The sequence below is a fragment of the Lathamus discolor genome, chromosome 3, assembly GCF_037157495.1.
Source record: "Lathamus discolor isolate bLatDis1 chromosome 3, bLatDis1.hap1, whole genome shotgun sequence".
NCBI classification, from domain to species: domain Eukaryota; kingdom Metazoa; phylum Chordata; class Aves; order Psittaciformes; family Psittacidae; genus Lathamus; species Lathamus discolor.
Genome location: NC_088886.1, coordinates 79,578,676 through 79,834,439, shown reverse-complemented (window position 1 = coordinate 79,834,439; position 255,764 = coordinate 79,578,676). Strand labels below are relative to the sequence as shown.

General features: G+C 40.8%; 5 protein-coding genes across 17 annotated transcripts; 4 read left to right on the top strand and 1 right to left on the bottom strand.

Moving 5' to 3' along the window:
• The first annotated feature begins 18,047 nt into the window (after positions 1-18,047).
• ANKRD44 (ankyrin repeat domain 44) lies at positions 18,048-156,213 on the top strand. Of its 10 annotated transcripts, XR_010610642.1 has the most exons (29): positions 18,048-18,284; positions 81,379-81,462; positions 89,839-89,917; positions 96,085-96,155; positions 99,994-100,194; positions 101,729-101,816; positions 104,108-104,250; positions 105,608-105,820; positions 107,234-107,312; positions 110,392-110,506; positions 114,175-114,257; positions 115,531-115,648; positions 118,063-118,131; positions 118,874-119,014; positions 121,664-121,747; positions 122,722-122,833; positions 134,471-134,539; positions 136,250-136,451; positions 140,006-140,084; positions 141,111-141,228; positions 142,229-142,445; positions 143,194-143,281; positions 144,502-144,585; positions 145,858-146,003; positions 146,875-146,957; positions 148,098-148,180; positions 149,284-149,375; positions 149,933-150,158; positions 152,980-152,999. XR_010610642.1 is itself a non-coding variant. In XM_065669975.1 (28 exons), exons 1-28 carry the CDS (start codon positions 18,258-18,260, stop codon positions 153,036-153,038), a joined length of 2,970 nt encoding a protein of 989 aa, XP_065526047.1. In that variant the 5' UTR covers positions 18,048-18,257; the 3' UTR covers positions 153,039-156,213. The 10 variants fall into 10 exon arrangements, 9 of the variants coding, with proteins under 9 accessions (XP_065526047.1, XP_065526043.1, XP_065526042.1 ...); XM_065669975.1 differs by lacking the exon at positions 149,933-150,158 and having other exon boundaries at positions 115,585-115,648; positions 121,667-121,747; positions 152,980-156,213; XM_065669971.1 differs by lacking the exon at positions 149,933-150,158 and having other exon boundaries at positions 115,585-115,648; positions 121,667-121,747; positions 151,548-156,213.
• Positions 156,214-157,073: 860 nt separating this feature from the next.
• PGAP1 (post-GPI attachment to proteins inositol deacylase 1) lies at positions 157,074-197,852 on the top strand. The gene is made up of 27 exons (XM_065669977.1): positions 157,074-157,447; positions 161,481-161,634; positions 165,081-165,256; positions 165,880-166,051; positions 167,118-167,278; positions 168,862-168,914; positions 169,091-169,157; positions 170,665-170,770; positions 172,519-172,574; positions 172,660-172,743; positions 174,211-174,260; positions 176,533-176,584; positions 176,792-176,869; positions 178,318-178,393; positions 178,684-178,757; positions 178,850-178,901; positions 180,601-180,667; positions 181,526-181,634; positions 182,009-182,047; positions 183,128-183,221; positions 183,868-183,958; positions 184,173-184,370; positions 186,482-186,614; positions 187,774-187,824; positions 189,078-189,298; positions 189,656-189,760; positions 190,606-197,852. Exons 1-27 carry the CDS (start codon positions 157,295-157,297, stop codon positions 190,742-190,744), a joined length of 2,811 nt encoding a protein of 936 aa, XP_065526049.1. The 5' UTR covers positions 157,074-157,294; the 3' UTR covers positions 190,745-197,852.
• A 578-nt stretch (positions 197,853-198,430) lies between these two features.
• Positions 198,431-203,293, top strand: C3H2orf66 (chromosome 3 C2orf66 homolog). 3 transcript variants are annotated; one of them, XM_065669980.1, is made up of 3 exons: positions 198,431-200,032; positions 200,624-200,768; positions 201,911-203,293. In XM_065669980.1, the coding sequence occupies exons 2-3, from the start codon at positions 200,646-200,648 to the stop codon at positions 202,091-202,093; spliced, it is 306 nt and encodes a 101-aa protein (XP_065526052.1). In that variant the 5' UTR covers positions 198,431-200,032; positions 200,624-200,645; the 3' UTR covers positions 202,094-203,293. The 3 variants fall into 3 exon arrangements, with proteins under 3 accessions (XP_065526052.1, XP_065526051.1, XP_065526050.1); XM_065669979.1 differs by having other exon boundaries at positions 198,431-200,768; positions 201,911-202,098; positions 202,979-203,293; XM_065669978.1 differs by having other exon boundaries at positions 198,431-200,768.
• A 466-nt stretch (positions 203,294-203,759) lies between these two features.
• GTF3C3 (general transcription factor IIIC subunit 3) lies at positions 203,760-223,795 on the top strand. Of its 2 annotated transcripts, none has more exons than XM_065669965.1 (19): positions 203,760-203,940; positions 205,201-205,303; positions 208,221-208,414; positions 208,823-208,946; positions 209,493-209,684; positions 209,959-210,124; positions 211,145-211,292; positions 213,016-213,088; positions 214,036-214,122; positions 215,173-215,276; positions 215,867-216,038; positions 216,485-216,687; positions 217,317-217,418; positions 218,402-218,537; positions 219,182-219,419; positions 219,760-219,950; positions 220,609-220,733; positions 221,921-222,073; positions 223,004-223,795. In XM_065669965.1, exons 1-19 carry the CDS (start codon positions 203,842-203,844, stop codon positions 223,124-223,126), a joined length of 2,733 nt encoding a protein of 910 aa, XP_065526037.1. In that variant the 5' UTR covers positions 203,760-203,841; the 3' UTR covers positions 223,127-223,795. The 2 variants fall into 2 exon arrangements, with proteins under 2 accessions (XP_065526037.1, XP_065526036.1); XM_065669964.1 differs by having other exon boundaries at positions 203,761-203,940; positions 214,033-214,122.
• A 2,456-nt stretch (positions 223,796-226,251) lies between these two features.
• Positions 226,252-249,524, bottom strand: CCDC150 (coiled-coil domain containing 150). Its single transcript, XM_065670601.1, is given in 24 exon segments — positions 226,252-226,680; positions 228,359-228,445; positions 229,161-229,229; positions 229,372-229,375; positions 229,803-229,897; positions 229,899-229,953; positions 230,628-230,797; positions 231,446-231,539; positions 231,914-232,083; positions 232,506-232,589; positions 233,736-233,828; positions 234,277-234,345; positions 234,656-234,833; positions 235,020-235,141; positions 235,668-235,775; positions 236,567-236,659; positions 237,503-237,546; positions 238,253-238,382; positions 239,733-239,849; positions 240,080-240,148; positions 240,705-240,883; positions 240,976-241,193; positions 241,577-241,808; positions 249,482-249,524. Coding segments are annotated over 24 exon segments (2,628 nt in total). The 3' UTR covers positions 226,252-226,575.
• Between the last annotated feature and the right edge of the window lie 6,240 nt (positions 249,525-255,764).

The following is a 255,764-nucleotide window of genomic DNA, read 5'->3' as shown; positions in this document are numbered from 1 at the left end:
CATACCAAGTTTTATTTGTCATGGGCAGATTAAGGGGACAGTATTTAAGAATACTGACTTCCATTTTTGTTCTGCCCAGGGGCAAAAAGTTCTGGGCAAGGGAGTGAAGTAACTCTAGATAGACTAGTTATGACATCCTTCCATCTGTAGACAATGTGTTTTTTCTAGTCCAATATAAAATCATTAATGAATGGGGAATTTTCACTCAGGTTATGGCTGGTGCTCACTTGCAGTTTTCTGATTCTGGACAGCAAAGGTTTTAAGTGTGTAAATGAATGGAAAGATTGTGTCACTGCTGTTTAAATTCCATTAATGAGTAATGAATTGTGCCATTAATATAGAAAAAGAGACTAGGCTAAGTGAACAAAAGATTTACTGTTTTGCTGCTTGTTTATAAAATTGGAGACATGCAAATGAGAACTTTACCTTGCAACAGAATTACTGTGTGTTTACTAAATACAGGTACAAGCATAAAATCTGAGTGTCCAGAGAGTCCTTCAACTTCCTTATTTAGGCTTCTGTGTAAAGGGAGCCAAGTGTTCCTTCCCATCTTCACACACACGCACCCCCTCCTGGGTTTACATACAGCTCCTACCTTTATCAGTGAATTGCAGCAGAAACTATGGACAAAACCATCACTGACAGCACAATTCTTCTGAACAGGCTCATCCAGTATGCAGAATGAATTGGAGGGAACTACAAGGAAAAATGTATGTGATTTTTGTATCTGTATTTTAGATCGATTATAATGATGTATTTGGGGAAAAAAATGTGAATTAAGAGTGTGTTAAGCCATACTGCAGTAAGCAATACTATCTTGTGGTTTTTCATAGTTTAGAATATTCTAATTTTCCAACTTACATGATTCTTGATTGTAACTGAGTGTTTTGGTTTGTCCTTTTTAATGGAAAGACAGTGTAAGTACATACAACACAACAATTGTATATACTTATATATCCTTACGTCTGAACTTCTCCAAAGTATGCCAGTTTTACAGCTTGAGCTGATGGAGCTCAAGTTAGCCAAGGCTAGCAGTTATCCCTAAGGTATGCTGCTCCTAAAAGTGTGGGAGAATTTTTTTGTGTTTTGTCTTAGCTGCTTTGAGAGCAGCTCAATTTTATGTTCACTCGTAGTTGGATTCATTTGCTTCCATACCTCTGTCTCTTCTGATACAATTTCACAGACATCCACCTCCTTCACTCCTACTCTTCTGATTAAGTTGTACCCACTTTGCTAACCTTATTTTTCCATGGAATCTATGTTATTTAATCTTCCCCCTCATTACCTCCATTGAAACCTGTACACGTCTCCCTCTTTATCAGAATACCTCTGTATTCGCCCCTGCATGTCTTGGCATAGCAACTGTGGTGGCAGTGTTTGTTGCACTTGCAACTGCATCTGTTCCTGGTTGCATGACAATCAGTCACTGCTGGAAAATTCTAACTCTGCTTCTGCTGCTCAGGCTGGAGCATGCCAGGTACAGGGGGTCTTGAAGAATACATCTGCCCAACTCAGTAATTGTTTTGAGAGATACTAAGGAGTGCAGTGTGCATGTGTATCTATGCTGTCAAAGCTGATACTGGTCTTCCTTGCTCACCGTGAACTACATGGGCTATTCCTCTACCAAGTAAAGTAGAGATGGAGGCCGTTCAGTGGCTTTTTACATTCAATTTCTTGATCCTATGGTAGAGTCATTGTAGGAGTCAGATAGAGCTTGTCAGGGTGTTCCTGTCAAGACAAGGAAATGGGATGTCAGAAGGTTACTGAAATGCTGGATTTTCTGTGATGCTGTTTTGTGTGAGCCTCCAGAGGGGACACTGGAAAACTTATTACGAAGCACAGCAGAACCTCAAGCCTGAGCTCCTGCATGAGTTGAGGAATTCAAGCTAGTAAATAAGGGCTTGCAAATAATGCTGACATGTGTTGGCAGTTGTCATTACAGACATAAGACCCCGAGATTGCTTAATGAGTGGCAGTTTTTGCACAAGAAGTTTGATGCCCAGCACAAGGTTTTGATTCTTAGCAGAATTTTGAAGAATTACGCAGCAAAGTATGGATGTGATGATTTTGAAGTAAGATTGCATAAAAGAGTCCCTAAAAACTAGCAAAACAGACTTCCAGCAGTTTGTTCTCCTCGCTGAAGGAATTCTGCTCTCTGAAAAAGGGTTCATTGTGAAGTAGCTTCTAACATGTTAAGAAAGGTTGGAGCTTGGTATGATTCTCATAAACAGAATGGTCTAGGGCTAGGAAACCTTAAGAACGTTTGCTGTCACTGTGGTGTACATTCTGTTCACTGGCTTGCTTGACAGACAAACCAAACCAAAGTGTTTTGCTTACCGATTTTGCACACATATGACTCCCAGAGATTACATGATACAGGGGTTTTTTTTCAGTTACTTTCCACAAATTTGACTTTTAAGGCCACTTTCTTAAACCTTTTGGTGCAATGACTGTTGTGAAATCAAGTTTCAGACAGCATTGCATTGGATCACATCACACTGGTTATTCTCCTATATGTTTTTCTCCAGTCTAAGCAACATTTTCCCTCTATTTAAGCTGCTGTAATGAATACCCTCATTACTAATAGACTGGGGTGGGATGGAAAACAGCTTTCAAATATGTGGTTCTTCACTAGATGTGGGAAGTGTTGATATATGAATTAAGTAATTGCCTGTACTTAATGTACATTTGTGAACCAACTGCAGAATCTCGTTCTTTGCCAGCTGATTAAAAAGGGAGAGGTAAATGTGACTCTCTGATCTAGAGTATAAGTCAGTGGGATGCTGCATGCTGGAGGGACTTGAGTCTCACCACTAGTAGCTGGAGTAGACTTCTGCTGGCCCTGAGCTGCAGTGTTGGCTTTCCCTCTGGCCTCTGCAGTTTAAACTGCAGCCTTCCCTGTGCTTTCCTCCCATCTGTGCCCCTTGAAACTGTGGTGGGGCTTTCCAAGGCCTCCCAGAAGCCTGGTTAAGGCATCCAGCACACCACCAGATGAGGAGTGCCTCTTCTTTATCCAGTTATGTGCACTCACTCTTAATGCAAGCCCCAGACCAAATGCTCTGGAAGTTATAAGTTGCTTTATGTTCAGGCAAAGCAGCAACAAATGTTTGATGAATTGTGAGTAAGTGGGGGAGTGAATGGACTTGATCTGTTTATCCCAAGACTGTATCTGGTGAGTCTCAAGTCAATTACTGTGTCCCCTCTTGATAGTGATCATTATTAGAGGAGACAGTTTGGCCACCATAATATCTAAGTGTTCCTTTCCACTGATAGATGAATTTTTCTTTGCTTTATTAGCAATCATCTTCACTGAGCTAGCTAATAAACTGATTCAATGAGCTGTATAAGTCTCCCCTCCTGCCCCATTTCCTCTGATGGCTTGTTTCTCACTGAAGAATGCCAGCTTTGGCTAGTCCTAATGTACCAGGTTTTAATGTTAAAACCATACATGACAGAAGTCTTTGAATAGGCTAACTGGAGTGGGCTGGGCTGGGCTGAGCCACGGTAGGGTGACAAGGGTCTCAGGTGACTTATTTCCAGCCTTTTCCTAGGTAACATTGGAAATAGTGACCTTCAATTCCTGCCTGTCATCCTGAACAGTAGAACAGACCTGTGTTCAGATACAGTGATTTTGTTTTGAAAGCCATATGTTTTTGTCTCTGTTGAAGTCTAAGTCTCCAAGGATCTGCAAATCTTAAGCCCAGCTGATAAAAGGAATGGAACTGGCCATTTATTATTTTAGCTAATAAAAGAGGATATTGTATATTAGCTTTTTCACATTCCGAGGCACGAGCAGCAGAATGAAGGTTAAAGGCGTCTGATATTCACAATTAAAGAATGGAGCCTTTGTTTTTCGCACAGTATGCAGCTGAGACGGAATATGCCAGGAAATGAAAACCAGGTGGCTTGGGTTTGAATTTTAAGACCAAAGGAATGACCTTCAAACTATAAGAGTATTTCCTCGTTTAATAAAAATAAGTTAAATGTATACAAAAACATTTAATTCTTACCTACATGGCTTTGCAGATGCTTCTGTACATGTATTTTATATTTTCACAGAAAAAACATGATGATGAATAGATTTGTCTTAAACCCCCTGCGGGGATACAGGTAGAGGTTTCTGTAGCACTGGGTTCGAAGCTAATTGTGACAAGATTGGAAGGTACATCATATTCAGTGAGCAGGCAGAAGTTTTTGTCTCACTGACATGTATATTAGACATTCAGCTGCATGCCAACATCACTGTTAACACTGCAGTAGTCATGCTACCAGTTACATGATGCTACCACTCTTGTGTCAGTACCTAAAAAAAAAAATCACCCAACTTCACCTTGACATCTAAAAAAGAAATAAGTAAAATCAAGGGCATAATTGTTTTCTTATCCTTTCCTGTTCATGATGATATTTATTGGTAAAGGTGTAACCATGGTAACTTAAACTTAGTGTAAGGCATCATTATAAGTTACTGTTTAACACAACTACCATTTTGTTTCAGGTACAGCTTTCATTTAAGGATTAGAAAACTAGACACAGCACACCTTGCACATCAGCCTGGTTTTGTTCTCTTGAAAAGGATGAGCATGACTTTGTAGTGACAAGCTGTAGGGTCATTTTGTTACCCGCACAGCAGTACAACTGTATCTGCCATTAATGCTCCACACAACTGTTGCCTCCTGCAGCAGCAGGCTGTATCATAGGCTGTATTGTTTGCCTAGATGATGCTGGAGAAGCATATTGGACCACAAGTGTGAAACTACTTCCCCAGCTGACTGGGGTCTGTGGCACAGGCCCCATTGCTATATGCTTTTCTGTGGCAAGCGATTCATTTGCATGTTGTGACTCAAGAAGCATTCTCAGGTGCTAAGAGAGAAGCCTCTCTTGCAGCAGCCTCCTCTTCGAAACAGCTTCCTGCTTAGCAGCTAAACTAAGGCTAGAGGTGCTTGTTGATATGAGTGTGTTCGCCTGTGTGATCAAGCAGTTGTTAAACACGTTTGGCAACTTGGTGTTAAGGCAAAGTGTACCTTTTTCAAGTAGTTGATTCAAAGCCTGGTTTATCTTAATGTGATAGCATGTTTCCAAGAACAGTTTTTCTTGTCTGTGCTCACCCTGTGCTTCAGGATGTTGTCTGAAACTTTCTGATATCTGCACACAGAGTGTGATAGGCCTTAGTACAGAAGCTGACTAAGGTTCATGCAAGAAACTCAACTTTCCCTAAGCTTTTTGCTGATTCTAATCTGGTATTGTACAGTAGATTTGAATGAGCTTCTCAACTTGCTAAATTTAATGAACAAGTCCATCTTTGTCCAAAATGCTTCCCTGCTAATCATCACCGCCCTTTGATTTTGGTGTAACATTGTAGTTGAATGTTCCTGCAGAGTTTACAGGAGCAAAGATGTTTAATTACCCAATGCTGCCATATAATTTGCTCGCTATTTTTAGGAAGTTACAGTTAGGAGTTGCATAAGCCTTTGCATGGCTTATATATTAAGATCTTTCTCTGAGTTACTGTCTGAAGATGGGAGAAAAACTTACCAGTATTAATATGCATCCTTTCTAGTATTAGCATTTACTTGCCCATGTGCAAGTGAAAATGCATATCTGCTCCTGGGTGCAGCTTGGTTTTTCTCTTATGGCCAGTTATAGTTTCTTTCTATACTACTTTGTACTGAGGTAATTCTTGGTGTTTCAGTCATTGGAGACGGGCCTGCAGTACAAACTTTCTGGAGTTATTACATTTTCCTATGTTGGCTATTCGCTTGGTGTTAGAAATGCAAGTCTGCTGTTCATGACAGCTTGTCAGCTGCCAGCTCTACATCCTCCATGCTGATGCAATGCCATGTACCACAGTCATACACCCTTCAAAAGCCTTTATTTTTCAGGCAGTGTGGGATATGCAGTGATTTAAAAACAAACAAAACACACAACAAGTCCCCACACTAAAAACACACAGTCCAGCCACCCCCACATTTGCATTTTAGCTTGTTTCACTTGTGGTTGGGTTGCATCCATTTTGACTGGGCTATTTTTAATCACTTTCTACGCAAGTCTGACAAAGCTTTCTCAAATGTTAGAGAAGAGGCCTTGGGTAAGAGTCTTTGCTAGCACTGCTCTGAGGAACGTCCATGTGCTACAGGTACTGCCATTTGGGAGACATTTTGAGACTTCCTGTGCAGTTCAGCTATCAAAGAACTTCCTGACACATCTGTTAAAGGTTTTATCTCTGTTCTTGCTTCCTTTGGATTTCTCGGGGCCTGCTCATTACTTACCTCTGGAGTTTTACTGCTATGGATAGTGATTTTTTTTTTCCCCCCAAAGGAATTAATATGTATTGATTGCAATACTTCTGTTACCATTGCTTTTATTTTTAACTTTTTATTTCAACTATGTTTAATGTGTTCATTGTCTGTATTATTGTACTCATATTGTTTTCCTCTTTAACTGGATCATTTTCTTGTTATACCATATCCGTATTTAAAGCCAACCCAAAACTTCAGGTATCCGAATCAAGGCAGTAGTCCTGGACTTTGCTTTAAGTACCCAGTACCACTATGTTTAGCTCAAGTGTTTTCTTGTTTAACCCCAAATGTATTTCCTGAGAATGGGGAGTTAAGGTCTGGGTCCTTGGTCCAGTGTTACGTAGAATAAGGGTCTTAACAAGCAAACAACTTTGCTTTGCTGTTTTGATTTAGGGTTAAAATGTGGAATTGTCTAATACATCTTGTGTGTTGCCTTGTCAAAAGTTTGATTTACTTGCTTGAAATCAGGCAAGCATGGGTGCGAAGATGGATCAAGTGTGTAGTGATTAAAGCAGAGTATTGAGACTTCCTGCTCTGGCAAAAGATTTGCTGCATGACTCCATGGCTAAACTTTTCCGGAAAACAGGAATTGTGACACCTAGTATCAACTCTCGGAAACCAGGCGGAGGGTATTCAATGGGATCTTACAATAAATTAGAGGACAGTTGCTAGCTTCTTCCAAGAAGTGCTGTCAGAATAGAAGAGGCAATAGCTAAAGCATTGGTCCCAGAAACAGGAGGAAAAAGTATTTGGCAAGCAAATAATTAATTTTATGTGCTATTCTCTTGCACTTTATTTGTGTACATCTTGTATGTAGCTGTTATGTGAAGTTCTCTGTTTCATTTTAACTGCCATGTGTCCTTGAAAGCTGACACTTAGCCCCAGTTTCTGCAAGGATGTGTCTGTGGAAAGAAGGCATTTATACTGGGGAAACAATGGGCTTTTAGTGCTACTTTTAGGGCCTGCAGGAAGGAGTGCCAGGGTCTGACCTCTGAGGAGACCAGGAGATGTAGGTCTGCAAGTCTCAGCTGAGCTGGTAAATTCACTCTAAATCCTGTGAGAGTCACGTGAGGCCACCCAGCTCCCTGGGCTTGAGCTCCTGGGCTATGTGCTTGTGCCAGTGATGCTCACAATCCCCTCCTCTTCCTTCTTCCAGTGACAAAGTGGATTGATCTATTTTATTCCACCTCATATTCGAGTCTAAGAAATATCACAATTTAGTAGCTGTTGAAAATTTAAACATTTACTTGCAGCTGGGGTAAATTATTGCAAAGCATGTTTAGAGTGTGGATTGTCTCCAGCAGTATACCCACAGGAGGACATCCAAGAGCCCAGCTGGTGCTATTTACTGTGGCAGAACAATGCTTTCCATCCTTCAGGAGGCAGGTTCCCTTTCCTATCCAAGGCTTGACTGTGTCTCATCACTGTGGTAAGAATGCTTCTTGGTGTTTCTTTTTTCTTATCAGCTAAACTTGGTTGCTGGAGTGAACCCGGGCCATCTGTCCTGATGCTGGAAAGGAAGAGTACAGCCTGCTGTCAGCTATCTTAAGCCCCTAGCAAATCAACAGTGTGACATGAAGGACTTAGTAAGGAGTCTCACGCTGAATTGCAGACTGTCGTGATTAAAACTGGTCTGCCCTACTTGGCATACTCGTTCAAGATGTTGCTGTTTAGTGGGAACACTCTAGTAATACAGGCATAGCTTTTCCTGCCTCTCTGCATCCTCCTCCCCACTTCCACCTAAGTGGGTTTGAATCCATAACATACTGTTTAGATAACTGATTTCCTGCGCAGTCAACACAAAGGCGTGGAATCATTTAAATACTGTACTGAAATGTGGGGTTTCCTGCGCTGAAGGAACTGCAAAACCCACCAGGAAGCGCTGCGTGATAGTGGTGTGATTTGCAATGTTATTTACTGTAAGTATGAGTTACTAATGATGTGGCTGGTCAGCAGAGTTGAGATGTTAATGCATTATTAAATCATTAGTACTGGTATACAAGAATAAATGTTTTTAATGTAAAGTAAGCAGTCGAAGTCATCTTGATATATTCACACAGTTTTGTTTTGAGAGATAGTGGAATGAGCACTCACCTTGCCATTCCACGAAGTTGTAGGCTTAACATTTCTGAACTCCGGCATTCATCTCCTGTACCCAAATAATGTCTGCTTATGGCACTCTTTTTCTACCAGCAAAGTGTTTCTGTGTTCTCACTGTGCTTTGGGGTTTAGGAAATTAGAGGGGAGTAAGGCAGCTTGTACCATAAGCTTAGAAGCTCATTTTTGACCCGCTTTATTATTGTAGCTGTGTCTGTGATTATGTCTGGAGATGTTAATAGTGACATTATTTGGAGCACAGCCATTGACCCAATCTGATCTTGCAAGAGGATTGGGGAAGACATCTGCACTCATGCAGAAGCTCACAAATGTCCTTGAGGCATCATGCAAATGCAGGGTCCATCTGTATGGGCTGAATCCATGGATTTTCCTCTTGCCACCAGGCACGTGTGCTGAGCATTATTTATTCCATCCATTGCTAAGTCAAAATATTGTGCAGAACGCATGTGGTTTTGGCATTGTATATTCTTAACTATTGTATTCTGCATATGTATAGGATACTTCATTATTTTTTAAAAACAGAGCAGATATTCACATTGTATAAGCTTTAAAAGGCTTCTACAGTGAAAGACAAACCCATTTAAAAGGGATTTGGACAGTCTGCAACAGTTATTCAATCTTGAAGTCATGACTTTCCTCTCAGATACCTTGTTCCAACTCGCATAAATAGAGGGCAGGCTCCTCATTTCTTTGAGGGAAAGAAGGGTTGAGTTGGATAGTTGTTAGTTAGTCAGTTGGATCCTTTTTTGCTTGTTTATTGAAGACTCTCAGCAGTTCTTAGCCACAGAGGTTTTGGTAAAGAACATGCAAGGTGAACTGATGTTGGTGTTTAAGTCAGAGCAAGGTTGTCTGCTCTCCAAAAATCCAGTACAAATAAAACCAGCCAACCACAGGATCTTTCTGTTCATGACACTTTCTGCATGGCCTTCACCAGTGTCAGGACGTGCTGTGGACTTTCCTAGGATGCATTGTGCAGGCAGTGTGGCCATCAGCAGGTCACTATAACTTCACCAGGATCACTGCAGTTAAGGATGGCTTCCTGCCTCTCTACCCTGTTTCTCTCCAGTCACTATAGGGCTATAAGAGACACTCCTAATCTAATGAAGTAGGCTTCTTGTTTCCCTCCCAGGAACATGAGCCCAAGTCAAAACAATCAGTTGTTCATTCTGATGAATGTATGTACTTATTAAAAACAAATTAACCTCCTAGAGAAATGGAACTTCCATCAAAATTCACAAAATTCTCCTTCCATTACCTTGTTTGGAAATGAAAAGGGGTTGAAGTAGGGAATGCTTTGTTTTCTTTTTCTTTAGAAATATCCTTATTTGGCATCTGTAAAGCATTTACATTCTCTAGTTCTGGATCAAAGTCCTTTCATGGCTCATGTTACTTATTTCCTCCTTTAACCAAAGCACAGAAAGAAAAATGGATTTTTCCTCCTGAGGCTTACAGTATAAACCATTGTGAAAAGTCAAATCTCACTTTTTAGCAAGGAAGTAGCAAGAATGAGGAATAAAACACCTCAAAATGTATAATCTGAAGAACCACCACCGCCCACTTCAGAATGAATGCTGTCAGTAAAGGCAAGTTTGTGTAGCAGTTACGAAGCATGTATGGTAAAATTTAGTAAAAAGAAACTAAGATAACTGTGCTGCTGGATTTCCTTCGTTCCTCATAAGCCAAAGGTTTGTGCTCCTCACAGGAGGAACTTTGTCCTCTTCAGCCTGTGTAGTGGCTAGTGCAGTTGGCCAAGTACTGGGATACAAACTGCAGCTGCATCAGGTACCAGAAACATAACAAAACACTTGTATTGCACAAGTGGCAGGATGAAATCTGGGTTGGGCAGAATTCTTTTCTGATAGAAGAAAAGGACTCCTGTGAATCAGCCATGACATCGGATGTTGTTTTTAAATTGCAGGAGTGTGGAGATTTGTTTCTGACTGCAGAACAAGCCCTTTTCAAGTCTGCCACTCCCATTGATTCTGTGCCCCAAAGAGCTCCGTGTTTCTGCTTATTTTCAGAGCTCTGCTGGCTATTCCTCTGGCTTTCTGCCTTTTGTAGACACATGGAGCTGGGCCCCAGCACCCCCTTCAGTTTGCAGACAAGCTTTTAGACTGTGGCCTGTAATCATGAGTGTTGGCACTCTGATGTTTCTCAGTATTGCTACAGCAAACGTGTATATAATGGCTCTTTCTGATTTGTCTTCTAGGAAGAATTTGGACATCTCTCAGTTTTTAGTATGGCTTCTGATGATCCAAGTAGCTTGAGGTAAGCTGGTACCATAATATATGTCTTTGTTCCTGTAGCTTTGTTCTCCTGAAAACAAATTGTAAATTTTCATCTGCTTTAGTGTATTCCTATATTTTAATTGGTTTACTTCACAGACCTTCCTTCTGCAAAGTTCTAGTCTAGTGCTCCCTTTTTGTAAGGGAACATACAGTATTGCATAGCAGGTTTTATATTTACCCATAAAGCACCATGGACCACAGACTATTTAGGCTGATTTGTTTCCATTAGCTTTCATCCAGCAGATCTGAACTTAATGCAGACTTAGAGCATTTCTCCAGAAAGAATGTTACTGACACCTTCTGTCACATGGTTCTCCCCGCAGAGCTCTTTGCCACATCACTTCTGTGATGGAAGAGAAAAACCTGCCTTTGGATTATGAACTAAACCCTAACATCAGTGAGAAAGCTGCCATGGCACTGCTCCCTCCTTGCTGGCAACTGCATGTTAATCGCTGTGTGCTTCCGCAGCCCTTCTAATTAAATGTAACTTCAGGGATGGGATTTCGTTCTTCATGTGACTTGAAAAGTGAAATCTCTTGCTGGATTTTGGGCACTGGGGAAAATACAGTTGAATCTGGAGAAGGAATTTGCTAGCAGAACAGTCCCAAATCTTACCTGGGTCTTACAGTTGGCATTGGACTCATTAGGTCCTGGCAGAGGCTCAGGCACAGGCCCTATCTTCCTCTCTGCATGCTGAGAATGGATTGATAAGGATTCCTGCTTTATTTATCCCATGCAATGCTCCTCACTTCCAAGACAGCAACCTTGGACAACTGACCTGGTAATTTCTTCCCAAACTTATTTTATTTTGCCTGATAGATTTCAACACTGCTGGCATGCATCTATTGGTGTCCTATCAGCTGTACCTAGTACCAGGGAGAAGGGAAGACTGTGCAGGTAGTGAGAAGTGAAAAGACCAAGGACATGAAATCTTCTTGTATTAAAGTGGTGATGATGCTGTAGTGCAACTGAGATTAAACTTTGGTATTTTATATTAGTGGACCAGTTCGATGAATATTATCTTGAGCATGAAAGTAAAAAAGAGACTTCAAAGCTAGAGATTACAAATAACTAATTGCTAATAGGTTATTTAGGTGAAGTGAATGTATAAGAGGGGTTAATGTAGTGTCCATTTGAACTATCAGTGATACCTTTCTAATGAGTATGACTTACTAGGTAAATACAACTTGGACAATTACCTGATGTTGCCCTCAGAGGGGTACACAGGACGTTTCAATGTAACAGGAATCCTACCTCCTGGAGACCATTTGATGAATTCTTTAAAGGTCAGGCATACTTGTAAGTCAGTGGAAAAATGAGGATTTAGATTACAAAAGAATACCTCAAAGCTGGTGAATCACTTCAGACTGCAAGTACTGGAAGATACTGCTTTTAAAGTCCAAAATCACTGTTGTCCTGAGTTGGGAGGGTGAGGGGGTAGAACTGAAATACTTTAAACTCATATATACTTACACCATGCACAAGGAAGCCCTAAGCATACTTTTCTTATGGCTTCTATTTTCTTTCCATGTTTCCCCTAGAAGATTAATGACAGGAGATTTAAGATTAATGATACAGGAGATTTAAGATATTTTATATACCCATAAATGGAATAGGGCTGAGAACAGAAAGTTTAAATACTGAACTTCTCTCTAGCTGACTTGGTTTTTCTTCCCCTTCATTTCTTTTTCTTGTTTTTGCAGTACCTTAGCACCAGTTGGTGTAGGGTGTCTGGTTTTGGAATGGAGTCCAGACTCCACAGCCAGCAGTTCTGTAATGGGATGAAGTGTCCAGTGGGGTGGTGTGGTTGTTGTATGTTGGGGTTTTTAGGTTGTGGGGTTTTTTTGTCTGTTGGAAAACTTAAAGCAGACTTGAATAGCTTGGTATTTTCCAGGAAAGAAGCATAGCAGATGAAAGTAAAAACACCAAACAGGCAGCAAAATGACCCAGATCTCTTTGGCCCTCTTTATGTGATACAAGGCAGAAAAAAGCATAGACTTCTTCTTCCCCTTCATCCTGTCCTCACTGCATCATGTGAAACCTTGTCCAAAGCCCATGGCAATCGCCATGTCTTTCTACTAACTTACCTGGTTTCTAGATTGAGCACTGGGCTGCGTGACAAATTGCTGAAGATTTTGCTGCAGTCTCTTGTCAGGGATGGCAAAGATACGTGTTTGCGCAGGCCACTGACACTGCTTACAGAGCTGAAGTGAGCCTGATTCTTCCCACTGCCAGTGAAATCTTGCTCTTTTGCAGAGATGCTTTTCTAGGCTGTTGTAACCAGAAAGGAATTAACTCAGCTTAGCCTGTCCAGTTGTCATCTGCCTTAACACTTCCCCTTTCTTCAAAACCTAGTATTAAGTACATGGACATCTGCAAGCGAGGTGCTAGCTAAGACCACCTGTAAGAACATCTTAACATATGGGGAAGTGTTTATTCCTTTTCTGTTAGCACAGCAGAAGGCTGCAGTAGTTGTGATTTCAGCTTCAAATTCACAGTTTCCAATGGTATTATATGTCTGAGCCTCTGTGCATTAACTACAGGGTTGAGATGTATAATCAAAAAGTATTTGAAAGGAGAGGAGGTCTGTGTCTGGATAAGATGAAGTGCTGTTAAGGTCTCTTTCCCTCTTTGTCCTTAATCAGTGCATGGATTCATGTTGTTTGATTCCTCCCTTACCTCCCAACTATTAAACAAGTAGATCTAGGAGGAAAAATAACTTAATCAGATAAAAAGAATCTCCTTGGGGAAAAAAAATTACAATAAATTCCTCCTTCGGAAAGTAAATAATTCTGAAACAGAAGGGAGGACTTGGGAGAGGGCAATGACAGGCAGCTTGAAGTGCTTTCTGAGGTGACCACCTGCATCCCACCTCCTAATCACCCTGCGTGCTGTAGCGGTGCAGAGGGAAAAGATGGTGACAGCAATAATTAGTTACTGTCTCTGGTGTTTTGCTTGCCCAGTCTCCTGCTGTGGCTTGTGTTTGCCCTTCTATTTCGAATTCACACAGCTTGCATGGTTTTGCTTGTTTCCACCTCTGCCGTCTCATAATGATGCTTATACATCACTCTAATCTGGCTCCCACTGAGTCTGTAAGGGGGAAAGAAAGCACAGCAGGGTGGTTTTGTGCTGCTGTTGGAGGGTAGGCAACAGGTAGAGAGACCAGTGGCATGCTAGACATCTGAAGTCATCAGAAATGGTTAGGGATGATAAATGTAACTTCTGCTATCAGCCCTGTCTTCCACCCATGCTCAACAGTGGCAAATAAACACCATTCAGGAATACACTGACTGTATTTACTTTAGCTTTCTTCACGAGGCAGGAGCCAAACACACATCTAGGAACAATTGCATCCTCCATCTGTGAGTGATCATCCTGCTTAAATACAGCAGCAGACCTGACTTGGGAGAGCAAAACAGAGCCTCTCCCCCTGCCTCTTTCCTCAGCTGTGCAGGCAGAGCAGGAGCAGGGAGGTGGTGCAGACGTTTGGCTGCCTTCTAGTGACCACATCCTGTTAGGCTGCGGAAACGTCAACCTAATGCTGAGATCTGTCTGAGATGTAGGAGTGCTTGTGGGGATCCAGCAGATCATTTGCAGACATGTTTGTATTGCTGCAGGAGGAACAGTGGTGCAGGGAGGACTCCTGACCCCGCTCCTGCCCTTGGTCTGTTCACCTGCTTTCCACTCCCCCCCCTCCCCGGTTCTCTGTATCATTTAAATACAGTGCAAATGGATTTATTTCAGTGAGGTTGCTTTCTTTTCCTCTGCTGCAGCTCTCAGATGTTGTTTTCCTGATACTGTATGGGAAGACTTAACACTGAGTCTGTGTTGGCTGAGTAATGCACAGGGCAGCAGCCTTTACCTGAGATCTTTCCCCACCTGTGTCAGGGTGCTGCACCTCTCAGGGCGGGAGATTTCCTTGTACAAGCAGGAAACCAGGCACCATGAGACCAAGAGCTCTGTGGCACGAGAGAGAATTGATGGTGAGTTTCTCAAGCCCTAAGTCAGTGCCCAAACCTGGACTTGCAATATTACACCACGTGAAAATGGCATGTGAGAGCTTAACAAAGGGCAGATCGCTTATGATGATGCCTAAGTTCTGTTGAAATCACGTGCTTAAATCTGAATGTGACTGAGATTTTGCTGAGCCCAAGTGGGTATGAGAATGCTAAGTGCTGACACAAAGTCTGGATGGGGAAGTGGCTCATGTACCTAAAACTGCTGATAGTAAATGGTGTTCATCCAGTTTAAGATGGAACTGGAGGAACCTTGGTTTTGGCAGAGGCCTGTTACAGTGGGCTCGTGTCCTACAGAGCCCCATTGTGTTGTGGCCAGAAGATCATGACATCTCAGTATGGGCAACTGCAAATTATTTGAAGCAGTTCTGGTCCTCCTTGCTGTTTGTCAGAAATTGCTTAAGTTCTAAAGTTCAAACCTTCATATTTCCAGTTTTCTTTTTAAACTATGTAAAGGGGGAGTGGTGTTTGTGTTTCATAGAAGAGTTCCACCTGGATGCACAGAACCCTCTTAGGATCAGGCACCGGTCAGTAAGGAACAAATGCACCAGCCATCCTTAGAGAGTTTCTTTCCACTTCCCTTTCTGAGGCCCAGTGTAGCACTGGGGGTTTTTCCTTTCCAAAACCAGCTTTAATTCAAGATGATGATATCTGGCAAGCTCTTGCACGCCTGTTTTGAAGGTATTTGTTATTGTCTCAGTTGGGGAAGTCAACATAATGCTGCAGGTCTGAGAGTTGCAGGTGTGACCATTACTTGAAATACTAGCTCTGGATCCTAATGTCTTTGTGCCTCTTCTTCCTCAGAAAGGCAGTTGAGCGTACTGCATCATTTCACATGAAAATGTGCTATGAAATTACTGTCAGTGTACCAGCCAGGGCTAAGGGGTTGTGGAGTAAAACAGCTCAGAAGAGAGAGTTAATTCTGCATAGTAAGTCAGAAGCCTGTAATAGTATTTTGTGTGTTGTTTTGTGAACAGGAGAGGAGGACATTGTACTTTGAGAGAAGTTTTGGACTCCTTTACTGCGATGGTAATGGTTGTAGCACTGATGACTAATCTTGGCAGTTCACGTAAAGGGCGCTTTAATGAATAGTGTAAATATAGTTGTAAGGACCTCTCTAAACCGAGTGCTGCCCTGTTAATATGATACGTGAACACTTTCTGTTGTCCTGCGTGCCCCAGGGGGACCTTCCTGAGCAGCAGCATGGTAGGGTGTTGGTCCTCCCAGGCACCATCCTGTGCACAAGACTGCTTGTGGGGAACAGAACTTCAGAAAGGTATTTCAGTACTAGCTCCCATCTAGCCCAGTGTTTTACTCCCAGGGAACTGGGCTCCTACTGCACCAGCAGATTTCCATGCAGATGGCATACCATCAGCTTAGCTTCCCGACAGGAGGTTGCTGGGGGTCCCAAAAAAGGTACAAGAATTTTACCAGATTCTCAGATTGGAGCACAGAGCAAATCTAAAAAAATCATTTTCCTGATGTATCCACCAAGTTTAACTGCAGGTGAAATGCTACGGCACATGCTAAGTCCTTGGAAATAAGCGTTTACAATGGAAAATCACAAACCAGACCTTTCCTTATAATGCTGAAATTTGCCTGCATTTTCTTCCCTTTCTTCCTCTTGCTCTCAGCTGGAAGCTAACTTCTGCTTACTGCTGACCTCTGTGTGCTGAGCCTGTGTTTCAACAGAGCCTGGAAGCCTGCTGTCAAAGCGGAATTGCTGGACTGAACCAGTGGGACACAGAAAGGCTCTGGTCCACAGCGCATGGCAGCAGTGCATGGTTCCACACACAGCAAACCTGCTGATGCCAGCGTAATGCTGCTAGGTGTTTTGGCATGAGGAAGACCTGGTGGAATTGATGCATTCTGAACAGGTACTCTTTTGCTGCTTTTTGTTTACTTTAAAAGACTGATTTGTATTAACACTGTTTTTTCCATTAAGACCCCTTTAAAGTAGGTGGAGTCAAAATGTGTTGTGACTTGAGTGTTATTTTTAAATCCCTATTTACAGTGATGCCTTAAAAGCCTGAAACCAACATCTGTTTCCCTCTTGGATTAGTTTTTCTCCATAGAAGACACTTCCCCCCCCCCCCCCTTTTTTTTAACTGCTTAAAGTCACCCCATTCTGTAATCAAGGGTTGAAAAGTCTTAAATCACTTAAATCACATCAGTCTGAACTGATGTATTGGGCACAGAATTTAATTCGTAGGGAGATACGTGGCCTCTTAGTGCAACACAGAGGAGGGAAAAAGGGAATCTTCACTCCTTTCCTCTCCAGTTACATGTCCTTGGAAAAATGTAATTACCCTCATTACCTTCAGCATGTTTCTAACTCCTGTTGCTGTGCATTGTGCCATTGTGAATCAAATCGCGTCCTTCAGGGGTTCAGTTTATCAGTACTGAGGGGTAAGAAAGAATTTACCCCTTCGTGCTTCCCCCCCCCCCCCCCCCCTTATGTGCCTGGCTGTACAGTCTTGCTCTGGTGTTCAGGTCACACTGACAGCCAGATCTGAGGGTGGAACTCCAGTTTGTCCTAGGTCAGCTCAACAGCAACACGGGGTGATGCTTATTTTCCCCTGCAGCACGGGGCAGGGACGGTACGGCTTGTTTGCTTGCTTGTTTAAAAAGAAGTACAGCTTATCTGATGTGCTGGTCCTTGAGAAGTGAAATAATACATTGAGTATGAAAACACTTGGACCAGATCAGTGCAAGGCAGCTGTTAACACTGCGTAATCCCAACAGAGATTAAAAAACCCCGAAACAAAACCAAAACGAGTCTTGACAGTTTTGCCTGGTGGATGTGATTTGACAAACACTTACGGGGAAGACAGAAAGAAAGGAAAAGGCATCGATTTCCCCTTTTATGCGGGCTTGGGGTAGCGTGTTCCTGCATTCCCTCAACCTGGTGGGAGCCACAGTGGGCCTGAAGACTTCGGTGCGCACGGGCTCGTAGCCAAGCGTACTGTGCCCCGAGCCTGGAACCCCTTGCCGGCCTCCACCGCCGCTCTGAGAGGGGCATCGCCGTCGGTCCCCTGAGGGGGCTGCGGGCGCTCGCCTTCCGGCTCCCCCCGCGTCCTGCCCGCGGCGTGTGGCAGGTGCCCCCGGGGACCCCCGGCTGCAGCCCGGGCCAGGCCGCCGCTCCGGGCTCAACCCCCCCCTTCCCCAGGCTCCCCGTGCCGGGGCGGGCCCGGTCCGGCGGCACCGCCCCTCGCGCTGCCCGGCGGGGCGGGGGCGCGGAGAGTCCCCGGGGTGGCCCCGCGCTCCGCTGCGCGCAGGCAGCGGCCGCCGGGGCGAACAAAGGCGGCGGCAGGCGGCGGCGGCGGCGGCGGCGCGGCCCGTGCGAGGCAGCCCGCCCGCCCCTGCTTCCTGGGCCGGGCCGGGCAGGGCAGGGCCGGGCTGGGAGAGGCGAGGCGAGGCGAGGCGGCCTCCACCCCGCCGGCGCGGAGCCGCTGCCGCCGGCACAGCAGTAGCAGCAGCGCCGGTGGCGGGGCGCGCTCTCCGCAGGAGCCGCATGTGCGCGGGAGGAGCGGTGGAGGATGGCAGTGCTCAAGCTCGCCGACCAGGTGGGCGCCGCGCCGCGGGGCGGGCGGGAGCGGGGCGGCGGGCTCTGCCTCAGCGCTGTGCGGGGCGGCCGAGCCGCCGGGGGAGGCCCTTCTCCTCAGCGCGGGGCTCGGCAGGGCCCGCAGCGGCCGGGGCCGTGCGGTGCCGGCTCCTCGCCGCCCGCTGCGGACGCTGCCTGTTCCCCCGGGGCCGCGGGGCCGGGGCGGTCGCAGCCCGCCGGGCGTCGCGGCAGCCGGGTGCCCGCTCGCCCGTGCCCCGGCGCGCAGCCGGGTGCCGCCGTCGGCCCGCGGTCTTCGGTGAAATCCTGACATCTCCCGTCGGCGGGGGGCAATTGAAGCGGACGCTGGTGCGTTTCTAAAGGCCTCTCGGCTCTGTGTGTCCTTCCTCGGGGTTTCTCCCTCGTTTTGTTGCTGTGCCGTGCGTATGCGTTATTTTTCCTGTCGCCTTTTTACTGAGGAAGTGCCTATTCTGTTTAGCGGTAGCCGTGGTTCACGGGCTACTAGGAAACCCCACAGTATTAAACCCTTCGATCGTGTTAAATTTGGCAGTGAGCAGACAGCTGTAATCAGCATTCGCACTGCTGGTAGATAAAAGCATTCAGAAATATTTAGTAAATTGATATTATGGATCCCACATCCCGATTTATCTACATACCCTACCAACTGTTACACACTTTGCGTGCCTTAATCTGCTATTTTTAATGTGAGGAGGTCTGCCTGTCATAGGCAGCGTGGGTGTCCTGCGAGCCTCAGACCTTCCTCCTGGGTTCAGAAGCCCCTCGCCAAATACCCCTTCCTTAGAGATCACAAACCTCCCTCACAGCCTGTGCATGCTTTTCTGTGCAAACCTGCCGAAGCTCCTACATAGAACGCTTAGAAGAGTTTTGAAAGGTGAAAAGGATAAAGCTGCTTCTAAAGTAAAAGCACGACCGTTTGACCGAGCACAGTCAATAATGCGTTTTTGTGTGTAACAGACGGCAGTGTTTATGGCCTGCTTCCTGACATATCTCTTGAACATCCTCATCTTTAGATGTGGTGCTTAGAACTGGCAAATAAAGTGTTTCACACCACGAGGCTTCCCTACCCCGTGGTGCACAGACCGACTCTCAAATAGGGAGATTCAGGTAGAATCTGCATATTAAAAATTAAGCTGCAAGCATTAATATTAAAAATACGTACATTACAGAGCACCAAAATGGTACCGTTTCAGTGCTTTTTATGTGTTTAATGAATCCCGTGAATTTGCTGCCTTTAGAGTTATTAAACCCTTGCTGGCATCTTGTAGCAAGGATTTTGCTTCAGCAACAGAAGTTGAAACAGATTTAAGTCAGGTGGACCACATCTTTAGGAAGTCTGTAGTGCTATAAAAAATGACAGGCTGTTGTTCTGGTGTTCTCCTTTCTCTTCTGAGAAAGGCTGAGGGATGAGGCTCCTTCAGGCTGCCATTACATCCCTGTAGCATGCCTGCTTTGGGGATGCTCAGAATATTGGTGAACAAATCTACTTCAGATGCAAGAGTACTATACCCAGGCTGGCCCACCTCTGGACTAAAAGTGACACAGTAACAGCAGCCCCATGTGTTTATAGGCAGACCCAGGCAAAACAGAGGTGAAGTTGAGATGAAGAATGAAGTGACTGGGAAGATTTTCATTCCTGTAACATTTCAGGTTCGCTGAGGCTGTGGGAGCAGCCTTCTGCATTTCTTCCAGCTCTTGAGGAGCGAGGCAATTGTGGCAGTGATAACTTGCAGTGATTCGGGAAGCAGTTTCCTGTTGCTTAAACACCAGAGGCCACAGCAGCCTGTGTGCTTGGAGCCTCTTGCAATGGGAATTACAGTGCGTAGGACGCTGCGTACCATAGTGGTTGGGACCTGGGCTTCTGTGAGTATGGGCTGCTTTTTCTGCACTGTGTAGTCTGGATCAGGTCTTAGTTGTGATGCGCAAGGGGAGGTTGACTCTAAAACTAAGAGCTCTGCCTGTCATTGTGGATTCTATAGCACATGCTTTCCTCTGAATCCATGACTTTCTTGACCAATGAGGAGAGCTTCATGTAGAAGACAAGAGAACCTCCATGCTGAGAGTTCAAACACACATTTCTCTAAGTAACCTGTTTCCTCCTCACCTCCATTTTTGGCTTCTCTTACTTACTGCATCTGACAGCACGTGGAGCATTCAGACAGATGAGGAATTAATTACACAGTTTATTATACAGGCTCTGAAGACAGAGTTTCATTATTACATCTTTTTTGATATAGCTGAAAGGTGTTAAGGAATTGGTATGCTTAATCCTTCAAAGATCCTATCGGTACTTTTGGCTGCATTCACTCCTTAAGCAGGAGAGCTTAGTTTAAGGGTTTAGCATTAGTGTAGGTTTCTTAAATTTGCTTCCAGTAATGGTAATTGCTAGCTCATCAGTCGGGCCACAAGAAACCCTTAAATCATGTAACCGCAGTAAGTGTATTCTACCATCGTTTGTTGCTGCATGAATTTCTTTCAGGCCTTCTTGTTTTCAGTAACCCCCTGCTAGCCATGTTTGAATCACTAAATGCTAAGCTGAAAACAACCCGAGTTAGTTCATAAAACTTAAATGCCTAGGATTGTAACCTTTGTCTATAATGGCATGTCTGTGCCGTTGTAAACATTCAGATATACTTAATATTTGGGTTGTCTTATACAAATACTGCAAAACTTATTCTGCATCTTAAAACTTTTATCCATTCCTTTTTTTTTTTTTGCCGTCTCTGCAGTGGCTGCTGATCACAGCAAGCATGCAAATTGCTTTAAGAACTGGAAAAGAAGAGGTTGTTTTCAATTCTGTGTTGTTCCCCATTCAGTTTATTGGTTCTACCTGTTCCATTTTCATAAGTGTTAGCATTTTATATTATGTGAGGGTGCAGCTGCATGTGATAAAGGCCTTTGCATTCAAGCTAGAGTGCAGAAGGAACAGAAGATGAGCACTTCAGCAAGCAGGTGGCCAGAGGTTTGCAGGTTATGTGTCTCCAGAGTTGCACTGACATGGCTTGAGCTTGGCTCTGGACGTATGACAGGACATGAAAACCCTTGCTGTGCCCCTCAGGTGTTGTTTTGGGGGTCCTGCTCACTGCAGCTCTTTATTCCTTCCTGTACTTTGAGTTGCCATTCCCTCCTCCTCATGAGCCTTTCTCCTTCACCAAAGCTCCGTAAGTGTGAAAGTATCGATTGTTTTTTGACTTTTGCGGCTGCTTTTTGAGCAGTAGTCATTGCCTGGACCCACCCTTCTCCTGTCCTCTGAGTAACCATCAGATTCAGGGTGCTCCCTGCCACTGCTCTCCTTGCCCGCTGCCTGCAGTTCTTTGCGTGGCTTATTCTTCATGCTTGCACCGAGTAACTTGGTTTCCTGAGAACTGTTTGTTTGCCGGTTGCAAACTTCTCAGGAGAAAGCCTGTTAGTCATAGTCCTGCTGAGTGTGCTTTTAATCTTCAGGGTTTCCATTGATGGTTCTAGGCAGCAGACACAGACAATTGCTCCTGTCAGCACTCTGTTCAGAGGGTAAAATAGCTTAAAATATTGCTCCATGTAAACTTCTGTGAGTTACCTTTTGGAAAATTACTGTGGAAGTTTCTGTAGTGTCTCCGTCTCATTTCCAGGCTTGCCTTGCCAGCTGAAGTCCTCCAGGCAGGACTGCCAGTAGTGCCCACTGGCCTGCAGGTCGTCTCTATAGCTAACTCCATCTTCTCCCCATTTAAAGCCAATGAAGTTGTGCTGTGTGTGGCTGTGTCTGATTTGGGATGCCAGCTCTCTGCCTCTGCAGACGACTTTGCCTTCACACGCCTCAGCACAAATGTGCCCTTCGTGCTGCGCTGAAGGCAGTGAGGGTCGGAGTGGCTTGTGCGTGGGGACATCCTGCTTCTTGGTGTGTGTTTGTCAGAGGCTGATGCAAGCTCTCCCCTGCCTAGCTGTTGATTATAGTTACTCATGTTTACAGGGGAAATGCATCATTCTGTCTTTGAAAGACACTGAAAATATTTTCTATGAGCAAAAATAAAATGGGAAGTTACGTAGAGGTGAAGCCTGCGTAGCTACTTTTGAGATGCACTGCTTAGTGGGTTTATGCCTGCACTGCCAGATTTAGTGGAAGCTTGCTATAGATCTGAGACAAACACAGGCTCTGTCCAGCCATGAGCCAGTGCACCCGGAAGGTCAAATGTGCTGTGACTTCAGTGTCACCAGCTCAGGCCCTGTATGTACAAAACAAGAGAATTATTTTTGGGCTACCCCTACAAGCATGTATATGCATGTATTATGGGTAATGAAGCCCAGATAAATGGTTAGTGTGTGCACTCAGGCTGCTATTAACTGCAAAACCTCATCCTGTCTCCTGGTATTTTGCCTGTTGTCCTTGATTGCTGAAAGTAATGCAGTGTGACTAGAACTGGAAGGAACATTTCCCTCCCTCCCTTTCCCAAATGTTTTCCTGTGTTTGACAGTTCTGTGCTGACCATCAGGACCCTTTATATTATGATCACAGAGAAGCAGCATTAAACAGATGTTTAAATAATTTTTAACAGGTGTCAAAGATCATAAAAATCAACTGGGCAAAGGCTGACTTGTATCTGAAGACACTTCAACCAAAATGAATACAACAGTACCAAATAATCTCCTAACAAAACCAATCACATTTCCAAATGATGGTGTGTCTTCAACTTAATTCAGAATCATTCCATTGACAAGTCTGTCTTTCTGTGTATCCTTTCTCTCTGACAAGTAGAAGCACCTGAGAGATGCTCCTAAATAGGGAGTGTAAAATAGGGGTTGTGAACCTGAGCACTATGGCCACAGGTTAATTTTGCATGGAACAAGGTTCCATGATTCCTCCCCTACCTCATATTATTACTAGATAATAGTAAGGTGTATGTTAATTTGCAGGCTGCCAGGTGCTTTTGGAAGGGCTCACAGCAAGGAAGAGATAATCCGATTTAGTACAAAATACTCAGGTAGCCACAAAACAAAGGTAACTGTGGGGAAGGAAGGAGGAGGGAGGAATTTACCTGCAGGAGTGGTTCTGTCTTTACTTCTTGTGAAATGAAAATGTGGTTGGACAAAAATAACTCCATTGCTGCAGCCATTGGCTTTCTAAAGCTGTGCTGTTCTGGGCATTCCATATATACTGCGAGGAATGGCTCTGCTTTTTAGTATAGAAGCTTTGGGGAAAATGGGTTGTACCAGCATTCCTGCCCTTGTCCAGACTTCAGGAATGATGGTTGTTGCCATCCAGCATTAATGGCACCAGAGCTCTGACACATAGAGTCATTTAAACTGGAGAAGACCTTTAAGACTGTTGAGTCCAATTGCAAATCTAACACTGCTAAATCCACACTAATCCATGTCACTATACATCTTTTAGATGCCTCCAGGGATGGTCCTGATTAGAGGAGGTAGGGGAGGGAAGCTTTGATTTGCCAATGAGAACAAGATACAGGCTTGAAAAGGAAGCTGCTCGCTCTTTTTAATCATGGCTTCTGCAATAAGCATCACTTCCTGATAGTTCTGTAGCTTGTTTCAAGGTAAATAGGAAGCACTGGAATTAGAAGGATTTCTGGAGTGGTTTAGTGTCCTCAAGTCTGACATAGATATTTCTTTAGCAGAGAAATCCTCCAGCAGTTTGCTGTTTGGTATTACTGTAAAGGTTTTGCAGTGGTTGTGCCTAAATGCCTGGGCTGATTTGATGGGGTGTGTGCCTGTCATGTTAGGATGCTAGTTTCCTTCATTTGCAGATGATGTTCATCAAAACTCACCCTCCTGCATTCACTTGAGGTGTGGTATTTTATCCTTGCATGGCAAGTGCCTCATGACCTCTTCCTGCTAGTCTCTTAACTGAAGATGTGGTTGTCATGACTACATTTAGCAGAGAAATAAATGTTCCTCCCAGCTTGGGTGCTTGTGTAATGGCTTGTTTCGGGCAAGGTAGTGTTTTCATCTGGATCCTTGCTCGAGCGGGGGGCAGATGATTTCTGTGACCTGGGAATACAAGTGCCCAAACTGGAGCTAGCTGGCTGCTGAACACGGCAGCTGCTTGCGCTGTGGCTCCCCAGGGCAAGGTTTTGAGCTGGTGCTGCTCCATTGTGGCAGTGCTGTTGGTCTCAGGGGCAAATCCCTGAAAGCCAGCAAAGAAGACTCCTGCAGATTGTTTCTAGAAGTCTGGGTGTAGCTGATCCTGCTTGCTCATTACCAGAGAGGCAGGCTCTGAATGTGGTGTGACAGGAAGGGTTTCCCTGTGCTGGCCCATCGTGGGGTGGAGTGTTCACCCAGAGGAGCTGTGCCAAGCGCTTCCTCCTCTTCCTAAAGCTGTTCCCCCATCGGCAGGTCTCTGACTGTTGCTTGAAAAATGAGCAGCTTACTCTTTGGACACTATTGTTTAAGGATGGGGCTCTGAGCATCCTGGTCTAGTGGAAGGTGTCCTTGCCCATGGCAGGGGCGTTGGAATGAGATGGTCTTTAACGTGCCTTCCAACCCAAACCCTTCTATGATTTGTAAAAAATAATCAGTTCTTCAGCATGTTATGTTTTTAGGCTTCTTTTTAATCTCTGTTCTCCAGAAGCTTTTTCTCTCTGTAGTACCAGTATAGGTTCTAGTGTCATCAGATGCCTCCAGGAGCCAGAAATTGTAGGTATAAGCCTATTAGGCAAATGTTTCAAAGTATGTTCTGCTAACATTGACCATTTCTTGGTTTTCATTCCTGCTTTTCTTCTCAAATGCCCTGCTTTTCACACATTGCTGCCTGTGTGTGTTGCAGAACATACAGGTGAGCTAAACTTGCTGGCAGAAGACCTCTGTAGTTTAACCGTTTAGTTGGAATGTGTATTAGCTGAAAAAGTGCATTTTCAGCTGTTTCCCTTTTCAAATTGAAAGTTTTTTTCCAGAAGTACACCTCTGACAATTGCCGCTGTTTTTGTTCGCTGGAAAGCTTGGGCTGGAAAGTTCCCACAGCTGCCGTGTGTGGCTGCAGCTTTGTTTTAGTTGCTGCACGAGAAACAAGTAGCAGCATGCTGCTGGGGCCCTTCAGCCTGGTGATGGGTGGGAATCAAAGCATTACAAAATTACATTTAAAGGGGGGAAATTATTCTGCAGTTTTATCCAAGGGTTTGAGGTCGTTATGGAAGTTTGCGAGGAGCTGGTCAACAAATTACAGCATTTAGTTGTGGCTAGGTAATTGTGACATTCTGAAAAACTACTTGCCTTTTGATGACAGGCATTTGCATGTGTTTTGCTTTTAGGGGAAGAAAAAGTTGCCTGGCTGTAGACGTACAATCAAAAAATGGAGGCTGTTTAATACATGGCTGTTTCTGCCATGCAGGGCTGAACCTCCTAGCCTGATGTAGGCTTGTCTGTTTGGTGTTTGTGCTCTGTGTTACGAGCTGGTTTTATGCAGGGACGTGCATTTTTGTGCTGGAACTATTTGTAGTTCTTTTTTCCTTACTTTAAAAGGAGTACTTGGGGAGAATGCCCTCGCAAAGCCTCTGCTTCCTCTTGCAGCTGCATGTTGCTGCATCTCTATGAGGAAGTAAGCAAAACCATAATGGCTGACTTCTGCAGACAGCCCTAACAGATATACCTGATGATGTCTTTACTGAGCTAAGGCTTTAGGGTTTTTGTGTAAAGGAGTTGGGTTTCAGTGAAAAATCCACGTACTGTTGAAATATGTATATACAGGATATACATAGATATGGATTCCTCCACGGGCCACCTGTTGATACCTTTCGGCCTGAAGAGAAGGCTCAGGGGGGACCTTAGAGCAGCCTTCCAGTACCTATAGGAAGCCTACAAGAAATCTGGAGAGGGACTTTTGACAAAGACATGTAGGGATAGGACAAGGGGGTATGGCTTAAACTGAAAAAGGGTAGGTTTAGATTAGATTTCAGGAAGAAATTCTCTACTGTGAGGGTGGTGACACAGATTGCCCCAGGGAAGCTGTGGCTGCCCCATCCCTGGCAAGGCCAGGTTGGATGGGACTTGGAGCAACCCGGTCTAGCAGAAGGTGTCACTGCCTGTGGTGCAGGGGGTTGGAACTGGATGATTTTTAGGGTCCCTTCCAACCCAAACCATTCTGTGACTCTATTGCTCTCTGCCGTGTAGAAACTGAAGACAGCAGTCAGCTGCACTTTTAGAGGCACAAGCTTTCACAATCTAAATATGATCAAATAATTTCTGGGAAAGGGAACTAGTGTGAGCATTAAAAAGCTTTTGTATGCATTTCATCATTAATAATGTAGGCAGTACTGTTCAGATGGAGAACATAATGCATTTTATCATAGCACCATTTTAACATGATAGGCTCCTTGCCTTTCCAGGGTGAAAGGGCTGCAGATTGCCTTCTGAAATCTCATCCTTGGATGAAGTTTTGCTTTTGCCTGCGTTGAATCTAGACCAGCTTTGCAGGAATATGGGGAAGCTGCTTTGTATTTATAGTAACATGCTGGTAGCAGCACCTGCCTCTCTGTGTTTCTATGTATAAAGTTCATTTTTCCCATACTTATAATAGACAAAGGTGGGCAACACATCCTCTTTTCATTCTTGCTGTTCTAGGTGTGTGTGTTTGTTTTAATCAAGGTTATTACTTGTGTCTTCTGTGTAGTAAGTGCAGCACAGCTAATCTATGCCCGTGTTGTTGAGCCTCGCAGGCAGTAGGAGGCTGGATATGCAGGCCACCAAGTTGGGCTGGTGTTTCTGCCTGAGCTGGGAGCCTGGGATTTCGAAGCTCTAAGCCTGCAGCATTATCTGGTAAAACAGTGATTTGCTCAGTGTGGTCTTTAGTTGTTTAACATGCCAAGGGTAAAAAATGAGAGAACAAAGGCCTGAAATAGCCGATATTGTCTTTGTGCTTCCAGCTGCTCTTATGTGCTTGCCAATGTGACATGCAGCATTTATCTCCAATTTAAAATCAAGAGAGGGACTTATTTAGTCATTGACTCCAGGAACATTTCCAAAGTGCTCTACCAGTCAAGTAAGCACGGTGTGCCAGATCCTGCAACCATTGCTTCTGTTTGAAAGGGGCACGCTTAGGTGAGCGATCCTGCTGCATCCCTCTCAGTGTGAATCAAGTCTAGTAGGAGGAAGTCTCTTTTAATGTAAGCAAGCCCTGATTTTAATGTAAGCACCTAACCATGCTCCTCTGTTAGATGTGGCCCTGATTCTAGGGCTGTTTTTTTGCAGATGGAGTGTGTAGGATATGTGTAGCTGGAGGTGCAGTGCTGCTGCCTTATGGCACTGGTTGCAGCAGCAGAACTGGCATGTAGAGAAGCTCCGTGACCAGGGTCAGACTGAGAAGGGAGAGGGTGACAGAGCAAGACCTGAATCCTGATTTACCTCTTTCAGGGGCTGATTCACACTGGTGCCCTTCCTTCCTGCAGGTTGTTTTAACACTGTTTACTGTGTGGGCTGATGCCAATCTTAGGATGTCGCAAGATGAGAAATGAATGGTGGCATGCAGTTTCACAGCGCTGTGTTAAATTCAGGGAACATATAGTTTCTTTAGATATTTGTTCTGAAGTGTAAAAATCAGCACTGGTTCTCTTAAGAGAAAGTGCTCTCTTAGGAAAAGCTTTCTGGGTCACCTGTTAGGTAAAGGTTTATGCTGTCTGGTTGCAGTGGGTGGCTGTCTTCGGTCACTAATCCTGTGTCATAGGCTTAGTGCTGTACTGTGGCAGTGCAGACAGTAGTAGTGAGATCCGTGTGTGTCAGTGTCACTTGTTAAGGCAATAATCTGGGACTGTGTGAGTGTTGGCCGTAGAGCACACACGCTAACCTGGGTCCTTCTGGCAAATAGAAGATAGCCTCTCAAATATGAGATCTTAACTGTCAGTGGATCAGATGGTGACCTTTGGGTATGTTCATATGAAGTCCATTTCATGTCAGGCTGGAACTGAGCAGCCTTCTCACAAAGTTTTGTTTATTTCAAGTACATATTTATAGACACATAATTTAGTTTCTAATTGGAAGAGGGTACTGCTTTTAGAAGCATTTTCATGAGGACTAGTGAATTTGTGCATCACCCCTGCTAACCAGAGGAGTGTTGTTTCTTCTCTGCAAACAGGAGCAAATGGAGCTGAACAGATTTGTCCTCTTCCATAGAGAAGGGTAAGAGTAGCTCACACAGCCGTGTGGCTCGGAGATGAACTATCCAGACATGAGTCTGAGGATGTGCCCACTGTTGGTGGGGAGATTGTGCAGCTCAGGAGCACCCACATGACCTGGCTGTTACCTGGGGTGGCTCGTTATAGCAAGCTTTGCTGTTAGCCTCTTCCTGCAAGTGTAGGCACGGCTTTCATGTTAATCACGGATTACATTTAGGATCTCCTATTTCCTGTTCCTGGGTAGAGTTTGCGTATCTTTAATGGGGTTTTATGATCGCTTCATGTCCTCCCAGGCAGGTATGTGCTTAACCAGAGAGCTGCCTGGAAAAGGAGACACAAATGACGGCAAACCACAGAGCGCTTCTTGTTCCCGCAGGGCTGGCTGAAGACAACTCGAGACAACTGTCTGAAAGCCCTTGTGTGACTCCTTAGGGATGGCTCTGTGCAGACACATGGTCTCCAGCCCTTTAAAAGAGGTCTCTAAAGACCTGAACACTTTCAGACAGTTGTCTCAAGAATTCTTTGGTTGACTCTGTTGTAGAGACAAAAATTAAAAGAAGGTGGACAAGCAGGTGTAATTCATGCCTTAAGCTTTCCTCCTTTATATTCTGCCTCCAAAAAGATCCAGCATGGAGCGAGCTTTCACCTGTAGTGCCTGTTTACAGCTGCCTGTGCAGTGCCCAGCAAAAAGGGAAGGCTCTGACCCACAGAAGTAGCAAAATCTCTGTGTATAATCTGGCCCTGTGAGATTATTGAACTGTTCAGAGTCTGCTGGATTGAATTGCACTGCTGCTTGCTGGGATATTGGAGCATCAAAAATGAGTGCGGAATAAATACCTGTGCTTCAGCTATGTGGATGCGATCCCAGGAATTACGTTGCATTTGAGAAAGTGTTTAATTGCTGACACTGGTTCTGTTGGTGTGTTTTGTTTGCTTTCAAGCAGTAGGCTCAGAGAGAAAACAGTCCAGATTTTTGCCTATTTTTAACTAAGTGTTCAGCTAATCTGTTAATTGAACCTTGAACACATGCGGTAATGATTTTAAGTCATGGTAGATGTTTCACCCATAAAGTAATTCTCTTTACAGAGGGATAAACCAGCAGAGAGCTTGCTTACTTGTGCCTTACCACACAAGTTCATGTGCTTTGTACTACCTGTAGTGTGCTGATCCCTGGTGCTTGTAGAATGGTAAGTGGAATCAGTGTGAAAGCCATCTTTCTGTCCAGGTCTGCCTTAAATGAGCTTAAAAAGCAGTCAGACCTAGTTTATGCTGCCTGTGCCCCTTATTTTGGAAACCACTGTGGTTGAAGAAGGGGTTTGCATTACTGACAAGCCTTTAGAGGGTAGTTAAAAGTGCCTGCAGAAATACAAATAGAAGGGGTTTTGCTTGGCTGGGGGTGCAAGGGAGGTGCAATGGTCTGCTCCCTTGTGCATTCCTGGTACTCGATGATGGTCTCCCTACCTGCATGGCAGGTCTAACCTTGGGATGCTGTCTGCTGTGTGCTGACTTGCCTTGAGATGGGGGGGACCACCACAGTTTGGCTAAAGCTCGTCTAGCTTCCTTGGCAGTGACTGCCCAGGTCCTTGCTTCTGGGAAGGGGCCACGTTTGTGCAAAGCATTTCCTTCCCTGTCTTTAGAATTAGGGATCCAACATGTGGGCTTCTTTCTTTCACAGTGGGGATCTGCTTTGTTATGCTGCCAGCCCTTTCCCTAAGCAGAGGCTAACCCTGGATTTAAAGATCCCGGAAGGGACAAAGGAGTTCAGATGTTTTTTTGATCTTTGTTGCTACCCTGAGGCGAAGTTAGATCATTCGCTGGGAGCTGATCTCAGTGGTGCTTGGAAATTTACTGAGGCAGCTACTCCAAAATAATTATTCTGAGTAGACATTTTGGTGTGGGCGCTCCTCTTCTCGCACAAAGAACGTCTCTTGCTGGTCTGTCTTTATGTGCCATGGAAGTAGAATAACTGCTGACTAATTACTTGAGAACAGCTCTTTTGGTAAATGCCTGAGCACAGAAAAGTCCCACCACAAAGAACAAAGACTCCCCCTATCCCACCCTGATTCAAAAGAGGAGGTTCTTCCCAAGGTATTAGAATAGTTGTGTTCATTCATGGCTGTTTGGAAAAGAGCATAGCAGCAGTAAGTTTTATGGTGCGTGACTTAAAATAGTTCATATTAATTAGCAAACAAGTACCAATTAATTTTACATTATGATGCTTAAGGAGCAGACTGCAAGGGATGGTATTTAGCTGTGGCTGTTTGGCAATTATGACCTTGTATATAATAACAGACTCAATAAATTCTTGATGTGAGAGAGCACCATTAATCAACACAGAGTTAATTAACTGTGCTGCTTACACAGGAAGCGCTGCACAGAACTATCTGGAGCTCTATAGTGCTGCAGGCTGGAAATGCTTGTTTCATCTGATACCTGGCTTGTTCCCACAGAATTTTCCCTCAGACCTGATGCTGAAGAGGGAGCAACATGAGTGCTCAGGTGAGTGGGCTCTGAACACAGGTACTATAGTCCATAGCCTTCTGTGGCCCTGATGCTTAGGCAGACTGAGCTGTGTCACTATGTCACTTGGGCTTCCTGTCACCTTCATGGAGGAGGTGGAAGCAAGCCTTTGGAGGAGAGCTGGAGCACTGAAATATAAAGGGCTCTTGCAACAATGATTTTTGTCAGGTTAATCCTATAGAACTGCTCAGGAAAATAGGAATCAGTGTTGTAGTTCAGAGTTACACTCATCAGCTCTCGCTTAGACTTCATACAGGATTTTGTTTGTTTTGTTTGTAATAGTTTGAAAGGTATCCTAAACTGGGGAGAATGGACAAGATTCAGCACACTTTCAGAGAGAAAAGCATTCCATCTCTGTGCAACTTATTAATCCATTCTTCAAATAGATCTTGTCTTATTTTCCTGAGTATGTGATGCTTAGAAGCATGAAACTGGCTCAGCCTTTTGGAGTGACACTGACCATCATTTTGCTGGTTTGTTTTGCTGTTGGCTCTGTGTATATTAATGTGAAGGACAGATTTCTGACCTGGCATTGTTTGGTTTTAATTATCTGGTTTACTTGCTTTTTGATGTCCTTTGAACCACTGTTACATCTGTGGTGACTGTAGACTGTGTCATGGAAGATTTCAAAGGTCTGTGCCATGGGAGTGCTTTTAGCTTTGCAACAGCAATGCCTCGTAACAGCCAGTCTGGAGAATTTGAGTGGCTCCAGTGTGACTGAAATGAGAGAAAGCAACCAGGTCATGTTTTCTTAGAGTTTTCCTGAGTTAGAACACTTCATGTGCCCTGGTTTTAGTCTTGAGGTTAACTTTTATTTATTTTCTTTAAATAAGTGCAGTTTCATGTAATCTTTCCTCTTCTTCCCTCTCTCTGCTACCTGGGCTATTAGTCTTCATTACAGAGTCCCAGTGAGTAAATCACTAATACAGGAGTGGCTTCGTACACTGCTACAAGATGTGGTGATCAAATAGGGCCAGAACTAAGTGAGCAAAAAAAGTATAGTCTGACTTTTCCTTCTGCCTTGCTGTGGCTGAAGATGTACTGCCTATTGATGCTTCCTTTCATTTGTATAACATTTTTAGAGCTAGGACACTTCAAAGATTTTTACTACTCTTTACATTTTTATATAGTGGTCTCTTGCTTTGAGTATCAAGGAGGTGTTTTACGTACCTCCTGTCTACCAAGACAAATGCTTTTCCCATATTCACCCTCATTTATAAAGTGGAATGGAATGCTCTTAACAGTTTATAACAATGAACTAATTATAGGGGCCTGGGAGTGGGGAAGAGGGGGAGAGGAAGAGGTTTTCACTATAGATGTCAAGGCAGAGCAAAGTGATGATTCAGCTGATCTCTCTTCTGCAAATGTGATTTTTCCGCCGCAGCCCCACAGCTTCTGTATTTGATACAAAGGAAGGCAGGAATGTTGGAAAAACAATTTTTATTTTTCTTTTCTCCCTAATCTGGGAATCAGAAGTCAACGGACACCTCTTCTTATTAATCCCAAAGTGTACCTAGTGATTGCGGCCCAGCATTCCTACTTTCCTGCTTTCCCATCCTGCTACCTCTTTAGCCGGCTGGCATGACTCTTACCAAGTCTGGTGGCTCATCCTGTGCTCCAGCTCCCATCCAGACAGCCCATTCAGAAATGCTGCTTCAGTCAGGTACATAACACTTTCTCAAATTCAGACTTGTGTCTAGGTTTGACAAGCCCTAGGGAATTAAATCCAATGAATGGGCAGCACTGAATGTGTTAATGACAACTATTGCATTTTAGTGCTATGGCCGATGGTCCCACATACATATGTTTAAACATATGCACTACATAGTGCATGTGTAGACCCTTAACATATGTTTTTGGATTTCTGAGTTGCCTCAACCATTGTTTTCTTTAGAGCCATGTTTATTATTCCTGGTTTTGAGGAGCCCTTTCTCTCTTGCCCATGTGCCAGAACAAATTGTCCTTCCTCACACCTCTTGTATTTTCAGAGCCTGATGGTCTGTGCTTTCCTTGGTCCCCAGCTTGTGTCACAGAGGGCTTTTAAATTTGGACTTCTCCATTTCCCCCACCCTTTCATGTTTTCAGCAAAGTCTCTCTTTTCTCTTCCTGACACTGCCAGGGAATCAGCAGTGCTGTGGAGTCAATGAAAGGCAGTGATTAAAGCTCCCTTTGCAGCAGTCCTTCCCTTGGGAGTGCTGTCCTTTGGATCTCTGCTGAAGTTTCTCCATCCCCTTCATTCTTAGCTTCAGAAGACCTTGGATCATTTTCTTCTACCACCACAAAAAGATTGGAGCTGGTGGCAGCACAGGCAAGAGTCATTAGTTCTCGCATAGTTTTAGGTATCATATGTCATTTGTGGCTCATCACTTCATACACTTCTGAAGAGACTTTCCTTGGTTTGTTTTGGCCTTATAAACAGCCTGTATTTTTCCTCTTTAGACAAAATGGAAATTATTTTGTTAATACGCTAGCTATAAGTTGAAGACAGTGACAAATGGTATTAAAGATCAGTTGCATGATGTGGAAGGTATGCAAATAATGGATAAAATCAGAAGAGACTGGAAAATTAAAATGTACAATAGCCATAGCAATGTGAAATCTTACACAGATTATTTTTGAGTATGTGGAGGATGGGAAAATGTGAGTCTGGAGACAGGCAAATGTGATACCTTTTTTAAAAGGAGGGAAGTGAGAAGCCAGAGAATTAGTCAATGTAGTGCCAACATCGTGCAGTATACAAAGCAAATTGTTGGACAGCAGATTTATAGGCATCAGAAGATGATAAGACAATTTAAAAAAGAAAACAGCAAAAAAAGCGTGGAAGCAAATGTTCATCCTAATGAAAGGCCCATATCTTCCTTTTTCATTGCAAAGATTCAGGGAAATGGGAAGGTTGGTATCATTTCAGACTTTGAAAATACAATACCACTTGGTATAGTTAATTGACTTCCTAAAAGCTCTAACCGTGGTGGCCTGCATCCTCGTCATCCAAATTTCAGCAGCGTGTGAACCTCTCTGCATTTAGTAGCATACAGCCTTTTTAACAGTGTAAGAGATGGAGGATCGTGATGTTGAGAAGTCATAAAATGCCTCAGAAGTCTCTGGGATGACAGAGATCAGGGTTTCTGAGAAGTGAAGTCTCTGCTGTTGAAGTTTCTACTCCGTTCAGGGAAATGTGACTTTGTACACTCTTTTTGATACTTGGATTCACAATGCCAGCAGAAACAGCCCTGGAAAGACCCTGGGCTTTTGCTAATCACTCTAGCCACAACGGGGGTAATAAGGAACAGTAAGTGCTGGCCTTGTTCCTCATACAAATGTGGTGAGATGGGCTGGCATCTGGGCAATTTTCAGCAGTTTCTGAATCAGGAAGCTGATAAAAGAACCCACCACTTGCTTTCCGTGGCTGTTTTCTTTGCAGACTCCCAGAAGGGTGCTCTTCACTCTGCTGGTGATGCAGCTTTCTGATGGAGCTTTTGCCATAGCTGCAGCAAACTTGGTCAGTGATGCAGGAAGAAAGGCGCTGACTAGAAATTACAGGACTTTGCTGCCAAGGCAAGCAATTCCAGTTTCAGCATGCAAAGAGGGGGAAAAAACATGGCATTGTCTAGTTTAATGAAAACTGTGAAACTGAGGGAAAATAAATACACTCTAAAATAACCTTTTAAATATGTAAGGAATTTAACAGTGTCTGAATCTACCCAGCATTATAGGGTAGCAATGGCCTTTAGATTCTGACTCTTCTATTCAGAAGAATTTTTAATCCTTAAATGGTGCACTATGGTTGCTTTCTTGCATGCCAGTACAAATATTTCCTGCGTGTTACAAGACAGATGAATGAATGGAAGGGAAGAGTGATAAAGTGATGTTTTCTCTTCAGAAGCTTTCTTTTTATTGGGCCTGAAAGTACTGTCTGTTCAGGGCATTTTGGCTGCACTGGTACAGCTGAAGGATGACTGAACTGAAACTTGAATGTAAGGAGGGTGACATGGGCCTGTTGGTATCAGAACTTTTGCTTGAAAAAGGCTTTTTTGCTTCCTGGCTTGCCAGATACCTAAGTTAACATCTTGCAATAGTTGTTGAATATTCGGAATTTGGAATACTTTTTTCTTCCAGCTGCAACTGGACAAACCAGAATTTCTGCTGCTTGTGTGGATTTTAAAGGTCTGCTGTATTTGGCTTCTTTTTTGCCTTTATAATAAATTCCAGCTGAAAGGAATAGTGATTTAAGAACATTAAGGGCAGATATCTATACACAGCAGATCTGAAAGTACACTTAACTGTTCCTCACGATTGCAGAACATACGCTGTAATTGCTTGAGAGGCCTTCAAGGTGGAACAGATAAAATCAAATCTGGAAAACAAAGGGACAAGTTAGGTGAGGACACTAGCAGTAGGGAACTTGATTTCCGCATGCCTGAAATACCTGGGACAGGTTTTTTTGTGATTTGCAAAGCCTTTATGATAAGACAGGAGCGCTCTGTGGCTTATGCCAGTTCTTTCTTTCAAGTCCATGCTCTCAAACCACATTGTAAACATTACTTTTACCATAGCAGGTTGGCTGGGTCTCACAGCTATATTGAATGCATTCTTGAGAGTGTTTGAGTTTGTTGATCTCTTTCCCATTCCAGTCAGTTCCCAATGAAATGACTGACTGCAGTTGTTTGTTCCAAACAGAGAAAGCCCCTGGGGGGACTGGAGTGAAGAATAGGAGTGATGCACTGTTGTGTTTCCACTGGGAAGGAGCAAAACAGCATCATGCTTGTAGCATCTCCTTTTGCAAATGTTAAGAATTGTCTTTTCAGTGACTGTGCTGCCCCAACATGAAGGCTTCAGCATTCCTCTTTCTCTTCCCCATGAATGCAGAAGGAATTGGCCCATCTGGTTTTGTAAAGCTGTAGTACGTCTGCACATAACCAGCCACGCTTCCCTAATGTTCAGAGAGGGGCTGGCCCCAGGGCAAGCTTATGTTACAGCTGATGGTACTGAGTAGCTTAGGGGAACCCGGTGTTCTAAAAAGAGTGATGCTGGTTTCTCTTTTTTACTGTACTCCTCCAGAGCTTGTGGAAGTCAGCGTACACCACTTGGAGCCACTTGGAGCTATTGTCTCTTTGTTGCCAAAGCCTGCATCCTTCACAAAAACTTAACGCCTACTTTCCCACCTCATCCTGGCTCCACACAGTTATTAAATTCAGCGTGTTGATCCCCTGTGACATTTTTCTCCTTGTTATCAAAATAGCCCAGACCCTTCGTCTGTCTCTGCTTTTCCCTTCCTGAACTTTGTCTTGCTTCCTTTTAAGCCACCCAGAGCCTGTCTCTGAAATTGTCGTATAATTATTTTCATCCATTCACTCTCTGAATCTTTCTCCTGCTTTATTCTTGCCTTCTGAAATAATTGTATGCAGTGTGTTCTGCCAGCTGTGATTTTGAGCTCTCAGCCTTGCAGGGTTTCTGTGGGGAAAGAAGGCCTCTGCAGATAGCTCGTGAGCAAGCTGCTGCGACCACAGGGATCGGCTCAACATGTGTCCTTAAAACTAGCACCCAGCCGGGAGGCCTGGTAAGGCAAACCCAGGTATTTCTTATTAAGCGAAGAATGCTTTGCGTGACTGCACATGCACGTGCCAGGAATGATTTTTACACCAGAGTACCTTATGAACATTGACCCTTCAGATAGCTTTCCCAGTTTCCTAGCTGAAACCGTCTGAGTGAAAATTTCTTCTTCGAAAGCCATTCTCTGTGATAGGGCCATAAAATACTGTGCCTCATATTTTGGATTCTGTCTGGTTTCGAACTTTCTGCTGCTAAAATATGTGTGTGAAACAATCTGTCGTGGTATTAGCAAGCACCTACTTTTGTAGCTGCAGTTGGGTTTCTAAAAACATTGACTTTTGTATTAAAAAGATTTTTTTCTGGTATGCAGCTCCATGTAGCTTCATGCTTAAAACAGCAGTAAAATCGTATCCTGTATCTTAAAAGGTAACAAGTGTTATTGAATGTTCAGGAATGTGTTCAGTAGACAGATACAAATTAAAAATGAAATCCCTGAATACTGTAATTAAAAAATTAGGACTAAAATAGCAGTAGCTCTGTGGGGTTTCTTATGGCATTGCAGGGTTTTATGTGAACAGTGCAATAAGGATGTGAAACTGGCTGCCCAAAGCCAGCCGGAGCCACTGCTCCCTGATTGCAAGGAATTGGGGCAGTGACCATCAGTTCCTTCTGCTGGCCCAAGCACTGGATGCCCAAAGAGGTCCCAAAACTGAGTGATGCTTCAGCATAGCCAAAGAAGTGAAGTTCATTACACCAAAATAAGTGTCCTGTAGCCTAGCCTTACAAAGTCTTCCTTTAAAGAAAAAACATCAAAACCCCTGCCCACCCCAACCCGCAGTCTCTAGCCTCTTCTTTTTGAGGCTCAGTAGAGCGAGGATGTGGCAGCACCTCATAGTGTTACACCCAGTAACCCACTGGTTGCTCTCCTCAGTACTCGGTCTGCTTTAGCAAGATGCCTTACAGCCATGTAATGTCACCTTTATCGGTCCCATCTGGTTTGTTTCTCATGCATGTCTTCACTCTCCTTTAGACCACAATCATTTTCTCCCTGAAGATGGTGTGGAAAGGGTGACAGGGTTTTGGTTTACACAGTATCTCTTGCAACCTTTGAGTGCTTGTATGTGAAATACAAGCTTGATTGTGAGCCTAACAGCCAGCAAAGAATATACGCCAAGCTGCAACTCACAGAGCAGCATGAGTCCCTTCCTGCCAGCCCCTGTCCCCAGGCTCTGTCCACCTGAGCAGCCGTGCTGTGTCCTGTACTGTTCATGAGCACCTAAATCATTCTACTGAATAATTTGTGCCTAACATGTACTGTTCTGTCACTGGCCTGGGATTTCTGAGACCAGCCAGCCTGGCACACTATCAGAGTATGCACAGGTTCCTTTATATGTCCTGGTACAACAGGACAAAGGAGCCATTGGCAAGGTTGTCTGTAGCTTGTGGGAACATCTGTTTTGCAGGTCTGGTATAAACTCCCTGCATATGGTTTGTAACTATAGTATGTATATACGGTGTGTGCAGGTTCAGGCTAGCAGAAAAAATGCGTTTGTCTTCTGCTGGTAGAGACAGCAGCTCCTTAGTCCTATCATAAAGTACAGTTGTTTGCCTTTGGGATACATAGAAATCTGCCTTCTCTGTCAATCTATTTCTTTGATTATCACTTTTTACGATTAACTTATTAACAGATGCCCTAATGAACACGCCCCCCTCCCTCAGCACCGTTTTCTGATTTACATTAGTGGTCCAGAGCAATACCGGTAAGTATTATTACCATTCAGAAACTACCTTTTAGATGTGCAGACATAAAAGCTTGGTTCCACTAAAATTTATGGGTGTGTTGTCAGTAGTGTTTTCCCCCTGGATATTGCCTCCTGGAATTGGGAATGCTTGAGAGGCAGTCTTGTTTGTGCTTCTTCCATGTCTGTTGGCATGAGCTCCTCAGGCTGGAGTTGCAGTGCTTGTGAAGCACCCACCGCAGCTTTTGGACTAAACTGTTAATCCAGAGGTATAATCAGGACTAAGGGAATAGGAATTCCCAGACTGTATTTAGAATTTTGGAAGATCATCCCTAATTTCTAGCTTTTGTCCTTAATTTAGGTGTTAATATTGGAATTACTGAAACTGACTATTCAGCCCTTGAGCCTGCATGGTGACAACACAGACAAATCTTAATCTTGCTTTTAACTTAACCTTCATAATTTGCCTATGTTAACAGTGTGTGCTGGAGGAAGCAGCCTGATGCTGTTAGCGGGCCATGTGAGGGGTCAGTGAAGGTTTGACAAAGGGTGGGCTTTCAGACTTCACCCCCTGAAAACAGCAGGGTGCTTTTTGGGATAGGCATCAGTAAGTCTTTTGCTCAGTGGATAATGCCGAGAACATATAGAAACAAGTTGGGTAGAGAACAGCACATAAGATGTTGATCTGCTTTTCAGCTGGCTCCTCTTGTGTGCTTCTCAAGTGCTTTGGTCATGGTGGTTGTGCTTGGCCTCCACCTGTAAGTGGTGCTGGATGTGGGATGGCCAAGTACTATGAGCCCATGTCCTGGTTGTGACACTGGCCACCAGCCTTACCTGCAGCCCCACTGTGGTGCACACTGTGTTGTGGGACCCTTTGGAGATCCCTTTCCTCTCAGAGGTGCCTGGCACCTGCTGTGTGGCTCTCAGCCAGAGGCAGAGATACCCCATGCTCACGTACCAATGGGGTATCTCTTCTTCTCAAGCCACAGGCATTTTGCTGCCTGTGCGCCAGGTATTTCCAGCGTGCTGCCATGGCTATAATAAAGGTGTCCTCATCTCTGTGCCAGACATCTCCTGCTGGGCCGTTACACCAGCTTTTTCCCTTGCCAGAAGGATAAAATGCAGTCTGAACACGATCTTTCACTTGCGGCTGAGTTTGTCTTTCTTGTGGCTGCTGGAACAGCCTGCAACCGGAGTGATTTTGGGGATGTTGCTGAAAGGAATGGAATAGAAAGGAAAATCATGGGGGTGTATTGGATGGCTTGGGCTCAGGAATTCTGTTTGACATCTCTTGCTTTAAAATTGAACTTCGCTGTATTCATTGTGTTCTTAGGGTCTCAAATGCAGTGGGTGATGGCACTTGGGAGGACATGAGAAAAGGGTGTTAATTTGGTAAATGTTGTGTGTGTCCAATCTACTTTTTGGTCTAATCTTTTGTAGGGATGGTGATGCTGATAGTTTCTGAATAGTTAACTTCGGAATTTCTTTATACACTGTTACTGACTTTCTCCCTGAATCTCTTCAATGGTGTTTTCAGCTGTTGCACAGTTGTCTTTTTGCAGCTGACCATGTACATAATAATTTATATCCCTTTAAGATTCCTGTGAATAACTTTATTCTGGTACTGGTATATTGACAGTTGTCACAAACAAGTTCCAGTCATTCCTGAGGTGAAAGAAGACAGGACTGGAACTGACACACACTGTCCTTTCCCTTCTGTGCACCTGGTTAAAAGCTAGGAAATGTTCTTTTTTGTATATGATAATAAGCTTTACTTACTTTGTTATTAATGACTAAGTTGAGGGATTTCTTTTCCCACCAACAAAACTTGTACCTGAAGCTGAAGTTATTGATGTCTTAACATTGTAAGAAAGGGGAGAACATGATGTAGCTGTCAAGGAGTCATTTGTTACCCGTGTTGTTTTAGACACTAAAGTGTTTTACTGGATTTTTAATTGGTAAAAATACAATTTCTGCATGTCCTTTGTTCATCATATTAACTGTAAGTTTAAATGGATCTCTGCTGTCTTCAATTACATGTAAACTATGCATCCGTTTGCTGCAGTTAATGGCAACAGCATTCTGTCATGGCACTATTCTGCATTGTGACAGACAATTTCATATGCATAGTTTTATCCACCATCATTTCTAGTGTCCAGGGATCAGTGGTCCATGAAATCAGATCTACGTGACTATTCTTGATGTATTTGCATTATCTGATTTTCTGTGACAGACTTCAGTAATGCAATATGCTGGAGGATTTAGGTTGCCTTTGTTCAGCTAGAAATGACCTTAGTTATGTGTTAACTTGACATGCTACATGGCATTCTGGCCTGGTTGCCTAGATATACAAATAACCTCCCTTGATGAAGTGACAGCTGCCTGTTTTTCTAGATGGACAGGTACTGACTAATTCAGTCTGGGTAGCTCAAGAGAAGAGGGGGTAAGATTACACTGTGAGGAAAGAGACTGAATCCCAAAATCTATCTTTGGGCCTGAGAGCTGCTTTTTGTGTAGGCTTTACAGCGTTATAATATGGGTGTATGTGTTTGTGATGGTGTATTTGTAGTTTGGGCAGCTGACCTGGGGCTCCTAGATTCTTGTATACACAAACTGCAATGAAGGCAATGCCAGATGAAGACAGGGGAGAGGAGGTGTGAGAAAAGAAGGGTCTAATTCTTGAACCCTTCTCTGATGTCATCCTGCTTTGCAAGTCACAGCTTCACTTTTTGTGATTGCAGCAGGCATAAAGCTACTGTATAGGAGTATGGCTGAGAACTGAGGTTCAGCCTGGAAATTACTGTGCATTGGGAAATGAAAAGGAGTCCTAGAGTCATTAGACACAAGGGAAGACTCAGTGGATAAACCTTCACAGCCTGGCATGGCAGAGATGGGATTAAGGGAGATTTTGGAACATCCCAAAGCTTTTGGTGTTTGGATCAGTGGTGGTTTAGGCCCATCCTCTACAGCTCATTGCTTGCCTAGAGCTGCAGTTCTGTTGAAACCTCTTGGAGGCTTTGGAAAAATGCAGCTGTTTTGTTCTGTTTCTTTAAGCTGGAGGACCCAGCTCTTTTGTGTGCTTAATAAATACATAATTGCCTTTAAAAATAAAAGCAGGTTGCTTTGTAAAAGAAAATAAAAAATTATATATTTTTAAATACAGTTAATTGCATGTTTATCGCTCATGATATTCAGGAGATATAAATGTCTGTGTGCTGGGTGATGCTGATACCTTGTACTGAAGAAAGAGAAGCCCAGGGTTTAGCAGGGACAGTGAAAATTCATGTAGGTATGTGCTTAGATGTATCAGCAAGGTAGTTTTAAAAGAACTGGAGGCTTTCTCCCTTCAGTTTGTGTATATACTGACCAGTAATAGCTTCACTTTTAATAGCACTCTGTTTAAAATGAAGATACAGCACATAAACATGAGTACTTGCTGTAATGACTAATGTTATCTTTAAGAATGAGGAGTATTATGAGCAGCACATGCATCTCCATGAAATATATTATGAAGCTGGGAGTAAACTTTCTCCAAACAGGTCCAGTGTGTGAGATACAGAAGTGTAATGTTGTGTTGTGCTTCTGCTGGGAATGGAAAGCTTCTGAAGCTGATTTCAAAATGCAGCTTTTAATATGACACTAAACTGTGTCAAAATACAGCTGGAGTAATGCCAGGACTAGTACAACAAAAGACAACAGAAAGAGAGGCTGGAAATTTTCTACAGAGAACAACAGTGCGAGCAAGTTGTCACTTATCAAAGTATGTACAGAAGTTTAAGCTCGCCTTCCTTTGAAGGTTGCATTGTATTTCTGAGTTAGAAGACTGTATTACTGTGTCTTAAATCAGCTCTTATCTGACCTGTCTCACTGGTTCTTGTTTCTGTGCCTGTTGGTGTAACCTCTGTTTCTTCCCCAAACCATCGCAATGGAACGGTTTTACTGCTTTCTTTACATCCCAGCAGCAAAACTCAGCGGGAAGTCTTACACTGATTTGGTGGAACATGTTCATCACTAAACTGCTGCTGAAGAGTGGGTTGGGGGGCCTGCTTCCCTACCCACTGCCACCAGTTCTCCCTTTCCTCTTTTGTGAAGAAGCATCACGTTATTCCTAGTCAGTGGGATGTTCCTGCCTGCTGTCCAAGAAGCCCATGGGCTAGAACACACTGGTCTGTTCACTGACATAACTATTCATGAAAAGAGCTACAAAAGCTTATTCTCAAAGATGCCATTAGCTCAAAGTAAACTCCCAGTTCTGAGAAGGCAGAGAGGGACTGTGTTCGTGGCACAGGGCTGACTTCTGTGCTTTCTCACAAGAGAGCTTATGTGGGTAGGTTTTGGAAATTTTCCATACAAAGGCAAACAAACCACGTGGGCAGCAGTCAGGGCCCCAAAGATAAGGCAGTGGAGCAGTTTTTGTGTTAAAATGCTGGTCACTGCTCCAGCAAGCTCACACTGAGGGGCACTTTCTGTGTCTCTTAATTTAAAATCCATATTAGTCAGAGGTAGACAGTGATTTCTTTTGCTGTGTCTCATTAATAATGAAAGAACTGAATAATATACTGTGGGCTAATGTCTGGCAGTAGAAGCAGTGGCCTGGATTTAACATGTAGTTGGTAAAAAGGAGCAAGACACACTGCTTCTCCCCTGCCTTGTTATTCCAGTTGAATTGAAAACCACTTTTACTGTCTCCTGCTGTCTCCTCTTCTGCCAGTTAGATGGGAGTCTCAAACTAAGCTGCATGAATCGAGACTCTTTATGTGGAAAATACTGATTCAGAGAAATTCACGAATGCTCCAGGTTCAAGTGTTGAGCTTTTTTGTTGTATCCTTCTCTCTTCCCTGTTCCTAAGTGTTACGAGATCCTGCTTTTGATCTGTGGTTGATCTTGCCACGTAGAAGCTGACCTCTGTCAGTCAGTCTAGGTTTTAGACAATGTTCAAGAATTGCGATGGTGTAGCATAGCTTTCAAATAGTCTAGCTGTTTTCTGCTGAGATAAATGCTGGAAACTACTTCTTTAGCTCATAACAAATTTCAGATGTGTTCAGACTGTTCATTTTATCACCTGAAACCTGTGAGCTTTTTCTTTTCCCCTTGCTCTATAGCGTGATCTGTAGCATTGTAAGAGGATGCTTATGATAGGGGGTTTGGAAAATCATCGAATCATAGAATGGGTAGGGTTGGAAAGGACCTTAACATCATCTGGTTCCAACTGTGATGGCTTTTCTTTGGTGGAGACAGCTCATAGGTGTCCTGATCATTGAACCCTGTGTATTTTCTGTATGCACCAATGAACTGAATTATTCAAGGTTTGCAAAGTGATGAAGTCTGTAAGCTCAGGTAAAATGAATTGGGTGCTGTAAACATCCTACTTCCCTCCTTCCATGCCTTACTGATGATCTCATTCCCCTATGCAATGAAATTTAGGATTGTTATAAACAGGAAACATTATCAAAACAAATTGGCTGCACCCACCCTTAGAGCTTCAATTATATGTCAAGATCTTGCTTGAACAAAACAGGCTAGATTTGTGCAGAAGTGTAGAGCTCTGGTTAGGTCACTGTACTGAAAAAAAGGATTGTAACAACCTGGGAGACGAATCACGAGTTTCACAAGAAAAACTGGAAGAAATCCAGTTCTGAACTCGTCAGGGTTAGTCACATAGTTGAAGGTCTGGAAGGTCAATCTGTTCCATGCTACAGCCTAACAGTTTATACACTTAGAGCTGCTTCTGCCTCCTTTTCCCCAAGTAAATTTGGCAAAATGCTGTTCTCTCTTCGGTATGGGGAATGATGCAAGTTACTGACTGTGACTCTGAATTACCTGGTGAGCTCTACAGAAGTAAGGGAGATACCATCTTTCTCAGTCTCTTATCCAGATATATTAAGTCTCATTAAATAACACTGATACTGCCCAGTGGTTGTTTATACTGAAGCATTCTTGTAGGTTCATTTCCAGAGAGAACAGAGTGAAAAAACAATACAAAACCGAATGACGACAACAACAAAACAATCCCCAACCAACTTCCAGTAGCTTTTTAGAGAGAAATTTAGGCTAAGTTGTAGCTACAAACCTAGTTTAGTTTTCTGTATCAGTTTGCATGTTTACAGCTTGCTCTTACCTGGGGACAGTTGCTTCTTGAGAGATTGGCCCTTCTGTGCCTGGCTTGGGTCTGGTATGCATGCCTGCATGGCCCCCTGCTTTCCCTGGGCCGCGGCACTGGTGGTTCCAATCCTTGTACCTCACTGTTTCTCTTTTATTTTAGGCCTGGACAGTTAAGTCATGAGGAAAACCTTGTGTTGTTCTCGCCACCTCCTTTATACGGTACTTCCCCTATGCACTCTTATGCATACCTCTCTCTTGGTCCTTTTTGGGCCCAACAAAAGCACAGCTAGTACAAGCAGGTAATTTTCAGTTTGGGAGTTGGCTGCTGCCCTGAGGAGAGTCCAGCATGAGCAGCCAGATGTGATGGTGCAGAAAGGATGGACTGAGTCATGACAGGGAAAGGTGGTGGCTGCTGACCAGGGTCTGCTGCAGCCATCAAAGCTGTTTGTTTGGTTTTACGTTGCTTGTTTGGTGTTTGCTGTTGTTAAGCTGCCTGGCCCTTGTGACTGGAAGCCCGGCTAGTTTCTGTTTCAAAGGATGAGCAAGAAGCCTGTTGATAAACCAGAAGACTCAAAGACATGATCTTGTTTTGCTCCACTTCCTGATAAAGGTTTTTCCTTTGCTCAGCCTGGCGCTAAAGAGGCTTCTTGGCTTACTTGAGGGGGAAGGCAAAGGAGTGGGATGGATCTGGTGTAGCTGGTGCTGACCAGGATGCTGGTGCCTGTGCTATAGCACCAGCAGCTCTCCCTGCCCATGCTGCTCACCTCCCTCTAAATACAGCAGATGTCTCGGTGGAGGAAGTCATTTGTAACCCTGCTGCTGCATGTCAGTGCTCTTTGGTCATTACTCATCCAGGCTGTTGCTGGAGATCCAGTGTAGCAGGGAGCTCAGGAAGTCCTGGGGTCAAGTGCCCTGCAATGCAGGCATACAGCCAAACCAGGTGGTTTACATTTCTGTTGCTGCTTTTCAGAGTGTGCTGTGCTGAGGTGGTTATTAAAGTTGTCACAGACAAAATAGCACTGTTCCCCTGTCTCTCCTGTGTACTTCCCAGTGAATGTATTCATTCACGTTAGTCATCCCAGCCTGCTAAATCTTTATACCTAAGCAAGACTTGACTTGTCATTGAAGTTCGGCAGGTGCATAGATGTTAAAAGCACTATGTCCTCTGTAATTTTTCTGATCTGGTGATTTGGACTTTGCCAATAGCCTTAGGTTTAAATAGCACAGGATATAAAAATGAGTTAGCTATGCTGCTATGCTTGTTTTAATAATATTTGGTATTCTTCCCTGTGAGGCCGGTGAGGTGCTGGCACAGGTTACCCAAAGGAGCTGTGGCTGCCCCATGCCTGGCAGTGCTTAAGGCCAGGTTGGATGGCTTGGAGCAACCTGGTCCTAGTGGAAGGTGTCCCTGCCCCTCACAGGGGGTTGGAACAGGATGATCTTTAAGGTCCCTTCCAACCCAAACCAGTCTGTGATTCTATGAAGTGCCTTTGGGTTTCTGGGGTCATACACTAGCAGAAGTTGTGTTTCAGTGACCTCTCATGTGCCTGGCTTCTACTGTGGCTCAGCTGCTGTTCTCCGAAATAAAACCTTCGTGGGAGATTTATGGAAATGCAGTGGATTTTGGTAGTGTCTGGACTTCCCTGCATCAGCCTCAGGAGAGTCTGGCGCTGGGTGTCTGCAGAAGGAATGCAGGGCATGGAGCTTTCACAGTTTTAAAAAGGTATATAAAACCTGAGCCTGCTTTCAGGAGAGTGCAGCCCTAAGGAGCAGTCTGTGGCTCTTGCGCTGTAGCCAGCGAGGGCAGAGAGCATCTGGTACAGAACTGGCTGCTTGTGAGCAAGAAAAGAGCCCAAGTGCCTAAAGGACCTGCAGAGCTGCTCCTCCCTGCTGGTTAGCAACAGTGCTGCTGCACTCTGAATCAGCCAGAGCCAGTTTTTCTGGCATGATCATGGTATGTTGTGCCAGTGATGTACTGAAACTCATATCATTTCCCTTTGAATACTGTACTGTACTGTGCTATACTATCCTTGCTCTGTTGTGATGCAGTAGCCATGCAGAATGATGGTATCCCTAAATCCACTCCAAGATGTTATGGTAGAGCAAAATCTAACTGTTATATTAGGTACTTGTAAAACAGTAGTATATTTACACAGAAAAAGGGTGTACTTATTTTGCAGTAACGTACTTTTTAGGAGTACTAAACGTACTTTTTAGTAGTTGACTGCAGCTGCCTTTTCTAATGCAGTTTAAAGATCAGAAGGATATGATACTCAGCTGAAATGTATATCACCTGTTGACTGATCAAATTTGGATACTGGAGAGCTCTTGTTTTAATAGAGCCTCTGTTATAACAATGGCATATATATGATAAACATAGCAGTTTGCTTGATTTCTGGTTCAGTTGCCTTTGTCTATCACTTAGGACATTAGAATGCTTATACTTTGTGTTATAGCTCAGACACTCTCTTCAGTCATCCTTACCCCTTTTGCATAACATGAAGTCCCAGAAGAGACTTGGCAGAAGATACCCCAAACAGCCTGCTCCCAGCAAACTACCCCTGCTCCTCCCTGCAAAAACCCTTGTAGGTGAAAGAGCATAAGAAGCATCTGATGGACTTGGATCCAGTTAAAATGTGTTGTCCTACTTCTAGTTGTGGTCAGCTTCTGAAACTGCGAGGAAATTGGAAGGATGCTGAAAAAACACAGATGGAGGATAATCTCCCCATCCAGAAAGGTTTTCTCATGTTCCCCAATTGTTTGAGTTGGATTAAGGCCTGAAATCCAATTTTGTAAATATTTTTCAAAATATGTTTGTGGTATATAGAGTATGTGTGTGTGTATATAGAATATACATGTGTGTGTCTAAAATACTGCATGTGTTACTTCCAGAGTTTTGGCTTCTAGACACAACAGATTTCTTGACCTGAAGAAGCACAGTGAAAGGCTCCTAGTAATTACTGGCAATTTTCAGAACTGTCTGCCCCTGTCCATGTTGAAAGAGGAGATGAATGGCCCATCCCAGCAGAAAGTTACAGGGTAAACTCTGCTTGGCGTAATTTCTTCGTGACTAAGAAACTCTAATTGGCTCTGTGTGGGCAGAGGATCTGTCTGTGGTGAGCAAAGAGCTGCACAGCAGACATGGAAAGCGTGTCAGAGGGACTAGGTAGGATATGGCGTTTGTGTGAAACCTTCATGCTTTGGTGTGTTTATTGTTTCTCTTCAGAAGCTGGGTCCAGTTTGGGAAGGCTTTCTTCCCCCATACCCTCTTTTAAGAGGAGGATGGTCATACTGTGGGTGTTAAAGGTTAACATACTTGCTGAGAGACAGATACCTCATTGTTTCTTTCCTGTGTGAATTCAGCTGACAGTGAAGCCTAAGAAACATTCAGTAGCCTCGGTTAGTTTCAAATGCCTTCAAAATAGTTGGCCAAAGCTGAAATAAATAATAATAATAATAATAATAATAATAATAATAATAATAATAATAAAAAACCCCCAACATAATAAATACTCAAACTCCAAATTTTACATTTAATCTTCTTAGTGATGATTACCTGATGTTATAAGTCTTGAGGCTACTTTGTTGTTACTACTTTGATACTGTTTTACTTATATCTCTTAAACTTAGATGCTGCCCTCCTGTGCCAGCCTTACAGCTATTTGGCTTAAATACAAGAAAATGACAAACAGGTTCTGCCCATTCTTGTAAAAATGCCAGCCAGCTCCATTAGTGTTGTTGTTGTGAGCCTGGTTTTACAGGGCTTATGTGAGCATTCGTAGTATTTGAAGAAATATTGCTCCTTTTTTAGTCACAAAAAGGAAAAGGCATGTCTTCCAGAATGAAAATTGACTTGTTTATGCGTGTATACTTTCCTTTAACTCTGGAAAACTCAGGCCTTTCATTTGAGGCTTTGAGGATGTTTTCTGTCTGCATTGTAAACTCGGTGCTTGCTTCAAAGTGTGCGTGCAATTTGTAGACTTGCATTGCCTACTGAATTTTTGGGAGTCCTTGTCTGCTGTGTTGAGATGGATGCACACAGAAGTTCAGGTAACTCCTCTAGTGTTTTCTTTCACCAGAACTAAGCTTTTTTTTTTTTTTGCTGCAAACAGAACCTGAGCACCTCGAGGATGGTGAACGTCCCTTTCTTCCCTCTCTTCTCCCTTTTGTGTCAGGCTTGATTCTCATTTGTCTTTAAATTGCTAGCAAGTGAAAACTCAGGGGTAAGTAAATGGCTGTTACAGTTGCAATGGTGTTATCCTTTAATCAGGTAAAACCTCCTCACCTTGCTGCCCTGGTGAACATGCCCCCAGCTCTCCCCAGGCTGTGGTATTGGTGCTCTCTTTCTGTGCTGTGGAGGTCACTAGTGGCTGGACCTGGTCTCTGGGCACCCCACGCCTGCCCTCCGGGCAGAGCTGACCATAGGCTGCATGGGCACAGACAAAAATGCTAAGCCTTTCTTCCAGGTATTAATGAAAATCAGTTCAACCAGCAAGGCATTAGATACATAATTCATTTTATAAGTAATTCTGTCTTCAGCTTAACAGGCAAGTGCTTATTAGGTGAAAACTTTGCCAATGCCTGAAGGAGCAATCTGAGCAAGCAGATTTTAAGGTGCTGAATGAAGCCTAGTTCCCAGCGATCAACTAAATGAAGCTGCCTAAGCAGTAGAGGTGAAGAAAGAAGGCTGTGGGGAGGTGTTTGTTTCAGAAAGCAAGGAATGAAACCAACCCCCCAGAAACCTGTGCCGTTGTTTGTTTTCCCTCTGCCTCCTGAAAGGGAATGTCTTCTGGCCTTTGTTTTGTGTTCCTGTATTTATTGACATCATTTGTGAGAGCTGAAACCCAGACCACCACTTTTGGATCTCCATGTTCTCTGGGCCATTCAATTGCAATATGGTGGAACCTCAGCAGACCCACCAGCTTGTCACCACGCATGTACTGGTTGGCATTGCTTCTTACGTTGAAGCTGTTCTGGCATGGAGGCAATGCTGAGCATAAATGTGCATGTGTTCCTCTCAGCCGGTGTCAGCTATGGTGAAAGCAGGAGGGAAAAAACAACCTAGCAGTATGTTTGCAATCCCCGATTCAAATATTTATCCCATTAGATAACACTCCGTTATTGCAGGGGAACTGGGTGCTGTCTCTTCTTGTGGCAACATCTTGGTGAAATGCAGAAAGATTTTTGGCCCTGCCACATAATGAATAACAATTCCACAGTTCAGCTCGTGGTGCCAGTCCTCTTGGTGACATGCAGTTGTCTGTCAGGTCCTCAGCAGGGATATAGGGGTAAGTGTGTTTTAGATGTCATCAAGACAGCCTGTGGACAGTGTTCAGAACAGGAACTGATGGAAACTTTCCATAGCATGAGGTTCTGCTATGGGGGAAAGCTCAAGCTTTACGGAGAATTTTGATGAACATAGTTATATCTTAACACATTATTTGTTATTAGATTGAAATGTTTCCATTGTGCTAAAACACACTGCAAAGCAACAAAAGACCTTTTTACAGTCCTGAAATGGCTGCTGGGATATAAAGCTCATAAGTGGGTTCGGAGAAGGGAAAGACCAAAATGCAAACCCGAGTACATTGATCTGCAAAGGCTACAAAGATGCATTTTCTTAAAATATGTTTTCCTAGGTTTAACTGAAACCAGTGACTAATGCTTATTGTTTAACACAGGAATTCAAGAGTTTACAAACTTCAGAGGTTTTCCACCCAGATTTTATCTTGAAAAATGTGAAACTCTTCACATTTATTTGTGTGAAGTTCATAGATTTATGTGAAGAGTTCATAGAAGACTTTGGGATTTGCTTTAAAGAAAATTAGTCGGTCTTTCTCCAGACAGCTTCTTACTGTTAAGTAGTATCTCCATGTAGGCTGTGATGGTATCAAAGAGTGCTTTATTTTTGCTTCCTTCATGACCTTCAAAGGGACGAAACAGAAGAACATTAACCTTTTCATATGTACATGTTTGAAATGGTAAACTTAAAAATCCATGAATATGCTTCTGTAAAAATCTCTTCCCAGCTGGACTCCTATAGTCCGACTCATTTCACTGTTGTCTTTTGGCAGTGAAAAGCACTCCTGCTATTTACGATGCATTACTTGGCTAGCTGCCATTGCTTGCTGTTTATCAGCATGCCTGATGTTTTTGGTGGAGGAAATACCCGTGTTTTTTTCTCACATAATGAAGTTAAGCATAGCTTCATTTACTACTTTTTTGCTTTGTTTTGTTGTTGTTGGAGACTTGTAGACGTTTGTTTGGTGCGCCAGCTCTGCTGAGGGAGTTTGTGGAACATGTCTTTTGTATTCCCTGGGTACCATCTACTGAGCTGGAAGGAAGGAGCAAAGATACGTGGAAAGGTGGTGTAGTGATAGGGTGTTATTGAAGATTTGGTTTAGCAAGCTTTCAGGGGTAGGTGACTTTGTAACACAATCTATAGCCTCAAAAGTGTTTTCACAACAGTGGCAGTTAACATCTTTTAAAACCTACTTCATCTTGCAAAATGAAGATTTTCACCGTTCTGAAGTGGGTTAGAGATTCAGACAGCAAATTGTGTCCTCTGTAAATTACCTGATTTTCTTTTTAGTCTCTTGATCAATGTCAGTCTCATCTTAAGGATTTTGTGATGAGCTAAGGCTTGAGTCAAGTAATTTATTTACTCTAGGTCTCCTCAGAGCTGTGAGTGTTTATCATAGGGTATCTACCGGTGTAAAATCTATTTGGAAAACTACCTTATACCTTTTCCTGGTCCATTTCTGGGACTGAAAGTAAGTGTTTATGATGTGTGAGAACATCTGCTAAATACTCTTGTGATATCTGAAGAAAGCTCTGATCCAAACTTCTCTTAAAGTTGGGCTTGAAATACAAGAATCACTTGTAAGGATTTTAGGAGCTGACCTTCAAAGTTGATAGTGTTCATGCAGTTTCTGGATGTGAGCTGCCCTGAAATAATGTGAGTGTGACTCCTGTAATCTGACACATAGAAACGATGATCTTTCTCTTCTCGCATCCTAGGATAGCATCATGACGTTTTTTGGGGTGGGACCACCTAACACGTAGCTTGCAATGGAAATTCTCATCTTCCTCTTGCCACCCCTTAGATGATTTGTCACCTCCTTCCTCCACCCATGATGTTTGGGAGATGCTAATGTTTTGAGGCAAACAAATAATTGCAAGTAAATGCCACTCTGTTGCAGCATATCCTTCCTTTTATGCCAGCCAAGCCGCTCTGGCAGGAAGTAACATTAAGACCTTCAGAAGAAACTATAAGCTCTTGCTGTAGCACATCTAATTCTGTTTCAGGTCTGAAATAGCTGCCTATGAAGAGTGATTCTGTGCTGTCAAGCAAGAAGTGGTGGCAAAACATTTAGAAATGACTCTGTCTTTCCTATTGCTGTTTTCCAGCATAATGAAGTGATGGAGCTGCTTGTGAACCTGACTTTGAACATTGGCATGCTTTGTTTATGTTGAACGTTGCCTTCATGCAGCTGAAGCTTCTGAGCAACTGAACTTCTGGAGATCCATATTCCCCATGGGACTTGTTGCTTGAATTCTTACCTGGCGCTAACATGTTGCTCTTCCCTTCTTTCATAACAGATTTCTGCTGTCCTCTCTCTTATTGCCTCAGAATTAAAAATAAGTTGTCTTGTATTTCAGCAAGAACTTCTGTCGTATTTTTAGTTTATTCAAAAGGAAGTGAAACAGATGTCTGACAAGGGTCTGTATCAATGATTTTGTCTTTCTTTTGGAATAATGTCCTAGCTAGTTGTTCCTGCACGGAAGTCTGCATAGACGTAGAGTTGTTGCTGACTTTTTTGTGTTACTTTGTTGAGAAAGCAATAGTTTTCTTTCTTTTTAATTAAAACTGGCAAAAAAAAAAAAAACAAACCAAAAAACCAAAACCTGTTATATCACCCAGGGAGCCCTTACCATGAGTTAAACTGTTACTGTGCCAGCTGAGGTTTAAATACAAACCAGCACCAGAGATTCTCCCAGCAGGACATACTCCTTATTCCCCAGAGAGGAGAGTGAGTGCTGTTGTGAGGCAAGCAGGAGAGGTGTAGTGGTACTGGCTCTCAGTCTGTTGTCTGCCATTGTAAGTGCCTGCCTGTCCTCATGAAGTTCTCTTTGGTTGTCTCAGGGGAGGATGGTGTAAACATCTGTGACAGCACTGCTCCTCTGTGACCTGATCTGAGGAAGTGATTAACTTGGATCTGGGCTGGGCTGTTTCCGACTGCACAGTGCCTCTTTTTGTCCCCTGTAGCTGCAGTCACATGAGTGTAGTATGGCTGAAATTGCTTGCCTGTGCAATGGGAAACATTTCTCTTTTTTGCACTTTTATGTCAAGAAAACCATGATTCACTCATGTGCTGATCTCCACATTCTCGGAAGCACTGCTTGAAATAACCCTGGGTTGCACAGGCAGTGCTGCCGGTGGGTGCCACTGCTAATGGTGAGTTCTGCCTTTGCACCTCCTGGGACAGTGCCCTGTCCTCACCTCTCCATTTCCCTGCCTGCAAAAAGGGGGCAAGACACCTAGACCTTTGGTGCTCAGAAGGACCATACTGAATGGTAGTGCTGCGGTGAGGTCTCCACTTCCCTTCTCCCCATCCATTGTTTACGCTGAGCCTTAGATGAGTATCTTTTGTTTTTCCTGTAGATAATAATAACAACTGCCTGTCTCTACCAGTACAGGATTAGGTTCTTCTTTCAGGAAGACGTGGGAAGACAAAAATGAATGTGGGTTTTGTGAAGTATGTGTGACAGAAAAGGTTTGAGGGTGGGGAAATAGCAGGCTGTGCTCTCGATGGGAATGCAGAATGGCTTTGCTGAGTGTTGGTGCCCTTGGAGAACCTCTTTGCCCCAGCCACATCAGCTGTGGCTTGCTGCTCGTCACCCTGCAAGATCTCCTCAATGTCAGCATTTTCCCTTCATGAATATGCTATCTTGCTTCTTGACGACAAAAGGCAGTCGTCACATTGCTGATAACTGTGATGAATAACAGAAATACAGGGCTTGCTCTATGGGTTGGTGGGTTTCCATCATTGATGTGATCAGTCTTTGGCCTCCTGTCACAGGAGCAGAGCAGTCTTGCCCTTTTCCCACTCTATACTGAAGCATGAGTGCTCTGAAGTAATTGGGAAGCATGTACAGAGTGGAAATTCCCTGGAGGGTATTCACATTTTTAGCGTTAATTCTGCTGTTGCAGGGGAAGCCGTGGTTTGTTCTACACCCTGCCTCCCCCCTTTTTTCCCCTCTTGCTAATTCATTCACTAGCTTTATGTAACTCAGTCTTGTAGGTCTGATTTTCGTAGCAGAGACTATATAATTGGACTCTGCTGTTTACATGATTCCTGTCTGCAGTATTTCTTCATGATCATATGGCTTTGCTGTAATGCAGACTTCTGAGGGGGTGAGGACATACTGGTTCCATTCTGCCCCGTCCTAACTGTGTCCATGGTGTTTGGAAGCAAGATCAACATTTCCTGGGGCCTCCTTTATCTCTTGTTGTTCCATCTAATGGAAAATTCATCCTTCTTATTTTATATTTGTATATATTTTGGCCGTCTTGTCCCATGAAATGTGCTGGCATTTAGCTGTAAGCCACAGATACGCATATGATTTATTCCCTCCTTGCCTTCAGAGTTTAGTCTTGCTTTAAATGGGGCTTATTTGGATTGCAGCCTTTCACACTGCAACTCCCCTCCAGAAGACAGATTGCTAGATCTTATACTTACCCGTGAAAACAGGACTTCAGAGCAAAGTGGATTGGTTGTCCCTTAGTACTACTTTCTGTCTTTTGTTGTGGTTATGTTCATTTCTCTTGTGTTTTCATCTGCTTTCTATGTTACTTGTTATACCAAAACCTTCTGAGATGTCATCTTCTGCAGTTCATCTTGCTGCTCTGGAGGATGCACTGATCGGAACTAGCGGATATGTTCTCATTAACTTGCCAACAACACGCTAGGGAGAAACTTTGGGCGGGCACAGTGTGGCACAAGCACAAATCGTTTGTGACAGCAAGTGTAATTTAAATCGGAGCTTTTCTACTGATGAAGTGTCAAAATCAATGCATTGCTGTTGCTGTCTGCTGAGGGGGGCACCTGCATGAGTGGAAGAATCCTGATGGTGTTGCACTAAAAATCAAAGTTGCTGACAATTTTGAGGCGTAGCTTAAGACTCAGGATATCTTTTCTTATAGCAGATTACTGAAACATAGGTTGTGTGCCAAACTTGTAGGCTGACGTTTACCTTGCTGTTGCTTCAGAAGCTGCATCTTCCTAATTTTTAGCTATTTGGAAGAAATTTTCTCTTGTTCTCCAAAGACTACGTATGTGACAAGTGACTTGTGTGACCATATGCATCTCTCTTCTGGTTACATTTAGTAATTGTTTTTGCTGTATGAGTGTCTTTGCAGGTGTTTCACATCAAAATATCAAGGCTTGGAGCCTTGATAAAGGACTGTCATCCTTGCAGCTTGGAGCTGTGTTTATCCTTCTGATCTGTAGAGTTGAGGCCCACCATATCGATGGGTGCTCTCGGCAGCACTTACTTAAGGTCAAAGTTTTCCAGGCTCTCTGTGTGGGTTTCTGTTTGTGTCCTGACCCTACAAACATGCTTGCCCTAGTTATACTGTTTGTCTTGACTGAAAGGTTATCTGGTGCAAAGGATACTCGAGCTGGCTGGGCTGTAACAGACACCTGCCTTCAGTAATACCTCATCCCCTAGTCTCAGCTTGTCCTCATGTCATCTGAGATGTTGTGATGCTGTGTTTGAAATGGGGAGCAAAAAAACCCCAAATTCTTGGGGACTTTTCTTTTAGATAGACATAAGGAAAAGTTATGGGAGACCTCATTGTTTTAAGATCTGGATGCTGTTGCCTGGAAGTTGGCTGTGTCTTTAAGAAAAAGCCGAGTATTTATATCTGGTGTCTGTCTGAAATCATGTTTACCCTACAGTGTTTATTAAACCTGAGTTAATTTTCCTCCTCTCTTTCTGTGGCTGCAGGAGCTTTGCCAGCAATGCATTATAATAGCTGGTAGTCCAAAGCGGTGTGGGCCATGTGCCAGCTTCCCCTTCCCGCTGTGAGGGCTGGACTGAGGACTCACTGCCTGGCACTGCCACACTACTCTGGTCCGTGCTGAGCCCCGGCATCCCTGCTGCTGCAGGAGCCTGAGCTGCTCTGGAGAGATTCAGCTTGGAACTGAGGGCTCTTCTGTTTAAAAGTAACAATTGTAAAGCCTTAATTACGCTCTGTCTCTCTCCCCTCTCCCTCCTGTCCATTACTCTGAAGGGCTCTCAAAATAGAGTAATTAGCATCGCTCTGTCACATGGCAGTCTTGCGCTGTTTAACAAAATAAGGTCGCTGTGTCTGATACCTTTTATTTGCATGATGACTGGCTTGCTCTTTGTAGTCTCATGATATTTTTGTCAGGACCGTCTTGGCTGAGGTGAGTGCCAGGAGTCACGCAGCTCTGTCAACACTGGCTTTTCGTCTGGTCTTCCTCAGTAACAGACTCCCAGGGAGCTGATGGGCTTATTGTCACGATGCTTTCAAAGGCAGAATTTGCTGTTGGTTCAGGTCTGACATCTTGCCTGGTGTGGGTATTTGCAAATGTAGCTTTCAGGGAAGTTCTGTATCTGACGTATGTCTTTGGCAAGTTTGGAAAAAGTTGTTGCAGTCTCAGCTGTCCGCAGGGATGGATAACCTAAGGGAGACTCAAGGGGAAGGATGCCCGGCATACTCAGCATGTGCAAATGGCATTTGCATGTGCAAATAGTAAAAATGTGCTTGTAAGTGTGTACAACATTCTGAACAGCACAGAGATACCTGTAGCGATGTAGTTTGTTTCTGTTGCACATCTTCTGGTACCCTTGCATTTTGTTAGCATTACTGGGCACAGCCCCTTTGTCTCAGTTGGGTTTTCTGTCACTTACGCCAGAAGTTCTCTTCCAGCTCTGAAAAGCACACAAATAAAACATTGAAGACTGGAGGATCTGGCGAATATGGCGAATATGAGAATTATTCTTGGCCTAACAATAAATCACGGGTCTGGGACAGTAAATCACAGATCTGAGCTCTGACGCTCTATGTTTTCGAGGAGGAATGCCATGTTTCTGGAACAGTAAAAGTGAAGATTTTTCTAGCAGGTTAGTCCTACTCTGTCAGTGTCATTAGGTCAACTGTCTGGGCCAACACTACTTCTATGGAATGGGCTGTCCAGTGCGTATACCAACATATGCCTATATCCACATCTGAATTACAATAAGTATGTAGCATCTTGCTTACACGAGAACTTTATGTTAACATGTCTGTGCCAACGCAAGGCATGTGGGGGTTTTCTTATTTTTTAACAGGTTTTTTTTTGGCCTCATAGTACAGACAGAGTCTTACTGGTTGTGCCATATACCCTAGCCCTGAGCTAGGTTAGCAGTCATCCTTAGGGTCTTTACTCCTCTGGGTACTTGACATCTTCACAAGGAATCCGTATATCACTTGCATCCATATATGGCAGTTGTTTTTTGTTTTTTAAGCACTCAAAGGAACAAAATGTTGTTGTTAAAGCATTTGTTATGAAAGAAGAGCTCTTAAAACTGTTTTCTGTTGGTCCTCAGTCCTTGAAAATGCTTTAGGTTCCTGGCCAAAGTGTGTTTCCCTTTTTGCAAAGCTAAGCTCTGAATGCAAAAGTCACTTTACCCTTGTGATGATTTTCAAACATTAACAGCAATCCAGCATGAGGCATTTGAGGCACTCTCCATTCTTCACTTTTTCTCAACACTAATTTTAACTGGGTTGAGCCCTTTCAGTAAAGAAATTTTTTGCCTGGTATAAGGGCTCTGATGGACAAGTTCTGACAGTTGATTGCAGTGTAAGGAATTCCTCCCTCTCTGCTATGGGTTCATGGCTGTTAGACTCATCTTAAAATGTTTTTCTGCTGTTTTGTCCCCAAATCGGTGAGATCAGAATGGATGGTTTGCCAGTGCTGTTGTCACACTTATTTATCCCTGCTTGGCACAGCCTGACTGAAATGCCAGCAAGATTTCAAGTTAGCAGTGAACAGATGTGTTGGCTGGCTGGAAGCAATGGTCCTAGACCTTTGTTTGCTCCATGCTGCTCACTCCTATCTCCTCCTGTGAACCAGTGTTTGCCAGGCTGCTCATTGAGCATCTGAGACTCTCAAATGAGCAGGAAAATATTCGCTACCTCTTGGAGAGTAGGATTCAGCTCCCTAGAACTGTTTGCTGCAGACTGCATGAGTGCCAAGAGGTCTGTAGGCAAGCTGGTGGCTAGGACAGGGTTGAGGGGGAGCGGGACTGTCCCAGCTGTGCTGTGCTGCCAGTGGCTGAGAGACTGCAGATGTGGCATATGCCATGTTCTGGTGTCTGCGCTACTGGAGAGGTGCAGGGTAGGTGCCTGGGGACATTATCACCTTAGGCTGTCACAGCTCACCTCTGCCCCTGGCTTGCCAGAGCCTGGAGAAAAAGTGAGCTTTTTGAATGGGAAAGCAAAATGCCAAAACACTCCAGCAGTTCAGATGTCCAGAACAGAAGCAGTGCCTAAATTGGAGGTTTCAGTCTTTATCTGTTCAAGTCCACGGTCGTTAAGGTGACTGACTTTCAGAACAGTGCATGTCACTATCTCCTGACATTCACTGTGGGCAAAGACAAAGTGAAGGTTGGGTAACAGTGATAATGGCACTATCAACGCTTAGTGCTCATACTGCACATAGACATTGTCAAAAATAAGCATTCCTTGTGCTGTTGTGAAACAGGAGGATTTGGGGTTATGAGGAATTTGTATCAGGACACAGTTTTTTTACTGGAATAACAAGTCTGGTCTCTGACCCAGTGTGCAAGTGTAGACGCATGGAACTTCAATTTATATTTTGCTTTTATTGCATCTTATTGAAGCACAAATGGGCCCTGATACTGTCTAAAAGGTGTGATGGTTTCATATTCCGGTTGTTAATTTTTTACCATTACTTAGCTTATTTTTTCCTCGAGGGCTTATTAACGGGTTTTTCATTCAGTGACATTGTTGCCCTTTTTTAATCAACCTTCTAGAATTTAACATACACCATTACATGTAAGGATGAGAATATTATTACTTCATTCTTTTCACTCCAGTAATTTTTATATTACAGGGAACACCCTGATTAAACATTTATCTGGAAAAGGCCATGATGAAAAGAAAACATAATTAAATATAGGAACTAAATACTGAACTCCTGAGTTGAAGCTGAAATGATAAATGAAATCAAACATACATGGGGGAAAATAAGGTACTGCAAAACTCACCCAGTATTGCATTTTAATGTTTTATTGAACTAGACCTACAAAGCAAGCTGCTTGTATTGACTACAGGAACTGATTATTTCTGAAGGTCTTACTTAGAATCCACTTACTCTAATTATGTTATACTAAAGTTGCTTAGTCTTTGAAAAAAAGAAGCTAAGAGAATCATCTATATTTTGACTATAGAGGGGTATAGCACAGTGTGGGTTTCCTACTCAGATTTAAAAAGCAAAGCAGCAAAGCATTATACTCTATATTGAAGATTGCTAAAGAGAAATCAGCCCGTATCCCTCACGTAAATCCAGGTGTCAGAGCGGGGAGGCAAACATATTGCTTGGTTGCATTGAAGGAATGGGACCGGACCAGGGCTTGCTCTTGAAGGCTCTGTGTATCTGCTCTCCCTGCGTGTGTGTTCAGACACTTGGCACTCACCGTCGCTGAATCAGGAAGGCAGAATTGACTTTCCTGTCCAGCTAATTATAGTTCTTCAAAGAGATTAACCCTTCTTTTCTTTTAAAGGGACTTTATCAGTGAATCCCATGTCAGACTTACCTGCTGCTTAGGATCTCTTTCAGGGATCATCATCATCAGTGCAATGATGCTTGCAGCTAGAGTCTCATTTTGGGCAGATGTCTTGGTGACCAAACTGGGTGTACAACATAGTGCTTCCAGAATTACAGTATGAGCCTGTAAATAACTGCTGAATCCATGGCTGGCAGTGGATTTAGACAGCTCTGTGAGATACAGTTGCAAAAAACAGCCTATGGTTAAACATTTGGGGAAATAAAATCAACATATACTTCTTGTTTTATACTTTCCAGGAAGTGCTTTTCATCTTCTGTATCTATCGAACAGTATAATTCCTTCCTGCCTGCCTGCCTCCCTCCCTCCTCCCTCCCTCCCGATGTGTGCTGTGGGTGTGCAAAAGGGTTAGTTATTTCTCTGATGTGATACTGTCTGGTTAGATATGGGATGTGTTTTGTCCTCTGAGAGTATTGGGCAGCTGACAACGTCTTAATTGGTACCTAAATGAGAGATCCTGTGAAGTGTGAGTCTTGGGGATGCAGACCTTCTTGCTGCTCTGCTTTGATTTCTGAACCAATCCCATGGTGAGAAGGGGTGGGGAGGATGATTTCACCCCTAGCAGTACATGAATTATTGTGCCATCTGTGTGACTGAGGGCATTAGTGGATTTTTGGTGTGATACAAGACAGTGCTGTGCTAGAAAGTGAGCAATCACTAATCCAGTTCCTTTCCCTGGGACTAATTCACAAGTAACGGCTGGCTGCTTAGGAAAGGGGGAAGACAAGTCCCTGGGCTGCTCAGCAGTCTGTCTGGGCCAGTGTGGGAACAAGCAATTCCACAGGTCTAAGGAGTCTAGCTGAAGGTAATGGAAATAAAATGTTATCCTGGCAGGGGTCACCACATATACAAAAAGACTCCCTAAAGTGATTCATCTTTACGTTTCCTCAGGACCCAGGTCTTCTCTCTTGGCTTTTGGTTAGCTGTGAGTAGCGCAGCTGCTCTCTTGACTCCCACAAGTTCCTCTGATGTAACCAGGATACTCTGCGCCTGTAGAGGATGAGAGGCCTGAGCAGCTTGGAGCTCTCCGTGTCCCTCATCTGCTTGCTCCACTGTGTGTGCAGTGCCCAACCTATGAAACTTCCTGTGCTGGGTTCTGCCTCATTGATGTGAACGTGGTTTTCAGTCACTGCATACTGTTTCCCTCTGGAAATCTTTGTCCCCAGTTGATATTCTGATGGATGGCCTTTAAATGTTGTAAGTATGTTTGGCTTTGCAACCAGATTCAGAGCTAGGTGGCATTTGACAAAATCAAGCCCTGACTTGATTTTATGTCACCTTCCTTGGAAAGGGGCTAGGGCTGACGTTCACAGCCTGACCCCTTGCTTCCACAGGAGAAAGCGGATGGCTGGGAGTGAGAATGAACAGTCATGGCAGAAAGCAATCCTAAAGGTCGTTGAAATTTGGGTTTTTGAATGAATGGTGTGCAGATGTGACCCCAGTGCTGTGATGTCAGTACAGACTTACGAATGTCTGGTTCTCTGTTCACATAAATACCTTTTTTGGACGGAACAGGAAGAAAAGGAGAGCACAGAACTTTTCTTGCTTCTCATAATTCCATTTGTTCTGATGCCTGGGAGTTCATTTGCAGAACTTATCACCAATTCTATAAATGCTAATTTACTTACGGAATTTAATAATGCTGTCACTCAGCAAAAGCTACTGGAGAGATGTTTTAAGTGCTTTGCAAATGTTGAAAGCATAAAACCTGAAAATACTTGAAAAGAGAATCAGCCCTATAACAATTTTGCATTTGCTCCTCTGTGCTTGTTTCTTAGTCTATGAAGCAGTGGTCCACCCTTATGAAGTGCTTTGGGATTCCAGGATGAAAACGTATCCCTGTCTCCAGCTGCAAAGTGTGGTGGCTCTAGGCCCCAGTTTGGTGGTTTCTGCTGAGATGCTGAACTAATAAAAGGGAGACCTTCAGTATCTAGGAGGTATTCAAACCCACTCGCTCATTCTGGCCACTAGGTCTGTGATGGGAAGGCCCAGGGACAAACCAGACATGGGTCATTTTTGATGCTAGGAGATGTGTTTAGAGAACCTGCAAATTTGGCATACCCAGTACATGTATTTTTTGGCCATGTGCAGTTCTGACACTAGCTGTCTAGCTCGCACGCAATGTGCGATGAGTACTTTGTTTAGGTTGGAGGCAATAGCACACATCTTTACCAGCTTCAGTATGACTTCCGGCACTTTCCAGAATGAGCAGTGGAAATAAGAGCAGTATTTGTTGTACCTCAGTGAGCCAAGCCTTGGGGATGGACAGCTCAGGGGGAAGTACTCAGGACCTCTGCTGTACCACACACTGTGTATAAAACATGGTCTGCATGAGACACCTGCAATGGCTTTGGCAGAACAGCATGGCAGAGGCATTAATCTGTCCATTTCCTCTGATTTATAGATTTCATTGTAGTTGTCAGTGGAGGTTTGTAAATGCATTTCATTTACCTGTCCATTTTAATCAATTTTAGATAGCACAATTCTGATTTGCTATAAACCAGCCGTTACCCACCCTGTAGGCTTCAGGAACCTCCAGCTTGTTTGGTGTGGGCTTTTTTCACCTCCCATCATGCAAACAGACTTGTCATTTGTTCATTTATCTAGAACATCTTAATTACACTTTGCACATATGATGTTGTTTGAGCGGCAATATTCGTGAGAAATGATTAGGAGAACTGAATGTGGAAGTGGTTTCTGACTGTGAGAATGAAATTTCTTACCACTTTCTTTTAAAAAATAACGAAAATTAGAGACTCTAAAATTTAAACTCCAGGCAGAGGAGTGCAAAGACATCACCATCATTGGGCAAGCTTCAGGCATTACCTGAAAACTCTAATTCAGGGTATAGAATCATAGATATATATAGATCATTATAATTGTTGACTTTTCAGAAGCACAGACTTTTTAAGTAGTGTATTATGTGGTGGTTTGAATTGAAGTGACCGTTTTGGGTGCTGGATAACATTGTAGCTTTCCTAAATCCATCCTGGATAACTCTAAAGGTTTGCTCTTGTTTTAAAGCCATGTAATCTTTAGTACTTACATTTCTTAATCTCCTTTTCATTATGCTGTTTCTGAATTTCCAGTCAAGGCTTGTGGGGACAGCACTGTGCATTATACTCATGCTAGGAAAACTGCTTCACCTTCATGACAGGCACGAGCTCTTCAGGAAGGCATGAAAACTGAGTCATGTTTGATGGTAACAGCAGGAGAGCATCTTGCTGTCTGCCCTGAGCCACAGTGCACTGGTGCTGCTGGCACGTGTGGCACTGATAATGAATGGGCCTGCATTCAGTAAACAAGAGAGGTTGGAGTACAGCCTGTGCACATGGTGAGCTTTCCTTACACTCTGCATTTCAGGACGTGGCTCTCAGACGTAGCCCTTAATCTGGGTATTCTACTTTTGTCCTGATTAAAAACACATCTGATTCTCCATATGCAATTAAAAAAACCCTGACTTGTTGCAGGCTTTTATCTATCCAGTTACCTCTGCTGTATCACATGTGAAAGATGAATTTTTTCCGTGTGACCTTGTTTTGGAAAGGTGGAGTCTGTATCTCTGAGACTGTAGCCAGGAGGGAAGCTGTGGAGGACGTGGATGGTCATCATCAGAGAGCCTGTATGTTTGAATATCTAAAAGCTCTCATGCTTGTAGTAAATGAGGGAGTATTTCCTCCTCTTTGCTTTCCAGTATTTGTTGCTAATTTGTCTTTGGCAGTCGTGATTCTTCCCTGCAAAATTATAGCTTCCTGGGCTTCTTCCTCTCATGTGATATCCTAGTCTCCGGGAATTTTAGCAGGAAGGACCAGTTTGATGTTAATTGTCAGGAGGTAGAAAGAAAGTTGCTGAACTTGGTCAATAAGAAAGACATAGCTGATTGAGAAGATGTAGGATTTGCACAGCGAAGGGCATGTTGGTTTGGGATTGAGCATAACTGCACATATCCGGCCTGTGTCGAGTGTGGCTGGAGGCTGACGAGTGGCGTCCAACTGTGGTTTACTTCCCCCCTTATCTCTGTTAAACAGTGCTAAGCAAGCTTGGAGTGCATTGTGGCCAACTTCTGCTCTCTTAATACAGCAAATTGAATGAAAGCTGGAGTCAGATAACCCTCCAGTGAAAAACTGCAAAAAGACTGACATTTATCAGTCCTTACTTCCTACAAGAGCAAGTGTTCTGTGGTACTTCCATTATCTGAAACAGAGCCGGCTGCTGGGGTTGGGTGCAGCCATTTAGAAACGTGATTTGTCTCTTTCTGTCTTCACAGAAACCTCCGTAAAGTATTTCCTGAGGCTTTTCTCAGAATCTGTGTCAGAGCACCAAGTCAGCTAGAGGCAGCTCTCTCTTAGGCAGCAGACATTTAGCACAGTGACACCAATATCTTTATAAGATGACCTAGATTAGAAATGTCTTGTTCTCGGTTTGCAGAAATTTGCTCAAATATTTAATGTGACTCAGAGCTGGGTTTTTTCTTTTTTCCTCTTGTAGCGACAGAAATAAAATTAAATAAAATTCAAGTGAGAAATAATTAGATGCTTCTGCGAGCCAGACGGTTTCAGGGAGCAGGTGGACTGGAGTTAGAATACATCAGAAACATGCAGTCTGCCCCTGTGGTCTATATACTGCTAAGGCATGGAAAGGGATGAGAGATTTCCTGTGTTTCACTCAGCTGCTTACGGCTGTATGGATTTCACCTTGTAAGTTTTACAAGATGCCCAGTTTACAAGGTAGAAGTCTGAATTGGTTGTAAATAAGACCACTGAAAAGACAGATTGCCTTACTCAAAGCATGTAGCAGGGTAGCTCCTTCCTGCTGAGGCTTGGAGGAGCAGGACCAGTGCAGTCCCAGTTTTGGTCCAGTCAGATCTGATGTCTAGCCCACAGAGCTGGCCAGTCCAAAGCAGGAGGGCAGGGTGCTGTGGGTGGCTTGTGCTCACCAGGAAGATTTGGTTTTCCCTCCTTTCTCTCTAGTTATTGCCTCAAGATTCTGTCTGTGTTTAAACAGCCTGCAATCATCTGTAGCGGTATCTCATGGGGATGGGGAAGCGTACATCCACCTTTTTTGCTAGCATTGCCATATTCACATGGCTTTAAACTCCCTGCCAAACATTGTTTTGGCTCAGTGCTTTGGGACTGAATTCCCCTTGGGCAAGTCCCCTTTACACTGTAGTTTCAGTTAGTTGATGAGACTTTTTAGATAGTGTGGAGAAACTGCTGTCCTACTCATCTTTCCCCAGAGGAGAAAGGAACCTGGACCCTATGTGCAGTAGCTGCAAGAGCAAAATCCTTAGTGAAAACAGTTCATCAGACTTTTGGGAAGAGGCTGCTTCCTTTTCTTCTTTTCTTCCCTTTCTTTTCTTTTTTTTAAGCTCCTTGCAATCATGGTGAATTAAGATGGTGAGATGGCACAACCTTTCCCACCCCTCTGAAACCTTTGCCACCCCTCCAAAAGGCCATGCAGCTTCATATGTTGAGGGTGGGGTTTTTAAAAGCACCAAGCATTGCTTTCAGTCTCTTAGAGTAGTTTGAAAGTTTTTGCCATCAACTTAACTGCAAACAGTGTTAAGTGGGCCTTCAATGCATTTTGATAGTCCGATCCTGAAGATCTGAGGTCCGTGACACAGCAAGGCTGTGCTTGCCTACATACTCTTCTGAAGTGGTGTGCAGCCAGTGAGTGGTAAGCTATGTATACCAGTGTAAACAAGACATCAGAGGAGACATACAGGTCTTGAATTACAGTCATCACCACAAAAAGCAGGTGAGAGTTTTAACAAGGACTAAGAGAAGGCTATGAGGTGCGGAGAGATATGCTTTGTTCTGCAGATCAGTGAGGCGGGGTGGCCTGAGAATGGACAAACTGACAGCAAAGCAGGACAGTGGTTTACCAAACCAATTCCTTGAAACAGAGTTGAGCAAGTGAAGAACTACGTCTGACCCTAGCATAAATGCTGCCAGATCTCACTGGCTTCTGATGCTTTACTTGAGTCACTTGTAAAGAGCTAACAAAACAAAAGGGGATGATTACTAACTTTGTTACACAGGCACTGGTGTGACGTTTACATGGCATTTAGAAGGAAAACTTCTAGAAAGAAGGAACTTTTAGAAGGAAAAACTTTTGGAATGTTAACACCTGCTTCTTCTTCAGTTCACATAGGGGGTTCATTTCAAATAGGATGATCCCTTAACAAAGAAGGCATCTGGGGTAACTAGTGGCAGCTCATTTGTGTTCCCCGTGCTTGTCCTCAAACATTGTCTTCTCTGATGGCATGATTTGAAGAGCTTCCATTTAAAAGGAAATGTTCCAATAGAATCATAGAATAGTTAGGGTTGGAAATGACCTCAAGATCATCTAGTTCCAACCCCCCTGCCATGGGCAGGGACACCTCACACTAAACCATCCCACCCAAGGCTTCATCCAACCTGGCCTTGAACACCACCAGGGATGGAGCACTCACAACCCCCCTGGGCAACCCATTCCAGTGCCTCACCACCTTATCAGGGAAGAACTTCCTCCTTATAGCCAATCTAAAGTTCCCCTGTTTAAGTTTTAACCCGTTACCCCTTGTCCTGTCACTATAGTCCCTGACAAAGAGTCCCTCCCCAGCACCCCTATAGGCCCCCTTCAGGTACTGGAAGGCTGCTATGAGGTCTCCATGCAGCCTTCTCTTCTTCAGGCTGAACAGCCCCAACTTCCTCAGCCTGTCTTCATACGGGAGGTGCTCCAGTCCCCTGATCATCCTCGTGGCCCTCCTCTGGACTTGTTCCAGCAGTTCCCTGTCCTTTTTATGTTGAGGACACCAGAACTGCACACAATACTCCAGGTGAGGTCTCACGAGAGCAGAGTAGAGGGGCAGGATCACCTCCTTCGACCTGCTGGTCACGCTCCTTTTGATGCAGCCCAGGATACGGTTGGCTTTCTGGGCTGCGAGCGCACACTGCAGCCGGCTCATGTTCATTTTCTCATCGACCAACACCCCCAAGTCCTTCTCTGCAGGGCCGCTCTGAATCTCTTCTTTGCCCAGTCTGTAGCTGTGCCTGGGATTGCTCCGACCCAGGTGTAGGACCTTGCACTTGTCATGGTTGAACTTCATAAGGTTGGCATCAGCCTACCTCACAAGTGTGTCAAGGTCCCTCTGGATGGCATCCCTTCCCTCCAGCCGGAGGTCCTCAACCAGACCACACAGCTTGGTGTCATCGGCAAACTTGCTGAGGGCGCACTCAATCCCACTGTCCATGTCAGCGACGAAGATGTTAAACAAGACCGGTCCCAACACCGATCCCTGAGGGACACCACTCGTTACCGGTCTCCAGCCGGACATTGAGCCATTGACCACAACTCTTTGTGTGCGGCCGTCCAGCCAGTTCTTTATCCACTGAGTGGTCCATCCATCAAATTGATATCTCTCCATTTTAGAGAGAAGGATGTCGTGTGGGACAGTGTCAAACGCTTTGCACAAGTCCAGGTAGGTGACATCAACTGCTCTACCCCTGTCCATCAGTTCTGTAGCCCCATCATAGAAGGCCACCAAATTGGTCAGGGAGGATTTCCCCTTAGTGAAGCCATGCTGGCTGTCACCAAGCACCTTGTTGTTTTTCATGTGCTTTAGCATGCCTTCCAGGAGAATGTGCTCCAAGATTTTGCCAGGCACAGAGGTGAGACTGACTGCTCTGTAATTCCCCGGGTCTTCCATTTTCCCCTTCTTGAAAATGGGGGTTATATTTCCCTTTTTCCAGTCATCGGGAACTTCACCTGACTGCCATGATTTTTCAAATACGATGGCCAGTGGCTTAGTGACTTCATTCGCCAGCTCCTTCAGGACCTGCGGATGGATTCCATCAGGTCCCACGGACTTGTGCGCGTTCAGATTTTGAAGATGGTCTCGAACCAGATCCTCTCCTACAATGGGCCCAAGGTCTTCATTCTCACAGTCCCTGCATCTACCTTCTAAGAACTGGGTGGCGCAGTCAGAGCCTTTGCCAGTGAAGACCGAGGCAAAGAAGTCATTCAGAACCTCAGCCTTCTCCAAATCCTGTGTAGCCAGTTCTCCCGAGAGCTTCCTCAGGGGGCCTATGTTGTCCCTAGTCTGTTTTTTGTTTGCTACGTACCTGTGGAATCCCTTCCTATTACCTTAACATCCCTGGCTAGGTTTAATTCTAACTGGGCCTTAGCCTTCCTAACCTGGTCCCTAGCTTCCCGGACAACATCCCTGTACTCTTCCCAGGCCGCCTGTCCTTGCTTCCATTTTTTATAAGCCTCTTTTTTCCTTTGAATTTTCCTCAGCAGCTCCTTATCCATCCAAGGAGGTCTCCTGGCCCTCCTGATGCACTTCCTTCTAGTTGGGATGCAGCACTCCTGGGCTTGTAAAACAGGTATCTGTAGCGGTGTGGGCAGAATGGGTGGCCAAGGAATCATAAAAGAACAGTAACGTCAGACCAGATTGAGAAATCCTTTGTTTTGGTTTGGTTTCATCACTTAGCTAGGTTACTGTAATTCAGCTTTCCTGATCTCATTAGACAGTTGATCAAGCTGTCACCAGCTCTTTCTGCCGTTGTCATTAGTGAGAGGTTGAGGATAATGCCCCGCTTAACAGCACAGGCAAAAATGAATGTAAAGCACTTTGCCACTGCCGTTGCAACAAGATGCTTAGATGATTAAGTGGTGGTGGGTTGCTTTTTGTTTTGTAGTGAGGTCACATATTTGCTAATACGCTAAATTTGACCAGACTAATATAGGAATATTTACCAAAGAACTGGAAAGGAGATCAGGATCTGCAGTCTGTAGAGACTGAAGATACAGATTTGTTGGTTTTTTTCATATAAACCTTCTGTTAAAAAAACCCCAAACACTATTTTATGTTTTTTTTTTAATCAAGCTTTAAAGTATTCCTTTCTGCAAGCATGCCTTTTGGCATCAGACTCATGGTGTATATCACACAGCACCAAGTATTAAGTTAATTGCTTTTGAATTGGAATGGTTCACGAAAAATCAATGAGAGGCTGAAGTGTTAAGCTATGCAAGTCTAATTAACTTGCAGCTTTAACAGGCTACGGTTTCTCTAGCAAAATAACAAATGGGATTACGAATGGTACCTGCAGTTTGGGTTTAAAAAGGATTTTTTTAAAAGTGACCTTTTTTCCCCTTCTGGCTTCTCTGAGCGCTTTGTGTTGCAGAAAGGCATCTGAAGTGGACTGCAGTCTTTCCCTCTCCTGTGTTCCCTTTTCTTTGCTGGATGATTCTTTGTCCTCCCCTGATGTTCGGAAGAGTGGGGCTTGTCTTGACCATGCCAGACAGGTCACTCTGTGATTGAGCATCCCCACGCCAAGCCTTTGTCTCCAGAAAAGAAGGCTTCATTTGGACAACAGTTATCCCAGGCCAGAGGGGATTAATGTGTCTAGATGTGATATGGGCAGAGGGAGGGTCTCTAACATAGCTGGGCTGTGTCTGACTGCAAACATTACCTCTTGTATGGTAGGAACTGGAAGCGATAGTGAGGATAACTGTGTGTACATAATGAGTTAGCTGTGTTGCGGTTTGGGCCGCTGAGGCCCTTTCTAGCTTCTCTTCTCAGTGCTGAGGAGTTTCAGCAAGAGATTGTGGCTGGAAGCTCCTTGAGAAGAAGGAAGATTTGTATCCTGCTTTTTCAGCTGATATGAATGCATATGCTCACAGTTCTGTTTGATTCTTCTCATTCAAGATGAATTTTTCTCAGATATGGAGACGTATTTAATGCATGGGATTCTGTGTGATGAAGGGAAGGCTCACACTGAGGCTCTGAATTGTGACAGTAGTCTTGGAGACATCTTGCAGCCTTTCCAGAGGGTATCCAGACCAAGGTGTTCATAACTTGTGATGGTAACTTGTTGGAAAAACAAGTGTAATAGCTCATTACAGCTCTCAGGCTCTTTTTTTGGTTTAATTTGGCTCTGTACAAAGTCATTTTGAAGCTGCTGGATTTTTCACAGTCAGATGCAACGTGTTTGGAAGATGCTGAACTGGTTTCTGAAGTGAAGCCAAATTTGAAACCTTTTAAAATTTCCATTTCATTCCTTTGGCCTGGCTACCTGACATTACATTTGCCAGCAAAGCTTGGTAGTTCCCCTCCTCTGTCCCCTCCCCATCATCAGTGGTTTGGTTGATGATGAGTGCAAGGCTATTATCAGGATATGTTGAATCAAGCTAACTTTGCTAATCCGTTCCAGATTCAAAATAGAGGTGAAACATCTGCTTTGGTTGTTGAGCTGAGCTCCATGCCAACTGCAGCATGCCTAATGTAAAGAAAGAGATGAAATGCTGTTGTGGACTGATCTGCATGTTCGCACATAGTTACTCTGCTAGTAATGGAAATAACACTGTCATCAGCCTTAGTAGTTAAATGTTTTTAATCTGAATTTTATACTGGCTCTGCATAAGGTGAATGCCAGTGACTAAAATCTGCAAAGGATTTACTATTTTATGAAAACAGTAATAACCAACCATGGTGTTCTTCAAGTGCACTGTGAGCTCCATGACCCTTTAAATCAGGAAACATAAACGTGGTTAATGTCTTTTAAGGTGTATTTGGCACTGGCAATGTATGAGAAAGGAAGTTGGAAGATCTCTGGCTTATTCTGGAGCTGGCAGGAGGAAAGCTGTTGGGGTGGCACTTGTTCATCAGAGGAATGAGCTTCACTGCAGTGCTTAGGGGACAGGTGGTGGTGAGGTGCTGTGTGTGAAGTGCAGTGCAAGGGGAAGTTACTTGAGCCTGAGCAAGATCCACCATATAATATAATCCATATATTCCACCATATAATATAATCCACCATCCATATAATGGTATGACCAAGCAAGTCAGATGTTATGATTTTGCTCAAGTCCCCAAAATGTCTTTTCCCTCCCTTATGTCACTTTCATGACCCCAGAGGTTTGCTGTTGTCTGGGGCTTGGTTTAGACACCCATGACAGCAAGACCTTGGAAGTGTTGCAGATAACCGCTAAGATGAGATTCAAGAACATGTGAGATAGTGACTACAATATGTATCTGTCCTTAACAGACCCTCAGTGTGTGAACTCAAGTGAAGAAAGCCACAGCTGTAATTAACCTCTGATGAGTGAATGAAACAGGGTCTTGAAAGTTCTGCTGGGGTCATGCCACACATTACTGTTTCTACCCAAAGGCACTAGACTCCCCTGAAGCTTTTGGAAATTATATATATATATATATAAATTCCCCTAGCACCTTGTGCCGCACTATTGAAGTAATTGTCCCTTTTATGGTGTAATATCCACCTGAAACACTAGAAAATGCAGTTTTTTGAGGAAGTGCAGTCTGCTGTAGCTTATTTGTATTAAGCCTTGTGTCTGTGTAAGTGTGATGTGAATTTTGTTTGGGCTGTTTTGCTTTTGTACATTCAATCTCTTGCCTACGAAAGCCTGAAAAGTGAAAAGAATCCCTTTCAGTGATCAGTAGACTAGTTCTGTTCTTAAAATTATCGTCTTCTGCAGTTCACTGTAACTCAGCTGAATTGGTAATCAATGTCCTGGTTTATGCTGCCTTTAATGGAGCAGAGATGCATCCTCCTTGCATGCTGCTGTTTGAGCTCTGTATGTCTTCTGTATCTGTGGAAAGTGAATGATTTCTTTCAGTAACAAGCCTTTATTGCATATTTTTCTCATGCTCCCTTTAAATTTTCTTCTGTGTAGGCTGCAAAGCTCTGATCTGTTTGGATCTTGCCTGTAAATCATGTTTTAGAGCTCTGTTTGGTGTCCAAGTCAAGTGATGCCCCAAATGCCTCAATCCAGTCACAGCCTAAGCAGTTCTGAGCAGTGTGGAAAGACTACTGCGTGTTTTGCAAGCCGCATTGCTATTTTAAGGTCTCTTCCTCTTTCATAACATTGTTCAGTTACGTTCAGTTAGTAACTGCAGTCCCAAATTCTTTCTTATATGAAACTGCCATGTAACGACTCTGGATTTCTTGCTAACAGACATGCTGTGTTCTCCTCCATACTCCTCACCTTCCTGCAGTCCAATTGTTTGTATAATGTGTTGAGGTGGTTGTAACCTGCGCTGGAGCACTGGAACCTGCCTTCCAATGTCGTTGTAGTCTCTCATAGTTCAGAAGTATCTGCCAATTTATCAGGGCACTGTCTGTTTCATTGCTGCCTTCTTTGTGTGTACATTAATATAAACCAGAGCCTGTTAACCAGCAGAAGTCCTAATCTGTGTCTGATGAGTATCAATGCATGCTGGCTGTATCAGATATAGCACTTAATTACAGGGCAGAAAGAGATTCAATGGACTATTATTCTGTACCACTGAGTGCCCAGGATGCCAGAAGAAAGGCAGGTCTCACTGTGCTGCTGTATTGAAGCAGCAATGTGATAAGGTTGCTTAAATCAGCGGCAGTGTGTGTAGAGGTCCTTGCTCATGCTTGCCTTGGCAAGGAAGAGAGGGGTAAGTCATGGTTTCATAAGTGATAAACCGAAGGAAGATAAACTTACAACATTTCTGCTCCTCTCCTGTTTTCTCTTTTATTCTTCTTCTTGGCTGCTATTGCTGCTGGTAGAGTGGGTGAAGGCCAGGATGTCAGCAGTCTCCAGAGGATGTGGGGCTGTGGGGCCACTGAACAGAGGAGAAGGGGCAGTTTAGGTGTGCAGCTGCAGCCAGCATGAACCTGTTTGTTCCCCAGAGCATCCTCCCAGTGCACAGGACTGGCTTTAATAATCTTTGTTCTTGTTGTTGTGGAATTCAACACCTATGCAATTGATTGAAAAAGGAATTGCTCGTGTGCTTGAAGACAAGCAAGCAGGAAATGAAGCTTTTGGTAGGGTTGATGTTTTTCAAGTGAGCTTCTCCCCTAACTGTGTTGTTATTAAAACTCTAGCAAGGAGCAGACCAGTCACTGGTGTTGCTGCTGCTCTGCTGCCAGCTGTTTTATTTCTCTGGAGGTTCATAACCTCATGCTGCCTGGCCACCTCTCAGATGTGCTTCTGGTGGGGAGAAAGCACAGGGCTCTTCTGAAAGCAGGTGGTGTAATATGGCACAGTGCCTCTCACTTGGGACTTCACTTAAACTGATTTACACAGCTGGAATTCATGCCCCTAGAGATCTTACTCACTGCTGTACTCTTGTTCAGAAACACGGCCTTGGTGCCAGGCCTTCTTCCCTGCTTCTGCCTAGATGATAGATGGATTATGGGGGAGGTGGGAAGGGGGATGGCAAAAGCTCTGGAAGTCAAAATACGGATGTGACAAGAAGTATTCATCTGGATTAGTAGTGCAGCACTCACTGCTGGGAATGTATAAAAAGAATTGGACCTTTCTTTGGTAGAGCCATTACAACCCCATCACTGTATTTAATGGTGTCATTGATATCTTTGTTGTGAGATATTGCGCAACACACACTTCGTATCAAGACAAAAACACAAGAAACTTTGAACAAACAAATTGAAGAGGACAGGAAAAATTCAGGATACCATTAGATTGATTATCCTCAATCTCTGAAAATATTTCAACAGATCTCATTGTGCTGTCTGTGACAGACACTAAAAGGGGTAACAAATGCTGGTGAATATAACAAATGTTATGCTGCTATGTTTATTTTTGTCTCCTTTAGAAAATGCTTTCTTATTTTAACTAGCCTGCAGCATGCCGGGTCTTTGTCTCCACTTGATTAATGTCACTTCAAGACAGGATTTATTAACTAATTTTCTGATATGATCTGCAGGCACTTAAAAAAACATCCCCCCACCCCCAAATGCCAAAATCAAGAGCCCCACCACTTAAATCAAGACCTGATGGACAGCCTCCAGTAATGAGAATGAAGGAAAGGACACTGGCCAAGCTGAATTAAACATGCTTAGCTCTTTTCCTTTTTAGAAGTGATCTAAATTTAACATCCCATGAGATATTTCAGTGCCTTTAACTGATAAGTTTAACAAAACATAGGCTGCTCGCAGTGCATTTGGTGTGTAGAGGTATTTCAGGATTCCAGGAATGGCAGGATGTAACCTTCACTTCACCTGGAAACATAAGCAATTCTTGGGGCAGTTGATAGGCTTCATAATGAAAAATGGGAGAGAGCCAAAATCTGGAGCCAAGTTGACAGCCAGAAATAGATCTGCCGAGAGGCTTGTTTTGCACCGTCCAGAATGGCATATCAGAAATTGTGCGAACAGAAATACCAGGCTTGATCCACATTGCACAAGGAGAGTCAATCCTGACTATTTTCCTTTTTAAGTATCGTGAAAGCTTGACTAAATGAATGTTGTGTTCAAGTTTCAGCTGTCTCAATATGTTGCAATACTTTTTCCCCAGATAGTTTTAATTTTGCTTAAGGTTTTCTTTGTCACTTGCTTGAAATAAATGCAAGTGTGTATTTGATAGTGTGTGTTTGCAGTTAGAGGTGTTGAGGTGTGCATCGCTTAAGAACTCCAGTGCCCCTGCTGCAGAAGCGTAGGAATGGGGCAGCCAAGAGAGAAGCAAAGGTTTAAATCTCTTGGAGAAGGCGAGTGGAGAAGGCGGAAGAGCCGAGCACAGGGAGGACCAGAACGGGAGGGTGCAGGGGGTGGCAGGGAGGCAGGGGTGTGAAGAAGGTTTATTCTTATTGCTTCAGAAGCAGTGTGCTTTTGGGAAAGTGAACTGAGGTATGTTCTGGTTTGCACATCACTTACTAAATAATTAATTGTGGTTGTGTTCAATTATAGAATCAGATCTATTGTCTTCTCTGTCTGGCTGGAGACACATGGAGTTTGTGGGTGGGGTGTAAGTGAAAGGCAGGTCCAGCTGACTGGGAGCGGAGAGCCGAAAGCCCATGGGAGCTCAGCCTGGGTTTCCAGTTCTAAATCCAGTCTGTTATTGCAAAGGCCTAACTGGTGCGGAGGAGAAATAATTTAAAAGCAGGTAATGCAGGATGCATTGTGATGGCTCTGCTCCCTTTTCACGGTTGAGCCATGCTCTAAGCAGTTCAGGTTGTCCTATTCCAAACAGCATAAGCAATGTTCAAAGCAAGAGCCTTGTTGAAAGGTGTTTTTCAGCTTGTCATGGGACAGTCTTGTTTCAGACATCTTTACTGCTACTACTTCAACCCTTTGCCAGTGATGGTGCTATTTTTTTCCCTTCTGTTAATGTGTACAATAGCTGTAATGAAGGAGAGCTTGGAGGTTTGGAAAATCGCCTAAAGCTGATGATTGGATTTTTCCATCCTCAAGATGCAGAAGAGTGTTTTGTTAGGCCTGAATTTCCAGCCTCTCACCCTGATCAGTACCGGATACCAGAATTCAGCCAGAGGGGTGGGCATCCTCCCAGACTGCAGGCAGCTTCACAGTCTGCACAAGCTGCCCAACAGAGTCAGGTTGGAGCGGCTGTATTTCTGTAGCTGTTGGGTAGCTTCCAGCTAGCAATGTATACCAGTGGTTAAACTAAGGTTTTATTAATGCCATCGGCAATGGCAATATCTGATGATCATGTTAGAATTGCCGTATTCTAACTGTTTCTGCACCAAGGATTTCTGGAAATATTCAGGTCTTCATTTGTGAAGGCTTGGGTGCATGCTTAAGTGGGAACTTCCTACAGAACACATTAACATAACATGAATTATTCAGACATTTGTGAGCAATTACTTAAAATCCTGAGCCACTTATGCATTACTGAGTATTTAACTGATCTTGGGTAGAGGGGAGAAAGCACTGAATACAAACCCAGCATTGTTTATAACGCACTGAACATTGCAGACATCAGTTGAACAGCACCAACAGCATCCTCCCCTGATGCTGTTGGTGCTGTTTAGCACCTGCGCCTTAGGGTTAGACCAGACTGGTAGCCATAGGCATGCACTGGGGTATTTTCACCTTTGGTCACTGAGCATTTCTTTGTGTTTTGATGCACTTGCCATTCACCACTAGAATCAACAGATTGGAGGGACAGGCTCTTAGGCACTGAGGCTGTGGGCAGGTTCAGGAGATGCTGGGTTGTCCTGGCAAATGCAAACCCCCCTCTCCAGCTCCTCTTTCTTTAAAAAATCTGGCTTAAAAGTTGCTCTTGGAGCTAAACACATGCTCTAGTTACAGTTTATATATACATCTTTTCCGAATCTCAGCAGAGCATAACAGCAAATGAAGCAGTGATTGATTCCCCACTGCTCCTGCAGTATGTTCCCTGTGTGCCATGCACCATCAGTGCTAAAGTCCTTTTTATGGTCTGAAGGATGAACACAGCCTGAGGTTTTGGAGAAGCTGAATAGAAAGAGATTGTTATAAATGACATGGAGAGAAATGAGGAACTGTTACAGGAAAACCGAACACGTCTTGCAGTGAAACTTAAATGCCTAGCACATCCCTCTAAGCAACTTAGAGCACAGTGTGGTGGCAAGTTATAAAGTCGTTGGCATGGGGGAAGCGTCAGAACACAGTTCTTTAGCATCCTTTAAATGGGAGCTTAAAAACAGCACAAAAATCTCTCAAAGTTTGAAAGGGACATTTACCCAAAGGTTTTCTTGCTTTCAGGACTGTTGATTGGTGGTTTGTTGAATACCTCTGTGTGTCATGTAAGTCCTTGGGCATGGAAATGCAGTGGAACAAATTGAAATAAATAGTAATGTTTGGGCATACATGTCCTTTCTGCATTGCTTCATGTGCAATCCTTACAAATAATCGGGATAGTCTGCGAAAAAAATGGAAGGACATGAAAATTAAATCAATTTAAAAACTTTTCTCCTGCACTATTTGAAATGCTGAAGTGTCCAGGTTATTTAAGTAAGAATATTAACTCACTTAACAGTGCTGTCAGTTTGCCGTAATGCTTCCAGAGGATCACTCTATTTATGGATTTGATTCTCTTCACTGGCCTTTCAGCAGCTTGAACAAGTATTCCTTAGGATTTGCTCAATAAAAATCTAATTGCTGTGAAACATCCCTTAGCAACCACCCAAGGATGTTCTTCTCCAAATACCAGCTCTGTGAAAGTACTTTGCTGTCAAAAACCACTATATAGAAATTGCAGTAAGAAGTGCGATCTTTGAAATGATGATAAATTGAGAGCAAAATTCTCTTTGTATTTACTCAGCAATCAGCTCTTAAAACATAGTAAAAGGCTAACCCCTGATGCAAGTGAAGTAGACTGCAAAGCTTGTTAAAAAGTGGTTAGTGTTGAGTAATTTCTGTGCACGGAACTGTATAAATACTAAGCACCAGGGAAATGTGCTCTTAAGAATTAAGAGAAATCCTGTTAATGACTCTTCACTCATATAGACTTTTAAGTTAAAACAGCGTTTGAGACATTCATGTGTTGTGTGCTCAGAGGGACAAAGTTCTAAATTAAAACTAGAAGAGGAGTAGTCTTTGTGCTGTGACCAGTGGAAGGAAATAGATGTATGTGCTGTGACATTGCAAACAGCCTTGTAATCTTGATTAATGGAAGCACTTGCAGAAAAAGATGGAGGTGTTTGGCAAAACACTGACACAATCAATACCACTTTGAAATGATTTTATGTCTTGTTATATTGTCTTGCTGGTTAAAAAGAAATGGGTACACGGACATATGCAAGTGTTTAGTCCAGTAACTTCATGTAATGCGATTAGAACAAGTAAAAGATCAATGCATAACTTCTTTTCACTCACAAGACCGAATGATGGTATATTATATTAAATCAGCATAGAAACTGATCATTCTTACCCTATCTGACTTCAGCTCCTGTCAAATGAAAATCTGACTTAATTAAGTTCTTTGTAGTGAGTCAGGACATTTAAAATCAAGACAAAATAATTCATGTATGTCACACTTACTTGACAAAAATTCTGACTGATTAGCAGGGAGCTTCAGCACCCACTTCAGACATAGTAATTAAAATGGTACTTGAGACAGTCCACTTAAATACTGCATCTCTTCTGGGGTTCAGAGACCTGCCAGTGCTGCTGGATGATAGACCTCGCTTTCCTCTTTGCTGTCAGATCCATGGAGGGGAATGTCACAAGGCCAGGTTGTTTTCTGCCAGTGTGGGTTGTTGGCTCCACAAGACATTCTTCCATGGGGGTTTAAGCTCTCTGTTGCTGAAAAAAAATCATTGTGCTTTCAGGTCAATAAGCTAATTTTACCTTAATTTTACCTGGTGGGTTTAAGTCCAGCTTGTGAGTGTCCATATGCAGTAAAGATAGGGAGATAGGGATAGGTGCCTACGTGTCTGCAGATACTTTTACAATAAGGCTACTCGCAGCACAGAGTAAAGAACACTCTAACAAAACTTGCATTACATTACTTGTAATAGTAACTCTGTAGTAAAAGTAATATGGAAAGGGTTTTTTTAGCTGCTGGTGTATATTTTCCAGCTGAAACTCTCTGTAAGAATTTGGAAACTCTGTAGAGCTGGGCTGATGAAATGGGTGTTCATCGTTCCAAAACCTGCACCTTGCTTCACAGAATCACAGAATCACAGAATCCCAAGGGTTGGAAGGGACCTAAAAAGATCATCTAGTCCAACCCCCCTGCAAGAGCAGGGTAACCTACAGTACATCACACAGGAACTTGTCCAGGCGGGCCTTGAATATCTCCAGTGTAGGAGACTCCACAACCCCCCTGGGCAGCCTGTTCCAGTGCTCTGTCACTCTTACAGTAAAGAAGTTCTTCCTGATGTTAACGTGGAACTTCCTATGTTCCAGTTTACACCCATTGCCCCTTGTCCTATCACTGGATATCACTGAAAAAAGCCTAGCTCCATCATCCTGACACCTACCCTTCACATATTTGTAAACATTGATGAGGTCACCCCTCAGTCTCCTCTTTTGCAAGCTAAAGAGACCCAGCTCCCTCAGCCTCTCCTCATAAGGGAGATGTTCCACTCCCTTAATCATCTTTGTGGCTCTGCGCTGGACTCCTTCAAGCAATTCCCTGTCCTTCTTGAACAGAGGGGCCCAGAACTGGACGCAATATTCCAGATGCGGCCTCACCAAGGCTGAGTAGAGGGGGAGGAGAACCTCTCTTGACCTACTAACCACTCCCTTTCTAATGCACCCTAAGATGCCATTTGCCTTCTTGGCCACAAGAGCACATTGCTGGCTCATGGTCATCCTGCTCTGTGCTTGCTTTTTGTTTGTTCTTATTATTCTTTTATTCGGAGTGTTTAACAACATCTGAATGTGAAGAATTTTAAAACAAAGTATTTCTGTTAACGAAATAACCCATTGATGATGTTGTCATAGGTTTTAGAAATGATTTCCCCAAATATTCTGCATCCTTCTTTGATAATTAGGAAGTGTCATTATCTGCCCTTCAGGAATTTAGGGGGAAAAAAACGACGTTGTGAAAAGTTCATGCATGAATGTGGTTATCACTGAAGACGAAGAAAGTAATCTGTTCAGGTCATTGGACGTGCAACATCATGTACATAACCGCACAAGTTCCATTTCATCACTGTCAGCTGTTGAATGGAGCAGTACTTTTTCCATTGTACTGATGGATGCGGATGCACATTCTCAGTTGCAGCAAGAGTGCTGCAATATACTTCTGGCATATTTTTCCTAAACAGGTCATTATAGATGACTGTGAGTCTTACATGGAAACATGTCTTAGTATGTACTAAAGATTCTTTAATGTGTTGCTCACTTCAGAGCTAATACCTTTGAAAATGAAGTAAAATCATGAAATAGTAAATGAGAAAAACGCCCAACTGGAGAAGGCTGCACAGCAGTGACTCGGGATGGTTATTAAACTGTACCAGTGTTAGCTGTTCTTTCCAGTTCACAGGCTCTGATCTTTTTCTGTTATTTCTGTCTCTTGTTGTTACAATTAGCAGTGATAGACTCTATTGTAATTAATTTATAAAAGGTGATAATCTCATGGGAATAAGGGCTGAAGGACTGAGGCCTTTGCAAATGGGTACATGGCAGCTCTCTCCTGTCAGCAGATGTTATGTGTATCAGCAGTCTGAAGCTTATAAGCTGTTTCAGTTAAGTAAATACTGGGTTCTGATATAAGGAACTGCATGTGGATATGTGGTGGTGGACAAAAATTGAGATGGGGATCTCATATACATTCCAGGTTTAAAGGTGTTATTCTCAGTCTACTTTCTGTGTTAAGTAGCTGATGCTAATTAAAAAGGTCAAGCATTTCCTGTAAACCCTGGTGTCTGATCCAGATTTCTGGCAGGGGGAAGAAGGGTCAAACACTCTTATTGTAGCCTTTCCTCTTGTATTAATGTAACAATGTGCAGTACTTTATTCTTTCCCTATTAAAAGAAAAGCATTGCCTCCAGTGGTATTTTAACTTAAAAAAAACCAACCAACCAACCAAAACTCAACAGATTTGATGTTTGTTGAGTGTTTGTCTTGGTTCTGATACTATATTTGAAATCTCAGCTTATGTGTCATTAGAGCCTGGCTGATACCTTTTGTTGAGTGCTGGGTGTACCTGCAAGTGGGTTCAGAGACTAATCTGAGCTGCTGTGGGGGTATTTGTTGCTGCGCCACTGGGTTGTGTTGCCCTTTAGCTTGAAATCGAGTTCACTGCTTTCCTGTTTACTTTGTTATTTAAATATTGTCATAAATGTACATGAAATGGAAATATTTCCATGTGAGCATTCTGATTTCATAAACATTCACTGGTTCTTTATAGCTGTTAGTGTTAGCTTTGCACTAAGTACAGGACATTTTCAGTAGTGGGCAAAAGATTAAAGAGTCTCTTCAGACCACTACTTTTGGTAGAGAAAAATGCAGAAATGAATCTGTCTCACTCTTAGCTGAATTCTGATTTGAGCTTGGCAGATGAGGAAGAAGGGACCAGACTTTGAGGTTTGGTGTTTGCTTTCTCTGGTGGGGAATACCTTGTGGCTGTTCTGACATTGTCTGGGAAGGAAGCACGCTAAATGGTTCAAGTGAAATGCAATTAGTTTTCTTTCTTTTCCAAACTTCCACTACAATACAAAAGACTGCAAACAGTTGTGATAAAAGATGCTGCCTTAGTCCTTTTTCCAGCAGAGGAGTGGCAGGAATGAAATTCCAGTGTGAATCTTTCTGAAGGGCATAAGGGATTAATATGTCTTAAAATAGACACCATCAACTCAGAAATGTATTTTCCACATTTGAATATGATGAATTTTGCAGTGGTTGGGTGAAAATGTTATTTTCTCTGTTCATCCAGCTTGTTTATGATTTTTGAGATAACCTTTTTATGAGTTAGTTAAATTCTGCAGTCTTAGGAGCTGTTGTGGGCTTATGTGCTGAAGTAGTCCTGCATGCTTCCGTTTTGCAGAGTTATTTTAGACTCTGGTAATTACATGGCACCACAAACTCTCTGTTGCTGGTAGGACCACGAGGCAACCTGGAGGTGGGCAGCAAGCTCAGGGTGGCACACACTGCTTTTAGGACAGGTGACAGTGGAAGTGGGGCCACTGCTTGTTTCAACTATATGCTTCAGGGGATAGGGATCTTTGTAATTTGTCCCCTTCTTTTCCGAGTCTCCAGCAGCAAGTTCTTGTAATTCAGTAGGTTAGGTTCTGCCAGCTCAGTTAATAACTCAGATGTTTGTCCAGAGCAAACCCAGGTAGAAGGACTTGAAATTGCCAGCTCTGATCGTGTAACAGCAGCTGAGCATATGCAGTGCTCCCTCCCACTGATGGGCAGTGATGCCAGCACTGCCAGAGGAATGAGCATGGCATATTGTTTCTCCCGTATGCCTGATTATTTATTTATGCTTTCTGATTCATAATAGCATAATAACAGACTTGAAACAATAAGATAATTATTTCGCTTCTTGGGTGGTTAAAATTAACTGCGCTCGTTACATATTTATTCAGTAAAAAGATACAAGATGTTTAGTAATTACCCAGAAATTCATTATCTGCATAATGTTCTATTTCTAAATGTGTATTGCATGACCATTAATCTGTGCCAACAGCAAGCATGCAGCAATATCTGATGTAATTAGTTTCCCCCTTACATGCCAAGGAGAACATCTGGGCTAATTGCGTGTTGTTGACAAAAGTTGCCATTCTAATGGGGATCCCTGTTTCTGCACATACACGCTCATTATATGTGCAAACATACTCATGATTTCAGTTTATCCTGAAGCAAACTGATAGTTCTTGCTGGTGAGATACGCTTGGTGGTGTGTTACTGGGGTCATACAATGTTAGTGAGCAGCATTTGTAAATGTTAGCAGGGATAATATGCTCTCTTTTTAAACAGAAAACAAACAAACCTGTAACGCTGCTTCTTCTGTTTTGTTTTCCCAGCCGCCACTGGTCCAAGCGATTTTCAGTGGTGATCCAGAAGAGATACGGATGTTGATCTACAAAACCGAGGATGTCAACGCCTTGGTATGTGACTTGGCTTGTTGCGTGCTTGTGATACGTGATCACCATGCTTATGAACTGTTGCAATGACAGTATTAATCATGTTCTCAGTAATTAACATGTAACAGAACAGGAATGATTTAAGTTAGAGATGTGGGGATTCAGTGGAATCCTAATTAGTTCTCTTGAAATATAATTATCTCAGGCAGGTGACTTTAAATTTTCTCAGTGTATGGTAATTATTCCAAATCTGCAGGTCAGGCAGGGACATTGTTTTCTCTCTTACTGAGAAAATGAATGAAAACAGCTGAAAACTGCATGTTTTTACTCTCTGCAGAGTTTCCTTTTATGAAGAGTCTTTGCAGATCAGGAGCTGCTATTCAGCGTTTGACTATAGTTGAAATAAAGCTTCTCTATAAGTCTCAGCAGTGAGAGTAAGGAAGCAGTATCTTGGCCACGATTTGCCCACAGAGGAATTACTGTTCTGCAAATTGACTTATTCTAGCCAGAACAATGGTAAGCAGCTGTAAACAAGTAGTGGTTAACTGTCTGGCAGTGGAAAAAAAAACTCTTCACTTGGGCTTTTTGCATAAGGTTGGGCTCTCCCCTGCCCCCCACCTTTGATTTTAACTTAAATCCTTACTATTAGAAATGAACTCTGCCAGTCCTGACTACCATCTGTGGTCTCTGAAAGTGGTAAGAATATAAAGCAGAAGCAGAATGATGATTTCCAGGTGTTTCCTGGACTTTTGAATCAACCTTCCTTTTTTTCACGGCTTTTTCTGACATAAAGCCATCAGTTTATTCATTGTTAACCCCAGCAGTTTGTCTGGTGTAGTTTTGGCGCTGCAGTTTTTGCAGGCAGTGGGATCCAGCCGTCTGGTTCAAAGCTGCAGAAGAAAAACTGGAGAAGATCTGGTTAGCTGGAGCTCCACTCCATTTGCTGTCAAGTGGAAGGAAAGAGTTGCTGTTTTAAATGGAGAATCTGATCAAACATGACCTTGATGTTAAGCTTTCCCTTTGATGATCAGTACCTGGTTGCTTTCTTCAAAGAAGTTCCTAAAAGTGCTTTTTTGAAGCATCGTCTCCCTTGAGTTTCTTCCTTATTTGTTTTCACCAATGGTCTCAAAAAGCCAAAGGAAAAAACCAAAGCCATCCAAGCAATAAACCGCTACCCCCAACCTGGATGAACATGACAGTCCTAAAATTTCCTCTGTATTTCACTTTGTTTTTTCAAAATAGCATTTCCTGTAGAAGGTTATAAAAAATATCCTTTGGCTGCAAGTGTGGTGGTGATGGTTGCTAGGGAGATGCTCTCAACTGTCAGGTGCAATACTGAATGAAGAATATGTGTTTTGCAGATGGGTACTTCATAGAAATAGTCATTGAACTCAGATGGTCTTGCCCAGAATGCTGTTTGAGATGCTAAAAGTCCATCCAAGAAGGCTTTTCCTCAACAGCTGCTTTGTCAGGAGCAACAAACAAAGCTGTTCTTTGGAGTAATTAGAAAAATACCAGTCGACACAAATCCTGAAGGTTTTGTGTATGTCTGGACAGTGACTGCAGACAAGTGCCACATGCTTAAGATGTCACTGAAGACAGATCAAAAGGCAGCATTCCTACCCCCCCAGCCCCCCCCCCGCCCTGTGCTGTGAGCTGGCAATTTGTACTGTGTGTTTACATTACTATTTTAAGGGTGTTTTTAATTACTTCCATGTTAGTGTTTCTTTAGTGCTTGGTTCTCACGTGAGAGGAAACTCTGTCACTGTTTGGCAGCTATTTGTCCTTTGTTGGTCGTTTTGGTTAGCTGCATTAATACTGGAATAGTTCACATAGAGGTAGAATGGGGAAATGAAATAAAACTCCATTTCTGCAGCAAGCTTCCCAGATTTCCAAAGTTTTAAAAGTGGGGTTTTGGAATCTGCAAAGAGAGGTTATTTGGAAGGCAGAATTGAAAAGCACATGGAGAAACTATGCAAAATTAGAGATGTATATGCATACTTTCTAAGAGAAAATCAATCTCAGAGGAAATAGTTTGGAGCAAATCAGAAGTGTAGAAGGTTACTTGGTTTGGGGCTTTTTTTTGTGATCTGGTAAAGTAATTAGCATCTTTCCTAGCCAGGAAGTGTATGTTGATTGAAATGGCTACGTACTGAATGCTGCTATAATTGTAGCTTCTATTTGGCAACCAAGTGAAAGCTGTGGCTGTTTGGCTTAGAAGTCTGGGTTTAGTTCACTCTGCCTCCCTAATCCCTAGCTATGCTTTGGGGGAACATGATGCTACATTTCACCATGGGGGCATCAACAGCGTTATACTTGGCTGGTGATGAGTGATTCCCTGCCACTGAGTACTGCATATGCACTGTTTCCCTGGGAAATATGGTCTGCCTGTGGGCAGTGTTCAGCAGCTTGTTTTCCTGGGGCAGCTGGGATATTGGGTTGGACCATCCAGACCATGTCACGATTTTCTACTAAACCAAAATCCTTCCTGTAAAATTTCCATTTTCATCTCGGTCTTCTGGTTTAGTTACTTTTCAAAATATTCAAACAAAAAAAGGCAAAACCCCCTTCCAGCATTCTTCCCCATAACAAATGTGGTATTTGCAAGCCAAACCAGACATTTCTTTTTCTCTCTTTTTACTTTTTATCCTCTAATCCTACATTTGCTCTTGGATAGAACCCTAAGAAATGAAATACATGCAAAACTTTGATGTCCCCAGAATATCTTCCATGCATTCATGTTTTTTTGGTAAGTAAAAAGTATACCCACGCATTCCACAGAGAGACTGTTGAAACAACATCTGCTTTCCCAAAACTTAGTTGCTTCTGTTTCTACTGTTGGTGCATGGTTGCTGATATGGCCTTCTAGGCTTGATCCTCATAGCTGCTTTGCTCGATGCTCTGCCAGCTGCAGCTTCTTCTCACTGCTTGTTGGTGCCAAGAGCTGCTTGTGCACATTGTTCCCCACCCACTTCCACCAGAATGAGATAGGTTAGGAGAAGGTGACGGTTTAGCTGAATTTGGCTTGTTTCCATTCATGCGGAGCTGCAAAGCCAGGTGTTTATCCAGGTCTTCACACACACAGATTATATGTATTTCTGTAATACTGCTAAGCATGCTGTTTGATGTGGTCTGGGTGCTTGAGGGTACAAGTGTGCACACATGTAGGATTGTGAGTCTGAAAGGCTTTGCATGCTTGGGATAGCTAATGTGAAAACCAGCTTGTCGTTCACTTTGGAGTGACATGTTTGACATGAGGGACCTTGATATGGTATTTCAGTTATCTTGGGAACCAGAGGCCTGTCTCTGCTCTCATCCAAGGAATGACAGTTTTCTTTCTGGCACTGTGGAGTCTTTCACGAGAATAAAATTATCCTGGAAATAGACGTTCCTCTTCTAGATGTAGTTTTGCTGTGCTGGAAAGTCTTCTGGAGGATTTAGTCAAGAACTTTTGAAGGCTTCTGCTTTGACATAGTTTGACGGTTTGGTGCTAGGTGATAGCTGTGTTTCCAGTGGGCATTTAGCTCACTGTTTGGTGCGCTGTTAATTTGAGAGGGAAGTAACAGAGAAATTTCCTTGTACAGAAGGAAGTTGTGAACAGTTTTTCTCAGTTATGCAAGGAAATTGAATATGAAAATGCATCCATGTTTGCAGTGTAAGGTAGCCAGCATGACTTCTATTTAGAGTATTTTTTTCTCTTAGAAAACATAGGTTTTATATATTTTATAAAGAAGATGTTTGAACTGTGAAGAAGATTCTGATGGAGTTTACTGAAATATTATGAGTTACTCTGTACAGCATGCTAGTATATTAGTGGGTGCTAAGTCATATATATCTTGCTGGTGAGTCATGTTTATCAGTGTCCTTAAAATGCTAGGGACAGTCAAGGATGTCTCCATTAAAAGCTCATGGCAGAGTTGGTTGTTGCTGTGTTATTTTCTTTAAAGGCAGCAACGTCAACCTGAAATAGCTGGACTTTCTGAATCTGCTTTTCCCATCAGCTCAAGTGGTATATGCTCCCACATCATCACCTCCCTAAGGCAATATTGCGTTTATAAAATGGGGGGGTTATTTAAGTCTATCTTTTGAGCCTTACGTTGGAAACTAGCTCCTACAAACATTAAAACATTTCCATTAATTAGGATAACAGTTTCTATGGTCTCAATCTAGGATGAGTAATTGATTTGAAAAGTTATCTTTTTCTGTCATGATGACTACTGTTAGCATGAGGCTGGCAGTTGGAAGGAAATGAGGAGGCTGACATGAGGAAGGAAAGTGTTGGATGGAGGGGGAGAGGGAAGCTGATTTTTCTTGTCTCTATAAGTATCTCAAAGTATTTGCCTCTTCCACCTCATGGCCACTTGGTAATTAAAGACTTAGTCCAGAAAAATCATTGTTTCTGGGGTTAAACTGAAGACTGTGGGGATGAGAGGTGCTGGAACAGGGATCTGTGTTTTCAGACCAGACTTCCTGTGCTTGGTAATAGCAGAAGAAAGAGCACCAGGCATAAGTTACACAGCTTGACTTTCACCTCCCAGCTGGTGCTCATACTTAAACATTTGATTTGCTTTGTGAATTACAGGCTTTAATAAAAGAATCTGAGAGGGAGGAAATCCTGAAGTCACAGAGACTCTCCCTGTACAGCATCAGCTTTTGGCTCTCAAGGGTTGTAAATAGCCCTAGAAGTAGCTGCTTCTTTGCTTTTAACAGTAGTTCCTAACCAGTTCCCAATATTCAGTTTTCCTGAAGTCAAGTTGTATCTAAATGTTTGGTTGTTTTAATGGTGCCTTTTGTGTTTTTACATCAGTGTACTCAGATGTAACAACAGTAAATGGGACAGCTGAGCAGGAGGCTTGTTTCTGTTAATGTTTTGGTTAGATTTGTATCAATGGAAGTTGTAGCCATTTGTTTCTTTCTAATGCAGTTGAGTTTATTCTGCCACCCAGGCAGACGCTGGCAGCTTGAAGGTGAAATCCAAACACTTATACCAATGAAACTTGGTTTTGGTGGTGCATTAACTGCTTCTGTGCTGAATTATTACTGCTGGCTGCTCAGACAAGTGACAAAACCAGAATATAGACATTTATTTGCTGTAGCAGTTGCACTTACATTTTAATAGAAAATAACTAGTAAATAACTAATAAATAGTAACATCTTCTGATCTGAACATCTGCAGTTGATATAAAAGTTCAAATCCATAATCTCCTTTGAGATATAGGCTGTGCTGAGGAGACACTGTTTGCCATTTTCTTAACATGACTGATTATTTTATGTATGCTGATATGACTGATCTTAGCCCTTGTTCTGCTACTCTTCATGTACTCTAAGGCTCTGCGCCAATAAAGCACTTATGGACTAGCCTGACTTCAAGCCTATGAAGGGCTTTATCAGTGTCTCTGTGATCACTTGAGTGCTTTAAGCATGTGTTGAGTGTTTTCCTTGCTGAGGCCTTCTGTCTGCAACTGCCTGTTTGTTAAATGCTTCATTTATCTGTGTGCTTTCTAAAAACAAATGAGTACAGATAATGCAGCAGCATCTTTTCTGTGAACTGTCAGAAGTCACTGACACAGTTTTGGGGAGAGGGTGTTTCTCTCATCTCAGCATGTTTTTATAGCCATTGTTTAGCTTATCTACAGTGTCTTACTGACCTTTGTTCCTCTGAGAACTGCACTTGAAGCAGGTCTGATTATTTGTCACACAATCATCATTTCTTCCCCCCACCTCTTTTCCTTGCCATGATAATGTATGGTCAGGTTTGGGGTACTTCCAGACATTTCCCAGAAATGACAAGTTTTGTTTTTATTCCTCTGTTTCTGTTTGTAGCCTTCAGTCTTTAGATCATTATTGAGCACTTGTGCTCCTTTTACTACCACCATGCCATAAGGACGTCTGTAGATGGATAGATGGAAGTGCAGGGGCCAGGTGCAAAGCCAATGAGTTATTTAAACCTGTCTGAAGTGGTTTATAGCTTTGAGGAGGACGCAAGGAGTGTGGTTGGGCAGATAGGCTCCTGTTCCTCTGTTTCTGTGTCAGCCCTGTACAGAGAGTAAACAGGAACTTGAGGATGTTCCTCCACTGAGTTGCTCAACTGCATGCTCAGCTGCAGGCACTGTGTGTGGACTTCTCCCTGCCAAACTGAAAACGTTGCCTGCAGGGCTCTTTCATGTGTTTTTAGTTTTCTATACCACACTCTGGGTTTTGTCACTGGCTAGTTCATGTGAGGGTGAATTCTTACTTGTGTCTCATTGTGATAAATGGAGGAACTTCAGGGTGGTTTTTTTCTCTTGCAGAAGTTAAATTCAGTTGTGTGGCTAAGCCTAACTTTTTCTGAAGACTGGATTCTCACTAAATTTGATAGGATTTTACATCAGTTTTAAGAAGTGAAAGCAGACAGTACTTTTCAGAGCGTTGCTCCTGCTACAGGAAGATAAAAATGCAACTTTTCTGCGTATGTTCTTTCCTCCCTCAGATATCAAATGTCCATCAGATTTACAGTTTAGTATACAACATTGCTTATAATCAATAAAGCACTGAATACCTTTGGGTCCTTGATACAGAAAATTGCTTGGTCTTGTATCATTAGCATTCAGCTTCAAAGTACTCTGTTCTGTTGCTAAACTTGGCTGTGTTGCAAGAAGCTGCTGCAAATTTATCAGTGATAGGTACAATAGCTGTTACAAATACTACATTGTGCTAAAGACAGATTCATGCCCTCAAATGAACAAGCTAAGAAAATGAAATAAAACTGATTCTATTTGGGTACAAATGTTTGACCAGTCTTTGCGTATTTTTTCCTATGGATAGCCTTAGGATATGTAATATGAAGCAATACTTATGAAAGGTCTCATATGCACTTATGCAGCCTATAAAAGCTAGTCCACGGTGAATTATGTTTTAGGAGCTGAGCAGATGAGAGAATCCAGCTTATGATTTTGGTTCCTGTGTGGACACTGCTGAATGGACGCTGCTTAATATTGTTCTAATATGCCTACTATGTGAAGAGATGAAGTAAGGCATCTTTCCCTCTGACCTGTAACAACCAGGGTGTCATGTAATCTGTCTTTTAAGTGTTCTACGTCTATGCTCAATCTGGAAGATCAAAACCCACTGCAGCAGAATTTGAGGGCTATATACATTGTGTATGGTTGAAAAAACCATACAAATACAACATTTAAACATAACTTATTCTGGTGACCAGTGGCTCTGTGCCTCACAGTGCTGGAAAACAGTTTTCAGCATTCACATTACAATTGGCTCTGCTGCACTGATTTGTCCACATTTATAGCATACTTCGAAGGCGGTCCAAAAGAGCTTGTGATTGACCTCCTGGGCATGTTAAAAGTCGTATTTTATTTTACAGTCTCAGAGTTATGTTTCAGGGAGAGAGTGAAAATACCAGCAGGGTTTATGTGCTGGTAGCATTTTCAGGAAGTGGTGAATCTGCTACCAGTTTACAGAATTTAATGCTGGTAGGCTGTGATTTGGGAAGTTTGATTGATAAGTCTCCTAGAACTTACTTTATATTAATGAGAAACTGAAAAGAAATACATTTAGCAGCAGAAAATGTGGGTCAAATAGTATGATTAGCAGTATTAGTAGTTGTTGCCCATATTACAATGTTTAGCAGTTTCTTTTAAAGGCCTGTGTTCTGGAATCATCTGACTAAAGCAGTAAAAGAAAGGTGGGTTTTTTCTGTGTTTGTAAACACTGCATTTACACCTCTTGAAGGCAGAAAATTGTGAACATGTGACTCCCTAAGGCTGAAAATTACAGAATAAAAGTAGGTGTATTTCAGAAGGTATATATATGATTATTAACAATTTTAAGTTTAAAGACACAGATCTGACTGGTAATATTTTCTTTATTTGTGTTCCATTTGGGACTGCTGTAGACAACTAGGTACAAGAACCTTTGTAGACTTAAGGGGGTTGCATCTTGTCTTTATGTGTGGTTTCAAACCATTCTCCAGAGATATTCTTCTGATGAGTCCGATGTTATTTTTACTAGTGCAAACTGCATTGCAAAGTCTGATGTCCAAAAGCATCTGAATTATGTCACTGCAATACTTACAGTGGAAAATCTTTCCAAAAGAGACCCAAGGATGATGTCTTTCCTCATTTTAGATTTGATTTTATCTACCTCTAATTGGGATATCAGAGTAAAGACAATGTCTCTGAAAGGTCTGGTGGAACCAAGTGATAAAAAAGTCAAGGTTTATTGGGAGGAAATGTGTCGTCCAGGCCATGAACTTTGTTCTTGCAATAGTTGAGGTTGCATTTCTAATTGTACACAGAAATACACATAGAAAAATAAACACGATCTATGCATCCATTGCTCTTTAGCACTAACGCTTGCAGTTATTGATCATGTTTTGTAACTGTACAATCTATGGTTTTGTAGGATGCTGAGAAACGAACTCCTCTTCATGTTGCATCATTCCTGGGAGATGCAGACATCATCGAGCTTCTCATTTTGTCAGGTAAGGTAGTACCCCTCACTGTTATTAACTGGTAAAGTAGCTAATCACAAAGCTGCAAGGAAGACCCAGCAAGGCATACGAGTGAGCTTTGGCCAGTGTCTGCTTCTGAGTTTCATAGAGCTGGTTGCAGTTGTTGCAGGCTTAGAAAATACCTTTAAATGTGGTGATGCAGTTATAAAACATGCATTGTGACTGAGGGGAATTTGTAAACAAAGCAACTAGGTTTTTGAAACGTCTAAACATTCAAACTGACAGTATTTGTGGCTTGCTGAAGTACGCATTTGAAATGCAGGCTCATGTCCTGGAATACAAGCCAAGAATTCCTCTTAAGCAAAAATTATTATGGAATGATAGCAAAAAAGTTATGAATGAGTTTGAATCAATTGTAAGTGGTATTTACATTAGAAATGCGGGTCTAAGAGATGGGAAGCTGATTTGGAGAATAGAAACTGTTCACTAGGAGGTATCTAAACAAAAAATCAAACAATGTTTCCAGAGTGTTGTAGTGACAAAAAAAAAAAATCAAAATACGTCAGAACAAAGCGTAAAGCAGACACCCCTCAAGAAGTACACACGAGTCATGGCAAAGTCCTGGATGTGCTTGCAGGTTTTTTCTACACAGGAGAATTGTAAGGCTAAAGTTATGGGTGTTTTAGAACATGGGATTGAAAGGAACCTTATAGTACAAATATCTAACCCCTTGACATCAGCCTCGCTATGTGATTGGTTTCACAAATTATCAGACTACTTCTTCAAATATTGCTTTTCTTTTTCCTTTCTTATTTAGAAAGTTATTTCAGAACTGTCAGTCCAGTGATTGAGGCACCTTCTCATTTTCAACCTCCAACCCTAGAATAATTCAGGCTGGGAGGCATTTTTAGAGGTTACCTGATCCAGCCCCCTGCTTGGAGCACCAGCCAGTTTCCAAGGTTGAGCAGCTGCTAATGGGCACATGCAAGCCACACAAGGTTATTTCTTAGGGTTACCAGCCTATGCACACCTGGAGAAGGCAGAAAATGAGAATTCAGTTTGCTGTAGCTATGCATTTTGTACATTTTTGGGGGCATTTTGAGTTGTCTGAGTGCTTAATGAGGGTAACTAATTGGACAGACATCACACATCAGATCTTTCTGCTCTAACTCTGATGCCAGCAGAGTGATTTAAATGCACAGGTTATGCTTGGGTGGGTTTTCAGTATGCTAAATGCAAACATGATGTTCTTCACTGGTAGGTAAGAGTTAATAAACTTAATCTGGGCATGTGTTCTTGCAGTGTGTATGTGATGCTTGTCATACACTGTTGTTCCACTGTGGTGTCAGAAGATTGCAGGAGCAATGTCTTTTTTCAGGTGTTGCAAGTTACAGCACATAAAGGAAAAGGTGAAGCCATTCTGCCCACTTCTTAATAGAATCCCAATAGCATAAAACATGTCATTGTGAACATTCTTGGGTTTTTTTTTACATTCCTGATGAGGGAGTGAGTGTTCTTCTGGGACACTTAGCTCCAGCATCTCACTGACAAAGTGTCGTCCACAGACTGTAGGGTTTGTCTGGTTAACAATGGTTAAAATGCAGAGAATGTATCTTGGGGGTATTTTAGATATCAAGGTGAGTGTATAAGAGTGACAGAGCACTGGAACAGGTTGCCCAGGGGGGTTGTGGAGTCTCCTACACTGGAGATATTCAAGGCCCGCCTGGACAAGTTCCTGTGTGATGTACTGTAGGTTACCCTGCTCTTGCAGGGGGGTTGGACTAGATGATCTTTTTAGGTCCCTTCCAACCCTTGGGATTCTGTGATTCTGTGATTCTGTGATTCTGAGTGTGAAAAACTTATAATGTGGGCTTCTAAAAATCGGACTTTGCCAATGGAACTGTGCTGGGGTTCAGTGTGCAGGGACTGTCTGGATCTTCAACAACTAGCTCAGCTTGAGTCAAAATTAATCCTGTGTTGTATATTCTACTTATTCATTGTCCTTTAATCTCTGAAGTATCATTACTCATGATGAGCCTGAGTACTTGTATCCAAGAGCAGGTTTGGAGGAGCAGATTTATAAGTTATTATAAACACCTCTTTGTTACTGTGATCTCTTCATGAGCTAGGCTCCAAAGACAACTGAAGCATCTTCCCTTTGCTTCATCTCTTCATTCAGTAAGCTGTATTAGTAAAAGGTTATCAAAAGGGATTAACCTGATCATAAAATAATTCCATAAGTAGAAAACTTTGTTTTCAAAGAGAGAAAGCACATAAATGCTTTCTGTTGGAACCAGTAATATTCTCAGCATGAGAAGTTAGGAGGAGTAGCAATCCATTGCATTTTGTAGAGGGCTCAGGAGAGAAATTAAATGAAATATGCACATTCTGAGATTTGTGGCCCATGAACGGGTGGCAGCACAAATAAATGTAGTGTCTAATGAGTGAAACTTCTTCCCAGGTGGTTGAAGACAGACCAGAAATGGTTTTCTAGGTAGTCAGTGAAATGGATTCAGTTTGGGATTGGAAGAGAGTGTCAGATCACTGGTATGAATCACCCCAGCCCATTAAACGTCGGAGCTAGGTAGATTTACACCACCTCAAAGGTCTGATCCATAATCATATGGTTCAAACTGGGCAATTGTGCTGTGTGGTTTGTTTTTCTAGGCTGTATGAGAGGAGGAAGCTTTGGGTACTCCTCCTTCACCTCCTTTTTGTCAAGAAGGAGAAAGGCGAGGGCAACCATCTCACATAAATGAAGCTCCGTATGATGACACAGTTGTGGATGTGCAAGAACTGTCAGAGCAAATACAAGTTCCATTCTCATTTGTGTTGGTGCCTTTACCCCCCCTGGGCTTTCAGCTGATGCCCAAGGGCATAATGTTTGAGCTCTGTTCCTTACCCCTTGTTCCTTACCAAGGAGATTTAGACTGTAGAATCTAGATTTATTACAGACCTGTGGCTTTGGCAGATGTCCTGGATGGAAAATTGTACTTTGGTTGGGATAAAGAGATGTTAACTTTATTCCTGAAAGCCAACATCAGGTTGTTTATTTTGGATCTCAGAAGAACAGAGGCAATTTCAGATTTATTTCCTCTTTTGGCAGAAAAATTCGAGAGTGAAGGATGGCAAAGATTATAAAACAGCCATATTAAAGAAAAGTGGATTACAGAAAGTTTCCGCTCTGTTGATCTTATCTGTAACATTATATGTTATGTTGTCTACTTCAACCTCGCAGAGCAAATCCAACAGCTAAGCCTTTCCTTCAGTCCCAAGGGTGCGAGCTCTCCCAAGGGCAGAGACTAGAAAATGGGGCTGAGAAAAGGCTTTACTCTGGATTGAGTTCTTCCTAAGTGGATATTTTATGGGGTGGGTGGGTGCTGTGCCACCTGAAAGGATGTTAAAGGAAATCTTTAAAGCAGCTTATCTTTCCAAGGAAGATTGTGCTATGAAGGACAACATATACACCAATTTGAGTGTGTTAGCAGCCCTCTTTGTCCTTATAAATACACAGATTAATTCATGGAATATTGTGGGAAGTGCCCTGAAACATGCTTAAAGTACTTGGTCTGGGGTGAAGAGAGGGACACTGAATTGCTGGGTGACTTCGATGAAGTGTTGTGGTATGGATTTGAAGATTGAAGCTTCTGATTTTTGGACACAGCTCATTTTAGGTGTTTTAGCATGTTTGAGGACTTAGAGTTGGATTTCTGTTGTTATTCCGTGCTTTCAAAGAGCCGTCCCCGAGCTGTCATAGGAAGGACACTCAAGTTCTTGAAGTGTAGAGAGCACCTTTGAACACATGAGCATTGCTCCCCAGGTGCCTCCTTTAACATGGCAGATATTTTCTGTCCCTGAAGGACTGTATCAGTGCTAGTGAAGGTTTTTCACTGTCATTAACTGTTGTGTGCAAGGAACTGCTGGGAACCAAAAAGCTGCATTTTGGCGTTTTACAACGTCTTTTCAGCAGATGAGCACCTCAGTAAATGGACAACAGCAGCTCCTATATCAGGTGACAGCTGAGTTGTGCAGCTTGTTAAAAACAGAAATCACAAATATATTCAACCAATGCATTGAATCAGAGATGTGGGAGCAATTTCAGTTTGCCACATAAAGAGCCCCAAAGCACAGAGAGGTAAAGGGATGCAGAAAACAGGCGAGGAAGAAAAGGCTGACAGCATGCTGTGTATTATTTTATTTACACATGTATTGTTTTGCTGTTCTCTTGGCAAATATTTCACTTTCTCAAAGGGTAAGTGGATCAGTGAAAAGCATGAATAGATGCTGATGGAGACACTTCCCTGGGCTTTCTGATCATCTTCATGCTCACCAGTGCCACTGGAGATGTGGAACACTGAAGAATGATGTTTGTCACACTTTGCTACTCCACACATAAGCCTTTCTGATTTGCAGCCATCTGCTTGTAGGAGTTGGTGAATGGGTAGAAATAAACCAAAAGAAACCTTAGTTAAGAACATAAGGCAAAACCCCAAGGCAAGTACAAAGTAAATTTCTAAACCTGAAAAGAGGCATTTGGTGGCAATCATTAGGAATTAATCCATACAATTTGCATCCCTAAGACCTCTACCAGGCCAAATCAGCTTTGGCGTCCTGTCAGCTTCCTGATGGTGAATGTTATTGTCTTCCAGTGCCTCTAGAGCCTCGGGCAGTGTAGGCAAAGGGCAGGATACTAATGTACATTGACCATAATGTCCTTCTCATAAAGACAAAATAAGCTAACAGCTTCCTTGCTTAGGCAGATTCATTAGAAAACTCTTTGAAACTTGTCTTTTCTAAAGGGTGTTTTTCCAGAGGGCAGGTTGTACCACCAGGTACCAGGTTCTGAGGTGAGTTCAGAGGATTGCCTCTAATTGTTGCAGTAATTAGGAAAGTGACTTTCTTTTCCTTGCAGCCAAAAAATTATATCCCAACTTGTGGAAATACGAAAGAACTTGTTTCTTCTCTGGATGTCTAGCGCAATTCCCAGTAACCACTGTGATTCACAGGCAAGCCCCTTAATATTCCTGAGAAACAGCTCTTGGAAAGTATTTCTGATTCAGAGAGTGCGATTTATTAATTACAGGCTTTTGTATGCACTCAAGTTATGGTGCAAAATGAAGCTTAAGAATCCCTTTGTTCATAAAGTTCAGATGCTCATCCAGGCTATGTACGTGACGCTGGTGCTTTTCTAAATGTTTTCTGCATGTGCTAGTCTTCTCAGACTAGTACTGCTACCTGCAGACCAGAGGGGTACAGTGTTTGCAGGTTGAGCTCTTTTTAAAATCAGTTTCTCTAGTCGTGTTTACAAGATTTCCTTCCTGGGGCATCACATCAGTGAGCAGCTTTAATATTTCTTTTACAGAAATCTGCTGTATCGCACAAATGTGCAGCATCTTTTTGTTTTTGTCTGCAGTCAGCCAGAATTACTGTAGTTGTTAAATATTCTTCCTTTACCCTTTTTCCTGGCAAGCCACCCCCATCCTGTCTTTGTCAGTGTGCACATTAGCACTGAACCACACAGGAGGCAAATGGGTAGCATCCTTCATCCATCTTCTTCTGATGTTTGCTGAATAACACAGGCAGAAGCTGTGGGAGTAAGTGCCCAGTTTCCTCCTCAGCCTGAGCATTTCCTTGTCCTGTTTTCTCAACCCCAGCAAGATTTGTGAATCAGGGAAGCAGTTGTATCTATCAGTGGTCTGCCTCATTGATCTGGAAACAAGAGGCTGTTGTTCCCTTCATTCTGTCTGCAAACAGCAGCAGTCCTCTGAGCAAAGGGTTGCTTTTTTTTTTCTCCCCAACTGTAAAAAGTGTATATACATAGAGATACATGTACATACATGCATATGTAATTGGTTGGAACTAGATGATCTTGAGGTCCTTTCCAACCCTAACTATTATATGATTCTATGATTCTGTGTAATCTCCTACAACTAATCTTGCTTCTCTTGTGTCCTGTAAACAAAGCTGTTCCTGATAATAGTCTGACCTATCCAGTTCCTTTCTTTCTGAATCACACTTCAGCTCCTATCTATGCAGGATCTGGAAACACATTTCTAAAGTGAACAGGGTGCCAGGAGAGTCATGGGGAGTGCTGAGAGTACCACAAACAGCTCAGCTCTTGTTACTAGGAAACAGTTGGGCAAGGCGCTTGGTGTTGCACCCAAGGCATGGATGTAACCTCTGCTGTTTACTTGCAGGCGCTCGTGTTAATGCCAAGGACAATATGTGGCTGACTCCTCTCCATCGGGCAGTTGCTTCAAGAAGTGAAGTGAGTAAGATTTGGTTACCCTGCTTTTGCACATAAACTACATGCTGGGGGAAAAAATAAACCTTTGAGAGCTGTAGTAAATAGCATGGTGACACACTCAGGGAAGCATTTGCAGTGTGCACAGCCTTTAGCATTGCAGCTGGAGGCCAGCATTTACATTTAGTTATAGCTGCTTTTAAGCCTAAATGTGGTTGATTTTCACCTTGTGGAATGCTTTATATTACCATAGCAAGTCATACTGAGCAACCGTCAGCTGGAGTGGGTGACCAGGGCAGAAATGGGATAGAGTCTGCAGGGGCTGCATCATCTTTAAGTCTAGAAATAGAGGAATAAATCCATATGGATGTGTGCATGCTATATGTGTGCCAGGAGGGAGTGGGATATGTATGTGATCCAACACGTATTACCACATAGTTTGTTTTGGTTAATTGCATTTCCAGGCATCCATTAGGTTTTCTGTTAATGCATTTGATTCATGCATAAAGAAGGGTTAGCCCATATTTCTTCTACTTGACAACTAGAGGTTTTCTGGCGTCATGTTGTACTTCTTCCATTGCTCTCTCAAAAAGGAGCAGCAGTAAGTATCAGGAATGCAGTTCAGGCATGACTGTTCTCAACTGCACCATTATTCTTGGCTTTCCATTTTGGACCTCCCTGTATACTTTTATCCTCCTAATACTTGGTTAACAGTGAGCCCAACTGCAAACCAAATTGGCTGCTGGGGATGAGGGGAGGAGTTGTAAAAGAGACAGAGGGTGGCTATCTTCCAGAGATTGATGGACTCGAATCACCTCTGTAACAGTCCCAGCGCTTGCCAAGCCTGGAGGCAGGAATCCTGGGCTCGCTTCTGAACTCGGGCATTGTTTGGCTGCTGGCTGAGGTTCCCAGCTGCTGGCACCCACTGAAAGCCTCTGAAAGGAATATCTGATAGAGTATGAATGCTGTAATGAGGCAAAATACAAAAGCCATGTTGGAAAACAAAGGCCAGGCTCAAACCTTAAAACACAGCCACAATATTTCTGATGCGGGAATTGCACTGTGCTTGGTTTCTTTTTTTTTGGATGTGTCAGAGTATGTGATTTTCATTGTCAGTGACAGTTGTAACAGAAAATGTATGTCTTTCTGTGGGTTTGTTCTCATCTTTAACTCTTTGTCAGCTGAAGGCCAATTGCACAATGAGAAACTGCCTTTCATTGTGCCAGCAGTTCTGTACCTCAAAGTGAGTACCCAAGTACAACAGAGAAGCAGCAGGGGAAGCCACCAGCCTTTGATGCCTTTTCATGGTCTGCTATGTGTTTTATAAACACACACAGCTTTCTTCTCCTGGTCTTTTTTCCTTGTTATTTGTATGATGATTGCTACTTTTGGTAATAACTTTGAAACAAGACTCAGCATTGCAGGGTCTTTCAGTGCTGCTTTTACTTTACTACACAAACTAACAAATGTGCAGCTTCAGTGTAATAGGGTGAAACTGATAGTGATAGTAGTCAATAGCAGTAGGTGAATTCATAGTTCACATTGATAGTAGAAGAGGTATTCATGATCCAGAAGTTGACCGGTAGCGCTCAGAGTAGTTTTTGAAGTGCCTGTCAGCACAGTTGCTTGGTTACCTACAAGCTTTAAGCTTTATTATCAGTCTCTTACTACAAAACTTTCTTACTACAAAGGATTCAGAAGCCGTCTCCTTGCACTTTTTTATAGGTTTATTAAAAGCGTGAGCCCATTTTTACTTAAAACTTAATGAGTTTTCAAGTGGGCTTTAAGTATTTCAAATGTTTATTTACAAATCAGCAACCCTCAGGTGTGTGTGTAGGATTGTTAATGGATGTAGCAGCTTTCAGCCTTATGTGCTTTGAAGAGATTTCACTCTGATAAGTCGGGATAGCTGTTAGAGACTTACACCATAGCTGTGGACTGCTTGCACTTTTAGATATGCTAATAAAAAGGGATAGCTCATGCTTTCACAAGCAATAAAATTAAAACTTCTTCGTAAGGACTTTAACATTTTGATCCCAAATCTGATGGAGCAGTGAATATGTAGAAGTAAACAAAAATGTGTAAATGGTTGCTGGTTTTTTTAAGTCTAATTTTTAGATTATACTTTCTACTCCTTACTATTTACTTCTAAAAAGTCTCTAACTTTTTAGATTTCCTGCATTAAGAGCCAAAGTGCATGAATTTTCCTGCTGACTTCATGTCCCAGCTGAGCAGGTCTCCAGTGAATTACATGACTTTAAAAACAGTAGACCTGTAGTTAAAAACCAAAATCCTTTTGGGACATCAACAGTGACAAGTCATTATTGGTGGTGTAAGAGATGCAGTGTTGCTAACTGAACAAATCTGTTAGAGGACAGTTTGAGAGATGGCTGTAGAAAATGAAATTGCTGAGATCAGTTGAGTTTAAAGGACTAAAACCCCTAGTAATGGATGTACTGTTGTTACAGACTGCAGGCACTCTCCTGGGCCATTCAGGATACTAAAGTGCTATATAAACACACTATATGTATTTGTCATTCATTAAGATTTTGGCTGGGCTTTCCAGAAAACTTTTCAGTTTATGGCAAAAGAATAAGGTGCTATGTAGGACTAGGGCTCTCCCCTGCTCAATCACAACTTACCAGCTGTGAGTAGTAATTAGCAGACAAGGCTACTTGAATGCTGCTGTGTCCCAGTGGTTCTTTTGTATTCTGTTTGTGGGGGAAAAAGGAAGAAACAAAATGTAGTTTTGAGAGAGACTTGTTTTTCCATCTGACTTGCTCAAAGGCAGATGCATGAATAGAACCAGAAAAGAACTAATTGTGAGTTCTCCAGTGAGACAGCCTCTCAAGAGAAAACAGGACATTTTCTCACTGGGAAATATTCACTTTTAAACTAAAAATTAACTTTAAAAGATGTTTTTTGGTCTCAGGCTGACAGAATGGATATTGCAGTGGAGACCCTTGGCCTGTGCATAGCCCTCAGGGAGGGAAGGAATGCTAATGCTAACTTGGGGACACTAGCATCTACGCTTGCCTGTGATTCTCATGTTTTTGCAGAGCTAAAATCTTGTTTTCACATATTCTGTTTTATTTTCTCCTTTTTCCTGTTTATAAATAAAACTTACAGCAATTGGCTGTGATTTTACTGTCCAAAATCATGTGCTTTTTATTTTGTAAACAATCTCTGTAACAGTGAGTTCAAATAAGTACATTTATTTCTTCAGTGAGGGCACGATTATGACAGTGGAGGTACTGAAGGCTAACCAACTGAACAGGCTGGGCTCTCTGCATAGGCAGCTTTGTACATCTGAAAACCAAGTTGGGAAAGTTTGATTATGAGGACACTGCTTTAAATGAGAGCAGAGGTGGTATGCCCTCTGGCATTTGAATCAGCAGTACCATTTCACTAGCCTGGAAGGTTGTTTTGGTAACTGTTCTTTTACCCTCCTCCTGGCCATGTCTGATATGCATAAATAATATGCGTAGGTAGTATGATTGAGCTGTTGAGAAGGTGTTCTGTGTATTTATTCAAACTGCTTTGCAATAGACTCGTAGAATGATTTGGGCTGGAAGGGACCTTAAAGATCATCCAGTTCCAACCCTCTGCCATGGGCAGGGACACTTTCCACTAGACCAGGTTGCTCCAAGCCCCTTCCAACCTGACATTGAATATTTCCAGGGACAGGGCATCTACAACTTCTCTGGGCAGCCCGTTCCATTGTGTCACCACCCTCATAGTAAAGAATTTCTTCCTAATGTCTGATCTAAATCTCCCCTCTTTCAGTTTTAAACCATTGCTCCTTGTCCTGTCACTACACGCCCTTGTAAAAAGCATCGGTATAACTGTGTTGCCATTGCAGGAAGCAGTGCAAGTATTGATTAAGCACTCGGCTGACGTCAATGCTCGGGACAAGAACTGGCAGACACCATTGCATGTGGCAGCTGCAAACAAGGCAGTGAAGTGTGCGGAAGTCATCATCCCCATGCTGAGCAGTGTCAATGTCTCTGACCGAGGCGGGCGGACAGCACTGCACCATGCGGCACTGAATGGCCACATTGAGGTGAGTTGTTTGAGAGAGTAATTGATCAGTTGATTTCCCAGTTCGAACAGTTCACCTGCTGTGGCTGGGTCTAGACTGAGCCCCATATCCCTGATCCTGGCATTCAACTGCTATGCAAACTGTGGAACAGATTTCCTACCTGCCGAAGTGAGTCAGTGACTGGAAAGTACCTGTGCAGAGCCAGCACACAAGTGAGGTGTGCATGTAGACTTGCAGAGCTGGCTGTGCCACAGGCTGGCAACTCAAGTGTGTCCTTTGCTTTTTTGAGCTTGACTGCCTATGAACATGAGTGGCAGAATAACAAGGGAAAGCCAGTGGATTCATTTCATACTGAAGAAGTGTTCAGCTACATGAACTCCAGTCAGTCTGCTTTTCTAATTAGTCTTCTGAAATATGTGCTTCTGGGTTTTCTACTTACCTTATACAAGGAAAGCCTTCCAGCCTAATTACTGTTTATACATGAAAAAAACCCAAATTTTTGTCAATAAAGCCCCTGTGTAAAGGGTTTTGCTAATGTCTTTAGGTCCAGGTGCAAGGATCCTATATGTCAGTTCCACACCTGAATGGAATATGGAATAAAAACTCTTAGACTTGACCAGTAGGCTACAGTCAACAAAAGTTGATCAGTTCTACTGTAACTAAAAAAAGGAAGAGGAATGTAAAAATTATAAAATGTAAAAATTGTAAAATTATGATGGTATCTGGCCTTTGAAATACTGCAGTGTAGGAAAGAGATAGTAAAGCTTGAGTCTAACCATCATAATCTAGAGCTCCTGAGCTTTTGGATAGAGTGTATCAGAAATGTTAACTGAATGTATGCTGTTATTGGCCTATCTCTGTGGCAAAGCAGTGCACAAGAGGAATATAATCACCTAGCTCTGTAATTAATTATTTTAGAATGTTTTGCTGAAAAAGACAGTTGTTGAATGTGTTTTCCATTTGATTCCCTTCTTTTTTCCCCCTGATTTTTCTTATGTTTAATGCTGGATGATTGGGAATGGGAAGGCAGCATTTCACCTTCTACCAACGCTGTCTTAAAGGCCAGTGTCATGTGAAGCAGACTGGTGCCTGTCCACACCACCATGGCACGTGGGAATTTAATAAAAATCACCATGGCATGGCAAGACATAGGAATTCCTTGTTGAAAGATCATGCGGATTTTAGGGTTTGTCACCTCATGGTCTGGAGGAATCTTGTCCTAATCCACAAGATAACCACTGAAATTGGTTTTAGGAGCAGTGTTTCTCTTCCAGGCCTGCTTAACTTACAGGTTGTTTGCCAAGCTGAATTTGAAGCACACTGGTGTAGGAGCACCCTGCATGCTCTCAGCCCCCTCTCTGCACACAGAACTCATCTGAGTTACTTGTCACCATCGCCAGTCCCTGTCATTAATGTACTTGGCTTTGTACAGTATTTGTGTAATTCACAGATTAATCATTCAAAACCAGGATTTTGTGATCCCAACTCTATTGCTAGAATTATTTGTTATAAACTGGTTAATCTACAGGATTGGTTTACTTGTTGTTACTTCTAGATGGTGAACTTGCTCTTAGCTAAGGGTGCAAACATCAATGCTTTTGACAAAAAGGACAGAAGAGCTCTTCACTGGGCAGCGTACATGGGTAAGGCTTGCACTGTTGCTCCTTCTTTTTAATTTCCTGTTCACAAATCAACAACATGTTTTAAAATGGACAAGAGCAGACCTGGCCATGGGAAATGAGTGTTATATTTACCCTGAAGAGGGAAGGGTTCAGCTGGTCTAAATACACACTGTCCGTTTATGGTTCTACAGCTGGTGAGGACTTGGCTGTGATTTCCTTTCTAACACGGTTAATTATGGTCTTTTTGTGTTGCTTTTTTCATTTTGGGCTTTTTATCCTGACTCGAATTCCAGCCTGAGACATGTTTGGGCTTGAAAAAATACGTTATATTTGTTATATTTGTTTCAGGTTTTGATAAAAATTACTTTATAGAAAATGCAGATAAATCCAATCATAAATTTTGCTGTTTATCTATGTTTATAAGTAGCTAAGTTATGATATTGTAGGAGGTGCTTCACAGGCTTTCTTCCTGTTAGGAACAAATTGTTGTCTTTTATTCCAGAAGGGACAAGAACAACTGATCTGTCTATTCAAAACATCAGTGATGTTACCAGATATTCCTTAATTAAATCAATTGACCTTTTCTTTCAAGTTAAAGGAGACTTTATTACAGTGGGGTATTATAATTTAAAAATACCAGAACAAGGTTGCCTGTGATAGCGGTCACGCTTGTCCAGGAGCTTTTGTTGGCCAGGCAGTATATTCCAGATAATAATTGGTGAGGTGCTGTGTGCCCTCAGCCAGCAACTCTTTCATCTGACCTGTCAAATCTTGATGTTAATCTTGGCACTTTTGGAAATGAGACAATAGGAGATTTCAAACTGTGGGAAAAGCGTATTATGCATTTTTTTGATGTACAAAGACACATGGAGGGACTCTTGCCAATGAATATGGTATGGCTTTTGAGCTAGCAAGCTTTGAACTTCACTCTGTAGAGGCGAAAGGACTTACATTGTGCTGTGCAATACCACGTCTCTTTTGCTCCTAATTATTTTCACTAATGCATAATGTACCTTTCAAAATATTTAGATAACATTTAAGGCCTAAATTAGCAATGTTATTTAGGAGTCTGTGGTGTAATTTGGACAGAATTTAGATAATGAGGCCCAAGCATCTTATCCGCGTGTAGTTTCTTGAATCCTTAAATATCTTCAGGCACTTCAGACTTTGTCCATAAGGTTTCCTCGGTCCTGCACATGACCAGAACTGCCTGTCAGTAAAGTGCTGTACAACTCAGATGGTGCACAACTTTATGTGCTGTTTGCTATAATAGATGTTTAATTCTAAGACAACTTTGCTTCAACGTGATGCAATAAGGACTATTCCTCAGTTAGCCTTGATTTAATATTCGTGGTTAGGGCACTATCATGGAAAGCAGGCAAGTTGGTTTGGAAGAGGAAGAAGCTGGAGATACTGGTGGGCTGTAAGTTGCATTTTGAGATACTTAGGTCTTCCCCTACATTCTGTAAGGATATCTTAAGCCAGTGGTAGGCATTTCACTCCTGAAGATAGATGTCCCATCGATCTGGCAGTCAGCTCTCAATCTCTGTGACGTTGAGGCTATTGGAGTTACTTTAGTTTGCAAACTGAATATGTGTGTACAGACTGAGTTTAGATTCAAACATTTTTAGATCTATATTCAGGATTTTTTGCACAGTTTTGTGTTAATGGTACAGTTTTGAAGAGTCAAAAACCTGATCTAAAGATCAGTGGATCCAGTAGAAAATCTTGTGTTTGTATTGGTAGGCTTTGGATCAAATGCTGCATCCCTTGAAATTTAGCTTTTCATGTCCTCAGTGGTGCTAGAAAAGAGGAGATACCTTCATTTGTATCATTTATTAAAGTTATTTTGTTTTGCTATTGAAAACCAACAAGTGTTAGAAGTTATGTTTGCGGATGACATCAACAGGATGCTGTTTTGCATGGTCATGCTCCTGTGCGCACTGTTCTTTCTGTAACAGGGAGAATAAACTTCAAATTGTTATTTTTAGAGAAATAAATAGGAAAGAGGTGTGGTTTTGTTCTTTTAATGACTGGAAAACTAATGCAGGAAGGAGAAATTTGGCACATCTGGTGATGGTGAATGCATGGATTTATTGACAAAGACTAGGAACATCTATGAAAATGCTTTTTTTCCTGTTATAAAACTGTGGCATTTTCCCCTTATAAAAATGTTTTTTTCCCCTTATAAAACTTACAACATTGTGAAGCAGCAGCAAAAGGGGCAATGTATTAACAAGAAAGAAGTAATCTGGGAGAAGTGATGCTATGGGATGGTCTATTCATTGATTACTATCTTTCATCTTTTGAAGGTCATCTGGAAGTTGTTGCCTTACTGATTAATCATGGCGCAGAAGTGACTTGTAAAGACAAGAAGGGTTACACCCCACTTCATGCAGCTGCATCCAATGGACAGATTAACATTGTGAAACACCTCCTTAACCTGGGGGTAGAGGTATGTGGTAATGTGCTTCCATGTTGCTCCATATTTGACATATTATTTTCTTCTTTATTGTGGATGTTGCTGCAGTTATTGGCAGATCTTCTAAAGAAAATTGTTCCCGTTTTCTGTACCACCTTGTGCTTCATGTGGTTTATTAGTGCAAGAGCCAGGAAACATTCTGGAATAAAAGTATCTGATATGGACAGTAAGTTCCAGGCCACCTTGCTGAAGAGATCAGGAAATACATGCTGTTCCTGCAGAGGAAGATGGAATAATGAAATTTCCCTTGGCTCAGTGTTCCCCTTGATATGATGAATGGTTGTTCTTAACATATACGCTGCAAACTTCACTAAACAGCAGCTCAGGCTGTTTAAGTTTAGGACCTGTATTTCCTCTGCAGCTGACAGAGGGAAGGAAAAGATTGCTTTAACTCTGGAAAAGAACTTTTTTTCAGGGCACAGACTTCTCTTAGTGTAATATTGCCATGTCAGTGGTTCAAAGCAGCAGTGAGATGACCAGAAGAGCCTGCACTGCTTAATCAGAGACGTCAGATAAAGTCATCACATTTGCCATGGCATTTTCAACTGCCAAAAAAATGTCAGAAGTCCATGTTCACAGGCTCTACACTGTGCGGTTGAAGGGGAATAGGTGTTTCCTGTTGTTACCAGTACTATGTTCATAGCTACCTTTAATTTCCACATTCTGCACCACTGGGGGTGTGATCTTTGAGAAGCCTTATTTTGTGGAAGGGTATTCACATCACTGCTGGATCTTTTGTACAATCTGTCTTGTCCTATTTTACAGAACAGCAGTTGAATACAAAGCCGGTCATCAAGAAGTAACATAATCTTAATTACATCTTTATAATGCTGAGCTACCGAAAGTGGTTTCTTATTGAAGTGTAAATGTCTGTGCAGTTTCACTTTCCCTTAACTCAGATACCTTCATTCCCTTCCCAAAAGAGATCTGTAAAAAGAGTTCTTAAGCCTGATTCTGTTCACAGAAATTCTATAGTCAGTGTTTTAATTACTTTTTAATAAAGATTGTGAGCTTTTTATTTATCCTACTTACATGTGAAGGCTTTCCAGCTTTTGTCTTCATCACTGTCATTACATAGACCTGCTATCAGTGTAAGCTTCATACTGGCTTTTAGAAATGGCAAGCAGGATAAAAAGTTAATAATAGTAAAGGTAAAGCATTCCAAATTAATCTCTCTGGGAGTATATTTTTGTCAATGAAATTTGCTGGTGAGAAATATGCCCTGTGACAGGTCAAGCCTCCAGCTATTTCCATTTGCAGTATGTGATGTGTTACGTAAAATGGTTAGCTATGTCTGTAATTTTAACTACGCCTCTTTGTCTCATTTTAGATTGATGAAATGAACGTCTATGGAAATACTGCACTTCACATTGCCTGTTACAATGGTCAGGATTCTGTTGTTAATGAGCTGATTGACTACGGTGCTAACGTAAATCAGCCTAATAATAATGGATTCACTCCCTTGCATTTTGCTGCTGCCTCTACTCACGGAGCACTGTGTCTTGAACTACTAGTGAATAATGGGGCAGATGTTAACATTCAGGTAAAACTTGCATTGCAGCTCTTTAGTTTTACTTTATCCCGTTTTGCATATCTCAGGATACTGGAAACTCTAATAACAAGGACAGCATGGCTTTAAATCCTTGATGGAAGCAGAACGATGCTGAGGAAATTCATCATTAAACTGTTCGGATGAGATTGCTTCCCAGCAGAGGAGCTCTCAGTAACTTGATAAATATAATGACAGCTTTAAACTCTAGGCCAGCCACTCACCTGAAGGCATGAATCACTACTAAAATATAGTTCCAGGAGCCCTATCAAAATGTTATCTTGGGTAGCTGTGGTAAGTGAAGGAACTTGCTGGTGTTTTCCTTCCCCTACAGTATGGATTTAATTAAACCTGGTTCTAAAGAGTTCCTTTTGATTTTCCTGGGGAAGTAAAATCAAAAGGTTGTTTATTTAGCTGTTTTAGAGCCTGAGTTTACAAAGTCTGATTCTTTTAGGGTATCTGAATGTTCTTGAGATATAATTGATGCACCTTGATGAAGCTGAATGGGCCTTGCTGTTATCCAACAGAGGGTACTGGTATGCATAATGAAAGACTTGACACCTCTGAGATCATATAAGATTTTGACTGCTGTACTTTAAATTGTGTGTTTCAGTTTCACATGTGTAAAACTGGTCTTTTAGCATTTAACGCCTTTGGCAAGTCCCTTTAGATCAGTAGTGCATTACTTAAACTCAGAATTATTAAAATGAAATCAGGGATTGTGCTAGCCAAGGAATGCAAAATCCCCGTGCCAATAAACACGAAGTGATGTAAGCAGTGAGACTGCTACCCTTTTCCTTGTTTTTTTGTCAGCTCCTCTGCTTCCCCTGTCTCAGTTTCTTTCTCTAGAACCAAAAACGTTAATCTTTACTCATTGTATCTTTCCTTTCACATGCCTTCCCTGTTTTCTAATGGTATTTTGTAGACATCCTATTTTTGATTGCATGGAAATTTATTAACCAGAACTTTTTAATATAATGGGGTTTACTCTGGGATGTATCTATAAAATGCAGGTTGATAAACAGGATATAGTTCTTGAATCCCTCAGAGACTGTCCTACTTAATTTTATGCTTCCTCTGTTAGGGAAAATATTGACTGAATTGAAATGTTACTTAAAAATAGTATTAAAGGATTATATGTTATAAATCTGTAGTTTCTAGCATGTATTGTGTACAGCCAGGCTGTGTAAGATCATGCTCTACTCCAGCCCCTTTGCTACTCATTGCTGAGGAACTATTTTACTTGTATGCTTATGCCTTCTGCATTTGTGATCATGTATAGCTTCAGTCCAACAGACTTTTGAAGCCAGTGGAGGTTTTGTCTGTAGGATGTTGAGCTGAGAGACTTGAAATTGTTACCACCACTTTACATGCTAAATGATTGGGTTTCTCTTTTGTTTCTGTTAGAGTAAGGATGGGAAGAGCCCATTGCACATGACAGCCGTCCATGGGAGGTTCACACGGTCGCAGACCCTCATTCAGAACGGTGAGTTTCTGTGCTTGTTTAATGACTCTCCAAAAGATCAGGCATTTCCAAGGTTGCAATGTTTACTTGTTCTCACCCAGGGTGCCAAAGGTCTGCTCTGAGAGCTGCTTAGCTCTCCATCAGCTTCTGGCTTTGAGCTACACTGCAGCTCTCATTCCAGCATGTCATTACAAGTTGAGATTTTGGTTGTTAACAGAATCACTTATTCCTCCAGCTGACAGTGGTCCAGCTATCTATTGTGATTCTTAACCTGAAAACAAGAGTTCAAAGTTGTACTTAGGTCTTCTGCTGAGAAGCAGGCACAACTTTCTTTCTCAAATGACTTAAAAACCGGAAAATAAATGGTTGCTCTCCCCTGGGAGCCCCAATGTTCTTAGAATTCGGACCATTTTCTCTACTCTCCACTCAGTAACTGTATTTCTGTCACATCCCTTAGCTCTACACCTTGCCACTGTCTTCATTAAGTGTTGAATAAATACTCAGGAGGGTGGACCAGTGCCAACCTGTTTGTTCTGGCATAGCCAGGATTCCTGATTATCGGTCATTTATCAGGTATCTCCTCTGTCCAAGAAATCTACAAAGTATAACAAATACTGTTGTTGGAGATCTGGCAGAGGCCTGCTTCTGATTGACAGAGGCTGCTATTACTGCTTGTTTCTTATGCTTACCAGCTTTGGCCACTATACCAGACAGGATGGTCTGTGGTTCGTGGTTTGGTTCTGTTGTTTTCCAAAATCCCTAACTTGGAACCTAAGTGTGAGATGTTGAAGATAGCTGAACAGTTACACTGTAAATGTAGTGACACCTATATTTACACACAATTGTACGTTAAAATGGGAGTCTTCAGTACTCTTCATGCTTCTTTCACGTCATCAGGCAAACTGTTGTCATATCTCTTCTTGCATAAGTAAAAGGAGTTTGGGCAAACTGAAGAAACTGTGCTTTAGTGCAATTTTTTAGCTGTTTAGTCAAATATGGTCTCTGACTTAGAGCTGTTGTTTGCTCTGTGTTGGATTTGTGTGTGAAAGGACTGGAAGTTCTTCATCTGTCATTCACGCCTCTCTACTCTTCTTCAAGTTACTTGGGTTTCGCTTTCTTCGTTTGCTGTCCCTCTCATTTTAGGATTGTGCACAGATCTGGTTGCAAGTGACTTTATGCCTTATTGCCATGGGATATCGTGGAAGAGAGAAATGTCAATGACTTTAAGTAATGGAGTTTCATTCTGCAGTACTTAATGAGCTGGCTAAAGATCTCTCGATTCCTGGCTGCTGTCTCTAGTGACTTGTGGAGGAAGAGCTGATTGCTTTTAAATTGGAAGGTTGCAAATGTAACACCTATCTTTAAAAATGGTGAAAAAGCAAAGCTGGAGAATTTCACATAGGTCAGCCAAAAATTCTGACATCAACAAATGCACAAACTGTTTGTAAACACTTGGGGAGGAGTGGGCAATATCTGGCATAGATTGCTCAAGAGCAGAAGATGCCAAAACATCCTAATTCTCTTCTGCTGCAGGGTAGTAGGCTTTGTGATCACAGCACTGTCCTCTGACTTTTCTGTGGGCAAGTAATGTTTGTCACCCCAGGGAAACTGTCCCAGCATTTCACTGACCTTTAACTACAGTTAGAAAATCCTGTATAATGCTTTACTGGAACACTTCTTGTTTCAGTTATTCAGAGGCCTGTTACCTCCTGTGTATAGTGGACATGCAGTAAATATGTTAGCAAGACTTTTTATATGTTTTCATAAAGTATTCTCATAGAAAACCAATGGGGTATTAAAATGTCACAGTGTTGGTGCATAACTTGTTGAAAAACTACATTCAGAGATTAGTAATAAATGGATTGTTGTTGAAATGAAAGGTGTAGTGAGGCAGTGTTCAGTTTCCCTCCTGGACCTGGAACTATCCAGTATTTTCATTAGCAACTTGGACAGAGGAATAGAAAAATGTGCTTTTAACATTTGGAGAAAACACAAAGTTGGAAGAGACTGTTAGTTTGGCAGAAGGTGTATTCAGAGTGGAAGATGATCCTGTAAAATTGGAGACAGAAGTTATAATGCAAGTAAAGCAAAGCAAAGCAAAGGTCCCACACAAGCAGGAGTATCCATTGGACAAGTTCAGAATGACAACAGCTGGGTGGGTGGCAGCTCCTCAGGAAGGGTTCTGGGGCTTGCAGAAGGTCAGAAGCTTGTGACCACAAGTCAACAGTGCTTAGAAAAATGATCAACAACGTACATGGTGCTGTGCAATGTACAGGGGTGTATAGATAGGAGCATAGCCAGCAGGCATGAAGTAATCATTTTGCTCAGCTCAGCGTTAGGAGACGTCAGCTCTAGTACTGTTTCTGGCTTTTGATGTTTCACTTCCAGAAGGATGTGGGCCAGCTGGAGTGCAGCAAACCTGATTTACAAGGAGAGACTGAAAAAGTTACAGTTCCATGGTCCAAAAAGAAAACAAGGACCTGATAGCAATCTTGTGTGGGTCAAAAGCTGTGGCAGAGAAGAAAGAAATAATATATTTTTCCTGCTTGTGAGCATAAACCACAAGATGACAGGTTTGAATTGCAACAGTTCTACTTAAGCACTGTTTGGTGGTTCTTTGGTAAGGCACAGAAAAGGCACACAACCTGCTTGTTGTTTGTAGTGTGTTCCTGATGGCCTCTGGAGCAAAATCTATTTAACATTGCTGTCTTACAGGTAAGGTTGAGTAGCAGTGCTTTTATGAATGAGGGCGTAGTTTCAGCAGTTTATTTTGCTAGTTTAATTCAAAGCATCCATTTGTGCCTTTAGATGAGCAGCAAGTCTGAATCGTGTACTTGACCATGGTATATCATCCTGTTCACCTATTTCCCACCACTTTTCTCCACCACTGTAGCTGGAGAGAGAGGTGAAGGTGATGATGCCAGACCACATTCAGTACCAGTGGCTGACAGCTTGCTGTGTGCTGGTTCTTGGTCTTTGAAATTTAGTGTCTCTGTGGGTGGATTGGTGATGCTGCACTCGCTAGAGAGAAATAACATTTGTGGTCACTGGTTCATGCTTAATCTTTCAGTGTTAAGCGGTATGAAAACGTTTCTTGCAGGAGGGGAAATCGACTGTGTTGATAAGGATGGTAACACCCCTCTACACGTGGCTGCAAGATATGGACATGAGCTTTTGATTAACACCCTCATAACCAGCGGAGCTGATACTGCCAAGTAAGTGGCTGAAGTGGAGCTGTTTCTGACGATCAAGTGTTATGCCCAATGCCTGGAAACACAGTTACTTCTCAGGTTCTGAAGTGTGAATATAAGTATAAGCGTAAGTGTACTGTACTTCAGTGGGTGACATGAGGCTAATAGATGAACACTTGGGAAGTGCAGAGGGGAAGGAAACCCTGGTAAGTTCCTGTTGTGCCTATTTACATGGTTACAGGTACAGCTTCTTTTTCCTGCAGCATTGATGGCACACAGTGGTATATAACATACATGAAAGACGTATGTATGTAAAGTGCATCTTGATGCATCTTGATATAAGAAGTCCATAGCAATGAATCTGTACAGGAAACATAACTGAAAAAAAATCAGATGCTTTCCAAGGGTATTGCGAGCACATTATTTAGTATCTAAACTAACTTAGTGTTTAGTGGCCTGTCAGGCATGGTGATTCATAGAATCACAGAATAGTTAGGATTGGAAAGGACCTTAAGATCATCTAGTTCCAACCCCCCTGCCGTGGGCAAGGGCACCTCACCTGAAACCATGTCAATCAAGGCTCTGTCCAGCCTGGCCTTGAACACCGCCAGGTATGGATTATTCTTTTGTTTTTTATCTTTTGGTATGACACATAGGATAATCAATATAAACGCAGTATTGCAAAGCAGGTGTTACTAAGTATTTCTAATAGCAATAGAAGCAGAGCCTGTCTTGATGTTGCATGGTTTCTGATATTCAGGTGGCTGAAATAATAGGACAGCTTTTATCTGATTTGTGAGTTTGGGAGGCTTTTTTTCAATAGAAGGACAAGAAGTTGAAATTACACACATTTCTAAATGCTGTTAGTGCTTTCTGCTTCAGTTCAATTCTTTTGTCTTGCACATGTGTCAAGACTGCACCCACGGTATGATAAGCATTGTCAACTCAGACATTGACAAGTGCTTGATTTTTTAGAGTACTTGAGTATTGGTTAGTTATCTTCAGGTTCTTATGATCTGTCAAAGGAAAATAGCAAACCTGAAGGTAAAGAAAGGGGTATAAGACCAAAGTAATGCAATTTCATTAGGGATATTTGTACCAGGTGTTTAATTGCAGCATCTGATTTAATGAATGTCAGTTTTTGGCAGCTACCTCCACATGTCTCTAAAATATAATTTAGGAGTTCTTTACCTAGAACCTACCATAGGAACTGGTAAAGTTTCTTGACTTGCCTAGTTAGGAAAACCTGCTCGCAGATGCTAATGAGCTGGTTTCAATTTTGAAGATACTTGCAGCTTTTGGTACTTTATTTGTTTACTTGATGGCACATTTGCTCATGTTGCTTTATCAAGTACAACTGTCACCATGCAAACTGGTGTGGAACAGCTCTTCAAATGGCATGGATAATGAAATTCCACAGGCTTCAGCTAATGTCACTGGGGTTTATTAACATAGCCAGAATGAAGATCTTGGTGTCTAAATAGATGTGTATTTTTCCTAGCTCTTTCTCCAGTACAGTAATTCTCTTACCTTGAGGTTTAAAGGGAAAATGAGATGCAGTGCGGTAGTCCACTCTTGGAATCAGGGTTATCCAGTTAGAAATTTCTATTTCACACTTGGGTGAGTGGAACATTGATCAAATTAAATACTTTTTCCAGCAGCAGAAATAAGTGATATAAGAAGTTGTCTCTAAGATACCAGGCAGATCCAAATGATGCTGTCTGCGGTGAACAAGGAGCATTGAAACACTGGGAATGGGCTTTCATATGTGCTGCATGTAAATAACTCTGGCTGAGCTCCCTAAACTAGCTGTGACAATTCTGCAGTGTTGTTAGCAACAACTGCAGACAGATCAGTCAGCCTTTGAGGCAACTGCATTTAAAGGGGAAAGTGCGTAAGTGATGGGAGGAACCAGTGTGAACAGCAGTACAGAAGTGTGACACTGGGTAGCAGATGTGCAGATAGTGATTTTTGATGGAAACTGGCCAAATTATCTGCTGAGTGGAAATCTTGATCTAAAAGAAGAAGAATACTGCTTCAGGTAACTAGGTGGAGGAGGAGATAGAGAGAAATAGGTGTAGGAAGAAGCACAGCAATACAGAATGTCCAATGTTAGCTTAAATAAATGAATCCACAGCAGAAAAATGCAATCTTTTTATACAGATACAGCAGTTTGGTGGAACTTGTGCTGTTCCTTTCAAAGAATAGGCTGTCAGGTCATCTTTTAATATATTTACTCTTAGATGTAGATTGCTGACACGAGCAAAATCAGAATCCGTACAGCTCCGTAAGTCACTCTGTAGTGTAGTGCTGCAGTGAGGAGGACATATTTACTGTGAAGACAGAGGAAAGATGAACCTGTGGGTTCTGCAAACCGTAAGTTTTTTAAAGACAAGCCAAACTTAGTTAAACACATTTATGTATAAAGTGTTGGAGAGAGTAAAGTATCTTTATAAACACCCACCTTCACTTTTGTCTAAAGCTTTGTAAGCTATTATGATTTACTGTGAGTCTTGCAGAAAGACAAGTTCCTTCATCTCTGGATCCCTGTCTGACATCCTCTTCCACGAGGTGATCATACTCACCCATCCACCAATTGTCTTCCGGAAATGAAGGGCAGATATGAATCCATCTGCTATTGTTCAAGAGCTTGTCATTTGTCAAAAAAATATCTGCTGAAGCAGGCAGGAGATGCTAATCTTGTTGAGATAGTTGGTTCCAGAGGCTCTGTGTTTATGTGCACTTGGAGGGCTGCCGGTAGGATAGTATTTCTAGATTAACAAGATGCTTCTCACAAAACAATGCTAAATGACAGAAGCCAAGATGTCCAAACCCAAAAGTCTTCTGAGACTGTAAACAGTGGCGTGCTTAGGGACTGAACTGGGATCATTTGTTGATATTAATAATGGCTGCTGAGTGCTCAGCTTGTTTAAAAACTGTGTGGTTGCCTGATAGAGATTTAGCCTAATGATAGGTGCCTACCTTTTTTTACTGAGCATGTCTGCTCTGAGAAATTCATATTATAATTGAAAAGACCCATGTGTTGAACAAGGGGAAAAAGTGAAAAGGAGTGTGAGGAGAGTAGGTGAAGCAAATAGGAAAATCAGATGTTTGGTTCTTAGGACGTGGGAAGAAAACTGTGTGTGTCATGGCAGCCTAAAGGAAAGTGTGAAGAAAAGCCTTCAGCTGCCCTAACCCCAGGAGAGAGGGAGGGAAGTGGAGGCCTTGAAAACCCACATAAGAGTTATCTGAAGGATGTTAACTGCAGGAAAAATGGGTTTCAGGAAAAATGCTAAGAAGATTTAGGCATTTACTAATACCTCAGAATGGCAGTTGCAGTATCCATGGCTGATGCTGAAATCTGTGCATCGCACACTAGGAAATTGACTCCAAGCAATAATCTGCTCTCTCGCTTCCTCCCTTACCTTGGCTTTTGCCTTGAATTTTTAGAAACCTTCCTGCCACATTCTGTTCAAAGCCTAAATCCAAGATATCGCTGTATCAGAATATTTTTAACTCCCAAGAGGGCTGCTAAAGAAATACAGATAAAAATAAATGGCAGGAACCAAGGAAGAATCTTCCTTGGAAAGGATAAAAACTGTTGCTTTTGAGGAAGGAGCTTTTCATGTGTTGTGTCTGAATGCAACCTTCATTTCCAAATCACTGTGTAATGAGGATGTTGTGCCTTTCAGGTGTGGGATCCACAACATGTTCCCTTTACACTTAGCAGCGCTGAATGCTCACTCAGACTGCTGCAGGAAGTTGTTGTCATCGGGTAAGTAAATCCCACAGTGTCTGTGGAGCTCCAGTAATGTGTGTCTCTGCTGCTTGTGGCCCCTTTTATACTCATTGTTGTGGATTGTTCGAATGAAAGACTTCGTGTGCTGCTGTGTTCGCCCGTGTGGTGTAATGTACGGGAGCACGCGAGGCTTTCCTAACGGCATGCTGGTACCTCCTCCTATCCTGTATTGCTCATGCCCGAAATTCTTTTCTCCTGGCAGGTTTAGAGAGTTTATATTAATTCACCAGGAGGAGGGAAGAAATTGAGGACCCTTTTTCCAAACTGTAGGACTGTGAGATACTGTCTTGGTTTGGGTTCTTTTCCCCAGAGGAAGTTATCTCCTCGGTTCTGCAGTGTTGTGGGTATTTACATCTCACTGATGATGCTAGACTAGATGGAGCTAAAGCATGTCTCTGAATTTGGACAGAGTAAAGAAGTTAGGCTGGCCAAAGCTCTGTGAGCATGAGATGGGAAATGAGTGAAAAGTGTAGTGTTGAGAGAGCAGTTCTCAGGAAACCAGAGCCCAAAGCAGAAGAAGCTTGCTGACGCAAGTGTTACAAAAGAGCCATCATCAGGTGCCAAATCCCAAATTCTTTCTTTCCAGGCGAGATTTCCCATGAATTAAAAAATCACAAGGCAGATCATACGCTTTTTCTAGAAAACTGCTTTGTTACTGTACACCTAAAATCTCCTACAATGACTTTTTCCCCTAAACTTGAGTCCTCTAGGATAAAGCATGGAAAATGGTAATTGCATACCCATTCCATTAGACCTTGGTGTGTTTTGGCCTTGACCACTAGATCTGAAAGGAGGAGAAGCAGCTCTGGGTGACCAGATTTAATACTGCCCGGTTTATATCCTTTGGCCTTGTGCACCTTTGAATATAAACAAGTGCTCCTAGAAGCCTCTTTTCAACCTGAAAACCACATGCAATAAAAATTGGCCCCATTTCAAAATCTGACTCTGTTTTTTTCCTCATTTCTTCATGTTTTCTGTCTTCATGTCCTGCTGTTGCAGTCCTCTTGATAAGTATCTGCCTCATAAATGCCTGTCACACTGTTTTAAATAGGGATGTGGCGAGGAGAGCTGGATGTGGAAATAGATGCTCGTCGACTTTGCAGCTCTTTTTATAGAGCTGCCAAACTGGATGGAGCAGCTGCTCGCCGTTCCCCTGACAACCTCTTTCTGACTGTAGTTGCTTGTGTTCTGTTTCTTTCCCAACTAACTGATTTTTCTGTCTCTGCAATGTTTCTTGTGGTTTAACTAGGACAAAAGTATAGCATAGTGTCCTTGTTTAGTAATGAGCACGTGCTGTCTGCAGGCTTTGAAATAGACACCCCAGATAGTTTTGGAAGAACGTGCCTCCACGCTGCCGCTGCAGGAGGGTGAGTAGCTGCCGCTGTAGCTGTTGTAAGTTAGTTTGTGGCTTTGTTGCAGGTTTGGTGCCAGCCAACTTGACTGTGCTGTCCATAGAGGAATTTATTGTGGTGCAAGGGAAGCAAAGCAGTCTGATGTCAAATTTGGGTCACTTGAAGCTGTCTTTTGCCACTGCCCTCATGTAGGGGTTGCTTGCAAAGTAAAGGAGATGGTCCGATTTTGTCTACTGCAGAGAGCTGGGTGATTTGAAGCACGGCTTTCAGCCATAGGGTAAAACTCTTTTCATGGCCTTGTGAAGACTGCCTCAGCTTCAGATGGGGGTACTGCATAATCACCTGAGTCTGTCTTGACCACAACCATTGCTGAGGGCCAGCACTCAGCAGGAAATCACCAGCACATGGGACAAAGTGAGTAAGCTGTAGCTCCTGGGATGCTGCTGGTAGGAGAGTTATTCCTGGCATCCACCTTTGGACTGTGTCCTTGTCTGAAGATGCAACAGTGCCCATCATATTGAAACCCTGGAGTCCAAACACAGCTCATCTCCCTCTTTCCCATTTTTCAGGTGCAAATTGAAAAGATACTAGAAGAAAACACAGCAAAGCAAACCAACAACAAAAAACCAACCCCAGAACAAACAAATAACCCTCAACCTCCACATTGAAAAGGCAAAAGACTCTTGTTCTCTCCAAGTGATGCATTCCTGATAAGTGCTAGGAGACCAGAAATGGCAACAAATGAAAATGAAATGCATCAATTTAAGTTGTAAATGTAGCATCCCGTTAGTTTAAATATTTCCAAGTAATTGTCAGTGGAGTGCTGTGAAGTTAACCTAGCAAAAGGACAGAGCATTTGGCAAGCATTGAGTTTTGACTCTTCTGTTGAGTACTTTATGGCTCAGTAAACAGCCGAAATGGAGCCTTGGCTAGAACCCAGCTTGGATTCTCTGTGGTTATAGCAAGCAGAAATGGTCATCCACAGCAAGCACTTGGCGGTCTTTCTGGAAGTTGTTTTTTCTTCTCAGTGAACCAAAACAAATATCACAAAGTTTTTATTATTACAAAAAAGTAATAAAATTGGTCCAAATACTGTTTCTATTATCCTTATGGTGTTACCCTTCTTGATACCTCTCTGACATTAATAGCAGGGGTATGACTGTTGCTTGGATGAAGATGATTATGGTATAGTTCAATAAGGCTGTACCCCAAAAAGAATAAGAAAAACAACCTGGAAGTCTCAAAGACAAGGAGAGGCTTTGTAAGAAGCAAAAGTGGCTCATGAAAATAAACCGTATTTTTCCGGTGGTTTACTGCAATTGTCATCACTAACAAGTGTTTTTATTTTTAGTACGTTGTGGTGAGTGTTCTGTAGCTATTTTATGCAATAGCAAGTTAGAGTAGGGATGAACGTATGCCAGCATATTGCATCCAGTCTTCTTTTTCTCCTTGAGCTGGAGCTATAGAAAAGGCATTCATTTTTTTCCTGACACATGCCTGTTGCTCCGATTATATTAATGGGAGTTGCATGAGTACTAGGAAAAGAACATGCTTCAAAGGCCTGCTCGTCTGATTGTGAACACCAATGATTTATTGTCCCTGTGAATGACAGGGAGTCTTGGAAAGTGCTGCACTTCTTTATGTCATTTTCTGGCTTGGAGTCATATACATATTCGCTTGCATTACAAAAGATGTGAGAGTTGAGCTGTTTTGTATTCTATTAAAAATCACCTCGCTTTAAAGATGAAGAAGCAGCTATGATGTGGTGAATTCCTTCAGCAGATACAAAGGAGTCCAACTCATCCACTTACATAAATACAACATTGATATGACAATCACTTCAAATAGCTGTGCCCCTTATTCAGCCAAGCGCTTAGAGATGTGCTTAAATCTGTCAATAGTCAACGAATCATGTAAAAGAGTTACCCTGTGAGGAACTCTTGTGATTAAATCTCACTAAGTAAACAGGATTTGAGCAAAGTGATTCCTGTTGACTGCTTTGCTGAACGGGGGTGGAATTCGTTAAATGTCACCTCTTCATTATTGGACTGGCATTTTATGAGCTAGCAACCACTTTCTCCTAAAATTCTCTCATAAAATGCCAGTTCCGTGCAGGAACCATTAGAGTACAGGTCCCATTGCAAACCTCCAAACACACTGAACCCACATCGTATTTAGTGTGCTCTATTTGGAAAATGAATTGGTTTTCTTCTGCAAAAGGGAAGTTAAAGGTTTTCTAGAAAAAAAGGAATTAGCTTTTTAAAGCTTCATGTTCGAGTGGATTGAATTTCACATTGCATTTGGCTCTGCTTCGGTTTTGCATTGCAAATAATACAAAATAGAGGAGCTCTCTTATTTGAAGGCAGGGGGCAACACAGATGTAAACTTCTGGTTTGTTCATGTTTTGTTTTCTTTCCTTATCTTTCCAGTAATGTTGAATGTATAAAACTCTTGCAAAGCAGTGGAGCAGATTTTAATAAGAAGGACAAATGTGGGAGGTAAGTAAATGATGAAGCTTATTTTAAAAATAAAAGAATCTAGAAGGCCAGGAAGAAAGACTTGCCTCAGTCTGGAAATCGTATCTTCTATGAAAAATGACAGTAAAATAATGTAGGAGTTTGGCCTTCCCTGCAGAACTCTTGCTGCCACAGTTATATGCCAGACAGACAGGTGCAGACTTCATTAAATACATAAAAGCCATTCCACCCTCTTGAGTTTTCTGGTTTAAAAATATCACAGGTTCATTTTTTTTTCCTTATTGCTTCTTTCATTGCCTAAATTCTTGTGCTTGTGTGCCCAAGACAGCACCTGGGTTACAATGGGAGGATTGCTGTGATTTGACGTGCCTCTCTGAGGGTTTTTTTCCTACACATGAAGTGTTGCTATGAGTGTTGCTATGCCACCTAAATAAGACGCTCAGAGGGACACCATGCTTTGCTCTGCCTCCCAACTTGAAGAAAGTAGCGTGTATGCAGAGCAACAGCAGAGGCTGTCACTGGAAATAGGCTGTTTGCAAAGCACAGGCTGATGATGTGAATCCTATCAGGCTTTGTAGGAGCACCAGAACTTCCTATTAACACAGTGTTTTGTTAAATTTCCATAACTTGCATTTCATCACAGGAACACAAGGCACTGATACTGACTGCTGGAATTCTGTAGCAATGCAGCAGTTAAGATTTCTTATTATCCTTGCTGGTGCATACTGGAATACGAGGTAACAAATTGTCACTTATGTTGCAGGACACCTTTGCACTATGCAGCTGCAAATTGTCATTTCCACTGTATTGAGACACTGGTGACAACAGGAGCCAATATTAATGAAACAGATGACTGGGGACGCACCCCTTTGCACTATGCTGCTGCTTCTGACATAGACCGAAAGTAAGGAAGCCTCTTTGTATTCCTTGTTTAAAGTGTTCTGCTAAATTAGAGTAATTCTGTTCTCTTCATGATGCTATTTTACTTGAGCCAAAAAAAATGATCCTTCTAGCAAAGGAGTTTCCCTCAGATGTGCGTGTAGCTCTACACTGAGTTGCTCTGACTATACGCCAAATCCCCAGATGATGTGGCATTTCAGCTCAGTTACTTTTGATGTAACCCACAGTTTTACAGCCACAGTGTCCTACTGAACTATTTTGCACCACATTTTCTGTTTTCCTCTATGTGGTTTCCTCACACGAGTAAGATCAGAGAATTTTCTACATCTGCTTTGCAAGTCCCTCAGAAGGGATGGGGCAAGAGACAGCAGCAGGGGTTTTCCTAGGTGGGCTGCAGTGACAGAAAGACATTTAGCCATTCTGACAGACTTTCTTGAAGAGATGGGGTAGAACTACCCATCAGTCTGTCTCCACTCTCAGAGCTGATAAAAATGCTCTCACTGGCCAAACAGGTTGCTTTCAGAGACTTTAAAAAGAGAGGGGACTGGGGAATATCTTTTGGCAGAATGCAGTGCTCTTCTTGTGAGAAGGGGGGAAAACAGCTGCAACGCTTAGAAATCCTGTGGTTAGAGACTGCAATTCCTAATTCCCAGATAGTTGCATATTTTGGCAATCTCATCCTTATAACATACTCTGTAAAACAAGTTCAGTTATCCTGTTAGTTCTCTCTTAAAACTGTTAGTGGCCTGTGTTTATTGTAGGTTATCCCATGTTTCTCTCTCTCATTCTTCTAGCCGCTAAGGTTTCTTGTGTAGTGAGGTCTGGTAAAAATACATCTGGCTTATTCCCAGCAGAATACCATCTCAAAACCACTGAGGCTTCACAGGAAAACTGAGGCTTAACGTTATGGTAGAGGTTTGGATGCCATACCAGAGCCTTGGTAGCTTCTTCATCATTTGCTGTGATACAAAGAATGTCTTCCTTATCATCCTCAAACCTGAACAGTGCTGGAAAGAAGGCAGCAGGGTCTTCAAAAGTCTGTGCTTGTCATTGCAATCAGAGTAGGCTTGTAGGAAGGCTTTCAGCACTGGCTGTTTCTAATTCTGTCTTGCTCAGGAGAGGTGTTACTTGAGATGTTGACAGTGGCGATTTGGTGTGTGTTTTTCAGCTTTTGGCTCTGTAGGTGAAGTGCCTGCATTTAAACAAGCTCTTGGTTAACTTCAGGATACATCTACTTCCATAACTAATTAAAAACAAAAGCTTGCTTTAGTCACATCCTGAACATTGTCAGGACTATGTGGCCTTTATTTGCCCTCATAGTCCAAACCTAAATTGAATCTGATGTTGTGATGCTGTCTTCTCATTAAATTTTCCAGTTTGAGATGCTCTGGAAGAAGTCTTGTTACACAGATGAAATGCAAACAGCAGCCCATGATATTATAGGTCAGCATATCTTTTTTTCCTGCTGAATGGCAAAAAACTCCCAAGGTGAGGCAGTCTCAGCCCAAAGAATCTTCATAATTATTTAACTTTGGATGTGGGCAAGTATGAGCAAGAAGTCTTGGTGCAGGGAATCTTTTTCTGGGATGTCACACATCTGTAGTTAACTGAAAACAACTGCAGGTAGAACTTCAGCATAGCACACGAGTGCTGTTTATGAGCTTGCAATATTAATATTCAGGGGAGTTATTTTATTAGTAATTAAATTTTCTCAGAGTCAGTGGACATCAGACAGACCCTGCGTTTGCAGAACAACCCATTATTGCTAGCACCCACAGGAAGAATGTCGGATCTTGATATTACAAATGGGAAAATGCATAGTCAAGAAGGAATGTACGGTTCTACATTGTGCAGAAGCCAGTCTGGAATTTGCACGTTACATGGATTGAAATTAGCAAAGTGTCCTTCTACAAACCTTTCAAGCTACCAATCCGTGATGACAGCAGTTTGTAAACATATTCTCTGTTAGCTTTAGTGGCCAAAAAAGCTTAAGGCTGTAAGATCACAAATTATAGTATTCTGTGTGCCATCCATCCAGCTGGGAAGCAGAGGTGCCAAAAGTAATCCAGGAGGGTGCAGGAATATGAAGACATGCTGAGAAGACATTCTTTGAAGAATCTGAAGAACTTCACTGGAAGATCCACATATTGTTTCCAAGATGATTCACAGACAGTGAAGAAGAGCTAGCAACTCAGCTAATGCAGAATCAAATAGGCTGATTCAGTATCAGTGATTAAAGTTTCTCTAAATCCTAAATGCTGGAGAACTAGCAGGTTACTGTAGGAAGAAGCAAGCTCGGTAGTCCTGAGTTCCTCTCTGCAGAGGAAACAAAATGCACAACATTGTTGTGTGAGAAACGGGAGGACTAGAAAGTGATGATCAAACTGTTTGTGATAGAAACCAGATTTCTTTCTTTTTTCATTCCTGGCATTGATTTGCAGGTCAATAAACTAGCACATTGTAGTTGTCTCCATAGCTTGCAAAACTCATCAGCTGCAGACTCATGCAGTGCACTCAATTTATGTAATTCTTGCTGTTGGCTGGAGGAGGTGAGCTCCTTGCAGAGGAGGTTGGGGATGGGTGGCAGACTGCATCAAGATCACTGGTATGATACTTATGAAATAAGTTGCATTTTTCTGTCCTCTATGCTAAGAAGAAAGAATATTTTAGGTAACTCCCATGAAAATGCTGAAGAACTTGAAAGAGCCACTGAGATGAAGGAAAAAGAAGCTGCATTGTAAGTTTGGTGTCAGTAAAGCAGTTAGACCTCATTTCTGGAGAATGCCGCTGCTTTGGGCTGCAGTTTTACACTCTGCTTTTGCTCATTCATTGCTCTGCTAAACACAGTGCTTGGCTTTAGTGAAGGCTAACCTGAAGGAAAAAGCTCTACACTCTTCTCTGTGCACATAATACCTAACATTTCTGTTTCTGTGCTTGTTGCTGAAATGTTGCTGAAAATGCACTGCCTCAGTAATTTCATAATTCTTTAGTATCATGCACTGCCTTATTTTAATGCTTTGCACTGAGTATGTATGTTGCAAAAGGAAGTAGCCAATGGCTTCCCCGACGCATTTACTCAGATTGACATTTTCATCTAGTTTTTGTTTTAAAAATCTCTTTTTTCATATGACAGCCTTACATTCACCACAAATTACAAGCTACAGAAGACAGAACTAATAACAAAGTGGTTTCATGATGTTTATAAGAAAAAGTGGCAGGAACATAAGGGATCCTTTGAAAAGCACATGATTTAAAACAAAATACAAAACCAAACAAGAGAAGAAAATGTGTTTATGTACATATATGCCAGGAAATTAACTCAGTTAAGTCTATTTTTCAGCTGGCCATAGTGCATGTTCGGAGGCGAGTGGTTTGATAAAAGTTTTTACATGAGTTGCAGCAGTTCTAGGCTGTGTACATGATGGTACAGAGTTGTGTAGTTTTCTTTTGGCCTTTGTCATAGACAATACTTTTTGTAATCTAGAGTACCTGCAAAGCTTAGGTTGAAATTGGTTTTTATGAAGCTCATCCTCAAAGATGAGTGGGGATTTTCTGTTTGAAATAATGGTGAATGTGAGGAGCTGTTGGTGAAATGCAATCTGAGGTGCTGCTAGAATTAACTGCCAGTTTCCAGGGTCACTCCTAGCTGCAATGAGGGATGAGTCTCTTAAATATTGTGAGCTCACATTTACACTAGTGAATTGTCCACAGGTGTCTGGAGTTCCTCCTACAGAATGATGCCAATCCATCTATCCAAGACAAAGAGGGGTACAACACTGTGCATTATGCTGCTGCATATGGGCACCGGCAGTGTTTGGAACTGGTGAGTGCTCAGGCAGTTTCAGAAGTCTCTTACCTGCTGATACGCATGTGCCTATGCCAGTATTATGAACTTCCCCGACAGTTACTATTTGAGTTCTTTGGATATTCAGAAATCTGTAAAAACCGTGCAATGTGGTGCAGCAAACTCAAATATATGCAACCAGATGGATCTTAGAAATGTGTTCATCTTGATAATCCAGTCCTTGTTTAACAAGCTGGTGTTTAAATGTTGTCTCTGAGTGGAGTTTATGTGTGCTCAAATTACTTTTAACTGTTGTCAACATATTCCCAGTATATGTGTATGTGCTAGCAGTAAGGGATAGTTCCCAGTGCGTGGCAGCGTATGTGCCTTATTTACCGGGCACATTATATGACTTGCAAATTGAGAGTAAATAGCTTTTGTCAGCTGCATACCTGCAATGCCTTTTTGCCCCGGTGAAGCAATAGCAGCATTGATAGAGTTACCATAATCAAGATTAACCTTGTATGTAATGTAACTGGGTGTGGTTGTTGTTTTTTAATATCCTGGACCTGAATGATTAGAAATTGTATCTCATAAGAAGCCAAATATTTTTAGCCAAAAATTGGATTTGGGAGAGGTATAGTATGGATTTATAGAAGTTTGTGACTTGTAAAAAGAAGTGTCATGAAGAGAGGTGTTAACTGAACTGCTTGATATACAGGGTGACCCAAAATTATTGTGTCATGTATAAATAGGCTTTAATTGCTTAAAAAATTAAGAGCTCTAATTAGAGTATTGTATAGATCTGCTTTAGTAAGCACACTGTGTGCTGGTTACTGTTCTGTGTTCTTTGGTTCATTCTTTCTTTGTTGAAGAGTCAAAGTTCTTAATTATTGAAAATGAGCTCTGCACAGCACATGCTGCTTTCACACCACACGTACCAGCGCTGTCAGTTCCTGCCATTTCAGGAGAAATACTGCAGCTGGCCTACATCAGGGTCACAGCAGCTTGGAAAGCTTGACCTGTAATTATACCCTGGGTCAGAATGTCAGGTGGGATATTAAACCTTTTTAGCTCCCACCTGCAAGCATGTATATTTAGGACACTTAAAATATCACTGCTCCTTTGTTGCTTGTGGCAGCAAGTTTGGCCTTTCCTTATTCAGAGCCTTCTACCTGAGCTCATCTCTTGTGGTTCTGCCCCGGGGGATGAAAGAGTCCTCTGCTAAACCTGCTGCCCATTTGGAACAAAAGGAAAGGTTCTTGGTATTTGAAGGGTACATATATAGAGAGAGTAGCCCGCTCTTGGCTGTGTACAAGTCTACACTTGTATGGCTACAGCAAACAATATTGAAACCTTACCCATGTCTTTCCACCAGATTCTTGCATGACTTGCATGAGCAGGGACCTCCATAAAAGCATCTTCAGTAAGGAATTCTCTTTCAGCCTTCGTATCATGGTCCCCGTGTGCTGTGAGGCATGGAGCAGGCACAGAGCAAGGTCACCTCTCTTTTCTTTCACTTGTTGCTGTGCACATTGTCTAGCAACAGATCAGTTGCAGACAATGACCTGCTATCAAGTCCCAGTGTTGCTTAGGCTTGCAAGACAAAAGGAAGAGCTGGCAATGCAGTGCCTATCTGAGGTGTTGGGTTTTCTTTTAATTCTGGAGATTGAAATGCAAACTGTGGGCTAGAGACAGCTGTGCAGCAAGTGTTCTATATTTGGACAGAGAAATCCAATGTTTTTCCATGTCATTCTCCTGTCTTTGTGACTACAGCTGCAGCACAGAAACCCAAGGTCAAGCATAATTTCCAGAGTTAAAGGCATACAGCTCTTCTGTGTACACTGGTGAAAAGAAAAGTGCTATGAATTTTAGCCTTTTGAATGCAAAGGAGCAGTATTGCGGACTAGGGTGTCTGCCTGAAAGGCTTGTGGGATTTTGCTATTGGTGTTTAGAGGCTGACAGACATCTCGTTTTATCTCTGGAATACAAAAGCTAAATGTACCAGAAAGCATTTGTGCTCTATCAACAGTAGGACGGGGGCGCACCATCTTTGCACTGGCTGTCAGAAGAAGGTGATTCTGTTTTGTGTGAGCAGTTGTTCCCTAGCTCTAGTGAGTTACCAAGTCCTGAGTTTTATAACTTTGTATCTGTTAATAATGACTAATTGATATAGACACCACCTTTATGCTGATCTCTTTGCATTGCTTGGATTCAGGATGGCAAAAGGGTCAAGACCAGTAGTTGAAAGGTAATTGTGCTTTTGGGATGAAATGGAAATAATTCTCGTACCTAAGTTTATCACCTATTCCAACATGAGACTCCCAGGTGTTAAGCTAATTTTTGATTCTGCCTTCATCTGGTAAAGTAGTGTCACTGATAGGCATCGCAATTCTGTAATGCAATCGGATTGGTTTTGACAGAGTGATGGTTATTCACAGCTCTTTGAAGGCTCTGTCTAAAAGCTGCAGTAAGTATTCATCTGATGCAGATGGAAAGGAGCCTCACTGACTTGTGAGGCTGACTGGTGGCTTGGTCACAGTGTGTCGTGCTCTCTGTAGTGGACCTATGACAAGGATTTTGTCATGAACCATGATCTGTATTTCTGGTAGCTATTAACCATGGTACTTCAACTGCTTTAGTTATTCATATTTGAGTGAAGAATTCGGTGAGGCTTAATTGCTTCTAGGCATGACTTTAAAATTGATATCTGTCATAAAAGTGCTGACTTTGAAACACAAATCTGCATCACAGGAATTCTGACATACAGAATACTCCTAAAATATTTCCAGTCCCTTCCATCCTGAAGAGGATATTCAGGCAGGATTACTGAAATAAAAGCATTATTTTTCAGTGCCAAATTCACTGTTATTTTACTGATTTATCCCTTGGATAAATATTATTGGTAGCTCATAGATGAAAATATCTAGGCATTATCTTCCGTAGAATAAGACAGTTCTTTACGGGCATAAAGCTGTTAGAGGAAAGAGGTCATATAAAATACCAAGTTTTAATTCTGATCAAAGCTAAGGCAAAGTGGGTGAAACAATAAGCTTGATTTTATCAATAACGGTTACTAGTATTTCTCTACATGCACAACACTGTACTTAAGCAAAATGTCAGGGAATTATTTCAGTGTTCCAGAATATGTCAAGTTTATCAAAGACCTTGTTACATTAATTTTGCTTCCCCTCTTTCCCCTGCTTTTTTATAAGAGGTATTTAAAATAGCTTACTTCTAAATAAATGCTCACTTAAGAAAGTCTGCAGAAGAGGATGCAGGATCCAGTGGAGTTCCCTTTGCTGAGGGATTTGATCTGTGTTTTAAGCACCACAGCTTCTCAGCATGATGAGATACCTACGTGTTTCGGGACAGTTTAGGAAAGGCTGGTTTATCTACCATATATTTTCATTTTTTTGACTAATGTGTTTGCTGTGAGCCAAATACCTTGGCTGGAATTTAGCTATAACTCTTCTTGGGAAGAGGGGAGGTATTAGGAGAAATAAGCATTAAGAGTGAAAAGGTCACATCCTTTGACCCAAACAAATAAAATCTGTGTTTGTGTGTTCAACCACAGAGCTCGATGACAGACTCCTTTTTCCTGGAGGACCTTTAGGTTGTCTGGGATGTTAGTGGGGTTGTTGCACTGCAGTGAATGACGTGATGTTGCTAAAAATAGAAGAGTGGAAGCAGATCCTCTGTAAGGAGCCATTCATGAAGGCTCAATGGTGGGCATGTGTGCTCGCAAGCAACCGAAACTCCCATCTGCTTCCCTGCCTCTAAAAATAACCTCACGTTTGGTTAGCATAGCACTGACTTCTTTAGTGTTGGGTAGTCAGGGATATTGGTCATGGTCGCTAGCTGGTGTTTTAGAGCTGATCACATCACCAAGCTACTTTGAAAGCAATAAAATTATGGTGGGTTTTTTCATTGAAGTGATCTCTTATCACAAAATCCTTATTGGTGTGAACAGTGAAATTGAAATGGTAATTTCACGCTGAAGTTCTGTCTGGAGAGCCAGTCAAGCACTTTGTGCTGGCAAAAATAGGTTTCTGTGCAGTGTTAGGGCAAACAGAATGAAATGCCTGTCTCCTGGAGTGAAATCTCTTCTCTGACTGTAAGAATCAGTGGTTATTCTTTTCTTTTACTCTGCTCTTTATTCAAACAGCAAATGAAATTCGCTTTTTGGCTAATAGAAATCACATCAGCACAGGGGCTAATTCATTAGCAGCTGGGAGGAGAGCATGGTTTCACTGACAACCATGTCCAAAGGAAAGGCAGATTTCAGTCTGCTTGCCTGAAGCACAGTGATCTGCACAGCTGTGTGTGACAGGAAGAAGGCGCAGAGGGAGATTTCTTGCTAGCAGAAGGCTGCTTTGGCTGTGCCATGGAGGGAGAGGCTGGGTTTGAAGAGAAAGAAAACACTTTTTATTAGACTGGCTGCTACCACGGGAAAATGGTTAAACTGTGCCTTCAGAGCACTTGGTTCCTTAACCTGGGGAGGAATTGAAATCACAGACCCCATAAATCTGGTGTGGCTGCTACTAATTATATATGTCTCTTACCAGCAAGAATTTGTTCATTCATCCATCTGTGAGCAGGACAGTGGTAGGTAGTGTTGAGTGGATCACAAGTGTGGTTGGGATAGGCGTTAAAAAGTCTTTAGCCATATAGGGATCTGGCTCAGATGCTTGTCCAAGTGGCAGTCCCTAGACCTCCTTTTGACACAGATCTCTTCATTTGGGGGATACATTCTGAGTTTTTTCCGTCATAAATGCCTGTCCGTCCCCACGACCAATATCTTAAAGTAAGTGTTTTAGTCTAAAACCAGTGGTGATAGTGTTTCATGCAGTGAATGACTTTGTACCTACAAGAGCTTTTCCTGTGTGGAAGCTCCTTTGTTAGTGGAGAAGTGCAAAGTCATTAACTGGAGTGGTTCTAAAGAGGAGAAGAACTTAGGAACTTAATGCTTGAAAATAACTTTAATAAACCTAATTTGTCTTTTAGTCCTAGAACCACCCAAATCACGATAGACTGATTTAATTACTTAGGTTTCAATGTCAGCGTTACTGCCAGATATACCCACTAGTTAAACAATCAGTAGGAGCCTATGTATGCTAGGTATGGTGATACATGTTAGCTTATAGCAGTGCATTTTGGCTTAGATTTTATGTTTTGGAAACTAGATAATATTGAACCTAAGAACATTTTCTAGACATCTAATGCTGCTTTGTGAAGTGAATGAGTGCAGGAATTTACCATTTGCTCTGGCACCCTGCTGACACTTTGGCTTGTAGGGTAGGAGTATTGCCTGGCATCTTGGAGGTTTATTTTGTCTCTCTGACAGATTTGGTCTTTATTTTTTAGTTTATGTATTTATTTTCCTGGGGTGGAAAAGCAAGGCACTTCTGTCTGCTGTCTTCTGACAGAGAATAACAAGGCCATTGCAGAACTGCAGGAGACATTTTTCCTTCAGTTTGGAAGAAGTCATGGACTTCTGCTGTTGCTTTAAATACTTGTCTGTGTATCTGTGTGTGTGGTGTTTAAATGTAAATGTGTGAAGAATATCTGACTCAAATCTACTGAATCAAATGAAAAGGGCATTTGATGATGGCATATGGCATTGCATTAGACTGTGTAGCTCAGAAAGAGCTGTGGGCACTGGGATTGTAGAGGTGTAATCAGGCGTATTTATACAAGGCAAGATGTTTGCTTGCATGAGCGGACTTTCAAAAAGAAACTGTCACTGGTTTGTTGGTATTTGAGGGTTACAAAGCAACCTAACTTCATCGGGCAAGGTCTCCCACAGTGTGTGTATTTTGTGTCCGTATTTCGTCAATTGAGTAGATTGATCTTAAGCATTCTTACTATTTTCCTCTCTCCCCTCCTTCCTTACGAAGTAACGCAACTGGTATCTATTCACAGTGTCTGTCTGCAGTAGGCAGTAGTCTCACTGCTTCAGGAGTATTCTATCGATAGGCAGAGATGGGTGCACACAGGATCAGGTCTTGGTTTAGGCTTCTGTTGATGCAGTGCTTGTAATGCAGTTTATTGTACAGGAAAAACAAATCAATGCAAAAAACCCTGCTAGAAACACTTGCAGATTACCATTATACTTAAATACTTCTGTCTTTAATTGTTCTAATTGACATTTTTAATTAGATTGGAAGCAAAACTCCATTGGATATAGTGAGTAAACGAAAAATGATTGCATGTTGTGTATTTTCATTTTTCTTCGAACTTCTTAGTATTTCGCAGTCCTTGCATACACTCTGATAAAGCCTGAGGAAGAAAAATCACAACTCTTACTAGCATGCCATGTACTTCAAGCAACTGCATGTGTGCTGCTCCTACTTCCGTTGGAATTCCTTCTTGCTGTTGCTTACAGGCTTAAGCTTTGCTAGAAAGTCTGTTGCTTTTCCTCAGTCAGTAATAGGAGTGTGAGTCAAGTGCACGTACCTGAGTGGCATGACACTTGTCTGGATGTTTAAGTAACTGCATTTGGCAATGTGAAATGGAACCAACACTTGTCTGTTTTCTGGAAGTTTGTGGCCAGTTTCAAAGTGGCTCAGAGAAGAGATGTAAATTACACGTCTTCAAGTGAGTCTAAATTTAAAAAGCACTTGTGTGTAGAGGCACAAATGAGAGGAGAGTAGCAGAAATACCATTGAAAGGCACTTATTAAGCATTGGCTGTCACTGTATTTCACCAGTGCCCAAATTTTCTAGCTGAAGAGGAAATTTCTTAAGGGTAATAATTTCTCAAAAGCCTTCCTGTATCTTTTACACAACTGTATGAGAAGTTACAAAAGCTTCAATGGAGGGTCCTTAAACCAACATATGAGGCTTTGCAGAACCGCAGAGGTAGACTTTCTGTCCAGAAAGACCCATGATTTGAGTGTAAAAGTTCCAGGTTCAAATCTCTGCTCTGACTGACAAAGAAATTGGACTTGTACATCCCAGGAAGTGACCATCACATTATGCTGGCTGGTACGGGGTAGGATCTCTTGCTCTCATTTGGAGCTGTCGTGCTTTGTGTAAATACTCACTGGGTGAGAATCTCCTGTATAACCCACTGAGTATGGCACTTATATGGCTTAATATGAAATGATTTTGTATGAATTGGAAGAGCTCCAACAGAAGATTAGTGTCCTGCAAGAGAACGGCCAGTGGCCTGGAGGTCTGCTTGAATTTTGAGGTTTAGATATGTTTAAAGACTCGAACAGTGTTCTCTTATATGCCAGGTAAGTGTCCTGCATGGTGGTGACTGTTCTGGTAGGGTATTGGGTATTTAAACTTTGTACTGGAAGAGTTGCATGGAACACTAATAGATTTCTTCAGACTCAGTCTACCTAAACTCTTGTGAAACTTCTCTTGCTTGTGTTATTTTAACTTCACCCGTAATCTACACACGAGTGAAATTGATGAAAACACTGATTAATCTGATTTTAAAGCCTGATTTTAGGAAAACATATCAGACACTGGGTGAAGGATGTGTATTGGTGTTAACCTCATCAAATTATAGTGTGATCATTTGTATTTACAAATATGGGAGAGAGCTTACAGTATTGCTTGTCCCGACGAGGATATGTTTATACCACTTCACCTTTGGATTATTGAGTCAAGACTAATTCTGAGATATAAAACTGTGCTTCCCTGGTATAAAGTACTACAGAGGTTAATTCTATTACTGTTTTCTGTCTCAACTGAAACAACTGAGAATCTTCAGTCTTGTTCTTGCTACTTGCTCGAAAAGCCTTTATTTAAAAGAAGCTGCTGCTGGTATGTTTTTCCCCGCTAGAGACAATGATCTGTGGCAAGTTGTTAAGGAAGATGAGACTCAAAGTGACACCCTGCCTGATGTATTTGTGTTCAGTTCTGAAAGGGACATTGAAAATTGTTACAAATCCCCACTTCTGAATGACCTTGTGAAAAGCTACATTGCTATGCAGTTATGACAGATGAGCAATGCCCAACTACTTATTTTGTCTTAATCACCTTTCGATCAGTTCTTTGCATGTGTGAAAATCTCTGAATGCTGTTTGCTTAATGACCTTTCAGAGTAAAGGCCACTTACAGGTTATACACATGTAATCTAATGTTTTGCCATTTTACAATTAGTATTAATAGCACCAGAGAATTTCATTAACAGTGCAGAAGTATGGAATGTAGAAATTATTGCCTTGCTAACATGGTAAAACACTCACTTTTGCTTCAGTGGTAGTTAGATCAAACCTTTGACATAACTACCAGCAGTGCACTTAAATGGCTGTGCCTCACAATGTGGCTGCATGATGGCTTGTACAGAATCACATGTTGTGTTCTCTCTTAGGATTTCAGATAGCACCCAGTGTTAGTGTCTGTGGTTTGAAGTATCCTGACTCATTAACTGTCATATGAGTCCAAAAAAAAAAAATGGGGGGGAGGTGGTGAGGAAGCACACACCATATCCTGCTATATGATCCTTTATTATAACTGCAGAATAAAAGCAAGCAATAAATCCTCTTATGTCTGTAAATACCCTTACTGTATAAATACAGTTGTGAGAGCTGTAAAAGTTATTGATCTTCATGCAGAGCTGGGGGAGAGAAGACAGTTCATAATAGCAGCCTTGTAGCGCTATTAGTTTGTAACAATAGCAGTGAGTAATTGACGTGTTTTATCTTAACTTTGTCTGCATCTCACTCCCAAAGCGTTCAAGCTCCTGTTTCTGAGTGTGAAGAAGACTTTACAGAATAATTATGTACAGCATTAAATAACACTGTTATAGAGAGTGAAGGGGGCATGCTGGGAATTTCCCAGAAGCAGAGAGGAAGAGTATCCTTACCTTTTGACAGGTTATAACCTAGTGAGAAGGAGTGCCCACCAATTTCCCTTGCAGTGCCTCTGCACAATTCTAACATCCGCTTAAAATCTGTGGGCAACCAATATGCAGAAATGTAATCAGCTAAAAGGCACAATGTGTGGCACCAGAACTTACCAATGAGAGATGCTGGAGCATTCTTCAGTCAGCCACCAGTAACCATAAACTGTTAGGAATTCATGCTTATTTGTTTCTCTTCACTGAAATGCATTGGCCAGCTTCGAGCAGGCAGGTGCGTATCGCAGCACAGCAGACACGCTTGGATTGCTCTGCAGGGTCTGTGGATTTAAGCTTCCATGGCTGTCAGGGCAAATGGTTTTGAGCAATAAATTCACCTTTGTAAAAACAGATGCAACTGTGGATAGCTTCTTACTCTAAGATGGAAGCATTACGGAGCTAGACCCCCCCCCCCCACCCAGGACAAACTGTTCTATGTGTTCTTATAACAAGTATATTTAATGAACTATAATCACATTGTTAGAATCACAGAAATACTTGTGAAACTGGAGAGCTGCTTGGTAACTTGGACCTGGTACTGTTTGTCTCTTTGCACATGATTTTTATGCTTCAGATGTCTTAGTTCTAATCATTATGAAGCAGTGCTTGATAAGGCATACTGAAAAATTATGAGTGCTGTGTCTTCAATCTTCCTTCTCTTGCTCTCCTTTCTAATTTCCCTTCCTGTGCTGCATGGCTGTGTATCTGAGAGCTACTGGCTTTACCATGAAATTCTTGTTTATGCCTGACTTTCTGATGGAGACATTCAGCCTTATGAGTAATAAGCTCATTAAGCCTCGTCTGCATCAGCCTAAGCTGCTTTAACTCTAAGCCATGGAGATGCCTTTTGTGAGGGACTCTCCAATCCCACAATTTGGTCTTTTAGAGCCTTAATTTTGTCAATTTTGTGTGTGGTTTTTTTCATCTGTTCAAAAGGCAATTACGTGCCTTGTTCCAGGAGACTTTCGGAGCCTTCTGACAGGTTTAGGGAAGTATTCCTTTGGTAAGATTTTGATCCTGGAATTTCAGCAGATGATGATAAATGCAATTAACAGTGATTAAATTAGATTGCTGTGCTGGCCTTATGGACTTGGAGGAAAGGCCAGGATTAGGCAGGCAAAGGAACAGGCTCAGTGCTTGGGTTTGTTTCTGTGGGATTTTGTTCTAGTTTGTTTACTCACTAGAGAAAATCAGAGCTGGCCACTGCTCCATCCTGTTTATAGCTATCTTATATAAGAGAAGAACAACATTTTAAACTGGAGGTGGCTCCACATGGTAAGACCAAATGTGTTTCCTAACTCTGCCCCAAACCTACTGGAAAAAACAGTGTGGGTCCTGGTTTCTTGGTTTTGTTTTGGCTTTTTTTCCCTTTAGCTGCAGCGAGTGTTAAAATTCATATTACGTCTTAATGCACACACCCACTTGCTTATGAGTGCTGTTTGCATCAGCACACATTTCTTTCCCAGTCCTGACATTTTACAAGGCACAAAATACACAAAACAAGTGAAATTACTGCTTAGTTTTCTAGTTTTTCCATAGGATTTGAATTAGAGTCCTTATTTCTGACACTTTATGCATTATTAATGCTAGCTTGGATTCCAGTTTGATTTTCTTGATACATTAATCCATGATACAGGTCTATTAAAGACTTACTTTGTTACACCAATAGTTCAGGTATACATCAGAGATTAGGATACGCCATCATCTTGCGGCATAGGGAAACCTACCATAGGCTTTCACTGGTCTCTTTGGAGAGTCTTCCATGTTGTCATACCCTAGAATTGTCCAGATGGTTGTCACAAAAACTTCCCTTCCTCTGCTTCAGTCTTTCCATTAATTCCTTGCTCTGTCAAACGAATCCAAACCAAAAAATCAAAGCTTGTGTGAAAAATTGACTTGTAACCTTCTAAACACGGCAATGCAGTTCTAGTTACCTGTCAAGCTTTGCTTTCCTTTTTACTGTCTCCTATTACTTGTTTTCCGTAAAATGCTCATTTCCAGTCACAAAGGTATTTGGAGACTCACTCTGAGTAGTTATTAAGTAAAAGGCCACGCACCTCAGCAGTGCTGCTCAGCAAATGTGGAATTGCCGGTACTCTGTGTGTGATTTTCTTTGCAGCCTCAATTGGGTAAGTTGTCAGGATTCATGTGCTGTTGTGAAGTGGTACTGATCCATAGTTGCTCCTTCTAGATGGACAGAAATTGAAGGCTTAAAATGATTTTTAAGCCTTAAAATACTTTGGGACCCCTGAAATTAAGAGGATCATATGAAAGTCCGATGCATGTTATAGATAATTGTAAGAGTTCAAGGATGTGTTGTGTTTTGTAAGGCAGGTTCTACTTTGATAAGTTATAAAAATGACTCTGAATGACTCACAGCACAGTTATAATTATTCCCTAATGCTAATTATGCATCAGAATTATCCTAAACACTGTATTAAACATGGCTTGCATCTGCACTTACCTGTGTAGCCATGAAACTGCGTGTTCCCCAATGTAAGCTTACTGAAGGCTGTCCTCCACTCTTCAGGCCTTTTGAGGGCTCCTTTCTCACCCCAGCAGGCTCAGTGATTTCAGGAAGACTAATGAATATGGGTAAGGATATTCATGACCAGTTTTATCTTTACTCTGTGGGGAACAACTTGAAAAACACCTCACAGCAAAGGTAGTGAAGTATTTATTCCTCACAGTCCTTCAATACTCAGTGCAGACATCTGGGGACAAAAATGTACCTTTGTCTGCTGATGTATAGCCAAAAGGAGTCATCCTGCCTCGTGTGAAGGTGTTCTAAGACTGTCATTCTTCTTTTTCCCCCAGCTCCTGGAAAAAACCAACATGTTTGAGGAATCTGATTCTGCAGCTACAAAAAGTCCTTTGCATTTAGCTGTAAGTATGGGACTTGTGTAAAGTGTTTGATCAGCATCTGCTAGAATAATTCCTTAATCACTGTCTTTGAAGCAAGTTTAATCATAGACTTGTTTTGAAGCTGGGAAAGGATGTAGATTTAGATGTAACAAACACAGGTTGTGGGCTGGAATCTTTAATTATGTTTTCGGCAGTTGATGCTCTTGGTTTGGTTCTTACTGATTGTGATACCTGGGTAAGAAGAAGACACAGACACTGAAGTGAAACTGAATGGAAGGTTGCGACTTTCATTTATAAGTAGTTTATAAAGTTGGGGCCGGAGGTTGAGCCTGTGGTTCTGATCATGGATTTGATGTTCTGGAGATGTGCAGAGTACAAAACACTGTCTGGTACACAGCAAGGTGCAGGGGGAAGCATGCTTAACCCCCTAGCAGTGCCCTGGAAGTGTGCCACAGGCAATGATGCATGATCATGGTGATGGTTGAGTAAATGACTGCACAAGGCAAACAAGCAGGAAGAAAAAGACAATTTTATTGTCCTTTCAAGGAGAGGAAGGGCTGTACAGTCTGCAGGGCACCTTCGAGATAGATACCTCACATTGTGTCAAAGACCAGGTCGTTGCAAGTTGTTTACTGAAGACAATTGTACTGAAGAAGAAAAGCTGACAACTGTGTCAGAGTATTTACTGAGATATGGGTTTCCTGTGCCCTGATCTCCTTTTGCTTTTCTTCTGCTTTCGCCTTTGCTTTCCTTAAGCAGCTGTCTTGGTCCGACAGGGAAACAACTGTTTGCTCCCTGCACTGTCCTGTTCTTTTGAACTTTTGGCAATGGTCAATAAGAGCAAGCTGCTGCCACCACTACTTACCCTTGAAATTCAGTGTCTCTGTGGTTCTTCATGTTTGCATTTCTCTTCTGTTTCATTAATTTCTTTATTTATATGATTTTATATAATACTTACATAATTTATATAATATTTCTTTATATAACTCTGGTAATACTAATTATGCATTCATGTATAAATGAAAGAAGATGTTCTCTGTGAGTCTGTCAGTAATGAAAGGAGGGCAGTCCCTACAAAGCTGAATGAAGCATTTCCAGTTTCTGGGGCTATGCACTGCGTTTCTACAGTGTCACCTCTGTCCATGCTGTTGGCCCAAATGGGGCTGTAGGTCTGGAAGTGCATCTACTTGCTCACTGTAGCTGTTCTACCAAATGATCCTACTGGCAGAAGTAATCCATGAAGCATCAGCTATAAACAGCAGGTCAAGTTTGTGTTTGTATTTGCACAAAAATCTGGATTGAGAATTGCTTTTGTTCAGTTGGAGACCAGCAGCTATGTTGAAGTTAGCATGCAGTTAGGTGATGATCCATGCGACCTCTTCCCAGCATCACTGTAGTGAATCTGACTTTCAAAGCAAACATTTGCCTGAAAGACACTGTAGAATGTGGAAAATGAACTGTTGGTTCACCTGTGCCCAATTGGCAAATTACTGCCTGAAGTTCCTCACGTTGGGTTGTATTAGAAGGTTAGAGCGATTCCCTAAACATGAGGAATTAGTTTCTTGGCTGTAATCCTTTCAAGTCAAAGAGAGAGTCATAAGGAATTGAGAAAACTGTGATTTCTGCTGTGTTCAGGGGGCTATGACAATGATGGATTTTATTCTCATTTTACATGAAAGTCCTTGAAATACAAGAGTTGTGTTCTTTATGTGAAACATTGCATATTTCTAGGCTTATAATGGTCATCATCAAGCCTTGGAGGTCCTTCTCCAATCTCTAGTAGATCTGGATATTAAGGACGAGAAGGGACGCACTGCTTTGGACCTGGCTGCATTTAGGGGACATGCAGAGTGTGTGGAAGCTCTGATCAGCCAGGGTGCTTCTGTCATTGTAAAAGACAATGTCACCAAAAGGACCCCTCTCCACGCCTCAGGTGAGCATGATCTTATGTTACGATTGTGGTATAGCACAGAAGCAGTTACCTTTACCTACCTACTATTCCTATGCACACTTATTCTAAACAGGAGAAGGAGATTTTGGCGTGTAATGATGACTGCTGCTTGTTTGGGGGGATCCTACATTTAACACTTTATCTCTCATTTCCCTGTTTTCTTCTTCCCTCTGTCGCTGAGGTTCAGTCCCCCCTCACACAGCATCCTGTATTTTTCCACACCACTACTGCTCTGCCCTTACATGCTTGCCTCTACTTCACCCCTCTATTACCACCTACTTCCTTTAAGATGTGTGATGTTTCTCCTATGACACCTTCTTTGAATGGTTCCTTGGCCACAAAACCAGGGGAAGAGAGAACACTTGCCTCACTGCTTCTCCTGGGGAAGAAAGGTTGAAAGTACAGGTAGGCTGTGACTGGTGATAAAATTATCCTGGTGTCCAAAGCTTTCACCCTTTTGCAGAGGCAGCAGAACAGAAGTACATTCCCTTTCAGGCATTATCCTTCTCCTGAGCTAGCTTGTGAACTTGCTCTTGGTGGCAGTCTGCTCCGCTCCTCATGTGTTGAGTGTTAATAATGCAACATGCCTGATTAACTGGAGAATGTGGAATTTGCCATTTATTTAAAGGTTATTATTTAATAGTACCCGACAGATAAATACACAAAGGTGCCAAAGGGAACCTTGCTCCTCTGGCTGTTCATCGAGGGGCTCAGTGCAGCATAGCAGTGACCTCTAGTGGGAAGTAACATTAATACTTCATGGGATAACATTCTCAGGGCAAATTAATTTGCCACTTAAGACAGGCTTGATTGTCTTTCTGTTTATCTTTTAGTCTTGTTTGTATTAAAATGCATATACACAGAATCATAGAATCACAGAAGGGTTTGGGTTGAAGGGACCTTAAAGCTCATCCAGTCCCAACCCCCTGGCACAGGCAGGGGCACCTTCCACTAGACCAGGTTGCTCCAAGCCCTGTCCATCCTGGCCTTGAGCACTGCCAGGGATGGGTCATGATGATGAACAAAGTGTGTCTTTGTCTGGTACATTATCACTATAGCAGTGATTCTGAATTGTTTAAACATTTGGTTACAGTGACATAGGTTTGTTGTCACAGCTGAGTTGTTGAGGGTTCTGCAACACTGAGAAAACTAAATGGTACCGAAGTTCTTTGTTGCTGCTAGGGTTTCTAGCAGCTCTGACTTAAAATATAACTTTGTTGAATAAATCTTTTGAATAAGATTCAGTAGATTTGTTCAATAGAAGGTGTTAATATGCACATTCCTTACCTTTATAAAAATTCCGATTGTGGGTTGTTTTTTTCCTATCTTTATTTTTAATTGTCTGCATCACTGTACTATGAATACCTTCCATGTAAAAGCAGTAGGAAGATGCACCGTAGACTTTTCTGGTCTGTGATAATTTTTCTTCTCAGATTAAAAACAGCCCAGGGACACAAGCAAAATGTTCTTGAAATGTGCAGTGAAGCAAATTCAGTTAGGTGGGTAATAAAACAAAAGGCAATTCTGCTCATGGGAATGACAGACTGACAAGGGACCATGTGCCTTAAGCAGAAGGAAAAACACTGCACAGGCAGGTTGAGTGAACTCTTAGCACAAGAAATTTATCATTGTCATTAATTTGGAGGCCTTCAAATGTGAGATAAGTGCACTTTGGGTTGCTATCCATTAAGATGTAAGTTTAGAAGCTTCCATTCAAGAGCTATGCAGGGTTCTGTGGAAATTAACTCTGGAGTAAAGCTCCTATCACCAACTACTCCATAAGCCACTTGCAACTGATGGGTTTTATTACGCCATTTCACAGCACTACGTTGAGTTTAGGAACAAAGAGTGATACCACCAACCAGGCACTCTGCATGCTGCCACTGCAGCTTTCAGTGGCTTTAATTTGCAGTGCAAGAGGTAAATTGGGATATTTTGATACCTCAAAGGGCATTCTTGTGGAATAAATCCCTTGCATATTTGCACACACAAAAGTGAATACCAGTGCAATGCAATGCACTGGGAAGAGCCAAGGTGGCAAGTGTGCCTGTCCCCTGCAGTACGTTTGCTTTCATTCCTTCTAATTACACAACGCAATGGCAGTTATGGCGGCCTGAGGTGGTGGATTGGATTACAGGATTCTGCAGAGCTCCATTCAGTTGAGGGGATTTGTAACCTCAGTAGAGAAATCACCTAATGAAGTACTTCTTTCTTCTGCCTAGCCCCCTGAGGGAACAGACTGCCTCTGACCTCATCATATGGAGAATTTCCTTAGCCTAAATTATATGTTCCCTGTGTAATTTTGTTACCACCAGTCTTTCCTCTGGCTAGCTTGGGGAATCCATAGCGAGTGTTCCCCTAGGGTTAGTGTTGTAGCTCTGTTGGTCAAACTAATGTTCCCTGCAGGGTCTGCAATGCTTTGCAGTCACTGGGTCAGCTCCTAAGAGTTTCTGGGAGAGTCTGTTCTAAAGTTATTTACCAAACCCCTTGTCAGACATTGGTGTGAACAAGTTATGATTTCTCTTCCTCCCACTGGGAGAAAGAACAGATCTCTTTTATCCCCTAAGCCAGTGACTCATCAGCCCTGCAGAACTGTTTACATGTTATGGATATGGCATCACTTAGTGGTAAATAGCTAAAAAAGTCCTTTATTTGTCTGGTTAGAGCAACTAAGATTGGTTTTGGATGAGTTATTTAAATGTGATGTGACAGAGGTGGTGTCCAAGGGTTCTGCCTCAGCCCACGGGGTGTAGGCAGTGTGAATGCATGACTTGCTGTAATAAGAACACAATCTATAGCTACTGAGTACAGGAATTACTGGTTTTCAGAGAAGAAAATACTGATCTCTTCATCCCATAAAAGGCTGAAGCCTTTAAGCCAGCTGACACACAGATGGGCTTCCAGTGTCAGGCCCTGCAGAACATAGTAACTCCGAGCTGTTTAAACAGCAGTGGGTTACATTTTAAAATGAAAGTTCCTTTTTTGAGAAGCAGCTGTGGCTTCCAATGGCATTAAATGAGATGGAAAAACCCAAAGGGAATTTAAGTCTGTGGTGTGACATGCTGTTACAAATATGACGTGTATGGCTGGTCATTCTGTGTGGATGCTTCTGTTTTCCTAGCAGTGCTGAAGAACTTGCTTGTACGGTGCACACAAGAAACAAGAGCTTTGACCACGTACTTCCTGCTGTGGTTCCAAACCTGGTCACAAAAAGCCTTGTCTGCCTGCTCAGTCTGTGGGATTCTGAAATGCTGTCTGGTTTAGTAGAATCTTCTCAGTACTGAAAATCACAATCTCTGCTTTACTCATGTGGGATTTTTGTATGTAAGGGAATTAATCCTTATCTTACTGAGGTCAGGGAAATAACAACTCACCATTTCACATGCACAAGTTACATGACAGTTGTGTGAATATTAGTTTCTTATGCTGTGGAATATTTTGTTTATAAGAAAATTTCTTATCTGTAAACATTCCAATGGAAAAATGTCTGAAATGAAACACATTTTAATTGAACATGCCTTTTTTTCCCTTTATAGTCATTAACGGCCATACACCTTGTTTACGGTTGTTGTTGGAAGTTGCAGACAACCCTGACGTGACAGATGCCAAAGGACAGTAAGTTTTATTTGTCATGGGCTTTTTTTCAGCTCTGTGATTCAAACAGCATCTCAGATTTCTCACCAAAAATCATTTATTTGAAATACTCTATTTCCGGCACTTATCCTTATAGATTCTGGCAGAGATTATAAAGTACATATTCAGCTGACCTAAGCCATTTGGAAAGGATTATACATAAATCTTAGGCTCTGCATCATGCATTAAACAATTGTTTGTAGATGCTGGGGGCCAGGTTCAATAGAAACTAACAAGCTCCTGCGATGTTTCTATAGAGTCTTGCTCTTTCTCAGACATTGCCATTTCAGAGTTTACTTGGTATATCAGGCTGGCGCAGTGGGACAGAATGTTTATTCGAGGTGACACATGCATCTGAGATGTTGCTACAAAAATTCTATTTCTCATTAAATGCCAGTTATAAAGGGACAATAACGTATATTTTTGAAGTGAAAATATGGCTTAAATAGTTTAAAAAACTCACGTGGGGTGCCTGGAACATATCTGACTGTACATATGGTTTTAAATGGTATTAGCCTTATCTAAATATAGAAGCAGAATAGATCTCTTTCAGAAACAAATGGAAGATATGTTAGTCCAAATTCTGTTTCTTCATGTCCCTTCATCCCTTTTAAGCCACCGTGCAGCATTTGCACAAGAAATGCTTTGGGTGGTTCTCATCTTGGTGGCTAGCAGGAACATTCAGTCGCAACGCTTGGGTATTGTAAAGCTCATAAAGGTGACAGTAACTGTAGGTTATTAAGACAACAGATTGCTTTGAGTAATGTTGCTCTGTAAATGGCTTTCAAATGAGTTTGTATTTCAGTCATGGTAGTTGGTTGTTCAACATCTTAATAACTTCACAGAAAAGGTCTTCACTTGGATGTTACATAGAGAGAAAGAAACAGGATTGTGTTTAGGAATGGAGAGAAATGCAGGGCTTCCTGATCCCTGTAGTCCTGTAAATAAGCATTAGGAAGTAGCATGTCATTTTATAACTGTGACTGGTTTGGTTTTGTCTTTTTCTAGAACCCCACTGATGCTTGCAGTGGCATATGGGCACATTGATGCTGTTTCTTTATTACTTGAAAAAGAAGCATCTGTAGATGCAGCTGATCTCCTGGGATGCACAGCTTTACATCGAGGGGTGACTTAATTTTTATGATTCTTACTTATTTGTTTTACTGTAACTACAACTCACTCATAAATACAGAGATAATGGATGTAGGAAATACTGTAAATGATTGGAAACATAACCACACACAGTCAATGAGGTAAAAAGCAGGATCCACTCTCAGTAATGCTCTGCTTTTGACTTTCTTTCATGTTTGCTTCAAGTGATTAGCTGAAATACTGATTAGACCCTGTTTTCTTGGCTCTAGACACTTTACAATAGCAATCGTTATTCTTAGAACCAAGCACCTATGAATTCTGAAAATAATCTCTTTAAGAACTGCCCAGCAGTTATTCCATTTTTCTTGGGGAGATGGTGTAAATAACCTAAAGCTCAAGTTTTTCATAGAGGCAGTGAAACTTGAGGCACATATTTGCTGGGAGTCACCTTCTTAGCCAATGTAAAGTTGATGCAAGAGGTGATACTTACACAGAACTCCCTGATAACTGCAGTGAGCAGTTCAGCTTAGGAGTCCAGCACATAATAAAAAGCATAAGTTCTGTATTGATAGCGATGAGTTAACATGCTCAGGACACCAAAGTTAACTTATATATGATACAGAGGTCACTGATATAGTAGCTGGCCAGCTGTAAAAGCAGCTTTTCCTATTTCTGATCATATACTTGATCCTTTTTTTCCTGCAGTTCTTCTCTCACATTCATACATGGTTTTGAGAAGTCAGACTCAGGTTTTCTGAACTTCACCCCTATTTCATCTGTTTCCTTAGTCTTAAACTCCTCTTTGTTTTTGTGCCTGACTTAGTGGAGTCGCTTCCACAGACAGCCTTTGAAAGTGCCAAGTGTATTTCAATGTATCAATTATCATAGGTAATCATGGGAGAAAAGGAGCTTTCATTTCTGCCTTCTGAATCCCATCCAGGCCATCTCATGTTCACAGGCATCAATCCTATTCCATATTTCCTGGCCAAGAATCTGTATTATGTCAACCTCTTTACTCATTTCTCTGTTACCAGATTATGACCGGGCATGAAGAGTGTGTTCAGATGCTGTTAGAGAAAGAAGTATCTATTTTATGTAAAGATGCCAGAGGCAGAACACCTCTGCATTTTGCAGCAGCTCTGGGTCACGCCACTTGGCTGAGTGAATTACTGCAGATAGCACTTTCAGAGGAAGACTGCAGTTTGAAAGATAATCAAGGTTATACACCGCTGCACTGGGCTTGTTACAACGGTAAGGTTCTTCCTGTGGGCTTAGTTCAAATGTGGCCTCAGTTTTAGGGAAGTGACCTAACACTTTGAGAAGCTTGAAATGAAGAAGCAAATTATCTCCCCTCTACTTGCTCTCCATAGTTAGCATTTGCTCTGTTTGCCCTTCAGCTCAGAAGCCAGGGAAATTACAGCATTACCTCCCGGGGCTTTGCAGCTCACCTAATCCCCGTCACAGGAGGCCAGGGTGAAGTTCTGGTTTTACTGATGTCAATGATGAAATTGATTTCTGTGGGGCCAGGAATGCTCCTTTAAGGAGTCACCTTCTCATTTATTGATGTGAGATACCACATGAATAGATGGCTATTCTGAACTGATTATTCTAAACTGGATCATCTGATCTTGTTGCTAAATATGAGGACAAAGCTTCTGATATCATAGAATCATAGAAGAGTTGGGTTGGAAAGGACCTTAAGATCATCTAGTTCCAACCCCCCTGCCATGGGCAGGGACACCTCATGCTAAACCACGTTGAACCATGTCATCAGTTAAGATCATCTTTGGAGATGCATAAAGCAACTTACAGAACATCAGTTAAAAGAGAGACTGTTTTTCCCTTTCCTCTTTTCTCAATAAATGCTAATATTAGCTTGGATCTGTTTATTATTTTATCATATACACATTGTGTTCAACTTGGAACTTCAAATGTTAAATTCTAATCTGTATAAGCCTAATATGAATGAAGTGAATTACCTGTGTCTGATCTCTTACAGGTCATGAAAACTGCATAGAGGTACTATTGGAACAAAAATTTTTCCGCACATTCTATGGTAACAGCTTCTCCCCATTGCACTGTGCTGTGTAAGTAGAAATCTCCAGTACCAAACGCAAATCTGTTGTTTTAGGATATGCCTGGAAGAAGTAGCAGTATGAGAAGAAAGTCATGCTTTTTTGAGGTTATTTTAAGGCTGATCATTAAATTGTCCTGATGCTTCTGCTGAAAAAGTGGCAGAATAAAGAGTATTTTTGCATAAATGTCATACATTTAGGCTTTTTTTGATAAAGTATCAACTTACAATTAAATAGCTGCATTTCTGCTCCCTTTCTAGTTTCTTTTTCTTTGCTGACAATTACACACCTATGCCTTTTCTTCAGACAGGGTGGAACTTTATAGCTCTTCCTTTCTCAGGCCATGACCTGGGCTATAGTGCCTTGGTCTGTGTATGTATTGAGCTTTCAAGGTTCCTTTGACAGCCAGCGGCTGAAAGTTAATATATTGGTGAGAATCAAGGTGATTCTTTTTTAGCAATAAAAACAAAGCCTTAATGAAGAAAGGACTTTGAAACAAGCATTTATGTCACGCCAGAATTGTGTTTTGTGCAGAGCGTATTTTTGCCAAGACATCCTCAGCTGAGTGTTTTCCAGTCTGATTTTCCTCATGGTCTTTTTTCCTTATGAGATAATCTCATGTCTTAAAGGTTTGGTACTTCTTACTCAGATCCTAGCCAAAGGGACTGATCAGCTTTAGAGGCAAATTCTATATACAAAGTTCTCATATTACTTATGAACAACAAAAAGGTGGTGGCTATCATGAGTTATGCCTATGCTTACTAAAACATAAAAGCATATAGAAAGCACTGCTTTTATTCTACTTAAAACAAAGTTCTTTGTGGCTGAAACATAGTATTTGAAAACTGAATTTCAAATGATGGCTTTCAAAAAAAGGGGCTTGACCACGTGCTTTCCAGATCCATGTGTATTTGACGTGTGATTTGACTAAAAGATTTTAAGATACTAAGGTTTTACTCCTAGGTTTGTGCAGCACTTTCAATTACCTTTTTCCGTTACCGTAGTGAACTGCAGGATCAGCTTTGCTTTAGAGATTGAAATCCATAGTAGCAGGTGTAGTTTGGTTAAGTGGAGAGATGATGAATATTCAGAAATGTGAGTGAAAGCATGAAGACAAAGCTATGTTAGGATAACCAGTAAAAAATATTAATGGGAAGTGAAGGGAATTAATATTGTAAAATGGGTAAAGATGAAGACATTTTACCTTTCTGAAAATGCCTTTTCTTTGGCAGAATCAATGATCATGAAAACTGTGCATCACTGCTCATCGGAGCCATCGATGCCAGCATTGTCAATTGTGAAGATGACAAAGGAAGGTAATAGTTTCTTAAACAAACTGCATTTCATGAATCCATGTAGTATTTTTCATAATTCTTTCTGAACCTCTGAACTGTCTTGGTTGAGCTAAGACTTGCCATGCTGACTCTTTCAGAGGGCAGTTTACACTGCAACAAAGCTAAATGGTGGCTCACTTGAAGCAGGAGTACTACAAAGTACTCAGTTTCATACTACATATGAAAAGAGTACAGAAGAAATAGTATTTTGTTTGTGCAGAACATCCATGACTGCAGGCTGTTTCCCTGAACCTGTTTACTTTGTTAAATATTCTTTGCTAAATGGAGTGATACTGTGTATACACGGAAGAGTGTTTCATGAAAAGCTTTAATGGTGTGTTGGCATTTGCTGAGTGCACAAGTGAAAACATCTGTGCAGCAAAACAATACTGATAGACCAATACATACACATTCAGCCAAACCCTTAATTTGTCACATTAATAACGTCCTCACTCTGTGTGTGTGTATGTATAGCTATCTATTTATCTATATATCTTTAATTAAAATTGTTGAAATTCTAAAAATGGAATACTCATTGTTTAATTAAAACAAATTCAAGACCTTCAGTAATGGTGATTACTTACTCCTGTTAAGGCTAAGACCATCTCACCTTTTCTGATAAGCAAAACCTGATGTATGACTGTGAGCTGGGCTCTGTACCAACTATCTTTCATCTCTATTAGTCATGCTTCAGGCTCAAAATGCCACAGGGAGATAGTGAACAAATTCTAGTGTCTCAGCCTTGTGAAAACTGATAACCTTCAAAATGGATTAAATTCCTTCTGCCTTTTATATTAATGCTGTTGTTGTGCAGCATCTTTGACTACAACTTAAAATACTTTAGGTTTTTTAGTAATGGATCTGTTCTTTTCTGATAGTTCTTCCCATCTTAGGCTTGTTAAAAAAGTGAAATCAGAAGGATAAGACTGCAGGATTACACTGCTTTTCATGTCACACAGTATGCTCTGTTAAATAAATATGCTGCTAATATGAGGTTCTGAGATTTTCCACACTATCATATCCACCTCCTGCTTCCCTGTTTTTAAAGCTGATGCTGCACCAGGACAGAGCCTGTAACTATTATTTAACTTATTTCAGCTGCTGCTACTTTATAGCTTTCCCCTCGTGATAACTTCAAGTTTCGTAGGAAAATAAGTTAAAAATGGCTTGCAGTTCCAGGTTCATGGGCAGGTAATCAAACAGGAATATTGCCATTCCTTAGCAACAGCTGTGGTCGTGTTACTTTCCCCACAGAACACCCCTTCACGCAGCAGCCTTCGCAAATCACGTGGAGTGCCTCCAGCTCCTCCTGAGTCACAGCGCACAAGTGAATGCTGCAGATCACGCAGGGAAAACACCGCTCATGATGGCAGCTCAGAATGGTCACATAGGTGCTGTAGGTGAGTACATCCTCTGTTTGTCTCAAAGGGTGAATGCTACTGCAGTGACTATCCCAAATAAGTAATCATTTTTTTCCCATGAAAACCAAGGAAGGAAAATAAATTATGTGGCTGTCTCTGAGAAGCTACTTTTACATCTGTAAATAATTTCTTTTCCTCCTCAGCCATTGTTTCTCAGCAGACTTGGTGAACATTTACAGGAACAGACTCGTGTCTTACTTCCTCCTAAGAGCACACTGTAAGGAGCATGAGGGGAGCAGTAATTCTATTCCCTTGTTTACTCCCTTGATTTTATGGAGCAGTAAAACTGCATGTGTGAAAAAGATTATGTAACCTTTTCCTCTGCTCCATGATGGGAAGTCCTATCCTTCAAATGACAGCTATCAGCAGCTGCTTTTTCGAGGCTAGACTATATACTACAGGCATACAGATGAGGATCATATTGGCTTAACAGAATTCCCTTTTCTCTAGCTTCAACAGCACAGACTGCTGAATTCTTTATATCCGCTTAGTCCTTTCAAATCAGGAGCCACAGTCGTTCCCAGGAGAAGGTGATTCAGGCAGAACTTGCTGATCTGCAAATGGGGAGGTTCATAAATAAACTTCAAAATGTACATGTTTTTGTACATGTTTGACGGTTTGGGGCACAGTGAATGAACTATTAGCTCTGCCCTTGCTTGCTGATTAACTGCACAAGATTAGTCTGTTCTCATTCATTATTTCCATTTCATGTTCATAAAGCTTACATCACATGAAGGCTTAACTGATTAGCGTGCATGCACACATATACTGAAATAGTAATTTTTCTCCCTCTATTTCTATGTTTGTCTGCCCATCGGGTTTGTTCATTGATTTCTGTTCTACACCTCAGACTTTCTGGTGAACATTGCCAAGGCTGACTTGACATTAAAAGATAAGGAGTCGAATACGCCTTTGCACTTGGCTAGCAGTAAAGTAAGTTGAAGATCTCTGTATGCTTCTATTCTTGTCACAGTCTGTCCGTATGTGTGTGTGTTTATGCTCCTAAGATTTTTTTCCTGCAATGGAAATGTGGTGATTAAACTTGTGGTGAGGAAGAGAACATTGTTCCAAGCTTTTTCTCAAGTCTGCATTAAAGTTTTGTAAATTGAGAGACATGGGTGCCTTTTACAACAGCTGAAACATAAGGACATAACACTAAAAGAAGTAATGGAAAACCCTTTCAGATTTTACCAAATGATCTCATTGTAAATAGCATAGGTTCAGTTACTCTCCAATTTCTGTGGAAGAAACTCAAAATCTTCTCTTAACGGAGTAGCAGTAAGACCGGAGGTACTGATAAGATTGGTGGTGGTGTCTCTTCCAACCCTTTTTTCCTCTTACTTCCAATTGCTATTGCTGGTTTTGCAAGGAAAAAAATGCCCAACGAGTTCCCTCTTCTGAACCTTTTCTTGTGCTCTGAGCTACAGATTCAACTCCAGTGTGATAGCGTTACTCCAGTTTCTGCAGATAGTGAATCTGGATACTGCCTCACTGAATTCTCAAGGTCCTTCAGCCAGCTATTCACATGCCAGGGCTGCAGGCTCAGCATCTGTGACCTGCTCTGCTGAAACAGTATCAGAAAGAAGGCCAGATCTGTATTATTTCCACAGTTGCATTGTCAGAGCTCCCACACTGAAGGGATTTTGTAGTAGCTTATCAATAACACAGAAAGGCATTTAAAGACCCCAAAAGTACAGTATTCATTCCTGAGATTAAACCATCTCTGTTACTATAGTTCTAATGTAGTTATAATAAATAATCCATTGAATGGCTCTCACGAGAAATAGTAATCTTCTCTGAAAGCTGAGGAGATGAATTCATATATAAGGAATGAAGGGTTGAAAGACAGGTGAATGTCTAAATTTCTAAATGTGCTAAAGCATCCTTGCAGTGGCACTTCATAAATGGTATTTTAGGGCTCCTCCAGTTCTCCTACTACATATCCATATAAATTGAGTACTATGCTTTGTATTTCAAATTGAGTTATTAAATTTCACTTTTATATGTAGCATTTTGTTTGTCGCAATTTCACATTCTTCAGCAAATTAACACTATTTCCTCCCCCAACTACAGGGTCATGAAAAATGTGCCTTGTTAATACTTGACAAGATACAAGAACAGAGCCTTATTAATGCAAAAAATAATGCATTGCAGACGTAAGTATAGCCCGATCCCCTCAAGTTCACTTGACTTACAAGACTCCAATTTCGCATTTCAAATTCGTGTCTCAGATTTTTTCATTGAACAAAAAAGTCAATTTCTGACTTTATTTTTTTTTTTAGTGTTTGCCCTTGAAAAGACTAGATTTATATTGCATTTTCACTTTTAATTTTGATTCCTTTGATGCCACTTCTATACATGGTCTGGTGGAAAAATTATATGGGGTCATTTATTTGAAGACTATATCAAAATGTCTGTTAAACCTGTGACTATGCAAGTAGACATCTGGCATTTCCTAACTTTTTGAGCTTCACTTTAAATAATTCATTTAGACTTAAGGTGGTACATTTAATTTTCAGAGGTTTTTTTAGGTGATATTTATGTACAACTCCCATCCATACCATGTGTTATCAGCAGAGTTAAAACCAACAATATTCTTATTCCAGCTGCAACTATTTGACTAGTATGGGGGAATTCCATTGTAGAAGATTCAACCACGAGTTTAGGTGGCAGATCATCTAGTGCTTGCAGAAGAATTCATTCCATCTTAGCCCTTTTTTCCCCCTTCCAATATGAAATTGGTTTTCCTCTCCTATTAGCTGCCTCCAGACAGGAGCACTGGGTGTCCACCCAGGAAAGAAGCAAACCAGTGGTTATTTTTAATTTCTGGTGGCTCTGTGTTAACAAGAGATTCACAATTCACGGATGTAAAGGCGATACAATGACTTTGAGCAGTCTGTAGTAGCCAGAATTAAAGTTGGAACAAAGGCATTTCTTCAGTTGCAGATTCATTTTCCTTTAAAATTTCAACCGTGTTCTGCAAACAGTGGGAAAAATTAGAGTTATTTTTAAAGAAAGCCTTTAGACTGGAAAGGTATTAAGCAATCTTTATGTATGCAAAGGTAATGATATTTGTCTTGCACATATATTTTATAGGTGTGAAACATTATGATTATTTTGAAGGCTGCAATACAATTTAATGTCTACAAATGATTTTAATGATCCAAAGAAGGAAAACATTGTCTTTAAGTATTACCTAACTATTTTTAGAAAGTCTGTTTTAAATTGAAGGTGAATTTTGTTGTTATGTTTTTTGTAGACCTCTCCATATTGCTGCACGAAACGGCTTAAAGATGGTGGTGGAAAAATTGCTAGCCAAAGGGGCATGTGTCCTAGCAGTAGATGAAAATGGTAAGTAAATAACATACTTCAACAGTCTTCAGTAGACCTAGCAGGTAACTTTACAAGAGACCGAAGCAATAGACTTAAAAGCTGATGATAGACATCATTGATGCTTTTATCCCTCCAAGAGCAGACAATGAGCTGTGTGAGTACCTATTAAAAACTGTGTATCTATAAAAATAAAATTAAATAAAAGATACTATTTCTTTAATATGAAAATGTATTCTAAACATCACAGTGGTCCCTTTTACTGTTCATTTTGCATGTACTGCCAACAGCTAGTATTTTTTAATGCTTGAGTGCAGTGGTAACTTGAATTTCCTAAACATGCAAGTGGCACCGGATAATTCTGACGCCTTGCAGAAGAATTAAGGATTATGCATTCAATCAGCGCATGTTTAAATGGGTAGGAAGAAAACCATCACCATATGTTTGATTGTGTCCTAGTTCATTCTGAGATCAAAGCTTGTGCTTACCAATTTTGTGACCTAATCCAAGATGCAAGTAAATTACTGTTCTTTCAAAAAATACATGATTAGTTAATAAAGCCAATAATTTTGTTTCAGATCTCAATGAAGTCCTTCCCCAAACATTACAAAGCCCGTAGAGGGCTGTGCTTCTAAATTAATGTTTTCAAAAATGTCTTCCTAAAATAAGCTAGTCTTTCTTACAATACTTGACATTAATGTAACAATTCAGTACTTCCAGCTTCCCATAATTATAAAATAACAATAATAATACTCACCCATCATTGCAAGAAATTTGAGATCAATGGATGAAAAGAACTGAGTGGTGAGTATTTACTATTAACCAAATGCTACCTAGATACACTTGCATGAATGAGATCCACCAAAGTCATCTGACCATAACCTCATTTTAGAGACAGGGGAAAGAAAAATTAACCAGACCAGCTTCTAACCACAGCTTTTATCATTAAAATTGTGCATACAGATCCAGCTAATTTGCACATATGTAATGAATGGAAATTGAGTTTAAATTTTATACATATTCAGTTTTTGTAGGAACAACTGCATATGCAGTTTAAAAGAGAGAAATTTAAGTACAGTCTTAGTGCAAGTACAACTCCAAAGCTTGGACCTCAGTGGAAGAGGAAACTTCACTTAGGATATGCATACGCTACAGTCTGCTTAAATACAGGTAGTTTGCTATGAAACTACGCAATGTAGGTGAGTTTGGTGTAGGTTTGTCCACCAAACTCACCTACGTTGCAGGCATTCTTGGCTTACTTGAGGCAGTAGGATATCAGTAGTGGTCACTGCCTCAAATTACTGTTGCTGCAGCACCTAAGATTTAGCCATCTGGAAAAGAATTTGTTTGCTCTTAGCATAAAGCAGGCGTTGTTAGAAAGTGCTGGAGCCACACAGCGGCCTGCAAAATGTATAGATAGCAAGTGTAATCAGCATACTGGTTTCCAAGGTTTATATATATGAAGAGCTGCTTGAGGGGCAGCACTAGGGCAGGAGCCAAGTTAAATAGTAGTGAAGACAAACTTCACTGGCTCCCCAGTTCTTTGTTTTACTGACATCTGTATACTGTTAATTTGTATTTAAATCGTGTGCCATGCTTTCTGAATACAGCTGTTATTCTTCCAATGTAATGTAAATTTGGGCCATATGTAGCCATACCTGCTTTTCAAATTCCTAAATAAACTGCTTTCTGAGTACTCAGCTGATACTCAACTTTTAAAGACTGATTAGTCTTTAAAATACTTTGCTTTTTTTTCAAAATATTTTAAACAAATATCTTTCATGTTCTGATGAAAGTCGTTGTTCTCAGAATGAGACTTGTTCATACGCACAGAAACTGAAGCCAGTTTCTGTCCCTGTTGCTGTACTCCCCGTGTTCTGTATTCATCATACTGTCTGTGCTGTAGAACTGTGTTTAGCAAGTGCTTTTATTCATATTGTGAAGTCTGTTTGCTGCCTGATTTTCAAAATACAGTGCTTGTTGTGGTCACAATGATTTGAATGCTCCATGAAGTGTGTATTTTCCCAGCATGTCTAATTTAAAGTAAGTAACATACCCCTGTTGCCTGGCATGATTGTAACTGAACATACATCTCCCGCTTATGACGTCACCTAGAGATGTATATGAGGAATGCTCAGCGCCATTCTCAGTACCCTTCGTACTAACCATTGCCTTGTCTGCATTTGTGCCCAGGTCATACGCCAGCCCTGGCTTGCGCTCCTAACAAAGACGTGGCTGACTGCCTGGCACTCATTTTGGCAACCATGATGCCTTTTTCTCCTTCCAGTTCAATGACGGCTTTCAACTTCGTTTGTTTTAAAAAAGACAATTTGGGCAGGACACACCTCTGCGATGGCTCCAGTATGGGTAGCATAAACTCTTACAATAAGCCCTTAAGTAACAACATAGGAACAGAGGATGGGTACAATGAAAATGATTCAGATTCTGAAACATTTTGACTTTTTGGTATTCAGAAACTTTTTTTTTTATTATTATTGTTTCATTTCAGCTTTATTTTTGTCTTTTTAAACAGCTTAAATCCCAAGGCCATATTCTTAACTATTACTCTTGACAAGTAGGTATTGAAAGATTTGTAGTGTTATAAGAATCAAGGGTTTACTGGAACATATTCCCATTAATGTTCTGCAGCTTTTCAGATTCCTGGTGTTTTCTTTAGGCCCTAAGTGCCCCTGTGGAAAACCTCTACCTCTTATTTTAAGTAGAAAAAGAGAAAATGCCTTTTTTCTTTTTGACAGCACAAATAAACAGGGAACTGTTTGTAAAAAGTTCTTACATGTTTTAGCTGTACCTTTAGTACACAGACATATTTCCAGTGTAGCTTTCATAGGTTGGAGCATCACCCCCTTCCTATGCGTGTCCATTTCCTGCTTCCAGGGGCTCTGTTAATTAGATTTATTAATTTTTGTTTTACACAAACCAAAGTTGTAAATCTTAAAACTGCCTGTATTACTTTTCTACAGGAACTGAAACCTTTTGCATTCTGCGTGTATTAAGCACTTAAATGTACAGAGGCACTTTTCACAGTTCTTAGTTGCAGCACACAATGAGAAAAATATAGTTATTAACTCTTAAGGCCAAATTCTACTTGTCTCACCCTATTTCCCCACAGACATTAGTGGAACCACTGTATAAAATGAAAATCACTTGGCCCTTATATTTTTTCAATTCAGCACAAACACGTACAGTTTATTTGCACTACAGAATTAGGGTCATTAGACGTTTCTGTCACCTGAGCCATTAACCATGAATCTAATACCAGAAAAAATAAGGGGGGTTGAGGATGTGAGGAATTAGGTGTAGGCAAAGGTGTTTGTAAAAGTTTATAGTGACTTGCCAACTTAAATGGATTTTTTTCCTTTTCTATGCTTAAATAACTTATTTTTACTGTAAACAGTATCAAATTTTAAAATACTTTTAACAGTGTTTGGATTAACAGAGCAAAGGTAAAGCAATGAAAGCATAACACCAAAAGCTGAACTACCAAACACCAGAAAACATGGCAGTGTACTGTGCAGGGATCGGAGATACATGCTAAAAAAGCCTATTGTCACCAGCTTTTAAAGCAATGTCAACTTTGTGAATATGTTTACTCCTTCTGCCAAAGTTTCTAGGTCAAATGGACCACGACTCTCACCTGCAACAGATGTACAAAAGGAAGAATGAGACTTTGTAAACAAAACCAAACTAAACAAAAAGCTATCACGAACTAATCAGCTGTACCAAGAGGACCAAAATGCTTCAGTAATTAAATGGAAGACTTTGCTACTTTTATTTTTTCTTCAAATGTGAGTGATGTAATGAACCATTTTTTTCTAAACCATAAAAATAGAAACTTTCGAGGTAATGAGAAGTCTTGAGTGAATTTCACATTTTATGACGCAGGTTTCAAGTTGACATTTCTAACTGCTGATGTGTTGACCACAGTTCAGGTTGGGTTTCTTTCCAGACTAAAGAATATGTTCATATACTTTTAATGTAAATGTGTTTATATTTATTTGAAGTGAAACAAATGCCCAGGAAAAAATACCTATGGCTTGTTCTCCTAGTTAGCATTTGTGCATATTATTTGGCATGATGCGAAATGAAATGTGAATCTAGGCAAGACTCACAGCCTGAGTAGAAAAAGGAAGGGCTGATGCACTTTGGGAGAGTGCCCATCTTCTTGTATGGAGTGCAAAGATTAAGTCTACAGGTTATATTGGTATAAAGCAGAAAGCAAAACATGTTCCCTCATTTAAAAGCAAGGCAACTGAAAGAGCATTGTACAGTGACAGGAGAGTTGAAAGGGTAGGGTAGCATGGAGTCAAGGGGTTACACCCAGGCTTTCTGCAGGGCTACGTATGTGCTGGGAGGATGAGACGAGCCTTCTCAGTACATGCTTTTGGCAGGGTAAATTATAAATAAGGGATTTTTATTTTAATTGCTGGTTTTAGCCATGTTCCATTGAATTGTTAAAAATCTATTGGCAGATGCCAGTTCTTTAATTAGGAAAGAGATTTATTTTGCCTTGCTAAAATGAATAGTTTCCTTGAGCGTTAACAAATTTCCACAGTTTACAACAAAAAATCACACGGGATAGTGTCTCTAAAGGTGAACATTTCCCTCAACTCTATATTTTCTGCAGCACAATGATGGAGCACCTGAAACCCCTGTTTTCTCCTCAGAGATAGCACAGAATAGCATTCTTCTAACTGATTTTTCTCAACATTTTTCCTTTTAAAAGTTGCAGAATAGCAATAACCACCTTACTCTAAGTACTGAAAATAAGAGGAGAGATCAGTGGTTAAAGTTTTCAGTGGTGTCTTCATCCTAAATTTTGCTTTTTTAATGTGGAATGATGGCATTGAAAACAAATAAACAAATGGGAAATGGCTGCCACCCATCTAATAGCAGGATCAGCCTTTCAGTCTTATTGTAACCAGAGATGTAGGTAGGCTCCTTGGCAGCATTAGTTGTAAGTCTCACCCTAAAATACACGAAGTTACACTCTCCGACATGAAGTTGCTTCATTAGGAGAAAACCAGTCCAGTTTAGAAACAGGATGATGTATTATTTTAAGCAGCCATTTGAAAAACAAAAATATATCAGTATTCTTACTTGCTGTTATACAGAGTTACTGAAAATATTTCTGTGTATTTGCAATACCTGGTAGTTGCATAGTGCAACAGGTGCTGCCTCTTAATGATGTATTCAACATTATAAAAGCGTAGGTGCTTACTGAATTACTTTGATCCTTCTAGGAACCAAATCTAAACTGATAAAACTTTTCTGAAACTAACAGTGATCAAAGTTTGCAATATTCCCAAAATCATAGAAATACGTAATTTGTTAGCATCTTAAAGGCATTGTGAAAGTCATGTTTTGAGTATGCTGTATTTAGGAGGAAAACTGTCATGAGCAAGACATTCGGAAGTACTCAGTATTGGCCTCTCCCACATCTCATGTGAGTTACCAGAATCCCTTTTTTGGTATGCTAGTACATTAATCTGTAATATAGTTTATCACATGTAGGAATACATTTGTAATTTATGGCAGGTATTTAAGCATGGGTATCATTCTACTCTTGTAAATAATCACCTTGCCTTTCTGTGGACTTTTTACGAGAGTAATCATATGTAATTGTTGCACTTAACCCTGGATCCTGCAATTTACAGTACGTGGACAACTTACGTGTCTGCACCAAGCAAAGGGTATTTGGGGAGGCACAGCCATCTGCCCAGGTGTATTAGCAGGATCGTTTCATCCTGTGTTTTAACCACAGCTGCAGGTGGAATCCATAGCAGGACGGGGTCCCAAGTCTCTCTCATAAATACTGAGTTACAACCTCTGGACTGCCTGAAATTGCTGTGAAATAGCTCAGGGGATTTCTGTTCATCGCTACTAAAAGGGCACCATAATGTGTTTGGTACTTTTATGCAGTAAACAACTGCCAGATTATTGAGTTAGAACAAACACATGAAATGAATTGTTTATCCATTGTACTGTTGAGAAACTTGGTTATGTATCTTGAGGATGATTTTAAAAGAAAAAAATGGTGATTTTTATTCTTAGTCATGTAAGGAATATTAGAGTGCCTTTTTATATTTGTGTAATATGGAAATGTTTTGTGAAACTTGTCTTTTTTTTTCATTTGAGTGTTATAAAAGCAATATATTACCAGTAAATTTTCATTTCAGACCTTCTTTGAATGTATAAAGTGTTTCTTTTCATATGTTCTACCTGCATTGAAATGAAAATTAATATGCTGAATTTCTATAGGAATAATGTATAATTTTTGCAGTGCTGAAAATGCTTTCTTATTACACAAAAAGTAAACCTTAGGTCAGTGTTCTAGGAAAGGGCGTTTTAAACTAGTGACAATCTGAGTGTGTGTACAAAATGTAATTTTATGCGTTTCTTATGCAGTGATCTACGTATTAAAGCCAATATCTTACGTTTTGTAGGTTTTGTCTTATATTTTATGCTTTAGCATGTGCAATATATCTTTACAAACCATGGTGAAACGATCTGGTGCCAGTGTTATATTTTGCATAACATTTGTAATAAACAATATAAAATATTGTTTGATGGTTTCAGTGGGGTCTTTGTCGGTATTGTTTGCTTTTGTAAATTGAAGTGTAAGGACTTGGGTAAATGTCACATTTGAAATGAGGAAAAAGACTCAATTCACTGAATGACTTGGAATTCAACCTGAATCTTCTCAAGCACATTTAAGTAACTTTTTCAACTACTGAATGCTCTATTAATGTAATGAAGAACCCTAACTGTAAACTTATTATTGCAATGCATTCAGATGGTTATTTTTACAAATAAAAATGGTACAAATACTGTTGGAAAACTGAGTAGACTTTGTTTCTTTTAAACGAGGGGGAAAGGCATAAGAATTGAAGAAGTCGAAAATGCAACTATATGACTTTCTGCTTTGTACTTCCCTTATATGTAACTACCAAAGTTTCTCTTAGTAAGCCCCTGTTGGTATCGCTTCCTCTGTAACCGAAAGAACCCCCTCCCCCGAACACAAAAACCTCCAAAATCATCAGTAACGTTTTTTGGTCAGTTATTTTTACTGGACGCTTTCATTGGTGAGCAACGCTAACTAACAGTCGTGGGTGCATCGTGGTAGTAAGAGTGGAGACTAAAATCCAGCGAAGAATTCCTAAAGACAGTAAAGGAATCTAAGTTGTTTAAAACAAGCAAACCAACCCCAACAAGACAAGCCACCAACCACCACGTCTTTCGTACGTTGAAGATTTACGGATGTTTTAACAGGCTAGGAGCCGTAAAAGCACCCGAGCAGGGCGAGCGAACCGCAGAGCGGTCCCCACCCCTCCGGGTGCCGGGAGCGGGTCCGGCCCGGCTCCTGTCAGCACCGTGGCCCCTTGCCAGCGGGGTTAAAGCCGCTGCCCCAGGCACCTGGGGGGCATTTTGGAGGCCGCAAATGTCTACAAGCAGCGGCCGCCTGAGGCCCAGCCGGCTGCTGAGGCGGCCGAGAGGAAGGAGTGTCCTCACGGCCCCCAGGCCGGGGGATATCCCTTCAGCAGCGGCCGGACTAAGCCGGCGCACCACAGCAGCAGTACGATGACTCGACCTCCTTATCATGGCGGACACGCCGCCCTCCCGCAAACTACCGGATGGGGGAAGCCTGTAGGTAGACTCCTGACCTCCCCGTGATGGCTGCCGTGACATGGCGGACGGCCCCCCCGAGCCTAGCAGAGCAGCGGCCGGACAACCCCCGGACCTCCTCAATATGGCGGCCTCCCGCTCCCGGCGCCGGCCAGGTTGAGGCGCCAGCCGGCCCGCCCCGCCTCCCGGGCGGCGGCGCTCCCGCCCCTGCCCGCCGTGCCTGTGTGCGCGGACAGCCCGCGCGGGGAGGAGGGCTGCGCTCCGCTCCGCACCTCACCTCAGAGCGGCGGGTCGCCATGGGGAGGGCGGGTCGCCGGCTGCCCGCGTTGGCAGCGCTCTTCTATGGGGCGCTGGCAGCGCTGGTGCTGCTGGGGGTGCGGGACGTGCTGTTGGTCTACGAGGAGAACCGGTGCAGCATGACCTACATGTACGAGTACCCCGAGTACCTGGTGAGTGAGAGCGGTGCGGGCGGCGCTATAACAGGTGGGAGCTCCAGGCGCTCCCGGGGTGCTGCCGCTCGTCGGCCCCGCGGACGGTGGGGCGTCGCCGCCCGCCTCGCTGCGGCCGGGAGCCGCCTGCGTGAGGCGCAGCCCTCCCGGCGCTGGCTTCCACTGCCCTGCTCCGCCTCACGGCGAGGAACAGCCCTGAACGCGCCCGGCCGCGGGTGCTCCCCGAACTCTGGGGGCTGCCGAGTTGCTGAGGCGGCCTCTACAGAGCTGTAAATGGGGCACAGGTAGTAGTGGCTCGTTTGAGGGGTCGGTGTGTTTGGCAGAAGGTGCTGCTTTGGCTGTCTCCTGTACGGGTGCGCCTTGGATAGGCACAGCAGGGAGGAGCGGTGGTATGCCTGTGAAGTAACCGAGCTGTTTCGTGCTGCCACCTGTACAACAGAAAACAAATAGAAAAGCTTCTGCTTTTCTAACCTGTAAAATGCCCGCAGCTACCTGTAGTCCTGGTAAAAGCAGTCAAAAGCTCATGCAAGCTTTGGCAAAAGGAGAGAGGCAGGGCCGGGTCCCTGACAGCACTCGGAGCTGTCGCTGACCAGGAGGCAGTCTTGTACTTCCTGGTCCTTTTTGTGACTTTAGAGCAGTGAAGCAACCGCTGGTGAATCACCGAGATGAAAATATGAGGGTATTTCTCAAGTTAGTGAACAGCAGCAGCACAGTCTTCTCGGTGAGCACTTTGTAGATGGCACATCCGTGTAAATCTCTCTGAAGTTCCTCTCACTTCGCTAATGAAGCCTTTTAGAAACCTCTTTGAAAACCTCGGATCATCCTGAGAGAGAAGACTGCTGATGGAACTGTTGTTTCCCAGACACAGTGTTATGGTTTAAGAGGGGAGGATGTGTGTGAGTGTGTGTAGGCTCGCTGCTAATACTGCTTGTAGTTGCTGAAAAACAGTTAATCTTTTTTAACAGTAGTTCTTAGTCTAGGATTTTCTGCCCTATGAGAAGCATCCCAAAGCATAATTTCCTGGCTCTCAGACATTCATTTAGCATTATCTAGGTTATAATCTAATTATTCTAAATAATATTCTGTTCTGAAATAGGCTGCAAGCTGGCTTGAACAGTAAAGAAGACCTTAAAGCAAAGCGTTACTACCTAAATTTGTCATGAAGCAGACAGTTAATTTGTGGGTCTATTAACCTTCATTTGTTAACCTTGACACAGTCATGTTAGCCTACAAAAGAGACCCTTGGAATAGCTACAAGGGTTGTTTTGTCAGTGCTGTAGGGCAGAATTGGTTAAGCAGCTGTAAATACTTAAATACTATGTGGTAAGTTCTCAGATCTTGCAGCCAAAACCTGTTTCAGTTTCAATCTGAAGCCATCCAGTGTAAAGTTACTAGCAAAATGTGTGATGTTATTGGTGGTTGCCTGAAATTCTTATCTGCTGCCACACTTCTTTTGTGTGTACTCCTTATATCGCAGCATAAATTCTAAGCATCTTTAGGTAAAGCGTTGTGCTGGTGGAGATGCAAGGGCAAGCGATAATTCCATGCAGGAAATGCAAGTCCCAGCTGGCTGTATTGTTTCTCAATAGTAGGAATTTAAGGTGAAAAGGACCTGTTTTCCCTTCCAGATTGGGTATCACATTGCAAAACAGCTATTTGAACAATTAAACATTGAAAGTTTCAATTCTTTTGTGTCTAATGGTGTGGCTTGGCTCACAGTGAAGCTAATACTAAGTAATGGAATAAGTTTAATCATCTTTTATTGTGTGAGTTGTTGAATTGCAGTGTTTGAGTTTAGCCTACCCTTGTCCTTTTCAGCTATGTTTGGTAAGAGATTTGGAAGTTAGTAATGAGGACTTTTTCCTCTAAGCGTAATTTTTTTAGGAACCAGGATGAAAGGTGAAGCCTACATTGACATTGTAAAAAGCTCCTGTAGCTCATTAGGACCAATTATATAAGCAATGTCTTGGGAATTCGGAATTTAAAACCACTGTTATGGAACATAAGCTTCTCTCTTCCTTCAGAGTTATGTGATTTCCTTCAGTTTATTGATGCCTCCCCTCCCCAGTATTTTGGTAATACAATTCTCATGGGTTGTGTAGATTTTAGGTTTCAACACTGACCCGAAGAAGGGGAGCTCATTAATTGCATGTTCCGTAAAAGTTTTTAGAAGAGAATGAACCAGGAAGATACTGTGGAAGAGCAGTTGATTTGATCTGCCAGGAAGTCATATAAATGTATCTTGGTAGCATGTAGTTTAATGATGGAAACTGATTGATTTAAAATGGGTTTTGTGGGTTTTTTTTCTTCACATAATTTTGAAAGCTGTTGAAAAAGGAACAGTAGAAAGGAATGAGAAAGGGACAGCGAGGTCAGTGAAGTTGCAAAGGCGAGATGATGGAGGAAAGGGAAAGAACATTGAAAGGATGATCTGAAGAGGTAAGCTCTGAGAAAAGCTTAACATTTTTTGTTCACAGTGAAGGAATTAAACATGCTGTCTATTTTGTTATATGTTACATAATATTATAAAAATATGTTTATATATACTATAGAGTATGCATTTTAAATATATATGTCAAACATCATAAGGAGAGTTTCCAAATAACCAATATGGCAAACATTTTGAAGCCTAAGAGTGAAACTAAGTAGCCTTTAGCTGAGGAGAGACAGAGAAGAATAGGAGAAGAGAAAGAGTGTGCATGGGCAGGGAGTTGAAGCAAAATTGCCTTTATTGTAGATGCAATTGAGAGAAACAACTGAAATATGTAAAATAATTGCTTACTTGAAATAGAAGCATCTCTGAGAGACTTTAGAGAAGATTTCCGACGCAAAACCGAGTTTAATTTTGACCTTACTCTATAAAACAGTATTTTCTTAAAATACAAATTACACCATAATAAATTTATTTTAATGATCTTATTTATCTCTTAATTGTTGTGACATAAACAATCAAATGCTACAGCAGGTGTATTTGCATTCTTAGAATTTTTAACATTCCATGTCTTACAAACTCAGAATTGTAAACCAGCCAGCCTCCATATAGGAGTTAAATGGTTTCCTGTTTAGCACTTACTTGGCTTAAAGAAGTATGATTTGGCTCTAAGAGTCATAACATACAGGTTTAAGACTTAATGATCACCTAGCTTTCTGGCTCAAACTGATTTTGTTCTTTTCTCTTTTGGAATAAATTCTGTGATAGCTTAGGTGGTTAGTTGTTATCTTCTTTGTTTTAATACAAGAAATGTGGTCGTCTTTAAGATGGCAATTGACTGTGTAAGTTGGATCCTGAGTTGTTACAAAATCAGGTTGTCATCACTAGGCCACAAAACTGAGTCTGAAAACCACAACAAAACTAAGCCCCTAAAGTATCATGAGTTTATTTTTTTTCTCGCTAGTCATACTAAGGTTGTTTAAATTCCCATTGCAGGTTACATCTCTTAAAATCATCTAAGAGAGCTCGTACCACATCTGTAATTTACCATGACATAAGAGTTGTCATCTGACAGTCGCCTACACACCCCTATTCTCAAGGTTTATCTTTGGTATCGGGCACAGTGGCACATCCTTGTTTGGAGTTACATGGTATTGCAAAGGATTCCAGACCTGTTCACGTGCATTAGGATTGCTGACATGCCCCAGTTTCTGGTCCAATATTCTAATGTCCTGGGAGAAGTAGTCAGGTTTGGACATGCTTTCCCCCTGGAATTCACCCTGGATTTACTTTGTGAATGTGCATCTTTAAAGGATACAGAAATGCATTATTTGTAGTTTGTTTCAAAGCCAGGTAAAATCAATAGCTGTTTAAAATAAATAACCGCAGCCAGTCATTATGCACAGTAATACCTACTTAAAATACTTTATGGTTTTTTTTTTTTAAAGCAAAACCCAGTTTTCATTCTGTATTCTTTAGACTGTAATTTAAAACAATAATATGAAACGTAAGCCAGATCATTTAAATGACTGGATAGACACTATGTTTTCTTGTTGGCAACAAAATAAGAGGTATTTGTTTTCTTTTTAACTTTTGCAACAGAAAATAAAATTACCCAAGAAAACAGCCAGACGATACCCAGCATATGAGCTGTATCTCTATGGGGAAGGGAACTACGCCAAAGAAAACAAAAATCTCCTATTGACAGGAATTCCAGTTCTTTTTCTTCCTGGGAATGCTGGCAGTTACAAACAAGGTAAGTGTTTGCCTGAGTTACAGGTATATTATGAAGAGGTCTCATATTGATGCATTAGTCGCAAGAGGTTTTCTATTTGAAATGATACCAAGTCCGGATGATCAGTCCTGTTAAGATGTAGATATCCTAGTTAGTCGATGGTTAATTTCAAGCAGTCAAAATAGGTTATTTTTGGTTTGAAATCAGTTGAACACTTGAGCCATAATATTTTTCTGGAGTGAGACTTTAATTTTGGCAAGCCAGAAGCAGTACAGTTTGTGCCCTACTATGGCACCCCTGCTGTAATTTTGATTGTAAACATCTAGTTGGTTTTGATTTGAACATACTTAGAGCAGTTATGCCAAGTAAAACAAGACCTGAATTTGATTAGAAGAAACTGAAGAAGGTACCATCTGTGATGTTGAGTGACTACATGCTATTGAGTTAGGCATCATCTTGTGGCTTGCCCTGTAGCTTCATTGTTTCCTACTTTTTTATGTAGTGATGTTTTTCCCTTAGCATCATCTTCCCACTTTACACACAGCCTGCTGTTGTTTTTCAGGTTATACCCTGTTACACTTCAATGCTCCAAATGAAAAGAAGTAATTGTTTTAAAGCATTTTAATTTTTCATTGTAAATACAGAAATTAGTAGTTTGATAACATGAAGTATTGTGTTTAAGTGTTTGTTCAGGTATATGGGATTCCTTCCAGGCTGGCTTTGTCAGACTGTTATTTTTTTGTTTTCTAAAATGGCCTTTGAAGCAGTAACACTCCTAGTAACACTCTTAGGATGTTAGCAAAGTTGATGTGTATGAATGGGGAACACTACCACAATCTAAACGCTGATGTCTTACTGTGATGATTCTTCCTCATATTTGCACTAAGCTTGATGATTGAATTAGCTGATTTCAGAGAAACTTTGCAAAGTTATTTTCTTTAGGAACACACTCGCTTAGCTTATGACAAAGTAAAATATTTTACCAACTCAGACTTTCAGAAAACCCATGCAGGCACAACAGCATCCAAAGAAGACTGCAAACATAATGATTATGAAGGATGCCATATGGACTTTTGTAGTTGTGCGTAAAATATTGCAGATCTGTGAATTAATGCTGTCTCTATAAACACGGCAGCACATCACTATGCAGGAAATAGAATGGTACTTTCAGCGCATGTTAGGAATCAAAAGGAACTATCTGAATAAAAACCTAAACTGGGCGAGTAGAAGTACTACATGCTATGGATATAATGTGTGGATAGAATCAGTAAATATTTAAATACTTTGAGAAATTGCTTTGGGGAGACTGGCAATAAGTCATAAGTGCATTTTCCAAAATCTTTGTTAAAATAAATTTTTCTGCCTTAATCAGTGGCTCAGAATAGTTTTTGTTTTATTATGGAATTCATGAAAATTTGAATTTTGTTCAGAATTTGTGGGATAACACTCTCATTGTGATACCTGGATGAGCAAAGAAAGTATTGCTGCTGTTCTTTTCAGAATTTCTTAAAAGCTATGAATATTTGCTGAGCACTGTAGAGAAAAGTGCTGCTGCTGCCTTTGCTGGGCTCATTATTTTCATAGAATCATAGGCCCATTTAGGTTGGAAATGACCTTTAAGATTCTTGAGTCCAAACATAAACCTAATGCTGCCAAGTCTACCATGTCCCCAGGCACCAAATCTATAACTCACTGAAATACCTCCAGGAGTAGTCAGTCTCTGGACAGCCTGTTCCAATGGCTGACAACCCTTTCTGTGAAGAAATTTTTCCTAATACCCAGTCTAAACCTCCCCTGGCATGACTTGAGACCATTTTCTCTTGTCCTATTGCTTGTTAGTTGTGAGAAGAGACCAACACCCACCTTGCTACAACCTCCTTTCAGGAGGTTTTGATGTGTTACAGGCACTTTTGAGACGTATTAGTTCATCATCTTTCCTGTGCATTAAAATGAACTTAAAAAATTCAGACTTGGAGTAGAAGATGGTGATCTGGTTTAATTGTTGGGAACGAGCCTGAGGCTGGGAAAAGTGAGATCCTGGTTCTATTTAGGAATCTGTCAAACACTTGCCTTGTAGTCTTTGGCAATATTCTTGTTTGTTTTACCATTATCTCCAAGGTATAAATACGTGATAAGATACTTGATCTTTTAAACACTTTTTGTCTTTTTCAAGCCATTTTGAAAGTGTTTTTATTGCTTATTAGCCATAGTTAGAATTGGTGAAATGATTGACCACAAACCAGATGTATAATATCATGAAATCTGTTTGGGTTCTTGAACATACAAAATATTTCAAAAAGACTATTTTCCCATTTCATGAGCTTCACTGATACTTGTTTGATACATTACTTTCTACAAGCAAACTTTTCCAAGAAGGAGGATTCTGCAGCCTGCAGATCTCTGAAACCATTGCACTCTAGAATAACCTTGCTTCTGTGTGCCAGATTTGGGCAGACCTTTCTGGCCATCATTACTTATTTTATATACTTGCTTTTGGGGACTTTCTTTTATTTTCTTATTTCCCTACCATGCTTTTTTATTTGCAGCTGTTACTGTTCCCATCCTGCCATGTCTCCATGGAAACTCAGGGAAAATTCTGCACTCAGAAGGCGGTATTAAATAGCAGGCAGGGTTAGATGGAGAAGACAGGTCAGAAGGAAGAACCTGTAAATCTAATATTTTCTCCCTCAAGGTTTCAGTTGGGAAAGTTTGGTTTTCCAGTCCTCTATACATCAAGCAGGGTTTGCTTTTCCAGTCCTCTCTACATCTCAGTGGCATCTGGGAATATTGTCTTAGTCTTCAAGGGAATCTGAAAAAAGTTTAGCAGTAGCAGTGCCTCTGGAGTTGAAGTCAAGAATGCTCATTTCACCTTCTTGTCCTTACTGGTGCTAACAAAGGTGCAAATGGGATGAGAAAAGCAGTGCTCAGGTGGAAGAACATAATCCTTGATCTTGTATACATTTTATTTTGATATAAAATATCTCTGTAGTCAATGTAGTTAACTGCATTAAGGTAGTGCAGGTAGTGGTTAACTGCCATAAGCATAGCATGCAGCTCTTGGTAACTCATTTTAAGCTTTCTTTTAATCTGATAAGTTTTTGCTTTTCCACATTCTTCTGTAAGCTCTTGTTATGATATGTTTACTATTTTTTTTAATCAGAGGGATTCCTATGAAAATAGGAAATGATTATATCTTTTCCCATTTTACAGTTCAGTTCTGACAGTGACTGGCTGATACTTTTTATCTAATTATTTGTATTTTCAGACCTGCTTTTGCAGAACAAGTGTGGTTGCATATGAGAAAAGAGTTTATTTGCTTTTAGATGTCTCTTTCAGCTCAAGTTATTTATAAATAATGTGTTTAAGATAACATTTGTCTCAATAGATGATATATTTGTGTGTTTGTCTATGATGGTGCTAAGCAGCGAGTATTAGACTATTCTAATTGACGTGGTTTCTTTTCCTAGTCCGTTCTCTTGGCTCCATTGCACTTAGAAAAGCAGAAGATGTTGACTTCAAGTATCATTTTAATTTCTTCAGTGTCAACTTTAATGAGGAGTTGGTTGCATTGTATGGTGGTAGTCTGCAACGACAGACCAAGTTTGTGCACGAATGCATAAAAGTAATTCTTAAGTTGTACAAGGTAAATACATGATGTATGCTGAATGATGTACTTGCATCTGGGAATGGAATTCTGGCTGCCTTTTCTGTCAGAAAACTGAATGATGAATAAAGGAAGGAGACTTTATAATGTGTATAGATAATTGAATGTGATAATAATGCAACAGAAAATTGCTGTTCTTTAGTAGATTTTTAATACATGTGATAACCCCAGAGCTTTGGTTAGTGTCTGTATTGTGTTTCTAAAGAAATACTTCCATGCACAGTGTATGCTTTTTTTTGTAGTAGAGATGTTATCTTTCCCTTGCTTATTAAAATACTAATATAACATCACGATCCTTGCAGTTTTCTGTAGGAAAGTTCTTTGATATTCTATGTCCCCAAGACTCTCAGAAATTAAAATAAGCCTAAATTGCTTATGTATGCACAGGCTATATAATATTTCCTTTTGAGATGGAAACTTCATGTTAAGCATGCTTTTTTGAGACAGCAAATAAATTTGTATTCAGTTTATAAACTCATAAGGTTGATCCTAGTTGACATTATCCTTGAGAGAACATGAGTAAATTGCTGCAAAAAAAATGTATAACTGATCACCATAGTTCAGTGTCAAATCTATTTGTGATATGTTGCTCTTTGCTTAAGGATCAAGAATTTGCACCGAGCAGTGTTGCAATAGTAGGTCATTCCATGGGTGGTCTTGTTGCAAGGGCATTGTTTACTCTGAAGAATTTTAAGCCTGAACTTATAAACCTCCTTATTACACAAGCCACACCTCATGTTGCACCTGTAATGCCTTTGGACAGATATCTTACTGGTAAGTATTGCAGGTTATCTAATTACATTGTATTTCTTTTTTGAGCATCTCAAGCATTAATAGATGGGATTCTTGCAGGTCAACAGCATAAGCTGCTGTTTAGTTTACTGTAATCTATTCCTTTGTTACTCAGGTGGTTGGTTGAGAGTGCTGGGATGCTGGGAGAAAGTAAAGTGATACAAAATGCATTATGGGGACTTGAGCTTCTGGAGCTCTCAATAATTTGTAATTATGCTGAGTTGCAGAGCATGTACTTAAGTTTCTAAGCTCTCCAGTGAGTGATGTTTTTTTCTTTCTGTTTTGTAAACCCTGACTCCAATGGCATTCTTTATCAACTGAGTTACCTCAATAGCATGATTTCAGTAGAAGTTGCTGAATTTAATGTTTGTCATGCCCAAAGTTTGGGGGGTGAGAATATTAAATATAGATCTGTCTATATATTTTATGTAGTATATTTACACAAAAGATGGATTGTATTTTCTGCTCACCTAAATAGCTGTGGCATAAAAAAATATGCCACAGTATCGTCATTATGCAGGTACTGTACACTTCTTGAAAAGCTAAATTTGACTAAACTATGCTGATGTAATATGTGCTCAGTGATAATTGTGCTGCTGCATGTAGATGTTTAGGTAATTGGTGAAGGAAAGGGAGTAAACGTTTATTTTCATTATTCTCTGTGGCACCCGAAAGCAGTGGATCATCTTTAGCTGCTGAATTTGATTAATTGTGCTTATGTTAATTCTCCTACAATTGATTGCAATGCAGTGCTTCTTCCTTGCTCACTCTTTCTGGACTGTGGCTGTCCTTCAAATCTATCTATGGCTTGCTACTGTAACAATATATGTGCTCTGCTGATATAGAAAGTGTAAGCGTATCTGGCTTTCATAACTGCTACCTCCTTGGGGTTAAAATAATAATTTTCCTTCCTTGTGTGACTCAAAAGTGATAATCAGAGCTTGAATGCCTCTAGGGGGGGCTTACAGAAACTTTTAGTTTATATAGCTTTTTTGTGTATCAAATAGACTTATGGGGAAATTGTGATTTATTTTAATATATTTTATAGATTTTTATACATCTGTAAACAATCATTGGATTCTAAAGGCCCAAGAGTTAAGAAATTTAACTACCCTTTCTGTGGCGGGAGGATTCAGAGATTACCAAGTTCGTTCAGGACTGGCTTTTCTACCAAGATCGAGTCAACATGACAGTGCCTTATCTGTTGTGGTAAAAAAGCAGACTACTTTTTGGGGTTTGCATGGAGCTGTGTTAAATAGTTATTTATGTAATGCATGTATTGGTGTCTAATTATAGTCTATATGTGCAGGATAGGATAACTAAATATAAAACCCCAAAGTAGATAGTATATGGCTGGTTATAAAACCAGAACTAGTTGATGCAGTATAAATGAGTGTCCAATAATAAGAGTATGTGTTGGGGTTGATTTGAATCATCTGCCACTTGGTACTGTTTCTTCTCACCACCTTCTTGCACCTGTCCAGATCCAGAACTCAGGTTTCATTTTCCAGCATTTTTGCAAGAGATGTGTATATGGAGACTAACAGATGTGCAGTATAGAAGTAAACTGTTTGGCTATAAAAAGAGAGCTTTCGTTTGGGGTCTTCTTTTTGTCTTTTTTGCTTTTCAAAGAATTGAGGAATAGAAAGGATGTACTGGATCATCAAGACCAGTCTTCTGCTTTTGTAGGCATCTATCTCCTTCCAAAATTAAAGTAGTTAGGTTAGTCATTCTATCCCCCTGCCATCAACCTGTTCCTTACATGGGAGAAGCTGGAAAACACTCCCCAGCAGGGAGAAAATGTTTAATTTCCAACTTCCATTTACTGCACAAAAGCCAGTTCTTAATTGCATTTGCTCTGACATCAGCTTGAAACGTTGTCCAAAATAGTTGCATTCACTTGGTGTTTACCTCCCTGTCCGTTGTACAGAAAGCTGTCTATAAATAGCCCAGCTCTGATTCTGCTACGCTAAGAAGATTAACTCTGCATTCCCTTTGTCCTAGTATCCATTCCCTACATCTGCTTTACTTTAATTTTCATTGAGTATTGGTGCCAGAATTTTGCATGAGATCTTGCTCGTGTTGTGGTGCCAGTTTTTTGTTTTGTGGGTTTGGTTTGGGGTTTTTTGGCTTGGGGATTTTTGGTGATTTTTTTGTTTGGTTTGGGTGTTGCTTTGTTGTTGTTTGGTTTGCTTTTTTTTCTTCCCAAATGTAATGCAGTAATAGTTCATAGCTTACTTGAATCAAGTTGTACAACTAGGTGTTGAGCTCCATTTATGGGAGGCATTTTTGATATTATTAGTCCCTAAAATGCGATACATGTAATACACTTATACAAAGGAATAGCTTCCAACTGTCCAGTTCTTTCTGCGTGATGTTCTGATGCTGCTTTCTGTTGAGGATGCCCTTGATTTTTCAGCAGCAGCTTTCTATCCTGTATGCCAGGATCACTTACTAAAATAGTAAGATTAGTCATAGAAACTGTCTTTAAAGAAATTTTTGGTAAGTTTCCTTCACACCATTATTTGCCCTCTCACCACAGCGTCTGCTATGTAAAATAGATGACTTGGTCATTTTGTATTACAAGTTCTGTTTTCAACTGCTTTAGCACTTGTAAGGTTTTTGACTGAAGAAGCCATTGTATTATACCCAAGTCCCTGAAACGCTTCAGATAAACACTATTCTTTTCAATAATTATGCAAATATGTTTAAATAGGGAGGGGAAAGGCTTGCTTAGAATTTTAAAATGTTGAATACTAACAAAATCTGCACTTCTTTCCTTCCCCAAACAGAGCTCAGCTGTACCTAGAGCTTGGGCCTCAACAGACCATCTCTCCATAGTGTGGTAAGCTAAAGACAAAGGTTAATCGGCTGTCTGTCCGTCCCTCTGTTCTCTACTGTTATCACATTATACAATAATTTAACTTCAGCATAATATTACTGCAGCGTCTCTTCTGACCACTTTCATACCCCTCGGTATTTCTTTTCTGGATTTAACTTTACTTGTTCTGTCTCTTGTAGGTGCAAAGAATTGATCCTGGCTACCATTAGAGCTTTTTTTGATCTCATAGATGAAAATACAAGGCAGGTTTGTATATGTGATCTCCTGTATATTCCCTCATCACACTTTCTACTTCCATTCCTGAATACTTAATCAGGACAAGTGTTACCCTATTGGACAGAAAACTCCTTTTTGATTATTCTGAGTCATGCTGAGAAAATTATTGCTGTGTTATACCAGTCACTGACAAATCCTGTGGCTTTGTGTTGTTTCACCAACGTGTCAGAAATAACTAGGTTTAACTCAGTTTTTATTGTTGACCGCTTGATGCTTTATAGCTGGGACATGGGTTACACTTTTCTTCCATAATGCGGCAGGTTTAGTTGACCTTGCCCCATGAGAAACAGATTTTGCTAGCTATGTAGCTTTGAATGACCTCTCAATGTGTGCTCGTTACCGTCTCTGACTATAAAGGGTGCAAAACTGTGATAGTTTAACTGGGACATAATAATTCTCACCATGTGGTGTTGTCAGTGGACAGCATACATTTGCAAATAGCATTTCCAAAAATAGAATGATACTAGCATATCTGTTTACCTTCAGGTATCATTATTTGCTGCTTTTCTAAACAAATAACCTGCATCTTACCTTTTGAAAACTGTTAGCGAGATCTGCCATTATACTCTGTTCTTTCTGAGATGTATGAAGCACTAAACATAACTTGGTATTAAAGTCCAAGAGGTTGAAAATACATAACAGCAGAGCCCCAGACATAGAAGAGAAGGGCTTCCAGGTGTTCTTTTTGAGGCAATTTGAGGCAAACTTCTCTAGTTTCTTAGGTGTACTCACTTTAACATGTGATTTAAAGAGACAGAAAGGAGGTGCAGTTGTTCTGGAGTTGACTGGCAGAGCGCTGGATGGTAAAACTTCTCAGAAATCAGTCGTAATGCCGCAATTCTGAAAAGATGAATAGGCAAAAGTCAGTCCTGGGAATTTTATTTTGAATACTACCACCCCCCAGAAAAACCCCAGACAAACAAATAAAACAACCCCAAACAAAAGCAAATCCCACTGTAGCGCTACAGCTATGTGAATGCTTGAAATGTTGAGGTGTAATGTAATAAGCTGGATTTGTGAATTCAGACTAGTAAATATAACTGAGGATTTTCCTGAAATTCTGGCATAAATGTGTTATTTTGGGAAGAATGCATGTACGTCTATAAAGAAAGTATGGTAGAATGGTTTCCTTGTGTTAAGAGTAGGCAAGCATATAAAACTCCTAAAAGTTTCAGCTATGCTTTATAACATGTTATAGAATATCTTAATTACATATAATATGTAATAAATAATATATAACATGACATATAATAGATAATATTTCACGTAACATGTTTAGACTGTCTGTATTGCAGTGATTGACTACTGATGGCACTTCATGTGTTCAGATTGTTGAATTTGGAATAGAAAATATACCATGTCTTGTAACAATTGTTCCTGTCTTTCATCCCCAAAACTGTATTGTGAGCTATGATCATGTCATATAACAATACTTATTTATAAGCATGTTTTCAAGTTTTATTTTACTATTTTTTAGATAACTGAGGATCCAAAGAAGAGGATGTCTGTATTGAATCACCACTTTGTGAGACATCCTGCAAAGATATTTGAAGAAAATCCTGAAGCTTTTACAGAACTCACAGGTGAACACCAGTTTTTCTTTTGAACAGGATTTGGTGACACTCATTTGTTAATAGTTACATCTTCTTTCTGACAAACTTCTGGAATACATTTTGTCTTTCTTCAGACATTGCTAAAATTATATATGGGTTATAGACCCAAACTGTGAGCTTTTGTGTGGTGTCAGCACATGAAAATCTGTCATTTTTATATGATGGGAGACAAGCTGGAGTCATATTTACATCAAGGTGTTCAGTAGAAAATATCAGAATATGGGAATAGCTGGATGTCAAAAGTACAGTCTAATACATGCTTACATCCCATGACTGTGAGAGGTATAATATGGGTGTTGTAGAGCCATTGTGTTAGTTCTATGCTACTCGTGGAAATCCTGAATATTCAGATCTGCTTAATCTTCCTTTTTTTTCATGACATGGCAGGGTAAAATGGACTGCACGCAAATGGTTTCCTTGTAACTGCTAAGAATGCGTAGTTAAAGGTGCGAAATTTGACTGCATGAAGTGTTAGGAACAAACCAGAACTTTTGCAGAGCACGGCTGTGTTCTCAGTTTTGCTGAAATGGGCTGAACCATTTTATGAAAGCCATTTTATTTCGGGAATTTTCTTAATGTAAGCTGTTGCAGAACTACTAAGGTAGCTTGAACTTCAGTGCTCTGTTTTGGCTGTCCTCATATGAGGAGGCATTTAGGCATTGAAGTGAGTATGGAGCAGATTCACCCCAACATGGTTAGCTGCTGCGCATAGGACATGAGGGAGAGAGGCTGGGTGAACTGGGTTTTTCATGCTAAGGAGAATGCTAAGGGGGATCCTGTTGTTGTCTTCAACTACCTAATGAAAGATTGCAGAGGTGAGGCTAGACTTTTCTCATACGTGCACAGTGATAACACACAAGCAGTAGAGTCCAGTTACAACAAAAGAAATTCCAATTAGATATTTTTCCTAAGAAACCTCAGCCAGTTTCCTGGCTGGCTTGACCACCAGGAGTGGGGGTCATACACTGGAACAGGTGCCCAAAGAGGTTGTGGAACTGATTTTCTTGTTTGCTTGTCTTTTTATTTGGTCAGGTTTTAGCAATAAAGAGGAAAAGATTTAAATTAGATTTCATGTTTGCATCTTCCTATTTGTGGTGACTTCCTGACACTTAGGTAAATTTCTGTGATGAACTTGTTACTCTAGTTATATAGAAGAAAGATTCAAACTTTCTTGCATGATAACTTGCATTGTTGATATCTCTGACATCTTCATTTTTTCTCTTACTCTTTTTTCTCCAGACATACCTTTAAACTGCTACTCTTTTCTTGTACATGGTATTCACTTCATCGTGGACTTGATTCTACACAAGTTTCTGTATTAATTTTCTTAAAAGTCAGTCAGGAACAGATAATCTAATGTTCTGTTTCTAACGTTTCCTCAACTTTAATCAGTCACCCTGTAATTGCATTAATACCATACAGGTATTAATTCATTTTGTTGCCTTGAGAGCTTTATTTCAAGATCCATAAAGCTTTTATTTCACAGTGAATATATAGTAATTATAATGGATCCCAGGGTTTTGCTGTTTCTTGGGTAACTGGTGATAGCTGTTGCATGTAATTCTAAACAGAAACAATCCTGACTGATGATTAAAGCTTGTAAAGTTTATGGCCATTTACAGGTAAGAGAAAAGACCTTGGCGATAAGTAAAAGATAAGATTTTGGGAATAAGGAGAATAGTTCCTGCAGTGTGGCATATAAAACCATTTATTTTTAGGAACTTTCATGTGGATTACAGTCAAAGCCTCAAAATGGACTTACTCAGTTTACAATGTAAGTAACTTTTTCCCCTCCTTGTGTTCTTATATTTATTTTTTTTACTGATGAGCAGTTCTTTTTTTTTTTTTTTTCTTTTAAGGATTCTGATGGAAAATATTTCACATTTCCTCTTGCAAGTCACAGAAAATCCTACAGTCATATTCACTGTGAAAGCACTCTGTTGGTGAGAAAATACTACTTTAATGTCTTGAGTTTGTTTATAAAGCTGCTTTTTTTTTTTTATATTCAGTTCTACTGCAGTTTTAAGACAGTTTAATGAACAGTTGTTGAAATTGCTGCCATCCATTTACGTTCACGGCTTAATACATTGTGTTAAATGTACTTCCTGTTTTATCACATCACACTTGGTGTTCAAGATCTGAAACCTTCAATGCCACCTGATGGCTTTGAAGGCATTGAATAAAACGTTAGATGTTTATTTTTGCCTCTCTTATGGCTACCCCCAGATGACTTTCTCCTTTAATTTAGTGCAGTTCTGTATTGATGGGTTTGAATGAAGAAGTTATTTTTAGTGGTGCCAAGATTCAGCCATACTTGTAATTTGGCAAAGCTGTTTATAAGTTTGCTTTGTCATAATAGAATTTAAGTTGGCCTGAAAGGCTACAGAGGTCTTCCACTAAGCAGTGGAACAGAGTGGAAGCCAGATGAAAAACCAGCAACTTCTCAGTTGTCTCCCCTGTTGAGAGGAGAGGTCATAATGTGCATTTCTTAGATTTTTAGCTTAAGACACATAAGTTCAACCAAAATGGTTTTGGTTTTAATATTTTTTTGAAAGGAGTGAATATAATATCTTAGCAAACTGGAGATGGGTAAATATGCTTTTCAGAATAACGTATTTTAGATGAGTGGCAACAAAAATTGAGATGCTTTCCCATTCCATCCTGTCTGTCCTTGTTGCCACTCCTTCCCTTACCAAAGAGGTTCATACCACCACTGTGGAAAAAAAAGATAGTATATTCATTGCGCTTTTCTAAGTGTTCTTCCCAGTAGCACGTTCAGTATGTACAAAGTTGTGATCTTAGTTGTGCTTCACGGGGTAACTTTTGCCTTTGTTATGATATCTGAAAGGTGGGAAATGGTAATTATTTTAAATGGTTTCTGGAAACCCCCACCTTTCACTCTTATGTTTTGGCTTTCCATCCTTGTGATTCCAAGATTATGATGTAAGACTTTTAATGGAGGATATCCCTTGCTGTTAATACAGAAGTCTAACTTCACTGTGAAATAAAGAAAAAAGTTGGTGGATATCTTTCATTGTAAATAACTGAGGAAATCTGCGAGACTGTGTTTGTCTCTTTTGCTTTTGCACTTTAGAATTTGACATCCTTATTAGGGTTTGTTCACTGTCGTGATAGCTGCTGGTGGCACACTTAATAGAAAAGAAGTGAGATGATTATGGAAGTTTGTTCCTGTTTTCCTTAAGTTAATTGCACCAAGGTTCAGGCATCAGAGGATTTTTAGAACAGTTGCTGACATGTGATGCACTGAAACAGCTAGCATGTAGAAGTTGGAGAAGATTATCAGTATTAACTTCTGCATTGTTTGGAGTAAAGAATTGCTATTTTTAATGTATTTATAGATATAGGTACTTACATATGCAATGTACTGTTTTATGTTATTGACTTTACAGGACACAAGTAGCTGGATTTTTGGCTGTATGAACAGTAATTCACCAATGTGGTGAGTATAAACAGTTCCTGTGCTATATTCAAATGGATCTTGTGGGACTACATTTGAATTTAAATCATGTAAAATATCTTTCTCCTAAGGAGAAAGATATTGGGAAGTAAATTTCTTACTGTGAATAATTCATGCTTTCTCTATCACCGGAAATCCGGGGAAGGATAGGTTTTCTTAAAATTACTGCATGAATGCAGAACAGTCAAACCTTTTCGTACTTAAGTTATATTTCTGACCTTCATAGCAGTGATTCACAGTTAGGGTGATTCACAGAATCCCAAGGGTTGGAAGGGACCTAAAAAGATCATCTAGTCCAACCCCCCTGCAAGAGCAGGGTAACCTACAGTACATCACACAGGAACTTGTCCAGGCGGGCCTTGAATATCTCCAGAGTAGGAGACTCCACAACCCCCCTGGGCAACCTGTTCCAGTGCTCTGTCACTCTTACAGTAAAGAAGTTCTTCCTGATGTTAACGTGGAACTTCCTATGTTCCAGTTTACACCCATTGCCCCTTGTCCTATCACTGGATATCACTGAAAAAAGCCTAGCTCCATCATCCTGACACCTACCCTTTACATATTTGTAAACATTGATGAGGTCACCCCTCAGTCTCCTCTTTTGCAAGCTAAAGAGACCCAGCTCCCTCAGCCTCTCCTCATAAGGGAGATGTTCCACTCCCTTAATCATCTTTGTGGCTCTGCGCTGGACTCCTTCAAGCAATTCCCTGTCCTTCTTGAACAGAGCCACTTGTATTCTTGGGGACTTCAGTAGCAACTGCATTACAGACTTGAATAGAAGCATGGGGCAGTCCTCTGGTTGACTTCTTCATCTTGAGGTATAATACAACCTACAACCCTTCAGTTAGGCAGTTATGACTAATGCTTATCCTTAGGCCAGAATTTCAGGCTCTTCTTGTGCCTCTCCTATCTGGGATACGATGATAGTGTAGAAAAACTTGCATTTCTTAGTATGCTTGCTGCATTATGGTGCTCACCCAATTCTAGTTTCATAAATGAATCTTCTGCATCTAATGTATTTTTTGTGTATATCCCATAGCCTGAGTGGAGTGGGGGAAACTGAATCAAGCAGTGTAAAATCTCTGGAGTGTCTGATCAATTCACTGTTGCTTCTTGTGGGTGCTGTGTGCTGAGCTGGATTCCCTAAATTGTGTGTTCTCTTTACATCTTTACATCTTCACATCTTCTAAAGCATCTCTTTGAAATCCTTTAACAGAGTGGATTGAAGCATCTCTGTATTTTTTCTAATTCCAAAATTCCTATTGTCATATGAAAAATATGTAGAAATGTGGGTGGATTTAGTGATTATTTGAATCGGGTCATTACAGTCGTTGCAAAATGAATCTAAACCACTGGCTTAGCTTACATTTGCAAAAGAAGCTCAAAGTAAATTCAGTTGACCCCTCAGATTAGGGAAAGCTTCCAGGTGGAATTGAGCTATAGTGTCTATCTGTTCTGGAGTCTGTGCTGAGGTGTGTAGCCACAGGGTCTTGCCTCCAGTGGGTAGCCAGATGTCATAATTACTTTTTCCTGATCGAGGGAAAAATTGGCTGTTACTCCTTTGTATAACCTTTGATCAGCATCAGTTGCAGGTTAGCTTAGTTCAGGACTGCTACCTTGAAATCTCATCTAATAATAGTGGGTTTTGCTGTGGACTGTATCCTGACATCATGTAACACAATTTATTTAGGGAGAGAGAAATATCCCGGTATTCTAAAAATCATAACTTAAAACAACTGCAGTTCAATGTGTTAACTCAATTAAGTATATACCATTTTAGAATTGCTTTAATTCTAGTTTATATACCATTTGAGAATTGTTAGCTCTGTAGCAGCTAACAATTTTTGATTTATATTGTATGTTTTAGACGTTCCCATAGGAAAAATTGGTACTTTTGATGTTCAAAAAATGGTAATAAAACTGTTCATTCAATGCCAGTGCTGGTTTAGCTTATTATGAGTTTTCATTATGTGTCTACAGTTGCATGGCTAGTAACTGCTGAATGTTTTGTGTATGACAGAGTTAGAGCTTTACTTAACTTGTTTTTGCAAAACCAAGATTTGCAGTTATTTGCAATGATCACAGTTTGAGAAGTTACTACAGAGCTAAGTGCAGTAGGCCCAAACTTGTTCTCATTTTAAAATCTCATGAATCCATACAGAGAGAGAAGAAAGCTGTTATGTTAGTCTACTGTCATAATGTAATACCTGCATAATGAATATGCTCAGCCTTTAATGTGAATGAATTTTTACAGCCTGGAAGCTACTGACTTGTCCTGGAAAGCTGAGTTACTTCCAACCAGCAAGGTAAGGATAGTACATAACTTGTAGGAGGGAGAGGTGCTTTGTGGGGTAGCTGCATGTATGGGAGAAGGATCTGTTCTGTTTCCAGCATTGGAATATGCAGTTGTACTGCAGAGGAAGGAGTCCAAGAGGTGGACATCTGTGAACCGGAGAGGGGCAAGCTAAGTGGTATGCTTGGTAATAGCTTTTAGTTTTTCTTTTCCTTTTAAGGTTGTCATGCTAAAACTTCAGGACCATCCTTCTTTGTCCCACATTGTCGTTCAAGTACCACCCACAGTTGGCAATAAGGTAAGCAAAAACATTAAATGCAGGAATTGCTTGCCTAGTGTGTTCATAGCTTTCAGATGCCATGACGGAAGGAAAAGGAAGTATATTAAATGTGTGCTAAGTTAGAAACCATAGACCTATGCTCCAGTGTGGTTTGAATGTAACTTTATTTTCTGTAAGTGCAGAAATATTTTCACTTGATAAAATACCAAATGCAAGGCATGGCTAATACTTGAAACGTACAAAGCAACAGTTCTCAAACAACTTCTTATTGGAAGTTCTAATGTTCTTACTTGTTTTTCTTGATATTCTGATTGAGTTACTGAATATTTATCTTTTTGAATAGTCAGTTCTGTTATCTGGGGTAGCAGAAAATGCCGTAGATAGTTAAAGGCACCACATATGGATTGAGGAGAGCATGGCGCGAATAACTTTACAAGCTCTGAGACCACAAATAATGTGGTAGACTGAACTGTGCAGAGTTTGATAGTTCTGAATCTCACAGATGAGTTGAATATATTTGCATCAAGGTCTCTCAGGATCCCAGGAAGAGAAACACTTGCAGTGAACCTAAGCAGATGTTGCATATTGCCCAGCTGGGTCTGGCAGGCCTTTCTAGTGAGTCCTGAAAATGGCAGAACTCTGAACTGGGATTTAAAATCTAAGTAGATATGACATTCCTTTCTGCAACACAAATGCAGACTCTGTGGCTATGGTATAATAATCCATGGAACAAGAAATTATTCACAGCTGAAGTGATTGTAATTCTCAACTCTAAGTGTATCTTCAGATACTTGTGACAGAGACATCTTGCAGTTAAATTAGTAATGCACAACATTCTGGATCAGCAAAGATAGATGAGAGCTCACCTGTGAAACGCTAAGTTGCAGTCCAGTATTAAAGCTTGAAAACTGCTTAAAAAAAGTAAATAAATGCTGGATTTACAATGGGATGGAAAATATTTTTCAAGTGAACTAAATGCTTATTAGAGATGGTACAAATCATACCTGCTGGATACTTTGGTTTGCTTTTGCGTGATTAAACTTCAGGAGATAAACTAAAGTTTCTTTTTGCTTAGGAAATTGTATTCAGCGTTTGGAGAAGTCGCTGTTCTTTTCAAACTTCCTCCCTGCCCCCAAATAAAAGAAAAGATGTACCCAAGAAGCAGGGATGTGGACTGGATTCTAGTAATTCTCAGCTGTTTGAATAGCCTTTTGAAGGCTGTTGCAAATGAGTGAGAGCTAAAGTAACCTGGAAGTTATGCTTAAGCTACCCAAGCTTGTATGGCTGTGTGCAGGAACAAACTACCTGCAAGTTGTTTGTTCACCCTATCAGTGCAGTGCAGAGAGGTGGCTTTTCAGTGTTTGTGTCCTGGACTCTGCTTGAGCCTGTGAATAGAATCTGGCAAATGCAAAGGCTTTATAGTCTTGTGCTTGGTTTAGATCTCTATTTGATATCCTGAATTGCAGTATACTTTGGAGTGTGAATTCTTCAAGAAGGATTCCAGAACAGTACAGCTTCCTGTAACGCATCTGTTCTCATTTGGTAAGTATAGCTCATTACTTCTGGGAAAAAATGGAAAACTAATATTACTGATATTTGCATCATAAATGTGCCTTAAAAATTCCAGTGATCAGGAGTTGTTTTTTTTTTTTGTGGTTTGTTTTTACTGAATTTAATACTACTTTTGTTAGTAACAGACAAATAAGAAATGTGGGGGTTTTGACTAATATATATATAGAAGCACATGAGTCTCCTGGAAAAAAAATATCAAAAGATGCAGTGAGTTCTCAAATAATTTTATCTAATATGTGAAAATAATGCATCCTTTATAGGGCTTTCTTCAAGCAAAATTCTATTAAATTCAACTGGCTTACTTTACAATGTACAGCTCCAGCACTTCAACCGAGTAAGAACACTACTTAAATTTTTTGGGGTAATGTAACCACTGTTTGGAGAATGTAAATGATTTTTTTTTTCCCTCTTTTCTTAATGATCTAGATATATCAAGCTTTCAAAATTTATGTAGAGAGCCACTGCCAGTCACTCAAAGGTAAATGTAAGTCTTCTAAAGTACTGTCCTGGGTTCAGCAGCAGCAGTCATTTTTCTCCTTCTTAGGAGCTAGTACAGTGCTGTGTTTTGATCTTTTGGCCTGGGAACAGTGCTGATAACGCCGATGTTTTCAGTTGCTGCTCGAATGTTTGGTCTGGCCAAGGACTTTCTGAGCCTCATGCTCTGCCAGGGAGGAGGGGAGGCCGGGAGGAAGCAGAGACAGGACACCTGACCCAAACTGACCAAAGAGGTATTCCATACCACAGCACGTCATGCCCAGGATGTAACAGAGAGTTACCCGGAAGGGCTAGAGGGACTGCAGGGTTGGATGAGGTATCGGTCGGTGCTCTGCTGGGGGGAGTGGGGTGAGTTATTGGTCGGCTGGTGTTGAGGCGTTGTATTCTTTCCTCTTGTTATTTCCTTTATCATTATTATCATTGGCAAAACATGTGAGCCAGGCAGGTTTTATTTATAAAACAAAGTGTCGTGGTTTAACCCAGCCACAACTAAGTGCCAAGCAGTCACTCACTCACTCACCCCTCACCCCCTTGTGGGATGGGGAAGAGAATTGTGAGGAAAAGAAAGGTTTAGATAAGAACAGTTTAATAATTGAAATAAAGTTAAATATAATAGTAGTAGTAGTGATGAAAAGGGGGGCAACAAAAAGAGGGAGAGAAATAAACCCCAAGAAAGACAAGTGATGCACAATACAATTGCTCACCACCTGCCTGACCCAAGCAGCGACTGGTCCCTTCTGGGCAACTCCCTCATAGTTTATACTGGAAATGATGTGCTGTGGTATGGAATACCCCTTTGGATAGTTAGGGTCGGGTGTCCTGTCTATGCTTCTTCCCGGCTCCTTGTGCCCCTCCTCACTGGCAAAGCATGAGACCGAACAGTCCTTGATCAGGGTAAATGCTGCTGAGCAACAACTAAACCATCAGTGTGTTATCAGGACTGTTCTCAGACTAAAGCCAAAACACAACACTGCACCAGCTACTAGGAAGAAAATTAACTCTTCCGGAGGAAACCTGGCAAATTCTCAAGACAAAAGCTGGTGGTAGCAAAAGTCCTCCCATGCAGTGGGGTTTAGCAAATACTGTTATCTCTTCAAATGTTTCTGCTAATATCTCTCAACTTTCCACTTTTTGTTAAGAAGAATAGCTCAAAGAAAATGTGGAATTAGTCCTCATTTGGTTTTCTTATATCTCAGCAAAGGGAAGTTGAACTTTCAGTAGGATTCTGCGTTATGTTGAAAGTGTTTCTTAAGAATATAACATCTGGCTAGGATTTTTATTTGCCAATTATGGGGCTCAAATTTGAATGTTGAGCTACAGAAACTGAAACAAAATGGGATGCTGAAGGAGTTTGTTTCAAAAAAAAAAAAAAAAGTGATGGATTTATTACCTTGAAGCTACAGCTTTGTGTTGAAAACTAGTAGTTTTCTCGTAACTGTCCTGCCTTTAAACATTGATGTCTGTCTGTCTTTGTTCTGTAACAACATGAGTTAAAAAATGTCATTTTTGTTCAGTGCTAACTGCACTGATTTGCATTTCAATGTCAGCTGCAATGTTACTGTAAGCCCAGTGATTCTGTATAGCGATCTACATGCCACCTCCATTTTAATTGCATTTAGTTGTTGGAGATGGTTGCCACATCTTGTTCTTATTTACAGTTTTTAAACTCTTTTCAATTGCAGAAAGAAAACCTAGTGTTTACAGACTTCATATACCCTGGTCACATGAAGACTCCATAATTGTAGCAAAGTAAGGAGTACAACAATTGTAACATTTCTTGATAGAATTTGAAGAGAGATTGCATGCCATCGTGGTAATATTTCTGATACAACTTCTTCAGTTACGAGTTTGGCTTCTGCATCTTTTCCTCATTTACTTTTTTGCCCTTGTTGACAAGGTCATTTTGACTTTTCCTCAGAATAAGAATATATATTAATTCTTTGTTTAATAGTTCTCACCGATTTGCTCAAAAAGGAAGTCAGATTTGCTGGTCTGAGATTCTCTGCATAATCTTTCACCCTTCATGAGTGGGGATTAGAGGCTGCTGTGGATGCTGGCTTCTTACTGTAAACCAGGGTTTGGATCACACAGCAGCCCTAAGTTGCTTCAGCAGCATAGTCCTGAAAAAAACAAATGATAGGGCTTGAAACATGAGTCACTCATGAATTGCAGTTAAACAACCTGACTTTATTTTAGATAGTTGGAAAACTGCCTGCCTTCAGGATACCTCCCTATTTCCCCCCCTGTATTTTCTAACAGCTTAATATTTGCAGGAAACTGAATTGTGTTCTTGAGAATTGTCCTTCCCATTCTTGTTACTCAGCATATCTACATGTTCTGTGAGGCAGTGTGTACAGTAATGCTAAACTTGTCTATTGTCATTAGTACTATGTTCATTAGTAGCTTCATAGTTCAGGGAGCAGTGGATTAAGAATATTATGTAGTTCTTTGTGATAGGATAAACAAGTTCATTGTACCATTTTCCTCATAGCTTGTGGTAATGCTTGTGTAGTAAGTCTGCTTTATGTGCACTTGTTGAAGACTAAGGCATGTTTGGGGTTTTTTTGATTGTAAGGACAACAGTTACAAATTGAGTTGCTGTTTCAGAATTCCATCTTTGACTGAGATTTCTGCAAAGCTGCATAGTGCTCAGCCTCAGAATGACAGCAGGGTTCCAGAGTTAAATATTTACTCTTCCTCAGACTGTCACTACGAAGTGAGTAATACGCATTTACTTTATAGCTAGTTCGAACTGCTATATAATTTTTGCATAATTCAGTCTTTAAAACATGTAGCTAATTAATCAAAATAAATACTAAACAAATCTAAAGATGGGCTGTTTGGCCTTTTTGGAAATGTAGTGCATGTTCCAAGTATTGTGCAACAGCTGGAGCAGTATTGAAAGTTAGACTAATTCCTAAGAAAAAATTGAAACATTTGGGTTTTAATAATAAGTAGTAAGTTGTTGTACATTTTAGTTACGGGATTGCTGTATTCTAATACTGAAGTTGCCTTCTCAAAAATATTTTTAATTATGCATACCATTGCGTAAACTAATCAAATATTTCTCCTTTTTTATCCTTTATTAAGGTAATTCTGAAGACCTCACTTTTACAGGTTCTTGGGCAAGTAAGAAAACCTTCTACTACTAGACTGGTTTTTGTCAGTAGCATCTATAGAAATTTTCTTTTCCTCCCTTCCCTCCTATGGCACTTCACATTCCTTCTTGATGCCAAGAGGAACATTATTCAACGATCGTTTCAAACCTTCTCACTTGTCAAGGCATCCCATCCGGATAAATGTCAGGGCTCAGTTTTCAGAGGAGCAGAAAAGCACTCAAGCTCTAAAGAGCTAATGGAAATATTGAGCACTTGACTTTGTGGTTAGCAGAATACCTGCAAAGGGATGACACTGTAGGTCACTTTCACTTTGTTGCCTGATGGGTCAGTAGTGTTAAAACTTTAAAATGTATTTGGCATCCACTAAACATTGGGGGGGAGAGGGAAAGAGTCTTAAGTAAATCCATATGCTCCTTCTCAACAAATTTTCTTTGGTTATCAATGAAGAATAGACTGCAACATTGATCTAGGTAAAAATAGACCAGCCACCTGCAATTTCCTGATTCTGAAATGTAATTAATTTGCAAGCACCTAAGTTTAGTGCTAGGAATATTACTGGCAAGCTTCTGTGTTTGAATGTATGCATTTATATGAAGGGCTTTTCATTTGGTTGCTGTTTTAGAAAAATCTATGTGTTACTTGTACGTTAATTATGACAGTGAAAGCCAGTTAAAACATAACATGAAATTGCTTCCGAACATTCTTTACTGAAGAGCATATATATATATCTCTACATGCAGGTTTTGCTTGCAAAGTCACCTTTAAATATTTTTGATTTATCTTACTGAAACACCATTAACATGGTACTGTTCTTGAAATTATTCTTTTAAAATTTATTTTTTCTAGAAAAATAGCATTCATTTATAATTTGTTCATGAATTAAAATACGTTTATGAGAGATCCGAGTATTTTCGAGTAATTGACAATTGTGGTGATCAAATACTTATATATCTAAATAAGAAGCTGTTTGAATCTTTTAAGAAAGAATTTCTAATCGTACCATCATGCTGGCTTCAAGATAGTATTTTTATGTGTGGTTTTTCTATATTTTTATATATATAAAAGTTATCATTATATCCTTGTCTTTCAGATTATAAGGTTCCATGCTGGTGCTCTTCCTGCCTATATTGTTTCTAATATTCTTCTTACTTATGGAGGACAATTGAGCACATTGGTATCAACAGGTATTTTTCTAGAATCTTTTTCTAATATAGAGTGTTTTCAGAGAAGTTACCCAATTTATTGGTGAAAGGCTTAGTTGACTGTTGTGCATTTTTTATCTAAGTATCATTGAACTTGTGCATGTACTTGGATCTATGTTCTTCAGTTCCAGGTTTTGTTGGTAGTCCTCCTAGGTTGTGGTGTAGCAGGATATTTCCTTACTGTTTTATTCTGCCGTCCCTTCTTTGTGAATGATTGCTGTTGCACAGTATTTTAGAATTAATGGAGGTCTACTTAAAAATACATGTAAAAGTTTAAAACATATTGTTAATAAGCACAAACCACTTTATTTTTTGCATGAAGATGAGAGTTGCAGACTAACTTTTAGACGTCAGGCAAAATACATTTTTGTTTAAATTCAGGTGGTGTTCATAACCAACACTGTAGTCTCTCTAGAAGTTCTGGTGACATATTACCTAAAATGGGCATTGCAGTGAATACGGGCCTTGATGATGAAGTATGCTGACTTGCAATACTGCTGTTAGACAGTTATTTTGTTTTAAAGTAAACTTTCATACCTTTGTCTGAATGTACTTTTTGTTATGTGCCTTCTTTGTTAAAGTCCACAGCAAAATAATAACTATAGATGCTTTCTGTTCTTGATTCTAGGCCAGTGTTCAGACTTTTCCCTTGAACTAGTTAGGACAGCTAAACCCTACAAAGTAGAACCTCTTATAAGCATTGTTGTGTTTCTGCAGGGGTGAGTTTGCATAACTTATTTATTTAAAGCAGTTTCCAAACCAGAAATTTCAGTAAGAATATTGGTGGGGAGGAATAATATTTTACCTGTAGTCATTGTGAACACCTTGCTGTGATTTTGTTTGAAACACTGTTGGAGGAGGAATTGTTGATAGATATCTTATTGTAACAGCAATTGGAAATGAAAAGTAATACTGCTTTCATGTTTTTGGCAGGTTTAACTGGTTTAGAGAGATATGGGAATCACTGTCACTACCAGAGGTGGATGCTGCTGTACTGAGCAGTCGGGATGCATGGTTCCCCCTTGTGTCCCTGATTCTATTTCTTTTTGGGACAGGCATTGCCTACTGGAGTGGAGTATTTTTCTCTACATCTCTGAGACTCTTCTCTTCACTATGGTTAATTCTGATGAGGTAAAACATTATTGTACTGTATAATTATGCCTTTTTAGCTGGTTGTGACCCTGTCAATTTTTTCTGTTTGCGTCAGTGTGAATACTTGCACATACTGAATCCTGCAATATATAGTTCATACCTGATTTTAGACATGTGGGTTTGTCATTGTTAAGTACTAATGAAGCATGAATATTGCCTCATATTCCTTATTCCACATTTATGAAAAGGAATATACATGGCTTTCTCATTTCTTTCACCAGCTGTTATAAAAATGTTCAGTTTGTTTTTGAGGAAGGATTGCTGGGGAAGAAGGAACTGACCTGTTCTTTTCAGCAGCTCAAAAAATAAATGTATTTAGTTAGAAAAAGGACTGTAAGCATTGCAATCCACTCCTCATTATTTATAACTGGGTAAACTGCATTAAAGAACACAAAGAGGCTTGTAAAACAAAAACTTCTTGGATGTTCATTTCACTCCACAAGACATTAATTTTATACATCATGTTTAAGAACACTGGAATGTTTCTGTACCAATGAGTACTCAAATATTAAAGTGACCTTAAAAAAGCAAGAAAAGAGAATGATTTTGAAGGAGTAAATTAGTAAATTGGATAACATGCATGTGTGACTGTTCTGACACTAGTAGCAGTCTTCAGCTACATTCGAGTCAACTCTGTATCTCCAGAAAGTTGGTTGGGATGGACTTCACTCAGAAAATATCCACTAAATGAACTCTTTTCTGTTTTCATCGCTAGCATTTCTGGTCCTATTCTACCAAATAATAGATGCGGTGTCAGCTATTTCTTCTCAGCCACCTTGTTTCTAAATTACAGTGGATGCTTCAGTATTAGCTTTAAGTGACAAAGTGATGAACTTCTAAGTTTTGAAACAACTCCCTCCTAATTTTTAAGGGGTTTGGCTCAATTCATACTTTCTTCATGTAAGTTTTTGATTTCCTACAAACCCCAAGAATGCCTTAGGCAGAGGCAGGAAAGTAGGATTTTTTTGTGCTCACAGTAAATCAGCTGGTTCATTTTGAAGTTCTAATGCCTTACAAAGTTTTTTCACCCTCTCCTGAATTTTTTTTTGGGGAAAAAAAAATAAACATTTATTTTCTTCAAATCTCTCCAAAGTAGATAGTATTTGCGTGACTTTTGTACTGTGTTCAGAAATTACCTGATAGGGCCAGCAGCAAAGAATTTGTCACTAGGTGTATCTGGAATTTTTTGTCCTTTTCAGTGAGCCTTTTTTTTTTTTTTGGGGGGGTGGGGGTTGTTTCTGTGTGGGTGGGTTATTTATTTGGTTTGGGGTTTTATTATTTGTTGTTAAGGATTTTAAAACTGTATTTTCCAATGCTTTTTCTGTTCTTCATGCCTATTTTAATACTGGATATCCCATGAATGTCCAAGAAGTACAAACTTTTTTATAGTTCTATTGCACTTCCTCCCCACTGCATTCCCCTCGTGGTCACACCTTCTCAGCTCATTTTGGTCATTTTAGATTCATATCTGCCTGTTAGTCGTATCAGCTGGACTCCACAAACTTCAAATAAGCTTTTCTGTGTCTCAGACTATGAGCAAGCAGAAATTCTTGTCTGGGAAGAATGTTTTGTGAACAGAAAATCTCCAAGAGATTAATTCTGTATGTACTGTTGTATGATCATTGAACGCTGCAGTGCGTTAATGTGTTTATAGGAGTCACTTTGGTGATGCATCTGTGCAGCAATTAGATACTTTTCTCTTGGGCTGAACAGAACTTGGTGACTGATCTAACTGCTGTCAGATCTGCTAACTGCAGATCTATAGTTAGCATTACCTAATGTTTTATATTCAATGATAATTCCTCTATGTTGCCCAAATTAAGTAAAAATAATACATTGCAGGCATACATTCTAGAATGCTTTTTTCAAGATAGTTTTGTTCATTTAATATGAAAGGTTTTTTTGCAATTACTTTATGTAGGTGTTGGTATATGTGTTAAAATTTGTCTAACTTTATTTGTCCTGTGTTTAATCAATACTCAGGAAAAATTGATTCTTTCCAGTCATTCATGAAACAGAATTATGTTTTTGTCTTTGTAGGTCTGGTGTGGTTGGAAAAGGATAACAACAATTTTTCTTTCTTTTCATAGACCTCCTGTGCTTCAAAAAGATAAGTTGATTACACCCAGAAGGCTCTGTGGGGCATTATCCCTTGCTCTAGTTAGCTGGACCACTTGTGGTGCACTTGCTGTCGTCATTGTTTATCTTCAATACTTTTTTAAGGTACTGAAAGGCTAAACATTTTGAATTGAAAATTGAATTCAAAATTTTGTATGCTTTGAATTAACCCCATGTTAAAAGGAAAACTACAGATTACCATGGTTTGTGCTTAAAAGAAATGTCGTTATTTGCATACTTGAAATGGGTCATCTTTGAATTTATTTGACTTTTTTAATCTTGTAATTTTTAGAATTCTTCTTCTTCTTTTGATAACACTTCTAAAGAAGTGCACAATCCCATATGCCCACACATCATTGCAGTTTTAACTTAAGGGTAGGTAATGTTCTAAAATCAAAGACTACTTAAGTCCCTTGAAGAGAAACTTTAGCAAAGGTTCGACTTGATATGTTCTGTAGCATACTTTTTCTATCTGTAAAGACTTTCCCCAAATCTTCATGGAGTAAATGGAAGGAGGGTCTATATATTGTAGAACTAGGATAGTCTTATTATATGTCTAATATGATCCTTTGTGTAGTGCCACAGAGATCCATATTTAGTTCCTACCATTCAGTTTCCATGGTCTTCCTTGCATCAGAGCTTATAACTTACCTGATTCACCCTATGGTTTTATAGCTGTTAAATCAGCTACTATACTTAGCTACTAGGGAAGCATTGGAGCCTGTGCCTGGAATTAGGGGCTCAAAGCAGAGCAACTTACAGGTGGTCTGAAGCAGATAGGTGGCAGCTGAAAGCAGAGCCTGAGGAACAGTGCCATCTCTAATTGAGCTCTCTGTGACATAAGGTTACCCTGTGAAGGATGTCCCCATGCTGACAATACTTGCCCTTCTGCAATAGATCTGATATGGTTCCTATGTGGCCCGTTTATGGTTTTCTGCAGAAAGTGAGGTAGAACTGAATGAGCAGGAGGAGGTGATGAGTATGCCAATTTTTCCACTCTGTATTCTCTGTTGAGCACAGTGAGAGGGGAGAAAGCAGAGCAGCATAAGTTTTCTCTCTGTGCTTGGAAATCCTTCCTTAATAGAGCCCTTTGGGTGCTGCTGATAAAAAAGGCTGAGGGAATTCTTGTATTGCAGCTCCACTGGGACCCTAGAATCATCTAACTATAAAAAGAGACAAAAACTAACCCCATTTTTTTTTCTTCTATACTGCAGCTTTTGTGTGAAGAAACATTATTAAGAAAGCTGAACTGTTTGTTTTGCAGGTTATAAAACTGCATGTGAATGTAAAAGCAGAACAAAATGCGCTCAGTGGGGTAGGTCTGTTTCCTCTTCAGAACTGTGACCAAAAATTGTCTGGCAAACCTATGAATTATGAATTGTCATCGTCTTGCCTTGGTGTAGTATTAAGGTGTGCTGTGATGACTGGATGGCTGTAGTTTACTCACTGTGTGCATAATCTGAAAGAAAAGCCAGGGCATGAGTAGCCTGTTCCATTGCATGTGACCATGGCATTCCCTGTTCAAGATCACTGCACTGCAGACTTGTCTAAAGTACCTTTAAGAAAACTTAGTCTTTGAACACATACAGAGCAACAATGTTTTTTGTCTAAATTTTGGGTGTTGATTATGCATGTTTTACCTAAGAAAAGAATTTCTAGGTAACATCTATACTAAAGGTGAATACTTTTTTTTCCAGATAAGTAGTTTGTGGAGTTTAGGGGGATTTTTTTAATCGGGAGATGACAAATATGACTTATTAGATGGCTATGGGCTGAGACTGCAATATATTTTGGAGTTGTTTAAAAAGGATTGAAGAAGCGTTGGGGTTTCATGCATTGTGAACTTTCTTTTTTTCAGTTACTTTAAGGTGCAAGATCTAAGATGTAAGCAGGTGTGGATACAAGCATTTAACACCTACCTGTTCTTTTTTGCAAACATAGAGCATAGTTTTAAAAAACATTCTGCCAGAAAAGGTTGTTAATAGTTTTCTATGGTTTCTTTGAGTGGTTTTTGTGTGTCTAATTTTAAATCCTCTCCTTCCCTTCTTTCCTGTCCATATAGTTTTGTTTTGTTTCATTTGTGTGGTTTGGGGTTGTTTTGTTCTTGGGTGTTTTTTTCTGTTGGAAGATAACATCTGCCAAGTCATTAGTTTATCTTTGTTATTTATTCCTACAGCTGATATTTTACTTCTTGTTGCAGTTGCATTACCTCCTGTATCTTTTCCCATGAAAGATCACCTGTGATTTTTCACCTGCGTGCTTTATTTTTTTATTTTATATTTTTTTATTCTGTCCTTCCTCCATCCAGGAACTCAATTTCTTATCTCTGCATTGATGTCAGGGCATCTCCACTCTATTATTTCTTCCAAAGACATATAAACTATTAGTGCGTGAGAAATTTCTGTATAAATCTGGATGCTTTAAATCTAAACTATTGAACTTTGCATTTTGAGGGATAAACTGCAAATTTTCTTCTTAAAATGGAGCTGGTATGGTACTGTTTTGATAGCTTTTCCCTCCTTCCTGTTCTTACAAGTCACGATTTTGACTTCTATCTTTTATTTTCAGGATTCAGGCTGCTCAAAAGAAACTTCACAGAACTCCAGGATACACACAGTCAAAAACCAGAGTTCAGTGGACAGTATTTCAGAAGCAACACAGTCTCTTTCCAGCAGTACCATTGCTGAAGCTGTTAACAGTCTTAAGATGTATGTTACAATTCTCAATTTATTCACATGGATCCTGCTGCTCAACTTGCCATCCTTAATTTATTGGTTAAAAAATCTCAGGTAACTTCTTAAATTGCCAGTAAGGTACAAGAAAAGAATACAAAACTTGGAAGATAATAAAAATTGCTAACATTTGACTCTTTATGTTATCAGCTACCTTATAATTAACAGAATTCTTTGATATTGTAATTGGATTTTTTTCTACACTATCTGATTTATATTATGGTATAAGTAGGTGTTAAGTGAATCAGTGATCCATTGAAGAAAGTAATGCTTCAGAAAGGATTTAAAATCAGGCTGCAATGCCGTATATATTTCATGTGTGCATTGTTATCAGCACATACGTGTTCTCAAGTTGTTTTTTATTTGGAAGCCTAGCTTTAGAAATAACATGGTTTTTAAACTGTTTCTTTGCAGGTACAATGTTAAACTTGATCCTGATCCATGTAGATCTACAGCTATTATCATCACATGCATTTTAGAAATTCTCATGAATTCAAGTATTTCTGAGGTGAAATCAAGGTACTGTATGTAGCCCAATCTCCAGTTTTTGTTTTCCTGATTTGTTCTTACTACTTCATTTGTGTGATAAAAGTTAATTTATGCTGCACAGACATATAACTGTTCAGCCTACATAGAGATTTATCAACTTTTATGGTTAAATCTTAAAGATTAAATAAAAGGCATGCAAATTACCTGTAGTTTACCTAACCTGAGAAAATCACCTGTGTTTACCACGTGGACTTAAATGAAGTATTTGCTATCTAAACAGTTGGTCACATAAAGTCTTCTTTAACTGTGACTTTTTCATTCATAAGTCATTGAATCCTTCCAAAGGATACAGAATCCTAATGCATTTAGCAATGGTTTTCAAAAAGTTACAAGGAAAGGTGAATTCTAAACCAATACACTTAAGTTCTTGTGACTTCTCTGTATGGACACGCTTGTGGAAATGTGCTTTCTACTGGATTAATAAGTTTTGAGCTCTTGTTTTTGTTGACAGTAATAATGTTTCTTGTTCAGATATACAATTAGTCAGTGCTTCATGAAAGACAATGAATAATAACCAATGTAGTTTATCCTCTTGACTAGTACCTGTTAATTCAAATTATGTAAAACATTAAATCTTTGTCTTCTTTCTAAATGAATATGAGTATATTTTTAAATTACATTTTATCAGCCTTTTGAAATAATTTTTCTTCCTTAGGCATGTTGTTATTGCCAGTTAGACCTATTTGTTCGCTTATTAAAATGAACAAAGCCTTGAAATCTAGAAATTACTTTTCAAAAGAAAGTGAAACATGATATTTGTGTACCTTCTGCATGTGTGGCTACAAAAATGGCAATTTTTCTTTATATTCTTACAGTAAACTCTTGAAGATTGCAGCCAAAGTTCCACTTCCCTTGTCTGTTGTGATGCTGGCCTTTGGACGAATGCATTTATACAAAGTACCAGACTTTGTGACTTTTTCTCTTCTTCTACACGTGCTGTGTTGTATTGTGTAACATTTGTTATGCATAGAAAGAACACCGCAGCCTAGAAACTGAGCAGTGGAGATGAGGCAAATTTCCACAAAGGAATGCCTAGATCAGTACCATCCTTAGTTTACATTCTATGGGAAAGAGGACAGAACTGTGAATCTTTATGGGAAGTTTGTGGTTCTGTTCATGTTGCTTAGAAGTTTTTTCATGGTGTTTGTTTCCTGACTGTGAAAATTAAGCTAATTAGCTGTTGTGTCTAAGCACATAAATCATATTAGTGTAACATCTCAGTACTGTTTGCCTTGTAGACACTCTGGTATTTCACTGTACTTCTTTGCTGAAACAGACTCTTTTTTACTCACTATGCCATACAGTGCATATGTTCTGAACTTGCATCTCTTGCAGGTCTAAATTATGCTGGTTAAAACTCAACACATTTCAAGCACACTGTGACTATCACAAAAACTACACAGCCAAGTATACTTTCAATCATTTTATGCTACATTTAAAAGCTGCCACAGTTGTGACTAGACAAACTAGAATGTACTGCTTATTTAGAACTGTTATTTCTATCAGATCATTTGTTCAATCAGTATGAATTGAACATTTGTGAGATTATTGGAAGTCTTACACATTTTACTTTTTGTGAGAGAACAACAATATTCTGTGTAGCTTTCTATTCAGGAAGGATACCAGCAGATTCATAAATAATTTGCTGTAATGTTGTTTTAAAACATTGTCAGTTTTCTCTGGAATTTTGTCAATTCTGAAATCACTCCTTGGACCTTGTCCATATGTAGAAGCTAGCAAACACTGAGGTATGGTGTGTGTTTATGGTGCAGTTGCACACAAGGCAGGGCTTTTTTCCTGTTCTCAATCAGCTGTCTTATAACTAATATCCATACATGAAATTAATATGAAATAGTTAACAACAACTCATGCCCTGCCATACAGTGCTAACTTCCTCATGTGAACAAACTCATAATTAATAGTGGGAAATACTGACCATAATTTTTAGCTCTGTATAAAGTATTATCTTAGTGCCTAGATGCTACAGTGACTGCCATTTATAATAAAGCCTAAAATACCTTTCTGTAAGGAATTCTGTCCCCTAGGTTTGTGTTTTGCCAACAGAAGAAATCTCAGTAGCCATTAGGTGATAATGATGCATTGATTTTGCATAGAGATGAGTCTACTACTTGCTTTTGTGTTAGCTGTATCCGCTCTGTCCAAGATACCTGCTATCTTCATATGGAAATATTAGGCCAGCTCAGTCATCTTACATGAATAATAAGAGGAAATCTGCTACCTGCAGTCAGTCAGGTATGTTCTCGATATAGTAGTACAGCCAGCCTGACCCATTAATTTTGTGGTATCTCATTAATCTTGCCTGAAGTGCCTCAGTTAGTTCTAGTGTGTTGTTAGGGTCAATTAATTTGAGCTTCCTGGAAAGACTTAATTCAAACAGTAACTTTCTGAAATGAAGGACAAATGTGAAGTAATCATGTGTTTTGTGTGCTTATGTGCAAGTCAGCAGTTCAGATTATCACTAAATAATTCAAACTGCTTCAACTGTGTAGGACTTCTGTAGTTAACCAGACCACTGTCGCTGCTATCAGTAATCTATGTGCTGGTGTTCTGGTCTTAACCTGTTTTAGAAAAGGTTAGATTATACATAGTGTCTATAAATGTGAAAAGTTATTTCAGTAGATTGTATCTTGATACTTTCTAGTCAAATGTATGCTACAGTATATGTATGTAAGATAATTTCTGTGTCTAAGTATACTTGTAGCGAAATCCACCAGTTGGTTTAACTTAAAAATTGCCGTTCAGACATACAAGAATAGTTATTCTACTTTCAAATAGCTGTGAATGAAAGATGGTGGCAGCACTGCATCGGGGCTGGTAAAAGGCTGTGTGTGAAAGGATCTGATTTCTGTGGATGATAATTTTCCTTGGCCTTCATGATCATTTTGGTTTACAACTGTATATACCACTGATTTTGTTTTGTCATCTTAATGGGCTCTTTATGCACAAATGCATTTGTTGGAGTTGTTGGTAGAACAAAATAATAATCAGAATAAGGACAGCAAACAGTTCTCTCTGAGAGCTTAGGTGTCTGATCCCAACTAGATTTTCTGTATAATCAGAGGAGGGGGGATAGGCTTAAAACAAGCCCGGAGAACAATTCATCCCCTTCTGAGAGAGGATGCGTAGTTGCCATTCTGAAAAGGGCAAGATTTTGTAACAGTCTAAAATTGTTTTTCAGGTAAAATAGAATGATTGATTGTTGTTACTTTTGGAGAAGAGACTTCTGTTACGTGAGTCTCTAGTTCTGCCACTGTTCGTAATTATAATCTCTGCAGAAACATAAGCTAAAACAATATAAATACTTCTAGTTGTGTGTATGAGGAAGTGTAAATATTACTGAAATATCATTTATTATGAGTAGGCTGCATCTATAAAACAGCTTTGGCAAATACATTGTAATGTGTCTTAGTACCTTTAATTAAATTTCCAGTTTCTCCTTTAAATTTTAGATTATCTAGACTATGTGGGAGAAGATCGAGACCCAAATTAATTTGTAATGGATTAGACCTCTGCTCTGGAAGGGGAGATTTCTGCTATCACGCAGACCCAAATTCTGTTTCTCCTTCAGGAGTTACAGTATTAATTTGGCAGAGCCGTCATTCTTCATCCATGTGGATGTTCGCCACATTAAGATGGAGATTATGCCACATAAGCATTTAGGTTGAGATTAAGCCACTATTTTTTCTCTTGTACCTCTTTCTAATTTTTTATAAGCTATCAGAAACAGAATTTTAAAAAAAGAAACGGGTAAGAACCTAGAGTACCAAATGTCACTGATTTTAGGTACAGCATATATGTACAGCAGCATCTTTCTTTGGGAGGGGCAGAGGGAGATTCAATGAGAAGCTTTAGTGACATCTCCATACGCTGAATTGCTCTTGAAGTCTGTAATATTTTCTGTCTGATATGATCAAACATGTGTTCCACATAGTCTTATCACGCTGCAGTCATTATAGCTACATCTATAGCTAACAGTTCATAAAAGCTCTGTATTTTTCTGGTGAGGAAAAACCATTACCTCTTAACTGAATTACTAAATGTACCTTGAAACTGAGTGAATGAATGTTGCCCAAAGGTGGAATTTTCAGTTTTGATTTAAAAGTTGGTTGCAGTATGTCATATTTCAGCGTTGTGTCAAAAGGGGATTGTTTTTGGGGGGTTGGTTTGTTTTGTTTCAAAAAAAATTGTAGTAACTGAAATACAAGTTAATAATATTCCTCCTAGTTAGAGTTCTGCTCTGATTGTGGTTTTGAGTGAGCTGTTGCTGTTGCATGTAGCAATTCATTCCAAAACATTAATTTGCCAAGTTTTAAAACAACACAACAAAACCCTAAACAAGGCAATAGTAATACATCACAGAAGACAGACACAGCTTGTGTGTCTAAGTGAGCTTTTCAACTATACCAATTGGGCTACTTTTAAGGTCAGCATTTAGAAATAATAAAATGTATTGATACTTAAACACACCAAAAAACATTGTTGCATACATCAGTGTTTGATTCGGAGTCTAATTTTCCATGTGTTTGCTAGTAACAAGGTTAAGGACTTGTTAATTAACTTTTGACAGGGCAAAATAAAGTCAATTATGTGCCTGTGAATAAATGTAGACATGTGAGAAGCTTTCATTCGATTAAGCTTATTTCAGTACACTTATGGGTATATTTAGACTTTTGTCTTATTTATACCAAGGAAGAAGACCTGGACATTTACAGATCTTCAGTACTCTGGGTTACTGAAAAAGTTTTTGTAAATGGTTATAGTATCTGTACGATAATTGTGCTGCTGTTTTAAGTCACTAAGCTACTAGAAGACTGATGGCTGTAAACCAGACTAAATTCTTAATGCTAATTTTCCACTTCATAATGAATGTTAGTCACTTAATTTACAGCTTTGACTCTTTAATTATTTTTTTTACTCTGAGAGATAATCAAGCTAGCTTGTATAAGCACTTGGCACTGTACTGTAAAAGGTTTTTAAACTTTCATCACCATTCCTTTAGGAGAGACATACTTTTGTCACCAAAGCTTGATGTTGCTCTTGTATACCTCTGGAAATGTGTGCGGATGAATGACAATTGGAAGCAGATTCATTTTTATGTTAAAGTCAGATAGTTTTTCTACCTTTTTTTTAAAGCCAGATCTTTAAACTAGTATTCGTAATAGAATCCTTAAAATCTCTAAAAGTTTATTTGAAAACCTTTTACAAATATTATGTTTTCTGATGTATATTCTTACTTATGGAAGAATGTATTTAAAGCTTTTAATCAGCTCCTCACTTATCTTAAAGCTCAAATAAAATCTGTATATTTCATCTCGTTAATAAACATTACTGCTTTAACAAATAAAGTTTAAGCATTTTAGGAGAATATTCTATAGCTTTTACTTAAGCAAACCTGCCCAGCACCTCAATTTTTTAAGTATCTAAGCATGTAACTGCCTTAAATTACATGCTTATTACCTTGTAGCAACCTGATTCAAAGTTGTGATGTTTTGACTTCAATTTCACTGGGTCTCACTCTGCATTCTTAAATGCAGACAGATTTTGCTACTCGTGCTGTCCCAAACAAATCTGGTAAGCCTCTCTACAGTTATTGGCAGGTTGTGGTCTGGATTCTGCAGAAATGTGTGGTATCAGAGCTAGTTTTATGCCTATGAAAGTCAGAAACGGCACACACAAACTTGTTATTTGGTGGCATATCATTCCAGTTCCTCCTTCTGTATGCAATTATCCTTGGTTTGCAGTATCCTTCTGCTGTGGTAAACAACAGTGTCACAGTAATAGTAGCGACCATGACTGCAGCAGCTGTCCAGTAGGCTGTTGTTCTATTGAGGTTTTTGCATGTTTGTTGAAATACCAGCAAAGACTCTTTTTCCCTCCAGCTTGAATCATTTCAGGGTATACATAAAGTATGAAGCATGCAAGTGTGTTGATGTTTAGTTTTATTAAACTTTTAAGTGTCCTACTTTGGGCTCTATTCAGAATTCAGGCTTCAGTATTTTCCACTTACGTCACTTTGAGCATGAAAACAGTATTCGGGACTGCAGCACCTGACAACTGAAATATTTTACACGTAGTAGACATGACACATATAATTACAGTGCCAGACCAAAACTGAAATGTGAAATTCCTCACTGTGACTTGGAACTGGTAGCTTTCTAGAGCAAACAAAAGTACTGTGCCTTAAACCAGTAAATGAATACACTCTAGCTGTAGCCTGTGGGCTTCTGTAGCCTTATTTTCAGGTTTTGAAATTGACCAAAAATATTTGTGTGGATCATACTGAAACTTGATTTGGGAAAAAGACTCTAAAAAAAAAAAAAAAATCATTTTAATCCCCTTTTACACTTACAGAAATGAAGATTTATGACAAGTCCAGCATATTTGTGGTTTGGAATCACACCAACCCAAGTTAGAAAGCTTTAGCTAACCTTAGTTTCTCAAGTCAAAAAGAGACAAAAAGGAACTAAAATGTCTCAGGTATCTGTCTCGATTTCAAAGTCTGTGTGTCAAATTAGTTTTCAAACATTTGTTCTTCAGTTTTGATTTTGACCCCACCCCATACTGGTACTATATAACACTGAGTCTTAAGCTTTGAGATGGCATCTTTATTCATCATTGAACTGTGGCATATTTAGATATGCACACAAGATGCCTGCATGTCAGCTGATCACAATAATTGTTTGAAGCAGTACAAATCCAAGTTATTAACCTTCTTTCATTGAGAACTAACTTGACCCTGGCTGCCATGATGCTGCTGTTGCTGTGGCACAGCAGATAACATGCAATTTTTGTCTTCTCTGCTACTCCCTTCTGTATGTTAGTTTATTACTTTTTAAAACTTGTTCTGGTCACCTAACTTTCTCTTCTTTCTTTTGGGATGATGTTGTTTCAGTAATCCTAACCACTGGTGAGTTTTTAGCTACAGGAATAGAGGAACAGTCTAGTATTAAAATCACTGAGAGGGCAGAGCTACCTTTAAGGCCTTTATATATGGTGATTAGTCTAGAAAAGCTGTGTAACCTAGGCCTAGCAACATGATTCCCTACTTAGCTTTTAATTGTTTTTCCAAGCACCAAGTCGGAATAGTGTTGGCCAAAATACCTGGTTTGGGTAGTTTGATGGGAGGGAGGGTGCTGTTGTTTGGTTGGTTTTATGAGGAGTTAAAACTTTGAAGAACACAGATTTCATAAATTGTGCTTATTATTATTAAATTACATAAGTTTCCTAAAAATGCAATTTTTAGGAAAATCAGTTCACAAGCAACCTTACGTATTTTTAACTCCTCCCCTGGTTTCAACAAGCGTAAATCTGGTGGTGTAGGTGGAACGAACTCTTAATGGTTACATGTTTCTAGAGATGCCGACAGGGTCTTCTCTGTAAATGTTTGAATAATTCTGTAATAAATGATTGTGCTTGTTAAAATGTTTATAACCGAATTCTCAGATACAGATCATACAACATGTGATGAGCTTTGGCAAAGTCCTTGTCTGTGTGAAGCTGAAAACCTTGAAGAATAGCTGCCTTTAGCTAACGTTGAAACTGCTGAAAGTGGAAATCTCAGCATCTTTAAAAACTGTGCTTTTAGAGGCTGGTACTTTTTGCTGAAGCTGAGGGCAACTTGAGTGGGAGCTACTCTGGTATGTTTGTATTTTGTTTGGTGCTTTCCCTGTCTACAGTATATACTTCACATTTTTTTACTTGTCTTTTTTTTTTTTTTTTTTACCCAAGTATGCATGACTAAAAAGAGCACTGTATAGCATATCCTCTGCTAAACAAACACTTCTGTGTATTTTTGTATGGTATTCTGACATGGTTGCATTAATACAAATGGTTGTAATTCACAAAAAATGCCATTTGCCTCTCATACTCTGTGGAGTGTTGTGGATGTTACTTGTACTTCTGTTGTACAAACACTCTAATGAGTGTTGTGATGAATGTTTGTTTGCCTTTAGTCTTTGCTCAGGTTCTCATGTGGAGCAGTTTGGTGCTTTTCCTTCTCTTGGGATTCTAAGCAGAAAATAAAAACAGTGAATAAAAGAGATTGGTGGTTAGAGCAGTACTTTTAAGTCACAGACACTTTTTTTCCCCGTCTCAAGTAGAGTACAATAAGGGTCATCCCCGATGAAGCCTGTCTCAATGTCTTACTTCATGCATATTATACATGCCTTGCTATTATGAATCAGTAATGCAGCAAGATGGAAAATGTTTGGTGAATAATACAGTTTATATAGAGCAATGTGTATAAAACTTGTTCTCAGCTAAACTAATTGGGTTTAAATTTTTACCTTTTTGAATTAACTTGCATGAAACTGACTAAACAGTGCTACATGCATCTTCAGCTTCAGTGCAGTTTCATTCAAACATACATGAACATTACCATGCCATAAGGGCTAGATAATTAGTGTAGCCACTTGCAAAAGGTTCCGTTTACTGACTATGTGTGTCTGTATACTTAATTTGTCAAGAAGACCTGATGCTTAAATTTGGCTGCATTAAAAAGGCATCACACTGACATGTATCTTGGAAAGTGTTTGTTCAAGTAGCTACTGTTCTCAAAGGAGGATGCAATTTTGTTCAATCAGTGTAACTGTACTAATAGTATTATAATATGTATTCTACTTCACTGAAGGAAAGAGCTATAATGTAATTATCTTAAAAAACAAAACCAACAAAAAACCCAAACAAGCAAACAAACTAACTAACAGCAACAACAACAAAAAACCCAAGCCACAAAAAAACAACCCCAAATGGGAAAAAAACAAGCCAAAACACCGTGAAAGAAACATGCATTAAAATGAGCACTAAGTCTAAACAGACTTTTAGCGCAGTTTCTCAAACACACTTAGCTCAGAAAGCAACAATGCAAGTTTGTAGGTTCTTTTTTTAAGACAGCTCACAAAATCACAGGATCTTTAGGGTTGGAAGGGATCTCTGGAGATCATCTTAGTTCAACTCCCATATGCTAACTGATCTCTTGCATAGCTGCGTACTTCATCGGTCAACCAAACTGCCTAAGTTACGAAGGTAATAAAACTTGTTTCAAATTTACAGATGACTTCATTATGTTCACGCAAAAAATTAAACTAGAACAAAGTATTTACCTAGAAAATCACCAGAAAGTTTCCTTACATTGAGCCCTGCCTTTTTACAAGTTCTGTTTCTGCTGTTGTTCTGGTTCTTAATAAGTCTAGTATCTGGAACTTGTCTATTATGAAAAGTAATTGATGGGGGTGCAAGTCTTTTTCCTATTCCAAGTCTGTAGAATAATATACGAGCTGGGTAAATTGACTTGTATTTTTATATGTTATTGCAGTCATGACAACAACCCTGCTAGGATTTTGTTTACTGTGTCGCTAATGAGGTTTGGATGTCCACAACTTTGCCTTCCTGGAAGGCTGGTGTTAGGGGTTTGTTTTGCTTTCAAAATTTAAACCAAACAAAGATGTAAAGCATCTAGTCAGAAATAAATATCTATAATTTAGAGTGAGATAACGGTCAAATATATTTCGTTTTAACGTGTCTATTTAGAGATGTTTTATGTGATACTAACTAAAGTATAATCTAAGTAGTGGAGACAAGAGTATAATGAAATTGTAAGCAAAAACTTGGAGCTGAAGAAAGCTATGAAATAAGGCAAAGGTAAATTAACATAGTCCTCATTGCAGTCTTTGTCTTAGTTTCTAGTCTGACAAGAGGATATTAACTGCTGATAAAATGAAGGTAGGAAAGCAACACTTCCATTAAAATGTTATGATTTTTGATCTTGAAACAGACTTTCTTTCTGTCTCTGTCTAACATCAAGAAAATGATCTGTATCTCGTCTTGCTTGAAAACCATTCAACTACCTGTAATTACCTGTTAGTCACCATTCTGGAGATATGGCTAATTACTTTAATTAAAAAGTAGTATTTTGATACAGCTCTGCTATCTCTCCGGGAATTGATTTAAAGTTCTTATATGCTTACCACCAATTTTCTGCAATATGGCTTAGGGAAGAGGAATTTTAACGGCACAACAACAGGTCTTCAGAGTATTAAGGATGAAATTCTCAAGAGTCTTTATGTCATGGATGGAAATGGAATCATTACCGTATTTTTGAACTCCTGCTAACGTCATTGACACCCACCTACAGTCCACTAGAAATATAAGTGCAGAGATCAGTTTGTTCACAGATTACAAGGAGACTAACCAAGAAGGGGCAAGCCAGAGCCAAATTCACTGGTAAGCTTTATTTTAAAGAATGTGAAAGGGAGAATGATTTCTTCCTTCCCTCCACCCCCAGTCCTTGAATCCAGTTGTAAAATGGGTCTTTAATGGGTTATACCAGGCTGTGTTGTTATTATATTTATTAATGTATTTAGTACGCTTTCATTTAATGCAATTTTTAAAAGTGAGTTATCTGGATCTCAAGCCGTATTTCTTGGTGCACACAAAAATCTGATGCTGTAACTAATGAGCCAATGTAAATGATTGTAGGTAATAACCAACATAAATCTACAAATGTAAATAATTTTTGTTAAATGTCATGCTAGTCCCTCTCAAAAGAGAATCCAGTGTCTAGAAATAGCTTTGGTATGGGAAGCGCTTCCTTAGGATAATTCGTTCTTCCTAATACATTAGTACTAGGAAATGTATTAATACTAGGGAAAAAAAGAAGCTTTGATAGCACATGGACGTAATCTGCAGGAGGCAGATTTTCCTTGCCGTGACTGAATTATTTTCAGCGTTCCACCGGACTGTTGTGCTTGCTCTCTTTGTTACCAGTGACACAGCTCTCTATGACTTAAGAAGTCTGGTTCATTGTCCTTACAGACAGTCTGTTCATCTCTTCAGCATGTGGAAAGTGGTGCTTCTGGGTCTATACACAGTAGTGGCTGTGAGAGGACTGGTAAAGGGTGCTCCTTTCCAACCAGAAGAAAAATGGAAACCTCTAGATAACCCTAGAAACAGAGACCTGGTAAGGAAATGCTGCAAGAAAGATAGCCAAAGTTTTGTGGGGGTTTTCTATTTTCCATCCTGAGAATTTTTTGCTTTCTAAATTTAAAGCTAAGAGGGGCCCATTAAATGCAGTGTTAGTAACTGTGCACTTTGTGTAGTCAATAACCACCAACTGGATGAGTATTCTTCAGTCAAGATGTACCCCTTAACTGAAGAGACGTTCTTGGTGTGCAGTAGGGCATAAATCTCCCTTTTATTTCCATCCAGCGGCTTTAGTTTTTAAAGATGTATTATGTTTATACAATCACCTGGTTTATGAAACAGAAGAGGAATAATTATTGTCCTAATAACAAGGGTATATTTAGATTAGATACTAGGAAGAAGTTTTTTACTGTGAGGGTGGTGAGGCACTGGCACAGGTTGCCCAGAGAGTGGCTGCCCCATCGCTGGAAGTGTTCAAGGCCAGGTAGGATGGGGCTTTAAGCAGCCTGGTCTATTGGCAAGGGGATTGGAACTAGATGACCTTTCAGGTCATTTCCCAACCAAACCAGTCTGTGATCATGTTCGTCTCAAATGCGTACTCTGTTGACTGATTGCATATTCGTACTTCAAGAAGATAAGTTTGCATCTGACACGTGGTTATGAGTAGTGGCTGAAGATCTGAAAGTTAATTACATCTGAGAATTAAGAGAACACTTGCAAGATGTTATGAGCAATTTGTGAAGAGCAAACATCAGTTTCCCACAATTTTTCCTTGCTGTTTTAAGAAGCATTAATTTCTGCTTTAAAGTGATCTAAGGGACCAGTTCAAATCAATTGCCCGCTGTTGCTAACTCTTAGAGAAATGTCTAACACAACTGTAGTGTTTGCTCTCAGCAAGGGTTTTCCTGTGCCTGGTTTACAAGAGACACAGTTTGAATCCTCTGTGGTTCAGCGGGGAGTGTAGATGATCAGTAAGCAGATGGTGAACTTTTGATGCCATGTTAGGTGTACAAGCCATGAATAGAGTGGACATGTCTGAATTATGTTGTCTATATTGTACTAGTTTATGGCCAAAATAGAGGTTTTCATCCCACATAGGAACACATAGATGTACTTTGTCAGTGGAAATAATTAATCTCTGCTGGGCACACTTTATTTTCACATATGCAATATGTTCAGTTTTTCAGAACACTCCAGGCTTATTTTTCAAGCAGGGGTCTTGATCTCAGGAAGCTCCCAGACACTTTCACCATGAACAATGAAGGACCAAGGCCTGTCATGCTCTACTCGGATCCTGTTGCTTCTGCATTTGCAGATTATGAAGAAAGGAAAAATTCTTTCCCAAATTATTTCAAAGGCTGACCAAGGTAAAAGATGCTGCTTTTTCCTCTAATGTTGTTACATGTAACCAAGCGAAAGATTTGGATTCAAGTGATTCTTGCTTCTGTCCGAAGTATAAAAGCAACTTAATTTTTGGGAGAAATTAAATGTGTAGTAACTCTTGCCTGAATTGGGCTTAAAATAGTTAAGAGATTTATGAGGTATTTACTGCTTTGGCAGAATAACACATGGCTCTCGTGCAGACCTATATAGACCACTTTTTCCTTGTTTTCTATTCCTCCTCCTTTTCATGTGGAGAAGAATTCTGAAAATGTACAGGTAATAGAATGCAGCATTTTGGTAACTGATAAAAATTATCAATTGAGAAATAAATTATAACTTGAGACTAAAGGTTTCCCATGATATTATTAAGAAAATTAATCTAGACATAAGATACTGCACTAACAGATCATACGTTATCTTTTATAACTTTGTCCACTCATGCCGTTTTCCTTATTTCTATGACTAAAATTGAAGGTTGATATTATCCTGAATCGCAATGAATACCGCACTCAGGTTTCAGTATGAAGCTGTCATTCGGCCAAGCTTATGTGTCAAGAAAAAAAGTTGCTGTGCACAATGAGTGTTGTGCATGATACATAAATGAAAATGGACTTTAAAAGGGATGCGGTAGCTCTCCTGTAAGTTACAGCAGCAGTGAGAAAGCAACTCGCTGGTGGAAGTAGTTTGTACTGCGTAATTCAGTCATTCGTTTCAGTGTTCAGAACTGGTTTCGGAAGTAGAGGTCTGCTGCACTCAGCTGGGGTATTGCAGCCAGTGTTACCTTTGATCACACGCTGGTTGCATATAAATACTTCTGTATTTGTCTCATATCCTTTCTTTTGTTTTTCCTCCTCTCTTTTCCAGGCATTAAGTGTTGAACTTCACGCGAAGTGATCCCCTTCCCAGCACAATATTACTGCTTTGACTTTTTAACTTCATCGATTGCTTTGACAATTGCTTTGACAGTTTTTACCTATGGAATCTGATGTCTTGTTGCAAGTAGCACATTCACCTTCCATTGACAAATGTGTGATGTTTGCCTGCCACAATGTGCCTAGCAGAACCGTGTGTGTTTAGATGTGAATAAATGAGGAGTGCAACAGCGTGTGTTAACTATTGCAAAGTGTCTGTGTTCAAAAGTGGTAAATAAATGTTACCTTCCATGTTATTGGAACTAGACATCCTCAGGTGTTTCAGAAACTCTTTTATCACAAGTCTTTTAGTTGGGAAACTGAAGGGAGCGGGGAAATACGGGCCCTGGCACAGCCCCCAGGGCGCGATGGCTGCTTGTACCTCACACCCAGCCCCTTCACACCCGTTTCCGACAGTGCCCTGGCAATAAGCCGCTTGCACGACTTGTATGAAGTTAAGAAACTCCTCTCACGTTAAAGTAACGGGTGGGGTGGATATAAAACACGGTGTGTCGGTAGCGGAGGTGCTTTCCTCACGCCTCTTACCCCACCCCCGTGGGGGCTCGGGGGCAGCGAGCAGAGCCGCATCACCCACCGCCACTGCTACCCGCACCCCCCGGGCCCGGGACCCCCCCCCCCCGGGAGACCGAACCCCGCCGTGCCCGCTCACACGGGACCATATTTCCCCCGAGGCGGTGGCGGGGCGGAACTCCTGCGTGAGGGCGCGGGGCGCGGCGAGCGCCATACCGGGACGGACCGGCGTCCGGCGCTGAGCGCGGTTCTCCGTGCGGGGGCAGCGCGGGTTGTGCCGGCGCGATGTCGGGCTTCAGCCCGGAGCTGATCGATTACCTGGAGGGGAAGATCTCCTTTGAGGAGTTCGAGCGGCGGCGGGAGGAGCGCAAGAGCCGCGAGAAGGTGAGTCTGCCCCGCCTGGCAGCACCGCGGCCCGCCTGGGCCGCCCCGTGCCTCCCCGGCAGCGCCTGCGCCGCCTCAGCGCCGCTCTCCTCTGTGGGGTGTGTGTGTGTGTGTGAGGGGCTTGCGGTGATGGCTGTGGTGCTCAGCTACTGATTGCGGGTACATAATAGCTGATTTCTGTGAAAAATTGTAAGAAAATAACTGACATTGATAAGGGTCGTTAGGTGCTAGTACAGCACGTTGTTCAGGGGAGTGCCAAATGCGGCGCGTTGGTTCATGCCAGTGCGGTTTGTGTCCCTGGACATGGCAAAAGCTGGTGACAGTTCCCTTCAGGCACCATGATCAATTTCGTCTTTAGGGCAGAGCAACGAGCAGAAGCAGGGATTGATTTACATTGCTGCTGCTCCCCCACCGTCTTTTGTGTGAGATCTAAGGAAGAGATCCAGTTTGACTTGTTTTGTTGTGGCTTATCGACAGCAATAAGTATAGAGAGACACAGCTTTGTGGCTAAAAGTAAGCAAATAGAGGTGTTAAGAGCAATTCTGTATGCTTAGAGTGTTGTAGTTAACTTTAACCTTGCCATCTTTATGTCAAAATGCAATTGAATTTCAGTATCTCCTGGTCTTCAGAGAGAAAATTCAGGAGAACTCTACTGTCATAGAAAGACAACTGATATCCTAGATAGAATCATAGAATAGTTAGGGTTGGAAAGGGCCTTAAGATCATCCAGTTACAACCCACCTGCCATGGGCAGGGACACCTCACACTAAGCCATCCCAAGGCTCTGTCCAACCTGGCCTTGAACAACGCCAAGGATGGAGCATTCGCAAGTTCTTTGGGCAACCCGTTCCAGTGCTTCACCTCCCTAATCCTTCTTACTGGGTTAACAAATGCTATTTTGATATTTCATTTTGTATTTAAAAAGGCAGGCTTCTAAAAGAATGTTTTAACATTTTTTTTTTATAGTCAACCAGGTATCTTACCTCACTGTAGTGCCAGAGAAACAGTGGACTAGTCTCTTCAGTTAAAAATAATGTGAGCAGTCACAATCTGAGTCACCTGGTATTAATAGGAATATAAATGTCTTGAAACCAAGTAATGCTAGGGTTGATTCATTTAAAAATAATGCATTATTCCACCTGTTTCACTAGCAGTGCAGAAGCTGGAAACTTGTGGTCTAAATCCTAACTGTAAATATAAGGGGGGGGGAAGTAATGAGTCATGTTATAAAGCTGATAACTAATTTATTGGTATGTGTAGGATGGTGAAAATGCTTCTGGTGAGGAAAACACGGAAGATACAGAGGCTCCATCATCATCCAAAAAAGCAACCGGGAAATCCCAAAGTCAGGATGAAACTGATGGTAAATGTTAACGTAATAACTTGTATTTCAAAGGTCACCGAAAGCATTTGCCCTTTGATAGTTGACTTGTTATAAACACCTGGCTACTTCTTTTGAACCTGTGGGTGTTGAAGTATGTTGTTAGAACGTATACCTTGGTGTTCTGAGTCATAGCCAGGGTTTTAACTTTGATCAGTGTTTTGAGGGCTGGATCTGGCCAATTCACCATGTTTTTCTGGGAAACCCTCAATTTTTCCCCTCCTGGCTTCTTAACCACATGGCCTTGATTATTTGCTCTCTCTGAAGTTACAAATAATTTAAAGTTTTTAGCTTTTCTCAAAAAGCCTTCTGTCACTTTTGTTTGGCCTCTTTTTTCTATTAATCTCTGCAGTCATTTGCTGACACTTGAATGTTTCAGAGTATTTGATTCTACTGAGTGAGTATTGCCTTCTCCCGTTGTCACCCAAGGTGAAATAAAACAGTTAGAAAAGGGAGTTTTAGTTTTTCTCTATGTTGTTTTGGTTTTTTTTTTTTTCTTTTTTTCCTGCTTAATTATCCTTTGGCCTGTTTAGAATTCCTACACTGATTTCTCACCTAGTTTCTGCTGGATATTTCTAGCTACAGATTTCCTGGCTGGCTTTCTTTGTGCAGTTACTGGGATGGTAGTATCTCTTCAGATGCTTCAGCAAAATAAGCTTAACTTCCTTTGGCTCCTGCATAGTGAAAGGACTTGCAGGAAGTGGCGGGAGCAGCACTTCTCTCTTTAGTTTGTATTGGTATTGTTGATCCCATACCTTACGTTCTGGATTTGAGCTTGGGATTTAGAGTGCTACAGCCTCTTTTAGACACCTGCTCTTCAGAAGCTGTACTCCATACACCTGTCAGGGCATATTTTTGTGGGACTGGCAATGCTACAAGATACAAAAGTGCAGTTTTTGATCTCTTTGTGTTGGTTCTTAGACTCCTCTGAGAATCATAGAATCATAGAATAGTTAGGGTTGGAAAGGACCTCAAGATCATCTAGTTCCAGCCCCCCTGCCATGGACAGGGACACCTCACACTAAACCATTCCCCCCAGGGCTTCATCCAACCTGGCCTTGAACACCGCTTCCTTGGGCAACCCATGCCAGTGCCTCACAACGCTTACAGTAAAGAACTTCTTCCTTATATCCAATCTAAACTTCCCCTGTTTAAATTTTAACCCGTTACCCCCTGTCTTGTCACTACAGTCCCTGATGAAGAGTCTCTCCCCAGCATCCCTATAGGCCCCCTTCAGATACTGGAAGGCTGCTATGAGGTCTCCACGCAGCCTTCTCTTCTTCAGGCTGAACAGCCCCAACTTCCTCAGCCTGTCTTCCTACGGGAGGTGCTCCAGTCCCCTGATCATCCTCGTGGCCCTCCTCTGATACTTTCACTGGGAATTCTCTGTTTCGGAGGTTTCACTGTGTGTTTGTTTGTTTCCACTTTCTTATATTTCAAAAATAGGCCTTATATTGTGTCACCTAAAATGTACATCAGTGTTACCTTGATTTTGAAAGTATGGCCAGATTTCATCCAAGGATAGGAAATGAACACTGAAGTGTGGCTGGAGCCATATATCTGTGGTGCCTTACTGACCCTTTCTTTTTGCTGATGTCTCTGTAATACTTCCAAGGCGCTTTTTCCTGTTATTTGTTTCATGCATGTTACCTTTACCTAAAAAGAAATATATGCCAATAGATTTGTGTGACAGTGGTACTTCTGCTCTTACACAGAATACAGAATACAGGCAGAGAACGTAGAAGTCTCAAGAGCAGCTAGAATGAAGGAAGCATTGATATTATTTATCACTATTTCAAGAGTTGCTATTAGAATCAGATGTATGATATTCGGAATAAAACTGTTAGAAAAGGTCATTGTTCAGATCGCTTGTGATACATCAATCTTTAGAGGCAAACTGCTATAATCTTCAAATGACCCTTGCAGCAAAGGAGACCGAAATAAAAGGGAAATGAAATTAATAATTAGGTTTTTTTCAGATGGGGGAAAGAAGCTTTTGATTTTTAGATGCTTAGTATCCGAGTCAGAATAAAAGTAACCAAATATATCAAAGTCAGAAAAAACCCAACCCCAAAACCACCATAAGCTCAGGTATAATGCCCAGCTCCCTCTTTCATCTAGGCAATACGTCATAGCTTTATTTTGACATTCCCAACTTGATACCGTGGTTACTCTTTAATTAGATCTTTTGATGCCCAATCCCCAAGCTGAAACCTTTGAACACTGCATGTTTTGATGTTTTGCATATATGCAGACTTGTGGGTGGTTATAACCTTGGGTTAATTTGGTAATGAAAAGTTGAAATTTAGAAATGTGAAGATAGCATCATATTCTTGTTTGGTTTAAAGAATTTTATTATTTCTTTTCCTGGAGAAATGAATAATCTGCATTGTGCATTTACACACATTAAAAGGTACTTACTGTCATGGATAGAATGGTCACAAGATCCTTCTTGATGGATCTTGCTTCTAAAAATGGGTTGCTGCGTTATTATTTAGTATAATTGTCTGCTCACTTAGCCTCTTCATCTGAAAAGCTTTATTCCATTTATGCAGTTCAGTGCTTGGAAATTGCTTAATTTGCTTCTCTTATATGGCTTGCGAAAAATGTTGTATAAACTGTTGATTTTTAATGTGTGTTCTTCCATGCTTTCATTTCAGATATCCAGGAAATGTTAGAGGCTGGGGTATACTGAGCGCTGGTGATGAATGAGTCAGAGTTTTGAAACCATAGAAGTTGTTAATAGATTTTCTGCATTTCTGCAGGTCTTTTCCTTATAGAATTGCTGTTGCAAGTGAGCTAGTAATTATGAAGAATTCTGTTTTCTGTGCACTTGTCCTGCTAAGCAGTGCGTACTCTTGATTATATCATAAACCTTTCTTGCTCCTTTCTTTACCAGGTGAAACTTCAGATGGCGTCAGTAAGTCTGTTCATCGGGTCTTTGCGTCCATGATTGGGGAAAATGAAGAGGAGGAGGAGGATGAAGAGGAAGAGGAAGAAGAAGAGGAAGAAGAAACTACTGAGCAGCCCACAGCTGGAGATGTTTTTGTGTTGGAGATGGTACTTAATCGAGAGACCAAGAAAATTATGAAAGCAAGTATTTGAACTTTCATGTAACTTTGCTGTATCTCCTGACTTGAAGCATAGCGCATAAATGCCAATTCGTGTCATTTTAGCTACTTGCTAAGAAACTTGACTGAATATAATTCCATGTGGGATACTTCTGCTTATGTTGGTGTCACCTGTATTTGTTTTTTAAATCGTTAATCTAGATAACTGTTTGAAAACCGTCTAAAATAACAAAGTGAGTGTTTCCAGTGTCTGTCAGGCTTGAAAATCAGCAAATATTTCGGTCAATCGTTTGAATACTGCTAATACATAACTTGTTATTAGGTTGTGTTAGGCACAAGTGTGACTAGTGGCTCCTGAATGTGGATACAGCTGAAATTGGTATTCAGGTATTTCTATCCTTGGTAGAAATAATATCTCTTTTCCATTTAGGAGAAAAGACCTCGCAGCAAACTTCCTCGTGCCTTGAGGGGTCTGATGGGAGAGGCCAACATCAGGTTTGCTCGAGGGGAACGTGAGGAGGCTATTCTAATGTGCATGGAAATCATTCGACAAGGTACGTTAGAATGCTGAAACTCTTTGGCCTTAAGGATGGGTGAAGTTGCCTTATGCATCAGGACAATTCAGTGTGGCTTCACTGGTATGAAAATACTCAGTACAAGGAAAGTCACTGTATAAGTAGTGTGGAATTAAGAGTATGTAGGGCATTTCCTTTACTGTTTTGCTTATAAAAAGAAACTAGCACCATAATTCTGCAGAGACCTGGGCCTTTGCTTAGCTTTACACAGTTTGCTTTTATTATCTTTGTAGAACTGAGCTATAAATATCAGCATGATTTCTGCAATGTAGAATAATGCTAAAAGTGGTTGTTGTTATATTCAGGCTGTTTAATAATTAATAAAACTATTAATTATTATCAGTTAAGCATTAATAATTGTAAAAAAGGAATCAGAAGGCTTGTTCACAGTTTTTTTATGAATTTAAACAGAGAAAAGTTGATGTTTCATATCATTCTGATGTCTGCTTGCAGAAAGGCAAGTTATTTGTTTTCAAGGTAGTTTTAAACCAATAGCTCTTAATCATTCTTTTTGTCTCTTGGCAGCTCCTCTTGCTCATGAGCCATTTTCCACTCTTGCCATGATCTATGAAGACCAGGGTGATATGGAGAAGTCATTACAGTTTGAACTGATTGCAGCTCACTTAAATCCGAGTGATACTGAGGAATGGGTCAGACTAGCAGAAATGTCACTGGAACAGGACAATATCAAACAGGCTATTTTTTGCTACACAAAAGGTAGTGTAGCAACCATTTTAATAGTTTAAAATAAGTGTTAGGTGATAATGGAAATAGTCTAATTTTCTTCTGCTTTCTAATTTAGTTTGCTACATTTTGCTTAAGGTTCTGGTACCTCTGGACTTTGGTACAAGATTAATGAATGCTTAGCATAGAATGTCCTTTCTTACGGAAGTCGTGTGTGTCTGTTAACATGCATCTATTCACAGAAATGAAGGTGAAATCTATTGTTGCCTTTTCCTAAACCAGGCTACTTATATGCTTTTTCTTGTAGCTCTGAAATACGACCCAACCAACGTGCGTTACCTGTGGGAGAGATCAAGCCTGTATGAACAGTTGGGAGAACATAAGATGGCTATGGATGGCTACAGACGGATTCTGAATCTCCTGTCTCCCACTGATGGAGAGCGCTTTATGCAGTTGGCTAGAGACATGGCAAAGTAAGTTGGATTCAAAATTACTGTGATTTGATTTTCCAGAGTTTCTCAAAAGTTGGTATTAATAAGCTCTGCAGCTGATCCAAGGTGGGTGCGTGGCTGAAATAACGGAATGCAAGCAATCAATCCACAAGCATGCACCTCCAACTATGATGATGTTTCCAAAGCCTGACATGTGCAAGATCAATGCATTATCTAGAAGTGTTTCATTCTCTTAGAGTAAGAGAATAAAATGCAAATACTGATTACTAAAAAAATGCCAACAGTATGCAATTATATACAAATGCAGTACATTTTTAATCTATATAATATCACCAGAGTTCTGGAAACTTAATGCCAGCAAATCTGAATCATAGAACCATCGAATGAAACAAAGTATTCAGTCTGAAATAAAAGCTACCTGCAACGGAATATGTGTCATTTGTGGTTTGTTTCTGGAGCAAAGAGAAATCTGCCTCCTCCCATTTTCTAGAGGTAAAGGCAGATCAAGTCACAGAAGCTTGTCTGAGACAGAGAGGGCTTGTCGTTAAAGTGTGTAGCTCTCTTATCATAGTTTTTAGTAAGTTAACTAGTTAATATCTCAACTTTCCTATGCATAACTTGTTAGAAAGATCTTACTAGCCTGTTTCAAAACAGTTTAAATCTTTTGGTCTTTGTGGTTGTGAAATGCACCACAACAATGCAAGAATGAGTATTGTACCAATATTGTTATTGAAGTTTTTTTCTGCAGCCATGTTAACGTGATACATTATTGATACCTGGATCGAGGTGGGGGCTGTTGTGATCAAAATGTCCTAACATATAGGGGAGGTAAAAATGGTGATTATTTGGAATATATAAAAGATGTAAACAGTTGTAAGGGAAGAACAGACCCTTTCTCACTTTCTTTTTTAACTTAACCTTGCTAATGAAAATGTTTGCTAATCGGCAAAAATAAACGACATACAAACAACCTTTTGCTGGTGTTCAAAGTACATATTGTCGGTTAGCTCAAATACTAAGTATCTCATATCTCTTTTATAGGAGCTATTATGAAGCCAATGATGTGACTTCTGCTATTGACATAATAGAAGAAGCCTTTAGTAAACACCAGAGCCTTGTCTCCATGGAAGATGTTAACATTGCAGCTGAACTATATATTTCTTCCAAACAGTACGACAAAGCATTGGCGGTATGGAGAGTTAAATGCATTTTTGTATCATGTTCAGCATTTGTTTGCCACTCTGGAAGGACAGTTTATATTCCTGTAGTGCTTACGTATGGTCATGTTTGTATAGTGATAGAGATTGCTTCCTATTAGTTCTGTAGTAATTAGCATTGAACTTAAGAGCTTGATGTGGTAAGCTGGGGGCTGATAGACTTGCAGTGCTGTTCCAGTTTTAAAGTTCTGGGATCCTTTCCTCTACTTCTCTACAGTTGCCATAGTCATAGTAGCCAGAGAAGACTTAGTACTAGGTCTTTGTGAGTGCTACGAGCAAAGGGCATTCTCTAGGTTGAAAGCTAAAAGGGTGATACTGAATGGGCTAATGGTTCAAGTACAGACCATCATGCTTTATTTGGCATACTTGTGTTACAAGTAATAATTTCTGCATTAAGCATGAATCATACATTCCAGAAAGATAATACATCTTGACTCTAAGGCATCAGGAATTGGAGAAGGTCCTTATCTCTTCCCAGTTTGTTCTAGTGAATATGCCTCACTTTTGAGGCATGTTTCAGAGTTGATTTGGTCTGGCTTTGAGAGGAAAGACTTTAGGATCTGGCCATTGTTACGCTTTTCAGGATAGATTGAAGAGACACTATTAGTTGGGACTTTCTCCTGGTGAACATTCCTATTTGCTGATACTAAATTACCTCTTATTTTCTTTTTCCTCCTCAAGATTTTATTTAGCTCACTCTCTGTCAGTGCAAGGCATCATAAGCCTGCAAACAATTCCTCTGACCCTCCTCTGTATGTCTTCCCATTATAAAAATTAGTCAATTCTATATACACAGTATTTAGCTGCCAGATTTATTAATGCAGTACTCAGTCATAGAACTGTTTCTTCTTGATGGTTCTCCTTGGGTCCATTCCTGTGATGGTATTTCTTGTTCCTGGATAGCTGAAACTGTATTTGAACTGGTAAAGTGAGCCCTTAAAAAATAACTGTCTCAATGCAATCATCTGGTATGTTCCTCTAAGGCTCATGTGCTCTGTGTTTGTCACTGATGTTCTGGCAACGATAATGGTTTAAATACTTGCTTTTCAATTCATGAACAAAATACCAAGCTGCATTGGGTCTTAGACCAGCAGTTCTTAACACATGTGCCTTTCCCTCCTCACAGATCCCCACTGGCAAGTGAATGTCTTGAACTGTCTTTGGTTTCTATTTTTTAAAGTAGTTCTGTTGAATTCCACTGGTTTTGTTGAGGTCATGATGTGTATGATCTGGGCTCTTGTAAAATGCCCATATGTAGCTGTGAATTCTATTTAATTCTTGCTTTTAACTGATACAAACCACATGGTTTCCGTGCAGTGTATTAGACTGAGGAATCCTTGGAGCATTTTGGAAAGATGTATGCAGAGCTTAGCTGTTTAGCTGGTGCTTTGCTTTCTTTTCCATCTTCCAAAAGGCATTGAAAGAAGCTATAAAGGTTAAAAGCTTTTCTAGTCGTGACGAAAGTAACTGTTGTGTTTGCTAAAGAGGTGCTGATTGGATCATCTAAATACTCCAATAATAGTGGGCAAAGACATAAGGTGATCAAATGCAGTACTAGTCAAGTAATCCCACATGAAGGAAATGCAGCTTTTCTTCTGGTAATCATTGTGATGTCTAAAAGAGCAGCCATGCAGGCTGGTTACTTCTTATATCCTTTAAATCTTTAAATTTATCCACGTTATTCGTCTGTTTTAGGTTATTACAGATTTTGCAGGAATTGCACTTGAAAAGAAAGTAGCAGAAGAAAGTCCAACTGTGGAGAAAAAAGGTAAGTAGCTAACAAGCAGTTAGCATGATCCTGCTGCTCTTTTGATAGCTTTCTTTCCATTACCTTTTCACCTCCTGCGTATATTTTGATGCATGTTGACAGGCTACTTAGATGATCCAGGTTCAGTGCTTTTAATGAGCTATATGGCATGACCTCTGCTTTCTATAAGGAGTTATTCTGATGTCCAGTTAGCCCTGCTGAATCATTGAGGACGAGGACTGCTCTCCAGGCAACTGGAGGCTTTTAAAGTTCTAAGCATTCCTCTGAGTGCTCACATTAGACCAGTTATTTCTGCCAGCTAAATAGCTTCTGCAAAAACAAATAGATACTCTTAAATGGCATGTATAATTAAGAGTATCGACCTTTGACCTGAGACTAACATTCTTCATAAAGCCTACTTCTGTTATTAAACATCTTGATGTTTTGGTATATACAAATATAGGGTTATTAGCTTGTACTTGAATAAAATAGGTTGCTCAAGACTGAAAATGTAGAATGATCACAGCATCCTAACTCCATAAGCAGACAACCTGTTCTATGATTAAACTGGTTGCTTGTTTCAGCAGTCTGGTACAGAGCCAACTTCTTTTGGCTTTCTGCTTAAACGGACCAAGTGAAAACACAGTTCATCAATGAACAACTGCCCTGATAGAGACTTTTTATGGATAATTTAGGAGAAGCGAATCTGTGAGTCTAGGAGTTACAACACGATGTTGCCAGGTTACCTGGGCTGTACAATTTAAAACAAGAACTTGGCTTCCCACTTTGTTGCTTCGTAACTTCTTTTGGCTGCTTCCTGCTGTGCTGGCCAAAAAGCCACTCCCAACAACCAAAAACCAACAAAGTCCGCTTTTCACAGTAAGCTACCAATCAATCATGGATTCAAAAGCAGGTAACTTTTGGCTTAGCTGGTGCCACTGGGGTAATCTGTTAATCTTTCTCAGAAGATCCAGGGCCAGTGGTAGAAACTGAGGAAAGCCAGGAGGCAGCACCTGAAGAGCAAAGCAATCCGGTTGCTAAACCCACTGCTGCAGGTAAGTAATTGAAGGTTTTGATTTTGTGCAAGTCCATGCACTAATCCTGTGCTCAGGAACCAGTCTGCAACCGTATAAAAATTGGCAGAGTTTTCCAGCAGCAGAGAAACAGGGCTTAATCCAAAAAGGTTTCTTGTGTACTGTCTTCCTTACTCAGAACTTATCTCTAACCCAGGCAGCCACCAAAGCCTGAAGTGTTCTCCCAGGCTTACCCACTTCCAAAAGCAAACTCTTCATTTGTAAGAGTTTATCAGTAGGTAGATAGCTACGCTCATGCTGGATATTAAGATGTTCAGATAATGGTGAATTAATCTGCAGGTTGTGATTTGCAGTAAAAGGATGTGGATGTAGGAGGTAATACAGAAGCCGTGTGTTGGAAACCCCAGTTTTCTGACGTTATAGCAATCACTCTTTGAATGTCTGGTGTAAGAATTAAGGTGAAAGAGAATTTAAACTGAGTAGTTAAGGAGGGAGCATGGCTGCTCCTAAAGGAAATGTGATAATGGAGTTTTACTGCATGACCATTAATTTGTTAGCATTGTCATGAGTAATTACTTTGTCTCATGTTTGCATTCTATGTGTGGTGTAAAGTTCTCTAGTTAACTGTGCTCAGCAATGCATATAGCCAGTTGCCTGGTACGTGGGACTTGGCTTAATAAGAACCTTAACACAGGCAATGTCCTTCTAAAAGCAAGAAGAGGGTACGAGGAATTGCTAAAGGAAATTACTAAAGGAAACTTTATGAAGCAAGCACATCTTAAGAGGGCAAAGACCCTAGGCACGTCTTATGGGATGTTGCTGTCAAAATCAATGCAGAGAGCACTTGATACTTAATGTGAAATTATTAGGATCAGAGACAGCAGGAAGAACTTGTTCCATCTATCAGGAAAGTTAGAAAAGGGAGAGGCCAGGCCTACAGCAACATTTGCTAGAGTCATTGAGAATGCATTTTCTTTAGAGGAGCTGAACAGGGCTTGGAGGGGGTGTGGAGCTTGTGAAGTTCTAGTTAAAGCCCATGGCTTCAGAAAGAAATTCTTCCTCTCTTCACAGGTGTGGAGAAGGTCAGCTGCTGCATTCCTGAGGGCGTACCCATAGACATCACGGTCAAGCTGATGGTGTGCTTAGTTCACTTGAACATACTAGAGCCACTCAGTGTAAGTAGAAACCAACTCAGAAGCTGGAGGGTATTCTAATAAATTACCAAAACAAGTAATTTTTCTTGCCTTTGTATGTCTGAGGTTCCTGAGAGGGCTGTGGCGATTCTTCTTGCTTGCTTCCCACTCCAAGAAAGAGACCTAACAAACCTGTAATAACAGAAATACCATTTTTATCCCTGTAAGTTATGCCTCCAGTGGCATAAAGCACAGTAAATCACAGCCCGTGTGCTGTTACAGGCCCAGGATCGCATTGATTCTTGAACACTAAGGAACACAGCTTTGCTTTAAAGCCATACTACATCTGAAGACTGTTCTGTCATGAAGAGCACTCCTCACTGATGGGGGCTTTCACCCACTGGATCTGAAATATCTAGAATAGAAAACCATGACTTTTTAGGAACTCTGAAATTCAGATCTCTATTTTTCACTTTCAAACTCACATTTGAATAGAGGAAGTGTAGTTCAGAATGCAAATACAATAAAAATCATAGCATAAACCCATAAGCTTCCACTAACCATATATTAAAGGAATGTTTTAGTTGGATATTTGTGCTTAGTGTTTTGTGTGGTCTTGGGTTTTTTTTAAGCCTCTTTTGACCACTCTGGTGGAGCAAAATCCAGAAGAAATGGGTGACTTGTATTTGGACGTCGCAGAGGCATTTCTGGATGTTGGAGAGTACAACTCAGCCCTGCCTCTCTTGAGTTCCCTTGTCTGTTCCGAACGATACAACTTGGCTGTTGTCTGGCTTCGGCATGCAGGTGAGAAGAAGCGGGACTGCTGAACACGTGGTATGGAGAGATCATACAATGTTGGACATTTCCAGAGACCTTTATTTAAGGTCACAGGAGTTTTAGATTCATGTGTTGAATGATAATTGGTATTTGCAGAGCTGTATTTGGAGTTCATCATGACAGTCCTGTCATGGAGTGTTTTCTTGTTCATTATATAGATTGACATTTACTTCAGCTAAAAGTACTTCATTCTCATGTAAGTAAGAATATGCTGTAAACAGCATTTATTCTGCATTCCGCCCTGTATCAACTGATGAGGTCTTAAGTGAAACTGTGGATGCATCAGTACATATTTCTGAATATTGTCACTTCAGTAATGCATGTTTTGGGTGGTTTTAACTGAAAATTGTATCAACTGGTTTGCAAGTCTTTTCTGCCATTTAAGTCTGTTGTGTTGTTTATGATATTTCTAGAGTGCTTGAAGGCTTTGGGACACATGGAGTGTGCTGCAGAGAGCTATGCCAAAGTTGTTGACCTTGCTCCACTGCATCTGGACGCAAGAATCTCACTTTCAACGCTTCAGCAGCAGCTGGGCCGACCTGAAAAAGCTCTGGAGGCTCTGGAACCAATGTATGATCCAGATACATTGGCTCAGGATGCTAATGCTGCCCAGCAGGTAGGCGAAGTGTTCTTCCAATATGGGATATATTATCCTGTTAAACTATGGCAGGGTCCAAGATATCAGCTATATAGGGCCAGGGATTGAGAATTGCTATCTATAGCATGGTGAGCCTTCAGAGCGCAGCAAATGATTCACTACGGAGTATCAGGATGAGTCCTCATTGCTCTTTTTCTCTGACCATTTCTATTGGTATTTCCCTGTCCTACCTGATTACTTCTGTGTGATGTACAAGCTCTTGGGCCCTGAGAACCAGTCCTGATACCAATCACTTTGTATTGAGGTGATCAGCAGTTGGGACATATGAGCTACATGCATTGGTCTCTGTTGACTGTAACTGATGGTCTCTGTTGACTGTAACTGATGCTGCAGCAAAGTGTCTATATCCCCTCTCTAGCAGCACCTTCACTATTGGTAAGAATTCTGGCAAATTCCTCTGAAATCCTAGACTTTGAAACAGTAACTGCTGCAGGGTAGTTTAGGGATATCTTACTCGTTGCTGCTGCAAAGATTCTTACAGCCTTCCACCAGCTTTTTACAATCCTATTAATACTATAGTGAGTAAAAACTGTTTTATAAACTCACTTCCTGTGCAGTATTAATGAATAATGTTCAATATTACCTAGGAATTAAAGCTACTCCTCCATCGTTCGACGCTGTTGTATTCCCAAGGCAAAATTTATGGTTATGTAGACACTTTACTTACCATGCTGGCAATGCTGCTGAAGGTAAGCCCATTTTTGCATGTTAAGAACTGCTGTGAATTGACAAGCAACAACCAAACTCAGAAGGAAAGATAGTGGGTTTTATACACAAATAGTTTCATAATTTTATTAGATAATAAATCATAGACTGGTTTGGGTTGGAAGGGACATTAAAGCTCTAGTTCCAGCCCTGGGCAGGGACACCTTCCACTAGATTAGGCTGTTCAAACTGGCCTTGAACACTGCCAAGGATGGGGCAGCCACAACTTATCTTGCAGGGAGTGCTTAATACTGGTTTTCCTGCCTGTAGTGGTCAGAAGAGAGGACCACTTGTGTATGTAATTCTTAATACAGTGACTTCAACTCCCTGTTCCTCAGTGGACATAGAACACTGAATACTAAAGCTGCTTCTTACCTTTTCAGCAGTCTACGCAGTGCTTTCCTTAAGTGTTGATACTGGCTTTTATTTCTACAATTTTCTTTTGAATTTCTTAATTATTTAATATATATTTTCTTGGGCTAAACAAATTTGACTGTGGTCATTTTAGCCATTAAATAGAGTGGTGGCAGTTTTGTGTTTACTGGGGTTTGTTTATCAGCAGGTAGGGAACGGAATATTTAGCCCTCAGTTTTACCTGTTTGGGCAGAGCCATTACTGTTGTATTACACTGGTTGAGTAGCTGACAATGCACGTCACGTGTTGCTGACAGTGATACAGAAAGGCATTGTTATGTTACTGTGCAGATAGTTTGATTTGAATCTCTACAGGGATGTTCCAGTCCTAGGAGAAGTCTTTTAAGTAATTTAAAAAGTTAGTGTCTTGCGTAGCCCAGTTTGCACTGGAGCATAAGAAAATGCAGAGATAATACTTCTCTTGGGAATGTTGTCTCTCATGATATTGCTCTGTTGTGGGATTTCTAAGTTGCAGGCTGTTTTGGCCATAAAGCTGCCTTTGTCATAGGATGTATTACTGTAATCTGAAATGCTGCCCTTAAATTTGTTTCTAGGTAGCAATGAGCAGAGCTCAGGTGTGTTTGATATCTAGTTCCAAGTCTGGAGAGAGACACCTCTATCTTATTAAGGTGCCAAGAGATAAAATTTCTGACAATGATGACCAAGAGACAGCAAATTGTGATGCAAAAGGTAATAAATGTTTATTAAAAACAAAAAGGTGAACTCTTTAGTCCCGAAAACTGAAACAGACATTGCTGTTTTGCTTGCTAAATCCACACAGTTCATGTTAATGTTGCTTTATTTCTAGGGCAAAGAGGGTATCAAAAATGAAGATAATGCAATTTAAGGGAACAGTCTCTATTCAGAGAAGAATAGTGAGATTTCAGACTCAGTTTGAGAAGGACCTCTAGAGGTTTTATGGTCCAATATTCTCCTCAGTGCAAGTACACACACAAAGCTAGAATACAAAAGAGATACAGGTTTTCAGTGTGGTGTGGAGTTTTTTAGCTGTCCCAGGCTCAGTTGAGCCAGACTACCTATTCTTAGGCACTGTTTGGTAGATGAGAAGAGTAACTTCAATGCATTCATGTAGTATGTTTGCAGCTTGAACTCTGTGTGTTTCTTGTTATTTTTTCACAAGTTTTGAGTGCTTTTTTGCTGGCACTTCACAGACTGCATTTAAACTGAGAAAAGTAAATCTTTTATCTTTATTTTACCTGTTAATGCTGAGACGGTTTTGAAAAGATCAGTTTGACACATTCACCTTTTTCTTTTTTTAAGAGTTTAGCACTCCTGGTTTAATTTTCCTGACTTCCTGACTTGGATATTTTTAGCAATCTTAGCTGTTCTCACGAGTGTTCTGACAAAAGACGACTGGTGGAACCTCCTCCTGAAGGCTATATATGCCTTGTGTGACCTCTCCCGGTACAAGGAGGCAGAGCTTCTAGTGGATTCCTCCCTGGAATATTATTCATTTTATGATGATAGACAAAAGCGCAAGGAGCTGGAATACTTTGGGCTCTCTGCTGCAATACTGGACAAGAATTTCAGAAAAGCATACAACTATATCAGGTGGGTACTGAGACGGCAGATCAAACTCTTCTGGAATTGCTCCCACTGAGGCTGTAGTCAGACTGCTAAAGGAGGCTGGCTGATGCTTTTCAGCTTGTGCTAAAACAGATAAGGTTATTGAAACTAAAGGGGCTTTCTAATAGCTTCTGATTCCAAAACATGCATCATGCAGCAGGGTGGTTGATTTGGACAGAACCATTGCTTCTGTCTCTGTCAACTTTGCCTCAGTCAGTGACTTGCTCTTTGAGTGTCTCTGTTATCTTCCCTGAATGGTTGAAGTTTTTATTGCAGATACAGCATTTACTATGTATGAATTTCTTGTATACTTTTCATTCTCTAGAATCATGGTGATGGAAAATGTCAATAAACCTCAGCTGTGGAATATCTTCAATCAGGTTACTATGCAGTCTCAGGATGTCCGGCACCATCGCTTTTGTCTCCGCCTGATGCTGAAAAACCCTGATAACCATGCACTGTGTGTCCTGAATGGGCATAATGCGTTTGTGTCTGGCAGTTTCAAGCATGCTCTTGGTAATAGCATTAATGTTCTAATATTAACAAATACAGCAAGTAAATGTGCTTTTTTCTGAGAAAGATTTATTAAAGCCCTTTTTTGTCATACACCAGAAAATTACAGGTGGCTTCACAGTGTTAGTCTGGTGCTTTAATATGTTGCACACAACGCATCGCTAAGAGTTTTGATAATAAAAATGAAGCTGGCATGTTTCAGTTTCAGCACACATTGCGAATGTAACTAACTTGCAAAGATAATTGAAGTCTAATGATAATGATGAAGAGCAGAAACAGACCAGTCTGAAGAGCAAATAAAGTTGGTTAGACATTTAAGCAGGTCTTTGAAGTAAACCTACTGCTTGCAATCAAGCCCTTCACACACTTAAGATGTGTGGCCTCCAGGATATAAATCCTAGCAAGGACTATATTTGCTTTCTGTGTTGGCCTGTCTTGTGCTTACTTTCATATCACAATTGGCATTCTTCCTTCAGAATCGAAGGAGTGCTGAAAATACAGAATTTTCTTTCATGTTTTTTCCTGTGTACTTTGCTGTAGGTATATTAAACTATCTCTCCTCTTAGTTCACACTTCTCATGTAAAGATTTTCTTTCCTGCTTTTAAATTCCTCAGGAATAATTTTCACAACAAACATCTTGATTCAGTTCTTTGCATTTAGGACAGTATGTGCAAGCCTTTCGTACAAACCCAGATGAACCTCTGTACAGTCTTTGTATTGGGTTGACTTTCATCCATATGGCTTCTCAGAAGTATGTGTTGAAAAGGCATGCTCTTCTGGTACAGGTGAGTTACCGTGATGGTTTTTACCTACAGTGTTTCCTGTCCTCGTATCTTGCAGGCAGTTATGGCTACAACATGCTCTGTTTAAATAACTTTTCCTAATTAAAATGGCATCAAAAGAGAGAAATGGCAAAACATGAACACAGATATGAACATGCTTTTGAACTGTAATTGTATCCGAGTCTCCTCTCCTTTTAGCCAAATGTAGCTTCTTCTGCTGTGCATATACAGTGATTACGCACACAGATGTTAGCAGCTGCCAGCTGTTTGTGAAAATATTACTGATTTCAGCATTGGTGGATGTAGTCTGGATTTTCTTCCAAATTACTCTTGCCCTGCCTTGCTCTGAAGAAGTGCTGTAGAACAGAACCCGTGATACATGCCCTTCATAGACATGTCTCATAAACTGCATTGTTGGAGCAAACTTTAGAGACTTATAAAGTGGGGCTTCCCCCCCTTCCCTTTCTTTTCCCCCTTTTAGGTGCCTCTCACGGCTCTCTTTGTAAAGATGTTGTGTACTCCAGTTTAGGCTGCCCTCAGTTTTTCAGCTCCCTTCTTCACGTTTTCCTTTAATCTGGCAGATCCAGTTACAAATCACTGGCTGATTATTCCCCAACTTTAAAAGTAATTTCCTCTACTCTCCACCACGTATTTTCATTAACTTGAAATGCTTTTTAATTCCTGTGGCCACTGAGCTGGGAGTCAGACAAATAGAGTGAGGGTTCTGAGCAATCATGACTTCTGAAACTGCTGAAAAACTGTAGCTTGCACTATTTTGACAAAAGCTGCAGGTCCTCAGCTCCTCTAAACCAAAACCCATTATGTTTTCAAGGTGGTTGGCTCTTCTGAACATGAACCAGTCTTACCAGCATGTACACTGCATAAACACATACATATGTGCATACATTTAGCAAACTAGTGCCGTAAGTCACTTTACTCATTAACTGTGTGCTCAATTTCTTAAAGAGATCTCCCCATTGTTACCAAAGGCAGTGAGACCAACAGAGTACAGGGTTTATAGTCTCAACAATTCAATACAACTTATTTATTACCATCAACTTGCCTGTGGTTTTGTGGGGGAGCATAGATGAGAAGTTTTAAGTCAATACACTTAAGCGCATCTTCTCCAGCATTCTTTGCTGCGATCTTGTTAAAGGGAACATTCACAAATGTGCATAATATGTATACAGGGATTTTCCTTCCTTCACCGGTACTTGGACCTGCGTGGACCCTGTCAAGAGTCATTCTACAACCTTGGCCGTGGACTTCACCAGCTGGGATTGCTGCACCTGGCAATCCACTATTACCAGAAAGCACTTGAACTTCCTCCCCTCACCTTAGAGGTATTGTTTCTTTGTGAGTTAGGTACAGAGAATAAAGTCAGGTCAATGTTAGTAGTTTATCAGCCATAGTTAAAATAGGTACATAAGATCTATGTCATTGAGTTTCCTTTACTTTGTGTTGTTATTCCTTGTCATTGGAAGCCCAGATCTTATTGTCACCTGGTAGTATATTGAAGCATGCGTTAATTTCACAGGTTTATGAATTTTGAAGGATTTACTCATAGAGTGAGTGGAGCAGCAGCAAAAAGGGTCACTACACAACTTCATCTGAATAAGTAGCTGAACTTTGTATATATATACTCCATGCAATGAATTGTATCTGGAAGTTGGATCTAGTCACCCATGCTATAAAAGAGCATGCTGGAGCAATATGACGCATTATTAAGATTGCCTGAATGCCTCTGAGCCATGGTTTTACTCTAATTTGTATTACGACATCCTAATTGACGTGTCATACGTTTACAAGTCTGGTTTGAGAGGAAGTTTTCCTTTGGCATGGGAAGGCAGTAACATTCAAGTGTGTTTAGAAGACAGGAAGGGTTGATAAAGTGAGGAACATGGGTGTTAGTGATGGAGTTCAAAGCAGCATCTTGTGACGGTGTGAAAGATACAGGCAGTGTTCACATTCTGATTGAAGAAACAACTACTTTGCATGCAAAGACAAAGACAGTACTTGCCTGGTTTGTGAGCTGCCTTTCTACTTTACAGCTGATCTTCGGAGTATGTAATTATGTAACTCTGTGATTAGCAACATGTGCCAACTCCTTAAAGAGGGAGGGCACAAGGAATACTATTACTTTTGTTTCTGTGCAGCTGAAAGCCTATATAAACCATGAATACGTGATTTGATTCCACTGTCATTGCTACTCATGTTTCAAGTTTTATACTATTTTTGCATATAGTAACTTTCTTCCATCATTATTTTTACAGGGAATAGAGACTGATCAGACAGACTTGAGAAGAGATGCTGCCTTTAACTTGTCACTTATTTATCAGAGCAGTGGAAACATCAGAATGGCTCGGAAGCTGATGTATACCTACGCAGTTGTATGATGAGGTTTGTGGCAGGTGGAACTGATACTCTGTATTAACTTTTGCATCACCCAGTGCTGGGGAAATGGGTTTGTGTACAGCTTTTTTCTGGAGGTGGTCAGACAGGGCTTGTGCTGTACATGGCTTAATGGACTACTTCTACTTCCAGTATGTGAACTGTATCACAAATGGGTGGAAACTGATGTGCTCAGGTCTGGCTGTTATTAGCTCTTCTCCTTTGATGCACTGCTTTGTAATCCCAGTCTTGTGTATAGAGAATCAAACTGAAGTCCAGTGCAGCTTGTTGTTTTGGGGTTTTTTTAAGGGAAGATTTATGATGTGCAATATTACAACTAGTTACCAGTGAGGTGGTTCAAGCAGCCCTGTTCACTGGTGATTAGGTTTGTTTTTTTAATGTGCAGTATTAAAGTACTGTAATACAGAAGCAGTGGGCTCATACTAATCCCCAGAGGTTGGAGAGCTCGCTGTTTCAAGTATTCAGAATTTTCTAGGAGTTCATATTCCCAGCAGCTCTCCTATTTGAAGGAGCTTGATTTCTATTTACTGAAATCGGTGTGACCTCTGTTGTTGTTCTGAACTTGTTAATAAAAATTCTGAGGATAATGATAATGTTTACTCATTCTCAGCAAAGACAGGTCCTACTGAACAGAGCAAAAATTAATCTAATAATATCATACAGCTTCTTATTTCACATACACTGCAAATGGTCTGGGGTTTTAATTAGTTCTGACAGTTCAAGAAAATATAATGGTGGAAGCATACTGCTTCCAATACAGCAAGTTATGCTTTACCATAAAGAGTACGTAGTTGCATATATAGTTATATGTATGGATATATGTTACGTGCTACAGCAAACTATGGCCGAGTAGTTTGCTGAACAGAAAACAAGCTGTGCTGTTGCCTCCCAAGGCAACAAGTAGCTAGTTACTTATGGGACCACAGCTAACTGCTGTTTGCTTTCAGCCCACTTGCATTTAATGAAACCCAGTCAATATGGACTGGAAAATTCATATTGCAAGCAGTGTTCTGAAAGGATGTGCTAAACAATTTTGAGCATCTAGAAGGAAGAGAGATACTACTTGTCTCAATGCAAGTTATCTAAATCTTCCTCAAATGCTTGTGCAAAAAAAACCCCCACATCTATATATGAAGATAGAACTTAGATTTTTTTTTTTTTTTCCTTAGCTATTTCCAACTTGCATTTATGGCTGTGAGATGAACAACCTTTGACTTAGATTTCACTACTGATACCTGCACTGCCAAGTGTAGAAAGTTGTTTGCCATCCACATTTGCTGAAGGCCACAGCCTGACAGGAAGATAAAGAACAAGCAACTTTCTTGCTCCTTAGAAAACTCATTTTTAAATACTGCAAATATTGCTGTAACTAAGAGAGGCTGAGCAGCTACCAAGCCTGGGAAAAGGCTAGCAATGTAGAACTCAATTACTGATCCTGCAGGTGGCAGAAGTGTTAGATTATATTACAGCTTTGTTGGAATTACTGTGTTTAAAGAAAATAACAAATTCTTGTCAATTGTGTACTTCTGATGTTTCCAGCAGGTGAGCTGCCAGTCATCATGGTATGCTTCACAGCATAGAGCAGGCTCTGAGCGAACTAGATTCCTTTCAAGTGAAAGCAATTTAGAGGATGGCTTCCAGAAGTTCTCCAGTTGCTAGTGAGCATTCAGTCAGCAGGATTACGCCAGAGCAAATCTGAAGGAAAAGCTAGTCCAGAAGACATCCTGGACATCTGGATCAGCTCTTTCATTCTCTATGTGATCCACAGAGCTGCATTGCTTGCTAAAGCAGGCACAGCCAAAACTCAAAGTCCTGCTAAAGTTTAAAGGCACTGGGATACAGTAATCCTTCACAGCTACACTGTATCTTACAGCTTTCCACCCTAAATCACAAACAGGCTTAAAAGAAGCAACAGCAGGTGTTGAACCTGGAACAGACTGTCACTATGTAAATGTAAGTCCCAAGTTTAATGGCCATAGCAGGTCAATAATCAAAGTAACTACAGATGCACGGCCCTAGAGAGAGCAGAGGATTCTGGAACAAGGAAGGGGTGAAAAAACATCCCTTTAGCTACTCCTTATATTGGTAAAAACTCCCACAGAAGGAAAACAGAGGTGGTTGGTGCTGTTGCCCTGCCAACATGCAGTTTATACAAACACAGCTGCCATGTGCTTTGTCCTTTCTGGAAGGCTAAGGGCACACTCGTTTGTCCCTTGTTAGGCAACCTACTTAATCATTCAGTGTAAACATGCATAGGCCTGCTTTTAAGGGGCACAATTTAATGAAGCTCAGGTGTGCATTAGCTTCAATAGTGTGCTCAGCCACCCCTCGTTCCTTAGAACAGCCATTTGCTTCAAGAAGAGATTCACATCATGGTGAATTACAGTCCGGTTGCATATGTTACAGTTTAGGACCAAATTTCTGGAGGAGTAGAATGAGCCAATTCCAGTGTGTCTCCCAAGCTACTCCTAGGCTCCAGAGGTATGCAAGACTTCCCACCCCACTGAAGTATTGCAAATAACATGTATAGACTTCACAGAAATAAAAGAGTACCACTGATCACAGGAGAGCCTGAGCAGCTCTGTTGAAGCAAATCAGCATACAAGAACACTTGCACTGAAGCTGGATTGTACTGAACCATGTGGAAGAGTAAGCTGTGAGGAAGGTGAGCTGATCCTTTGTTGAACAAGTACGAAAGCTGTCTATGTTATAATCATCTTCAGCATATTATGATGTAAGTCAGCTGCTCCAACTACTCCTTCCCCAGTGTGTTGTTCCACAGTAGGATAGGTTGAACAAATTCCACTAATTCTTATGAAGGTAAGATGATGTGTGGTGTAACATCACACACCTAATGCGTTCCTTATATGCTCCTAAAATAGCCCAAGGCTTGTGTTCTCTTATGACCCAGGTATCATCTGCCATTAGAAGCAGCCAGTCCTGCCAGTTCCACCCTGTTGCAGTCACGTCAGCATCCAGCCACACACACATGACTCGGCCTTTGGTCATTCATGTGAACCCTCTGCAAACCAGTCTGAGATTTGTTTTGATAGCGCCTGCCAGTCTACAGCTGGTAAAAGAAAAGTAATGAAAACAAAGACGCAGCATATCAACATTCAAAGAGTCATTGTTTTGCTAGAAATGGTACTTCTGTCAGTCTCACAGTGCAAAGAATCTGAGTCAGAAAGACCAGGTGAGAGGTATGACTTAATTCAAATCAGTTTATGACTTAAACAAGCAACCCTAAGTCCCCTATATATGGTGCCCTGTGTGCGCACCTTTCATCTGCAATACCTTCTCAGTGCTACAGACGTATCTAATTATGTGAGATCAACTGAAGTTCCCAATTTCTCCAGCACGTGCATGCTAGCTGGGAGTCTCCTTCTGGCAGGTGATGCTCTCCCTGGACTGGGAATCACCCAGACAAGTTTGCTCATTTCCTGCCCAACTCACGTGGCCTTCCTGGTGGTGAGCTGGAGGTGTTGGGTCTCGCTGTGTCCAGGGACGTGTGAGTGGGATGCTCTTCTTGCTTTTTCTCCTGGAAAAAGATGCCATGTTTTATGAAGCTGGTGACTGTTTCGGGAATCTCTGTCCTTACTAAAGAAGAGACTAAAGTTTCAGCAGTTTCATACATACGTCTCTAAAAGGCTAATTATATACCTCTGTAAGAACTATCAATTATGGAGAAGGCTGAGGAATCTACACAAACAAGGTAAGCATAGCTTTTGAAAAGGTATCTGTAAAAGGCATGGATCGGGGAAGGAGAACCACTGAAACAGGTGAATGTAGAGAAAGAATTCTAGCTGTTAGCTTTAGACAAGTATTTGGTTAATGTGCACCAACAAAATGTGCAATAGAACCTTTTTTAAGTACAGAAACAGTCCCTTGAAGCGATCTTGTTCCTCTAATATTCTTTGCTGCTTCAGTATGTCATTTGGGAAAAGAGGAGGAAGCAAACTAAACTAGAAGAGGGGTCTGTTTTCCTCCCCTGTGTAGGGAACTACAAAAGGAAATTTAGGAAACTATTACTGACTGATAAGGAACTACCAAATATTTCCCCTGCCTATTTTCTTTGCTTCCCTCTTTGAACCAAATGTGCTTGCTTCCTTTACCTCCTTTCTGGGGCTGCTGTCTTCACAGGTCTTTGGCTGGTGTTTTTTCACACCTTCTAGCTGCAGGTAGTTGGATTTGAACCAACAGTGAACTGCTTTTAGGCTAGTTGCGATCGAGGCAAGACAGTGTAATTAGAACTGCAGAGAGAACAGTCAGTGCATGCTGTGCTCCAGTTCTTGAGCCCTGTGCAAGAACACGCAGATCAGCATACACTTTCTTTCACAGTTTTTCTTATCCATTTTTTCTCCCGTTCGTAGGGGTAGGAGCGCTCCATGATACCCTCTTCCATTAGGGGGGGCAATGATGTCAACTGTGGTCTCCAAGACAGTATAAACCAGAAAGGCTTTTGGAAGAATGGGGGAAAAAATGGATATTGAATACCACAAGCTCCTGAGAAAGGCAAGGGAAGACTGACTTTGCCTGAAGAGTGGTGTAGAAATATTCTCTTGCTGTTAAGGTCTCTTTCTATCACAGAATAATACTTGGGTTGATAAACAGTATGTAAGACATCAGGCTGGGGCACCCTTATTCCTTTTATTTTACTTTATGCTGGTTAATACCCTGCAAAATATCTAACCCACTAGATTTTCACCCCAGACTACTATAGTAACCCATGCAAATTATAATAATTTGGATAATATGTACAGTAGTGTAGGGATAAGGTGATGCAAGGACAAATGACTTCTTGGGGTGGGTGGGTGTGTGAAATGTGGTTTTGCATGATGTCACATGTACAGTGACACAAGAGCAGCTGAGTGGGGCAATTTACATGGCCCTAACACTTCTGTTTGGTTGGTTAATACAGATTTCCTGAGCTTGATAAAAACAATAGTCTGTATGGGATAAAAGCTCTTCTTATAAACCCCATGAAATCAAAGTGATGCACAGAAAAGATCAAAACAATACTAAAGGGTTTTTTTTTTGTTGGTTTGGGTTTTTTTTTTAGTTAGTTGATTTTTTAAAAGCATGATAAATGTGACTTGGAAAGGCCAAAGATGCATTTCACTCTTCACCAGAGACCTGTACCTGAGATTGAAAGGGTAACTTGCTGCATATGCTGAAATAACGTCTTGTTACTTCCAGTGAATGCTAACTACTCTCACCTGTTCTGAGTCTATGCTGGCTTCCTTCAGTTTCTTTTCTGCCTCCTGTTTATATTCCTTCAGATGTTTGACTGTTTTTTCCAGTTCCTGAGTAGAAAAAGAAGTAACATTAATTTATATGCAGTTTTTTCATGGCACAAATAAAAAACGGCAATGTAAGGGAAGGACTCTCCCACTGTAAATATCTTAGAGTTCTATCACATAAAACCCCCTAAACTGTCTCCCTCTGAAGTCAGATACACAGTGAATGTATGTTAAATTGTAACTTGGGCTTTCTGGAGCAGACACAGTAAGACTTGTAAGAATAATTTTTGACTGAGTTCATAAACTCTTTCTACCACCTTTTCTACAAGCCCATAGATTTTGCACAAAAACGCTTCCATGGGTGTCTCACTTTTTCATGCTGTTATCACTTTACCTGACAATATAATAAAGAGAACAAACACTACGATAAAAATCTAGTGGGGGATGGGACTCTATGGCATCATATTTGATACAGGTCTGGAGGGATGACAGGAGGAGCCACACAATTACTGTGCTATTGATCTATTCATCTTCTGTTCAGAATTTGAGTCCAAAGTTACTTTTGTTTTCAAGTCCAGCTCCACTGCAAAGGATTAACAGCAGTCCTACTCAGTAGGAGAAAGGAGTTCTCAACTAGGACATCTGCCTTTATTGAAAAACGTGTGCATACCTTTATCCTTTCTGCATTAGCTTTACAGGCCAGGCATTGTCTGACTTGAGCTCTTTGACTTCTTAGGTTTTTCCTATAACTGGAAAAAGACTTTTCCAACTCTATTACCTTTAGCTGCAGCTCTCTGTTGGCACAGGAAACTTCAGCCAGTTTGGAGTATTCTTCTTCACAGGATTTCTAGGGGAAAGAGGAAAAAGTGAGTTCACATTAACAGAAGAATTAGTTTATTCTATGTAACAATTAATAAGCAGCACACCCAATTGATTTGCTGTGTCTGAAGCATGCTACAGCACCTGGTGTTTTGAGTTTTCTTTAATACCCTTCTAACAAAGGGAAAAGTGAATGCTGGGATTTGAGTAATATTAAGGTTATGCTGGACTTTGATCCAGCCTTGGCACAGGTGAAGGTTATGCTTGTGATACAGCCCCCAAGAAACAAAGCAGACTTCCAAACCAGTATTTTATCCCTGGAGATTGCTATACAACTCCAGATTATCCTCCTGAAGTTACTGGCATGACTGATAACCAATGTTTAGATCTTATGTACAGTGAGGTACATAGTTCTAGGGGACATAGAGTGGTACTTCTAACAGTGAAGACAGCACAGATATCGCTACAGATGGCTGCCAAAATGCCTGTCCACCACATGATAAAATGCTGGATTTTGTATAAAAGTGATGGACAACTTCATGATGAAAAGGAGACAGATACTTGTAATGAGCTGCTCTTGATCTTGTCTTAAAATTGTCACTGAAATCTTTTAATCTCTATGCCTTCAGCAGATTCGTGACATGTGGCTTTCCTGGAAGCTTCTTGTTCAATTTGAAACTGCTGCTTCAAAAACTCTTAAGTGTGCAGTACACATCTTTCCCTCAGTCTTGTCTTTTTTCATTAACTGTTCCCTTTAAAGAGCAGAAACAAATTCAGTTAATCACATTTATATTTGCTTTATTTTTTAAATACAAGAATAGGAAAGACAATTAATTTGTAAATACTTTTGGATATACTCTCTGCATTACTGCTGTTTTAAAGATTGGAATGTGTTTTCTAGTCTCACATTCCATTTATTTAAAAGGAAGTTCATAATATCCATGCAAGGTAAACAGACTTTTTGGAAAGAAACACTTTAGGACAACTTACTTTCCTTCAGAAGATTGCTAAGCCTGTTTAGACAAAGGCTAATGAGGAAACTCAGGCTGCACCTACACTTGGGTTTGAGGTTTTACTTACATTCAGTTTTGGGTGGGGAATTTAAACAGCTGTTCTCTGCTCTCCTTGATAAAGCTACTGCAGGCCACTTCAAAAGTGGAAGTGGTATCAGCTATCCTCAGGGAAAAGCTGTGTGTAAAAGTGCCATGACCCTGGTAAGCAGTTCTTCAGTATAGCAGAGTAGGTCAAAGAGTCATTATGGGAATGAATGAAAGAGCCCATTTCTTTAGTTCTGCATGAACCTATCTTTATCATCTTGCTGGCTCAGCATACAGTCAATGCTGATATTGATGGATGAGTAAAGCCGTAAAGCTCTGATGTTAGTGTATTGTTTCTCCTCAAGTGTTTATTATGGATTTGCTCTTACCTGCAGAGCATCAGCTGCTGATTCTCAGTTTCTTTCCTTTTCAGTTCACATTGAGTTTGGATCAGCTTGCTCTGCAGGGTGTTACTGACCTGCAAAAATTCTTCCGAACAAAGAACAAGTTTCTTCTTGTCTGTTCTAACTTTTTCTAGTGCCTTACAGAGTGGTTCCACCTGTGCAGTAACAACAAATCAGATTTATACCTACCCAAATGAAAAGCTTAGAAAGGACTAATTTTTCCCTTTCCTAGTCAGTATCAACTTAGAGGAAGTAACAGTGTATTCACCAACTGTCTGATTACACACATCCTAAGGACAGGCGTCTACATGGGAATCCTTACAATGCCAATCCACTGACTGACTTAGTCAGAAGGATCAGAACTTGTCATATAGGTGTGACTTTATTGGAAAAAAGTGTTCTTTGCCAACAGTGACTGTGTTTGGGTCAAGAGGTAATCTTTGTGACACCAAGTATTATGAGGAAAGATGAAGGCAATTCCTTGGACTCTTTCCCCTCCATTCTAATAAGAAAAAGAATATAAAATAAGTGCTATATAAACTTCCAAAATATCTGTTCATATTATGTATCCACCTGCAGACTGTAAAACCTGCACCTGTGCCAAGGAATCTTTCTTTAGAGGAGATGCTTGCCTCCTTCAACACTGGGATAATGATTTGCCTGTTCAACAGCCCAAAGTGGACACAGTATTTTTACCTTGGTTCACATGACTGTGTTACACCACACTGTATTCAGAAAAAGGTACTTGGCTCAACATGAAAAACACAGCGGTGGCTGTTACCACGGAAAGATGTGGTCTCTACCTGGCTGCGGTGCTGCTTTCCCATAGCAACCAGTTTGGCTTGGCAGTGTTTCAGTTCTCTTTCCAACATCTGTATTTTCGGTTGAGTCTGGCTCCTGAAAATAGAAACTGGATTGTAAAATCATGCATTAAGTCAATTTGTGCATATCTCTGAAGAGGTGACCATCTCACAGTTTGGTTCTCTACCTTAACCATTTTAAGTTCTGCCTGTCACTGAAGTTACATAGGTTTTTACTTACTTTCCACAGGATGTACAAGGCCTGCCAAGCTTGTGAAGCTGGCTACAAGCACTTGGTGTACTTCGTTCACTGGTACCAAGTATGTTTCAGTGTTGCAGGAAAGCATGTAGGAAACTTCTCAAAAAAATTTGCTGTATAGCTTATTAGCCAGAGCCATGGGGAAGATGCCACACTTCAACTCTTAAGTCTTCCCCGCACTGCTGATAGACCACAGAATCAGTTTCACTTACTTGTCTCTTCTGAGGTGGCTGATTTCAGTGTCCTTATGCACCAGCTCAGTTTGTACCACATCCAGTGCTGCTTTCATCTTGTTACGAGATGCTAACGCATGCTCCAGCATGGCTGTTGCCTTATTACTATCATCCTTTGCTGCGTCCAGCTGGTGCTGCAGGCTTGCCACCTGCAGTACAATAAATTGTTAGGAAAAGGAGCAGGAAAATCAGTCATCTATTAGAGTTTTATGAAAGTATTCTAAGTAACCTGCACGCTTGCAGCAGTGCCAAGAGTATGGAATGCTTCTGAATGTGGAAATAAGAAGCGGCTCTTAGCCCTTCTACTTTTTTCACACATTAAGCAAGTTAACAATCACAAATGCTAGAGATGCTACATTAACAGCATTTTGTCACTCTATAAGGCAGTGTGAGCAGGATCGAAGATGACTTTGATACAGAACTCTCAATATATGTGCTTGACAGTACACAAATTAAGTACAGAAGATCAGTAAGCACTTCCCTGCAAATTAAGTATCAAAGAGCTAAGATTAAACAACCTTATATTAGATTGTTTCCCTTTTGAGCTGACAAATAGGATGCTGAGAGGTACCTGAAGTTTTCCTTTGTCACAGGTCAGTTTATTCTTGCTGTCAGTCAGCTCTACCAGCACTTGTTGCACATGCTGCTGGGCATACTGAGGAAAAAAACAGCAGACATCACCATTCCGTACAAAAAACAAGGCAAAAAACAACAAAAAAAGTACTCAGTATCTTGTTTCTCTCTAAGTATTTTAACTTTCCTCTGTTGCTTCAGGTATAAATACTCCATTAGGTGAAACACTAAAACAGGTATTAAAAAAAAAAAGAAATACAAATGGCATAAATTCCTGCAAGACAGCTTAATCTTTAGGAAGAGCTGCTCAAATTGATACAACCTTTCAGATGGTCACAAGAAGGCCACTGTCCTGGGACAGAGGAGAAAAAAATGGAGATATGAAAGAAGCCTTTGACAATAGGATACAGAGAAGCAATAATAACTAGAAGAATGAGAAGGCCTGAACAGAATTAAAATAACTTAGTAAAGAATAAAATAATAATCAGGCTACTTTTAAAGGTTCTGAATGCTCTATTGATTCATATTCTGTAACTGCTGCCAAAGGAGTTGTGTGTTAAACAGAAGATATACATGTTATCCACTAACTACTGCAGAAATGTGACTTTATCAAATAACAAACATTCGAAAGCTGTCTGAGTTATTTTTTCTTTAGCATTGTGATATAAGGACCTTATCAGTAGCTAAGTGTTTCTTAGGCTTTCCAACAAACACAACTGCTCATTACATCTAACACTGTAAAAGCACTGGTAGCACAGCATCACTAAGCTTTTACTCAGCCTTTCTGGAACCAGTAAAGTATCCTGATCTCGGTGACTGAGATTAGTGAGAAATAATGGAATAGGAACAAGTTAAAACCAGGAATGATATCCCAAGTGCAAATTTGTCCATGAAGGGCATAAAATTGTTGTTAATAACTTCCCAATGTACGTAAGTTGAATATATATGTACAGATACACAAGTTGTATGCCTGTACTAGAAAATGGAATGGAGTCATAGGATTTTAATGACATACCAATACCATAAGCTCTATAGAGTCCTCTTAGCTCATCCCACACAGACATCTACAAAGATGGAGTAATATTTGAGATATCCTTTTATTTTCACTTTTCCCCCTTTTTGATTCCTTGATTTCATCAGCCATACAGATACGTCAAAGAGCACCTTGATTCTTTCTACAATTACTTCTCAGTCAGGTTGTCAGTTACCCACTTCATTAGTGGCTTACCTGCTCATGTACCAGCGCATCCAAGCGGTTCAATAGCCTCTTGTTCTTTTGCTCTAGTGTTTGCAAAGTGAATTTCATTGAAATAATTTCCAGCTACAAACAAGAAAACCCAACACTAATTGTACCCCTTCAAGATTTCCACAGTCACAATATCACAAAACCTTAGCACTACGCATGGATTAGATATAGTCTCTCCTATTTTAGAAAGCAATTCTACAACAGTGAAAGAATCATACTAACTTCAGTCACAACACTAAGGAATATCTCATTCATACCACAAACTCTGCCTGTCTTTTTCCAGGCTATGCATATATAGCACAACAAGCTTACTAATAGGGCTTTATGCAGGTAGCAGTAGGGTTGCTGCTCCAAAGGACACAACCACATAGGCAAGAAAAATATCAAAGAGCAAAATGAACAATATGGCTGTGGTAAATATCACAGTATTTAGAAATAACTGAGTTGAGAGAGTAGGCAAAATGAAAGCAAAACTTAAAGACAACACTAAATTTAAAGAACAGCCATATATACTGCAAGATACCTCATTCTCTGTTTTTAGTACTTCTAATTTATTCCTTTCCTGTACTGTTTCATTTGCTCTTGTCCTTATCTGTCAAAAGAAATGTGAAATTATTGTCACCTGAAAACATCCAGATTTATAGAAATATTACACATTCAGAACAGTTAATCTGAAGTTCAGAGCTGCCATATTGTCTCTCCCTTTGTATGCTTCTGAGAGGAGACATTACAAGTCAAAATATAAGCATAGTTGGAAAGGGGAGAGTGTGTCACACTTGTAACTGCAACAGCCAAAAATAGTAATCTTGAAAGCAAAACTGGTGTGTCAGTAAGAACCCTAATGGTGTGGGTCTGAAAGCAGCCTTCAACAATATAGTTTGAAAACAGTAAGTTTTCTGTACCTCCTGTTGAAGATCTTCCTTTTCTGCCAGCAGAGATCTTTTCTCTTGCAAAGCTGTCTCAAGTTCATCTTGCAGTCTAGCAACAGTACGTTCCAGAAGCTGTCTCTGTGTGGCTGCCGCCTTCTCAGCAAGGCTTCCCTTCAGCCTGTATTTGCCATGCTCTGTACGTAAGGCCTCCCTAAAGAAAGAAAAAAAAGCCAAGCTGGAGTTCTAGCACAATAGAAGGACAGAAGATGGCCTCCATATTAAATACCAAACTGGCCCTTGTGCGTCACTAAGTAACGAGTGCTAGAGAAGCAGAAATCAAGGTGATGAGAATACAATGGAGGAAGGGGGCAAAGAGGCTGCAGACAAGAAAACTCACAGCTCTCTTTGAAGCTGAGACCTCTCATGCTGCACACTCTGCAGCTCTCCAAGAATGTTGGCATGGGCAGCATTCAGAAGTGAGTCTTGCTCTTGCAGCTTATGGGTCTTGTCTTGTTCTGCCTAAAGGGGAAAAATGACCCAGGCAATAACACTAACATCAGAATGATGAAGGACGAGTAACTAATTTACAAAGCTGTTCATTTGTCATTGAGCTCTTGCAATGTCCCTGTAGTTCTCCCTACTGTGGTGTGCTGACTCTTGAATAGGGTGTCAAATCTGAGTTCACCTTACCTAGCTTTTATATATATATATTTAATCTCAGATCCTTTTTACTTCCACTTAGCTTCTGCTTTTACAGTACTTACAATACCCATTAATTTATATGTTCCTCTTTCTTAGTGGTTGTTACAGGATATTTCTGTAATTAGTATGACCCACATTTACACTCTCTCCCCAAAACATATGTCCTCTTTTTTCTGTACTGAAAGTAAATCTTTGCAAAGAAGGACACTAACACTTTATAGAACTTCCATTACTGTATGTGAAGTATTTTACTCTATTCCCACAGATTATCAGTGTTAGGAATTAGTCTGTTGTCTAACATCTGAGCTACAGACTTTCTTGGACTTTAATAGCAGGCTCATACCTTAAGCACAGTCTGATGGTCTGAAATGAGTTTAGCATTCTCCATGACAACTTTTTTGAGTGTGGTGCTGAGCTGTGAGCATTGCTGGCTTAAGCGGTCATTAAGGACCTGGTTAGATAGAAGGAAGAGGAGGAGGATGACAGATGTGTTCAGGGGGTTAGGTCTTTTTTCTGCATAGCTGCCTGTCAGAAACTTTTAAAAAATCTCTTGCACATGTGGAAAAAGCTATTGTAGGTAGAAAGTCTCCAAAAAAATTGTTCAGGTGGTCCCTATTTATGGCAGACTTATTCCAAAATGTCAAAACTTTAGAGTAATATGGAAGAAAGAGAATGTAGTTTAAACTACCCATCAAGCATAATCACTTCTGAGTTTTGAAGTCCAGAAAAAAGTAATGTTTCTAAGGCAAAACAGACAAAAATTGAAAACAGACCCCTACTAATTTCACATTTGGTTTTCTACAGATAAAGATAAAATGGAACCTTTTGCCCCAAGAGGCAGAGGAAAGTTTAGTCAACCAAGTACTGCATATTTGATTTATTAATAGAAACATACTCCGTAAGAATCTAAAGGTGCAAAGGAATATAAATGTACTACTTTGAGGGTAGATAGAAGAGGGAGCAGCAGTAGTCCTACATGTCCTGGCCCCTGAAGCAGACATGTTCAAAAACCCTGATTCAAAATAAGTATTGGAAGAAAACTTTCCAGCCTTAAGGATAGGAAATCTGGAACAGTTACCTACCATAGTGATTGAATTAGCCCGCATTACCTGAGGGCATTAAATTTTGTCTCCTCACCTGCATTTGAGGCTTCCCATTAATATATAATCATTTCTCACTGTAATCACTTGTTCTGTTATACTTTATTTCCATCTTAAAAACAAGAGTAGCTATTCTCATTACCTGCACTTTCTCTGCTGTCTCTCGCAAGGTGGTCATTTTAGACTGAAGTTGCAGGTTCTTCTTGCGTTCTTTGCTTAGAGACAGCTGTGCATTCTAAGGGGCAATAAAACAAAACACTAAGAAAAAAAATTGAATGTCATTTAGCCAGACACTTCACAAATATGAAATCTTTGTTTTGTACTTGCCTATTTCCTTAAGCTATTGTCACATCACTATGTTCTTGCAAGCACTGCACATGGCTTGTCTAAGACAAGCCTCTTTCCAAAATGTGAAACAACAACCAAAGTGCTACGTGCTCTAACTTAGCTTTGAAAGTTGAGGGTGACTTTATATCCTTCTGAGCTCAAACTTCTTAGTTTCCAGTATAATTAATCTCAACGCTTCTGAGCTTAAAGGACAGAAGTGGTACAATTAACAAATTAAGGAATCCTTTGCCTGCATTGTGAGACTCCATGGCTCAGCTGAACTTTTACCTCATCTTACTGAAACTTTCAGAGAAGACTTCAGACAGCAGCCACGCTCCCTAAATAGGCAGTAAGCATACCTCCTTGCCCATTCAGTACCCAGTTAACCAAGCTTCTGTTTTTTTTCTGTAGTATTAATCACCAACCCATTTGTCTCCTTTATATGCAATACTTGTGCTACCACAACAGTGTTTTGTGGCCAGTTCTAGCTTTCCAAGGCAGGCATTCATATCAGTGTTTTGATATTTCATTAGAATATGAAAGTTAACTCTTTCAAAAAATAAGTAGGTCAATCCCAAACTGGTAAAATAATAAAATAAGACATTCAGTGGTTAGTAGCCTTGGTTGCACTTGGCATTTGTCTACATAAAAATTCTGCCTCTGAATGTGGTACATTTGAAAGGTCTTCTTACATAGGCTGTTCTGATCTTTATTTAGCTGTTTTCCTCACCAATACTTGTTTACAACTTACTTTTGTTTCTTCACCAAGCTGGGAAATGATACAGTTCCTGGAGTCTAAAAATAGGAAAGAATGTCAGGACAGACTTTATTATCTGTTTGGTCACTTTAAAAGTTGACATTTTGATGTAAAGTTTATCTGAGTTACTGAATATGCCACAGACAGGTAAGACTGCTACAAATACGCTGTTCTTTAATAATTTCCTTGATGACTTCAGTATTTCAGCAAAATTACTTTGAAAAATTGATTCCATAGAGTAATTGTAATGTATTCAATTTTTAAATGAAGCATGCCATCATGCCAGGCTCCTACATATACCACTTCTGTGATTGCTTCAGCAAACCAAATAACACTATGACTCTTACTCAGTTGTCAGGTGTGTAAGCAACTGACTTGTGCCGACTGTAACCTGCAGCCCATATACAACATTTTTGTGCACTGATAAAGAAAACAGTAGTTAGATCAGATCCCTGCTAAAACCACACAGATCTAAAACCAGAAGCATTTTTGTTGGAATTTTAATCAACCTGCCTATAATATTCTGTGCTTTATAACATACTGGGAAAATATGAAGACAACAAAAGACAATTCAGCATGAGCACGGTAGGGAGGGAAATCTAGCCAAAGTGTTGTGACATCCAAGGTATCATCAAAGGCTCATTCAGAAGTTCCTTCAATTAACAGGTCTGGTGCTTGTTTCCTCTCACTGTGGAAGCAGTCAGAGAAGGGCTAAAAGGATGTGACAAGAATCCACTGTCATACCCAGCTCAGCTTTCAGTTGTGTGCACTGTTGCTCCAGCTGTGCAGTTCTTTCCTCTTCCTCTTGCAGCCTCATTCGGGCTAGCTGGACATCTTTACACAAGTCTTGGCAGTCCTGGTGTAGTATCTGTACCTGTGATGATATTACATGTTATTCTTTAAGATGCAGAATTCAGTCAGGCAAACCTACCAGATTTCAGAGCCTAAAAAGTTAATCTAAGTGGGAAAGATATAGCCTGGTCAGCTTCTCCTCTCTGCTCATCCCAGCCTTATGCAGAAGACTTCTATGGCAAGCAGTTCTATATATTTCTATATGTAACACAGTGTATGTGTGCTTATAATCATCTTTACATGACAGGCAGCATCTAATAGTTTGCACAATTAAGATCACAGAAAAGATCAAGCTATAGAAGATGAAGGTGAATGCAACATGGTCAACTATACCCATCAGCAAGTGACAGATTAATGAAACTAAGCCTTTGTTTCTCACATGATGTATGTAATTCATACAGTTCAATAAGGTCTCCATCATTTTTCCACTTCTGCTGTAGAAGAACACAAAGATGATAAAAGGCATGTAGGGGGAAAAAAAAACCCCAAACCAACTGGTAATTTCTAACAGAACTTTGTATGTTTCAGGAACACAGACCTTGATGATGATAAAAAAATAAACAAACAACAAACCTCAGTTATTCAAGTTTTGATACTTTGCTATTTGCTTTCTTTTATCCTTACTAAATTGTTGCTATGAATTCAGAAGTGTTAGAGTGACTGCATGTGGCTGGTGTGTGCGTATGCATGCAGAGTTATTAACTGAATTATGTGTAAGCCAGTTCATTTCTACTATGAACTGTGGCCCCTCCCCACACTCCAAATAGCTACAGAATACAAATACAGCTGAGAACAAAGATCTAGCTTTGTCATTCTGGCAGTTAATGGAGAAAGCATTCTTACTCCCAGAAAGTTTATGATCTCATAAAAATATTTTTCTATTTATTGGTGTCTCAATTATAAAGAGGTTTATACAGCCTGGGGAAGAGAGGTTAAGGCAGGATCCAGCTGTGTCCCTCAAATACAAGTGGTAGTTACAAAGATTATGAAGTCAAATTCAGTTGCACTGAATGATTAAAGGAAGGGGCAGTGGTCCCAGATTTAAGCTTAGAGCATTCAGATTGGATGGTAGAAAAAAAATCTTAACTGGAACATTATGGTAGTACTATCAAAAATGCCTACAGCTGCCATGGAATTAGTCTTTGAACAGTGCTCCTGAACAAATCCACCACTGCTCCAGTCCAGTGTTTGTGATACTCCGACTCTGAGCAGGAAGTTTGACTACATGATGTCTTCTGATCAACACTTGTACAAAATGTTGTAGTTATAAAGTGTTTTAACTGGTTTCTAGGAACGACATCCAAGTTCTTGCTCTTCCTCCCAGATAAGAAAATGAAAACAGACACAAAAGAAGACTGAAAGTTTCTCAAACCTGCTTTCGTTCCACTTCTACTATTGCTTCCATGTCCTGTACGTAACACAACACAGTTGCATGGGATTCCTCCAGAGACTGCCGCAGGCTGATCTCCTGGGAGAGCTGTTCTGTGAGCTAGAAAAATAAACACTTTCTGACCCAGGTCTAATTAGACAGATTGAACAAATACTTCAAGAGTATATATGAAAGATGTTCTGTCTGTATTTAGTTATGAGCATGGCTGGCAGGTTCCTTTGGGTTCTGCGCATTCCAAAATTGCACCCAGAATATTATTTAAGAATCTTCAAATCTTTAAACACTAGGCAAATTTAGCCTCCTACTGAGCTCCTTGCTCCTGTACTTACCTCCTGAAGTCTACAGTTAATCTTCTGGTTTGTGTTCCTCAGTTCCTCAGCTGCAGTTACTACATCTATCTAAAGAAGATGAACAGATATTTTTATCCTGTGATGTTCATAACTATTGCAAAAGCAATAGGTATTATAGAATACAACTGCTGTACTAACACCTAGAACTTGATAATCTATCTCCAGCCTCATGTTCTCTGTTCTGAAGCACTGAATATAAGAGTGCAAGCGCTAAGAAGCAACACATGCTTTCGTACAGTTAATGTGATTGAGTGACATACTCCATTGAAGTTCTCTTCAGGGGAGATAGTAACAGAAGTGTAAGACTGAAACACCAGAGAAATTCCTGGAAAAACAGAAAAGCTATAGAGAAAATCTGGGATGAACTGAAGTCACAAAGATGACAGAATTACATATCCCAAATATGTTTATTCTTTATTTCCTATGTGATTTTTCTGGAAGCAGGGAGTCCCATTATCAGATATTTTTGCTCTTGCTGCCAACAATATATCATAAACTCCCTTTTCCAGTTGAATATACATTCTGTTTAACTATGTCAGAGATGACTGTACTTAAAAACAAGTCTGTTCATACTTGAAACTACTGGAAGATCATAATCTTGTACCTTGGATGCAGTTGTTATCTCCAGAGTGGTACTCAGTCTCTGAACTTCTTTTTTTGCCTTTCCTTCAGCCTCTTTCACATCACTCAGTTGCTGATGCAACTTCATTGCTTCTTGCTGTACAGTCTTCATTTCTTGCAAATGCTCCTCATGGAGTGCATTCAGGCATTGCTCCAATTGGGCTGCACAGGAAAAGGCAAAAAACTTTCATTGACAGAAAAACATTAGTAGGGATAATGAAGAATGAAGTAGTAACCCCCCCAGTTTTTACTACCTGTGTGCTTGGAGTTCAGTTCCTTTTCTGCCTGCAGCCGGAACATGTTTGATTTCAGTGTCTGTACAACGCTCTCTAACCGACACATTCGATTCACCAGCATCTCACAGTTCTTCCACAGTGTATTTTCTCCCACAAATGCTACCCTGGCCTGCACAGGGCTAATAGCTGGGTGACGAGTGGGTGTTTCTGAGGTCTCAGAGTGGAAATGATCAAGGCTGAAAAGGAGAGAAGACTGACCTACTCTGTGTATGTAAACCTACCTGACATTGCATATATGCGTTACAGGTGTGATTAGATTAAAAACCATGTTTCACAGAGCTGGATGGTTCCCAGTGACCCCAGGTTGCTGTAGCCTGTTGTTGCTGGTGCTGCCAGCACCAGCTCCTTCATGGAGAGAAGAGCAAAGCATGGCAAAGGGGTGCAAAGAGGATCGAGAAGGGGAAAATGAAGCAATATCCCAAACTGCAACTCACAGAATGGTTTGGGTTGGAAGGGACCTTAAAGCTCATCTAGTTCCAAGCCCCCTGCAATGGGCAGGGACACCTTCCACTAGACCAGGCTGCTGAAGGGGAAAAACTTACCCTGCTTTTCCCCTTACCTCTTCCCATTGATGCCAAGCTCCTCCAGGTCTCCCACCAGGGCACTGGTTTGCTCCTCCACCATCTTCATCCTCAGGTGGAGCACCATGAAGGCCTCTGGGACGGTCACCCTGACTCTCGTGGGCACGATGGCTGGCCTGGCCATTGCCGCCCTGCGTGGACCCGCACCAGCCGCGGCTGAGGTACCGCCAGCACGGACGCCCCACCGCGGCCGATCCCTGTGTCCAGAACCTGGGACAAGGCCGGCGGCAGAGCATGCGCAGTAGCGCGCTGGGAAGCGATGGTCTCCCCTCAGGCGGGACGGTGGCTAGAACCGCCGGCGGGGGTTCCTCCGCAGCCGGAGTGGGCCTGGGGCGCTGCTGGCGAGCGGGGTCCTGAGGTGCTCACAGAACGTTCTGCTTCGGCCCTCCTCTGTCTCGCCACGCCGCGCTTCCTTCACAGCCGCCTTCCCGGTCCCCCGGCCGGGCCCCGAGAGGAAAGGTCGGGGGGGAGCTCCACGTTCCCCTGGGCCCTTGCCTCAGGCGGCAGCGCGCAGCCGGGCCCGCCCCTGCCGCGCACAGTGCGGGCTGAGGTGTGCGGCGGCTGTAGCGAGGAGCCGTGGGGCTCTCCTGGAGCGCCCCGTGGATTGCGCGTTCTCTCTCCTCATGCTTAGGTAGCTCTTAGAAGCATGTTTTAGAGCAAACCGCTGAATTATGGTAGCGTTTGAAGAGGTTTAAAGTCAGCTTGCAGGGTGTGTGGGGTCAGACCTCTGAGGGAAGATGCCCTCCGGGAGCATAATAATAGTTGTTTCATGCATGATCGATTTACTGCATATCAAATGACGTTCACTTGGGGCCCTAAGCAAGAATAGTATTTTATACTTAACAGGCATGCAGTCATTTAATACAGATGAGCAGCCTGAGTTACACTGTCTCCACTGTGTATTGCGGGTGTCAGTCTTTTACAAATGTACCGCTTTGGTCTACTGCGGCTCATTTTCATCCAGAGAGGGAAACTGACTTTGCAACCTCTTGGTTAGAAAGTAGAGCTGTGAAACTGACAGTGTGGTGTCTGAAGCAGGCATCTAATAGCAATGCTATAGCCAGTAAACCTTAAATATTCTGGGGACTCAAGCAAAAATATTTAAGATATCCCTGAGATTTAGAATCTCCCTTTCACTTTTGGCAGCTCATCTGGCTTCTGAGGGGCATCTGTGTGAGGCTTAACTCTTCCCATGCATTGGACAGAGAACATGAGCGCCTAATCCCCAGATAAGGATTTTGCAGAGGATAGAGCATCACTTGGCAACACCTAAATCACCGTGGCAACACCTAAAGACCTTTCGACGACCTGTCACTTGGGCTCAGCTTCGCCTGATGCTTCTAATATGTTGAGGTAACACTCTTGAGATATTTGGGGTGAACTGGTTTGTAGGGCGTGTCGAGATCCTATTCTTAAATACGTATCTGGAAGTAGATTTTACAATTTCAAATGTATCTGTAGATGGCAGCAGAGAGGAACTATTTTTATTGGAGTATCTAAACATGGTGACTATGCGTTTTATAATCTGTGCAACTGCAGCTGGTGCCTATTCATTAATGCTGCAAATTTTGCATTCTGTTGATGAATATAATTGTTTTGATTTAAGGATCTTTTGGCATGACTGCTTTAGTTTGGAGGAAAGGTTGCAGCTTTTCTGAGCAAAAGGAGTGACGCTGCAGACAGGCCAATGCTGCATTTGATCAGTAATGTATGTGTAATAAAATGATCCTCAGCTGATGCACAGATGTCATTGCTCCACTTGAGAATTTGCTCCAGGAAGCCTTTGCCTGGGGGATGTTGCCAGGAGGCTTGTGAAAAAACGTGGGATGTGAGGGAATATAAAGAAAAAGGAGATTAAAAATGATAAATTAAGTAACTCTTAAGCTTCTCACCTAAGGAAGAGTTGCATAAATATCACTGAATATTAAAAGTAGCATTGTTTTTATTGTATAGTTTCTCAATAACTACTGTTGTTGTACTTCAGCTGTTCTTTAATCAAAGGGTATTGATACAATAGCAATGTAGGGATGCCTAGTTTATGCAGTAGAATAATATGTGTAGGAAGTGAGAAGATAAAAGAGCAACTGGTATGTAGGTCAAATGGAAACTATTTCAGAGATCCTTTCATGAACTAAGGTAAGGTAAAGTTTGACAGAAAGATAGTTAATTCTGAAGGTGCTGTATAAATTTTGAAACAAACAGATCAAGCTCTGTGCTTAATTTAATAAGAACTGATTGGTCTGAACTTTTTAGTCATGTTCTTTACTTTCAGACATTGGTGTGTAGTTCAGTAAGAGTAACTTTGCATAAAAATGTAAAACATATCCATCAAACTGTAGCATGTTTTCCACAATAAACTTTTAAGATGACTGTGATCAAAGAACTCAGTGTTGAAAGCTGAAGTGAAACAATTTGATGTCCTTTTCTGCTCCGGCTGTTCTGTCCACAGTTTCATTGGAGTCTTCAAAATAACCTAAACCTGGCATTTTCTTTAATTTTTGATGTCATTTATATGGCAGTACAAGATGGGGCAGGCAAGTGCATTATGATGATGGACCACCTACTGTTTTCTTCAAATTAGAATAACTTCCTCTAGTTTGCCTGGTGGCAAACAGGCCTGGTGTTTTCCTACATATATACCTGGTGGAATCATCATTGCTTCATGAAGTTCCAAGCTAAAATTGAATAGAAGAATGTTTTGGTTTGTGGTTAAGAGCACAGGTGTACTATTAAAACACCTCTGATTTGTGTGATGTTTACAGCAGCTCACATATCTTAGTAAAACTTTTTTGTAAATTAGCTATATTAAAAAATAGGATAATTCACATAATGTTTTTTATTATTTTAGCAGTTTTATGGCTCTAGTTTATTTTTGTATATTGTTTCCAATCAGCTTTTCAGTCTGATCGCAAATTTTTTGGGAAATGGAGCTTTCTCTGGGAAGTTATTCCATATTCCAATAGAGCTCACTTCTTAAAGGTGATACATTTTCCTTTCTCATGACAATTTTTTAGTTATACCCTTTTTATTATGCTGATAACTTCCTTCAATTTCTACTTAGATTTGCCATGTATTTGTAGATAATTATGTGCTACAAGTGTCATTAGTTAACAGAGTTTTATTCCAGCACATGTAAAATACTTTCCTTTTTCATAGTTTCGTTGATCTTTCTTGAATTCCTTCTAGTATAGTAGAATAGAACTGAAGTCTTTGTTCAAGGTGGAATCTGAGCTGCCAGCACTATCTTTGGAATTCTTTTCATCTCACTCAATTGCTTGCTTATGCAGAACGCTTTGGTATGAAGGTAAATCAGAGAGCAAACACTAATGCAAAGATCTCTATTTTTGATTCCTTGGATGGTATGAGAGAAAGCTGTAATAGTAGGTAGAACTTTTTGAATTGAGAGGTGGGATAAATCAAATCTGCTAAATTGGAGCAGTTTGTCCATCCAGGTTAGCATTCTGCAAAAGAAGGTCCTTTGCAGGAGTAAGAGCCTCCATTCTGTTCTATCACTGCTGTAAATCTGCTTTCCTCGAGTGTTGCTTCAATTAGTTTCTCCCCTTCCAAATTGCGCTTTTTTATTGCATCAAATTCAAGCTGTAGAAATTGTTAGCTGAAAGTTTCCACTTCAGAACCCTGCATGACTTTTCTTCACCCTGTCTGATATGTTTTATCATCAATGAGATACTACCTCCTGAGTTCACTTGGCCCATTTGGCTGGGCTCCAATGTGTTTTAATTTAATTTATATACAAGTAGATATGTGGGTTTTTTTTTTTAATTCTCATCACTTGCACACTTTGAAGGATATAGTAGACTGGGGACCATAAAGAAAGACTACAGAGCCCTGGGAGAGGTGGTTAGGGGCTCCGGTGCTCAGATAGTCTTTTTGTTAATTCTCCAGGACACAAGGGAGGACCAAGAAAAAGCTAGGAGGATTGGCCAGGTCAATAGATGGTTAAAAGGGTGGTGTCATAGTCAGGGGTTTGGGTGTCTTGAACATAAGACTGAAGTTAGTAGGCCAGATCTACTGGGGGCTGGTGGAGCTGCTCTGGTAAAGAAGGGGAAGAGCAGTTTTGGTAGGAGGCTAGCCAGACTGGTCAAGGAGGCTTTAAACTAGATGTGTTGGGGGAGGGGGACATCATTCCATCCCAACACACCCAGTCAGTTGCCAGCACCTATAATAAATGCTCGGAACAATGTAGATATATTCCAGCTGCTCCAGCCAACGAGCCGGCTTCAATTGGAGCTCGTTTCAGATGCCTCTATACAAACACCCGTAGCATGGGGAACAAACAAGAGGAATTAGAGATGTGTACACATCTATGGGGGTATGATATAATAGGCATCACAGAAACATGGTGGGATGGCTCCTATGACTGGAGTGTTGGAATGGAAGGTTACAGGCTCTTTAGAAAGGACAGGCCTGGCAGGAGGGGAGGGGGAGTTGCCCTTTATGTTAGGGATAGGCTGGAGAGTATGGAACTCTGTCTGGGGGCAGGTGAGCAGTTTACAGAGAGTTTGTGGGTCAGGGTTAAAGGGAAAACAGCTGTGGGAGACATTACTGTGGGGATCTGTTACAGACCGCCTGATCAAGGAGAACCTGTGGATGAAGCACTCTACAGACAGATAGGAAAAGCCTCATGCTTGCAGGCCCTTGTTCTCATGGGGGATTTCAACCACCCTGACATCTGTTGGAACGATGGCACTGCACGGCACAAACAATCCAAGAGGTTCCTCGATTGTGTGGAAGACAACTTCCTTCTGCAAGTAATAGAGGAGCCGACAAGGAGAGGTGCCATGCTTGACCTTGTGCTCACCAACAGGGAAGGGCTTGTTGAGAATGTGGTACTACAGGGAAGCCTTGGATGCAGCGATCATGAGATGGTCGAATTTGAGATCCCCAGGAGAGTGAGAAGAGCGTGTAGCAAGTTCACTGCCCTGGACTTCAAAAGAGCAGACTTTGGCCTCTTCAGGAGCCTGCTTTGTAAGGTTCCATGGGATATAGCCCTGGAGGGCAGGGGGGCCCAAGACTGTTGGTTAATATTCAAGGATCACCTGCTACAAGCTCAGGAGTGCTGCATCCCAACTAGAAGGAAGTGCAGCAGGAGGGCCAGGAGACCTCCTTGGATGGATAAGGAGCTGCTGAGGAAAATTCAAAGGAAAAAAGAGGCTTATAAAAAATGGAAGCAAGGACAGGCGGCCTGGGTAGAGTACAGGGATGTTGTCCGGGAAGCTAGGGACCAGGTTAGGAAGGCTAAGGCCCAGTTAGAATTAAACCTAGCCAGGGATGTTAAGGATAATAGGAAGGGATTCCACAGGTATGTAGCAAACAAAAAACAGACTAGGGACAACATAGGCCCCCTGAGGAAGCTCTCGGGAGAACTGGCTACGCAGGATTTGGAGAAGGCTGAGGTTCTGAATGACTTCTTTGCCTCGGTCTTCACTGGCAAAGGCTCTGACTGCACCACCCAGTTCTTAGAAGGTAGATGCAGGGACTGTGAGAATGAAGACCTTGGGCCATTGTAGGAGAGGATCTGGTTCGAGACCATCTTCAAAATCTGAACGCACACAAGCCCGTGGGACCTGATGGAATCCATCCGTGGGTCCTGAAGGAGCTGGCGAATGAAGTTGCTAAGCCACTGGCCATTGTATTTGAAAAATCATGGCAGTCAGGTGAAGTTCCCGATGACTGGAAAAAGGGAAATATAACCCCCATTTTCAAGAAGGGGAAAATGGAAGACCCGGGGAATTACAGACCAGTCAGTCTCACCTCTGTGCTTGGTAAAATCTTGGAGCACATTCTCCTGGACAACATGCTAAGGCACATGAAAAACAACAGGGTGCTTGGTGACAGCCAGCATGGCTTCACTAAGGGGAAATCCTGCCTGACCAATTTGGTGGCCTTCTATGATGGGGCTACAGAATTGATGGATAAGGGTAAAATAGTTGACGTCATCTACCTGGACTTGTGCAAATTGTTTGACACTGTCCCACATGACATCCTTCTCTCTAAATTGGAGAGATATCAATTTGATGGATGGACCACTCGGTGGATAAAGAACTGGCTGGACGGCCGCACACAAAGAGTTGTGGTCAATGGCTCGATGTCCGGCTGGAGACCGGTATCGAGTGGTGTCCCTCAGGGATCGGTGTTGGGACCGGTCTTGTTTAACATCTTCGTCGCTGACATGGACAGTGGGATTGAGTGCGCCTTCAGCAAGTTTGCCGATGACACCAAGCTGTGTGGTCCGGTTGATACGCTGGAGGGAAGGGATGCCATCCAGAGGGACCTTGACACGCTTGTGAGGTGGGCTGATGCCAACCTTATGAAGGTCAACCACAACAAGTGCAAGGTCCTACACCTGGGTCGGAGCAATCCCAGGCACAGCTACAGCTTGGGCAGAGAAGAGATTCAGAGCGGCCCTGCAGAGAAGGACTTGGGGGTGCTGGTCGATGAGAAAATGAACATGAGCCGGCAGTGTGCACTTGCAGCCTAGAAAGCCAACCATATCCTGGGCTGCATCAAAAGGAGCGTGACCAGCAAGTCCAAGGAGGTGATCCTGCCCCTCTACTCTGCTCTCGTGAGACCTCACCTGGAGTATTGTGTGCAGTTCTGGTGTCCTCAACATAAAAAGGACACGGAACTGCTGGAACAAGTCCAGAGGAGGGCCACGAGGATGATCAGGGGACTGGAGCACCTCCCGTATGAAGTTAGGCTGAGAAAGTTGGGGCTGTTCAGCCTGGAGAAGAGAAGGCTGTGTGGAGACCTCATAGCAGCCTTCCAGTATCTGAAGGGGGCCTATAAGGATGCTGGAGAAGGACTCTTCACTAGGGACTGTAGTGACAGGACAAGGGGTAACGGGTTAAAACTTAAATGGGTTAAAACTTAAACAGGTTAAAACTTAAACAGATTGGATATAAGGAAGAAGTTCTTTGCTGTGAGGGTGGTGAGGCACTGGAATGGGTTGCCCAGGGGGGTTGTGAATGCTCCATCCGTGGCATTGTTCAAGGCCAGGTTGGACAGAGCCTTGGGTGGCATCGTTTAGACAGGCTGAGGAAGTAGGGGCTGTTCAGCCTGGAGAAGAGAAGGCTGCGTGGAGACCTCATAGCAGCCTTCCAGTACCTGAAGGGGGGCTATAGGGATGCTGGGGATGGACTCTTTGTCAGGGACTGTAGTGACAGGACAAGGGGTAACTGGTTAAAACTTAAACAGGGGAAGTTTAAATTGGATATAAGGAGGAAATTCTTTCCTGTTAGGGTGGTGAGACACTGGAATGGGTCGCCCAGGGAGGTTGTGAGTGCTCCATCCCTGGCAGTGTTCAAGGCCAGGTTGGATGAAGCCTTGTGTGGGATGGTTTAGTGTGAGGTGTCCCTGTCCATGGCAGGGGGGTTGGAACTAGATGATCTTGAGGTCCTTTCCAACCCTAACTATTCTATGATTCTATATTAACATAAATATGCTGAAACACTGTTCTTTGGTCCATCCTTAAAATTCCTACACTGTTATGTCTGCAAAACTTTGTGAGAATTCAGGTTACCAGTGTATTTCTGCCACTGTGGTGGTTTACTGGCAATAATTCTGTACTTTGTGCTGCCCGGTCTGTTAGCATCCATCTGTTCTTTGTAGAAACTTGTCAGATTTTTAGGAAAGCTGGATACCAGCTTTTGTGTAGAGTGTCATGAAAAGATCATCCCTGGCTTAGTGTTATTAGCTGCTATAGAGTCTTACAGTAAATATATTATTAGATATATTGCATAATAATACAGCATAAGTATTCTATGTAACATATTTTTTTTCTCCTTATGCTGCCAGTATTGATAATCCTAATTTTGTATACCAGATAAAGAACAACATTCTGGTTTTTATCTCTCTATACTTACCTGCCTCTGATCTGCCGTCTTTTCCCCTCCTCCCCTTCTTCATGATGAGTTAATACAATATTAATTCAGTTTGACAGCTTTGTCTCAGACAAGAAGGGATAATAGTCAACAGCAGACAACAGCAGGATCCTTGAGATACCCAACTTGAGTGTTAAATCAGCACTGCTGACAGAATTAATCTTTTTTTTTTACAAGAATGGCATAAGAATGTTTATGCAAACCAGTGAACGTGAAGTTAATGTTTCACTTAAGATGCTGTTGCATTAAAACGCTAATCATCAGAAGACCACTTTTGTTTTTCAGTTTCCTACTTATCTTGTCAGTGTAAAATTAATATACCATGCTAATACTCTGATCTATTTCATACAGTGTAGACCAGAGCAAAAGGGAGTATGGATTAGGTTTTCATGTGCCTAAATGTAGAAGTCTAGTGCCGGTTTAGGTATTGCAAGTCACTGAAGATACTCTCACAAGGCTAGCAGATCATACAAAAATATAAACGGTTTCCAAGCAAAGGGAAGCCAGCTGGAATACTTGAAGTTGTCTAAAATGGCGCTAGACACCTCTCTGTAAGCAACCAAATACCAGTTTGGGTTGTCCAAGTGATGCTTTGCATGTATCATGAGGAAAATAAACATGATAGATGATTACCAGTGTTTCATTCATCTTCCTTAAAGCATTTTGTTGTTATTGAGTTTTATGAAAGCAGAGTTCAGATTGATATGATTATTTTTTTCTGTTTGTTTTCCTGTCTGAGGTAATCTGTAATACCATTAGCATCTTTAGAATGACTGATGATGATGTCACACTGAGAATTATGAGTTCAAGGACATAGACACTAGGACCAATAAACTAAACCCATCAGATTTTGTATGAAGACCTGCCTTTAATAAGAAACATGCAAGGAGATGATTCTGTCTGTGTATGTGTGTGTATGTACATACATGCAGAAAATATAGTTATAAATTTGTATCTAAGTTGCTGTGAGGGTGGTGAGGCACTGGAACAGGTTGCCCAAGGTGGTAAATGCTCCATCCCTGTCAGCGTTCAGGTCCAGGTTGGACAGGGCCATGGGCAACATGGTCTAGTGGAAGGTGTTCCTGCCCATGGCAGGGGGTTTGGGACTAGATGTTCTTAAGGTCCTTTCCAACCCAGACTGTTCTATGATTTAACTAAGCCTTCTTACATTTTGATAGGACACACTGAATTACTAGGTACTTTTCTATCCTATTGCTTTCTCCTAGAATACTGGGAGTTTTTTTGTACGCTGTTGAGCCCAGACTGCAAGCGTTAAAGAAAAAGTCTCAAACTTTAGATGTGTATAAATGCGGATCTGATTGGTTCTCACATGTAGTTTATCTTTACAGTAGACCCTAGTGTCTGCGGTTCAGAACACTGTCAGAAGCATTTGAAATATAAATACAAGTTCTGCAACTGTATTCTGTGTTTACTTTGTAGACAACTAAGAAATGTCTAGGTAAAATGATGATAAATAAGACTGATGTTTCTTCTACTTTGATTTTCCTTTCAATGTACTACAATTTCAGTAATTAAAAAATGAGCATGCTGTATACATCATGTTCAATGTTCTGGTTGTGAAGGTTCATATTCTCTAAAACAGAGAGGATACAAAACTGTTTATCAGTCTTTTCTGCACAGCTTTGCAGACAAAATAAGTCACATTCTTCTCAAACCTCATCTTAATGAATATTCCAAAAGATAACCTTTCTTGTGTGTAAATGCATATATGAGAAGTGTGAAGCACTTGTTCAAGAATTGGCATTTTATCTGTATTCTATTGAAGAAAGGTCCAATAAGATGGCAGTTTAAGTGGTATACTGATGCTAAATCAGAACTCTCACTTTGAGAAGTCAGGAAACAGGCTATAGAGCACTAGACCAAGGGACAATCAATATCTGGAAAATGTGTCAGTTTGCTGTCGAGCTCCTCTCTGGGAATTCTGCGAAATATGAGAAGGCATCTGCTCCTTTAGGAGTATATAAAAGTCCTATTGCTGCAAATAAAGAATAGCACTCAGGCACCCAGGTTTACTTCAGCAAGTAGTTATAAGCCAAAGTGGCGTGACTTATCATTTTTAACTTCTGTGTACAGCACTAAGAAATTAGAAGAAATAATAACATTTTGATATCATTCCTGTTTCGTTCTGAGACAGGCAGTAGAATCAGCTTCTGTCTTAATTAGTTTCTATCAGCTTAAACAGACCAGCTCCATATCTCCAGGGATTTAGCATTAGAAACTTAATGTGGCACTAGACATTCTTTCTCTTTTACCTTTCAGAGACAAATACCCCATTTTCAGGCACTGAACTAAAAGAATACAGAATTAAAGTGTAATCAAAGTGTCATTGTACATGACAAGTTAATGCATAGATTTCCACAGATTTTAAGATCTATGACAAGTCTAAATGACATCTAAAACAGTTAAAGATGATAGTCTTGCAATGATAGAAATGTTTGTAATTATTTCAGTTGTCATTCCTAGCACCTCTTTCCCTGAAATCAAATGAAATCTTACCAGAACATTTAGTACACTTAGATTATAGAACAGTGACCTACACTCCTGCTGAGAAGCAGTATTTCATGTAAGCAGAGTACAGTGAATTCTGTTAGGTGTTTGAATCCATTTTAAACAGATTGTCAGTAGTACTCCTACGAACAGTACCATTCCTTACTTGCAACTGTGTAATTCAACAAAGTGTGAAACAATTGCATCAGTTTTGTGAAAATGAAAGAAAAATTCTGTTCTTTGTTGAGTTCTGTCTCATGCTTTAGGAGCTGGCAATGGAAATGTTGATTTCTAATCCAAGAAAAACATTGTAAAAATGCAAAAAAGATTTATAATAGCTTTTACTGTTTCCCATATTATGACTTTCTATATGTCGTGGCTACCTGGCTTGAAACCTCCAATCCCTGTAAGCAATATCACAAGCTTCAGTTCTTAAATCATTAGGAATGCTCTTAGTAATATTTTTTTCCTATTTTTAATTCAAAAACTTAAAGCTGCAAATCCTATTTAAGTGCTTTTTGTAAAATAGAATTAAATTCCAAGTAAGGATTTGCCTCTTAAGTGCTTTTTGTAAAATAGAGATAAATTCCAAGCAAGGGAATTAAGGTCTTGCCTTAATGCCAGTGACACATAAGCTTAATGTTTCTGCTGGCCTATTTTTGAAGTGCAAGAGTCTCTAAGGGTTAAGACAGTGACATGATAGATAGAAGAGGTAAATGACTGTTGTCTTTTCAATTTATTACTGGAAGAATGACCTCTTCAACAACAAAGCAGGGGAACCCCATCAGATATTAAGATAAGTAGCCTCAGATTTAAACCAGAGATTTACAGAAAACAAAGGCTTCACACAGGATACATTAATTTTTAATTTAAATTTTATATTTGGATTCAGGAGTTGTTTATGCAGTCCTTAAGAAGAAAATTTTCTTTTCAATACAATCAAAAGACAGCATATATTTTTGGGAGGGATTTTGACCTATTATTTACTAAACCTACACTGTGCATTCTTTGAAGTGCTGTGCTATTTTTGTGTGAATAACCAGAGACTGCTGCACAGCTTTGGTGAGCATGGCCCAAATCTTGGGAGTCGCAGACTTACAAATGATGTAAACCAAATGCATACACAAACGGAGAAATATGGCCTTTTTTACCTTCAAATTCTTGTGTCCACTTTGTACAAAATTCATTCATGAGCCGGGGGGGGGGGGGGGGGGGGGATATTTTTTATCTGGTTCTGTGGGGACTGAACCACAGGAATGGGGGATTTGAGCCTGGATTTATGCCAGCAGCAGGGAAAAAGGAGAGGAGCATAACATGCACCATTAGCATCCATTTTATGCTGGGATCCTTGAGGGTCTAATGAAGTATACTGGAGTGCAGGGCAAAGTACCAGTTCCACACCAGAGAATCTGGGGTCTCTTATCTCTTAAAGCAACTTGCATCATTAGCAGATATTAACACAGCCAGCATGTTTAGTTATCTTGAATAGCAGAGTTTAATTTATATTCCAGACTTTAATACATTCAGCAAAATATATCACCCTGCTTATTGTTTTGAACATCCTGAAGTTTATCTAAGCAGTACTTGATATTAATGGCTTTATTTTTCTCTACTGGCTGTCATTTTTGTTGATGTACTTATGAAAAGGTAATGGTCTGATTAAAAGGCTTAACTGCATTTACAAACAATGCAGGGTATTCTGTACTTCCAACAGTGCAGTATTTAATTATGTTAAAATGCAATTGCCCTGGATACTGCTTTATAAAATACTATTTCTCCCTTCAGACCTTGTTTCCTTAAATGCTGGCAGATTTTATGTTCTTAACTCTCTACATCAAACTGCAGATAACATACTGTTCCACAAGAATACTGATGAATGAATAAAATTCTTCTGCTAACACTGACCTTTGGCAGCTGCTCACAACATAGAGTTTGATGTTTTGCTCCTGAATTTTTTAAAAGCCACAGAGAAGTACTCTAGCTCTAGAGTACTTAGGAGACTTTGTAAGTGACTTTTCCTGCCACTTACAGAGGTTCATGTGATTGTGGAAAGAATGCACAATTGTATCCAACAGAGCAGAGTCAGAAAATTTAAGAAATATTACAGAGTTGGAATACCTTTCAGTAATTGATAGGCTGCAGAATGCAATGAGCACAGTTTGTTACCTGTATGCTCAAATTTACTGAATCATGCAAAATAGGGCTGAAATGTTGGCTTTTACTGAAGTCTGTAGCACTTAATAGCTGAATTTGCAAGGACAGAGTTTTTGTCCATTATATTTTGTAATCAGAATCCATTACTATGTACATGAAAGGTAAAATACATTATAATCTCACTGTACATTTTCAAGGTAATCACTGTTCTTTATAGAATTTGTGGCCAAAGGCAGTGTTCTGATCATTTGCTTAGGTGTCCTGCAAAAGGTATCTCAGAAGTGGTTCACTCATAATTAATTTTTCCTTAGGGCGGAAGGATGGACTACACCTATATAAGTAAATCCATGGTCAACAGACCCTGGCTGTATCCTAAACAAGAGATGATGGCCTTCTTGTGTAAAGAATTGCATTTACAAAAAGCAAACTACAGCTTCATACAAATACATTTTTGTGTGTTAGCAGCTATGTGTCATTGACTTTTGAGAGGCAAAGGCAGGAAATAGGCCATATTATTATAATTTTTCTAATTAATATTTTAGATTAAAATGGTACATATGGTAACATTTTAATTTAGTACAACTTCTTTTGCCTAAATGCTAAATATTTATCACATGCCTTCCCACCAAATAAAGGAATGCAACATTTTCCATAGACTTTTTTTCCCCAAGTACTGTCTAGTCCTTGGATTTTAAAAAAAGTTTGGAAGCAGTGTACTAAATGACCTCTCTCTATTCCTTCCCATCCTTTCCAATATATCTGAAAAAAAAATAGGAAAGCTCTGAACATGCACAGTGCAAACAGACTGTAGAAAGGATGTACTTTTGTGCTGTAGAACAGAAAACCAGATCTTGGTGGTCAGGTGCTCATATAATACCAGATATTTTATACCAATGTTTGCTAGTTGAGAATCTGATACCAGAATTGTGATCCAGCTTAGGTGCTGTTTTGTGAATGACTCCAGCTAAACCATTTAATATCTTCATTTGTCCTTTGCTATACACCTAGCTAAGAATCCTAGCCACCTCCTGCAGTGTCTTACCAGTGTAGAAAGACTATGTTTTGCCAAAGTAACTAAAGCTTCTTTATTGAACTATATGTGTAAAATAATAATGATAAAACCACTTAATGCCAGAGCAGCAGTCAAGTTTTTGTCAAGCCCCTCTGTTAGGGTAATAAAGTTTGCACTAATCTGTCAAATCAAGAAAGAGCATTTTCACTCATCAGAATTTAATGGAGCACATTGGGAAAGGTCATAGAAATAGAATAGCTATGATTTGCAATGCACCAGTATTATTCAGTAGACTATGTAAACCCCTAAACGCTGTAAATATACTTCTTTATATAGTGCTGTTAGTAAATTTACACTTGAAGGTGGTTTTAAGTAGCATTCTTATTCCCACATTACACTTGCTATGTTAGAAGTTATCTACTGTTCCATGGGGTTTCAGCAAATGGGTGACATGGAAAAATGGGACTATATAAATGTTTTATAGTTTTATTATAGTAGAAGAATATTCCAACATTTATGAAAAGACGAATTGCAATGATGAGGTGACGCTTATGAAAACGAAAAACAAATAAACAAAAATCTTCAAATGAA

What these genes read in the sequence shown, in the direction of transcription:
- ANKRD44 (XM_065669967.1), top strand. Translation starts at nt 18,258, where the DNA reads ATGGCAGTGCTCAAGCTCGCCGACCAG. An exon ending in AGCGGAGCTGATACTGCCAA is followed by an intron (nt 110,507 to 114,174) that starts GTAAGTGGCTGA and finishes TGTGCCTTTCAG; the next exon opens with GTGTGGGATCCACAACATGT. An exon ending in CCTAGCAGTAGATGAAAATG is followed by an intron (nt 149,376 to 151,547) that starts GTAAGTAAATAA and finishes ATTTGTGCCCAG; the next exon opens with GTCATACGCCAGCCCTGGCT.
- PGAP1 (XM_065669977.1), top strand. Translation starts at nt 157,295, where the DNA reads ATGGGGAGGGCGGGTCGCCGGCTGCCCGCGTTGGCAGCGCTCTTCTAT. An exon ending in ACAGTGCCTTATCTGTTGTG is followed by an intron (nt 167,279 to 168,861) that starts GTAAAAAAGCAG and finishes TTCCCCAAACAG; the next exon opens with AGCTCAGCTGTACCTAGAGC. An exon ending in TATTGGTTAAAAAATCTCAG is followed by an intron (nt 189,299 to 189,655) that starts GTAACTTCTTAA and finishes GTTTCTTTGCAG; the next exon opens with GTACAATGTTAAACTTGATC.
- C3H2orf66 (XM_065669979.1), top strand. Translation starts at nt 200,481, where the DNA reads ATGGACGTAATCTGCAGGAGGCAGATTTTCCTTGCCGTGACTGAATTA. An exon ending in ACCCTAGAAACAGAGACCTG is followed by an intron (nt 200,769 to 201,910) that starts GTAAGGAAATGC and finishes CAATATGTTCAG; the next exon opens with TTTTTCAGAACACTCCAGGC.
- GTF3C3 (XM_065669964.1), top strand. Translation starts at nt 203,842, where the DNA reads ATGTCGGGCTTCAGCCCGGAGCTGATCGATTACCTGGAGGGGAAGATC. An exon ending in AGCAAATTGTGATGCAAAAG is followed by an intron (nt 218,538 to 219,181) that starts GTAATAAATGTT and finishes GGATATTTTTAG; the next exon opens with CAATCTTAGCTGTTCTCACG. An exon ending in GGCATGCTCTTCTGGTACAG is followed by an intron (nt 220,734 to 221,920) that starts GTGAGTTACCGT and finishes ATATGTATACAG; the next exon opens with GGATTTTCCTTCCTTCACCG.